Source organism: Gambusia affinis, linkage group LG14 (assembly GCF_019740435.1).
Source record: "Gambusia affinis linkage group LG14, SWU_Gaff_1.0, whole genome shotgun sequence".
NCBI classification, from domain to species: domain Eukaryota; kingdom Metazoa; phylum Chordata; class Actinopteri; order Cyprinodontiformes; family Poeciliidae; genus Gambusia; species Gambusia affinis.
In genome coordinates, this window is record NC_057881.1 from 1,497,227 (window position 1) to 1,778,724 (window position 281,498).

The 281,498-nt window shown below is 39.9% G+C and overlaps 23 protein-coding genes and 2 long non-coding RNA genes across 34 annotated transcripts in view; 18 read left to right on the forward strand and 7 right to left on the reverse strand.

Annotated features, from left to right (window-relative positions):
- The first annotated feature begins 15,214 nt into the window (after nt 1–15,214).
- On the forward strand, nt 15,215–20,302 carry si:dkeyp-92c9.2 (uncharacterized protein LOC571482 homolog). The gene is made up of 2 exons (XM_044138823.1): nt 15,215–15,680; nt 16,494–20,302. The coding sequence occupies exon 2, from the start codon at nt 16,582–16,584 to the stop codon at nt 17,551–17,553; it is 972 nt and encodes a 323-aa protein (XP_043994758.1). The 5' UTR covers nt 15,215–15,680; nt 16,494–16,581; the 3' UTR covers nt 17,554–20,302.
- A 1,403-nt stretch (nt 20,303–21,705) lies between these two features.
- On the reverse strand, nt 21,706–23,356 carry LOC122843783. Its single transcript, XR_006372773.1, has 2 exons — nt 23,123–23,356; nt 21,706–22,147 (listed from the first exon to the last, which is right to left on the reverse strand). It is a non-coding gene; the product is annotated as an uncharacterized LOC122843783 (long non-coding RNA).
- Nucleotides 23,357–31,926: 8,570 nt separating this feature from the next.
- Nucleotides 31,927–73,703, reverse strand: myo1g (myosin IG). The gene is made up of 23 exons (XM_044138824.1): nt 73,574–73,703; nt 70,277–70,377; nt 66,548–66,756; nt 64,739–64,832; nt 64,469–64,634; nt 63,370–63,423; nt 63,180–63,275; nt 62,737–62,853; nt 60,853–61,059; nt 60,626–60,771; nt 60,426–60,540; nt 59,169–59,339; nt 58,483–58,553; nt 54,916–54,990; nt 54,642–54,774; nt 52,263–52,429; nt 51,570–51,777; nt 51,023–51,246; nt 50,373–50,517; nt 48,165–48,269; nt 47,701–47,814; nt 44,760–44,917; nt 31,927–32,426 (listed from the first exon to the last, which is right to left on the reverse strand). The coding sequence occupies exons 1-23, from the start codon at nt 73,589–73,591 to the stop codon at nt 32,264–32,266; spliced, it is 3,057 nt and encodes a 1,018-aa protein (XP_043994759.1). The 5' UTR covers nt 73,592–73,703; the 3' UTR covers nt 31,927–32,263.
- LOC122843786 lies at nt 68,329–70,444 on the forward strand. Its single transcript, XR_006372774.1, has 2 exons — nt 68,329–70,173; nt 70,242–70,444. It is a non-coding gene; the product is annotated as an uncharacterized LOC122843786 (long non-coding RNA).
- Nucleotides 73,704–73,800: 97 nt separating the features above from the next.
- On the reverse strand, nt 73,801–76,866 carry LOC122843785. Its single transcript, XM_044138825.1, has 2 exons — nt 76,693–76,866; nt 73,801–75,666 (listed from the first exon to the last, which is right to left on the reverse strand). Exon 2 carries the CDS (start codon nt 75,664–75,666, stop codon nt 74,626–74,628), a length of 1,041 nt encoding a protein of 346 aa, XP_043994760.1. The 5' UTR covers nt 76,693–76,866; the 3' UTR covers nt 73,801–74,625.
- An 862-nt stretch (nt 76,867–77,728) lies between these two features.
- LOC122843532 (nucleolar protein dao-5-like) lies at nt 77,729–88,709 on the reverse strand. Its single transcript, XM_044138342.1, has 20 exons — nt 88,457–88,709; nt 87,327–87,443; nt 86,546–86,650; nt 86,362–86,463; nt 86,034–86,234; nt 85,509–85,712; nt 85,334–85,402; nt 84,883–84,993; nt 84,680–84,793; nt 83,000–83,200; nt 82,521–82,634; nt 82,334–82,435; nt 81,614–81,718; nt 81,408–81,530; nt 81,175–81,324; nt 80,706–80,825; nt 80,535–80,636; nt 80,337–80,462; nt 78,525–78,668; nt 77,729–78,443 (listed from the first exon to the last, which is right to left on the reverse strand). Exons 1-20 carry the CDS (start codon nt 88,500–88,502, stop codon nt 78,379–78,381), a joined length of 2,421 nt encoding a protein of 806 aa, XP_043994277.1. The 5' UTR covers nt 88,503–88,709; the 3' UTR covers nt 77,729–78,378.
- A 785-nt stretch (nt 88,710–89,494) lies between these two features.
- On the reverse strand, nt 89,495–100,907 carry LOC122843172 (lysine-specific histone demethylase 1B). Its single transcript, XM_044137745.1, has 22 exons — nt 100,838–100,907; nt 100,010–100,066; nt 99,618–99,760; nt 98,893–99,014; nt 98,730–98,819; nt 97,929–98,040; nt 97,735–97,848; nt 97,616–97,654; nt 96,745–96,937; nt 96,493–96,677; nt 95,756–95,926; nt 95,594–95,668; nt 94,552–94,686; nt 94,295–94,466; nt 93,861–93,988; nt 93,648–93,779; nt 92,667–92,741; nt 92,471–92,587; nt 92,005–92,130; nt 91,475–91,597; nt 90,734–90,886; nt 89,495–90,229 (listed from the first exon to the last, which is right to left on the reverse strand). Exons 2-22 carry the CDS (start codon nt 100,023–100,025, stop codon nt 90,146–90,148), a joined length of 2,505 nt encoding a protein of 834 aa, XP_043993680.1. The 5' UTR covers nt 100,026–100,066; nt 100,838–100,907; the 3' UTR covers nt 89,495–90,145.
- Nucleotides 100,371–112,282, forward strand: LOC122843171 (cilia- and flagella-associated protein 69-like). Its single transcript, XM_044137744.1, has 22 exons — nt 100,371–100,968; nt 101,383–101,442; nt 101,513–101,578; nt 101,683–101,792; nt 101,860–101,936; nt 103,435–103,533; nt 103,816–103,968; nt 104,764–104,941; nt 105,159–105,282; nt 105,356–105,404; nt 105,501–105,610; nt 105,830–106,046; nt 106,671–106,796; nt 106,869–106,984; nt 107,719–107,837; nt 108,540–108,814; nt 108,901–109,038; nt 109,609–109,685; nt 110,307–110,504; nt 111,138–111,224; nt 111,306–111,383; nt 112,052–112,282. The coding sequence occupies exons 1-22, from the start codon at nt 100,879–100,881 to the stop codon at nt 112,139–112,141; spliced, it is 2,637 nt and encodes an 878-aa protein (XP_043993679.1). The 5' UTR covers nt 100,371–100,878; the 3' UTR covers nt 112,142–112,282.
- A 3,886-nt stretch (nt 112,283–116,168) lies between these two features.
- Nucleotides 116,169–129,835, forward strand: LOC122843173 (Na(+)/H(+) exchanger beta-like). Its single transcript, XM_044137746.1, has 12 exons — nt 116,169–116,785; nt 120,600–121,060; nt 122,812–123,062; nt 123,224–123,441; nt 123,991–124,199; nt 124,447–124,536; nt 124,612–124,682; nt 125,610–125,777; nt 126,565–126,682; nt 126,763–126,861; nt 127,073–127,145; nt 128,181–129,835. Exons 1-12 carry the CDS (start codon nt 116,506–116,508, stop codon nt 128,357–128,359), a joined length of 2,217 nt encoding a protein of 738 aa, XP_043993681.1. The 5' UTR covers nt 116,169–116,505; the 3' UTR covers nt 128,360–129,835.
- An 834-nt stretch (nt 129,836–130,669) lies between these two features.
- On the forward strand, nt 130,670–131,795 carry LOC122843382 (fatty acid-binding protein 10-A, liver basic-like). Its single transcript, XM_044138065.1, has 4 exons — nt 130,670–130,829; nt 130,889–131,061; nt 131,566–131,655; nt 131,745–131,795. The coding sequence occupies exons 1-4, from the start codon at nt 130,763–130,765 to the stop codon at nt 131,793–131,795; spliced, it is 381 nt and encodes a 126-aa protein (XP_043994000.1). The 5' UTR covers nt 130,670–130,762.
- Nucleotides 131,796–132,877: 1,082 nt separating this feature from the next.
- Nucleotides 132,878–139,179, forward strand: LOC122843163 (serine/arginine-rich splicing factor 10-like). Of its 2 annotated transcripts, XM_044137729.1 has the most exons (6): nt 132,878–133,062; nt 135,600–135,704; nt 136,522–136,625; nt 136,706–136,877; nt 137,552–137,605; nt 138,278–139,179. In XM_044137729.1, the coding sequence occupies exons 1-6, from the start codon at nt 133,010–133,012 to the stop codon at nt 138,489–138,491; spliced, it is 702 nt and encodes a 233-aa protein (XP_043993664.1). In that variant the 5' UTR covers nt 132,878–133,009; the 3' UTR covers nt 138,492–139,179. The 2 variants fall into 2 exon arrangements, with proteins under 2 accessions (XP_043993664.1, XP_043993665.1); XM_044137730.1 differs by lacking the exons at nt 132,878–133,062; nt 135,600–135,704 and adding an exon at nt 135,839–136,102 and having other exon boundaries at nt 136,519–136,625.
- A 3,365-nt stretch (nt 139,180–142,544) lies between these two features.
- On the forward strand, nt 142,545–144,110 carry LOC122843357 (gap junction alpha-9 protein-like). The gene has a single exon (XM_044138036.1). It carries the CDS (start codon nt 142,545–142,547, stop codon nt 144,051–144,053), a length of 1,509 nt encoding a protein of 502 aa, XP_043993971.1. The 3' UTR covers nt 144,054–144,110.
- Nucleotides 144,111–145,792: 1,682 nt separating this feature from the next.
- On the reverse strand, nt 145,793–148,973 carry LOC122843765 (c-Myc-binding protein-like). The gene is made up of 5 exons (XM_044138796.1): nt 148,855–148,973; nt 148,535–148,607; nt 148,052–148,100; nt 145,970–146,102; nt 145,793–145,886 (listed from the first exon to the last, which is right to left on the reverse strand). Exons 1-5 carry the CDS (start codon nt 148,867–148,869, stop codon nt 145,824–145,826), a joined length of 333 nt encoding a protein of 110 aa, XP_043994731.1. The 5' UTR covers nt 148,870–148,973; the 3' UTR covers nt 145,793–145,823.
- A 686-nt stretch (nt 148,974–149,659) lies between these two features.
- On the forward strand, nt 149,660–162,318 carry si:ch1073-513e17.1 (sialin). Its single transcript, XM_044138343.1, has 11 exons — nt 149,660–149,824; nt 152,487–152,622; nt 153,590–153,807; nt 154,313–154,546; nt 155,514–155,688; nt 155,765–155,883; nt 157,014–157,175; nt 158,053–158,185; nt 158,259–158,406; nt 159,364–159,454; nt 159,729–162,318. Exons 2-11 carry the CDS (start codon nt 152,547–152,549, stop codon nt 159,891–159,893), a joined length of 1,521 nt encoding a protein of 506 aa, XP_043994278.1. The 5' UTR covers nt 149,660–149,824; nt 152,487–152,546; the 3' UTR covers nt 159,894–162,318.
- A 6,077-nt stretch (nt 162,319–168,395) lies between these two features.
- Nucleotides 168,396–172,205, forward strand: LOC122843137 (elongation factor 1-alpha). Its single transcript, XM_044137674.1, has 8 exons — nt 168,396–168,523; nt 169,285–169,439; nt 170,213–170,392; nt 170,468–170,764; nt 170,849–170,999; nt 171,088–171,344; nt 171,422–171,656; nt 171,754–172,205. The coding sequence occupies exons 2-8, from the start codon at nt 169,296–169,298 to the stop codon at nt 171,873–171,875; spliced, it is 1,386 nt and encodes a 461-aa protein (XP_043993609.1). The 5' UTR covers nt 168,396–168,523; nt 169,285–169,295; the 3' UTR covers nt 171,876–172,205.
- A 149-nt stretch (nt 172,206–172,354) lies between these two features.
- On the forward strand, nt 172,355–184,900 carry LOC122843136 (elongation factor 1-alpha). The gene is made up of 8 exons (XM_044137673.1): nt 172,355–172,455; nt 179,350–179,505; nt 180,533–180,712; nt 181,706–182,002; nt 182,076–182,226; nt 182,497–182,753; nt 183,129–183,363; nt 184,558–184,900. Exons 2-8 carry the CDS (start codon nt 179,362–179,364, stop codon nt 184,680–184,682), a joined length of 1,389 nt encoding a protein of 462 aa, XP_043993608.1. The 5' UTR covers nt 172,355–172,455; nt 179,350–179,361; the 3' UTR covers nt 184,683–184,900.
- Nucleotides 184,901–185,358: 458 nt separating this feature from the next.
- LOC122843138 (cyclic GMP-AMP synthase) lies at nt 185,359–193,320 on the forward strand. Of its 2 annotated transcripts, none has more exons than XM_044137675.1 (9): nt 185,359–185,446; nt 186,477–186,633; nt 186,940–187,172; nt 187,483–187,705; nt 188,336–188,466; nt 188,938–189,082; nt 189,638–189,737; nt 190,912–191,034; nt 191,500–193,320. In XM_044137675.1, exons 2-9 carry the CDS (start codon nt 186,558–186,560, stop codon nt 191,876–191,878), a joined length of 1,410 nt encoding a protein of 469 aa, XP_043993610.1. In that variant the 5' UTR covers nt 185,359–185,446; nt 186,477–186,557; the 3' UTR covers nt 191,879–193,320. The 2 variants fall into 2 exon arrangements, with proteins under 2 accessions (XP_043993610.1, XP_043993611.1); XM_044137676.1 differs by having other exon boundaries at nt 185,372–185,446; nt 186,541–186,633; nt 191,500–193,254.
- Nucleotides 193,321–194,481: 1,161 nt separating this feature from the next.
- On the forward strand, nt 194,482–197,910 carry rpl11 (ribosomal protein L11). Its single transcript, XM_044137677.1, has 5 exons — nt 194,482–194,659; nt 194,742–194,848; nt 195,591–195,722; nt 196,807–196,917; nt 197,811–197,910. Exons 1-5 carry the CDS (start codon nt 194,536–194,538, stop codon nt 197,838–197,840), a joined length of 504 nt encoding a protein of 167 aa, XP_043993612.1. The 5' UTR covers nt 194,482–194,535; the 3' UTR covers nt 197,841–197,910.
- A 1,245-nt stretch (nt 197,911–199,155) lies between these two features.
- klhl43 (kelch-like family member 43) lies at nt 199,156–203,817 on the reverse strand (the record flags this gene model as incomplete). The annotated part of the gene is made up of 5 exons (XM_044139230.1): nt 199,156–200,582; nt 201,201–201,376; nt 201,523–201,822; nt 203,208–203,554; nt 203,643–203,817. Coding segments are annotated over 5 exons (1,797 nt in total), but the record flags the coding sequence as incomplete, so codon positions are not given.
- A 7,228-nt stretch (nt 203,818–211,045) lies between these two features.
- Nucleotides 211,046–222,803, forward strand: eloa (elongin A). The gene is given in 13 exon segments (XM_044137678.1): nt 211,046–211,359; nt 213,575–213,631; nt 213,805–213,917; nt 214,583–214,842; nt 214,845–214,925; nt 216,034–216,350; nt 217,016–217,124; nt 218,525–218,677; nt 218,754–218,851; nt 219,774–219,954; nt 220,036–220,165; nt 220,446–220,588; nt 220,678–222,803. Coding segments are annotated over 13 exon segments (1,938 nt in total). The 5' UTR covers nt 211,046–211,125; the 3' UTR covers nt 220,740–222,803.
- Nucleotides 222,804–223,605: 802 nt separating this feature from the next.
- On the forward strand, nt 223,606–227,364 carry pithd1 (PITH (C-terminal proteasome-interacting domain of thioredoxin-like) domain containing 1). Its single transcript, XM_044137679.1, has 6 exons — nt 223,606–223,943; nt 224,682–224,725; nt 224,958–225,035; nt 225,110–225,214; nt 226,115–226,223; nt 226,803–227,364. Exons 1-6 carry the CDS (start codon nt 223,752–223,754, stop codon nt 226,902–226,904), a joined length of 630 nt encoding a protein of 209 aa, XP_043993614.1. The 5' UTR covers nt 223,606–223,751; the 3' UTR covers nt 226,905–227,364.
- Nucleotides 227,365–228,195: 831 nt separating this feature from the next.
- lypla2 (lysophospholipase 2) lies at nt 228,196–237,665 on the forward strand. 2 transcript variants are annotated; one of them, XM_044137684.1, is made up of 10 exons: nt 228,196–228,299; nt 232,228–232,320; nt 233,359–233,390; nt 233,622–233,687; nt 233,756–233,803; nt 233,969–234,039; nt 234,998–235,071; nt 235,165–235,266; nt 235,359–235,529; nt 236,045–237,665. In XM_044137684.1, exons 2-10 carry the CDS (start codon nt 232,243–232,245, stop codon nt 236,093–236,095), a joined length of 693 nt encoding a protein of 230 aa, XP_043993619.1. In that variant the 5' UTR covers nt 228,196–228,299; nt 232,228–232,242; the 3' UTR covers nt 236,096–237,665. The 2 variants fall into 2 exon arrangements, with proteins under 2 accessions (XP_043993619.1, XP_043993620.1); XM_044137685.1 differs by lacking the exons at nt 228,196–228,299; nt 232,228–232,320 and adding an exon at nt 232,513–232,640.
- A 2,087-nt stretch (nt 237,666–239,752) lies between these two features.
- Nucleotides 239,753–263,978, forward strand: LOC122843142 (non-POU domain-containing octamer-binding protein-like). Of its 4 annotated transcripts, XR_006372673.1 has the most exons (12): nt 239,755–240,869; nt 241,819–242,007; nt 242,091–242,392; nt 242,483–242,578; nt 242,665–242,861; nt 242,998–243,082; nt 243,230–243,341; nt 243,448–243,496; nt 243,674–243,780; nt 262,827–262,875; nt 262,950–263,048; nt 263,447–263,978. XR_006372673.1 is itself a non-coding variant. In XM_044137682.1 (10 exons), the coding sequence occupies exons 1-10, from the start codon at nt 239,922–239,924 to the stop codon at nt 248,157–248,159; spliced, it is 2,196 nt and encodes a 731-aa protein (XP_043993617.1). In that variant the 5' UTR covers nt 239,753–239,921; the 3' UTR covers nt 248,160–255,912. The 4 variants fall into 4 exon arrangements, 3 of the variants coding, with proteins under 3 accessions (XP_043993617.1, XP_043993618.1, XP_043993616.1); XM_044137682.1 differs by lacking the exons at nt 262,827–262,875; nt 262,950–263,048; nt 263,447–263,978 and adding an exon at nt 248,049–255,912 and having other exon boundaries at nt 239,753–240,869; XM_044137683.1 differs by lacking the exons at nt 262,950–263,048; nt 263,447–263,978 and having other exon boundaries at nt 262,827–262,876.
- Nucleotides 263,979–265,054: 1,076 nt separating this feature from the next.
- Nucleotides 265,055–267,817, forward strand: LOC122843144. Its single transcript, XM_044137686.1, has 2 exons — nt 265,055–265,360; nt 266,907–267,817. Exons 1-2 carry the CDS (start codon nt 265,128–265,130, stop codon nt 267,454–267,456), a joined length of 783 nt encoding a protein of 260 aa, XP_043993621.1. The 5' UTR covers nt 265,055–265,127; the 3' UTR covers nt 267,457–267,817.
- Nucleotides 267,818–268,641: 824 nt separating this feature from the next.
- Nucleotides 268,642–281,498, forward strand: part of zmym4.1 (zinc finger MYM-type containing 4, tandem duplicate 1) — a 24,700-nt gene continuing 11,843 nt past the window's right edge. Inside the window, exons 1-11 of one of the 4 annotated variants that reach the window (XM_044137690.1) lie at nt 268,642–268,983; nt 269,526–269,691; nt 269,810–269,904; nt 274,402–275,281; nt 276,748–276,861; nt 277,089–277,165; nt 277,262–277,405; nt 278,579–278,808; nt 279,875–280,064; nt 280,148–280,351; nt 281,085–281,235. In XM_044137690.1, the coding sequence (XP_043993625.1) occupies nt 268,720–268,983; nt 269,526–269,691; nt 269,810–269,904; nt 274,402–275,281; nt 276,748–276,861; nt 277,089–277,165; nt 277,262–277,405; nt 278,579–278,808; nt 279,875–280,064; nt 280,148–280,351; nt 281,085–281,235 (2,515 nt within the window). In that variant the 5' untranslated portion in view covers nt 268,642–268,719. Of the gene's footprint in view, nt 268,984–269,525; nt 269,692–269,809; nt 269,905–271,230; nt 271,519–273,328; nt 273,559–274,401; nt 275,282–276,747; nt 276,862–277,088; nt 277,166–277,261; nt 277,406–278,578; nt 278,809–279,874; nt 280,065–280,147; nt 280,352–281,084; nt 281,236–281,498 lie in introns of those variants that run through there. The other 3 variants (XM_044137691.1, XM_044137692.1, XM_044137694.1) reach the window with 3 other exon arrangements.

Sequence of the window (281,498 nt, forward strand, 5' to 3'; positions counted from 1 at the left end):
ACATGATGAGAACATGATGAAAACATGATGAGAACATGATGAGAACATGATGAGAACATGATGAAAACATGATGAAAACATGATGAGAAAACATGATGAAAACATGATGAGAAAACATGATGAAAAACATGATGAGAACATGATGAAAACATATGATGAAAACATGATGAAACATGATGATGAGAACATGATGAAAACATGATGAGAACATGATGAAAACATGATGAGAACATGATGAGAACATGATGAAAACATGATGAAAACATGATGAAAACATGATGAGAACATGATGAAAACATGATGAAAACATGATGAGAACATGATGAGAACATGATGTAGTTAGTCTGCGAAGGACAAATGAATTTAGATCTTTTATTTCTGTTTAGGTCACGTTAGCAGATAAATGACCTGCAGCTGCAGGCGGCAAACTAAACCATCAGAACTCAGGAGAGCAGCAGAGCGATGCGACAAATGAAGAATAAAAACTCCCACATGCAGCTTTACGCCTGGCGAGCAGCGTGACCTGCAGTGACCTGTTCACAACTTTACTAGCATAAACGTAAAGAGTTGAAGGGGGATAAATTATTCTTACAGCGGATGCTGAGGCAGCGTGATAATCTCTGTACAGGCAGAGGAGAGACTGGAAACACTAACATTAAAATTGAAACTTCTAAACTTTTCTGAGTCTGAAGTCACTGTTTATGGGACTCAAACAAGTTTCCGTCTGCCGCCTTCGCTGCAGCTTCGACTCCCACAACGGGACGGGAACCGAGTGTTTCAGGAGGAAACGACTCGTTAAGCTGATCAGCATCTCTACAAGTCGCTGGGCTTCCTGACTTCCTGGAGAGACGCAGCGAAACAGGAAGCAGCAGCGAAGGCCTTCCTCCCAGGCGAGCCGCCGCTTTCCTTCCCCGTTTCCCCAAAGTGAAAGTTTGTCCGAAGCCGACGGATGAACGCTGAGCCGCTGCAGGAATGTTGTTGTACAACAAACAGGGAGCAGCGATTACAGGCTTTCTCTCTCCGCTGGAGGGAAAATCTCCAGGGAGTTCCTCAGGGTTTTACTGCTCTTTACCTGAATGTTTTCAGCCGAGCATCACAACAAACATTTCCTGGGAGGTCTGAGTCGTTCCAGCACAAAACCTCAAACTTTACTGGAGGAGCAGCAACATGACGGGTTAGAAGAGACGTTTACTGGTGCAGGAGCTCAAAATAAATCGCCTGATGACTTTCATTATCCGTCTTACACAGGTCGATCCAACAGCAGCCATTTTGTTGACATGTATTTACTTTGCATATTTGTCAACAATGTCAACTTATTTTCTTTTTGTTGGTCTGGAATCCATATACAGTTTATGCTGCGCTTGCCTACCAAGATGGCGGCTGAGTGGCGCGGATCGTTTGGACGTCACTTCTATGGAAAGTTAAAAAACAGCTGACATGTTTTACCTTGTGAAGCGTTGCACGGATTCCCACGTTGTGTCAGAGCGCAGAGTGAAAGGGTGCAGGACGATCACCCTGCAGGAAACAGTCAGTGGGGTCAAAGGTCAGAACAGCTGAGAGATTTATTTACCTCATTTTGTTTTGGGTCAAAATAATTATAAGTTTTCTTAAAGGGACGGTCGGGGAGAATGTGATTCAACAAGCTGGTTCTCCACTGGAGGCTCTAAACGCACAAAACTAACTAACACAAAACTGAGTCACACTTTAAAGAAAACTATTAAGGAATTCGTTTTCTAATCAAGCTTTCCCTCAGATTTCCCTTAAATTTTACTACAAAGCAGATTTTGGTTCATCCAAACCTGCAATTATTTACTTTATTAACCTTAGAAAAAGTGACCTGAATCCTGTTATTAATCATGAGAATAAATTAAATCTTTATCAGTTTTCTTCAATCAAGCCCAAGAGAATCAGAGAACTAAAACATACAAAACCATCTTAAAGTTATTGATCTGTTATAATTTATATAAAAATATCTGATTACCTGTTTAATCAAAATACTTCATCCTTTCTTTATTAACTGTTAAACCCCAGACGTCCTTCAGGTTACGTTCTCACTGCAGTTCTTTAGGCTCAGTTCTGATTTTTTGCTGAAATCAGATTTCTTTTCTTGCTGTTTGTTCAGGATTCTTATGAAATGTGAAAGCAGTCAGACGTCTGTGTGAACGTTCCCCACCCAAAGCGACCGCAGACGTTTACGGACGTGATAAAAACCGGATTGGATTTTAGAACCGGGTCGCAAAAAAGTCAAATTTAGGCAAAACAATCAGAAAAACATTAATTGGATTCGGGTTCATTAGCCTCTGATTTGATGGTTTTAGAGTGAAGATGTTTGAGTGCAAATTCAAGCCACACTTTTCAGATTTTTATTTGTAAACAAATCTTTAAAGTTATTCATAATTTTCACAGTTCTGCTAGAATTAATGTGTTTTTCTCACAGTTTATCCCAATGAACCCTGAAAAGGTGACAGGGTGTCGATACTTCAGCAGTGTACTGGTTCTGACCCGGTATGAACAGGTTCTGACCCGGTATGAACAGGTTCTGACCCGGTATGAACCCGGTTCTGACCCGGTATGAACCCGGTTCTGACCCGGTATGAACCCGGTTCTGAACACTTGAAACTCCCTCTGATTAGCAGCGGCCTGCAAACGGACGGCAGGAACATCCAGACCGAGCCAAGCGGGCCGCTCCGCCAGTACTGCCTCGCTGTTTCCCCGTTGCCATGGCAACCAGCGTGGCAGATGGAGCCGCGCGTTGCAGGAAGCGGCGCGAGGACAACAGGATGTGCCCTGGCTCCGTCGCCGGAGTCGAAGAATTCAAGGAAGTTCTTGTGCTTTGTGGAATGGGCTCAGGAATGCGCGGCGCCTGCTGCATGTTTTCTGTTTCTAGCGGACCGAGCCGGACCGCGAGTCAGAACCAACGCGCTTTGAAGGCGACGTTTGGACCTGGAGCTGCATGAAGCCAGTCACTCACCTCCAGATTCTTCTGTGCCGGTCTGGACGGGTCGCCTGGGAAACGAAACCAGATTTCAGAACCAGAAATCTGAAATCAGATTTCAGATTTATTCAAAAGTTACGTTTTAAACTAAATGATGCTTTAAAAAGAACTTCAAAGAATCTTTTCATCATCCAGGCCCAGAAGGCCGGAGGTCCGGTCTCTTGCAGGTCCGGTCTCCTGCAGGCCCGGTCTCCTGGAGGTCCGGTCTCCTGGAGGTCCGGTCTCCTGGAGGTCCGGTCTCCTGGAGGTCCGGTCTCTTGCAGGTCCGGTCTCCTGGAGGTCCGGTCTCCTGCAGGTCCGGTCTCCTGCAGGCCCGGTCTCCTGGAGGTCCGGTCTCCTGGAGGTCCGGTCTCCTGGAGGTCCGGTCTCCTGCAGGCCCGGTCTCCTGCAGGTCCGGTCTCCTGGAGGTCCGGTCTCTGGAGGTCCGGTCTCCTGGAACTTTGACGTCTCTCTACTTCAACACACCTGAGTCACATAATGAGGTCGTTATCAGAACCCGACTGCACTAGGAGGAGATTCTGCTGTTGGATTCGGGTTGTTGGACCAGAGAGACTCTAAGAGCTGCAGGACACCGGACCTCCAGAACCAGTACCGTCCATCCCTGCTATAAAAGGATAAAGACTTTTAGATTTTCTGTTTTTAAAGTTATTCCAGTAGCTCTGATGGTGAGAATGATAAAGACGTGTCGGTTCTGTCGGGTCGGATCGGGTCGTTGATCCTGACAGTAATCTGTCCTTTAACCAGTGAACCTTTAACAAGTCAGAGCCTCTGACCTCTGACCCCTCCCTGCAGCAGCCTGACACGCTGAACACGCGCTGCAGAGTTCTGGACGTTTCTGCTGTGACGAGCCGTGTCCCCGACACGTGGAGAGAACCACAGGTCAGAGGTCAGCAGTACAAACAGGAAGACCCTGCAGCCTGGAGGTCGGAGGCTTCACTGTCAGGCCCATTAGAACCTCAAACACCTGGAGGACGGGCCCAGGCGGGTCGTGGGGCCCAGGCGGACGTCGTTGTGGGGCCCAGGCGGACGTCGTTGTGGGGCCCAGGTGGACGTCGTCCCCCGCCTTTGCTGCGTCTCTTCACAGGAAAACACGCTGTGACACTAATGAGGGAGAAACGGCGGAGCTGATGGAAGCTGCAGGATTGGGGAGCGCCTCTGCAACCTGATGATGGCTCTTCAACACCAGGGTTAACAAGTTTGACCTTCAGCCCCCCAGAAGGTCTGAAGGTCGAAGACGGACACACAAACACACAGGAAACACATGAATGGAGCTGAGTACAGGTGAGTCCAGGTGAGTTTCACTGACGGATCAGGAAACACAAACCTGAATCTGCTGCACGTTTTAAAGTCGTTTTAATTTAACATCCTACTGAGATTAAAAAGGTAAGGAAGCCCATTAGGGCCACTAGACAAAAAAGGAGGAGTTTTTGCCAAAAATACTAAAATCTCAGATTATTCTACAGAGATTTGAGATTAATTTCTTTCAAGGTTTTTTTCTAGAAAAAAACTTTTAAAATTTCCAAAAGTTTGACATTTTTGACTTTTGAAAACTTTCAAAGTTTTTTCTTACAAAATTCTGAGATTAATTTCAGAAATTTTTGTTTTTTGTCTTTTTTTTTAACCAAAAATAATTTTTTCCTATAAAATTTCAGAATTTAATCTCAAAATGTCGGTTTTTTGGCGGATATTTACTTCTTTGTGTTTTTTTCTATCTGCATTGATCCTTAACTCACCGCAGCAAAACGATGATTATCAAATTCTGTGTTTAAATTTAACCTGTTTAAATCTGATTATTTACAGCCTATATTTTAATAAATTAAGATGTTGTAACTGAACTCACTGAATCTACACTTCAGTTTTAGGGCCATTATAGATAGAAAAAAGGAGGAAATGTTTGAAACAAACTCAGAAATTACTAGACAAATCCTACAAATCTTCTAGGAAAAACTTGGAAAGTTTCCATGTTTTGTTCCAGAATATTTCTCAGATAAATATCAGACAGAAATTTACTCTTTTTATCGTCTAGAATGAGCCCAAATATGATTATTAAATTCTGCAAAAAGTGATTAAATTCAAATCAATTCACAGCAAATATTTTTTAAATACATTCAGATATTTTAACTAAACTCAATGAATGTGATTTAACTGAGTTAAAATTATTTAGTATAGCGCCGTTTGTAATTAGCTCTGAGCTAACAGTTTAGCTCTGAGCTAACAGTTTAGCTCTGAGCTAACAGTTTAGCTCTGAGCTAACAGTTTAGCTCTGAGCTAACAGTTTAGCTCTGAGCTAACAGTTTAGCTGAAGGCAGCTGGCTGCACCAGATCAGGTGCATCAAACTCCAGTCTTCAAGGTTTGGTGTCCTGCAGCTTTTAGTTGTGCCTCTGCTGCACCACCTGAATACTTAATTAATAATCAATAATTAGAATAATGAGGTCATTAAGGCTCTGGAGAACTGATCTACACAAGGAGGAGGTGATTAAACCATTTCATTTTAGTGTTTTGTAGCTGTGGCTCATCTAATCTAATCTGGAGTTTAACTAGATGTATTTTTTTAAAGGGAGTCAAATGAAAATGAATTAAATTGACACTTTTCAGTTATTTTTTACATAATATTTTAAAACTTCAGTTATGACTGCTCCAACTTTATGATCCTATACTACATTATGAAGATCTTCCATAAAACATCAAATATATTCAATCTGACGCTGTAATGAAACAAAACACTAACATAAGGAGTAGAAAACATTTGCCTCCTTAGATAATATCAATTTAAAAGAACCTAAATGTTTTTGGAGAAACTGCAAATCAGAGTGAATGACAGGAAGTAAACTATCATGTTCCACTTTCATATTTACTGAACTAAAAGCATTAAAACATGCCACCAATCAGCAGACATGATAATTACCTGAGCTGCCGTGCAGACCGATAAACGTTTGATTTATGATGACAGGAGGAACATTACCTGGTTGATCAGGTGCAACAGGCTGCTGGAAGCCAAGATACTTTCTTTACTCACTGCAGTATTTTATTAAAAACAACAATAAAAGAAAAACTTTTCCTGTTTTTCAGATGTAATGGCCTGATCTTTTGGCTGAATGAAAACAAGTGTTTCTCAATAGAGACCCACCTTTATAAGCATGCTCAGACTAACTGAGGTGCTCAGTAGCTGCGGGGCTGCAGAGTGGGACTGGGTCGACCAGCTGATGCAGCTGCTGCAGCTGCTGCAGCTTTAATGAGCTGGGAAACAGGCTGGATCAAGCCTGAACCGGCAGTCGGTGATTCAGCACCAGACCAAGAGCAGAGAGGTCCAAACAGGCTGCCAGGAACAACACAGCGCCATCCTGAGCCTCTGCCGCCCTCTGCTGGGAGGAAGGCGTACAACAGGCCTGCAGAACGCTTTATGTTCGCTTTGTTATCCTGTTTGTATTTACAATAAAATTTGATCTCTTTTGTAATACTCTGCATTTCACAAACCTTTTTCCCATTTTCTCAGTTTTTACATTATATCAGGTATTTGCATGTTGATTCAAGTGGGATATTAAAATACAACACTTGAGTTTTACCAGCAAAGAAATCAGTTTGTCATGTAATCCAATATATTAAATAAAGCTGGATGATATGACAAGGTTTTTTTCATACTAGATTTTGGTTTTAATCAATTTCTCCTCAATTTCTATAAAAAATAATTACAGAAAATACCTTTAAACAGTGCCTTTATTTGAGTCATCTCTTCTGTGAGTTGTATGAAGGAGCATTTTGGACAAGTTACAAGAACTTTTAATTACGAGAATGCAGTCATCATAACAACAGAATAAAGATGCAATTTTATAACAATATCCTAAATTAAAAGAGGTCATTTTTTCCATAAAAGCTGCATCTGGTCTGGTGTTCTGATTGGCTGTGGTTTCTTCCTGGAGGACATTGGCTGACATGATGCTGCCATCACCTAAACATCTCCTTTCCTTATCACTTTCATAAACATAGAAAGTTCTCCTGATCGTTGACCAGTTGTGTCTCTGCTCTGATTTCTCTCAGCTCCAGTTGGTCCTGGCTGACGGCTGCTGGTACTGAGCCCGGTTCTGGTTCTGCTGTTGGTTTCTTCCTGGTAGTGGGGAGTTCTTCCTCTCCACTGTTACATGCATGCTCTGTATGAGGGATTGCTGTAAAGTCAACGACGTAACACAAGCGATTTGCTGTCGCCCCCTGCTGGTCAGGAGGAGTGAATGCAGTAAGTGATAATTCCATACAATCTGCTGGGTTTTATTTGGTACAAACTTTTTAAACTACTTTATAATCAACTGAACTTAATGTACGAGCATTCGGAGTACAAGGGAATGAACGGAAATTATTTCAAAGTGCATTGAGACGACATTTGTTGTGAATTGCAAATATATAAAAATGAACTTTCAAACTAACAAATGGGCCCCACCAATAAAAATATAAAAACCAAACAAAAACCAATAACCAATACAAGAAAGTTCAAAAGTAGATACCAAAACATTCTAAACCCCAAAAGTAGATACTGGAATGTTAAAAGATTATAATTATAATGTTAATTCACAACAATGTTGTGGTCAAGGCATTTTATGAAAAGTCATTTTCATAAAATCCTTCTCAGCTCATTGACTCAGCAGAGAATCAAACCAAACCAGCAGCAGGAGTTTGGCCTTCAGCAAACAGCGTTAGCATCAGCAGCGTAGCAAAACCCGCAACAGCTCCTACCCTGAGATGTCTTCTGGACCCGCCATTGGAACAGTTGCTTGACTTAACCAACCTTTGATGGGTTGGGGGGATCCGCCAGGCACCTTGTAGGGAATCCTCAGCTTGACGGAAGCGATCCTCAATTTGATTGTTGTACATCTATAATCGATCAACTTCTGGCTCCAGATGCCGTCGATGGTCGGGTCTCTCCTTGTGTGCTGCTCTGTTTACACACAAAAAAAATGGCTTCACCAACGTCATCAATGAAAAGAGACAAACAACTTAGAATAAATTATAAAAACATATGCTTAAAAAAACAACAACAAAAAAACAAGTACATCAAGACAAAAAAAGACGAAAAAAATAACTTACCGAATTCAAACATGGCGCTCCGGCCGACTTGCCTTCACTGCGGCCTGTTCAGGTCAAGTACAAGGCACGAAACGAGGCCTCGATGAACAATGACACGATTTCGATCGGAGCCACAAACGTCTCCGTCATTAGGCCGGGCGTCCCCTCGGATTCCGCGTCTTGGGAGATCAGAAAATATAATTTTTAAAGGTCCAGGTCCCAAAGTTGATGAATATCAGTCCGCTAGTATCAAATCTCCGTGCGGGCAAAACCTAGCCGCATCTTAAAAAAAAAAAAAAAAAACGCTCACGTGAAAGCTGCGTCATATTTCTGTCCAGCATGGCGCATGCGCCTCAATCTCATTAATAACAAAAATGGCGCCAATCGCCACTGTTGCCAGATTGAATATTTTCCGGTCCAAACACGATAAAACTAAACCGTAAAACCCGCCCGACTGCAAAGAAACAGTCCGGATCTAAACCTTCAATAAAACTCATGTTAATAGCACTATATGTTTTATTCTTTATCTATACCTGATATATTTTTAAAATAATTTAAAGAAACAGCAAAATTTTATATTCTTTAGATAATGTAAGACTTCAAAAAACTTTTTTTAAATATTTTTTTCTAAGAACAATTTCTTAGATAATTATTATTCAGTTTTAAAAGTTTAGAGAAACACTAAAATAAATTTATATATATACGTATATATGTATATTTAAAATTGTACAATAAAATTTTGTAAATATACATGTTTCTTTATGTTTGATTAATTTATGCAAATGTAAGTCAACAGATCTTAATTAAATCTTCAGCTTGGATTTAATTTAATTTAAATGTAATCATGAGCTTCTTGTCATTTTGATGTTTCTGAACTAAATAACTTTTATTTACTGGTCAGAATCCGTCGCTGTGGAAATCATTACCACCTTCAACTGTGACCTCTGCAGAAACAGAGTGAAACCACCAGTCAGATCCACTTTTCTAGTTTCAACCATAACTTTGATCTTTTAAGTCCCTTTCTTAACTATGAAACATTTACTTAAAGAAAGTTGTAAAATTGCAAAATAAAAACTGAATTTTCTGCCACTTTTCAATTTTCTCTAATGTGTTTCAAAGAAGAAAAACTTAAAATAGCAGTAAAGCTGAACTGATAATGTGGTTACAAAAAATAATCAATATTTATACTAGGTTTTAAAAATTAAATGTTTGCATAAATTATAAATAGAGCAAACAAAAAATAAGTAACAAATAATACATTAATCTTAAAGATAAAATAATATAGATAGATGTAAAAACCAAGTAAAACCAAGTAAAAGAGAATACACTGTACAAAAGTATTCACAAATAAAGCTGTTATTACAACTTCAACGTTTTTAAAGTATTATTAAAACAAGAAAAAATAGAAATACAAAAAAACAAACTTATGATTAATCACAGTTTTCAAAAACTTCTTAATTTAATCATATGTATAATTTAATACCTTTTATTTAATTGACACATCTGTTTATCTGTTTGGATGTTTCTGTTTGGAGCACATAATCAAAAAGCCTCGGAAGTATTAATTTCTCCTTTAATTATGAACATTTCTGTCTTCACATGGTTGAACTTAGCAGCAGAACTGACGCAGGAATTTCTCCTGTAATACCTGGACGTGTCCAGCAGAGGGCAGTATCCCCTCATTCCTGCTTTATACTATAGGAGAAATACAGAGTCTCCTGTAGTCAGACTGTGATCCAGATAATATTATATATATTAGTCAAAACAAAATTAGGAGAAAGTTTAGATTTTTCTGCATGTTAAATAACCGGAGGATCCAGACAGCTGTGAACCTCAGAGTAATCCCTGTGTGGCCTTCTCCCCTCTGTGAGGTCTGCAGGTCTCTGGGAGGGATTACCGCGTGGCGTGTCAGAGCGACAGATGTGTCATCAGGTGAGCCGGTCCGGTCCAGCAGCAAACGCAGCCCAGATAATGGACCCTCGCCGACCGTCTGCGTCCTCGTTCTGCAGCCCCGCTCCTCTTCCACCCTCCAGCAGACTAAAAACACAAAGCACAGCAGCAGACTGGGCCCGTCATGATGACACGTTTTGTTGGACTCTAAATTGTCCCAGAAATTACTGCGAGATAATATTGTTGTTTTAAAACCATTTTCAGGTGATACAGTATAATGGTGATGGAATAATAAGAGAAGAATACATTCTTAAAGAACAATAAGCTTTGAATTCTAATGAATATTTAACGCTGGAACATTTTAAATATCCAAAATAAATAAAACAACCAATAAAATAAATTATGAAGTTTCTGTAAACAAAGTTATCCTTCAAAGCAGCAGAATGAAGACTATAAAGAGAAAAACAATATGGAATTATTATATTTATAAAATGTATTATATTTATCATCCAATCAACTGATTTGTTGCAGTAAACACAATTTTTATGTGAAACACACAATAAAGATGGTTAAACCTTCAGGGTCTGAGGGAAAGTTGCTGCTATGAAATCAGGAGATGACAGACTTTTCCCTGTCATGGTTTCACTGTAAACGTCAACGTTGCTGCATCCCAGCAACAAAGTCCTGGTTTAAAATGCAACCTGGTGTCTCTCTGGACTCTATTTCTACAAACAAGTTCTCTTTTTGCTCCAAAAACCTAAAATGTGGATGTTTAGCTAATGAACTCATGAACTTAATGTTTTCATAGTGACTCCATCCTGTACAGTCAAGATCCTCACCAACGCTCATCTGGTTGGATAAAATATTTATTGTTGGATTACACAACGCGTTATTCCCAGCAGAGTAAGTAATGATTTTATAAAGCAGTTATTAAATGAAACAGCTGGTTCTAATATGGCTCTTTCCCCAGGGTGTGTCTCTGTCACAGGGTGGTACAACGTTCAAACCAAAAGTAAGACTTAAATTCTGTCAGTTGCACAAAAATAGATAAAATTTTCATTTTTAAATAAATACCCTGCAATGATTTTTAATCATCTAAAGCTTCAGATTTACATGATTCCTGTTCTGTTGGTGAAAACATGCAAAAATGAAGACAACCTTAAATTGAAGCCATAACAGCAAGTTACAGAAAGACAGGAACCTGGAGAACATCTTAGCAACAATTCAAAATGCTTCACATAATGAAAACATAAAAAGCTCACTGCTGCGGCATTAGAAAGGAAAGTGATGAAAAATTGGACTTAAGGCCACAATTAATTATCTAATTGTTATTAATCAAAGGAAGATGTAACGAGGTAACTCTAGAGGAACTTTAGAGGAACTCCGTGTTTCTGCAGTTTTGATGGATTTCTATCATCTTGGTGCAACGATAGTCCTTTAACTCTGGAAATGTTCCTCAGGTGATAGCGGACTGACTTTGTAACTGTCTTTATGTGGCTCTGCATGTTAAAACCCGGGTTTCGGACCTGATTGCTAGTTCCTACCTGTAATAACTGAAGCTTTGTGCTGACTCCAAAGATAACCTGCTTTGTTTCTGTTTAGCTAATCAGAAACCTGCACATGTTGATTCAACTGACAAAGGTGTGATGGCTGTCCGCCATCTTTGTTTATCCACTTTGTTGGTGTCCAAACAAACTGGAGCGGGGCTGACCAGAACCAGGAGGGTTGGACCAGAACCAGGAGGGTCGGACCAGAACAGCTTTGACTTATGAAGTGCAGATTTTAAGGAAGGAATGCTGCAGAAGAGACAGAAAATCATTTTAAGTTTCACTTCGGTGCTGATCAGTTAGAAGGAAAAGATCAAGCTGAGCCTCATTGATCAAAAACAAGTCAAGTTTTATTGATCATTTTTGGACAATGATGGGAAAATCACAGCTAAATCACAAAAGTAGGTCAGACAAAATGAAAACATCCCGAGTCTGACCCAGAGAGAAATGAGTAAACAAGTTGTTTGTTTTTTTAAATCTCCCTCTGATGTTCTGCTGAAGGGAAACGTTTCAGGATAACAAATGAGATCCATCCACCTTTAATCTCTGGATTTAGAAAGTGAAACGTTATAACCGGGATTAAGACGACGCCACAGGTCGGTGCTTGTGTTTTAGAGTGATGCTGAGCATGTGTGTGTGTGTGTGTGTGTGTGTGTGTGTGTAGGGGATGATAGTGGGTCAGCGGTGGTCAACAACAGCTCTTTTCATAGCTGTCAGCGTATCCGGGTCAGCTGTGCAGGAGATTCTCAAAGTCCTGCAGCTGTTGGAGAAAATGAGGACGGAGGCACTTGTGTGTGTGTGTGTGTGTGTGTGTGCGCGTTCTGATAATCATGGTGTCACGGGAACATTGATTTGTTCAGTCACCGCATGGGGACTGAAAGAGCCGGGGCCCATAAAGAAATCTAGCTTCCAATGACAGCACACTGTAAATTGTTTAAAAGGTTCTGGTGACGTTTCAGGCATTAGGTCCTATCACAAGTTTTCTGTCAATTTGTGTTACTGTTTGTGTACTGATAGCGCCCCCTATCACTTCTGATTGGTATTCCACCTAACACCACTTCCATAACATGGTTGGGTACAACTTCTCCACTTCTCCAAAGAGGGGGATGTTGATAGGAACAGAAAAAGTTTAGTGTTAAAAAATAAAAAGGTAAAATCCCTCCATCAAAAGACAAAACAGACACACAGGACAAACAACCAAGCACACACATACACACACACACACACACACACATCATCTGCTCCTATATTTGTATTATTAGCACTTTATTCTGGTAATATTTTGACTTTATTCTCATATTACTATGACTTTTATATTATGAGTTTATTCTGGTGCTATTATAATGTTTTCTCATATCTTTATGATTTTTCCCTAGTAATATTAGAGTATATATTTTATGTTTTGCTTGTATTATTTCAAATATTTATTATGGTAATATTTGTGACTTACTCTCAGTATTCTGACTTTATTCTTGTAATAAAATGTAACTTGAATTGTGTCTGACCCTGGTCAGGATGCGTTGCTGACCATCCTGTTGTGCTGTCTTGTTGTGCTGCAGTGTGTCTGAAACCCATCAGTAGTTTTCTGCTCTGTAATCCAGTTAACTACTAACCTGTGGCCCTGCTCCAGCAGGCTGACGCCTCACATCTTTAAATGGAAACCTTGTACTCTAATTATAACGGTGTTCTCTATTTCTGGACTGAAGAGAAGTGGAAAAAGAATAAAGTTCATCCGAGGAGCAGATTAGGGATTAGAGGCCAAGTTGGACCAGGATTGGCAACCGACAGGGATTTCCCTACAGCATGGCAGAATTATCCTCCGTTCATGTAAACGTTTTGTTTATAGTCGTCTAAAAATAATCAATAATTTTGAATTTAACTGAATTTTCACATTATTTTCCGCCTGCTGCTGGTTCTGAACTGTTCTCTTATCTCCTCAGCAGATCGTGGCTCCCGGGAGCTTCCCATTTCCGGATGTTTCTTCTCTCTGGGAATTTCTGGAAGGAAGTTTATCTTCTGAAACATTTGAGAAACTTCCTGATGCGAAAACATCTGAGGCTTTCAGCATCAAAACTTTTCTTTTTTTCTGCTCACCTGAGGCTGACTTTGACTAGACCACCGCAGCTCTTTGTTTGTGTCGTAGATCTGCTGCTGTGCACAGAATGATCCTAAACCATGATTCCTCCACCACCGTGTTCCACACTGTGCTGCTGTGCTTTATGGTCAAACGTCTCATCTGACCAAAAACATCCCAGAAGTATCTTTTTTTTTAATCATTACTGGGTTTATTAAATTGTTTAATTTATTTTCAAATTTTATTTTGATTTTTCATATATTAAATGATTTTGGGAATAATCTCCATGAATTTATTTAATGCTTTAATATTTTATTTTATTCAGTTTGTTCATTTTAGATTTATCATTTTACTTTATTTCTGAATTGTCTTTTATTTAAATTTTTCAAATTTTTATTTTTTAAAATTATATTGGCTATAATCTATTTTTTCAATATTTATTTTACAAAATTTTTAAATTATTAAATTTTTTACATTTATATATATATTTTAACTAAATTATCATGGAAATAATTGTTAATAACTTTTTAAACATTTATTTTTATCCAGTATCTTTGAATTTTTATTGTATATTCTGTAATTTTCATTTATAAATTATTATTTTTAAATCTTTTAAATTATCTTGTGATTAACGTCCGATGGTTTGGAGATGACCTTTGACCCTGTTGCCTGGCAGCAGCAGCAGCGTCTCGGAGGCCGTCAGTGAACTACCAGCTCTGCTGCTTTTCTACAGAAATTTCTTCACTGAACATAAACTGGAAGTCCTGAAGACAATAATGAGCATCGGTTTGATGAGAAACCGATCAGTTGATTGATAAATATGTTGTATTGATAAATTTATCCTCTGATCCCCGACAGGCGGGCGGCTGCGTGACCCACAACTCGGACGGACTTGGTTGCATAACTGAGCTGACCTGAGAGCAGGTGAGGGAGGATTAGACCAGCTGACCTGCAGGAAACCTCGTCACAATTTAATCAGACTTTCATCCGTCTGCTTCGTGTTTTACACTTCAGACACATTTAGATTATTAGTCAGATAAAAACTCTGTCGGCACTTTCTGAGGTCATTTATCTAATATTAGACATTGTACACAGAAAAAAGAACACATTTCAACCAAAAAGAGACATTTTATAGACAAAACAGGAAAATTTCTAATTTTGAAAATTTGCAAGAAAAAACTTACATTTTTTTGAATAATGGCAAAAATTTTCTAGAAAAAAACTTGTAAATTTCTCCAAATCCTCTCCAATTCTCCACTAGAGTTGCTGAGTTTTCTACCGAGCTGAGAAATAATTATTCAGTTTGATAAAAATTAATTTCTAATAATTTGAACAAAAACCCCCCACAAAACTATTTGTGGGGTATTTAAATGTTAAATTAAAAATAATTAAATATTACATTTTATATATGTTTGGAACTTTTTTTATAATATATTTAAAAAGTACTACATATTTTTTTGCATTAACAAAAATGCATATTTGAATTTTTTTTCTCCACTTTCCCTCAAACTTTACATGCTGAAACAACCTCGCGATGTGTTTATTTTATTATCTTATTCCCTATTCCAATATTGTGTGTGTGTGTGTGTGTGTGTGTGTGTGCGTGTGTGTGTGTGTGTGTGTGTGTTGAAGCTCGTCCTGCTGAAGGAGGCGGGGGAGGGTGACCCGCCCCCCGCTCTGCGCGCTCAGACTTCGGACTGAAGCGGCTCTCAGCTCCGCTCATTCAGCCTCTGGAGCTCCTGCAGAGCGGATCGCTGCTGCTGCTGCTGGACAGAGCCGGACCGGAACCGGAGGGAGTTCTTGGGGGACTTTTCTGTGGCTCACAGAGAAGATGGAATGCTTTGAAAGGACTCGGTGAAAGTTTGCAGTTCGGTTTGTGATCATGCACCCGAGCCGGCTGCAGCTGCAAGCCGCTGCCGGCCGCCTGTGAAGGGCGGCGGGGGATGACAGCAGCGCCGCAGCCGCTGAACAGTCTCAGCGCAAAAGCCGCACCTTTCCAGTGATTGCGCACACTGTGCGCCACCCTGTCATCGCCTGCAGAGCGCAATCAATTTCTCTCTATTGCAGCTCCGTGGACTGCGGCAGGAACTGGACCGGAACCTTCAACCTCCACAGACACAGGTGAGCTGAGAGTTTCTGTTTCTCTGGACCAAACAGAGAAGAGCCGGACCTCAGTCAGAGAAGAATCTGTGCAGATTGAAGGTGTTTTCCCACATGACTGTCCGGTAGACTCGGTTAGATTTGGGAACAAAACCGCAACATTTGTTCCACTTTGTGTCAAACGAACCAAACCCTTTGCGCAACCTGTTCCCCTCCTGGCCTCTGGGGGCGCTGTACGAAGAACCACTGGAGGAAACGACACAAAAACTTCCAAAGGAGACACTGAGTGCAACTTGCAACCCTGCTTCACCAAATAGAAACCAAATTGGAGGCGTCAGGTTTTAGCGGTTGGAGGATTTCAACGAGACATTTCTCCAGCTAGCGCTAGGCTAGCACGTTTGATTTGGTTGTAATTACACAGAATTACAAACTTTTACAGAATTTTGTTCAGTTTTCTTCCATTAAATCCAGTTTTCCAACACCTTCAGGTTGGAGTTTACACTTAATTTGTGTTTTCTTGATGCTTTGATAATGGCTGTATTCCCACCAGCCCTGTTCAATTCTCTTTAATCCAACTCCAGTCCATTTGCCTAGAAAGTCCAGTCCGTTTCGGAGGAGTGAATCCGAAATCGAACCAAAACATAAAGAATTCTGCACCACCTACTAACCTCGGTCTGAATGCAGTTTAGGAACAATTGTTGCAGTTTTCCCAAATCAAACTGAGTCTAAGGAACTATTCAGTGTGAAAACATCCTAAACCAGAATAAAAAACAGATTCTGCTCAGACAAAATCATTAGATTTGATTGTGGTTTCTTCTTCTCTGCCTCCATCAGCTCTCGTCTTCTTCTCTTTGTGATGTCCATTGGACTCTGAGAGACAAACTGCAGTTAGGTGGTCCAACCTGTGGCGCTCCGACCCACCATGGGCACCGTGCTGTCTTTGTCGCCGGGCGCTCGCAAACCTGGTTACTATGACAACCACGCAGGCTCGCTCAGCCACTACCCGAGCCTCAGCAGCCGCTCCCTGAACAGCCAGAAGGAGCGCAGCCTAAGGAGAGGCCAGTCCATCTTCCTGCCGGCGCTGACCTGGAAGCGGCTGGTGGCCTCCACCAAGAAGAAGGGGAACCCGAAGAAGGGGCCCGGGGCCGCCGGGGTCCTGGCCGAGCCCCTGAACAACAACAACATCTACCAGCGGGATCAGGTGCTGCACCTGAACCGGGAGAACGTGAAGAAGTCCCTGTCCTGCGCCAACCTCTCCAGCTACGAGGGACCGGCCGGACTGGGTCTGGGCTACGGACTGGGCCTGGGCCAGGGCCACGGATACGGCTACGGAAAGCCGCAGCAGCTGTCCTCGGTGAAGAAGGTCCCCCACGGGGCGTCCTCCCCAAAGCGCGTCATCGTCCAGGCGTCCACCAGCGAGCTGCTGCGCTGTCTGGGGGAGTTTCTGTGCTGCCGCTGCTACCGGCTGAAGCACCTGTCCCCTGCCGACCCGGTGCTGTGGCTGCGCGCCGTCGACCGCTCGCTGCTGCTGCAGGGCTGGCAAGACCAGGCCTTCGTCACGCCCGCCAACGTGGTGTTCGTCTACATGCTGTGCCGGGACGTGGTGGACGGCGACCTGGTGGCGTCGGAGCACGAGCTGCAGGCCATCCTGCTCACCTGCCTCTACCTGTCCTACTCCTACATGGGCAACGAGATCTCGTACCCGCTCAAGCCCTTCCTGGTGGAGGCGGGGAAGGAGGCCTTCTGGGACCGCTGCCTCGCCATCATCGACGCCACCAGCTCCAAGATGCTGCGCATCAACGCCGACCCACACTTTTTCACGCAGATCTTCGCTGAACTGAAGAGCGAAGGCGGCTGCGGGCCTCAGGATTACAGCCGGGTTCTGGACCGGTGAGAGGAGGCTTCATCTAAAACGCTTCATCCTCCAACGTCCCGGCTGCTTCGCCACGCGGAACTATTGTGCAAAATTCTAATTTTCCACATCTTGGACATTTGGGTCTCAAATGCATCTAAAAACAGAAAACAACAAGTTACAGTTCTGTGGTGTCTGGAAAACGAGCCGTTTCAAAAACCTCCAGAATGTAAAGTCACAAATCAACAGGCGCCGCCCTGTTACCTAGCAACCCCTGTGGAATTCCCCGTTACCTAGCAACCCAGGCTGAGCTCCGGTGCATTTGGTCTGATGATTTACCGCTTTATGGGCTGTACAATGGCTGCTGGAAAAGATAAATGTTTCTTTCTTGACTTACACTGCAAAAACACAAAATCTTACCAGGTGATTTTGGTCCAGTTTCACAAATGCCGCTTGAAATAAGAAAAAACTAACTTACAAGTAACTTTTAAGCAATAATTTAAGAAAAAAGTACTAGTTCCACTGAAAAAATGTTTTCAATTATCTGCCAGTGAATTAGAACTTTCATCACTATCAAGGAATTATTGACTTAAAACAATTCTGTATCTTCTTTGAAAGTTAGTTTTGTCTTACTTCAAGCATACTAACATATTTACACTAGAAACTAGAGAATAAATACTTGGTAAAATTTTGTGTTTTTGCAGTGTACCATACAGAAGCCACTTGCTGCATTCTTGTTGTACAGGAGGCTCCACTTCTGCTTTTCAAAGATGTAGGATTGCATCTGCACATCTGTTTGTGCGGCTTCAACGGGTTGATTTAGAGAAAAGGTTCTGGTTTGGGAAAAGTGACGGGCGGGAGCAGCTGGAGGTTCTGCGGTGGGCGGAGTCAGAGCGGCGCTGCGATCCGTGTCGGCATTGTTGGAGTGGAAGGCAGCCAGGCTCATCAGCTGTTTACTCCACACACAAACACACACACCGAGTCATGGTAATAAGATTACCAGATTACTGCAGCCCCTCCCAGCATCCATGTGGAGCCTCAGCGGGTAATCTGGACCCCACCGAACCGAGCCGAGCCGGTTGCATGTCGTTCTGATCCAGAGGTGCTGAAAGCTTCCACAGAACATCCTTGCAGGGATGACAGATGAGCTCGGTTCTGGTTTGAGCTCGGCCCATTTTCCCGTCGCTCTCCTGACCTTTCAGAGGAAAATCAGCAGATTTCTGTTTCATCCTTCGTTTGACTCCCGTCTGCTGGGAAACCAACCTGGTTCTGTTCGGTTAGAGCTGGAAAACATGCAGCATTTGGGTTTTCTTTGGTGCTGGACAGTTTTGTTTCATCCTGTAAGTAAAAACTATAAACAAGAGTGAAAACTGAACACGAAGCTCGTAAATCTGGATTTTTACGTCAGAACCTTCCTGTTTGGCTTCATTCTGTCGGGAAAATTAGATTTTCTAACGTAGACGTAACAATGAAGCCATTATTCTGGTCCAGCTGTTCCTCCATGTTCTGCTGCAGGCTGTCCAATTAAATTCAAAATCAAGTGAATAAGTGATTAAAAACATGGCACACCTCTTCCCCCAACCACTTCCTGTCGCCGTCTTCTTTGTGCTTTGGGTGAAAAATTGTTTCCATTGCAGTTTGCAAAAAAAAAAAAAAAAAACGATTTTGATAAGACCAAAATGAAATGCCTCATCCTGGTGGCAAAACGTCTTAATCAAAAAAAACATTTTTTTTTTAAACTGTCTTGTTTCCATTAAGCAAATTTATGTTCAATTATCAAACTGTGTAATTATAAAACGCAGCTACAGAGACAATGAAATCCAACCACTCTGCTGTAATCCCGTCATAATCCCACCGTCAATCTGACGAGGAAAATCAGGAAGTGAAACAGTTTGATTGTTTGGTTCTAAACTGGTTGTTTATGCTGCTAACTGGGACCTGAACTGGCTCCCAGTCTGGGGAGTCGTTTCCACTGCGGCCATTTTCTGCTCTGGGTTGTTTTTTCCCTTCATCTCCGGCTTTGACAAGGAGACCAGTGTCTTGTCTCCACACACACACACACACACACACACGCTGGGTTGTTATTTGATTATGTTGGACACTCTGCACCCGGCAGCCATTGTCAGGACGAGGAGGAAGAGCGGCCCGTCTCTCCTCCTCTTCCCCACAGCCAGCTCAGGTGTGGCGCTGTGGTTCTGGACCCTCTCATGTCAGCTGGAGCGCTAATTCCCCCTCATCCAATCAAAACTCTCTAATCTGGACCACAAACAGAGGCACAACGGCCACCGCCGCTCTGGTGATTGGATCCTCATGTTTCCAGGTTAAACTTGACATTTTGACCAGGAGGAGCATCTCAGCACCCGGACCGGACCGGACCGGACCGGAGTCGGACCGGAGTCGGACCGGAGCCGGACCGGACCGGAGTCGGACCGGAGCCGGACCGGAGTCACCCTCCGGTTTGGAAACAACAGAGACAATGTGAAATGAATCAGCTTTCCTGATGGGAATCAACAAGTTCTGGACTCTGAGATCATCAAACTGCAAAAACACACATTACCACGTATCTTCATCTAGTTTCTACTGCAAATATCTTAGTACTCTCGACAAAAGACAAAACTAACTTACAAGTAAATGTTCTACAACCATGTATTAGAAAAGAAAAGAGGAGTTAACATCCACCAAAATCTCAAAAGATTTATAGAAAAAACAGAAAATGCTCACAGTTTGAAAAGTCATAAATTTGATAAATTCTATTAATCTACATATTTTTAAGAAAAAAACCTGGAAAGATTTTGAGCTTGAAAATTAAAATTTTTTCAACCTTTTGAAACTCCAAAATGTAGAATTTTTTAACTTTTCAACTTCAGAAAGTTTTCACATTTTTTTCAAAAAATTTTTTGAGTTTCGAAACTCAGAAATTTTCACAATATTTTTGTGAAATCTAAATTAAATTTTTTTTTAGCAAATTCTAGACTTTTCAACCTCAGAAACTTTTTTCTTTTTCTTAGGAAATTTCTGAGATAAATCTAAAAATTTCTGAGTTAATTAGCAGAAACCTGATCCTCATTTTTTTATTTGCTCGTTTTTGTATCTATAATGGCCCTAAGAGGCCACCGTACAAATTATTCCCCTTATAAAAACACATTTTTCCTGTTTTAAATGAAAAACTGTCAGTGGAACTGGTACTATTTCTCAATCATTATTGAATTATGACTTTAAATATGCTCCTATTTTTGCTGAAATTGTACCTGTAGGTTAGTTTTGTCTCACTTCCAGTCTAATACGATACTTGAACTTGAAACTAGACAGGACTCGGTGGTTAGATTTAGTGTTTTTGCAGTGTTTGGTGATAATAATTCCTGCTAACGTCTCCACAGCTCTGTGAGTTGTGTTATTGCTGCTCCTGTAGATCAGTGTGAAGTTTTAACGGCACACCTTTTAGTGACGGTGTGAATATGAAGAGCAGAGGCGTTGGGACGGATAAGAATAAAGCGACAGTGTTTCTGTGATAAAGTGCATGACTGCTGGCTAGTTTAGAGCTTTTTTACTTTCTGCTTTTTGCTGAATTGTTTTATGTTTTTTAAATGTGACGTTTTATTTCTACATGAAGAAAAACAGATCATATTTCCAGACCTTTTCTTGCCTTTAATACAACGGCCTGTTAGTCATTGTAGACAGAAAAAAGGGAAGACAAAATTTCTGTCAAAACCTCAGAAATTGAGATTAATCTTTTCATTTTTCTTTTCCCCAAAAATTTGAGAAGTTTGAGAAGTTGAAAATTTGTCTTTTGGAAATGTTCTTTACATTTTAGGAATTTGCTGGGATCAATCTCAAAATGTCCAAATTTTACATTTAAACTGAAAATTCTTATTTTCTAGAAGATTTCTGAGACTAATCTCAGAATTTCACGTTTTTCTAACAAATATTCAAATTCAGAAATGTCCTTGTTTCTGGACAATTTCTGAGTCTTTAACTAGCAAACTCAGAAATTTCCAGGTTTTTTTGTAGAAATATTTGAGTTTTTGGGCATACATGTATATATTTTTTATCTATGACCCTAATACGTCGTTGTACTTTAAAGAGACGTTGGTCCTTCACAAACTAATTAAAAACCAATTGGTTGCATAATTTTTACATTCTAGATCATTAATTTTAGTTGTAATTTGCAGGATAATGTCCCATTAAAGGTGAAAAAAGGTTTGAGCTGCTTTATTTGCCTTTTAACAGCTGCAAAAAAAACATCATGCTGAAGATGTTAAAATCCCAAACTATGTGACTGCTGAGTGGAAAAAAAACTGTCATTCTTGTTTTATAGGAATATTTGAGACACAAGAATCTCGTTTACTTGAGTTTGGCTTGTGAATTCCTCTCAGCTCAGTTTCTCGTGTCTCTTTGCCAAATTGGAGGTTCGTCCTCCCGCGTAGCTGCAGGAATCTCTCCTCCTCAGAGAGACGAAGGCCATCAGTAGCGTCTCTCATCAAAGCGCAGCTGCCGATGACACAAAGCGTGGCGTTGTGCGGCAGCGACGGTCGCGGCGTGGCTCCATCTCTGATGCAACAGCTCCGTGACAAGACCTGCTCTGTGCAGGGCGGCTGATGGAGGAGCGTCCAGCCTCCGCCTGGAGCCAGGTGTGTCTCTGTGAAAGTGAAAATACTGCTGATGGGGAAAACTTGAAGAAAACTGTTTCATTTTTTCATGTTTTTGTTTCTTTTGTTCATGACATTGTTGTTTACTATGTTGGTTATTTAATAAAGTGTTGAGCTGAAATGTAAAAGCAGTCGTTTGTCTTTCCTGCTCACCTCCTTCAAGATTTCTGGAGTATAAGTTGGGTATAAATATCAGGAAAGCATCAGATAGTCACTCTCTGCTTAAAATGCTGCATGAAAGTATTTACATCCTTTGCACTTTTTCATATTTCATCATGTAAAGCATCACACTGCGATAGTGTGTGATGGTCTGTGATGCATGTGATGGACCAGTAAAAAAGAGGAATATAATTTATGGTTATCAACTGTCTTTTATAGACAGAAATCTGAACAGTGCAGTATCCAGTTCCCATGGAAATGAATCAGTTCTTTTTAACCTGGCTGAACTAGTTCTTGCTTAGGATGAACTGAACCAGAACTGAGGCCATTTGTACAATTACCCAGTAAAAACGTTACAGCTATAACTTGGCTTATTTAACCTGTTATAAGAGGGGAAAATGGAGTTCATTTAATTCATTCTTTTATAAATGTCACAGTTTCAAGTAAATATTTAATTTGGAGATAAATATTTAGCTTCAATCTTAATATTTAGGTCGCTAACTAAATATTTATCTTTAATTTTAATATTTTGCTAACTAATTAGACATTTAGTTTGAGACTGTAACATCTATTTATATATAAATACTAACCATTCATAGCATCGCCGATGCTAACATTAGACGATGCTAGCTGGCTGCGCTAACAAACGGTGGCAAACAGCCGACAAGAAACGGAAATTGAAGCCTTGTGATATTTAAGTGTATCGCTAATATTGGCTAAATTTCTTTTTGAGAGGGTGAGGAACAGAATTTAATTACAGAGGCAGATTGCTACGTTAGCTCGCTAACTTTGCTAACAGCACTTACCTTAGTGACACAGAAGGATGACGTAGCCACCGCCATCTCTGAAAGCAAAGTCTACACGTCTCTGCTGACATATAATCACTGGTCACTTTCTTGTAAACAGTTCACTGGACTGTTTTCTGTCCTGACTCATGAGACTGAGACAAGGTTGAGGAAATCCGGTGGAGTCGGTAGAGCGTTTCCATTACAAATGTGCACAAAACTTTTCCAATATTCCGCTAATGTCAAAAAAACATTTTGCAGTTGCATTGCTTCCATTAAATAACAAACACAATTAAAATTAAAGCTGCAAGCAGCCTCGTGCGGCCCTCGCAGCAAGCGCCGCTCCGGCTCACTGGCCACCGCGGAGTTCCAGCCGCCGCGGAAGCTCTCGCACCGTTTCCATAGCCGGCGCCCGCTCGCTGCAGCGGGAGCCGTCGCGAACCTTCCCCGCCCGATCGCCCGCCAGACGACACACGTGAAAAAAAAGGTCAAAAAAGGTCACTTCCTGTTGGAAGTGGGTAGGGCTAATGATCAAATCATTCTATCCAGGTGGTGCAGCAGCGGCACATCTAAAAGTTGCAGGACAGCGGCCCTTGAGGACTGGAGTTTGACACCCCTGCTGTAAGAAGATGGTTGGATAAATAATTTTAATATAAAATAATATGATTTCTTCAATAGCTTCCAAATCGTGTGGCCCATTAACTCAAAACCCCTTTTATTTAACTAATTTTATATTTAAAAAATATACATTATATAAGAAAAATGTTCATAAAATGTATAACCTCACATGATCATCACATTTGTTAGCTGTAATGTTCAATTACATAAAATTGGAGGACAGAATCTATTTCATCACATGTTCACTTCTTACCTGAAATATGTTAAATACAACAAATATTTACTTAATATTAGCTACCAATGACTATACAGATGACACACAGCTCTACATTATGATGTCACCAGGTGACTCAGAACCCATCCAAACACTGAACAGATGCTTAGAACAGATAATGTGCCAAACTTTCTCCAGCTGAACAGAAACAAAACTGAAGTTATTATCTTTGGACCTAAAGAGGAACAATCTGGAGTCAGTGCAAAGCTTCAGTTATTACAACTAAAATCAGCAATCAGGCCCGAATTCTGGGAGTAGTGATGGACACTGACCTGAACCTTCATAGCCACATAAAGACAGTCACAAAGATGGCCTACTATAACCTGAAGAACATTTCCAGGATTAAAGGACTAATGTCTCAGCCAGATCTAGAGAAACTCATCCATGCGTTTATCTTCAGCCACATTGATTATTACAACTGCGTCTTCACAGGTCTGTCCAACCAATCAAACAGCTGCAGCTGATCCATAATGCTGCTGCTCGTGTTCTCACTAAAACCAGGAAGATAGAGCACATAACACCAGTTTTTAAGTCCCTCCATTGGCTCCTGGTAGCTCAAAGAATAGACTTTGCTTGTCTATTGTTGCTAGTTTATAAATCACTGAATGGTTTAGCACCACAATACATTAAAGATTTGCTGCTGTTGTATCAACCTTCCAGAACTCTCAGGTTCTGGTTCTGGTCTGCTCTGCATCCCCAGAACCAGAACCAAATGAGGAGAAGCAGCATTTAGCATCTATGCACCACAAATCTGGAAAAAACTTCCAGAAAATTGTAAAAGAGTTGAAACACTGACTTCCTTTAAATCTATATTAAAAACCCACTTGTTTAGAGTTTTATTTGAAATGTAATCAATTGCAAATTTATTGAGGGAACCTGACTTGGTCTGTTTTGATTGTTGATTCTATGTTGCATTGTGTTTTTGTCTTTGATTTGGTGTAAAGCACGTTGAAATGCCTTGCTGCTGAAATGTGCTATACAAATAAAGTTTGATTTTTTTAAAATTTGATTTAAAGTGTGACCTATATAGTTTAGTGGGGGTTCTTCCTTTAATGAGGAAAAACATAAACAGATCTCAAAGCAAAGATTAAATACCCTGAAAGCCCACATAAATTTTGAAGAGCCGTGGGATTAAAATTAAAATTAAATTAAAAATAAAATGTTTAAAAAGATTGACTGGCTATGTTGTTTTTCACATCTCCCTCATATTGTATGATATTTCAATTAGATATCCACAGAAACTATAGCAAAATCTTTTTAAACACTGTTTTTGTAACATGCTATAATTTATCTATAATTATAGAGACGACAACCAAGTGAATTTAGACACTCACCAGAATGCACACCTCTGCAGCAAACTCGTAGATAACTTGGACAGGACTTCTCACCACAAGACACTTGTCTCCTTTTCATCAGGTCCGATAGCTTAGCTCCACTAGCTTTTCATTATGTCCCATAGCTTAGCTCCGGTAGCTTGACTGGAGCTGGAGGTCCGATTGCTTAGCTCCATCAGCTTTTCGTTAGGTCCGATAGCTTAGTTCCGGTAGCTTGACTGTCAACCGTCATATTTAACAAATAACGCCGTAGTTTAATAATCATTCTGCAGCATTTTGGCGAGCAAGACGTAACCCAGAGCATCAGGTTTAGGATTTTCCAAATAAAAACAGCAGCATACAGAACCGGACTGCCAGAACCGGACACAGTAAAAAGCTCCGCTGGGATGCAAACCGCTCTTAGAAGTACCGGAGGTTCAAACTCTACCGAGCCACCAAATAAAAAAGAAGCGAACTGAGAAATAAGATTTAAGCTTTGGTATGCGCTACGTACAAGATGTTTTGACAGAGAGCTTTTTTTTTTCTCCACAATTTTGTTAATTATAAAGATGATTCAAAAATAAAAATATCAGAAATTCTTCTTTTCTTTTTTTACTTCAGGGAAAATTAATAAGCAGCCGTACAGCTGCAGGCGCTGCTCTCTCCGTTAAATCATGCATGCTTCTGTGCACTTCGATAGCTTAGCTGCGTTAGCTTGACTGTCAACCGTCATATTCAGTTCTCTAGTGCTAATAAGTGATATAAACGCAAATATAGGACATGGAAATGTATACTTACATAATAAAAACGCACATGCGACGGGATTAAGGAAGGATTGTTCGTTAATGTTATCCGTGGAGGCTATTTTTATCCCAACGAGCTAGCAGAAGTATCGAAAACAACGTAACTGTGGAACTACAAAATACACAGATGCATCTTGGGAGTTGTAGTGGCAAACATGTATACATAGTCATGTATGGAGTAATAGTGGCCCCACTGGCGAATATGGCCATTACAGAACTCTTTTCTAATACTGAGGAATTGTCCCGAGTCATGTGTGGAGTAACAGTGACACCAAGAGGCCTTAAAGGGAATTACAAAAAAAGTTTTTAAACATTGAACTTAAATCCAAAATAACAGAAAATCCGTTGAATTTAGAATATGGATCCAAGAGACTTTTTTGTTCGTCCTCAAAAGATACACATATGTACTAAGTTTGGTAATTCTAGGTTAAAGCATGGCTTGGGGCTGATCATTTAAAATTTTCTAGCCAGCGCCATAAATGCATTAGGCCACGCCCACCAAATTTTATTATGGATTTCTTTCAGGAGGTGGATAAGGATCCATTCTAGTGAGTTTGGAACAGCTTTGCGCAATACTGTGGAATTCAGAGCCAAACGAATGACAGCGGCGTTAGAGGTCACTTCGGCACGCCGCCACGCCCACATGCTCCATCAAAGCCGGTCGGGGCTGGAATCCAAAATACACCAGCATGTCTTCTGTTTCTGGAAAAACTTTCAAGTTGATTAGGTCAAAGGTGTAAGATAGCGACCGTTCCCAGTAAAACATGACACTTCCTGTTCTCAGGGGGCGTGGCCTGAGTGATGTCATCATTTGACCCCAGGGTCTTTTAGGTCAACCCATGATGATCAATCACTGAAAGTTTGGTTCCTCTGAGAGTTTTACTGTAGGAGTTATAAGAGTTTTATGTTTCATGGCGAATAGTCAAAGTTTGACACATAGCCACGCCCACATACTTTGAAGTACGACAATTCCTTTGATAACTTTTCACCTTTGATGCCTCAAGTGTGTGCTGAGCGATTTTGAAGTCTGTATCTGAAAAACTGTAGGAGGAGTTCGATCAAATACGAAGGCTGTAAACATCAAAAATGGGGTCAATTTTGGAACTTCATTCCAAAATGGCCGACTTCCTGTTGGGTTGAGACCATGGCTCCAAGAGACTTTTTTGTACATCAGGACAATATACAGATGTGTAAGAAGTTTCGTAATTCTAGGTTAAAGCATGGCTTGGTGCTGGTCATTTAAAATTTTCTAGGGGGCGCCATAGAGAAATTAAGCCACGCCCACCAAATTTTATTATGGATTCCTGTCGGGGGGTGGATAAAGATCCATCCTAGTGAGTTTGGAGAAGTTTGGCCCAAAACTGTGGAATTCAGAGCCAAACGTATGACAGCGGCGTTAGAGGTCACTTCGCCACGCCGCCACGCCCACCTGCTCCATCGAAGCCGGTCGGGGCTGGAATCTTCAATACAGCCACATGTTTTCTGTCTGTTAACACAGTTTCATGTTGATTAGGTCAAAGGTGTAAGATGGCGACCGCTCACAGTAAAACATGACACTTCCTGTTCTCAGGGGGCGTGGCCTTAGTGATGTCATCATTTGACCACATGGTCTTTTAGGTCAACCCATGATACTCAATCACTGAAAGTTTGGTTCCTCTGAGAGTTTTAGTGTAGGAGTTATAACTGTTTTGAATTTCGTGGCGAGTAGGTGAACTTTGACCCCTCCTAACCCCCCTTCAGCATACTCAAAAACTCACCGTTTTGATAACTTTTAATCGGCCATGCCTTCTGATCAGACTCACCAAGTTTGAAGCCAATCAATCAAAATCCCTAGGAGGAGTTCGATCAAATACGAAGGGTGTAAACGGCAAAAATCGGGTCAAAATGTGACCTTCGATCCAAAATGGCCGACTTCCTGTGATACTTGCACTATGACTATATTGTAAATTCTGAGCGTCTTGGTGAGCTGTACAACTGTACCAAATTTCAAGTCTCTACGACAAAGTAAGTGAATAGAAAAGGGTCTTTTGAAAATTTCAAGGTGGCGCTGTTGAGCCATTTTTTTTGCGATTTTTGCAACGACCTTAAAATACGAAATTTTTAAATAGGCTTTACGCGTCCGCCAAGTTTGGTGAGTTTTTGAATATGATAAAGCCCCCAAAAAGGCCTCCAAAGAGGGTGGAAGAAAAAGAATAATAAACAATACAGATACAATAGGCCTTCGCAGCGCTTTGCTGCTCGGGCCTAATAAAATCACACACGAATAAATTTGTTAACGCCAAAAATCATTAAAAAATATACAGCAACATCCTCCAACTACTTCCTGTAGTTTTCTTCTTCGTGGTTTGTCCAAGCGGCAACAGCTGGTTGTTTATTATGTTACTCCTGATGCAATAAAAAAGTGTTTCCTTTGCAGTTTTGCCAAATAAACTCACCCTAGCGACAAAACGTTATAAACAGTACAGGCGTGTTTCCTTTAAATGAATGTATTTTCAAAATGTCAAATTGCTCAATGATGGTTTATGGAAACACAACTGGAGATGTCTCAACTACAAAGCTTATCATATATCTGTACTGCATGATTCTGAAACCCAGAAGTCCAGATTTATTCTCCTGGTATTTGTCTCGTTTTCCAGGTTCTGTTTATTTTCCAGATTAAAGATGTCTCATTCCTGATGACCCCTGGGCGTTTCCATGCAGCCGGTCCAACATGGCAGCTTTGGTTTTCCTGATTAATAAGCATTCCTGCTGCTGGAGCGAGTCAGAGGAAAAAGCAATCTCTCCCTCATGTTACTGTAATCTCCAGCATGTGACCTCCCCTCAGCCTGATGACGGAAGGATGCTGGAAACCTGCAGGTCTCACCAAACCTGCCCTGTTCTGTGTTGAGAGGATTTAGGGAGGAAAAAAACCACAAGAGCCTGGGAAACATTACATTCCCGGGTAAATCCTCTCCAACTCGTTACCAAATCCTCGCTGCAGGGCGGCTAATCTCTAAAATGAGACAAACCAGGTGCCAGTTTTTGTGTAATGGAATTGCTCAGAACATTAAGTGATTGCATCAACAATCTCCAGTCCTGATAAATTAGATTAAACTCGGAGGAATCCTGATGGTGCAGAAGTAAAGTTGAGCATCAGGGGCCATTGTAGACAGAAAAAAGGAGCAAATTTCCACCAAAGATTTCTGAAATTTTTAGATTAATCTAAAACTTCCTAGAAAATACAAGGACATTTCTGAATTTTGCAGGATAAAAATGAAGTCCTGAGATTAATCTGAGGAATTAATTCATTCCTTAGATGTAATTAAGAAATTAAATCTATCTTTTTCTGAGTTTAAAAAGATAAACATTTTCTAGAAAATAAATTGACGTTAACTTCAAAATTTCTAAAACCATGTTGGAAATTTCAGAGTTAAAAAAAGTTGGAAAATTTGCTAGAAAAATACTCAGAAATGTTTAGATTAATCTCAGAAAATTTCCATAAAACAGTTTGGAAATTTCGATTTCAAAAGTCAACATTTTTTTTTATTTGGGATTTTTCAAAAGTCTTCTCAAACTCCAAAATTTCTTTTTTTTTTTCTGAAAATCTTCAGGGAAAGTTTTGACATTTTAAATTCAGGAATTTTGGAAAATTTTTATCTAGTAAATTTCTGATATTAATCTAGAATATTTTCTATTTTTAAACTTAGAAATGCCCTTGTTTTTTTCTAGAAAAATTCTGAAATTTTTAGATGGAAATGGACTCTTTTTCCACCTAAATGGTCCCAACAAGCAGGAAACTTCCCCCAGTCCTGTGATGAAACTACAGAAAGTTGATCAGTGAACTGCTGCAGAGCTGATTCTGAATGCAGGCGGGAAGACGGATGCGAAGAGGAGAAAAGGATAAAAATAACCGTTTTGAATAAGATTATGCTTTTGTTAAAATATCTCCCTTTGATCCGATAAATGCAATAATTAAAACGTCTCAGATGGAGAAGCTGCTCTCACACTTCATGACTGATAAATCAGAGCTTCACGGCTCCGATTAAAGGATTAGAGTGAAATAAAAGCAACATATAGGCTGTAATCTGCGCTGCGACATGACGGAAACAAAGCCAGTGATTCATCTGACTGGAGGGCTGGAAACTGGGAGAGCAGCAGATTAACACGGGCCTCGGTTCGGTTCGGTTCGGTTCGTTCGAAGGTTCTGCAGTATTGTAATCAGATCCCCGGTTTTATTTGGACCCGCCGTTGGAATCAGGTGAATAAAAAACTGTAACAATGCAATAAAATCCGTGAAGCGCTTCTGCTCAGGTGCAGCGTTTCAACCCAAAACAGATTGTAGATTACAGAGTATTTAAATCCCGGCTCCTCGGAATAAACTCTTAACTTTGGGGAGACCGAGAAGACAAACAGGAAGAGTCCGATAAGATCGCGGTGGCCGTCAACACGCCACAGAAATGGAAACGTTTAATTTTATTGATAGATCTGAGATCGCTTTTTCTGACTTGTTAGTTAGAAACAGTCTAGCTAACAAGTTGAGGGTAGATGGTTGCCATGGAGATGAGGTGACCACCAGGATCCCACTGTTTTCTGCAGTTCTCTAACAGAAACCAGAAACGAGTCTTTAAAACCAACCATCTCTAAAACATTCTTACCTTCTCATATTTTCTCCTCTCTGACTGTTTTCATTACTAACATGCACAAAACTTTGTCAATATTCCGCTAATGTCGAGGAAAAAACACAATTTCGCGACTCCAACGTTTCCATTAACTAAGAAATGCAAATAAAATCAGAGTTTAATCAGCCTTTTCACATGTGAAGTAATTAAAAACATCATCCAATTACTTCCTAGTGTCTTCTTCTTCGTGGTTCACGGTAGTGGCAACTTCCAGTTGTCGATCACGTGACTGGTATGATCCGGAAAAACTATTTCATTTAGTTTGTGAAATAAACCATTTTCGATGCGACCCAAAAATCACCTCATATTGTTTGTTTTGTTGAAATTGTCGTGTTTTTTTATGTTAATTTATTTTCAAAATGTCAAAGTGCAATTTTAAAGTCAATATTAGTTCACTCTGCCAAGCTGTAACATTTGCAGTAGCTAAATCTGTGGGCCTGTCAGGTTCTGGTAAACTGGTTCTATGAGCTCAGTGAACTAAAATCACAGGTGGAGTTCCTCAGGGAACCACCAACGGTCCACTTTTATTTACTAACTATTGCTACATTCAAACAACAGGTTTTTCAGATTCTTTGTTTGTTTGTTTTTTGTGGTCATCCATACAACTAATTAAATTGAACTGAAATCAGACTTAATTCTGGCTTCTTCTGCTGCTGAATTATGACTGAATTTTATCCAGCACGTCTCACGTCCGTTTATCACGTTGGATAAAATTTGACATGATCGTTCAGACTGCAGACACTTTGAAAACTATCAGATACAATTTATATCCTGATACAAAAGTGACTCAGGCTGGAGTGTTGGGAGGGAAAACAGGGAGGATTTAGGCCTTTAAGGCTGCTGTGAAAACATCGGGTCGCATTTGATGACATACAACAACGTGACATCTTTATTTATGCAGTAGACCCCCGCCTAGGATATTTTTTTCCAAATTAGTCACAGACAGTTTATTTCTGAGAGATGTATTTGTTTTTGTGTTGAACTTCCTGCTGTGTGAATGCTGCTCAGCGGATAAATGAATCTCTCCTGACTAGAAAAGGAGCCGAAGCACACGCTGCATTCGGATGCACTGAGTTACGTTTGCAAACGGTTTCATCTCCTGAACATTCTGGGATAATCACCTCAGCAGGTCGTCTAAAGCTGGTTTGGCTTCTAATGAGTCGGTAAATTCAGTTTATTAAGGGGAGTGTTTCTCCAGCAGGGGCTCAAACGTCTCAAACAAAACAAGAGCAAATTAAACAGAATGAAGGAAATAAACATCCAGTTTCCTGTGCAGAGCATCAGAAATCAGGTAGAGCTTGAATAATTTATTGTCCATGGTTGTGTTTCAGGTCAAACACACCTGGATGCATGGATTTTATTACAATTCTTGATTACATGATAAAAAATTCTATAAAAAAGCAGAAAAGTCTCAGTTTTGGGGCAGACTTGAGTCCTTTGTAGGTTTCCACCCTGAAACAAACCGGGTTTTAAAAAGTCCCGGTTTGGATCTCATCTCATTTCTCAGGAACCAGGAGGATGAAACCGTCTTTGCTCTTCTTGAAGTCCGCCACGTTCTGACCCGGTTTGGTTTCCACCGTCACCTTCTTGGGTTTCCCTCTCATGTGCAGCTGCAGCGCCGAGCGGCAGACCTTCACAGGAAACAGAGATTTTCTGATGCTGGGAGAAAAAAAACACAAAAATCTGTCTGTTAATGCAGATTCACATCTAGAGTCACTTAAAACACAAAACACTGATTGATGAAAAACTCTGTGGGACAGAAAACGGCTTCAGTACGACGGCGTGTTAGATGACTGCTTTCCTCATAAACTCTTTATGAATTCATGATATTCTCTCATGAGATTGTTGGTGACGATCCAAACTTCAGACTCCAAAGATTCAATTTCTCCCACTAAACATCACAGATTTAATCTCTGAAATTCTTCCACGATCTGATTGAAACGTTATTTTCTTGTCATTTTCTGAGCTGCTGCTATTCGTGGCCACCTGAGTGTTTCTGAGAAAGTAACTGATCCGCTGCTGGTTTGGGTTTTCAAGCCAACTTGGCAAACATGGCAGCAGGCGGCTGATGAGTCAAATCAAAGTGTTTTTCGTCTCCCTCTCCCCCGGACGGACCGATCGGACCCGACTCCTCTCTGGAAGTTGGAATTAAAGTCCAACATTTGGAAGATGAATTAGATTTCTGCAGATTACATAATTATAGATGTTATGCAACGGGTTTGGCATCCAGCTTCACCAGGTAAGTGCGTCACAGGAAAACATGTGAGAGGATTCTGGCTTCATTTCATCCATTACTGCCTGCACAGGCTGGGAGTTTACTCAGAAATAGCTTCAGCTGCAATAAACACTTCAGTAGTTGGTGTCAGGTAATATCTGTCTGAAGAAATCCTCATTTTTTGTGAACTTTCTTCTGAGAAATGTCATTTTAAAAGGTGCTGAATTCATAGTTTCTATTTAAATTAATTAGAAACAGAATAATTCCAAGTCCTTAATCTTATTTGTCCAATAAGACACGACTTTAAGATTCCATAAGTACTGTAAGTAAGCCCATTGTTGCCCCAACAATCCCCAATCAGGTTCAGCTTCATTCCTAAGGCTGTTCTCCCTCCTGGTAGTCACATAAACTCACTTTGACTAGGAAAACAATTCAACATTTTGTACATTTCGAACTGCTGTGGTTTTCTTTCTCTGTTCCCCTCCTGGCCTGTGGGGGCGCTGCACCAAGAGCTACTGAAGGAAACCACACAAAAACCTCTGAAGACACTGAGAGCAACTTCCTTCTTCACCAAATGGAAACAAGATGGAGGCGTCAAGATTTTAGCAGAGGATTGGATGATTTCTCTTTAGTCTTTGGCTGAAGACCAGGAGCCATTTCTGATGCTAACACTAGGCTAGCACGTTAACTTTGGTTTTATTTGCCCAGAATGCCCTGCGCTGTAGTCCACTTCCTGCTTTTGAAGTGGTCTCTGGTCTGCTTGGCGTTCACATTCAAACTGAACCAGAGTTCACTTCAACCAAACCCAGACCGAGGTTTGGATCAGAATTGGCTTTTTTGGTCCGTTCCATCGTCAGCGTTGTCTGAAGATTGGTTTCTACAACATAGATCAGGGCACAAACGGCTGCCTTGCTTTGAACGCCACTCAGAATCTGGCTGTGCTGGTTGCTGAGAGACCAAAACAAAAAGTTCGTCAGGCAAATGCAACCCATATCCGACAGCATTCTCTGCGGCCCAATTTCTATCTTAACAGAAAAAACGTCCATCTGTGCCTCTTCCACATGTGGAATTAAATTGTATCCAATTGTTTTCTGAACGTTCCGACGTTTTACGTCGATGTGAGAAATGCGTCAGAATTTTGCGGCAGAAGAAGCCAGACAGTAAATCTAAACAGTGGCTGATAATGACAATAACGAAGTGATGAAAGCAGTCTGAGTCAGTGAACGCATCACATCCCAACCCCACCACTCCTGGTCCGACTCCACAGCCAAACAGAACCGGGTCAGAAGCTGCTGTTAGCTTTCTGTTTACAGCTTCCTTTGTCTGCTGACCATCTGGTGACCGTGCTGTCTCTCTCTGCAACGTTAAAACCCATCCAGAGACGGCAGTGGTCCTCTCTACTGCTGCAGACACAGCTCTGCCAGATGGCATCTACGGTCTTCTGCAGTCGCTTTGGGGTCTAAAAGTCTGATTGTGTTCACACTGAATTAGTAGCATGAACTACCAAGCAAAAAATAAAAGTGGGAGCTGATCATCAGAACCTGCTGTGTGAATAAAGTCACCAAATAAAAGAGAGCTGTATGAGGTTCTTTGAGGAACACCACATCTGGTCTTACTTTGCTCAGACACACCGACTGTTCACTGTTCTGAACCAATCGACCACAGAACCATCTGCCAAAAAACGCATGAATAACCACATTTTTCACAGAAAAATCCACAAATAAATGGGTATCCACTGCAACGTTCAGTAATCAGTCTATAGACATAATGGAGTTCTCAGCAAGATTAATTCATTTAAATGTCTTCCAGATATGGTGCAGATGCTGTACTATTGTCAGAGGTTTTGTACTTGCATGGATCTTCAAAGGAAGAGAGTGTAAAGTGGTTTTAATCCAGTTTGAAGTGGTTCTTAGACACGCAGAAGCTTTCAGTCATACATGAATACACACAAAAGCAGCTCACAGCGACTGTTTCTCTGCATCAACACATTGCAGAATCTCAGGAGAGTCTTCAGTCTCCCACAATGGATAAACATCATGCAAACCTTAAAGGAACAGCAGAGAAAATCAGATCTAACCGTCCTGAGAAGCAGAAACCAAACGTTTCCTGTGTTTCATCATAATTATGCCGTCACATGTTGGAGAGCAGCACTGCAGATGAGAGACAACGCTTGTCATATTTACCAGGACAAGAGACAGATTGTTGGCAAATATGAGTTTTATTCAACTTCTGAGTTTAGAGGAATAGCAGACACAGTTGATGACGGCAGTTCAAACCCTCAGCCTGAAACTTTTAATTGAAATTCAGATGATCCAATTAGTGCTTCCTGATTGGTGAACTATTGAAGAGCGCATTAGAAGCTTGAAGTGGCTGATTTTATGTTTGCAGATCATCGTCTGCCTGAATAAAGGAAGGCAGTCGCTGCAGATGGAGAATTTTAAAGTTTATTTTAAGTGACAGAAACAAAGTCAAGTTATTTCCTGGTTGGTCTTTTGGGTCGTTTCCTCCATCGTTCCTTCTGAAGTTCAGTCAGGATGGACAGAGAGCGTCCAGGCTTACAGGTTGTACTGAGATCCAGACTTTGACTAGACCATTCTAACCATTGGTGTAGCTCCAATCTAAACCATAACCATCTCATTTATTGGTTCTCATTTACCAACTCATGGTAAACTATAACCAATCCATAACCAATCTGTTTGATTCACCATCCCATCAATAAAAGGTTTAGTTGAGACCAAAGCACCAAATAAAGACTTTTATTGATTAGATAAAAAAGAGAAAAACAATAAATCATCAATGGAAATGATTGAGCTCGTTTTATCATGTGATTATTGATTTATTGTGACAGACCTATGAATTATCTATAGATATTGATCTATAGAAATAAATCAATATCTATCACAATAGATATTAGTGATTTATTGTCCAGGCTCAGGTCAAAGCCTGGTACTGATTAGGAGACATTTCATTTACTGAACCAGATTTTATTGAGGGGTATCGTAATCAAGCTCCCCTAGTTGAACATGTTTGTGTTTCCAGAGTTCCCAGTAAAAGTTGACGACTCCTGACTTCGAAGCAGGTTGGGTTATCAGGTTTATTTTTCGTCACTTTTCATGTTCAAACGGTTGCGTCTGTCTTCTTCTCTGATTTCAGACGGTGAGTGTTCCTGTGAGAGCAGCGGGAGTCGATGCTTCGACACGGCCGCCGCTCTGACAACCAGATCACTGGAGCAGGCGAAGCTGCAGACAGAACTGGGGCAAAGCAGCAACTCTGGAGGAATCACATAAAGAATCTGACGAGGGAGGTTGGGGATGTTCTGGCACACCGAACAGACGTGCTGTTGTACTCAGGCCAGAGCAAATGTCTGCAAAATATTCAGTTTTAAAATTCGGCAACATAAATCATGAACAATAAATTTGTGAAACATCCAGAAGAAAGAATAAATTCTGTAGCCCTTTGCTTTCAGACAGTGGCGACTGCGCCAAACTTTTATCGTCACTCAGAAAGAAAGCACAAAGATACATAAGCTATGTGTAAATGTTAGCAGAGCTAGCTCGCTAGCGTTAGCAATTTGCTTCTCTACCAAAGTTTTTTTTATGCAGCCCTCACACAGATTTAGCTAAAACTAGTCACACATGTGGATAGACTGTATGTTTCAAGTGATAGTTTCAGTTTCCTGTCAGCTATTTGCCACTTTTAGCCTGAGCACCAAGCTAACGTCACCTAATATTAGCATCACGCGCTGGAATTGGTCTCGTCTCGGTCACTGATGGCTCAGAATTAAATTTCAAGCCCTTAGCTGTGGAAACATTATTAAACTGCCAGAATAATACATGCTAAATGTTAGCAAAGCTAGCTAACCAACATTAGCAAATTGTCTCATTAACAAAATTCTTTAACTTGCTCTCACACAAACAGATTCAGTCGATATTAGCAATAAATATTAAGATGCCCGTGTAGAGTACACACTGTTTTAGGGAAGTATTCTCTGTTTCTTGTCAGCTGTTTGCCACCGTTAGCTAGTGCACCAAGCTAATGTTACCCAATATTCGCATCAATCGCTGGAATTGGTCTCGACCTTAAAGGTTTTGGTCTCATCTTGGTTTCAACACTCTCTGGTCTTAATCTTGGCTTGTAATACATTCAGAAGCAGCAGAAAGGGACTCAGATCAGATTTCTTTTAATGCGACCCATATTGACTGTTCCTCTGCAGTCTGAACGGCCCAATCCCAATCTTTTCACCACCAGGAAATAAAATCAGATGGTGCCACTTCCAAATGTGGAGCTAAATTGTATCTGATTGTTTTTTGACATTTTTGTTGTTAATGTGAAACTTGTGTCATAAATCTGAAGAAGCCAAATATGGTAAATCTGGATGTAAACAATAGCTTAAATTATAGGTTTGTCTGTGTCAGTGAACGCATCACATCCCAGTCCTGTTGGTTCCAACTCCATCGACACTGGCAGCCATTATCATTTCCACCAACGTTCTTCTGTTTCTCCAGTTTTCGGGCCAGCAGTCGGTCCTCCTGACCAACAAACCTCCTCTGGAGAAAAGAAATGAGAGCAAGCTGCTCTGCAGTTTGTGTGTCTCGTTGATTCTGGATGTTTGTTGATGAGTTTTGATGGAAAGCAGAAGATTTCTGCAGCCTGCAGTCGTTCTGCTGATCCAACCTGACCAGCGGGTTGCAGCTTTTTATTTAACCATCAGGTCACTTAGAGAAAAAAGTCAGCAGCCTTTAGGTCTCACATACTCTTCAGCGGAGAGTCCACCAAACCCAAAATACAGTTATGAAAAGTAAGTACACACCGTTAGAGTTCCAGAGGTTTTCTGTCAGGATGTCGCTGATCTGGTGTTAAAGTTTGAATCGAACCTCTAGTGTCCAAAAAACTGAAAATTTAGACAAAGATGAAGCCAAAGCGACAATGGATGATGTTAAGAAAAGTAAGTACACCCTCTTTGGTTCCAAGGCTTAACATAAAAAAACTGACCAGATGTTTAGAAGCTCCTAAATGATTTAATTTAAACAAAGATAACAGCAACCACAGCACTTCAATCACATTTCAACCTGAACTTTGACTAGACCAAAGTATCTTTGATTTTAGTTCATGTTCAGCCGTTCTTCTGTAGATCTGCAGAATGGAAGATCTAAACGATGGAAAGAAGTCCATCATTCTTCTTCCTGACGAATGATGGACTTCCAGTAGTTCGGAGACGACCTGACGACCTGCTCACTGATCGGCAGCCATTTTTCTCCAGGTCTGCTTAACAAACATCAACAGAAAGCTTTGGGAGAGTTTAGGTTCCCAGAGATCAGATTAAACTCTGTCCAGATCCGCCTGCCTGTAGCATCGGATCAGCTAACGCTGCGTTCAGGTGCAGCTGGGAAACTAGGATGTCTAACTATCAAAACAGCTCCATAATCATTTAAACAAGTTTTATTTAAAAATATTGACTCAGTTTTATTAAAAAAAGAACATTGACGGTTATATTTTATAACTTGTCTTTAATTCACTGAAAATAATCCAACCAAACCTCAGGATAGTTTTATAATTTCTACTTTCTTTAACATGCACTTTACTAAAACACTTTCCTTATGAGGAGCTAATAAATAGTTCACTGAGATCTTGTTACTTCAACTCTAAGCACTTTATAAGTCCTTAATAAATGTTTATTATGCCTTAAACTTAAGCTTTTATTTCTAAAAAATAAAACCTGGGACAGGTTTATTTGTTTATTTTTTGCTAAAATATGTCGACTGAAACATATTTTCTCTCCAGCGTTTTACTCTGACCCGTTTTCCACCTGCATCCTAATCAGCGCCACGTCTGGCTTCCTGGACACCGTCTCCAGGGCAACAGCTGCATCCTGGGCCACGCGGTGGCGGGCGGCATCGACCACGCGGCGTCCAGACGCTCGGGCAGCGGACCGCCCCGCCGGTCCTCCCTCGCCACCATCAGGAGCCGCCTCATCGGCCCCAGCAGGCGCCACTTCCTGTCTCACTTCGGTGAAACGTTCTGAGAAAAATGACTCAACGACGGCCAGAGAACTTCAGACCGCCGACGGTTTCCAACGCAGCCTGAGTCGCAGCGCGGACGGCTCCCTGGGCTCCGATTCATCCAACCACAGACTGATTTTAACCTCTGAATATTACAAACAATTAACTTTGTACACCTAAACGCTCCGTTTGAGTTACTGACATCACGACTTCATGTTCAGTGCCACCGCAGCCTCTTACAGTAATTACTTTTCAAGTATTTGTTTAAAGCAGGACAAAGAGGCTGCAGGTTCCCACAGTGGGAACAACGGGAACAACGTGATTCACAGCAAGTAATAAACAGCCTGTAGCCAGTCAGTAATATGAGCTCAAACTGAGAGAAAACTGATATCATGAAACAGACATTTGGTCACAAGTGACGCTGAATTATTCACCAAAATGCAGCAGGAAGTCGGTCAGTCGGCAGAGAAGCAGGAAGTCACAGATTAACGGGAAAACCACGACTTTCCATGGAAAACCTCCAAAACAAAGACGAAGCTTTTCCCTTTGTTCATAAATCAACATAAATCTGTACATATCACTGATACTGGCAGTTATGCTAATGTGCTACACGACATTAATAATGTAACATTTTCAAGTTTTCCAATACAAGATTTTACGGCGCAACTAACGATTAATTTAATAATCAATTATTCTGACAATTAAGGGGTTAATTACCCTACAGATTAATCAATAGATTTGGCACATTCTACAGAATTTCCACTTAACAACCAAAGCCTTTTTACAAATACATTAAAATATGCCAATAAATTATGAATCCATAATTAAATAAAATAACCATTTTATTGCATAAAATGCAGTAACAGTTTTCCTCTAGAGACTTGGAACTGTGAGTTTGAGGAGTTTTGGTAAAACATAAACACTGAAAGGTTTTTTTTATCTTAAATAAAACATCTATATACATTTTGCAGAGTTTTGGCTTAATTACAGCTCTGAATGTTGTTTTCCAGCAAAATGCAAAAACATTATCCAGTCTAACAAAAGGAAGAAGATGGGTCAAATATTCAACTTTGATTCCCAAAATCAGACGAGGAAGTAGCTGCAAATACTTTTGTATCGTAATCCACCTGGACTGTGATCAAACATTTGAATAATCATGCCAACTGATAACAGATGGGGTCGTATTTCACATGAACTCCATGCATCAACCTGAGTTTGATCATAATGACAGAAACTAGACCCTGAACTCTGATGTGAAATAAAAATCCGGAGCAACCTGGGCGACGGCGGACCGAGGAGGAAAGACCGACAGCGAGACGAAAACATCCAGGACAGACGCCGAGGGACAGAAGCAGCTATTTCAGGACCAGGACGACGCTTTGCATGACCTAAAAATTAATTTAGAAATAAGAGGAGCCGATTTTCCCACAGCTTTTTCTGTCCGTCAAACTGTGAAGATCAAACCTCAGAGTCACCAAGTTCTCCACTTCAGTGTTCCTCTCTTCTGCTTTGGGGTTAATCAAATCACGCTTCCTGCTGCTCCGGGAAGGGAGGGCTGACCCAGAAGGCTGCTATTAATGCAGCGCAGAACCAGGTCTCTCCATATTTATAAATTAAACTGCTGATGTCGAGGCGCAGAAACCGCCGGAGAGGAAGTGAAGAGAAGGAGAAAATTTATGCTGCTGCTCATAAGTTACGTCTCTTTCTGGTGTTTTAAAACCCAACAGCCGCTTTCTGGAAAACCAGAACCAAAAGATTTTCTTCAAAATCAATCTGAAGGGTCTAGGTCAGTGTTTCCCAGTTCCAGTCCTCAGACCCCCTGCCTGCATGTTTTAGATGTTTCCCTTCTGCCACACCTGGACTGAATCTTTGGGTGATTAACAGGCTCCTGCAGGATTTGGTGGCTGCAGAAGATGTCATGCAATCATTTGAATCAGCTGTGCTGGTATAGAGGCACATCTAAAACATGCACAGCAGGGGGGCCTGAGGACTGGAATTGGGAACCACTGACCTAGAGGAGTTCCTCAGGGCTCTGTTCTAGACGGGAGAACAAATAAAGATTTGTTTTGAAGACATTCATGCATTCATCTCCCTGCTGGGGAGCAAAAAACTTATTGGCACCAAAGTTTGTGAATTTTAATGTCTGTCTATCAAATAAACCTAATAAGTTAAAAAACAACAAACATGTTTTTTGATAAACAGTTTTTCATTCGTATCAAAATTGGTGTATTTCTCAAAACTGCAATGGAAACATTTATTTTGAATCAGTCCAGTTGTGATCCACGGCTCCCAGTAGGCGGGGCTTGTTGCTCCAACGCCTGAATAAGATGCTGACGTGTCGCCTGATTGGCTGATAAACGAGCTAGCGCTAGCGCCATCAATGACCTGCTGTGATTTTTTATTTAGTTTCTTGTGAAATTGTGTTTTCTCAACATCAGTGACGTTTTGTGCTCAGTTGTAGCGAAAACGCAGCTAATGTTGGATTTTGATTGATTAGCAATTAGCTTGTGATCGACTGTGCTTCTCTGGAAATGAGAAGGGATTCAGTGCTGTCAATCATCCTACGTGTGGCGCTGCTCATCCCCGTCTTCCAACCTGCTTTTTTTCTGCTATGCTGCAGCTAGCATAGCCTGTCATGAATGCTAAGCCAGCTGGCAAAGCCCCTGACAACAGCAGATGAATGGTTTTCCTGCCATTAGCATATTTAGCAGCGAGTACCTGAGGATGTCTGACAGCACTAAGCCCCGCCTCCTGGCTCTGATTGGTTGTTTTTGGTGCATTTCTTCAGACGGCAGTCTGTCTTTTTTCTCATAAGGTGAAGGATTCAGTTGTAACGAATATGTTATATTTTATAAAAGTTACAAACTGCAGCTTTCAAACCAGCATACGTTATTTAAAAAATATCCCAAACATAAAATAATCACTAAAACAACATAGAAAAGAAATAAACTAATAGATGATGCTTGCTGTGCAGCCGTAGGAGCTAAAAATGTGAATATTAATTTAATGGAGTGGCTTCATTAACCGAGTTCCCACACTGGCCGCTGAATAAAGAAAGCTGCTCAGCCTTTGAGGGCCGAGCCGATCAAACCCTAAATCCTGCTTCCAGCAGACCCGCCAGCTGTCCCAGCAGATGGTCCCCCCCCACGGAAAACACACAACACCCCCGGCATACCGACGGACAGCCAGACACACGGACCGCTCCGATTCAGGAGCCGGACCGGAACGAGGAAGACGAGGAAGACAACAAACCCACTGGCATCCAATCAGACAGCAGCAGCTTTGAAGTTTCACCTCTGGAGCCAACGCTGACCCAGTTCTGCAGAACCGAGCCTGAACGGCTCCGTGAAGCGAGTCGGCCTCACAGAATCAGCCGCAGCTTGGAGCCGTGGCCGTCTGAGATCAGTCGAGGACTGATCAGCCGGCGACGCAAACGGACTTCAGCAACACAGAAACAGGAAATATTACGTTAAAACTAGAGGAGAAACTCCACTAACATGTTTAATCAAGTTAAATTCTCAGCCCCAGTAAAAAGTCATTTACTGTTTTGTACTTTTACAATAAGAAGATTAAACGGGTTTAATATCCAGTACAGAAGGAAAAACTTTGTAAATGTTATTTTTGTACACAGCAGAGTTCCTCTGACCGCTGAGCTCCAATCTGAAGTGACGCAGTCTGAGGCAGAGTCTGATTTCCTGACAGAAGGAAACGCAGCGGAGGTTTTCTGAGCTACATCATCATCCTCCGCCTTCATCCTCTCCCACAAGCTTTTAACTCAGCATCCCCTCCGGCTTCAACTCCGTCCCATGAGTCTCCCACAGAGGTCACGACCCCTGCACTCACCGCAGATGGTGGCACAATGACGAGCTGCAACGACTCCCTGAAGGTCGACTCCCCTCTGAGACGCCCGCTGCAGCTGCCGCCGGTCCTCACAGCCCCCGAACCCCACAAATAAAACGAAAAACACTCAAAAGCCAAATGGAGTCTCGACTCGGCTACGTTGACTCAGGAAAGAGGGAACGCAATCAGGGACTTAAGATGATGCACTGAAGTGAGTCATCTGACCGAGCAGCCTTCGCCTGCAGCCACAGCGACATTTAAAGGTGAATTATGATGCAAAATGTGAATTTTGCATAAATGTGGGTCCATTTGGGTCTCACCTGCTTCTAAAAATAATCCAAAGGTTAAAAAAATAAAAACACCCAGCAACCTTTTGGCAATAAATTAATGTTTTGAAAACGAGCCATTATAAAACCTCAGCTGTTAAGTCACACTGTAGCGTTACCTAGCAACCCAAGCGGAACTCTGCCCGTTACCTAGCAACCCAAGCGGAACTCTGCCCGTTACCTAGCAACCCAAGAAGAACTCTACCCGTTACCTAGCAACCCAAGTGGAACTCTACCCGTTACCTAGCAACCCAAGCGGAACTCTACCCGTTACCTAGCAACCCAAGCGGAACTCTACCCGTTACCTAGCAACTCAATAGGAGCTCCATTTTGTTTGGTCAGCTGGTTTTACTGCTGTACAATGGCTGCTGGAAAAGGTGTTTTGTTGTTGACTTATCGTTCAGAAACTTGTTGGTTGTGAATGAGGCTCTACTAATGCTTTTCAAAGATGTATGGTTGTATAATTGTGCATCTGTTTGCAGCCATTTTTATGTGCGAGTGTAAATGCTGAGTTGTGGGCGTCACCTAAAGTGACAGAGACCCTAAAACGGCTCACTCTGAATTCACCAAACTAAAATCTTATCTAAGAATGATTTTTTGCAAAAAATTTAATGAATAGGTTTGTGTCACTCATAGATCTATCCTAACCTGTTTAAGGAAGCATTATAGGTCACCTCTGTGGTAAAAGGCATTTGGAACGTCCTGCTGCGCAGAAGCATTGAATCACTTCTGAGGATTCAAAATGAAAATTCCCACCTAACATGTTGTTCTGTCTCCTCGGTGCGTCACTTGCAGGACTTGGAGGATTAATGCTGCAGGGGGGCTGCAGGCTGGACGGCGCCTCAGCAGGCAACACTTACGACAACATGGCGAATCAGTCTGCACGGCGTGAAAACCCACGGCGTGCAGGTCCAGCGGAGACGAGTGACTCGGATTTATGACGAATGTGTTAAATGTCAGAGGAGCTGAGTTGTTACTCTGCTGTTATTCTGAGCAGGACTCACACACGGAGGTGATAAATAGCATTTATGTAATGCTGTTGTGTTACAGATTTGTTTCTGTTCACTGTGCTCATTTTCCAGTATCTGATTCACAAAGAAAAAAGCAACAATTATATAATGGTGCAAATTCACCATGAAGTGCAGCAGGTTCTGGTCGTGTCCAGATAGCTAAACTGTTTAGTTCCCTAATTATACATATTAGTTCTGCTAGCACTAATGTGCTAATCATAAATATTAATTCCACCAACACTGAAGCGTTGGTCCTAAACATCGGCTTTGCTAAGGCTAAAGGTTTATGTCAACATTCTGCTTAAAGCAAGCTAATGCTAAAGCGCTACATCAACGCGGTTTTTAATGGAAGTTTGTGACAAAAGCGCTGTGCATATGTATGCAACGAAAAGCATCTTTCTGCAATATTTCCGTCTCCGACAGACAAAACTCCCCACCTACAGAGAGCATCAGATGGTTTTGGGGAAGTTGAGGTCAAAGTTACAGGAAGCTAAAGACCATTTTTTTTGCATTATGGTATTTTTTTCGCTCTCACAAATAAAAACAGTAGCGAGACGCATTTTCAGGCTAAGCTAGTGAGTAAAGAGTCAGCAGGTACTGACCGCATGAAGTGATCCACCAGCGTGCCGACCAGTTCTCCCACCCGGTCCTGGTTGGGGCAAAGCTCGCCTTGCTGCAGACACAGCAGGACGTCGTCCTGGGAGGACGTGTGCAGCGCCACCATCTGGTCAGCCCCGCTGGTCACGCTCAGTCCTGTAAACTGTGAGAAACAAAACAAACATTTGACTGATGGCTGGCAGCAGGTTCATAAAAACTGTGAAAAATGTGAAATTTTCAAAGTCCTAAAAAAAACAAAAACCCAAAACTTAATCATGAATCACAGCAAACATGTTTTTTCTTAACAGACACAAAAAACAGCTTTTTGTCTGCAGTTTTCCACAATCCCACGGCCGTAGTTCTGGAAGAATCGGTCAAAAACAGTAACAGTGATGTTAACTCCCTCCTGCAGGGGGCAGTATTTATTCCTTCTACTCTGTTGCTTCAATTCAAGTTATAGTCTGTGATAAATATTTACCGTTAAATTGGTAAAGTGAGAATATTGCAAACTTCATTGAAAATATTTCTTAAGTACAAACGATCACAAAATCCTGGAGGAACTGAATAATAACTGACATACAGCGCCCTCTACAGGCATCCTGGTGAACTACCAGTTCTATTTAGATGTACTTCAAGTTTATCTGAGTGTCCATTAAACTTTACTGACTTTTTAGAGGCCAGTTTCTCTCAGCCACTATCTAATTTAGAAAAAACAAGAGAACTTATCCTTAAACTGAGAAATGTGATTGTCACAAAAAAATCTGCAGGTTTACAGTTAGAGCAATAATTACAGATTTAAACCAGCTGGATAAAGAAAATTTAATATGGTTTTGCTCAACTGCATCTGAAAAACAAATGTTATGACATTAAAGGTTGGATTATTTAACTCTATCACTGCCAGCATTGTGGAGGAGGTCCAACACGCGGCCCCCGAACCGTTTCAAGGCGAAGTGGGACCAGATTCGGCCGGCGGCTCAGGTGTGGCGGTGCAGTAAGGGAGAAACTGTGACCCAGTTAGAGAAACGCACAGATTTACAGAAGGAAGAGAGAAAGTGGGAGCGCTGTTAGAGAACGAGACAGAGTGGATTATAATCCTCTTACAGATCACTCAGGTTAATCCAGACAGGACAACAATGAGCTGGATGTCCCCGAGACGTCAAGGCCGACCCGTTCCCTCAGCGCTTATTCAGCGCTTTCCAACCCATTTCCTCTCCAATCTGAAGCTCAGCCTTTAAATCTCAGACAGTAAATCTCACATTTCAGGTCTCAATTCTCCCCAAACATTTTATAGTAGTGATTCTAATATAATCACTGTTAGACAGACAGGTCAGAAAATATCAGCAACATCTCATGAAAGTCCTCATCCGTTGGGGTTTTTATTCTGTTGAGTTTTAATGGCGGCCATCTTTAAAGCACTTTATGACCTGATCACCAGCAGAGTGAGAACACCGGTAAAAACAGGAGCTTTATCATCCAGGTGAGTTAACGCAGCGTCTTTAAATCCAGACGTTAAAGAAGCAACTGGTGCTACATGGGAAGGGTCAAAGGTCATCTGAACCCAGAGTCGATTTCGCTCCACTTTTGTTTCTGCTGCTCAGCCTGAGCAAAGCGCCGGCCGCGATCTTCAGCCGCATAATGAGGGTTTTTCACCCTGCGGCTCAAACAGCTGTGTTGACTCATTATGCAGGCGCTAGGTGTTAGCGCTAGGTGTTAGCCCGCGGTGGAGTTAGCATTAGCTGTGATGCAGAACCGTCATGATCACAGGAGCAGAAAGAAAACCTTCAGATTTAAGATTAAACTACAAATATTCCCTCAGTTTTATGATATTAAAGTTAAACCAAACTTACAGCTTGTGTTCAATACCAGAGATTAAATTTAATTTATTATTATTACCGTATTATTATTATTATTATTATTATTAACAAAAATGTGGAGAACAAACCAAAAATGGTCTTTGATGTCAGAATGTTTATTGCTTTTGATGGCTGTTTGATGTTACTTTAACTCTGCTGTCAAATAAATTGTTCTGGTTTCTTTATTATTTTGTAAAAGTGTAAAAAGGGAAGCAGAGACGTTCAAAGGAGTTTATATTTGATCTTATCCAAATAAACAAACTAAAACTAAACTAAATGTCTGTGTGGGACGCAGGAACATCCTAAACAAAACAGTAATGAGTCAGTTTACTTCTGTGTAATTGAATATAAAAGGCAAATATAAAACAGAGGTTAACATGTTAGAAACCAAAATAAAATCTAATTTAAAGCTCAGATGAAATAAATGGACCTTTCCTTCCAGAACCGGACGACCTGAGAGACCTCTGGTCCAGTTTCTTACATCAGCCCACAAACTGAACCAGTTAATGGAAACTTTACACTCTGAGCCACATCAGGTCCAAAAGAACCACTCAGAAACTCTCCATAACCAGCTGATCAGATTAATAATCAGATTAATAATGAGGTTGTTACTGGGCTGATTTATCGGCTCCAGAGGTGTTGCAGGTGATTTGGTTGCACAGGAAACGGAGTCTGACCCACATCGGTTCGGTCCGGATCTGGGTCTGCAGCTGCGGCCCACAGAGGGTTTTATTTTTGGCCTCTGGATGTAAAAACGATTGAAGATTGAAGCGGAGCTGGACAGCAGCGGGAAGGAAAATGGATCACAAAGTAGCATGAAGAGTTTTCACGCCCCTTAAAGTTTCCCTTCTGCCAACAACTTGATGCAGCTCAGAAATGATCACGATTCAGTTCAACACATTTAATTTAGGGCTTTGATTTCCAGTATGAATATTTTTGCGAGGCGCTGCAGCAGATTTTTAATGAGATTTAATGATTAAAAACAAAAACACAGAGAGTAACGACGCCTTCATCCCTGGAGATGAATCACTGGTGAGTGACTTTATCCACAGGAGAGCCTGCTAACGCGGCGCGGTTTACTGAGCTCACTCACCGAGTCCAGAGGAAACCTTTTCAGAACCTTGTACTGCTTCTTCGGCTCCAATTTGTAGACGAACTTGTCCGTGACGAGCAGCGCTCGGTCTGTGCTTTTGTTGAATCTGTTCATCTGCAGAGAACAGAAGGAACATTTCTGAGCTCCTCATGCAGCTCGCTGGCGTTTAAAAATCTAAATCAATGAGCTGCAAAAATATAACATTTAACAAGAATTTAAGTTTCTGGTGCAAACACCAAGAAACGAGACTAAAATATTGAGTTTAATGTTCTAATTTAATGCTAATCGCTAAAACAAAGATGAAACCCCACTGAAGCTTCAAATCCAGTTTTACTGCATCAACATTTTCATTTTTAGCATATCTTCACGTTTTGACCTTTAATTTAGCAGTTAGTGCTAAAGGAGAACATCTCACAGATTTGTGGAAACGGCGATGAAACCTTTGACCCCAACGGGAGCCGTACCTTCCTGCAGAAAGCAGAGAAGACGACCTGGCCGTAGCCGTCCTTGTTCTTCAGCTCTTTGGAGACTCTGATGAAGGCAGCGCTGGTGTGAGGACAGTCCCGCACCTGCAGTGACCAAACGGCTGCATTAGCATGTCGGCTGCAGCAGCTGCAGCTGCAGCAGCTGCAGCACCGTCAGGTCTGACCTTTCCCAGACCCTGAAGCCTTTTATGGCATTAATACCAGGAGCAGCAGATCAAAGCTGGGCGCCGGTGTCACGAGACCAGAGAGGAGCCGACGAAACGTCAGATTTTATTTCAGAGTTAGAGGATCTCGGGCTGTTTTGTATTTTAAGGTGCATGAATGGTCAGAAGTCCAGATTGAGACAGAAAAGGGAGAAAAGGTGATGATTCAGTTTAGTTCAGGTCATTTTCTCAGAACCTAAAGGAAATGGGTTGTTCTGCATTTTATTAGTTTAATCTTAATTTAATCTCATAATTGTTGAGCTTTAAAAATAAACAATGCAAAAACTAAAGACAGCCAGTTGGACAGATGGAAATCATAACCTAACTGTCCAAACTTTATTTACCTTTTTCTGATCCACGTTTATCCAAAAGGTCAGAAAACTTCAGTAGATTCTGTAAAATGAAACCGATTCGTTCTGGATGCACCTTTACTGTATTTTATTTATCTGGTAACGCTGAACCAGTACAGAACAATCAACAAACAGCTTCACTGGTTTGGTCAAACATGTAAAAAATCCTTTCATTTGTTCAGTCGGTGGGATTAGATTAGAGGTATCTTCTTTCAAATGGTTCAGAAAGTCATTAGGACTTTTAAATACAATGTAAAATAATAAATACAGTATAGAAATAGACTGAACAGATCTGTCGATATGGATCAGGATCATTGATCTGGACGTGTTTTGGGATTTTGGAACCGATACAGATATTAATATCGAATCACTGCGTTTTTATTTCGTTAGTAGTAATTAACTAGAAACACCTTAATGACTTTCACATTTTAAAGATTGCAATTCCCAGTAAACCCAGTTCTCGGTTTATCGGCGCCGATTCTCTTAATTTTAGGAGATTATGTGAAGCCGATTTTATCCACCGGTTTTATCTTCCTCACCAAAAGTCTAAAAATCTCTTCTGCTCTGCAGTGAGAGGTGGGACCGGCCCACTGATACCAACTCAGAAACGTTCTTGATTTTTTTAACAACGCTTTAGACAAAAAAAATAAATAAATTGATATTGGCTAAAGACGGAATCGTCGGGTCCGGCTGGTTAAAGGTCAGCCAGAAACAGCAGGACCGCAGTTAGCTTCTCTGAGTTCCTGGTCGGTGATAAATCAGCTGCTCTGATGTTTTGTTTTCATCCCTCTGAAAACGTTCGCCTTCAGACGCGTTCAGGTCGTGATTCGGGATCAGAGTGGGTCACTGGGGAACGGCTGCGTCACATGAAGCCCCCAGGCGGCCGGCGAGTCACGGGCCGGCCGCCTGGGGGACGAGCGGAGCGGCTCAGGCCTCGGTCACGCTGCAGCGGCCTGCGGGCGAATCCACAGCCACCAACAAACCTCAGATCAGCAGCTAACTGGGAACCAGCGGGACTCATCAGAGGGAGCCGGGCCGGCCCGAGGCGCGTCACCTGAGCCGCATACATCCAGAACAACAGAGAGTTTTCTGTGATCCGTTACACTGCTGGTCATTCAGGGCTTGTTTACCGAGACCAGGGGAAGTTCAGCCTGCAGCAGGAAACAAACTCAGCGGATTTTCCCTGTTTTTACTCTGAAAATGTTTTTACTCTGAAAATGTTTTTACTCTGAAAATGTTTTTACTCTGAAAATGTTTCAGGTCAAACCCACATGGAGCAAAGTGATGCGGAGCAACACTTTAAAAATGTGCTTTTAATCCATTAATATGCTTAATATGCTGATTTTTCCTAATTTAATTAGTCAATCTGTTTTTCATTGTATTTTATATTTTATCTTTTTTAATTTGTGCCTGTGTGTTTAAATATAACTGGTTGAAACCATCTCAAGTCGCTTGTGCGTCAGATTTACGGTCGTACCAGAAACACAACTCAAAGGTTCCAGGACGGGACTTTACTGTGCAAAAAACAAAACATGCAATAAATTGGAATAAAATTTTAACACCATAAAATGAATTAATCAACCAAAGTTATCAGGTTAAAGTCCAGAGTTTTAAGTTAAATAAAACGTTCTCACGCTCGACAGGTAGTCTCTCTCCCAGGCCCGGCCGACGCCCCAGTCCTTCCTCTCCCCGCTCAGAGACGTCAGCGCCGCCACTTTGGCTCGAACCTCCAACATGTCGGACGGAGGAATGTTCTTCACGATCTGCCGCGCCCACCACCTGGAAACAACAACCAAACACAACTCTGAAACTCGCCAGCTGGATTTTTAGCTCGTTAACTAAATCATTTTTCTTTTTAAATTGTCTTGAAAACTAAATATCTACCTTCAAGCAGAAATATGTGGCTTGCTAAGTAAATTATTGATTTGAAGCTAAATATTTAGTTAGCCAACTAAATATTTAGCTTCAAATATTCCAAACATGTTGCTTGATGACTATCTTTGAGATAAATATTTAGCTGAAGTAAATATTCAATCTGAAGCTAAACATTTATCGTGGTAAATAAATATTTAGCTTCAAGCTAAATATCTGGTTGCTAACTAGATATTTGTCTTGAAGATAAGTATGTTTCTTTCTGGGTACATTTTTAGTTTGAAGCTGAACATTTAGCATGTTGGGTTCCTGATGTTCTTCTGCAGCGCAGACTCTCATAAATTCACCAGCTGTGGATTTAAATAAATGTGGTTCAGCTGCCTTTGTCCGGTTTGCAGCCGTCGTCTCTCACCTGCGATGCAGCATGGTGGTGATGCTGTGAAACTGGGCCAGAGCTGCAGGCGGCGCCGGCCACTCCACGCTCTTCCCGTAGTCCGGCATCGTCCGCACGCTCACGAACCGGCGCTCCACCTCCCAGAAGTGGGCCTTGACCTTGTAGCGCTTGTAGCATCCCATGATGGTGTAGATGGCGCGCATCCGCCTGCAGCGCAGGCGAGCGAGAGCGCCTCGCCAAACCTGATGGGCGAGGGAATGAAAGAATTCACCCATGGAAACGTTTTCCTTCCTTTGGATCCAGACTGATGAAAGTAGGTCAGGGAGGAGACTGGGAGCCTGGTAACATAACTGATCTGGATCTCATTAATTTTCACAATTATTGTTGCAAGAAATTAGGATTCAAAGTGTCAGAAGCACCTATTCATGAGACAGACTGATGGGAAACGCCTGTAATTGGAGTAAATTATCTCTGAATGGGTTAATTAGGCTGTCAGATCAGAACATGCTCATCAGAAACAGGGAAGGTTTCAGCAGCAATGTGAAGCGTCAGGAAGATGAAGGACCTTCTGCAGGAAGAGCACCAGGATGGGGACCAGCGTGTTTCTCTCCTGCTCCAGGGTGAAGAGCGTCCGCGGCGTCCGAACAAACAGCTTCGTCTGGCCGTACGCCACGTCGCCCTGGAAACCGTGCTGCGTGATGATGGCCTCCACCGCCTCCCGGTCCGTGGCCATCAGGTGGTTCGGCCAGGTGTACTCGCACGTCATCTTATACCTGAACATTAGCAAATCTCATCATTAGTACAATATCTGCTTTTATGAGCCAAAACACAGAGGAACTCGTTATTTTGGGTAAAATTGGATCAAATTGTTCTGTGAACTGAACTGATTTCCACTTTATTTAAAAAACAATTAAAGAATCAGTTCATGAAACATCAGATCTGCAAACATTTTGAAGAATAAACGTCTGTCGTGTGTTTTGCCATCCAAGTGAAAAATTAGTTTTAATTACTTCTTGGATTTTCTATAACTGTGTTCTAGTTTCCTCTTTTGCACTTATATATATTTATTTATCCAGCTCTACTTGTGAGGAACATAAAGAAACATTTAAATTTTTGCAGAGTCTGACAGAACTGCAAATTAAAAATATATTTAAAAAGAAAAAGTGTTGCTACCATCTAGTGTCTGAGGTCATCCAGACCGCGACCCCTCTGTTAAAACCTGACGGTCTGATCTCACGCAGCGCTGCGGCCGCCTTACCGCTGCAGGAAGCGAGGGTACTGCTGCCTGTAGGCGAAGCCGGCCCGGCGGACCATCACGTTCTCCAGCAGACCCAGGTACGCCACCTGGTGCTGGCAGCGCGCGTCGTCGAACAGCACCGGAGACTTCATCTCGTTGGGTTTTATGCATCGCACGTAGTACGGCTCCTTAGAAAGAAAACACAAACTGTTAATGACGCCTCACCTGACTCTACAGGTCACCTTTTTTTTTTTTTTTCCCCCCACTAGGGGGTCCTTTTTGTGGCTCTAGTGTCCCTTTTTTCATAGTAGGCTGACAGGAGAGGGGGGAAGGAGAGGGGGAGAAGACATGCAGCAAATGTCGTCGGGTCCGGGAATCGAACCCGCGACGGCCGAGTCGAGGACTGAAGGCCTCCAAACGTGGGGCGCGCTAACCTCTACGCCACCAGAGCACGCCCCAATACAGGTCACCTTTGATGCTTCCCTGAACAGGTTAGGACGGGTCTACGACGGCCTATCCAAAACATGTTCATTACTTTTGTGCACAAAATCATTCCTAGATAATCAGATCTGCTCAGTTCTGCCTCCGTCACTTTAAATCCAAACAAGCTGCAGCAATAATACAAATGTACATCCTTGAAAAGCAGAAGTGGAGCCTTCTACACAACCAGCAAGAATTCAGCCAGCGGTTTCTGGATGGAAAGTCAACAACAAAACTCCAGCAGCCATTGTACAGCACATACAGCGGAGAAACCACCTGACCAAAAGCACTGGAGTTCCACGGGGGTTGCTAGGTAACGGGTGGAACTCCACGGGGGTTGCTAGGTAACGGGTGGAACTCCACGGGGGTTGCTAGGTAACGGGTGGAACTCCACGGGGGTTGCTAGGTAACGGGTGGAACTCCACGGGGGTTGCTAGGTAACGGGTGGAGCTCCACGGGGGTTGCTAGGTAACGGGTGGAGCTCCACGGGGGTTGCTAGGTAACGGGTGGAACTCCACGGGGGTTGCTAGGTAACGGGTGGAACTCCACGGGGGTTGCTAGGTAACGGGTGGAGCTCCACGGGGGTTGCTAGGTAACGGAGCAGTGCTAAGTAATGTGACTCAACATTCCAGGTTTTTTTTCCAGCTAACAAAAAAACATTAATTTTTACCTAAAAACAGGGGGAGTTTTTTAAGCGCTTGTGCTGAGGACGCGACGTCACGCTGCAACTTGTCGACTATTGTTCCCTTTCTGAATAAAATCACTTAATCAGGCCTTTTCTAACATTCCATACTACAAATTAAGTAATAAAAGTAAAAATATAATTTGTGCTGACATCGTATCTGGTCAATACGACTCATTTTTATTCTTCAGGATTTGATTCAGAGTTTCTTTCATAATGACAGTTATGGAGGACATTTGTATTTTGTTTTAACCTTACTCTCAGACATATATTTCCTGTTGTAATTATTGTTACCTTGCTTTGTTTTATTGAATTGTGCAGCACTTTTGTGAATGTGAAACATGTTTTTATGTTTATACGCGGACGGAGCTCCAACCATCATCCAGTGCTGCCCGATCCGTTCACCTGTCAGAGACTCCAGCTGGACTTTCTCTGCTGTTGCCCATAAATAAACTGAAAACGCACCGAGGCTCAGGCTGAGTGCACTGACCTGCATCAGATGCTGCAGCTGAGCCTCGTCTCACATGCAGCCTAATTAGCAGAGCATCAAACTGAACAACACTCACAAGACGGAAATAAAAATATCAAGGAAACGATACGAGAGGAAACGTCTAGAGCAACGCGTCCTCCCAACCTGACCTGGATGAAAAATAAAGGTGGAGTTTCCTTTATTCTCCACCTCAGAAACATGGAGGCAGATGCTGCAGATGCTGCAGCAGCCCGACAGCAGCGCGGCCCAGAATAACAGCAGGAAGTGTCAGACTTCAGGCCGTCAGACGGGTTCAGCCAGGAGAGGCGAGCGCCCCGCTCTGTGCAACACGCTTCTCCCTCCCCTCAGCCAGGAGAAAACAAGTCAGAAAAAGGTTCCTGTCAAACAGCAGGAGGAGTTTTAACGTCTGGCTGCTGCAGATCTATGTTCAGGGAATGTTAAACACATTGTCAGCACCGGTTTTTGAAAAAATATGACTGAATTAGCAAAGCAAACATCCAGAGTTCAAAATTTCTAAAATATATATTTCTGTACGACAGAGAATCAGAGCCAGGCAAAAAACTAAGAAAAGAAAAAGATTTTCTATTATAAGAATAAAGTCATAATACAACAAGAAAAAAGTTGTAAGAGAATAAAGTTGTAATAATAATATGAGAAAGTCATAATAAAAGAAACGGCCTGACCCAAATATTCCGTCTTTACAGGAAGTTTTATTCTTTCTGCGCCGCCGTCGCTCTCTGGGTCTCACCTTGCAGGCCAGCTTATCAACCAAAGCCACGATGGAGTTTTTGAAAAGCGTCGCAGCGGTCAAAGGTCGCTTGGTGACCTCTGTGATGCTCAGCTGACCATCTGGCCACATTTCCTTCAGGACCGGATTCGAACTGTTAGAGAGAGAAAAAAGTGAATCCAACAAAAACTGAGACTCGTTTCTTCAGCGACCCAGAAACTGGACTGGCCAGAGCAGCTTTTGATTTTATTTTTTGAAAATGGTGTTTTTGTCACCCTGACTCCTTTTGATGTACCTGTTGTACATGAGACGCTTGAAATCTTGGAAAAGGAGGTCCTTGTTTTTGTCCAGAAAACCCTCAACAGAATATCTGCAACACAGAAAGAAAGAAATGAGACAGAAAAACTGTAACAAGTTCAGGAGAATCAGAATTCAATCTGCTGCCACAGAAAAAAGATCAGAAAAATCATCAATAACCAACAAAATACAGGAAGATCTTCCACTGAACCTTCATCAGGCCTCAACCAGGAAAACAGAAAAATGTTCAGTGTTTCCACTGATTTAATTTATTTATAGAAAAGACGAGTTTCCCTGTAAATGTAGTTAGAGAGTTGAAAGGTCAAAGTAAAGTTATCTGCAGGGAAACAGAAGAAAAGTTCAGCAGGTTGAATAAACTGGAAACATGAGCCAGTTTTTATTTCACTCTTATTTTAAAATAAAATCTTTTTTATTTTAAAATAAAGTCTCTTTTATTTTAAAATAAAATCTTTTTTATTTTAAACCGGGTCAAAAGGACGGGTGGCTGGAAGGACAGGAATGAAGGGATGAACAAACAGACGTCTGATCTGCATCCAGAACAAACATGGAGAAGCAGCATTCATCTTCCAGCAACACACATTTGGAAGAAACTTCCAGAAAACTGCAAAACAGCCGAAACACTGAGTTCCTTTCAATGAACAATACAATCTGACTCTAAACCACGATAAACGGAAAATTGACCAACATATTTTGAAAGATGAAATGTTTGTCACTGGTTTCATAACTGTGTTGTTCTGTTTTCATGATAGAAAGCATTTTGAAATGCCTTCTGCTGAAATGTGCCTTACAAATAAACTTAACTGCTTTGTTTGTCTTATATCTTCCATCTGTATTTTAATTAGGCAAAAAAAACCTAAACAAAATAAACAAAATCTTTGTAATTAATCAATCAAAATGAACACGCTAAAGTCCCAGCTCCAGAATAAAGTCGACTAATAACTGAAGATGTATCCATACATCTAGAACTATAATACTGTTTATATATCTATATAGATACATCTATATAGATATATCTATATCCTCTAAAAAGCTCAGGTCGCGTGTCGTCTGCACGATCTCTGCAGAAGTTTCCTTTTTGCTCAGGAACAAAAAAGACAGAACAACAACAACAACAGGGAGGGAACAAACAGGATGACGCAGAGGATGGAGGCGAAGGCTGCAGAGAGGTTAGGTGTGTTATCTCTGCATATGCTGGGGAGAAAGGAAGAGGAGGAGAGCCAGGTGAGGGGCGCAGAAACAGAGGAAGAGCAGGAGAGTAAAGTAGGTCAAAGCTTTTGATGGTGGCGTTTGCTGACAGAGGAGGGGAGGGGCAGCGGGTGGCGAGGACGCGGGTATATTTAGCCGCATCGAGGATCGACTGGGACGCGATGGGATGAGACAGGGAGCGATGCCGAAAGGTGACAGCTCAGCTGGAGAGGACGCGACGCGGCCCAGCGACGGGCTGAGGCCGGCTGACGGCGAGGCGTGGAGCCACGGAGCCACAGAGCCATCTGTCATCACGACGTCACGCCCTCATGCGCACCATTGAGGCCACGTTGATACGGAGGAGCCGTCATAACGCCGCTGGCTGTCATGACGGCTCCGTAATAACGCAGTAGTCAGTTAGCATAACTACGGTAATGCTTGACGTCAGCGCTTTAGCGTTTTCGCCCAGTTTGAAAATGCTTAGCACACTTAACTTTCTCCATTTTCATTTTTTGGGGTAACTTCAACCGTGTTGACTTTGACATGGTTGAAGTTAGCGCTTTAGCTAAATACCATGTATTAGCTTTTTAAAGTTAGCAAAACTAATGTTTGAGATTGAGTGTCTCTGTCAACTTTGAAAATGTTTACTGTACTTTGTTTCCTCTAAATTAAATTTCCAGATTCGTTCTAAACTAAAATTTATTTGATTGTTTTGAAAACTAATTTCCTGAAACCATTTGGACCTGGATCCCGTTCAGACAACAACACGCTGTCCCTCTGTCTATCGCCACACATTTTGTGGCACATTTAGCATTTAATTAAATTCAGAATTGCATTTCCTGGGTCTGCAGTCAAAAGGGTGAGGCTACTTATTGCTCTGATGCTAAAAATAATTGAAAGTCGCAATTTATGTTTCTAAGAAGAACAAAAATTGTTAGTTAAATATAATCTACCCTACAGAGCAGGTTGCTGCGCTGCTTTTAAACACCATAATCTAAGGCTGGACATGTTAAACTGTCAGGTTCTGCAGAAACGATGCAGCCAAAGCTGAAAAACAGCAAATGAAGAAAAAAATAAGCTTCAGACTTTGGAACATTTTTATCGATGAATCATAAAATAAATTTTAATAAATATCTGGGATGTTCAGTTCAGCCTTTTGTAATAATTTAGTTTTATCTTATTTAGCTACTTTTACGTTTTCAGATCAGCAGATGATCGGCGTCTTGTGGTAAACATGAACAAAGCAGCATCTGTTTCTGGGACTTATTTGGATTTCCCAGATTTAAAGAACCCCCCCCAGACTGCGAGCGGTGATTACTGCTGCTGCCTCTCAGACTAAACTGTCTTATCAGCCCCATCCCTCCTCTTCCTCCTCCTCTTCCTCGTGCTCCCTTGACATATTAATGTCCTTCCCCTTGCTCGATTTAGGGCAGTACACGTGAGCTCTTCAGAAAGCAAAGCCATGCAGGGTGACTGCAGGCCAGGAGGAAGAGGAGCAGCGATGAAGAACAAGCAGTTTCAAACCCTGAATCATAAAATATATACAAGCAACTTTCATATCCAGTCTGTAAACATAATTCGCTCCTGTGGAGTTTCTAAACTCCGACTACAAAGAGAACGCAGCTTATTGTTCAGACATTAGCAGAAGGTTACATGTTAGTGATTAATTTAACATTTTCAATTAGAGCAGCTGACACATCGATTAAATATTGTGTTTAGACATTCCCAACACCTCACAGTATTTCACTTTAAATTAGGGCAACAAAACATCAGGAAAATATTCAGCTGACTTGATGAAAGTTGTTGCAACATTGTTGCTCATAAATCTGAGCGATAAATCACATTAATCCATTTTTTTATTGAATTTTTGGAAAAATCTGGATGTTTTTTCACCAAAGGCTTCCGCACTTCAGAGTGACATCAGAGCGACATCAGAGCGCTCAGGGCGGCCATCTTGTTTTATTTATTTGGACTCTGAATTCGGGACAAAGTACCAGGGTCGGGCTAAGTTTTACATTTTAATTATGGGAATAAAGTTCTAATATTAGGAGAATAAAGTTGTAATTTTACGAGAACTCCAACACAAAAAAACTGGATAACGCCGCAGTTCCAGTGAAATGTGACTTAGTGGGAGGTTTTTGAAACGGCTCATTTTCCAGACACCAAACGTCATGAACCTATTGCCCACAAATGTTCTTTCAGCGCCTGGATTCTCTGTAGAAACAGTCGAGACCCAAATGGAAGAATAAAACTTGGAAAATGTGAGTTTTGCGTAGTATGTCCCCTGTAATGGGACTCGGTGTTCGGCCCCCTGAAGCCCGTCCTGTTTTCATCTGGAGTGGCGATGCGAGCGACTCACGTGACGTCTCCAGCGTAGTGGCGGATGCGGAAATGTTTCTTGAAGTCCATGGTTTTATCTGTGGGGCTGAGCTGGAAATCAAAAGAAGAAAACAGGAGAAGGTAAAATTTAATTCCTGTTTCACTTCATCCTGATTCATGGAGACATTTCCACATCCCAGACAGTTTCACTTGTTTCCATGCTCTCATAGGGAGAATATGAGAAAGGCGCTACCGCCCTCTGCTGGCTGAACCCTCAACTGCAACTCATCTGTTTTCATCTATTCCAAATTAACCAGCATTATAATACAGCTGTCACTTAATAACTCTAATTTAAGCAGTCTGCCATGAATGCTGTGTTTTATTTACCACATATTAAGAACTAAATATATTTATTACACAATTAAAGTCATAAAATTTGCTTTAGTCCTTTCATTATGCCTCACATTTCAGCTGATAATGTGCACCATTTAAATATAAGGTAGCATCTTAGCTAATCCGCTTTAGCAGCAGGATTGTTCCTCAGAGTTCCTGTCAGTCAGAGGACGTTTCTACATCACTTCCTGTTGACTCAAGCTGATAAGGTCACATCTGTTTCCTTCAAACAGTGTTTTGTTTTTTTCAAACGTCCAGAATGTCTTTAAAAACTCTGACTTGAACTGTGACGGTTTTCTGGCCGTGAGGCAGCTGAGCAGGAAACAGCCCCACCTTGCGGGACGTGTAGTGAGGATGCTGAACCAGCTTGGTGTCCATGCTGTCCAGGCAGACCGTGTCCGTCACTTTTCCCACGGTGAGACAAGCTTCGTCCAGGATGGACAGGATCCCTTTGTGCTGCTGCTCCACCAGGTCGACGATGATCTGGTTGTTGAAGTAATCGATCTGGAAATGGAATAAAAACAAAGACGGAGGATTAGTGTGAGTTGCTGTGAACATGTTTTATTCATCTGCAGTTTGATTCTCGTTTCTGATGTTAAAATCAACAAAAAACTGACAGGCAACTTTAACGAGCTGAGAGGCGATTTCAGAAAACATTAATTCATGTTCTCATTCATTAATTCATGTTCTCATTCATTAACTCATGTTCTCATTCATTAACTCATGTTCTCATTCATTAATTCATGTTCTCATTCATTAATTCATGTTCTCATTCATTAACTCATGTTCTCATTCATTAATTCATTCTCAGTTTAATGAGATTTCTGTCTCATTAAAACTTAAATCTTCTTTTTTAAATAAAAAAGGTTGAAACAGTAAAACAGAAAAATCTGCTGGGATTTTTTTATGTTTAGAAGAAACGATGACTCTGCGAGTTTCTTTATGGCTTTTCAATCTGAAGCTTTAAGTTTCATTAAAACCAGGAACTTTCTTTCTTTATTAACATGTTTTGTTTCATGTTTTAAATTCTCTAACTATAATGAGATTTTCACCTGCATTAAAACTCTTCTGTAATTGTTGAGCAAGAAAACATGAAAAATAAAAATAACAGGTTTTACAATTTTATCATTATTATTTTGAATAATTAACATTCTGTGGCCATTTTTAAGCCCAAACTGCAAAAAGTTTTGGACACGCCTGAGGTTTCCAGTAAAACAGGAACAAACAGATATTTTGTCTTTGCACTGCAAAACCATAAAAGTATTTTTATCTACTTTTTCATTCAAATATTGTGTTATACTTGAAAAAAAAAAAACTAACCAAGAAGAAACTTTTCTGCTAGATAAAAGCATTCAGTACAAGTCAGTAATTTGTTGATATTGATAAAGAAATACTAGTAGCATTGGTAAATTATCTTATTTATTATGAGATATTTTCAGTGGAACTAGCTGTTTTTCATCAATATTAAGAAATTATTTACTTAAATCAAGTTTCTAAATGTGGTTGAAAAGCTACCTGTCAGTCGGTGTGTGTGTTTTATGACGTTAAAGCCTCGATGTGTGTGTGTGTGTGTGTGTGTGTTTTCCTCACATGCTGCCAGGTGATTCCTTCTCTCTGGTATTCCTCCTGTTCCTGCTGGAGGATGAGCTCGATGAAAAGCTGCTGCAGCTTCTCGTTGCAGTAGTTGATGCAGAACTGCTCGAAGCTGGTCAAACAACACAGGAACTACAGCGTAAGAAAACACGAAACGAACCGTTTCTGAGTTTTAAAAAACCACCACGGACACAAACCTGTTGTTGTCAAAGATCTCAAAGCCGTAGATGTCCAGCACACCGATCACTGTGTTTTTCCCATGAAGCACTGGGTTGTAGTTTTTCACCTCGATGATGCTGTTGATGCGGCTCACGATCCAGCCGAAAAGCCTTTCGTAAAGCGCCTGAAGAATCAAAATGAAGTCGATCTCAATGTTATCACCTGCAGCATTTCTTCCTCTCCTTTCCTATGGTGTCAGCTTCACCTTGGCGAAAGCGTCCCGGCCAAAACAAGCGTCCTTCTCCGTGTGACCTTTCTCGATGACCTCGCCGCCGCCGGTTGCCACGGTTCGGAAAAGCAGGCCCTTGGCAACGGAGTCGGGATCTGTGGCGGTCAGCTCTGAGATGTGGTTCACCGTATCCTGACCCAGGATCTGAACGCTTTCGCCTTCGCTCCCAAACTCCACGTTACCCTGAAAACAGGAACGGAAACAGGAACATTATGATTCTGGAGAAAAATACAGGAAGCAACAGGAAAATACAGAAACAAGTGTGTAAAAAGATTAAACTGAACCCAGGAACCACAATTTATACTCTTTTGTTTACTAAAATTCAACAGCCCACATGTTGGCAACCACCAGAGGACGACAGAGAACCCAAACATTATACTCAAGTAAGAGTAGAAATATTTCAATATATCAAGTAAAAATAAAAAGTAGCCATCCAATAAATTACAAAAGTAAGACTAATAAAGTATTTGGTAAAAAAAAATTTTTTTAAAAAGTCTACCTGGGTAATTTGATCAGTAACCGAGTATCTGATCAAATTATCAATCATTTAATATTTAAAAATTACATGATTAGATCAATCAAAATATAAAGTTAAGTGAAGAAATTTAATGTTTTAGGGACGAAAATGACAAAAATTCATATAAGTAACAGAAAATAACAAAATCAGGCAAAAGAAACATTTTCCAAATCAGTTTTTTTTTTCCAATATAAGAAAAGTATAAAATTTTAACAAAAACTGCAGGGATGTCTGTCTGGTGAACTTTGGGTTAAAACATCTTTGTTTTTCATTTAGTGGGTAGAGAATACAGAATTCTTACTAAAGTAAAACGTATTAAAAATACTCCTAAAAGTACGTTTTTCAAATAAGTTACTCAAGTAAATGTAACTAGTTACTACAACAAATATCTAAAACCCACAAATACTTCAGACTCCCTCTAAAAACACTCGGTTCAAACGCTCAACATGGTTGATTAGCGCAGTAGCACTCGGATGTGCTAACAGGTTTTTACTAACTATGCTAACGTTTAGCACACTTAGCTTCCACTAAATTCATCTTTCCGGATAAATTCCAACGCGCTTATTAACTTGCCTGGTTTGTAAACGTTCAGTTGAATGAAGTTGGACATCTTTGTTAAAGTTTTGCTTTTCTACTGTTAATTCTTCCAGTAGTTACTTTCTTCTTCTGCTGTTCTTTTTTTAATTTTCTTTTTAGCGGTTGGCAAGAAACTTAAGGTGTGCATTACCGCCACCTGCTGGTAACGAGTGTGGTCGTGACTGTACTGTCTCGAACTACTACTACTACTACTACTACTACTACTACTACTACTACTACTACTAATAATAATAATAATAATAATAATAATAATAATAATAATAATAATAATAATAATAATAATAATAATAATAATAATAATAATAATAATAATAATAAACTATATGTAATCAAATTCTACCAAACAATTTTGTAGTTAAAATTCACGCTCTTATTTTGAAGCAGTTCTATTTCCTCTAGTTTCTCCACCCATGCTGTGTGGCAGCAAACAATGTTTATTCTGTATCAATAACAGATACTGATTTTAAACTGTTTGCTTTCTGACCAGAGTTCTACTGTGGTTAATTAGTTTAAATTAGCAACAGAGTTAGCAAAACTCAATAATTATAAAACTGAAACGATGAGTGAAAGGTCTGTGCCAAAGAATCACTTCCTGAACTGTTCAATAACCATTTCAATCCTGTAAAATAACATTTACCATCTCTGTTTCTGTGATTTTCATTTCTTAAATAGAAAAAAACAATATTACCCAATAAATTAAACAAAAAGCACAATAAAAAAAAAAACACTTTTGTATTTTCACAAACCAAAAGTAAAATGGCAGCGAGGATCTGGTAGATGGAAGTAATCTCTTCTTTAGAGAAGCCGATCACTGCCAAGGCGCTCATCACCGCTTTGTGGCTCGTGCGATCGTTGTTGGACGTCTGTAACAGAAAACAAAGGTCAAAGGTCAAAAAGGTCCCTGAGATGATCTTTGAGGGGTGTTTAGTAAATTAACAGCAATAATTTGAGTTATATAGCCTCATAAGAGAAAAACTAGGGTTCATTTTTTATAGTAATTAATAAATGCCAGTGTCAAACTAAATATTTAGTTAGCAAGCAAACTATTCAGCGCTAACTAACTAGCAAAACCCAGCTAGGTCAGAGCTAAATATTTAGCTTAAAGCTAGATATTTAGCTTGCTGTTACGTTTCCACTGTGTAATTTTACAAACGGCGTCCCATAGTTTCCTGTCATCAGATGAACTCACAGCAGTTGCAGCGCCCTCTCTGGTGTAGGTGTAAAGTGCAGCGTCATTCTCCAGGTGAAGCGACTCCAGGGTTTCCTCGCAGCCTCCGCGCAGCAGCTGCAGAAACACAGATTCATTTTTCTGCTGTGATCCAAAACGTTGCAGGAAAAAATCTCAGTTCAGTCAGAGGAATTTAAATCACAACGTTTACCTGGTAGAAAGAGTGGAAGTTCCTCTCCCCCTCCTGCTGCTGCACCACCCTGGACTGGAAACAGGAAAACAAAGATGGCCGCCATTCAGTTTTTCCAGTTTACCAGCACAAACGGCAGAAAAAGCCTCATGATGCTGCCACCACCATGCTGGTTAACTGCAATGAAACCAGCTAGTAACTAAAAAGTGAAGTTTAACCAAATATTAGGAGTGTTTTGAACTTTCATGTAAGCCTTAAATACAACATACATATTTTATATTATATATTAAGATATATAATAACAATATATTTATGGTTCAGGAAACTCATCATGACTCTCATGTATAGGTTTTGCTTTTAAAAATCATAATTTCTGCATGTTTATTACATCATAGAAGAAGACTTTTATATTTTTCATATTTTATTAAAGTAACAAAAATTATTTAAAGACAATAAATATTAGAGTCAATTGCATCTTTAAGCAAAGAAGGAAAGACTCCAAACAGTCGAAGCAGCTTTCTGAAAAGTAAATAACTAATTTTAAAGTTTACAAAATCAAAATTGTTTCCTGAAAAATAAAATCTAAGTTCTGATTTTCAGGACTGACTGTAAATTATGTAGCAGGAAATAATTCCCTGCTGATCCCTGAAGCTGAACCTCCTGGTTCTGGTGAGATGACAGCTTTTATTTCTGCTTCCTCGCCATCAAACAGCAACATTCGCAGCTGCTCTCAGCCAGAAGGTTTCCTGTCCTTCAGCTGCAGCAGCTTCTGTTTTTACCGTCATTAATTAACACCCAGCATCAGCCTGAATACGACACTCACACCTTTATTAACGGCTGTTCCCGTTAATAAACATCATCACTTCTTCAAAACTACACAAGTACAGATAAAACATTAGAATATCATGAACAAGGTGGAGAAAACGTACTGGAACGACTCAATCATTTTGGCAAAATTATGCACCTTTATCCAATAAATGGTAATAATGTTGTTTTGAGACTATTTTCAAGTAATATAACAGTAATTACACAAGAACAGATTCTCCAAAATCAATAAACTTTAAATTCTAACAGTTTCCCCCTGGAGCTGGAAGAGATTTTAAGTTTCCAACCTAACTACCTTCTCCAGCAGGTAGTTGTTGATGTGTCCTCCGGTCGGGTCGCCGTTGAAGTTAAAGTTGATGTCCATGTACTTCCCGAAGCGGCTGGAGTTGTCGTTGCGGTTCGTCTTGGCGTTCCCGAAGGCCTCCAGAACGCAGTTGGACTTCAGCAGAACGTTCTTCACGCTGAGCCGCCACAGAGCAGGAGGCATTCAGGAAAATCAGAAATTCAGCCTTAAGTGATGAAAATAACAGGTGATAAATGCTGCAGGTTTCGTTGTCAGGCTGACCTCTCGACCTCTGCCCTCTGGCCGGGGTTTGTGATGGCTGCGATGTACTGCATGATGTATTTACTGGCTTCTGTTTTTCCTGCACCGCTCTCACCTAAAACACATCGTTCACAGCCACTCTGTGACTCAAGGAGCAGAAATCTGAATTTCCTTTAATAAAATAAAAACAGCTTCAGAAAACTTCAGTTATTTAACAGCACAATAAAACTTTGGTCATTTAGTCTGTCACAAGAGAAAAATGGGGTAATCTTTTTAAATGTGTATGTTCACTAAGGTTTACAGTTATAAATTAGATAAATAGTTTTTAACAAGTTATTTAGTTGTCTAGAAAGGTAATTATTAAATCTCAAACTAAGTATTTAGTTCGCTCTCTAAATATTTGGTTTGAAACAGCAGCATGTACAAATGAATGAAAATATGACTGAAAAATGAACCATCATGTTTTTCTTACAAGTTGTTCCCTTCAGTTTTTCATAAAAACACTTGAAAATCATCTAATTCCTTGATGATCTCTAATATTATTGTCCACGTGTGAAAATGAAGTTTCATTTCACTGCAGAAAATACATCAAACTCTGCACTGACGTGTTAGAAAGGAGACCTTTATTATACCTCTGTGTTTCTCAGCTAAATATTTATAGACATTTTAAAACTGACAGCGGATGTGTTTTAAAAACAGAAATCAGTCGTCAACCTGCAGAAACCTGCATGATTCAGTTCCTTGAGTCCACTACTCCGTCACGTTTAAAATGAATTACAGCAAGAAGGGAAGGATGCAGGTCAGTTATGAATTATGATGATAATACTCAGTGTTTACAAACACAGTGAAGCCTGAAACGATGAAGCACCTGGTGTAACATGTCGGCATGGGGGCCCAGAGCCCCAGAAAAGCTTTTACCGGCCCTGTTTAATTTAATTCACCATAAATTACATTTTTATTAATAGTCTTCTAATTATTGTTACTAAGGATCGCAGCTTTAATGTTGGTGAAATCACTCAGAAAATATATTTACTGTCAATAAAAGCTCAGAGAAATAAAATCTATTTTATGCAAACTCTCATTTAACTTAAATCAGGGGATCTCAAAATGTGGTTCGGGGGCCATTTGTGGCCCGTGGAATAATTAGATGTAAAATCAAAATGAGGCAGATGGATTTGGTGCAGATCAAACTTTCCATACATTTTGAGATGAGATTTTCCCAGAAGGAAAATGTTCATTAAAACACAGAGAATATTTTCTTTACTAGCCACATTTTTTACTTTTATTTTAATATCATGTTGAATATGGTTGCAAACATCCAGCAACTTTTAACTCAACAGACTTGGACACCCAGTCATTGAACTAAAGATGGAAAGGATTTTAAGAGAAATGCCTCATTTTTTTGTTGCTGAGCCTGAAACCAGAAACCTGACCTCCTTCCTCCTATTAAAGAACCTACAATAAATTGTTCTTTTCTACTTTGATCTATGAAAATAATCAGTTTTTAAATGGAAAAATGTGGCCTCTAATTGTTTTCAAATTGGTGATTTCAACCCACATATATATATATGTGATATATGTGGGTTTTATACATATATATGGTAAAAAGAAATTCAATTTTGAAACGTTAACTTTGCCTTAATCTTTTACTGATTACCTTAGATTAGATCATTTTTAGGTGAAATTAAAGTTAAAATAAATAAACACCATAAAAAGCTAAGATAAATTCCCAGCTCTAGTTTTCTATATCAAAATGTTAAACTATGACATTAATTGATTTTTTTCGGGTTTGGAAACGTTGAGGTTTGTGCAGCCGGTTTGCAGGAATACCTGAGATGACGATGCAGGTGTCTTTGGCCCGCCTCTTCATGGCCTTGTAAGCGGCGTCGGACACGGCGTACAGGTGCGGCGGGTTTTCGTACAGCTCCCGGCCGCGGTACGCGTCGATGGCGTCTTTGCCGTAGATTTCCATCTCTCTGTAGGGGTTGACGGACACGACCACTTCCCCGATGTAGGTGTAGATCCGGCCCTTCTCGAACCTGAGCCGCCGCAGACCAAAACAGGGTTACTGTCTCTTTAACCGGCGGCAGAACACCCAGCTGATTACGTCATGGCTTCGGAACCTCCTGATAGGCTAACGGGCAAACAACTAGGGCTGATGATTGAGATAATCATCAGAGTTGGGTAGTAAATAGTTACATTTAGTTGAGTAACTTTTTCGAAGCAGTTTACTTTTAGGAGTATTTTTACTACGCTGTACATTTTACTTTTACTTCAGTAATTTTATTATGAAGTATCTTTACTCTTACCTGAGTAAAAATTTGATTGACAGCACTAAGCCCCGCCTCCTGGCTCTGGTTGGTTGTGACTTGGGGAAGGCTGATTCCCTGGTTTTTTCCAGGGTTATTTGTCTGATAAACTTTCACAACATGCTGACAGTTTCAACAAATATGTAAAAAAATATATTGTTTTTATAAAGGTTACACACTGCAGCTTTAATAAATAAATGTATGACTAATTATTGTGCAAATTAAGAAACACAAATAATTTTTGGTCATTTTAACCAAAAATCAAGAATGGTTTGGTCTGATTTAACTTCAGACAGTCAGAAAAAACATGTTAATCTGTAATCCTCTCCTCCTTCTAACCAAACATTCATTTTCTCCATGACTTCGGTCCCACCGCCCACCAGGACCAGTTCAGACAACATCACACACCTTGATGTCATGCAAAGATGACAGGAAGTGACACAAGTATTTGTACACCAGTGACAGGAAATGAAAGCCGCAGTGTGGAATGAGTCACAGTTCGCTGTGGGTTTGTTGAGCTGAGAGGAACAAACTACGAACAAATTACTTAATGACACAACATCTGACTTCTCTGCTGCTCTGCTAACTCTGCAGGCTGTAGTGATGAATCTCTGATTTTTAACGCTTCCAGAACATTGTTCAAGTGAACTGATGACGAAAATAGATCATCGTGTTTTCATGCCGAGATATAAAGTTTAAACAAAGAAGTGATGAGTGTTTTGACAAACCAAACTGTGATATTTTAGGGTTATCTGTTATGCTGCGATGTTTTTAAATAAACATAATAACAGTTTTTGGTTTTCTTATTAAACACTTGCTTTAAATTGCCTCTAATATATTTTTGCTGATATATTTTTAAGTTGAAAAATTATTTTTTTAAACAGATTTTCCACAAATTGCCCAAGATTCCCAACAGATTTAGGGGTGAACTTTGACTAGGCCGTTCTAACACACAATTAAAGTAGGTAACAGTAATCTGATGAGCTATGAAGGTAATTCACTGCAAAAACACCAAATCTCACCAAGTGTTTATGTCTATTTTCTAATATCTTGTTACACTTGAAATAAAATAAAGCTAACCTAGAAGGAACTTTTCAGCAGGATAAAAATAATTTATTTTAGACAATAATTCCTTAATGTTGATGAAGAATTAGAATTATTCTCCATTGGCAGATTATTTTGCAGAATAGAAGGTGAAATAATCTGCCAATGGAGCAAATACATTTTATAAATATTAAGAAATTATTTACTTAAAAATAAGATCCTAAATGTTGCTGAAAAACGACATGTAAGTTAGTTTAGTCTTATTTTGAATATAAAAATATTTGGTAAGATTTTGAGTTTTTGCAGTGTTGGTTGAACTTTATTTAGGGGAATAAGAGAAAAGGATAATGAAAAATAATGATTTTAATTTGCAAAACACGCTGAAAACTATGTTTTAAAACTATGTGTTATTATTCTTTTACTTGGAAAATAAACACAAATTTATGTCGGTCTGTCTTATAAATGACCAACAGGACAGTAAATAACATGTAAGGGGTGGAGATAACAGGGCAAAGTGACGGTACAAAGTGTTAAATAACAGCCGTAAAGCTAGATTTGAATTAAACATCAAACTTCACAGATCAACAAACAGGGAATAACCCAGAGGAAGGAAGAACGCCCGGAGGACCGACCAAAGCAGAAATGAGAACCAAAATCATTCTGAAAATGAAAGAAATCTGGAAAAATATAATGACAAAAGAACCAAAATCCCCCAAATTCAAACACAAAGTAAAACTGGAAGTCAGGAAAACGAAGTGAGGAGAGGAAAAGACATCATGAACAGAAAACACTGGAAAATCCTGGTTGGATTTCCCAGTTTGTTCATTTTGCTGCTCATCCTGACCAGAACTACCCAACAGAACCCGGCAGAACCCGGCAGAATGGGTACTGCTGAGTTAAAGGAAGGATTCCAGTAGCGGTCAGTCTTGCAGCGGTTCTAAAGAAGCATCTGACTGAAGACAGTTGCTGTATAAAAGTCAAATGACCATCAGGTCATGCTAGCAGCTCAGCATGAGGGCAGCGGAGACGAAGTCCAGCAGCAACATGTCCTGGATGTCGACAGCAGCTGTTAGCTAGCTCTGCTAATCCACATTGTTTGCCTTTTGCTATTGCCACACTTCTGTAAATCCATCTGGCTGTTTGGTTAAAAAGTCAGGCAGAGATGTTAGAGTAGAGGATAAGATCCTGCAGTTCCTTTGGCTGATGTAATGCAGGTAAAACTGTCTGGGTGAATTTTTGAAGTTCATCCATTTTGAAGTTCATTCCAGATTTCCTGTTTCCTGTTGTGACTGATGGAAGAGAAGCTCTCAACTTCCTGTCTGCATCCACTGAGCCTCATTTTCAACTCCTCAAAGTCGTAGTTCAGCCGCTATTCGAGTTTTTGAGATGCTAATCAGCAATATCTTGTTGCCATGGTTACGCATCACAGCAACTGGTTGAAAATAGGAGCAAAAATCCATCAAGCCAAAGAGTTTAACCAAAAAACATGATGGATAAAAATCTGCTGCCTCCATGAGTGGCACTATTCCCACAGAGGGGTGCCCACTCTGAGGCCCGGGGGCCATTTGTGGCCCTCTCACAGATTTTGTGCGGCCTCTTTGACCTACAAGCATCCCTGGTTGATGCTTTTTCACATTTTAGCGCAAATCATTTTACAGATAAATAACATCTTCTTCATTTGGTCTAGAATATCTGCTTTACATTATTATTTAGAATGTAGGTATAACTGGATGTTATTAATTAGGAAAAATCTGAATTAAAACAAAATAAGTGAACATTTTCATCAAAATCTAATTTCATAGCGTGTTCAATGCTATGAACATTTGGTTATAGCTATCCTTTGGTTACCTGGAAACCAAATGACAGTTCAAAACAAAACATTCAAACAGTGAGGCTGCATGCCTGCAGTTCAAAAACAGCAGAAAATGAGATTTTAACCCGATAAAAAACACAAAGGCCAGACAGAATATCGGGGCTAAAAATATCCATTCAGAGGCTTCAGCTGAGAGATGAAGATTAACAAACGGAGCGGGAAACAAGAAGCAGACGTCACTCAAACTCTGAGAAAACCCAGAAATGACTCTCAGGCATCCAGCTGTGTCGGTATGACCAGCAGGTTTGACCATTTCAACCAATTTACCTTAAAAATAGAAAATGGATTTTAATTTCAGAGCCAGGCGTCACCTTTGACATCTGACGTCCTCACCTCAGCTTCAGGTTCTCCATGAACTGCTCCATCGTCACCTCATCCAGCAGCACGAAGTCCGACTTCCCAAACTCCAGCCCCTCCAGCTCCGCCATCCCCGCCTGAGCTCCTCAAACACACCAGAACAAACAAACACACACAGAGAGGGGAGACTCAGGGAGAGGCCAAGACAGCGGCTTCCAGGAAGCAGAAAGAGAAGTGAGTTTCCCTTCTGGGTCCCGGTAGAGCATGTGGCTGTAGGCGTGGCGCCAGACTTTCTCAACGCTGCGCGGCTGCGGCCTGCAGGCTGAAACACGTCACTCTGTCAGGCAGCAGCGCAGCGAGAGCTGCAGTCTGTCTATAAACGGCCTCAACTTCTGCATCCTCCTCCGGCTCGCTTCCTGCCAAACCTTCTCTCAAACATCCACAAACTCAAACCGACTAGTTTCATCCAGAGAAACCAGAGGTTACACCCAGCGAACACTACTTACATTTACCTTCTCAACAAATGTACTTTGAGGAGTATTTTTACTTTTTATCATAAAGTATCTCTACTCTTACTTGTGTAAAATTTCTGAATTTTCTACCCACTGACTGGAAACCAAACATGTTTTAACCAAAAATTCACCAAACACAGACACACACCTGCAGCTTTTGTCAAAGTTTTATATGGAAGGAAATCGATTTGGAAACATTTTAATGTTTTTCTTGTTACTTATATGAATAATTATCATTTTCATCCATTAAATATGAACATTTCCTCTTAGCTTTTACTGTGAGATTTTTATTTTGATCAGCTACTGTCCACTTTTTATCAAATATTGTTTTATTCTTAGAGAGTTTTCTTGAAAGGCTACTTTTTACTTTTGAGTATAAATATGTTGAATTTTTGCTCCAGAAGTGTTGAGTCAGAGCAGAACCGAGCTGGGCGGGTTCTGATGCCACAGATAGGGTTTCTAGTGACCAGAAAGGAAACGTTAATTTAGGCGGGTTCATCCTTTACAAGAACTGGCGGGTCAGAGTTCGAGTCAAACCACGACAAATTCAGACCCGTCAGCATTTATTCTCACATTAAACCATTAGAAACGTTTCTGTTTTAACTCAATACCAAAGTTATTATAAAATAATAAAATAAAATACAGTATATTTTGGACTATAAGTCGCTACTTACGCTTGTAGCCCGGTGCGGCTTTTCTGTGGATTTTCTTCAGCCACCAGGGGGAGCTCTTTAGCAGGAAGTGAATCATTGGAAGTCAAAATTGGAATTCAAAGAAGAAAGTGCTCATTTTTATTTAGAACAAGCACAATGCTAGCAGCAGGCACGACGGAGAAATTTCTTCAAACTCCCATGATGCAGCTTTTAAGTTGAGGGTTATCGATCCGGCAGAACAGGAGGGAAATAGAGCCGCTGCACTAAACTTGGCGTGGTTCGGCGTTGCAGACGGAGGACTGAGACTTAATAAATCTACGAGATTTATTAGATGCTGCCCTCTGCTGGGAAAACCGAGAGGCGGAGATACCAGCGGCTTACAGCCCGGTGCGGCTTATATATGTACGTTTCCAGTTGTTTTTTTTTTTTTTTCTAAAAAATTGTAGGTGCGGCTTGTAGTGTGGTGCGCTCTATAGTCCGGAAAATACGGTAAGTGAACTTTTCCATCACTTTCTACAAATTTTAAGCATTTGTTTGAATCATCTTTAATTTGTATGACTTGACTCAGTCAGCTTCTTTTCTTTGTTTAGATAGATTTTTTTCCCCAAACTTAAATTTATAAAAAATATTTATTTATTTGGGTCAGTCAGATTTAATAATTAATTAATACTTTTCAACAAAAAGTTAGGATGAATATCAGAAGTATTAATAATATAATTATATAAAACTTTGAACACGGCATGTCCTGCATGTGTGGGGTCTGCAGAGCTTGTAGCTGCCTTTTCATTCTGACCCTGATGGTTTCTGTTTGAAACCAACATGATTTACAAACAAATCATGTTGGTGAAAATGTGGATGTTGATTTTCTAAAGTTGATTTTATTGGAAAAAAAAAAAACTTAAAAAAATAAAACAAGATTTTTAGTTTCAGTTTTTCTCTGCTCCTTAACCTCCAGTTATTTGGCAACGGAGGAAACCTGATAAACATCGAGAGACTCAGAGGGATGAAGTTCATCCCTTCATAGAAGAACTGATTATGAGTCTGAGCTCCAGTCTCTGCAGGTCCAACGTGTCTCTGCAGTTCGTTCTCATCTCTTCAGGCCCAGACAGGAGCGACGCTGCGAGTGACTCAGATCTGGATTGAGCTTTTAAGGAGGATAACTTCAGATTAAACCGGATTCAGGCAAAAAAACTGACAGTTTAACTTCACATGATTCTGGGAGGAGAATATTTATCTACTGGGAATGCATCGCTGAGCCTCAACTAAAATATGTCAGAAACAACTTTAAAAGGAGGAAAGTTAGACTGCAGCGCCCTCTGGAGGACACAAGAGGACATGCAGGTTGAAATATTTACAAACGGCAGTCTTTTTTTCAATTAAGAAATTTTTTACCAAAAATAACCTGTGACTGAAAACTAAGCACTGAAATCTTCACTTTGCTCAGATTTGTTTTATTATTATTTTTTATAAATAATCATTTTTAGTGATATTAAACCAAGTTTTGATGTGGATAAAAGACTAGAGCACATAAATGTATAAATTTTCCCAAATATTCGGTTATGTGTGGATTAAAGAAGAAGGCACAGCTAACAGCTGAATGTCTCTCCTTAACGACGGAAAAGTCAATAAACTGTTCATACGCTTCAAATATCCAATTTATGTTCACCTAAAACTCAAAATTGGGCTGGACCCGGTCAGAACTGGGTCGTTCAGGATGCTGTGAAAAAGTTGGATATCGTAAAATAAAACTTGGGTCGGATCCGTTCGCCGTGTGAACGCAGTCAGGAAACAGATGGAGGTAAACTTACAAACAGATTTCAAAATAAAAAAAAATGGAAAAGCCTAAAAGAAACCAAGGAATGAAGAAATATGGAAAGACAATAGTGACAATAACTGTATATGGCAAGACCTTAATGACAATAATAAGCAACCCAGAAATGACCCTTGAATTGTTGCAAATACAGTAAAAATGTAATAAAACGAATATAAAAAGATGAAAACGTTTCTTCTGCGTGATGCAGGTTGAACTTTTGGCTCCGATTAGTCAGACTTGCTGTGAATCAGATGAACTGGAGCGGTTCGGTTTGTCTGACTTCTGAACCGCCCTGAGTTCTGCTGACCCAGACGAACCGAACCGGAACGGTTCTGACGGATTGAAGGACACCTACCGTCTCCGCAGCGTCCATCTCGTTCCCGGTGATTCGCGGCGCTCCTCGGGAACCAGACGGGGCTTTCAGTGAAACGGCGGCCGTTGTGTAACCTCAGCTGCCTTTCAGATCCTCCATTCAAACTTCCTCTGGGTCGCTTCCTCTTCCCGCTTCCCCCGCCTGGCGCTCCGTCCGCGTCACCGAGTCACACTCAGGTGTTGCAGCAACATTAAGGACGTCAGAGGCAATCAGAGGAAATCTGTTTTATTAAACATCCAAACATTCACAGCGACTCCTTCCCTTCAGTGTTTTACAGTTTCAGTGTTTTAAACCATTTTAGTGCAAATATTCTGTTACAAAACAACAGAAAGGGTGAAGATCTTCAAACTTTGTACGAATAAATTCCTTCATTTCGTTAAAACTCTCCTTTATGTTGGATTTGTGCTTTTGATTCAAAATAGATTCAAGAAATTCCAAATGAATTTTAGAAAAATCATTTAAGGCTGAAAAGATTAAACGATTAATCGATTAATTGTGATTAATCATGATTAATTGTAATTAATCAAATATTGAAATTATGGTAAACTAATTTAGCAACTGATTAATCGTTAACTGGAGTTAAAAAAAAGGCCATTTGCTGAAACAACAACAGTCAGAGCAGAAATGAAGCCAAACTGAACAAAAAATTGATATAAATTTTGCATGTAAGATGAAAAACCTTCTTTCACTCAGAACTCAAGTATTTTAGCTTCACCTGGTTCTGAAAAAAGAATATTTTTTTTTTATATTAGCACCTTTTAATGAATTTCTTAAGTTTCATAAAAGGGATAAAAAGTTTGTGCATTTTGTTTATCCGATTAATCATCAGAATATTCGATTACTAAAATAATTGTTAGTTGCAGCCTTAAAATTATTTTAAAAATGGATCAAACTTTGATTCCTGCAGTTTAATCTCAGCTACATTCATTTCATATCTCATTGCAAAAGGTTCCAGGATATTTAAGCTCATAATTTATCCTGAAATGGGAATTGGGATTATTTCAGTGCAAGGCTGATTCAGGTATTTGTAGAAATTATTTGTCCTTCTTTTTCTTTTGCTTAAACAAATTTCTTACAGCTTTTCCAAAAGACTGAATGATGCTGCGTCTGTTTGGGCCTTCTGCAGTCTGAACCTGATTGTCTTTTCTTCTGAGTTTTTCTTCTTCATGTTTTGCTCGGGACTCTGAGAGGCTTCGTCCTCTTGGCGCTTCCTGTCCGCCGCCCCTCCATGAGGAAAACTCTCCGCCAGCCGCTGGGCTTCTCGGACTCCTGGTTGGCACCGATCTGCTCCTCTCTCTCCTGATCCGATTGGCCGGCCGTCCTCTGGCTCCTGATTGGTCGACTGGGCCCCCCTGAAGGCTCTGCTTCAGGTCGTAGCTCTCTTTGGACGGGCCGACCAGGTGGAGTCGGTCGTTCTTCTCAAACACCAAAACTGAATTCAAGAATTTGTTGTTTTCTGGGATTCTGCCGAGAAGGCGTTTTCCTTCGGCGCTGAGGTCCGACAGAAGGACTTCCTGGGTCCGGAGGGTTCTGCGCAGGCCGTCCAGGAAGAGCTGCAGGTCTGCGGACACCGACCCGGAGTCTGGACCCTGCAGGGTGATGATGGTGCTTTCCTCCTCTGCCTTCACGTCATGTCGGACGTCTTGCCGGGTCAGGAGGTCGTCCAGCTGCTGTTTCCTGAACCGCTTGGCGTACATGTAGACATCAGAGTCGATCACGATCACCTCGCCTGGAGTCCGATAACCCGGCGCCTGGTGCTTTGGACCGGAGGAGGTTCTGGGGCCCAGAGAGGCCGAACGTCTCCGTATGGACCCTGGATCTGCGTTCTTCCTGCTGTGCTTTGAAATCGCTCCGGAGGAAGCGGGCGGCAGGTCCGAGGCGGAGCGCGGCGTCGCCTCCATCAGCCGCTCCAAATGGGCCTTCACTGTTTCGAGGTCATGAAACCAACCCGCTACCCGGACCCGACCTCGGTCCAGAACCGTCACCTTAAAGCCGTGGGACTGGAGGAGCTGCCGGACCTCCTGCTCATCCTGGAACCGGTCGATGAGAACCGTGGCCTCGACCCGGAAATCCATCTACAGAAACAAACACAACAGAAATCAATTATAGTTTAGAAATCAATTATCCTGACGATTGATTGATTATTCAGTAGATTAATTGGTTGTGCCATTGATTATTCTGCTGATTAATTTATTATTTTAATGATTAATTGATTGTTCTAATGATAAAACTATTATGCTATTGAGTATCCTGATGACTGATTATTCTATTGATTATTGGTGATTTTGTAATGACTGACTATCCTGATGCTTAATTATGCTGATTATTCCGATGATTCATTGATTATTCTATTGATTATTCAGAAAATTAATTGATCATTCTTTTGGTTATCCACCCCATAAATACATGTGGCCCTGGGCTACTGCCCCATAAGACCATCTAAAGTTTAACTGGGAAAATAAACTCAGTGTTTCCCTCCCAGCTGTAATCCTAGAGATAAGAAACAAACTTTGATCCTGCTTCGTCACCCAAGATCAAAATCTATAGATTAATGGCGGCGATCAGATAAATCTGATCACTTTTCAGTAAATCTACTGATAAAAACTGCAGGGAAAACAGTCGGATCAAGATGTGCTTTGGGAATTTTGTCCCACCTCGAACCCCGTATTAATTTAATTTAACACACACCTGAACAAACTGAGGCGATCACGTGACCGCGGAAGCAGAGAGAATAATCTGCTTTTCACTCTCAGCTTCTGTTTTTGACTTTTCTCATACTTTATCTCAACATGTTTTGTTTCCTTCAGTTTGAACGAGTCAACGAAAGTGAAACTACCTGTCAGCTGTGTGTGTGTGTGTGTGTGTGTGTGTGTATTTGGTTCTTTCTGGACCAAAACTCAGAAACCGACCAGGAAGAACCTTAAATATAGGAATTAAAAATGTTATGCATATCTACAGGCACAATAAAAACATACAAATATTTCCCACAGACGTGACAAACAGACCGAAATATTATTTATTCCTGTGTAATTCAGTCTGACGGCTAGCAGCTTTAGCATTTAGACTGAGAGCTAAAAACATCCGGAGAAGCTGAAACTTACTGTAAATTTTACTTCTCTTTACTTCATTGCTCCACTGCTGGACGACTGGACAATTGGACGAAACCGAAACTGCTGACGTCATATCCGAACAAGACCAGTTCGACCACAAATCCAAAACCAGCAGCCTGGAATGCGGACGTGGTTTCACAGACCTCACTTCTCAAATCCACGAAGAAAACATGGAGAAAATAAACTAAATCCTACAATAAACTTAATTATTTCAGATCCATATATGTCTTTAAAGTTTAGACTTAATACTTAAAAATAATAAAATGTATTCATTTGTCTTAAAAATATGTATTTTATGGATTAAAGATGCCCTGCGACAGACTGGCGACCTGTCCAGGGTGACCCCGCCTCTCGCCCGGGACGCGGCTGGAGAGGAACCAGCAACCCTCCCGACCCCATTAGGGAAGAAGGGTGCAAGAAAATGGATGGATGGATGGATGGATTAAAGAGACGAAAATCGCTCGTAAATTCCAAGCTGCGCCGCTAGGGGTCACTACATCCCACATTATTACTTTTAACTGCTGGATCTGGACACTGACCCCCCAAGACAAATATTTAAACATATTTAAAAGCCGATTTCACTCAAATATTTATTTGACTTCATATTTATGTTCATAATTGTTTAATTCTTGCTCTTTTTTAAATTTTTGCTCTCTGAAAAGTAATTTTAGAGAATTTTTGATCCCTTATTGATGTTTAAAAAGCTAATAGTTTAACGAGAACTCATTTTTGTAAAATATTTTCATTTTCTATGCAAACCAGTAAATTCAGTATTTTTTCTTCATCCAGAATTATTATACCAGTGATCAGTGTAAACGTCTGGCAGCAGCGGAATATCAAATATTTGACTTTAAAAGCACAAATAGCAAATTCAAGTCAACATTAAGATACATAATTATATTATGCAAACAATCAGTGTGTCTTGTTTTTATTCAGAAAGGCTATCATAACACTGCAGTAGCATTTACCTCTAAAAATCACTCTAAACTTTTTTTAATTCTTGAAATTGAAAATGAATAAAGACTCATTTTCAAATAATGTAGCAAATTTTAATATTAACATACATAAAACCTGCACATTTGAACATCAAGGAACACACCACTAGGTATATTTTAAACATGAAACATTTTTCTTAAACGGGACAAATATTATAGCATACTGCAGATCATCATGAAAAAAAAAAGAAAATCAAAGTTAGAATTTCCAACACCATCATTTCTCCTCCAAAAAAGAGAGAAAACCCTTTTTTAAATCCATTTATATTCAAAACATCACATAATTCAGTAACTCATTCTGCCAAAGTTCTTTTAAAGTATAAAAAATGTTTTGGAAATCCGATTTCTTTCCCTAAACTTGAAATACTTTGGGAAACTTTTTTATAGGAGGTGGTTAAATAATTTTATTATGACACTAAACGAGGGATTTCACCTAATTTCCTACTGATATAAAAAGAAAATGCTAAAACTAGGTGTGTGCACCTGCATGCAGAGTGGACGACGACTCACAACACGGTTAAAAACATTTCTAAAAACCAGAAGAAGAACTTCAGGCAAACAGCCACAAATAAGGAAAAAAAAACATTTCAGGAACCTGGAAAAGTTGGTCCCAAACCTAAACAACGTGAAACAAAATGTATAAAATCCTACAGATGAATTCAGGACTAACTAGTTTTGTCTCTTATTCCTCCTCAGAGGATTTTTCTGGGTTTTCTGCTGTCGATTTTTCTTCAGTCTTTTCTTCTTCTGTGGAGAAAAACCAAACCAAAGCGTTAGCGCCCTCGTTAGCTCGCTGCAGGTTTAATGGCGGCCGGCGTGAAGACTCACCTGTTGTGGGTTTTGTGGCGGCTGCAGCGGACTCTTTGTCTTCAGCGTCGCACCTTTTCAGAGCCACTTTCACCTTTCTGGTGACGTCTGCGTGTTTGGCTGTTTGGATGGCAGCCTCCTCGTCTGAAATGCTGCTCGGTACGTCTGAAACAAAAACACCATGATGACCAGGAAGGAACAAACTCCACTTCTGTGAGCTATAAGCAGTTTTTCTTTACACACATTGGAGTACCACAGGGCCGGGCCTAAAACTTTACCTGAAACACCTGAGCTATTTCTGTAGCTGTGTGGGCTTCCAACCCTGCTACGTTCTCCTGCTACTCTCCTCTCTGCATTATTTGCTGTTATTTCAGCTTCTAGCTTTATTCTCTGTTGTTCCTCTATAGAAAGTACGCCTGGTTCCTTCTTTCCCTCAGCTGGTGGGCGCTGCTGATCTGGAGCCGTTGGAGGATTCCTCTCCAGTTGTTCCTCTCCACTGTCACCGCGTGCTTTCTCAGAATGATGGAAAGCATTGGAGTCACGATTCAGTTCAATCTGCTGCTTTCTAACTGACCTAAACAGTTTGATCACATAGTGTGCAGATAAATTGTTTCTTCATGTTTTCTGGAAACAGGAAAAATTTCAGTGACAAATAAAATATTTGTACAAAATGTTGTGTGTGCAAAACATTTGGATAAATAATGTGTTGGTCCTTCGCCTCGTTAATTATTCTTATTGGTCTTTGTTGAAGTTTGATTAGTGACTGTTGTGTTTTGTAATTAATTTCCCAAATTTCTCTGGAGTCACTTAAATAAGGTCAAACTAAAGAACAGGGCAGGATGTTGGGCTGGTTCTGTGTGAACAGGAAGGTGTTTGGTACTGAAACTACTGACCCACTTCATGAACTGAAATAATAAAACCCGACTCATCATGTCCACTTCCTTCATTCTTATTTAAAGAAAAAAGGCCAATATAACGTTCAGATAAAAATAATAATGGTAATGTGATTTCTAAGAATGATTTTTAAATAAAGTTCAGGTTAAAACTAGTTTTTACCTGAACTTCTGCCTTGATAATAAACTGGTTTTAGGTTCATTAATCCTGTGACTTTAGTAAAATGTTCTTCAGATGAAATGCATGGTTTTCAGTAGATTTTATTTTAATTTCCACAGTGGGACTGAGTGACTCCACAGCTGTTTGTGTCTCATTAATGTTATCAGATGTTATCAGGTTTGATGTCATCTGATTCTGTTTCAAACTGAGTTTATTCACCTCTGGAAAAGATTTAAAGTTTCTCTGATTTTACGTTTTATAAGTTAATGTTTGAGTAAAATGAACATTGTTTATTCTATGAATTACTGACAACACATCTCTTAATTTTGTCTGTGAATGTCTGTAAATAAGCAGTTAGATTTAGAAAACAGAATAATGAATATCTCCTCTGGGGGCTCAGCAGCCCCAGAGGTCAGATCCTAGAATCGCCCCTGCTGAGATTTATTTCAGGTTTCCAGGGAACCTGGTGACTGAAGCTGGATGTTTTCAGCCTTTTCTGACACATTTTGTTTGAAAATCTGGGATCATTTCCAGCGTTAGTAGAATAAAAGCTGCAACATCCCAGAAATCAACCAGACAACAGATCATCACCAGAAAAATGTTGCTTCAGTCCAACGTTTGTTCTTTTATCCAGAAACAAATAACAATATTTTGTGAATCTAATAATTTGCTGAATCTGCAGAAATCAAGACAACCAGAGAAATTTAGATCTGCTGTTTACTAAATCATTTGAAAGTGATTTCCAAATTTCCACTTTCATCCCAGTGAAACTGTTTTTACCTTTCCACGTTTTCTGCTTCTGATTCCTCCGTTTCCAGGTCGAACCTTTTGTTCTGCTCTTTGTTCTGCGATTGGAGCGATTCGCCGCGGCGGCGTCATCTGAGCTGTCGTCATCATCCCAGTTTCCTGCCAGGGAAAAGCAGCAAACGTTAAAACGAGTGATTGGCAGCGGTGAGCCTGTATCTGCTGCTGCAGAACCTGAGGATTTCTTCGGCGGTCTTCCTCGCAGCCTCTTGCTCTTCGTGGATTTCCGACCCGGTTTCCGCCAGGTAGAGCCGTCGCCGTCGGACGACGAAGCGTCTGAAAAACAAACCGGCAGGTTAGCGGCCGAGCTGATCGCAGGGGGAATCGAACCGGCAACCGGATCACCTTTCACGGATTTTCGTTTTGAAGCCGCGGCTCTCCCCGATGAATCGTTTGACGTCGTCTTCGTCACAAGCAGCTGCTCGTCATCAGAGCTGTGCTCACTGGACGTCTCAGCGTAGTTTACTGAAAAACAAGTTACAGTGAAACCAATTTATTAGTTTAAATTAAGAGAGGAGCATTTTTAAAGAGGAAGAGTTGAGATTTGAAACTGACAATAAAAATCTGAAACTAAAAATAAATTAAAGTTTCGAAAATAATAAAAAGATTAAAAATTAAAACAAAAACAGGAAAAGAGATTTGAGACTAAAAACGATGTCAAAGTAAAAATAGATTTCAAACAGAATAAAAAACTGAAACAATAAAGATCTGAAACTGAAAAAGAAAAACTTTTAAAACTGAGAAAAGATCTGAAGCTGAATTTGACAGTTTGAATGAGGAAGAGAAGATTTTGGGAAGGCCGGTTTGGGCTCACCGCTCTTCCTGGAGGCGTTCCTCTTGGATTTCACAACCGGAGAGGATTTAGAGAACAGCTGGACGGGTTTCCTCTTCCTCTTCGCAGGAAGTTTCTGAACAACTTTGGTTAACGGCTCGTCGTCTGAGCTTTCCTCCGGCTCTGACGGCGCTGCGGCGGGAAAGAAAACGTTTTGTTTCACCGCTTTATTCATCAGGAGGAGAAAACAACCAGAAAGGTAGAAAAAATCCCACCTTTCTTCTTCCTGCCCGCTGGTTGCTTCTTCCTGCCTGGAGTTTTCTTCTTGGCTGACCTGCCTGGAGGTTTGGAGGTTTTCACCTGATGATCGTAGTCAGAGTCACCAGCTGCGTTTGAATCTGAGGAAACAAAAGAGATAAATATTCACAGCGGCCTCAGGGAGCCGAGCTGCAGAGACACGAGGATGTGACAAAAAAATCACCAGAGTTTCTGTCCTCTGACTCCTCGGATCTGGGAGGAGAAGATTCCTTTCTGACTCTCGCTGCTGCTTTCTTCTTCTTGGTCAGCGGCTCGTCGTCGGAGGCGTCTGGAGGATTCAGAGGAAAATCAGAAATAAACAAAAACTGATTCTATGCTGTCAAAATAAAACTACAAAAATGAAACAAATTAAAACTAAAAAAAGATTTGAAACAAAAAAAATTAAACTGAAGAAATGACTTAAAACAAAACAAAAGATTTGGAACAGAAATAAAGTAAAAAAAAAAATTTTAACTGGATTTTTAAAAAATGGAATGAAAACTGGACAGAAAGATTTGAACATTTAAGATTTTAGGGTGATAAGAAAAATTGACAAAAAAACATCTGGAACTGAAAAAGATTCAACTAAAAAAAAAGATTTAATACAAAAAAAAAATTTTGACAGAAAGAAAGACTCCAAAGAGAAATCCCACTGAATGCTGATCTGGTCTAGTCAAAGTCCAGCCCAGTGGTGTACTGAAATGCTGCATAAAAACCGTTGTGGTGTGAAAATGTGTGTAAATATATAGAAACTTTTCACAAAGTACAGAAATATCTAATATGCAGAAACATAATAAATAAATTCAGGAAATCGTTTTGTTGTGTTTCATAATGTAACAGCAAAGAATGACATCAATCAGATGTAATTTATTCTAATTAGGAAGTAATAAGGAAGTAACTCCACCTTTCTTCTTCCTGCCTGCTGGCTTCTTCTTGGCTGATCTGCCTGGAGGTTTGGAGGTTTTCAGCCGGGGATCGTAGTCAGAGTCACCAGCTGCGTTTGAATCTGAGGAAACCAAAGACAGATAAATATTCACAGCGGCCTCAGAGAGCCGAGCTGCAGAAACACGAGGACGTGTGACAAAAATCACCAGAGTTTCTGTCCTCTGACTCGTCGGATCTGGGAGGAGAAGATTCCTTTCTGACTCTCGCTGCTGCTTTCTTCTTCTTGGTCAGCGGCTCGTCGTCGGAGGACGAGGAGGCGTCTGGAGGATCCAGAGGAAAATCAGAAATAAACACAAACTGTCAAAATAAAACAAAAAAAATTAAGCTGGAAAAAATACTTAACTGAAGAAAAAGGACTTAAAACAAAAACATATATAAAATGGAAAATAATGAAGCTGAAAAAAAATAAGAAAAGTTTTTGAACTGAAAAAAAACAAAACAACATAAAACTATAAAAGGACTTAAAACTGAAAATGAAACCTGAAAAATTTAATTAAAACTAAAAACAAGATTTAAAACAAACAAGAAAATGATTTGAAAGACGAGAACCTGGAGAAAAGCCTAGCTGCTGATCTGGTCTAGTCAAAGTCCAGGAGGGCAAAGTAGAAGAAGAAAGAAATCCCACCTTTCTTCTTCCTGCCTGCTGGTTTCTTCTTCGCTGATCTGGCTGAAGGTTTGGAGGTTTTCACCAGCGGCTCGTTATCGGAGTCGTCAGCTGACTTCCTGTCCTCTGAGGCGTCAGATTTGGGAGGAGAATCCTTGTTGTCTTTTGCTGCTGGTTTCTTCTTCTCTTGTAGCGACTCGTCATCCGAGGAATCATCTGAAGCTACAGACAGAAATGATTTGAAGATAGAAAACTCAGCACTAAACACAAACAGAACCTATAATGTCTTCGTAGAAGAAAGGTGAAGCTAAAATGTTAAAGTTTTATGACAAAAACTAAAAGTACAGAGTCAAATTAAAGGACCTTTCAATGATTAAAAAGAATTATCTGCACACATTAGCACACTGTTAATTGCACTGTTCTTGTGTGAGGTATTCTCAGTGATAACAGTAAAGATGTCATAGCCTAAAGTCAAGGTTTTAACATGGAGATAGTCATGAAATTTCTGATTAGATATTTTATGTATATTTACTTTATTTCTAAGTTATGTCTTTGAATGTACATTAATATGAATGCAACATTTAATAACATTGTTTTGTTTTATTGATAATTTAACAATAAAAATTCAGTTTAAAGCAGGGGTGTTAAACTCCAGTCCTCAAGGTTCGCTGTCCTGCAGCTTCTAGATGTGCCTCTGCTGCACCGCCTGATTAGAATAATTAGGTCACTAAGGCTCTGGAGAACTGATCTACACAAGGAGGAGGTCATTAAGCCATTTCATTCCAGTGTTTTGTACCTGTGGCACATCTAAAAAGTGCAGGACAGCGGCCCTCGAGGGCTGCAGTTGTATTGAATGGATGTGTAATACCTAATTAGACCACAGGGTGGCAGTGCTTCTCGACAGACGGTTGGTTGGGAAACATGAAGAAGCAAACAAGATGGAAACAGTCCGTCATATTTTTCTTTGATTAAAGGTTGATAACGTTCGTCAAGCCTCAAGCATATATGATTTCCATGAAGATTTAGTCACACAAAATTTATTACAGCACTAACTAGTTCTATGTAAACGACGTTTTGAGAGTTAAATAACTGTAGTAACATGTTAGCTTTTCGGCGCAGGGATGCTAGTTTTTCCGCTAGCTTAGCAGCTAATCTCTAGTCTGGTGTATTTTGGGTTACTTAATACACCAAGGTTAATAGAGTCAGATTTATTGTAGATAGTTCTGCAGGTTTAGGTTTAAACGTTTCAGACTGTGTTTTAAAACTGCCCTAGTGTATTGTAGCGGAGGAAAAATTACAAAGCCTGAAATGTGTGATATGTTAGCTCCGCTAAATGGAAGATTTTCATAGAGAAATGCATTCAGTGAGCAAAAATACCTTACATGCATTGAAAGTTCTACATTTTATGCAAATAATATACTTTGTTTATGAAAGCTACTACTTTTGTATTCAAATATGTTTAAAATAAAAACATGAAATAAAAAAGCTGAATATGTTGTATGTATTGAGTGTAAGAAAATAACTGAACCAAAGAACATGCATCAATATACTTTTTATGAATATGAATAAAAAGTAAATAAATAAAACAAAATTAAATGTAAAAATAAACTAATAAAAGGGGATTACACTGCAGAAAATTGTCCCAGACAGCTGCCAACATGGGAAGCAGAAGCAAAAGAAGAAGATAGAAAGTATTCCCACCTTTCTTCTTCCTCCCCGCTGGTTTCTTCTTTCTGCCTGGAGTTTTCTTCTTCTTTGCTGCTCTGGGTGAAGGTTTAGATGTTTTCACCTGAGGCTCATAGTCAGAGTCATCATCTGTGTTTGAAGAAACAAAAGACAGATAAATATTCACAGCACCCTCAGGGAGCCGAGCTGCAGAAACACGAGGACGTGTGAAAAATCACCAGAGTTTCTGTCCTCTGACTCCTCGGATCTGGGAGGAGAAGATTCCTTTTTGTCTTTCGCTGCTGCTTTCTTCTTCTTGGTTAGCGGCTCGTCGTCGGAGTTGTCTGATGCTACGAGAAACGATTCAAACAGAACGTAGCTAAAGCACGGTGGTGGAGGAATGATGGCTTGCCACAACACCTGAGCAGCTTACAGTCACAATGCATTATTTTTAGTTGACAGATATTTTTGATGATTTCCTCTTGTTTTTTTGTCTTAAAGTGTTTAATAAAAATGTTTTTCTCCAGAAAGTCGCTCTGCAGTTTGCAGCAGTAGCTTCCTGCCTTTTAGCAAACATGGCGGATATCCTCTGCTTCTTGCAAAATGAGTCAGAAAATAACCATTTATTTTTCTAATTTGTTCTAGTGAATCACATTTCAAAAGCAACATCTAATTTATCAGTTTTCCCACCTTTCTTCTTCCTGCCTGCTGGTTTTCTCTTCTCTTTCAGAGACTCGTCGTCCGAGGAGTCATCTGAAGCTAAAGTCAGAAAAATGAGTGAGGTTAGGAGGTGGAGGTATGATGCTTTGGGATTTTTCAGCTTATAAGAACATGACAGTGAAACAATCTAAAAAAGTTTTCCCACCTTTCTTCTTCCTGCCTGCTGGTTTCTTCTTCGCTGATCTGGCTGAAGGTTTGGAGGTTTTCACCAGCGGTTCGTTATCGGAGTCGTCAGCTGACTTCCTGTCCTCTGAGGCGTCAGATTTGGGAGGAGGAGAATCCTTGTTGTCTTTTGCTGATGGTTTCTTCTTCTCTTGTAGCGACTCGTCATCCGAGGAATCATCTGAAGCTACAGACAGAAACATTAGCTCTAAAGAACTCATCCATGAAGCACGGTGGTGGAGGAATGATCATGTGGACTTTTTAGCTGACAAAATCTGAAATTAAGAAACAAGGACAAAGAGTAATCACAGCTTTCTACTTTTGTTTTCTTCAGAAATGAAGAAAACAAAAGTGACAAAGAAACAAAAAGAAGAAAGTGAAGAAAAGGAAAGAAAAAAGTAAATTGAAGAAGAAAGTGAAAAAAATATTAGCAACAAAGACAAAAGCAAAAAAGATGAAAGTGAAGAAGAAAGTAAAGAGGGCGAAGTCGAAGAAGAAGAAATCCCACCTTTCTTCTTCCTGCCTGCTGGTTTCTTCTTCGCTGATCTGGCTGAAGGTTTGGAGGTTTTCACCAGCGGCTCGTTATCGGAGTCGTCAGCTGACTTCCTGTCCTCTGAGGCGTCAGATTTGGGAGGAGAATCCTTGTTGTCTTTTGCTGATGGTTTCTTCTTCTCTTGTAGCGACTCGTCATCCGAGGAATCATCTGAAGCTACAGACAGAAACATTAGCTCTAAAGAACTCATCCATGAGGCACGGTGGTGGAGGAATGATCATGTGGACGTTTTTATCAAGACAACAATCCGAAACAAAGCAGCGCCGACAGAAAGTGATCCCACCATTCTTCTTCCTGCTGACTGGTTGCTTCTTCGCTGCTCTGGCTGAAGGTTTGGATGTTTTCCCTTGAGGCTCGTTATCGGATTCGTCAGCTGCGTTGGAATCTGAGGAGAAAAAAAGTAAAATAAATATTCACACCGGCCTCCGGGAGCCGAGCTGCAGAAACGGGATGTGAGGCGAAGCTACCGGAGTTCCTGTCCTCTGAGGCGTCAGATTTGGCAGGAGAAGTTTCCTTTTTCTCCTTCGCTGCTGGTTTTTTTGGCGGCTGATCGTCTGATGAATTATCTGAAGCTGGAAAATAATCCAACGTTAAAAAAATCCAAACTGAAACCTGTTGTCGTTAAAGCAGGGGTGTCCAAACTCTTTATCACACGGCCAAAATCAAAAATATAGGTATAAAAAAATATAAAGATATGGAAAGGTTCAGGAGTAATTCACAGCCTAAAAGATAATAAGAATGGAAAAATTTAAATAAAATCAAGCAATTAAAACTGTTTAATTTTGTTGTTTTTTGCAGAAAACTAATGTAATTGATAGTAGAAAACTTAAAAGACATTTCATCTAGTTTTCAAACACTTTTGGACTTTATTGAACAAATTTATTTTGTTGTAAGAAAAGGATTTGAGTCACTTCCTTTCAAAATGCTGAAAGTTTAATAAATTATGTACAGCAATTTTTCCGTGAAAGTTTCTACACATTTGCTGTTCTACTGATTATAAAAAACTGTTAATAAAAAGACAAACACTTTATGTTGTGCTTAAAACTTCCTAATGTGAGAAATTATGTTGGTAATAATTTTACCCTGATTAAAAATAAGCAGTGTGAGTCTGAACCTGGGCAGGTCAAAGTTGTATCATTCTTTAATTGCATTTGGGGGACCCAAAAAAATCCCTCCAACGGCCACAGACGGCCCCCGGGCCACACTTTGGACACCCCTGCCTTAACTAACGCGTTCTGTCGGCGTCACCTCCGCTCTTCTTTGAGTTGGCGTTGTCACATGACTTCTTGTCGTCGTTCTGCGGCCTCATGAGGAGCTTCGACAGCGGGACGAACTCCTCTTCATCAGAGCTGGAGCTTTCCTTCCCTGATTGGTTAATCAGGAACATTACTGTTAATTTACATTGCAATTATTAAATTAAAAACATAGTATTCAAATGTAGATTGTAATAAGTAAGAGTATCATCAAATTAGTTGTTTTTTCAATGGTTTGTTTTAAAATGATGCATAGAAACAGATGCATTTTATAATTTATTAAGACCCATTTGTTGCCAGGCTTGTCGCATTAATCAATAAATCAGTTTGCTTTAATAAAGTCCATATTGATCTTAATTAACCCTGTAATTATAATAAATATTTCTGGGTGTTGACTTGTCCCAGAAGTTATCGCAATCAGCGATAATATTGTTGTACCTTATTGGCATAACAATAACCACAATTATTACAGTTATAAAAGTTATGAAATGTAGACAGTGGAACTGCTTCAATAGTTGTATTGTGACTTTATAACAATTCACGGTGTCCCTTATTTTTAAAAATCGTAAGGTCAGGCTTTTTAAAAATCAGTGATCGGCCTGAAAATGCAATCAGTGCAACCTTAATTAAGACTTGATTATATAATTTGGCAATAATTTACTGATCCATCCCAGTTAATCATGTGGGCTCGTTTCTAGTCTACAGTTGGAAAAACAAAGAGTTTAACCAGGTCAAAAGTCAGAAATAGAGACTCTAAGTCACAATGACCCTCAGCATTACTGGGCCAAGTCCTCTGCAAGAGAATAAAAGCTGTTAGAAATATAAATGTGTACTGGGTTTGGATTGCGGGAAATTTTGCATTACATTTCCATAAAACAGCCCATTATTATTTTCAAATGCACGTCTGCAGAGTGTTTCAGCTCCAGTGTTGCTGAGATTTTACCAAAACAGCACATCAGTTCTTGGGAGGACGAATGGATGAATCTCATGAATCCATGAGAAACCAAGGAATTCACTCGACCTGAAAATTATTTTCTGCCCATCCGCAACCGCTTTGTGGTGAGAGCAGCTAAGCGGAGTGATTTCCTCCCAGTTTGTGGTGTAGTAATGAGTAGAAGCGGCTACCTGCAGATCGGTGGGCCACCATGCTGCTAGCCGTGCTGCAGTCCATCCTCACGGTCTCTCACTTCATCACGGCGGGTTTTACTGCTTTTATCAAACCCCACCGCTCCCTGCGGTGCTCCACCAAACAGCACGCACGGCTACGAGCTCATGAAACCCCGAGCAAAAGGTTAAAACCCGCCAGTTCCCGCACTAAATACTACGTTAATCACTGCTTTGTTTTCTTCCGGTTAGCTCCAACAGAAAAGGCGGGCGGCGGGTGTTGATGACGCGTCACTCGGACTATCGTCGTCGCTTAGCAACAAAATCGAAGTTAAAACTGGGAAATTCAACTCAATTTAAAAAATACTTTAACCTTAAATGGAAATTTAATGTTTCAATTCATATTTCCAAAATTTCTTCAAAGAGTTGCTGTAGATGCTAATGGCTGGGACTAGGAAGGATCTCCTGTAGCAGTCAGTACATCACCACCGCTAAAGAAGCCTCTGACTGGATGCTTGTATCACAGTCTAATAACAAAGATGCTCCAGGTAGTCTGTAATATTGTTTGTACCATAATCTTCAGAGGTTCCACAGCAGATCTCAGAACACAACGAGATTATAAAGATGCACAATAAGGCATCTTTATGGTCAAAAATACATATTACAGTATTTAGCAATATTTGAAACATTAGAATAATTAAAATGTTTTTAAAAACATATTTTGACTCTATATTAAACTCTTGTTTTCAAATTAGCAGCATCAATAAAACATTCAGAATATATCTATAGTCACACTAATAGTTTTTCAGTATTTCAAGTGTTTTTAAATTTAATTTGGTTAAGAGGTTGTTTCCTGAAATGCCTGATGTTGCTAATGAGCATCATACTGAAATGTGCACTGTTTCAATGTTCAAATGTGCAATCTTTAATTACTATCAGAACCCAATTTCATAGCAAAACCCTTTTTTTGTATTGATTAAGATTTTAAAATCAGTGACTCAAGTATGTTTCCATTTGATAACTGAAAGGAGGATATAAATGTTACAGCAGGACTAGATCTGATCTTTGTGGCAGTTTGTAGCTCGGTTTATTACACAAACAAGACAAACAGGACATGAAGTCACACGAATCCTCGTTAGTCACAGTTAATCGAGAGAAAGTGAGGAACTTCTCCAAATCTCAGGATCGTCACTTTTCAGGAAGGATTTCCATCGTTTTTATGCCCACATATCAAAAACCGTCCGATGTTTTAGGGTCAGCACTTCCTGATAAGATCCCTGAGAAAGAAACAGAAGAGTCTCTTGTATTCTGAATGCTGAGGTCCACTTGGTAAGAAACTTACTGTTTTAAATCAAAAGTGCTGCAGAAGAATCACTCAGACTAAATCAACAACTCATCATAAAACATCGACCAGAAAAACTACAGATCATAAATCTCTACAAGTGGAAAACTTTGAATAATGTGTTCAGTGATGAAGGGTCGCCTGAGAGTTCATCCACATCTCAGTATCATTGTTCATCGTGTTTCTGATGAATCTACACAGAGCTGCAGTTTGCATCAAATGACATAAATAAACAGCCTTTCGCTGGTGGAAATGAGCTGCAGATCCGGACCGGAACCGGAACCGGAGCCAGCGGCAGAGACGGCCGTCACAGTGAGTACGGGGTTTGAGTTGGTGCTGGTGCTTCAGAGAGCGGCGTGGCGGTCCGGTCACACGGCGGCCATCTTGCTGGCCTCTCTGACGCCGCTGAGGTAGGCTCCGGTCACCGTCTGAGGGAAGTGTCGGTTTGTGGCCTGAGGAGAAGAAGAAATGGAGCTAACAGGTTTTAACTTTTAAAATGTTACATTCCTGAACTTCTGGGATTAAAACTAATCTTTAAATGTTCCTTTCCTATAACAATTATGCAGGCTGTCTTTGGATTGTAGCTTCTTCGGTGACTCTAATATAAAGATGCATGATTGGGCATCATTTTGATCAAAAACACCTTTTAAGTTTAAGCAACAACTGGGCGAAGGGGCGACGCATGATGTAACGGTAAACTAATTTCAGGCTGGAAGCTGCTGAGATTGTGCAGCAATGGGATTAAATGTATTTAGGATTGAAAAGTTTGTTTCATTCCATAAGTGCCTGGTGTTGCTAATTAGCAACAGAAGAATTTAGGTTTGTTACTGCATTTAAATCTGAGCTTCACATCATTTATGCATAAAAATGATGAAAATTAATTAATAAACAATAATAAATAATGGATGAAGTTCTGCTTGCGAGAATAAAAAACATTTCGAGGGAAGCAGCTTTACCTCGCCTGCAAAGAAAACTTTTCCCTGCACGTCTTCTGCCAGGATGTCGTAGGCCTCTCCGCTGCCCCCTGTCTTCACAAAGCTGTATGACATCTGGGACCACACATCTTTGCTCCAACGCGTCACAAAATAATTCAGAGGATCCGGAACTTCCTGTCAAAAAATGGTGACAAGTGACATCCAGGTGCTGTAAAGCAGAAAACCTGAGAGCAAGATTATTCCCAAGACAAAAACAAATAAAACAGGAATCAAAAAATGCAAAGATTAACATAAAAATGACTGGAAAGAAGAAATTCAGCCCAAGGTCAGAGGTCAGAATATGAAACCCAGAGAAATGACCAGAACCCCAGAGATCCATCTCAAACTCTACAGGCCTCAGTTAGGAGGCTACAGGTCAAAGGTCGTGACCCTGATCCAGCATGGCTGTTTGAAAGGATTGGATCAGAAAACCTCTTCTCTCTAGAAACAAGATGGCCGCCAAACTGAACTTAGCAGAGCTGAACCTGGATGAAGGACAGGAATACAGAGAAAACGTCCTCTGGACCAGCTGTGAAGCACGGTGGTGGGGGGATGGTGATCTGGGATTATTCTGGCTCCTCTGTAGAACAAATTATTCCAGAGACATCTGGCTTGGTGCAAACTGGGTCATCACAGGACAACAACCCCAAACAACGCAACTAATCTGTTGTGATGGTCTAGTCAAAGTCCAAACCTCCTGCTGTGCTTGTTGAAGGTCGATACCTGCTCTGTGAAAAGTTCTCGCAGGACCTTCAGGCATTCGTCGACCACCTCTGAGTCCTCCAGGTCCCTGACAGCAGAAACGGCGTCGCCAGACATGATGGACATCAGCACAGCCTGTTTCCCCTGGTTGTCACCAAAAACAGTTAACAGATTAAATAACTGCCGAGTCTCAATCTCTCATATTCTCACTGTAGCTCAGGAAATGTTGAGCTACCACAAGAAAACAAACATATTTCTGAGGCTTAACTTCTAAATTCAAATGAACTACGTTTTTGTTTTCCTTCAGTCTTAATGTTTTGTAATTCCTGCCACTAGGGGGCAGTATTTTGCGTTGCTGGTCGTGGTCGTTTCTTTTTCATTGATATTAAACGGAAACCGTCTGTGATTGACTTCAAGTCGTGAACACAACTGTTTGCAGCAGGTTCATAATTGTTTTTAGTTTTTTATTCTAGTGTAGTTTAATTTCGTTGTGACTTTTTGTTTGTAAGTCGAATCAGTCAAGTCGTCCAATAAGTGAGTAAAGTGCCAACCTGTGGATCGAGGTCGTAGAAGACACTGAACATGCCTCTCTTCTCTGGACACGGCGGGATGTGACCAAAATAATCCGCTCCTTGGATCTTTGAGTCCCAGAACCGGTTTGGAAACTGAAGAGCAATCTGCAGGATAATTTACTGAGATTAGAAACCGTAAAACCTGCCAGATGTTTGGCCTCAAACTCAGTGGTCACAAGTAAAAGCTCAACACGAAGACGGACAGTTCAGAGAAATTAAATGTTCAGGTTTCCTACAACTGTAGGTCCAGATAAACTTTTAAGAACATTCAGAAAAAACATTTTTAGGGTTGTAAAGTCGACTTTAATCAACAAATTAAATCACCATTTAAAAACAGGTTTTTATATTTCCGCAGGTTGTTTTTATTTAAAGCATTAGACCAATAAGAGTAGAAACAGAAGAAATCAGCTGCACGTCTCCGGACAGAAATCTTTCCACTGATCACCTTTTCTATGATTCCCGCTCCCAGACTGTGGATCGCCTTCAGCTTCCGTTCAGGAAGTGGCGGGTTGAAGCGGATGGCGTTCTTCTGAAGCAGAGTCAGCGGGACCGTAACGAGGACCTGGAGGACGACAGTCCACATTAAAACACACCTGACGTGTTGCCATGGAGACGATCCGGTGTCACAGCAGGTGTGCTACCTTCTGGGCCGTCCACTGGGACCCGTTAGAGGAGGTCACTTTGACAGCGTCAGCTGAGTAGTCGATGGCCTGGACCTGGAAAAACAACAAGACTTCAGCATTAAGGCGAAGAGGAAAAACTTGGATCTTTAATCATTTCAACACTAAAAGAGCAGCAGGTTTCTGCAACTGTGTGTGAAAACAAGAATAGAAATTCAGGTCAGACGTTTCAGTTTTTCCCGTCAGTCACTGGAATTTCAGGATGCGTTTTTCAAAATGGCTGCCCCTTTTCAGCCTTTTAATCCAACTATTAAAATAAAAATGTTCCGTATTTTCATGACTTTATGAATTTTATGTCACATCATATGCTTTAGACTTTGGTCATTTTATTCATACAACTTAAAATAATAATTTGTTGCTAGCGAGTCTCACATCAGCCGTCAAGTGGAAGGAGATGAGGACGTGGAGGGTTAGCGTTAGCGTTAGCTTCAACTAATTTTTCATTTGCTTAGCAGCTTAGCGTTATTGTCTGCTCATATTTTTTATGTGGATAGCAGTAGTTTCCAATACTACTTTTATATGTTTAGCATTAGTTTCCATTAGCTATTTTATTTGCTTAGCAGCCTAGCATTAGCTTCTGCTAATTCCTTTCTGTTTAGCTTTAACTTCTGTAATTTTTTAAGTGTTTAGCAGTTTAGTGTTAGGTTCTATTCATTATGCTTAGCAGATTAGCTTCTGCTAATTTTTTATGTGTTTGTGTTTAGCAGTTTAGCATTAGCTTCAGCTAGTTTTTACTGTGTTTAGTGGCTTAGCATTAACAACTGCTAATTTTTTGTTTAGTGGTTTAGTATTAGCTACTGCTATTTCTTCATCTTTCACCAAGTTTTTAAATACTTAGTTTAGTGCTAGTTTTTGCTAATTTGTTAACCTGTTAAGCAGTTTACCGTTAGTAGAGCTAAGATTCTTGTTTAGTGAGTTAGTGGTTAGTGCTTCGAGACGTACCGGACAGTTGGTGCGGATGTCGAGGCCTTCAGCCAGTTTGTGGAGTAAAACTGAGTAACCCTTCGTTAGTAGAGTGTGATCTCCTGAGAACTGGGCGAAAAACTCATTGTGGTCCCAGAATCGGGCCGATACCTACAAAGAAACAAGAAGAAGACACTAGAAATGTCCCAATAATATCCTTTCGTTTGCTTGTCAGACGGCACAGAAACTCACCTGGTCTAACGTGCTTCCACAGGCGAACTCCAGGTTGCTGAGATGAAACTGAAGAACTTTCTCCTCCAAATCACTGAACTGCATCCCAGACTCCTGCAGGAAGTTCTTCTTTATCTCCTGAACCTTTTCTGTGGAGACGATAAAGCAATCAGATACTTGCCTTCTCCTCTGAACTATGTCCTAGATATTAACAACGAAACCTGCGCCACAAAGATAAATCTGGAAAAATAAAGATTCAAAGACAAAACATCTGAAGAATCAGAATTATGACGCATGTCTCACATAAATGATGTAAAAAATGCAACAGGACCGTTCAGACAGCGGATACGATTTGGTTTCAGACATGGAATTGGAAAAGATCAGATATATTTGGATGAAAAAGTCCGATTTTGGTCGTTGTGTGGATGTAACCACTGATGAGAAGTGCACAGCACCTCCTAGTGGTGCGTCCTGGCTCTGCGACTTGTCATTCCTCCAGTCTGAAACCACGTCCAGGATGGCGTTGAAGTGGAAGTCCATGCGCTTGTCGATGGCCGGGTCGGTGGCTCGCCCGCCCTCCTGGAAGAGGTCGCAGCGCTCGCCCAGCTTGTGCATCCTGATGCCCATCTGCAGCAGAGAGTCGTCATCATCAGCGCCCCCCGGAGGCGGCAGCGGCTACAGCAGCTGCATGTGCCGGCGGTTTGAGCAGAACCTGTTCACACATCAGAGCGATGGGGTTGTTCACGCAGCCGTTGACGATCTGAGCGCCGCGGCCGACGGTGACGCCCAGAGAGCCGTCGTCCCAAACCCGACCGCCGATTCTGTCCCGGGCCTCGAGCAGAACCACCTGGATACCGGAACATTCAGGAAGTTATCGATTCATCTATCAATTACCTTATATATAACTGATCATTCAGGGGAAACAACAGGGCTGGATGATGCGGCTGGAAAACTTATGACGATATAAACATTTCATATCAGTTGATATCTATAACTTTTTTTTTGTTTAATGTATTTGATTTGTTTTATGTGTAAATCTGACATGCAGCCAAACTGCCGGCATGACCTTTCCTGTTTCATCCAGTTTGACCTTTCCTGTTTCATCCAGTTTGACCTTTCCTGTTTCATCCAGTTTTCTCTACAGGCAGTTATGAGGAACTGTGGGAAAACTTGAAACTGCTGCTGCACCAGTTACTCAACTGGTTGTTGCTAGGCAACCGAAGTTGGGGTGGGGGGAACTTGTTACTGCTTGTAACAACATTCTAGTGGAATGAATGTGAATTCACAATCTAGTGAATGTTTGATCATTTGTAGCAAAGGATTCATCCACACTAAAAAGATCCTTCTAACCTTTTCCAGCAGAAAAAGCTGGAAAAGTTTTCTGCTGGACTGAACATCCAGACAGTTCAAAGCTGATCTGATGATTATATTTTTGTTTAACCGACTACTTGTTCTATAGCAAGAAGATTAATGGAAAGTTAATTTCTTCAGCAGAATTTGAACAGGATGAAACTACAACTATGCCACCAGAGTTTTGGTTAATGCTTATTTACAAAGCTTTTTAATTAATTCTATGTTAAATACAAAATGATTATACTTTTTGGACAGAATGTGTTCCTCTTTCAGCAAAATACTTTTTTTGAGTCTATAGTCCAGTTAATGAGAATTATTTAGATTAATCACATTAATGGTTTCAGTCTAGAGCACAGCGCTGGGATCGGACAGAGAAACTTCAGAGGTTTCCGGATCTCTACCTGTGTGCCAAAGTTCTGCAGCTGCCGGGCCGCAGCCAGTCCTGCGGCGCCGGCGCCGATGACGATCACCTTCTTCTGCGAGGAGAAAACGCATCGTGAGCCCAGATGGATTTAACAGCAGGAAGACGCAGAGATTCAGCAGGAAGAAGCAGAGATCCTCACAGAGCGGTATCGTTCAGGCAGCAGGGGCTGATTCACGGCCAGAACGCCGGTGTTGATCAGGCCCTTCCTGGTCATGAAGTGGAGAACCCGGTCCAGCTCCTGAACGCAGCACACGCGCACCAAACCACGAACGATGATGTGCTGAGCACACTTCTCAGCCGTTAGCACCTCCTTCAGAAAACCAGGCAGAAATACATTTGATCATTTCCTGCTTCTAATTCTGATTTTTAATAATGAAGGCTGGAGAACGACGGATAAAAATGATTTTGAAGGTAAACAGAGTTTAGTTTTTCTGGAAGGAGAACATGTGATCATACTGTGAGCTTTCCAGGCACAGAGTGACATTTTATAACACAATCAAGTAACTATGTTACCTTCTGATGTCATAAAAATGCTCCATATATCAAATATGACTTTAACAGAATTTTAATTAACCCTTTAGCAACATTTTTACCAGCGTTGCTCTGAGAAGTAGCTCAGCTCAGCAGCTGCAAATTGGCTAGTCTGAAGGAGCTGAGTGGGGGAGGAGCTGCGCCATGAAGGCGGGGCTAGGTCCACCCAGGCGTTTTGCACAGCTGAATGGTTGCCATGGAGATTAAAGGATTTCTCAAACATGGATAAAAGAATCAAAGCAACGCTGCAGGAATGTTTTTGATGAGGGAATAACATGAAAATATGATGGAAAGATCAAAAAGTTGATTTTATGTGACAGCCTCACTCTGCCGCCTGGTGCTCACCTTGCAGTTCTTGTGCCAGGAGGCCAGGATGAGGTTCCTCAGGGCCAGGTACATGGTGGGATCCCGGGAAAACTCTGGAAACTCGTAGAGCTCGTCCAGCTCCATCATGTCGGGCCGCACACACAGAGCCTTGCCGCACTCGTTGGGCTGGTAGAAGGGCTGGAAGTACGGACAGAGGCCTGGAACTGACGGAGAGGAGAGGTGATGATGCTTCAATCCGATCCAGAACGTCGGCCCATCTCCTGAACTTACTCTGCGGCTGCACGGCTCTGCACGGCTCCGCCCGCAGCTCGGCCGCAGAGACGTTGCAGGGAGAGCCGGACGGACTCATCCCCACGCAGTCGGGATAATACGCCGAGAGGAACGCGCCGGCCGGACTTTCCTTTAGCAGCGGAGGCAGAATCAGCATGGAGTGCCACCAGCTCTCGCTCACCTCTGCAACCCTCTGGAGACAAAAACCAGCCGGATCCCTCAAAATGGACAAAAAGCCCTGAAATAAACTCATCATAAAACCCAAATACAAACTTCACTTCAAGTATATTTATTCACTGGGGCAAAAACACCATATTCAGTCCATACCTAAACCAGAAGTGCTCCAGTTTTTACACCCGCAACAATTCTTTAAAATGAGAAACTTTTAAGTGCTTTAGCTTTTTGTTTTTTAACAAAGGGCCACCAGAGGGCGCTACGGGGCCTCAGATACATTCAAGTTAATAAATAAAAATAAAATCATATTTTTTTCAATTTTTTTTTGTCCTGATTTTTAATCATTATTATAAAATATGTTAATTTAATGCATTGAAATGTTATGAGGCAGAATTTATGCTAAACAAATGAAATAATTATTGGATACTGAATAAAAGTGAAGAAAAAAACCTTCTCAAAGTTGATGTTTCTTTACATATTAACTGAAACTTATTTGACTGGAAAATAAACCATCGCAGCTATTTATTCATATTTTAACAATTTGTGGGTTTAATCAGTAGATCGTGGAACAACCGGCCCTTTAAGAACATTCAAGCATTCCCACTTTTGGCTCCACCCATTTTGTGTCAGGGAGCGGTGCTTTGTTAGCTACACATTAACGATTTTATTTTGATTTTAAAACATTTCTGCATCTTACCAAGTCCTCTGGTTGGGAACACTGGTCAGGTCCTTCAATCTGTGAACGGAAACAATGTTTCCATGGTGACCAAACCGAGAAAACCGGGGTGGACTCTGATTTTTGCGGCTCCTCGTTACCTTGACGTTGTTGACCTTCATCCCGCAGCGGTATGCTGCTGCCAGGGAGGCGATGAGCTGGATCTCCTTGGTCAGCTGACGCCACTTCCTGCAGTCCGGTTTGGTGCACTGAACCTGAAGGGAACGCATCAACGTTACTGATGAGAAAGGAAAAAAAAACCCCGTTGTGAAGGAGGAAACGTTCGGCTGCTCACCCAGAACGGCAGCTGCTGGTCGGCCATGAAGGCCTTAAGGCTCGGCTCGCTTTTCCCGTTACTCGTCCAGACCTTCCTCCAGGAAGCAAACGTCTCGTAGCCGTCCTTGTGACTGCACAGAAACACTTATACCACGGTTGTCCAGACTGTGGCTCTGGGCCATTTGTGGCCCTTGAAATGTTTTGTTTGGCCCCTCGCCAGAAGTCAATAATGGGAAAAATTTGTTGGCAACAATTTTTGTCAAAATTTAAATTCCAAAACAGAAATTTAAATTTTTTAAATGTTTTGGATGTTTAATGACACATTGCAAAAACACACATTTTTACCAAGTATTTGTAGTTTTTTGTGCAAATATCTTAGTACACTTGAAATAAGTGTAGTACAAAACCATTTTCCTGCTTTAAAATGACTGACGTAACACAAGTTCCTATATTTTGCTGAAATGTTCTTGTAAGCTAGTTTAGTGTCTTTTCAACTGGACCAAGATATCTGAACTAGAAACTACAACATACTTGATAAGATTTGGTGTTTTTGCAGTTTACACAGATTTCATGAAAACAGAATAACATTAAAAAAAAAACATTTGTACAGGTAAAACTAAAAAATTAAAAAATATTGCAAAAAAAATTAATTTAAAAAATGTAACTAAATTTTGCATGTTTAATGTAATGACTTCTGTAGCCCACCAGTAATTTAAATTTACTAGTTTTGGCTTCTAGGGCAGAAGCTTGGACACCCCTGATTTGTCCTGAATTTGCTGCATCATCATATCCTTCCAGTGAGGGCTGCAGGTAGTTTTACCTTCTATAGTAGTGATCAAAGCACTCGTTGCAAAAATGTTCACCACATGACAGGTGGTACCAGCGAGAAGTGTATCCATTTTTTGCACACCTAAAAGCAAAGAAAAGGCTCTGTCAGTTACAATCCGAGTGATTGACCTCTCACCTTATTTCAGCTCCACTACCTGTCTGATGCACTCGCAAAACAAACTGGGTAGATGGCCGAGCATCCCGCCTTCTCACACTTCCTGTACTTCTTCTCAGCCTGCTCATCTTCCTCCTCTGTTTCCGTAGCTTTCCTTTTACTCTGGCATCCAGAGGAGAGAATAAAAGATCAGTGAATGTAAATGGCATTTAAAGCTGCAGTATGTCATCTTTACAAAATATATTTTTGTGTTAAACCTGTCACCATGGTGTGACAGTGTAATATCAATCATCTCCTCCACCTCCTTCCTGAGCTGCTATTGGCATTTGAAGAAATGCCCCAGCCAAGAGGAGGAGGGTCTCAGCGCTGTCAATCAACCCCGTACACTAGATGCTAACAGATAAACAGAAAAAAGCTGTTTATCGGCCGTCATGGGTAGAAATGCTAACTAGCTTTAGCATTCACATCCAGCTTTGTTGAGAGGAGAAGCTGCATCATAGCAGAGAGGCTTGAATGGATGCATGGACTACTTTTGTTTTTCTTTTTAATAAATGGGCCTAACTTGAGGTTTTGTCAGCTGTGGTTGAAGTAAATTGGTAAATTTTGAAAAATATTTAAGAACGTTTAACATATGTCATTATGAAAACAAATATATATTTTTAAAATAAGGAATAAGAACAAACGTAGTTTTCGATATGAAATGGAAGTTTAGCATCGAAGCAGATATGTTTACGGCATTAACACAGCCCTCCTGCTGCAGCTCACCTGTCCAGGTGGAGGGTTGTTGCTGCGCTTCACCCGGGTCGTGCTCTGCCTCCCGGAGGAGCGCGGGGTCTGTCCGTCCCCCGGGGACTCACCGGAGCTCCGTTTCCTGGCTCGGCGAGCACCGGAGCCGTTCCCGGAGTAATCTGCAGACAACAACATTAAAATGTGTTGGAGAGGAACAATGGAGCAGAGCAGAAAACAGGCCTTTACTGCGACCGAATAGCGTGTTTTAATTACAGATGCGGTTATAAATAGCTTAAAATAGATTACAAGCTGATTGGGGTCATTAACAGCGAGCAGGCGCTGAGATTTGGACATTTTAAGCTCTTTAAATGAACCGAACAGCAGCTTTTCACTTTAGCATGTTAGCAGTTAGCAGCTGTAACACCAACCTGCGTCCGACAGCATGGCGTCCCGCTGAACTCCTGTTAAATCGGGGTTCAACCTGCCTGTTTGTTTATAAAGAGGTTCAATAAATAAGTTAAATTATCTTTTATTGTTGTGCAGAAAGAAAAGCGCAGCTGACATCAGAAAACAGCTTCCTGTTTAGCCCAGGAAATGGGCGGTTTGGTTCGGCTTGGTTTTGGTGCTACGTCTAAAGTACCTCGTAAATCACATTATAAATTTGAAAACAACGGAAAGCCAAACCGATTACCTGTACAGTCCATTCACAATTTATTTCTAGAATATTTTCAATTATTATAATATTCAAAATATTTGTATATAAGAAATTAAGATTCTGTAGGCTTATGTAAAATTAAATTAATGCGATATCAAACTTTAGATCAGGGAACAATGACTTATTAGAACAATTTCTTAGATTCCGAAGCTTTACAGAATACCAATATCCAGATAGCGGATGAAATTCTGGCTCTCCAGTTTTGATTTTGTCTTTGTTATGTTTTATTTTGATGATTTTACCGGAGTTTAATCCAATAATTTCGACCTTTTATGCTAAATTGAACGCACCATCCCTCATACGGCTTTCCGTCGCTTTTTAACAAAGTAACCATAGCAACCAACACTGTGCATTGCCTACTTCGCGGACCATGATTAGGACCGAAATGTTTTTACTATTTTTACCGAATATTTACTGTCAGAAATAACCAAATGTTACGATAAGGTTTGGTTTCAGTTAGAAAAATAGTTTCCTAACCGCCATACACGGCGTTTTAAAGGTGAACGAAAAGAGTTTTTCAGCAAAGTTTCAGTTAACCGACTGTTTTGTAGCAATAAGCGGTAGCTCCTCCTCTGTCCCGGGATGGATCTGGGACAAACTGTGAGCCGGGAGAATATGGAAATTCCCGGAATAAATCTGAGTGCATCATTGAAGGTTAAAAACGTCCAGGAGGTAAAGTATCTTCATTTTGTATTGTCACAAAGAAAGACTCGTATCATGGTATGCAGTTTAAAAAAAAACACCAAAACAAAACAAAAAACAACTGTATGGAAGATAAATAATATCTAAAACCAAGAAGAAATCATTTTAAAATAATTGACTATAAAGACCATAGTAGTAATTGTGGTGTTTGAGAACACATTTATAAAATGTAAAATGTGAACATTTTCCAATTGTTTTAATGTGAAATCAATGAGTATTTTGATGATGACATCTATTAATTGTTTATAACAAGAAAATAAAGCTTACCCTCCAAAAAGGTTGATTATTATTATTTAGTATTGTTTGAATCAACCATGTAATTCCTATTAGTCAGCACACTTTGGTAGTTTTCAGATCAAATTTTCCCTACTGATTTTTCTACAGGCCCCTCCTAAAAGTCTGGACCTCATAAAGGTTCTTTATCTTCTTCGGGATCCTCTGACGGTCAGTAAAATGTCACTTTTCTTTCAGGTAAGTTGCGTTTCTGCATCTAATCATCTGTTTTGTCCTGCAGACGAACCTGACGGGGAGGCACCTGTTTGTCCTGAGGAAGCTCCTGAAGAGGAACAAGTCCGGCTTCGTATCCTCCTTCCTGGATTATCATGCTTTTCTCTTGTGTCGTGATGGAAAGTTAACATTTTATTTTTCTTTCCTGCACGTTAAATCTTCTTAAAGTATGTTCAGCATTTAAGGGAGCTTGCAGATATAGCCCAGATAATTGACATCTGTGCTGAGAAAGTGATTGAGCGTCCCAAATATGCACCATTTCTGTGCGAAATTCTTGAAATCAGCAGGTAGGAAACTGAGAAATGTGAATTTTTATCAGTTTCTGCTTCAGCAACGTCTCTGTTTTCTGCTCAGATTTCCCTTCCTGAAGGAGAGAACATCTGATGACCTGATCTACGCTGAGGACGCCATAAACTTCCTCTCCTGCTTGGGTACGTAGGTCACTGTTTCAACAGATTTATACATTTACCTGGTTTTTAACTCGTTTCCTAGTTATGTGAGAAATAAACCGGCCACTTCTCCACATTTGAAATAAATCAAAAAGCTATAAAAGAGCATTAATGCTGTAGATCCACGTCACTACGTATTACTGGGATCAAATATACTGGAGGTAGGAATTTTTTAGTTTTACTAATTCAAATGTTGAAGTTCTGACTCTGAGTCTCTGGAGGGAGCTAAAGATTAGGGTGATGGTGAGGAGGCTTTCCGGCCAGAAAGAGTTGGAGCTCAAATGATCAAAATACCAGCAGAAAAATAAAAAATAAAACCAAAATTACTAAAAAATTAAATTTAAATAAAAAAATGGATTCAAATATAATTTATTTATTAATAAATAAAAAAATATTTTATTTCTAAATAAATAAATGTATTAATTAAAGTAATCAGAGAATAAAATAAATGGAATAAAAATTAAAAGATTAAAAATAATTTGTCAAGTGTCACGCCCCCCCATAGGCAATGACAAAAATGGGAGACAGACGAGCGGATCCAAATAAACAATTTATTTGTTTCCAAAAAAAGTATGTGCTTAGAGGACTGTTCAGCCAGTCCGAGAGAAGTGTGGAGCAGTGCTGCCTGTTCCGGTCAGGTCCGGTCAGGTCCGGTCAGGTCCGGTCAGGTCCGGTCAGGTCCGGTCAGGTCCGGTCAGGTCCGGTCAGGTCCGGTCAGGTCCGGAGGCCAACCAACCAGCGCAGGTGACTGACTAGATGCCAGTATTTATTAGCCACCAGGTGCGTTCAATCAACAGTCCATCCACCTGCTTCCTGAAAGAACAAAAAACAAATAGTGGACTAGACTAGAGACCCCTACTGGATAGGAGGGGACTGTCACACAAGTTTGATTAAAAAAATAAAAATGTTATTAGAAAAGGCTACAAATAAATTAAAACTAAACATGAAAAATGCAAGTTTTTATATTATGGATTGACACAAAACAAATAGATAAAGTGAAAAAACTCAAAATATTATCAAGTGTTTTTGGTGTAGTAGAGCAAATACTTTAGTATTCTTAAAATATGACAAAACTAACCTACAAGTAATTATTTAGCAATATATGTGAGCATATTTTAAGTAAATAACTTGTTAATACTTATAAAAACATAACTTCCAGTTCTACTGGCAGATTATTTAACTGAAAACAAGATATTTTTCTTGTTTTCAGTGAAGTGTTTCATTTTACTTTTTTGTCAGAAGTAAAATAATCTGCCAATGAAATTAGAACTTTTCCACCAATATGAAGAGATTATTGACTAAAATAAGCTCATATATGTTGCTAAAAAGTTACATATAAGTCAGTTTTGTCTTATTTTGAGTGTAATAAGAGATTTGCTCTAAAACACTTGATCAGCTGTTGAGTTTTTGCCGTGTCAGCGTCTCTCTGGTCGGTGCCATGATGAGGAGGAGCAGCAGCGTCTCATCCGTCTGTCTGCAGGTCGTCTGATGAAGATCCCGAATCCTGACATTCAGGAGCGCGTCGTGGAAATGGTCCAGTCGTTTTTCAGCTCTGAGGCGTCCAAGAATCAGCCTGAAGGTAAATCCAACGTCCTGATGCAGCAGGAAGGAGCTTCACGCCCCAGATTAACCTGAAGGCTCTGATAGTTTAATCTGAGGTGCACAGATTAATTTTGACTTTGGGTTGTTTTTACATTTTACTCTAAACATTTTCCACCAGCTGGTGTCAAGCATTTCTCAGGCAGCATTTCTCTCCAGAACAACAATCATTTCAATAATCGATTAATCCTGATTATTCTGATTAATTGTCTCAGCCCTAATGTTTACCATTTTCCCTGCGTTGTCCTGTTGTTCTGCTCAGACAACCAGATCATCTCTCCAGCCTACCGGCTGCACCTGGTGGAGCGCAGCGACCTTCCCAAGTTGCTGGTTGAGTCCGTTGCCTCGCTGCAGCACCAGCCGTTCATCAAGCTGCAGCTGCTGGAAACCCTGCAGCTCCTCTGCAGCTCCTCCGGTGACGAACACTGCGCTCTGCATGCAGGGCGGAAGAAACAGACGCAAATCTCTCTGCATCCAATCCGCTGAGAAACGAGTTTTAGTTCAGAAACCAACGTTTTCATTCAAACGGTTTATGATTCAGTTTGACTCACAGTCACCATGAAAAATCCTTCTGGACGATAAATTGTCCCAGAAGTTATTGCGATAAACGATAACATTGTTTTAGAGTAGTATAATGGCAATATCATAATAATGCAAGAACTCAATCTGAAAGATCAATAAACTTTAAATTCTAATGAACATTTAACACGGAAACTGGAAGACTTTAAAAAAAACAAATAAATAAACAAAACAACAGAAACAACAAATAAAATGAATAATAAAGTCTCTGTAAACAAAAATGTCCTTCAAAATAGTTGAGACCAAAACGCCACACTGGAGACTTTATGCAAATTATTGAGCTTGTTTAACTTTATCATGCAATCAACTGATATATTGATTATTACAATATATCAATAATCTAAGAGTGTAAATATATGTAAACTATTCTGTAAGGTTCAATACTGGATCAAATTTCTTCAGTTTATATTTAAACAAAAATATGTTTGTGCATAAAATTCTGATATTTAAATTAGCCTGGATTTTTGTTAAATAAAAAAATATATCAACAATTTATTCAAAATATATTACAAACAAATGAATCTGACTAAATTTGTTCTTAGAGCATTTTGAATCGATTCAGGACTATAACCTGTGATTCTCCATGGGAAAGATGTCCGACTCTTCATCAGTTTTTCTGACCGTTTTGCAGACCTGAACTGCAGGTCGATGCTGGACGCAGGAGCAGCGCGGACCGTGTGTCTGCACATGAACGGAGCCGACACGCCGGACCAGTTCCTGTCCTGCTCCTCCGAGATCCTCTGGATCCTGCTGGAGAGCAGCGGCCGGGACGACACCGTGGAGCAGCTCTGCAGCCTCGACTGCGTGGTGTAGGCGTCGCATGCTCTCACACTGTGAAACAGCGTCTCTACGGCGGGCCACTTTAGCATTAAATCACACTACAGCACACTTACATGAAGTTGTCCCATATTTTGTCAAAATCTACAAGTCAGAACATGAAAGCAGAAATTCTGAATTTCCATTCCAGATTAACTGATTTTATGTTAAAATGGCCTGCCGTAGCGTGTCTTGGTCCATGCGTTCCAGGTCTCTGAAGGAAGCGTTTTCATCCGTCCTGGCGCTCACATCCCAGGGCTTTGACCTCCAGCTCAGGAACCAGCTGCTGGTGTTCACGACTCTCATCGCAGAAAATCCAAACTGTCCGCTCATCGTGAGTACGACCGATTTAAATAAATCACTTCTGTAGACCTGCGTCCTGCTGTAAACCTCTTTCTGATCTGCAGGAGAGCTTATTTGCCAAACAGCTGCTGGGCTACATCACACTTCCAGAACGTGAGACACTTTCTCCTCACTGGCTGCAGTTAGTTTTGTCTTACAAAGTCATTAAATGTGATTTTTGAGAAGAATAAAATGTGTTTTTGTTTCAAGTGGTGACCACTTCAGCGCAGAAACTCACCCACAGCAAAGAAGACCTGAAGATGAAGAAGCTGCTGCTGAATCTGCTGATTTTGTTGTCCAGAAACGTTGCTGCTGTGCACGTCAGTCACACTACGGCAGGCTGTTTTAGCATAAAATCAGCTTCACTGCATTCAGGATAGTCAGAATGTAATCGAGTCTAGGCAAAACTAATATTTAGATATTTGGAACGTTTTTACAGATGGTCAGAGGAAATAGATTTTATGTTAAAATGGCTTTCCATACTGCCTCTAACATGTTGATTCTGGGAAATTGAGTCTGAATTTTCTGTTTTCCATCAGCTTTTCAGAGAGGAGCTGGTCATGGTGAGCCTGCTGCGGTTGGCAAATCCACCTGAGAAGCAGCCGGCTTCGCCTCAGAGCGCCATCCTCAGCCAGCAGGAGGAACTGCAGCTGCAGGCTCTGGAGACGCTGGCCACCATCGTGCCGGTCATGCTGCAAGACTACATGAGCTGCCAGGGGAACACGCAACTGCTGCTGCTGCTGGAATGGTGCTGCGGTACGCAGCGCGTTACGTTACGCAGGAGCCCAGGGCCTTGATTCTTATGAATACTCACCTGTTTGAAAATTCTGATGCTTTAGTACCTGTTTTTGGAAACATGGAGCCAAAGGACACATGAAACCTTCTGTCATCAGTTTATACCCAGTTCTGTTTATTAACACTGCAAAAACACAAAATGCCATCTTCTTTTATCTCCTTCTTAGTGCACTTGAAATAAAACAAAACTAACTAACTTTTCAGCAAGAAAAATGAGCTTTTTAAAGTTAATCATTACTAATGATGAAAACGTACTTGGTCCATTGATAGTGTTATATTTCATTTATAACATGAAAAATGTTTTGGAACTAGAACTTTTTATCAATATTAAGGAATACTTAAGATAAGCTCCACATTTTGCTGAAAAGCTTTTAAGTTATTTTTGTCTTATTTCAAATGTGCTAAGATGTTTGCACTAGAAACTAAACAAAAACACTTGGTAACATTTTGTATTTTTGCATTAGCAAAATATTTTTTCAGTTTTTTGGGCACTAAAAGTGTTCCGTATAAATTTGGCCCTGGAAATGGAAGCAGATCATTTTCACCGTCAGATTGAATGTTTTTTTGTTCTGCTCTTGGTTTCAGATGCCAGAGACAGGCGGAAGCTGCAGATGCAGCGCTGCATCAGAGTCCTGCGCGCCGTCACGTCTCTGGGGGAGCAGGCCGTCAACCAGGACCTGAGCGACCAGGGAGCCATCCACCAGCTTCTGGGTAACGCCCGCTTCAACCGCAGCAAAATGGCCGCCGTGAACGGCTAGAGCAGTGACATGTGTCTCCTTCCAGAGATTATAATCCAGCTGGCAGCCGATTGTGACGAGGGCGATGCGGTAACCATAGAGATGATGTCGAACATCCAGCTGATCCTGTCAGCGCTGTGTGAGACCGACCTGCACAGAAAGGCAAACAGTTCTTCCTTCTAAAGATTTCACTCATAACGCAAATACAAAGAAAACATGAAGAAAAGCTAACATACATGCTACACTAAACATAAACAACTGAAGGAAAGAAAAGGAAATTAAAGATGGGAATTTAATCTAAAAATAAAGATAAACAGATGCTCATTACAAGGTGTGAAGGTTTAAAACCCTTTACTTTGGTGCCTTAATGTTCTACCTAATACTGCTTTTTTTTAATTATTTTATCTGTTTTTAAAATGTTTTACTTCAGTTTTTTATCTTCTTGTCCAGCATTTTGCCTAAAAGAGCTTCATAAATAAAGTTATTACTAATTAAGTTGTGGCATAAACCTATGGAATGACCTAAGGAAGGAAATTAAAGCCAGTAGATAATATTTATTTAAAAGAAACTTAAAGTCCAACATACATAAAAAATAAGCAGTTGAATTATAAACATTTCAATGTAAAGTCCAATTTTCCGCACGATGCATATCTAATTTTAAGAGGGAATATTTCGTTTGAACAACTGAACAAAAACAATGAAAGGAAATGAAAAGTAAAATCTGTTGTAAAAATAAAATTAGAAAAAAAAATCAGAGAAAATAGCAACGCCATAAATGTAGGTCCAACTGTTGCACATCGCAATTTACTGTCAAAACGAGCAGCTGCCTGGTGATTTGAGCTCATACAGTAGAGAGAGTTTAATTTGTTTAAAGTGGAAGTTTTGTTGTCTTCCAGGAGCTGTTTGGGTCCGAGGGAGTGGAGATGGTCGTACGTTTCCTGAAGAACGGTTCGAAGGACTTCTACAGCGGTTTGGGTCACAACAAGCTGCTGATCTCCACCATCGACTGCGTGTGGTCAGTCCAACAGAACCACGTCACTACAGGACTACAGTTCTGGAGGCTGACATCCACCCACAGCATCCACCCACAGCATCCACCCACAGCATCCACCCACAGCATCCACCCACAGTGGGCATGAAGGGGTTAACTAAGCCCATTTTCCCAAGAAAAAAATGGGCTTTATTAAATTTAAAAATAAGGAAATTCTTCTGTCTATTTAAAAAATAAATTACTTTTTTAAATAAACTGAAGAATTTCCTTATTTTTACATAGGTGAAAAGCAGACATTCGGCTGCAGAGGGTTTTGGAGGATTTTCTCCAAGTAAGATGAGAAAATGTTTTATTACGAGTGAAATAATCTGCAAGAGGAACCAGAGGAACTAGAACTTCTTCATCAATAAAAAGTTTTGAACATTTTTGTCAATATTCAGGAATTGTTGACTAGAACAATCTCTTACATCTTGCTCAAAATTTCTGTTAGTTAGTTTTATCTTATTTCAAATATATTAAGATATTTGCGATAGAATCTGGACCTAAAACACAAAGCATGATACTGCCACCACCAGGTTTGTTATGGAATTGGGTTGATTAAATTCAACGTTCTTGTTCTGAAAACCAACTGAATGTGTTTAGATGTGTTGCTGCCTGTGAAAAGCTCCTTCTGGACCCAGTTGTCAGAAAAGCTGAGCCGGGTGAACCGAGTTTCCGTCCCTGCAGGTCCTGCATCATCGGCTGCAGCCTCACAGAAGACCAGTTTCTGGGGATGGACGGCGTCGGCCTGCTGCTGGATTTGCTCCGCTCCAGCCCCAGGTGTGTGCACAGCATCATCCTCTCCATCCTGCTGGACCTGTGCAACAACCCAAACACCCGGCCGCTGGTCCTGGGCTGGAGGGACGCCGACGGCCACACGGCCCCCGGAGTCCTGCTGCAGCTCTGGAGGGAGGAAGAGGAGGAGCTGGGCGTCCTGCGGGACGAAAACGGAGGAATTATTGGTCAGACTGAAACTAATCCATCTGGGAGAACCGGATTCATCTCAAAGGTTATCTGTCAGGTTGGATGTTTTGTTTTTGCCCTAAAGATCCGGAGAAGCCACTTCTGACCCGCTTCCAGGACGAGAGCAGCAGCCTGTCGTTTTCGGCCAACTCGCCGTCCGCAGCCGTGCTGGAGACGATGGAGAACCTGCGAGGGAAGATTTACCTGCTGCTGTCCAACCTGGGTGAGAGAGAAACACTAAGGTCACTCTGTGGAAGCTGACATGTTCTAAACACAAAGGAGTCTTTATAAACGTTCATGTTGACACATTCAGTAAATAATGACACTGTTAATGCAAAGTTCCACAAAAATTAAAACTTCAACTTTTAGTGCAACTTTGCATTCAAAGTGTCATTATTTACCAAATGACCCTTCATGATAAACATAAAGACTCCTTTAAGTTTATGAGTTATGTCAGCCTTGTGTACAACCCTTCAGACAAACTGTTACCCAACTGAATTCTGGGAAAAATTCAACTTGATGTTTAGTAAAAATTCATCCCTCTGTCCAGAAAAAAAATCTGTCTTCAGCAACAAAATCAACAAGAAGCAGTGAATTTTCTTCATTTTCCCTCAAAATCTACTGCAAGAAACTGTTTTCTGATGATTTTTGTGTGAAGAAGCAGATATTTAATGTTAGTTTTTAGTTTTTAAAATGCAGAACAATTAGATTTTCTACAAGGAGCTTTAATTTTTTTGTTCTTACTTTTTGTTAATATGTGTATTAGTGTTTGGGCTCCATGTTTGGGTTCCAGGTTTCCAGGATTTTCCTGGTCTGTCGGTGGGAGATCATGTGACTCTGGGCATCGTCAAGAGATACCTGGACTTCAAGGTGACAACAGTTTTCAAATGAAAGGGTTTCACACTGAAACAACGCTCAATTTTACCAAGTATTTGGTTCTACTTTCCACTGCAGATATTTTACTACACTTGAAATAACACAAAACTGACCTACAAGTAACTTTTCAGCAAATGTCGGAGCTTATTTTGAGTAAAATAAATCCTTAAAATGGATAAAAATTGGCAGATTACTTCACAAGATATTTTTCCCTTTTTATAAGTGAATAATCGGCCAGTTTATGTCTACATAAAACATTTTCTTTTTTACTTTAAACAAGCTTGTATTTCTTGCTGAAAAGTTATTTGTAAGTTACTTTATTTTTATTTCAGGTGTGTATATGTTTGGACTTGAAACGAGACAAAAATATTTGGTAAGATTTTGTGTTTTTGCAGAGTAACCAGTCTGAAACAGAATCAAACTTAAACAAATCATCTTTGAGCTCTTTTAGCCCTAAACTCACGTATGGATGAATTTACAGAAAATGTCACAAATAAAACATTTTTCTGCTTAAAGCTATGACTCATGAAACTGTTTCTGTGAAACCAGGAAAATGTTCAGAGCGTCTCCAGTCGAATCGTTTCCTCGGTGAGGAAGTTTTGAGTTTCTCTGCAGGTCTGCGAGGTTTGGAACGAGATCAAGAACGAACTGAGTCTGGACGGCGTGAAGCCGATCACCTCGGACGAAAATGCGCTGTGCTCCATTTCTAAGACGTTGACGGAAACGGTGCAGAGCGTGATGGAGGAGCAGAGCCGCGTCCTGGAGGAGCAGAAGCAGCAGGAGATCCAGGAGGAAATCCGCATCTACGCAGAGGTGCTGAAGAAACTCTTCAACACGCTGCATAACACAAAACAATACAGAAATAGATAAACAATATTTAGATTCCTGTCAAAGCAAGAAAGTTCAGCTCATTAAATCTTCACTTTGTTATAAAGCCGCATCAAAATGGAGGCAGCTGAAGTTTCCACGGTTCTCTAAAACTTAGACAGGATTTTCAGCTGAGGCTGTCGGCAAACTCACAAAAGGAAACAATCAAAAATATTTATATTTGGCAAAAGATTTCTGTAATATTTTTGAATAAAGAGTTACAAACTGTTTTAACTCTTCACAACAATTATCCACACCTGAATCCTTCCAGCTGAGCTACAACAGTTTTTACCATCATTCTTTTGTTTTTTAATGACGTCTGTCACAGTTTAACTTTTGAACTGCACCTTTAAGGGAGTTTATTATTGGTTTACTGCATAGCCAGTGCTGCTCTGAGCTCCATTAAGTCATTAAAGTTTAACGTGTGCAAAGTGAGAAATATTTCATTAGTTGGAAGAAAGTCATCAGTTATAATGTGGAAAGCTCTTCTGGAGCGTGCAGAGAGGTTTATGGGAATATCAGAGCTCTTTCTTTATTTCCATGAACTCAGATGAGTTGTTTTTTTTATTATTATTTCAGATGAAAACCCACCGGACACAGCAGGAACTCGCAAAGAAATGCTGGGACAACTACGTCGCCAGAACTTCAAATTACAACATCCTGAAGGTTTTTTCCAATTAAGAGCTGAATTTACTGTCAGGCTCAACGATAGTTAACCGTTTCCTTCGTCTCGTGGTTTCACTGCAGGAGGAAAAAGCTCAGAGGAAAAAACACCTGAAATCCAAACCGAAGCCTAAAGAAGCTGTTGATGATCGACGTCCGAAGGTCTCACACCAACACTCTGTTATCCTCTGGTTTCTGTCAAACTGAACACTCAACAAGATGGCGTCAAACAAACCTAAACTCCCTGACCGAATGAACGTGCTTTCCTGGAACTTTCCTTGAACCTTCTGGCTGTTTTCCTGGAAAGGTTTTGCAGAGTTCTGGGAAAGTTCCAGGTAAGTTTTTCAGTCTAGGAAAGTTGCTGGAATTTCAAGGAAGGCAACTTTTACAGTTTGGAGATGATGTTGGTAAGTTTCAAGAAAGCAGAATGTCATAAGTCGCCTCTGAATACAAACAGGTTCCCCAAAACTCCCCAATATTACAAGTGACTCATCTCCAGTAAGTTCCTGAAGTAGGACCACAAAGTTCTATAAAGGTTCTTGTGATGTCACTGGAAAGTATCGGAGTATTCCTGGAATGCTGCAGAAAGTAACCTCTTAGTCTGACGGTAACTGTAGAGCCATGCTAAGATGGGATCGCCATGGAAACGATAAGATTTGTGCGTAAACTGATGAACATTTCATAACGTCACAGTTTTGAAACACGATGTCTGTCGGATCAAAAGGACATTTCTGCAGAATCTAATGACCTTTTATTGGGTCACTTTTACATGTGGATCTGTGTGTTTGAGGTCTGATTTCTTATCACCTGCAGTTCTGCTTCTGTTTCAGCATTTCGTCACCCACATCCTGGCAGTGAAGACCACCGACGAGCCGGGTCCTGCAGGGGTCGACGTGTCGCTCTCCAGAACCGTAATCTGAGCCAAACGGACCGAAGAAGAACCCAGAAGTGACGGCACCAAGACTCCTGGATCTCCAGCAGCTCTAAATGCTCCTCCAGTTCTCAGAGGACCAAAACCAAGAGAACAACATTTTCTGCAATAAACCGCTTCTGTAAGACAATACAGACGTGATGTCACTCAGTCTGCACAGTCACTTCCTTATAGTCAGGCTGAACACATGGAGGCTTCACCAAGATTCTTCTGTGATAAACTCGAGTTTGCAAGGCTAATTCATGTTAACGAAGGTTGAATCAATCTTTTCTTTCAATGATGTCTGTCTGGAGGTTTGCAAAAAACATTTAGAATCAGATCAGGTGGAGGCTGAAGTGCATGAAAATCCATCTGGGTGACATTTTACAATTAATTAAATCAATTAATGAAGAATTTGAATTGTGCATTTAAACAACTGATTTAAAAACCTTTTTGTGAACATTATCTAACTGCAGTAGTCCTGATCTTGTGAGGAACTGGAGCTCTTTTTGTTTGATTTCTGGTGCTTTTATATTTGCATGTATTTAATATTTTCTGCTTTGTGAATCCAGTGCAGAAATCTGCAGCAAACGGAGCAAACTGCTGAGTGAATTCACTCCCAGAGTTTCTGTGATTGTTGAGGACGTTGTGCTGATTCCTGAAGGTTTAGTCCAACTCTATCCATCTTCTTATTGGTCAGCTCTGCACAGCATGAGTGGCAGCTGCAGGAAAAGACTCAACCAAGTGTGTTTTTAGCTTGTTCTGACATTTATTTAGCCCTTAATAATAATGTTTTTTACATTAAAGTCTTGTCTTTAGATCCGTTGTCAACAATAACCTACAGTAAGACCTGTGTTATACATTTTTAACATCTTTATGAAATGAAAGCAGAATAATTCAAAACAAAAATAAAATCTGAACTTGTCCAGTTTCTTTTTAAAGTAAAGCTTAAAGAAGTTTTTTGCCCTAAATTGGGAGACTTTTCCAGTGTTTCATGCTCAGTGTTTTCAGGTTACATAAGTCTCTGCAGTGCATTAACACAAATGTTCCTTCAAGCGTGCAGCAAGCTGCACAGAGCCACTTTTCTCTCGCTGCTCCCATCATTACTGTCTGGACGGCCGATTCATCCGTGACAGACGGAGCGTTTTACGAAGCTTCAGACAAAAGATCCGGGACATGCAGGAGCCTCGTCAGCTCAGCCGGCCGTGAAGCGGATCGCTGCTGCTGCTTCTGGACCTCCAACTTACTCCTGAAAACTGTGAGAAACGTTTTGTTTTTCCTAAAGAAGGACTGACTGCTGATGCTGTAGACTGACTTTAGAGCAAACTGTGGGACAAACAGCGACTATAAACATGTTTTTAGATCCTTGACATGGTTTTGATCAGGCCTGTCATGATAAATTCTTCTGGAAGATAAATTATCCCACAAGTTATTTCCGATAAATGATAATATTTCTGATTTGATACCATTTTCCTGTAATGCAACAGCAGAATAATGCAGTACCACCTTCTCAAAGTTCAACAAACTGTAAGTTGTAATGAACATTTAATAGTGAAACTGGAAAACATTTAAAATGAATAATTTAATAAAACAACAAATAAAATGAGTTATGAAGTCTATAAACAAAACTGTCCTTAAAAAGGTTCAGTTGAGACTAAAACAGCAGACAGAAGATTTATCACCAGTTATTGGTAGAAAAATGAAAAAGACAAACAGAAATTATTGATGTTTTAATTTATCATGGAATCTATTGATTTATTGTGACGGGAATATTTATGATGCTGATTATTATTGTTAATAATAATAAATGTTTCCTTTGTCCAAGAAAGGGATTGTCCATGTGATTTAGTTTATTCTAATATTTATTAGACTATTAACATAATGTTTGTTTTGTCCATTAAATATTGAAGGATTGAAGCAAAATCACAAGAATTCATTGAATAATGTTTATTTTTATGGTTTTAAGGTACAGAGGAATATTAGAAATCATCCAAAACCAAAATCTGGTGCTGAGTTTGAATCCAAACGTCCTTCAGAATCAAAGATTTCACCTGATTTTTCCTGATGGAAACCTTCAAGTTGCAGTGAACCTGGTTGACGCTCAGTTCTCGTTTCTTAATCTCATCAGCGTCTCCAGCGGCAGGAGTGATGTTCCGATTGGGAAGGCTGACTCCAGGATACTTCCGACTCCTCCAGGTGAGAGTTCGGTAGAGACGAGGCGATTTAAGCATTACAGCACTGTTTCTGTAAATAGTTTCAGGGCTGTCAAACTCCAGTCCTCCAGTTACTGTCCTGCAGTTTTTACATGAGCCTCTGCTGCCACACCTGAATAGAATAATCAGGTCATTGAGGCTCTGGAGAACTGATCTACACAAGGAGGAGGTAATTAAGTATTTTGTACCTGTGGCACATCTAAAAACTGCAGGGCAGCGACTGGAGGCCTGGAGTTTGAGATCCTGGTCTAAAGACTTTAATTCACAGCCAAAAACTCAAGAAATCAACTGAACAACAAACCTACCAACCATCAGCCAAACGACCGAGCGTCCTGCTCAAACCAAACCAGTTCTAACCAGCTGACCTCTTAACCAACCCTATCAACCAACTAATAACCAATCAACCAACTTAATTAACCAAATTCTGACCATAAACCTGACTACTGCACCAACTAACAACAATCAACTCAAGTTTTCCCCAAGCAATCAACCCTCTAACCAACAATCAACATAAAAACTAGTTATGTGGACAAACATCACTGGGCGTTCTGGATAATAGTGGAAATGTGACGCACATTTACTGGTAGCGTTCAGTGAAAGCAGAACTGAATCTGCTGATGTGAGACCGGAACCAGTCCGCTGAGTCCTGAAGGAATGAATCTTTAATGGACACGTTGGACCGAAGATGACTGGATGGAAAGTGTGTGCATTAATATTTCATATAGAGCTGTGGGGCTCATTTCAGGTCGGCTGGGTGATAAATCTGATAAAAACACAAACGCTTGTTTCTGTTCATGTTGAGTTCTGGTGTGAAAACATTCAGAAATTAGCATTTATTCTTCGCTGTGATGAAAACAACCAATGGAAAATATTTTCCTCCTGCCTGTCCGTCTCTGCTGCAGAGGCAGATGTCCGGCGAGGTTCGGGTCCAACCGTACAGCAGCATCATGGAGCCTGTCGCCATGACGATGGCCACCCTGGGGATGGGAGTGTCTCTGTACAGCGCCAGGCAGATGGCGGCGAGTCGTGAGAAACGTCACTGAGGAGCTCTTTGGAAATGTGACTGAATGTTTTGGGATGTCGGAGACGGTTTGTGTTTGACTCTGAGGACCTTCAGGTGTTTGGAAAAGGAGAATTAAAGTTTTGTCTGCAGGTGAGATAAGCGATGAATTGAAGACGCGATCAGGGGTTTTCCTTTAATGCAGTATTAATTTCACTAGAAAATTAGAAGATTTTACATAAAGTAATTGTTATTTTTGTAGTTCAACAAAAGGATTAATTGATTTATATTTATCACAAATGTTTGTCACTATTTTTTCCTCTTTAGTCATTTGTTGTATCATGGCAAAAACGCTGCAGAAATAACTTTATGCACAATGTCATCTCACTTTCTCAGCTTCACCTGACACCTTTATATATCTATATTAAATAGATTCCTGTACTGTTTGTCTTGTCTTTCATTTTTAATATAATTGCTCCAGAATCAGCAACTTTTACCTCCCAAAGAGCATTTTTATCCTCAGTTCTTCTTAAAAAAAAATTATGAAGAACCCCTAAAATAACTAGAATCAGGTCTATTTATATATTTTTAGAATAAAGTCATTTTTTGACTTCATGCTAATGTAGAATAGAGGTCTACAATGTAATGACAAAAAATAGTCAGAAAAACATTTCCTTGCTTTTATCTATTTTTCTTAATTCTTCTCTGGGGTTTTTTTCTTCAGATTTTTAAATTTTAGTTTTGAATATTTTTTCATCAGATTTTAACCTTTTTCTCTCAAAACGTTTTATTAATCAGGAGAACCCTCATGGAAATAAAAAATCTCATATTCTGGCTTCATTAATTGAGAGACATGAGTCCTCCTCTCCAGCAGGTGTCGCTTCAGCTCCGTGTTGCAGACAGAAGAGTAGCAGGCTGACGTTTCTTTGGGGAAACAGCGCCCCCGTGCTGTCAGACTGCATATGTGCGACGTGAGCGCGTGACCGCGGCGCGTGCCTGATGATGAGCAGCTGACCTTTTTCCTGCCGTCGCCTCCCTGTCCTCTTTCCTCTGCAGGTGTGCGCAGTTTTAACATGACCGCAGAGTTTCTGCGCAACATCTGCGACTCCACGTGTCGCGCGCCTCCATCCAGCCGCTGATCGGAACCGGATCCATCCGAACATGGCCGTGGTCGGTCCAGGATCCGTTTCGCTTCGGTTCGGCTCGGTCCTCCTGATTCTCCTGATCCTCAGCGGCTCTTCCTGGACCAGAGATATCTTCACAGGGCGCAACGACACCAGGCCAGAACCGAACCGGGAGCATCACGACCAGGACCAGGATCATGGAACCAACGCCACGAAACACAAGAAGGCTTTCCCCGTCCTCGAGTCGAACTACGATTATGTCCGGATGCCGTTTGAGATTTCCCTGTGGATCCTGCTGGCGCTGCTCATGAAGCTGGGTGAGTCACGGAAACATTCAGTTAAAACAAAGTTCACTTAATCAGGAAGAAACTTCTGTCTGCACTGCTAAAATAGATAGAGGTCAAAGGTTATTTCTTTAAACAAGGCAATCCAAAGTGCTTTGCAACATAAAACACCGCACAGTGAAACCAGCAGCAACCGTTACATTTTATCAAACATGTTGGAAAATATTTCTGTTAATCAAAATCCGGTGAGTTCTTATCCTTGATCTGAAGGAACTCAGCGTTTCCGTAGTTTTTCTGTTTTCTGGAAGTTTGTTCCAGATTTGTGGTGCATAGAAGCTGAATGCTGCTTCTCCATGTTTGGTTCTGGTTTTGGGGATGCAGAACCAGAACCTGAGGACCAGAGAGGCCGAGCTCAACAAAGTGAGGTGCTGCAGGTTTGGAGGGTCCTGGTTTTCAAGAAAGTGTTATATTGTCTGTTATTATCTCATAAATTATTATTTGTGAAACGGCGATCCCATGTAGATCTGTAATAATCTGACTGTAATTACTTGATGGAAAGTGGCAGTTCCAGTTTAATTACAGGTTTCCCCAAAGCCAGAAGCTGCCAGGAATCTTCTGTAAAGTAAACCAGAACATTGTAGTGAAGCACGGTGTTGGTGGTGTGATGGTCTGGGCTCCTCCATACCTGGTCGACTTGTAATAAGGTCACGTTTGGTTAATAGTGACTGTCATCAGGCTTTTCCACTCAGAGTCAGATTAGTTTATATAGTGAATAAAACCAGCCAGTCGATTACTAAAATAACCTTCAGTTAGACAGTGAAAGGAAAATGTTGACTCCGTCAAGCCGAAGGGCAATAAACAACAACGAGAATGAAGTTGGTTATTAACAATATTTATTGTGTCGTAATTTATTGTTTCCCATTAACTTTATCCATTCGTTGTCAATCTGATAATGTTCAAACTGAATTTAAGCACCACTTCAGGCAGACAAACCCACATAAACCACTACAATCCTCACTGCAAACTGTAGATGCACTCGACTCACTGCAACATGATCACATGCAATCCAAACTCAAGATCACACCAAACAGGATCCGGTCTCATATTTAAGATTAACAGCGACATCGAATATAAATATTCAGGAAGTGACCCAAAGACAAACGGAGGACAAAACAAACAAAATGATTGGACGGTCGTCAGCCTGACCTCACAAACACTGAGAGGAGACAAACAATCTGAGCTGGGCGGACTAACAAAAAGAAAATCAAACTCTAAAAGGAGAGCAGGAAGCAGTGATTAAAAACCACCACCTTCCAGCTTCCTCTTTATGGAGGCTCAGGCTGTGGAGGGAGTGACACCTGGTGGTCAAAAAGGTAATGCATCTTTTTATTAAAGGGGCAGTGTTAAGAGTTACCGAGGCATACCGAGCATAATTTAGTAGCTACTACCTTCAGGTGTTATAAAAATATCTAATATGACTTAAAAGAATTTTAACTTTGTAATTTAACATTTTGGAATTGGGCTTCTGTCTCTTTAAGACACTCCTGCTCTTTCTGTAACTCCGCCTTCAGGAAGTCGTCCCAACATGGCTCCTCTATTAACCCTTTAGCAGCGTTTTTACCAGCGTTCACTGAGCAGCAGCTCCACCAGCTGTTTGCTAATTACTGCTGGCTAGTCTGAAGGAGCTGAGTGGAGGGGAGCTGCGTCTCGAAGGCGGGGCTAGGTCCACCCAGGCAAAGAAAATACAACAGTTTTAAATAAACTAGTGTTTCTGTAGGTTGTGTGTACAATATAAGCAGTTGCCATTATCTTTTAAAATATTTGTCTGCTAAAAGTTACTGATGTTTTATTAAATATAAACCCAACTCTGCTAGCACTGTTACTGGTGTACATCTCTAAAATATTTAAGAGATAAACAAAGTTCAGCCTGGTGGCCCGCCAGGCTTATAATACCTTGTTAGGGAACACTGGTAAAAATCTGGTTTTCTATATTCCTGTTTTGCTTCTTCGATGTGAAATCGAAATGATTTCAGTTCAGATGTGTAGATGAATTAAATGGAGGGATTATCCCAAACCTGGCAACCCAAAGTATTCATTCACTTCCTCTTTTTCAGGGGTGTCCAGACTTTTTGCCCTGGTGGCCAAAACGGGTAAATTTAAACTGCTGGTGGGCCACAAAGTCATTAAATAAGAAATGTAAAAATGAGTTTGTGATTTTTTAATATATATATATATATTTACATAGTTCTCTTTTTTAGTTTTACATGCTCAACAATTGTCCTTTTTTTACTAAATCTTTATACACTGCAAAACACAAACTTTTACCAAGAATTTTAGTAGTTTCTAGTTCAAATATCTCAGTACAGTCGAAGTAAGACAAAACTAACTTACAATTTTCAGTATCTTGTTTAAATATTGATAAAAAAGTACTAGATTATTCCAATTATAAATTGAATTGTTTTAAATAAAATAAACTGCCTCGTTTCAAGTGTACTAAGATATTTGCACTAAAAATTATAAATACTTGTAAAATACTCATAAAATAAGATTTTGTGTTTTTACAGTGTGTCATTAAGCATCAAAAACATTTTCCAAATTTTCTGCTTTGGAATTTAAATTTGTTGGCCAAATTTTTACAATTCTTGATTTTTGGTCAGGGACCACACAAAATCATGCCAGGGGCCACAAATGGCCCCCAGGCCACACGTTGGACACCCCTGATCTATTTAGTGCTCTGCAGTTCTGGGTTGAAGTGAGCAGAAGTTGAAATGAATTTGTTCCTTAGATCAGGTGGAGATGCAGGGAGGCCGAGTCTCCTACTGAGCATGCTCAGTAGGAGACCTGGTTTATCTGTCGGTGCAGCCGTTGGCTCTGTGGGTCGGACCCGCTTCCTGTCCTGAGGCGCGGCGCGATAACAACCATCCTCCAGAGTGAGGAGGAGGAGTGACGCTACACTGACCTGAGTCACATGACTGCAGAGTCGAGGCGTCCTGCAGCTGCATTTCTGATTCTGCATGACGACAAAGTAAAACCTGCAGATGGTTTTACACTTTCAGCTGAGAAGGTCAATCTGAAGTCTGTGACTGACTTTGTTTATTTACAAGCAGTTAGTGGAAAAGTATTTTAATTCGGGCTATGAGCGTAAAAACGAGGATTTAAATCACATTACTAGGAGTTTTATTTCTAAAAAATGAAAACTATGCAGCATGTTTTTAATCTTTATGTTGAAAAATTCAATTGTGTGATTATTTTTACAAGACATGCTGAGGTTCATATAAGATAAATGTAAAATATTAAGTGTGATGATTCAGGAAACATTTTATTTGCCCTTTTAAATTAGACTGGAATAATAACTACGGTTCCATTTAATGTTTTTACAATTTTTGATTTTGATCAAAATCCCAGAATTAAAAATGTTTTACGAAACTGAAGGAAATGATTAGCAAATCTGCATTTATAATAATAACTACCGAATTTTTAAAATATAATTGTTTATAAGTGTGATTGTGTGTATGTTGTCAACATTGTGTTGTGCTACTTTAAATGATTATTGCTTCAGTTTTTACTGGTTGTAAGAGGTTTAAAAGTCCATCCAGCTCTGTGACGCTGTCCCTATCAAACTTAAATTAACTGAATTAAATGCACTCAATGTTTTTCAGTGTCTAAGTGACACAAATTAATAAAAAATAGAAATTGTAGACGATAAAAAGAGTTTTAAAAAATAACATTATAAGTATTTGTTAACTGTTGAAAGTTTTCTTCTTCAGCTTGTGGAGATCATAAAGCATCGCCTTCTAGAGTAAAAAGTTTCTTCATTAACTGAATCCAATTTTTGTTCTCCCAAAAGGTTTCCACATCATTCCCAGAGTTTCCCACATCGTTCCGGAGAGCTGCCTGCTGATCTTCGTCGGTCTGCTCGTTGGCGGCGTCATCAAAGCGATCCACGAGAAGGCGCCGGTCATGGACACCAAGCTCTTCTTCCTCTACCTGCTGCCGCCCATCATCCTCGACGCCGGCTACTTCCTGCCCATCCGGGCCTTCACCGAGAACATGGGCACCATCCTGGTCTTCGCGGTGGTGGGGACGCTGTGGAACGCCTTCTTCGTCGGCGGGATGATGTTCGCCGTGTGCCAGATTGAGGCCGCCGCAGCCGCCCATGTTAGCCTGCTGTCCTGCCTGCTGTTCGGATCCATCATCTCGGCCGTGGACCCGGTGGCGGTTCTGGCCGTGTTCGAGGAAATCCACATCAACGAGCTGCTGCACATCCTGGTGTTTGGAGAGTCGCTGCTTAACGATGCGGTGACAGTGGTAAGATGGACACCTCACAACTGTCTCAATCAATCAATCAATCAATCAATCAATCAATCAATCAATCAATCAATCAAACTTTATTTGTATAGCACATTTCAGCAGCAAGGCATTTCAAAGAGCTTTACATTAAATCAAACACAAAAATACAATGCAACATAGAATCAACAATAAAAACAACATCAAGTCAGATTCCGTCAATAAATTTGTAATTGATTACGTTTCAAATAAAACTCTAAACAAGTGGGTTTTTAGTTGAGATTTAAAGGAAGTCAGTGTTTCAGCTGTTTTACAGTTTTCTGGAAGTTTGTTCCAGATTTGTGGTGCATAGATGCTAAATGCTGCTTCTCCTCGTTTGGTTCTGGGGATGCAGAGCAGAACCAGAACCAGAACCTGAGAGTTCTGGAATGTTGATACAACAGCAGCAGATTTTTAATGTATTGTGGTGCTAAACCATTCAGTGGTTTATAAACTAACAACAGTATTTTAAAGTCTATTCTTTGAGCTACAGGGAGCCAGTGGAGGGACTTTAAAACTGGTGTTATGTGCTCTATCTTCCTGGTTTTAGTTAGAACACGAGCAGCAGCAGCATTCTGGATCAGCTGCAGCTGTTTGATTGATTTGTTGGACAGGCCTGTGAAGACGCCATTACAATAATCAATACGACTGAAGATAAACGCCTGGATGAGTTTCTCTAGATCTGGCTGAGAAATAAAAAAAAATCAGTTTGACATTGACATGTGAAAAGCTCAGACCTTTCTGCTTGACTCAGCATTAAATATTGAGTTAATTTATTTTTAAATTAACTGATTAATAAAATGCTTTATAGAGTCTGAAAGTAACTAGAGTAAACTACATTTACTTAAACATACTCATAAACAAAGGTTTTATTTTCCATGAATAAAACATTTTTTATATTTTTGGCACCGTTTTGGTGAAATTATGGCTCAGAGTCTGTCCAACAAATCAATCAAACAGCTGCAGCTGATCCAGAATGCTGCTGCTCGTGTTCTAACTAAAACCAGGAAGTTAGAGCACATAACACCAGTTTTAAAGTCTCTCCACTGGCTCCCTGTAGCTCAAAGAATAGACTTTAAAATCCTGTTGTTAGTTTATAAACCACTGAATGGTTTAGCACCACAATACATTAAAGATCTGCTGCTGTTGTATCAACCTTCCAGAACCTCTCAGGTTCTGGTTCTGGTTCTGCTCTCCATCTCCAGAACCAGAACCAAACGAGGAGAAGCAGCTTTCAGCATCTATGCACCAAAAATCTGGAACAAACTTCCAGAAAACTGTAAAACAGCTGAAACACTGACTTCCTTTAAATCTCAACTAAAAACCCACTTGGTTAGAGTTTTATTTGAAACGTAATCAATTACAAATTTATTGATGGAATCTGACTTGATGTTGTGTTTTTATTGTTGATTCTATGTTGCATTGTATTTTTGTGTTTGATTTGATGTGAAGCACTTTGAAATGCCTTGCTGCTGAAATGTGATATACAAATAAAGTTTGATTTGATTTGATTTTGATTTTAGTGTGTTGTTCTTTCAGTAAAATTGTCTTTTTGTAAGTTTGTATTCTCCAGTTAACGATTAATCGATGACTAAATTAGTTGATGATTATTTCTACAATTGATTAATCACGATTAATCGTTTCACCTCTAATTTTCTGATTTTCAGATGTATTATTTTTAGCTTTGAACAGATTTTGATGCAGTATCTACCATGCGATGTTTCTGCCCACAGGTTTTGTATCACCTGTTTGAGGAGTTTTCCCACGCAGAAACTGTTACCGTTGGCGACGCCTTCCTCGGCGTGGTCTCTTTCTTCGTGGTTTCGCTCGGCGGCATCCTGGCAGGTGTCATCTACGGCGTCCTGGGTGCCTTCACGTCACGCTTCACCTCGCACTCCCGCGTCATCGAGCCGCTGTTCGTCTTCCTCTACAGCTACATGGCCTACCTCTCCGCAGAGGTCTTTCATCTGTCCGGGATCATGTCGTAAGATTTTAGGGAGATCTTCTGTCTCGTCCAGGTTCAGTTGTTGTTTCTGGCGGCTCGGTGTCAGATACCGCAGCAGAGGTCCAGTGGTCAGGCTGCAGCATTCTTTCATGTCGGTGTTTAACTTTTGAGAACTTCATCACCTCCTTTCTCTCAAACAGTTTGATTGCCTGTGGCGTCGTCATGCGGCCGTATGTGGAGGCCAACATCTCCCACAAGTCCTACACCACCATCAAATACTTCCTGAAGATGTGGAGCAGCGTGAGCGAGACGCTAATCTTCATCTTCCTCGGGGTTTCCACAGTGGAAGGCCCTCACAACTGGAACTGGATCTTTGTGATCTTCACCCTCGTCTTCTGCCTCCTTTCCAGAGTGTTGGGTCTGTTTGAACAGTGATCCAATGAGGGCTGAAACAATTAATCAGTTTAATTGTGATTAATCGATTGTTGAAATAATGACATGACGTTACGGTCTAGACTTTTTCAACTTGTTTAAAGGTTTGGTAGTCTAAAGACATTGATAAAAGTCATAAAACTCTCATTATTCTGGGCTTTAGCAGGTAGAAATCATTCTGGTGTCGTCTGATTGAATGGGCTGAAACGATTAATCAATTTAATCGTGATTAATCGATTGTTGAAATAATGATTAATTCAATATATTTAAGCTAGCTAAATAAGCTACTTAGCTAGTTAGGTTTAGCTAAGTTATATTGACTAAGTTTAGCTAATAGCTGTCTGGTTTTAGATATTTTCTACACATGAATAACAATGTTACTAACCAGTCAAGTTATATGGTTATTCTGAAGATATAAAATAAAATAAAATTATCTACTATTCCACATTTTTTTGACTTAATATTTTTTCTGGGTTTTTTTCTCCGTTCTTTTCTGTAAAAACTGATTTTCTGTCTGGCTTTCTGTGTATTTCAGGAGTCATTGGCCTCACCTTCATTATAAATAAATTTCGTATTGTGAAGCTGACCAAAAAGGACCAGTTCATCGTGGCCTACGGTGGCCTGCGAGGTGCAATCGCCTTCTCTCTGGGATACCTTATACATGAGGATGGGGACAACAAAAACACCAGGGGCATGTTCCTCACCGCCATCATCACAGTCATCTTCTTCACCGTCTTTGTGCAGGTGTTATTATTTAATTGTTTATTGGCTCTAATGGCCTTTATTTGATAGTTAATTCACAGGAAAGTGGGTAATGAGAAAAGCGGCAAAGGTCGCCAGGCCGGGAATCGAACCTGCGACAGCCACGTCCAGGTTGTTATACTTGTACTTAACCCCGGCGCCGCCACAGCACATCCCAAATGTTTTTACTTTTAAGATGATCAGAGCAACTTGTCTGTAAATTGAAACTGGTGCTGGTTCCTGTCCTCAGGGGATGACCATCCGGCCTCTGGTGGAGCTGCTGGCAGTGAAGAAGAAGAAGGAGAGCAAACCGTCAATAAACGAGGAGATTCACACTCAGGTGGGACGTCCAGCCGTTGATACGAACCAAATCAACGTGGAAACAACTGGATTTTAATAATAATCTTGTCAATAGTTCCTGGACCACCTGCTTACAGGAATCGAAGACATCTGTGGACATTATGGACATCACCACTGGAAGGACAAGTAGGACACTCCAAACTTTTATCCTGTGTCCTGTGTTGATGTTTGATGAACAAATAAGGTATTAAAATTAAGATTTAACAAGATTCCTGAGAACTGAAAACCAAAATCAGCTGCTTAGCCTGCCGACATTATGGCAGCATCATGCTGTGGGACCGGAAAGCTCTCAAAATCCTTGATAATCACAGAGAAAAACTTGTTAAAGACCTGAACATGCAGCCACAGGTTTAGATCAAAGCAGATTTATAGTATATATATATATATATATATATATATATATATGTGTATATATATATATATATATATATATATATATATATATATATATATATATATATATATATATATATATATATATATGTGTATATATATATATATATATATATATATATATATATATATATATGATTGTCTGTTTAATGCACTCCATTAATGTTGCTGCAATAAAAATGCCTGCCACACTTTTCAACTTTTTATAAAATCTGAATTTCATTCCATTTTATAAATATGCAGCAGTTTGTCACCAAAAATCCTCCAAAAAACTGAAGTTTATGGTTGGAACATGAACAAATGACGATAACTTCAATTAAAATCCTTTCAGCTCTGAATATTCCAGAAAAGCATTAAGATTTTGTTTCCTTCTTCCCTGTTGGATTCATTACCGGATACATTTTGATGTCTGTATGTTTGAATATGGAAACGTTAGATTTCTGATTTCTGCAGCCGGTTTTACTTTGAGGTTTTTGTGAGGAAGAGAAATGCAGGAAGTGGTTTGTTGGTTTGTTTCTGCAGAAAAAGGCGACACTTTTATCCAAGTTAAAAGCAACGTTTCCTGAATCACTTTAAATCAAAGTGAGCAGTTTATAAACACCAACTGTAAAACTGAATTTATAGTTTCAGGTTCAGGAAAGTTTTATTTTTCTGTTTCAGGCTGAATCGCTTCAATAAGACGTACGTGAAGAAGTGGCTGATCGCAGGCGATCGCTCCAGCGAGCCGCAGCTCATCTCCTTCTACAACAAAATGGAGATGAAGCAGGCCATGATGCTGGTGGAGAGCGGGAGCGCCGCCAAGCTGCCCTCCGTCATGGCCGCCGCCCAGTCAGTCTCTCTCTTTAGATTCATTTTATCTGGTCAATTATTGTTTCTTTTTTTTATGCCTTCCTGTTTAATTCCAGTTACACCAGTTTAATATGCAGAGCTGTAGAAAGTGTTTAGTCAGCAATCCCTCAGACTGGACAAGCATGAGGCGACAGTGGAAAGGAAAAACTCCATTTTAACTTCAATTTGAGTGAGCAGCTGGGGTTAGAGAAGAACCAGACACAGAAAAAACACAGAATCAGGACCAGGAGTACTTTCTATTGTACAGGAAAAAGTTCCAAAAACTGTGGATGAGGAGTACCTTCTGTGTCAAAGAGTCCCAAAATATAGAAGAGTTCTGGTTCAGAAGCACTTTGTGTTAAAGGGAAAGTCCAAAAAAACAAACTATGGGTCCAGGTGTACCTTCTATGTTAAATAAGTTAAGAGTTAAAAAGTTAAAATCGGCCAGAACCTCAGGGTGGGGAGTACCTTCTATGTTAAAAAATACAAAAAACACAGAAGTTCTGATCCGGATTACTGTCTGTTAAAATCCAAAAATGTAGAAGCTCTGGTTCAGAAGTACTTTCTATGTTAAAGGAAAAGTCAAAAAAATAAAAAACTTTTAGAAGGAGAACTTTCTATGTTGGTTACTTTCATATTTACAGTCTGAGCTTTTATCTTTTCTACTTGTATAAATATTAATTTTACATCGGTGTGATTAATTTGCTCCTTTCACGAGAGAAGAAAGTATTTCTAATTTTATTTTTGATTTTTTTAATTTTAGCTTTTATTTCCTCTTTTCTTAAAGAAACATGGAGCAGCAGAGAGAACCGACACCAGAGCGAATGATCCCCAAGATCTCAAAGACCCGCGAAGCCGAGATCCGCCGGATCCTTCGGGCCAACCTGCAGAACACGCGGCAGAGGGTGAGGAAGAGCGATGACGATGAAGACTCTCACTTCCTGTTGCAACAGGAAGTCAGCTTTTTCTCCCCTCTCTCCTTCAGCTGCGCTCCTACAGCAGACACGACCTCTTCATGGACCCGTTTGAGGACAACCTGAGCGAGGTCCGCTTCCGGCGGCAGCGGGTCGAGATGGAGCGGCGGGTGAGTTCCGGTTCCAGTTCTGAATCCGAATTGGACCATCAGAACCGAACCAGTCCATCAGAACCGCCCGTAACTAAACTACTTTTAATTAAAATTATTTTTATTTTGTTGTGTTTTTGGATTGTACAGCACCTTGTATCAACTGTGGTTGTTTTAAAGTGCTTTATAAATAAAGCTGGTATGGTATGGTAACGTTTTCTGTCCCCTGCAGATGAGCCACTACCTCACCGTTCCGGCGAAGCGACAGGAAACGCCGTCGGTCCGGAAGGTTTGGTTCGAACCAGGTGGGTTTCCATGGAAACGGGACTCCTTCAATGAGAAACATTCAAACTTTTAATGGTTTTTTAATTGACATTTTGTAACCGCCACAAGGAAAAGAGACGTTAAAGTTAAAAATAGAGATGGGCGATATATTGGTACGAACATCGATATTGATCCGATAAATAAACCTGGACCGATATTAACGAACAATATTTATTTTTTATCTTGTTTCCCTCTGTTTCTACTCATTTTTTTGTCATAGGTCTAGAAACGATAGTAAAATATTTAAAATATTGGTAAATATCGGTAATCTGCCCAGATTTTCATATCAGTTCATCATCATGTGAAAAGCTTTAATTAAAAACTTAATCATCTACGTTTGTTTACAAATATAATTTTGCAAGGAGGAATTAGAATTTTTTTTTTTACAAAACAAATAAAAATGTTTTCTGCTTATTGTTATTTTGCTACATTTGTTTTGCCTCTTTTCAGTAAAACGTTTTTCCCTCCTCATAACTTTCCCGTCTCCGACTTTGTGAACCAGAATTTTCCAACAATCTTTCCTAATTTCTGCAGCATCATCACTCAGGTTCATGTTCTCTAAGAAACTAAATAGTTAAACTTTCAACACTAATTATTCAACTAACAGAGGCGTTGTTGCAAAGTTTGTCCACCAGAGAGCGCTCTGGATCAGGTTTTAAAATACTTTTTTAATTAACAAATGAGTTTGTTTATGAGAAACTGCCTGTTTAAAATATTTCATCATTTAAACATGAACTGCGGTTCTGATCCAATAAATTATCACAACCAGAAACTCAATTTGAATTTCATATAAAATATTTTCTGAAATTACTGCAGATTTCTCTGCAGATCAAATTTATTTTCTTATTTTGTTATAATTCTTATTTTATTTTTGTGTGATTTAAATATTTTAATACAAATTGCTGGGATACGATGCACCTTTCAGGCCTTCATTAATGTTTTTTATGCATATTTTTATGAAAATAAATGACATTGAAGGATCTGTTGCTTTCTTTGTTTTAATTTTTTTATTTAAGAGCACAAAGTCTACACCTACGATGAGAACGAGAGCCCCAGGCCGTCCGACAGCGCCGCCCTGCTGGACGAGTCGAATCGGAGCGCAGACGGCCAATCAGAGAGGCAGAAACCGACCCGCTGCCTGAGCGATCCTGGTCCCAATGAGGATGAGGAAGGAAGCAGCTTCCGCTCGTCATGATGAAGGTTTCCTCTCTGGACTGATTGTTTTTGATGGGTGACATGAGGTGACGCATTTCAGTGTTTTCAGCACCAAACGGACTCTTCAGGGTATTATGAAGCACAAAGGAAAGATTATCAATGAAGCAAGTTGATCGATCAGTTTTACAGCTGAATGAGTCATCAGTCAGTTAGTTTTAAAAAGACAATTAATAAAAGAGCAAAAAGGAAACACCTGGAGGGAAAATGGAAAGAAAGAAGGGAGGGATGGATGAAGCCATCTTGGACGAATTTACTGCATATAATCCATAAATATCCAGCCTAAGAAGAAATCCCTGAGCTGGATGCAGTTTGGTCATCAGAGATGAAGCATCTAGAATGACCACAGGGGGGCGCTTCAATCACTCCAGATCATACAGCCCGTTTAGGACTGACTCTAAACTCCAACCGACTGTCGGATGCTTTGGTGACTTCAGGTTCTGTTTGTAAAGTTACACTGTCAGTTGTTTGGATTATTTAGCCTGTCATGAAAAAAACGGGGATATATTTTTTAAATTTTCACCAAGTTATTCATTTATAAATTTCAACGTTTAGCGAGCTAATTAGTAAGGGTTAGTTAGTAAATATTTAATTAGGAGCTAAATATTTAACTCCAAGCTGATAGTCTGGCTCCCAACTAAATATCTAAGTTGCTAACTTGTTTGAATCTATTATTTGTAAATGAATGAATGACATGGTGAAAATAAGTCTTTGAAAAATGAACCCCCATTTTTTTCTGATATGGTTAAATAACTCAGAATATTGCTGTTAATTTTTGACAGAGCAGTTTTTCAAACTGCACTGCAGACGTCACGACCTGACGGTGAGATTACATCACTTCCGCCCCCTAGTGGCTGGATGTGGACCAAACTGCTTCCTGCTCCTCCTGGGTAGCAAACTGTTTATTTCACTGTAAATCAGTTGCATTTCAAAGCTTGAACTATGTGTATCTGTCTATCTTTTCTGCTGATTTTGTGCATAAAATCAGCATAAATTAAGTTGACCACATCACCGCAGACACCAAAGGCTGCTGTGCCGATTCTTTAGTGATCATGTTCGACTAATTATGTGTTTTACAGCAAGCTTGTGCCTTATTCAGTTGCATTTTATTTATCTTAATATCCTGGGATAAACTGAACAAAAACTTCAACATATTTTTCCATGTAATTAAAAGCTAAATATTGTAAAGGTGACCAAACGTCTGAACGACCTTTAATCACCTCCTGACTCATCGTGTTGCCTCAGGGACTCAAACGTAGCTTGTCGGATCCCGGCTGCTGAAGGAAAACTCCGGTTTGGAGTTTCAAACAGGATGTGATGTTTCATCAACTTCCTCTTAACTGAGCTTTAAAGCGTTTAATGTCTGCCTGCATTTCCTGAGTGTTTCAAGCTTTTATATTTTGTGTTGCAGACATTTGTCACATGAAGAAAAACTCTAATAAAATAAGTTTACTGTTGATTTGTCTCAGTTTGTTGTTTATGGTGTTGAAGTTTAGAAAGGAATTAAAAACCCATCCATTTATTCCAGGAACTTTATTACCAAGTGAAACACATATGGATATTTAAAACTTTGTTTTTGTTAATTATTATGATTTTTCACTTGCAGATGATTCAAACATGACATTGAAAATTAGAATATTACACCAGACCAATAAAAAAAGCATTTTGATACGGAATTGTAGCCTAGTATGTTTAATACTTGCTTAAAGGTTAATTTTCAAGAAAATTATGCACCAAACTGTTAGGTTTTACTTCATCATGTATTCTTATGTAATAGTTTATTTACTTACATCATTTTTCTAATATTCCATCATTACATTTTATCCCCTCCTGCCTTTTCCTTTGTCCATTAATTTACAGATTTATTCTTATTAAATCACATAAGGTTTAAATTAATTTTTGAAAAATAGAAAATACAGAAGAGGGAAAAAATAATTTTCAAAAATGTGATATCAAATTAAAACTTATTGAATGCAGAATATTAAAAAATAAAAAGGAATCAAATAGAAAGGGAAATAAAATGGAAAATTAAACAATATTGTTAATAAATTAATACTGTTGAAAATAAGTTAGGAAAGTTCTATTTTGAATTATTTTGATGTGATATTTGGTGCAGTAATTACTGCAATAAACCATTTATTTATTTCAATTTTTGCCAATTTTGGCAGGATTGGTCCTCCATAGAGGAGAAGATACAAACTCAAATGTTGGTGTGGAAAATGTTGGTAAAAAGTGCAATAATGACGCATGTTGCACTGCTGGAAAGCTCTGTTCTCAAAGGAAACACCACTGACACACAGCAGGGAGCCAAAGGTCCCCAACCTGGCAACCTGCTGTTGATGTTACTTTGACTATAACCTCTGAACGCACAACGCAACCAGCAGACATGGACTTCAATGGCACCTGGAAGGTTTATTCTGAGGAAAACCTGGAAGAATTCCTCAAGGTCATTGGTAAGATGATGATTAAAATGCACTTTTTATCCCCACATGTCCTTAAACACAACTTTCAGGGGCGCCAGAGATGGTGGTGAAGATGCGTAAAGATGTGAAACCAGTGCTGGTGATCGAGCAGAACGGCAAAGACTTTACCTGCACCATGAAGACTCCGTTCTCCAGCCGCGTCACCCGCTTCACCATCGGGAAGGAGTCGGAAATCTGCACCCTGGACGGCAGGAAGGTCAAGGTGAGCCAAACCTCCACCTGCACGGAAAAAAACAGGGGAAAAAGAAAGAGAAGAGTCTAAAAGTCAAACATTTACAAGAAAAAAAACTCAAAATATTTTAGGTTAATCTCAGATTTTGTAGAAGAAACAAGAAGATTTCTGAGCTTGAAAAGTGGAAAAATTGCGAGAAGAAAAAGTCAAACACTTTTAGATTAATCTAAAATGAATCCCCACGCTTCTGGATAAAGCATAGGGATTTCAAAAATATTCAAATTTTTAAACTTTATAATTTCTAAAAGCCCAAAAATGTTTAAGTGTTCTTACAAATTTTCTTCTTTTTCCATCAGAAATTTCAAGTTTTTCCCGTAGAAAAATTCAGAATTGTTTTCTAGTGGAAATTTATTCTTTTTTTGTTTGTTCTACAGTTTCCCTGATACGCTGTTGTATATGTCAGATCTTATTGAAATGTACTTGCAGAAAGCTTTAGGTTCTGTTTATTTATGCCTTATTCCCGTTCCGACCCAGTGCACCGTCAGGGAAGAAGATGGGAAGCTGATCTGTGAGACGTCAAAGTTCACATCTGTCCGGGAAATCCAAGGGGACGAAATGATCGATGTGAGGAGCCAACATGAAAATCAGAGTTTTATTGTTCTTACTTATATAAAGTTATGTTTTTTTCTTCTTCTGTTTCCTTTTTTCTCCAGACGACTACCGCTGGATCAGTAACTTTCATCAGCAAAAGCAAACGAGTCTGATCAGCACATAAACAACCTGATCAATGTCATTTAAAGCCATGAGTCTTTATTTTGATCAGGAATCTTGCAAAATAAAAGATATAAAAAGATGTGTTCTGTGCAGTTTACTAAATTCTACATTCGTTATCTTTGAGTAATAAATGCTCCAGCAGGTGACTCGGGGAACATTCATTAACAAACCATTCATTTTGCAATGAATGGATAATTTATGTCATACCTTATACCTTATATACCTCATACCTCTCACCTTAACTGTGTTTAATTATTGCTTCTTCCAGTCAAGGGAAGAAACAATGTCGCCCCCTGCTGGTCAGGTGGAGTGAAAGCTGCAAGTCAACTACTTCAAAATGAAACAAACAAAGCTTAGCCTGGTGGAGGACAAGTAAACCCTGGTGGTGCGCCAGGCCAATAAAACACTGGGCAAACTGACTTCTGCTGTAGTTCTAGTCGGTCTCTGGGCTGCTCTTGGTCCGATCCCTCAGGAGCCTTTTCCCCAGCAGACCGACCGAACCGGAGACATGAAGCCTCCGACGGCTCCTAGGATTTCTGGGACACTCAAACCCCTCCACCACAATGGCGGCAGCCCACGGAGGGGAAGAACCAGAAACTGTTTAGATGATCTGGAGAGCCATTACTGGTCTGGTAATTAGACCAGTAATGGTGTAACACCAGAACGTGATCTAACACTCTCTGGCGTTAGTGTGGCTCCAGTTAATACTGTCCTGAGGGTATTAATTATTTAATACCCTCAGCCAAAACCTGAGGGTTTTAACTGATGTAAAATGTCTGCCTTCAATCAGCCTGGTTCTGTTGGTTTCTTCCTGTTCCTTTCCTTACAGACGGAGATTTTAATCTGAATTATTAAGTTTTATGATCTTTGAGGTCCTTAAGTAAAAGGCTGGCAGTTATCGTTATATTACGGAATATTTACGGGAAAATACTAATACGGGAAAGAGGGATAACGGGAGACCAGGTTGTTTCAAGCCATTTGCAGGATCAGTTCTTAATAACAAAGGGCCAATTTGGAGTTATATCATCAAACACCGATGGGGGCGCTGTGGAAATTCTGGTTGTGTGGTAGAAGAAGAAGTAAACGGCGCTCTATAACTGCGCAGTCTCTCTACTGGTAGTTTTTCCGTTCGGTTGGTTTTGGTTAGGATAATATTTGGGTCTTTTTTCTTCTGCTGATTGTGTTTCTGTGTATTTCTGGATACATGAGGCCACCGAACACGTCTCTGTTTGTCCGGAACATCTCTGATGAGTCCAGGTGAGTTTTCAGGAGCTGATTCAAGTCCGGGCTAGCGGCAGTTAGCTGCACGTTAGCTTAGCAGCTAAAGATAGCCGCGTGCTCATGGACTAAAATTAAACTAGAGCGGACGTGCCTACAAAACAACTTTGTTTTCAGACTTTACGTGCTGTTAGATTGTAACTTACTGTTTTTAAAATCACCCCTATGATGTTTTAACTAGTTTTAATTTGGAGTGTAGCTAACAAGCTAACATGGGCTGATGAACAATGGTCTGTGAATGTTTCTGAACTTAGAATCTGTTTTAACTGTATTTAAACGACTCATTAAAACTAGCAGCACTTTGGGTCAGAACCAGAGGGGAGTGCAGTACCGAAATATTATACTTAACTGAGGGTAATACTACTTAAAGATATATATGTATTTTTCTTTTTTTTTACTGAAGTGAAAGTAAAAAAGTCGCCATTCAAGAAATGACTTTAAGTGGTCGTCAAACGGTGTTTGGTAAAAACTGATCATAAAACCTGAATTAATATTTTAAAATAATGTCACCATGCAAACAATTATACATTTATGTGCAAATGATTTCATTTCAAATAATTACAAATTAACACATTTTAAGCAGAAAAGGCACTTTTTTCAATGCTTTATTTATATAAAACTTATACATTATTTACTGTAGCAGTAGTCTTATATGTTTTAATAAGGTAACATTGTCAGTGATAATGTATTGTATTATCTAAACCTCCAACAGTTTAAGCCGATAGTAAATAGAAACTAGAGGTCCCACTTTAACCTACTTTAACATTTCTGGTTTAATTATTATTCTATATTAAGTGGACACTATAATTATAATATTCCAGTCAAAAGTATGATGTATAAAACTACTTCTAAAAGTGTTGATTTTTTTTTTCAAATGTAACTGGTTACAACCCACCTCTGGTTTAAACTAGTAAATTAAACATTATTACTGAAATTGGGATTTTTTAATTCTGTGATGAACGTCAATATTTTTCTTACCTGGATTTTGAGATTAAACCCACTAAAACTGTATAGACTATAGTTTAGTGTTGCAGCTGGTGGCAGATTTTGTGTATATATTTGTGTACTATATTCTTTAAAAAAAATTATATGTGGCAATTACCTTTGAAATGTTTTTGTAAGAAAAATATTAGTACTATAATTAAAGCTATATGTTGATTAGCAGTAGTTACTTATGAATAATTAGATTTAAAATGAAAATTAAATGTTGTGTAACCTGGTTTACTCAGAATTCAACTTGGAATGTTTTTATTTTCTAATTTTGCCTGAGGAATGTCTGGTTTCACTGACCTGATGTGGTTTTGGTGAACCGGGTTTGGGTTGGATTTGCAAGGAGCCTTCAGGTCTGAAATGAACACCAGGGGGAGCTAGTGATGGCATCTGGAGTAGGTAGAGTTATCAGTCTGACCATGAACTAATAGTAATAATAAAGTTTTATATTCTTTTAGTAAGAGGTGTAATAATACCAAAGCGTCGTAAGATGAAGGATTCATAATATTTTATTGTTTTGTAACTATATTCAGTCCCTCCAGTTTTTCATGATTCCAGTTATAAAAACACAAAATCAAAAGATCCTTGCATTTTGTTTTCACGCTGAAGCGTAATAGTCAGTTTATTTTATTAATGCAAAATTTCTACATAAATGATCAAAAACACATTAGGTTGCAGTGATTCTAACTAATAATTTCCATTTGCATGATTTATTGTTTTCTACAAAATACTGGATGGTAAAAGTTTCCAGTTTGGTGTTTTGGTCTCAAGAAACCTTTTTCTGAAGCATAGTTTTGTTTACATAAACTTCATAATTCATTTTATTTGTTGTTTTATTTATTTGTTCATATCCTGTGTTAAATGTTCATAAGAAGATAAAGTTTATTGATCTTTGAAAAAGTCAACTTTTAATATCATTATCGTTTCATTAAATGGTCTAAAAAACTCTGATCATTTATCACATTAATTTCTGTGACGGTTTTATCATCCAGCAGAATTTGTTGTGAGATGCGTAAAAAAAAACCGCTGTTCTTAGAAAACATAATTTGTTTCTTTGGGACGAATTAACAATCATATAAAGTGTGATTTGTGTCAGAAAAAGCTCTTAATCATATTTTCAAACTTATTGATATGCTTTTATTGATTAAACAGTGGAGTAAACTACTAAAAATCCCAACAATTCGGGCGGCTTTAGGGGTTTTTAACATCATTAGTTGGAGTTTATTGTGCGAAGTGATGGTGTTTCATTCCAGGTGAGTCGGCTCCTTGCAAAGCTGATCACCTCCATCCAAACCAAAGTCTGACCTTAAACAGCAGAGTGTTTTTCTGATTGAATTTAAATGTTGAAATGTTTGTTTTGACTTGTTTTAGATGCTTCCTAACAGTTAATTTGCAGAGAAGTGAATGTGTTAACCTGCAGCTGTGATGTCCAGGTAGTTTAGCGCTGAAGTCAGCAGCTGCTCTGTAGATGATGCTGCAGCAGAATGAGCCATCAGCTGAGTCACGCTTGTATTTGCGGTGTTCAGGCCTGAGGATTTGCGGCGTGAGTTTGGCCGCTATGGGCCGATAGTAGATGTCTACATCCCACTTGACTTCTATACACGACAGCCAAGAGGATTTGCATACATTCAATATCCTTTCCCAACGCTAACCGCTCACTTCTCTCTGCACAGAAACATCTGCTCTCTGGAGTTTTTCTGATTTTATTTCTGCTAAATATTCTGACTGAATATCTAACATTGATATTTTTCTGTTATTGCTTCAGAAAATGTAAAAGCATCCGGTTGTGGAAGCAGCCACAGAGTTACAAAGACCCGTGTAGAGTAGCTGTAAAGACACAGAGCCCAGAGGGAGGGAAAAGGTTGAACAGAAAGTAAAGCATGAAGAGGAAAAGGGAACCAAGACAAAGCTTGGAAATGTCGGGAAAAGAAAAGAGGTTTAAGAGGAAAGAGCAAGCAGGAAATCCAAGTCTCTCTGGGAGTCGGTTAAAGAGTGTAAAGATCAAGATCAAAGTCAAGCATGGCCAAAGGTAACAAGTCCGAATTATTTTGTATCCTCCCAAAAAAACAACAACAAACAAAACAAAACAAAAAAACCAAATCAGTAAATCTGACACCAAAATTCATGCTTTTTAATTTTGGTCAAAACAATCTGCTGATAATGTTTTATTTTTTATATTTATTGTCTTGATCCTGAAACGCTTGCTTCATCTTTTATCTCTAAAAAAAAAGAAAAAAAAAGAAAACCCAACCAATCAAGTGTTTGTTTTCTCACTTTGCCTCTTCCTTTTATCTGTGTCATCGTTTTTGACCTGGTCAGTTAAAGTTCATGTTCTGTGCTGCCTTCATATCCTGACTCTAACGTTCCCAAACCAACCAGCAGATCTGGAAATGTTCCCGTTTGTTTTTCAATTCAAAACGACAAACTGAAACCTTAACTGCTCAGCATATTTGAGGATGTGAGAGACGCTGAAGACGCTCTGCACAGCCTGGACAGGAAGTGGGTCTGCGGCCGCCAGATCGAGATCCAGTTCGCCCAGGGAGACCGCAAGAGTGAGAGTCCGCCTTTCCTTTCTGTCCCTCTTTTAGGAAACCGGATTTTAGTTTTTATGCTTCCTGGTTTTCCTCTCCAGCTCCCAACCAGATGAAGTCGAAGGAGCGGCGTTCCCCGGGCCGATCTTCTCGCTACGACGACTACGAACGGGACGGCTGGCGCAGGAGATCCCGCAGCCGCAGCTACGAAAGATACCGATCCCGCAGCCCGTCGTACGACCGGCGCCGGCGGCGCTCTGAGAGTCCCAGAGAGTGAGTTGAGTTTGAACAGATTCAGCACAGCAATGAAGCCAAACCTGCAGATCATCATTTCAGATCATCTGGACATAAAGAACCAGGAATCTGTAAGAACATAAACTTGTGACTTTGAATAAAGTCATAAATATTTTGGTCATTAACAGATAAAAATCACTTTGGTAAAGTTTAATCTGATCCAGTAGGGCTGAAACGATTGTGATTAATCAATTACTCCAAATTTTGTTATAAATTCATTAACTGGAGTTTTTACACACTCAAAAAAGTCTGTTTGTTGGAAGAACAAAATATTCAGCGCAGAAATGAAGTAAACACTGTAAAAAATCTAAAACATTTTGAATTTATGATAAAAAATAAATTGGTTATAAATCTGCCAGAACAGTTCTGTAAAAAAAAAAAAATCCTATTAAGTACATTTAACTACCTAATTATTAATCATTTAATCAATAAATAATCCCCTTTCAGATCTACATTTTACTGATGTTAGAAGAGTTTTTTTATCTTCAGATGAATCCTCAGCCTCAAATGATCAAAATAAACAATTAAAAGGCGTCATATTCCATTGTTGTTTTATAAAACTCAATATCTCCACTTAAATTGTCTTTTGCCTCTTTTGGGGAAGAATTCCTGAATGTTCTGGGGTAAAAGAGTGACATTGTTTTATTTTTAAGATCTCGTGGTCGGATGTACGGAAGAGGAAGAAGCAGAAGCCGCGAAGACGACAGGTGAGTTTTAAGAGTCGGTTTTATGGAACCGTTACAGAACCGTCATGTAGATGGAAACAACTTGAGATTAATATTCATTTCTCTTAGAAAAACCATCAGAATTTGAGTTTCAAAAGTCACAAATTTTTGAATTTTGAAAGTCAAAATAATTCTTTTTTGCCATTGTTAGATGTTTAAAAAGTAATAGATTTCCACTAAAAATTCAGATATTGAGATTATCTCAGAACGTCTCTGAGCTCAAAAAATCAAACATCTGACAGAAAAGTTTCTGTGAAATTTTCCAGATTTTCTTTTTTTTTTTTAGATTAATCTCAGAAATTTTTTACTTTAGAAACAAAAATGTTAATTTTTAAAAAATTTTTAAAAAATGTTTGAGATTAACTTTCTTTCTAGCAGGTTCTTGACTTTTTAAGTTCAGAAACTATTTTGGAAATAAGTTTCAAAAGTCAGAGATCTTCCACTTTTTTTCTTCTTTTTACAAATTTGGCTTTTCAGGCTCAGAATTGTTCATGTTTCTGAAAATTTGAGAAAAATTTGAAAATGTTTCAGATTTTTTGGGTGGATCAAATAAACCACATCTACAGTAATAAACCATGGTATGTTTTTCACCATTATTAGATTTGTATCTGTAGTGATTGGTTTGGACCGGCTGGTTGGTCTCTGTGCCTGCAGGTACCGACAGCGGCCTCGTAAGGAGTCCAGGCGGAGGTCCCGCTCCCGCTCCGCGTCTCCGCGGGAGGCCATGAACCCGGCAGCCGCCTCCCACTACACAGAGGAACCGGCGCCGCCGCCGCGCCACGCCCCGTCCCACTCCAAGTCCCGCTCCATGTCCCGCTCCCGTTCCCGATCCCGATCCTGGGCCGGCCGGAAGTCCGGCGGCCGCTGACGGGCCGATCTCCTCTCATATGAATGTGATGCCGTTTGTAGGAAGCTCCCTGTTTTTCCAGGCCTGCGCGCCGCTGATCTGTTTGGTTTTATAAAAATATTTCTGTCTTTGTTTTTCTCCCAGTTGGAATATAAAACACTGGTTGTGTGTTTTGCGGTAAACCTGCCGCGGTTCAAATGTTTCCTCTCGGTTTCTGATTTTTCTTTGCTAAACTAAAACATTCAGTATTTGCTGCTAAAACCCAGCAGGTGTTTTAATCCTGTTCGCCATGCAGCTCATCGCAGCTAATGCAACCGATGTTTTCATGCATTTAAACTGATCACGACTCTCGGTGATCAGAGTTTAAAAGTGAGAAACGACGACGTAGCAGAGCCATCGCGGGAAGGAAACAAAAAAAGTAAATTTACAATAAAATTTGTCAGATTTGATTTTAAAGAACAGTTTTTTGCTCTTTTTGTTGAAAATTTACTTTTGATTTTTTTCATTGTTAATTTCCGAAGGCCCTACTACGCTGTCAAAGTGTTAAGCTTTTTCATTTTTATGGTGTTTTCTTCTAGTTTCTGTTCTGAGAGGAGCGCTGGTTCCTCGTTTACTCCAGTGTCCCTGCATGTCTTTTCTCCCCGTCTGCTGTCTTTATTAGGAAGAAACTTTTATTTTCAGTAATAAATCGACAACATTCAATACCAGAGCTCCTGTGTTTGGCTTCAGTTTGTGAACTCCTCCCCTCGGAGGACTCGGATCCGCCCAGAGAACCGGCTGTTGGTGTCGGATCTGCCTGGAAACGGGATCAAAATAATCGATTTCCTGTTAATGGAACAGCAGCCGGAGGAAGAATGAAATTAAAAACACAGCAGAGTGGCGGCCATGTGTCAAATCGAACGGGTCTCATTGATCCGCTGCTAGAAAGTGAACTCGCAGGTACTTCGTCACTTCCTGTTGCCGGGGCGGGAACCAATGAAATCCTGACATTTCTTTATGTCCCGCCTCCAGCTGGACAGGTGAGACTGAAGCAGAAACTAATCAGAAAAGGAGAGATTATACCAATTAAAAATGTCTTAATAGAGAAATAATTCGGCAAAACAATCACGATGATTGTCGAAATGACCGGACAAAGAAAACCGTTGCTTAAGAATCAATTTGATAATAGCTACAAAGGCCACGCTAAGAAAATAAAAAAAATTAAATCATTTTCGTTCAACGATAAAAGTCATATTAAGGCAAAGTATTAACACGAGAACATTGTCATAATATTACTATTCTTCTCGTATTTTTGTTTTATTCTTGTGATATTACTACTTTCTCGTAATTGTTGACCAAGATTTTCTTGCAAATCCAATTTTTAATCCAAATTGGATTTTTCTTGTGAAATAAAAGTTAAATAAAAATTTTATATATTTTTTATTTGTAGGGCCCCAATAGTTCGTCGTATATAGCTAAAAAACAAAACAAAAACAAATTTAAGACAATTTATTATCGTGAAAAAGTTAATATAAAGTTGAGTGGAAGAAAAAAGTGTGGTAGGGAAAAGTTGGCAGGAAGTTTCAGAGCTTCTTTCTGCTTTTATTTCCTAGCAGGACTTGGTACCGACTCACACCACTTACGGTACCAGAACCGGGTCCAATAACTTTGGCTTTCCTGGGTTTGACTGGGCAACAATTTAAAATATACTTTTTAAAATGAGATTTTAATCTGTGGGACACAAAACGTATTTAAAGTGTGAGCCAAAATCAGAAGAAACAACTCTAGATATTTATAATCTGTTGCTGCATCATGGCTAGATGGGTTTGTTTTTGTTTTTTGGGGTGTTATATTATAATCCTGCAGGTCGGAGGTTCTGTCAGGTCCTGGTTTTCCACCTCAGACGAATTAACCCGGTTGAGGGTCTTTTGGGTTCAGCCAGCAGCGGGCTGCATACTGTCACCTCTGGTGACCGGCAGGCGGTCGGTTGATGCAGCTGCGAGGGAAATGGCAACAGAACCGGGCCGCGGTATCGATCGTTTGGGTCCTGAACAACCAGAGCCGGCAGGGATCGATCCGTTTTAGTCCGGTTCTGAACCAGCTCGCCGACCCATGCTTCTCTGCACACATCAGCAGCGGGATTATTATTTTTCATATCGAGGATGAGAGGTGAGTTTCAGTTAAGAGTTTATACTTTTTTAAATATTTGCAGATTTAGCATTAAAGTTGGCTGGAAACTTTTAAAATATAGAGACGCTTTTCCATCTGCTTTTATATTAAACTATTTACATCACTCTGTAGACAGGTTCTTATTAGATCTTCGTATTTTTCTGACGTGATATTTTACATTTGGTTAAAACTTTAATGTTTTTGTCACAATACTAATAAAATCAGAGCAACGCCACAGCATTGATTGGTGACAGCAATCAGTTTCAATTATCGTTCTATCAATGCGTTGCTCATGAATGCATTCACATTATTAACTTCATAAGTTGTTTTAATATTTTTTAAGGTTATACTGTAATGTGAGATCATTTTTAAATATCCCCTCTGTCCTGGGAACATACTGCGATTTTACAGGATTTCTTATTATTAATGTTACTTTTTAGAAGGAATATTCTGTGAAGTTATCAGTAATTTCTCCACATGTAGTCAAACACTATCGTATCGAAAAGACCTTTTGGAAAACGGAAGTACATTCTCCAACTGGTGGAAGCGAACGGCTCTGGGTGGCATTTGGAAAGTTACAAAGCCCAAAATAAACTGCAATAATTTCTACTATTTAGTTTGTCATAAGAAATAAAATACCTAAATATTTTCACAATGTTGTTTATTCATTAATAAATCTCAATTTCAAGCTAAATGTCTAATTATCATGCAAAACATGTAACTCTTAACTGAGTATTAGCTCTGACTTAGATGTATAGCTAATATGCAAATTCACTTGCAGATAACCGAAAGTGGACTACCAAAATAAAAGGTGGGTCTGGCATTGCTAATTTCAAACCCATCATTGTTGTTTACTACAGCTTTTATTTTGATAGTCATCTACCAGTTATTAGTAAGTGAATTTAAATATTAGCTCAATATTTAGCTATGAGCCAATGTTTGAGAAGCCCTTTGCTACTTGAAACGTGTAGCATAGAGCTAACTGTTTAGCACATTAATTAGTTTGAATTTAGTTTGCTTATGAAATATTTAGAATCTGTGAGATTCATAAATGAATTTATAACAGGGTGAGTGTGAAACATGAACCCCCATTTTTTCTATTTTGACCTTCTAAACAACTCAAATTATTGCTGGTATCAATATAATGCATTATAAATGTCACTCCACACAGCAATGGTTTCGACTAACTGTAGCCATGTAAAATGACAAAATGTTCATATCAGTAAATATAATGCTGTTAGTTGGCAGTAATTATCCACAATTTCACAAGAGAGCAATGTCACATTTGTTGCCGTGTTATCCAACCAAACGTCCATTTTCCTATGATGGTTGAGCATGTTGGCTGCATCCATTAGTTACGACCCATCAATCCTCTCTTGGTCCACCAATAGAAAACTAATCTTTGAGTATTTGTTGAGCTGCCACCAATGAGCTCACAGTGATGCTACATCTTTCGACTACAGGTAAAGAAACCGACTGATAGCTTCACAGAGCCTTACTTCCAGCTGTACTTCACTCCACAGAGGTCCATGCGTAGTTGAGGCAGACATCCACCATGTCTGTTACTTGAAACTGTCCAAGTGGAATGTGGGAAATGAAGTTGTGTCATAAGAAATGTGGCTAATCGGTATGTTAGGCTATGAATTCCCAACTGTACGCGGACAGTGCCAGCAGAGTCCGCACGACTCACAGAGTACACACAGAAACTGACCAATGTACAACTGTTCATCTCTGAGAGTCCATTAAAGGCATCAATCAGTTTTTGCCCCTTAGTGGAGTTCCTATTGACCTGTCGACATTGTGATATTTTAAACTTGTCCATAGGAGCAACTGATGTACGCTCACAGTGTGTACCTTTTCGAGTCTTGTGTTAACAATTCTAAATGTGTGCTTCCCTACCAACTCCAGCCCTGCTAATGTAAAAAAATGGGAGACTGGAACTTCCTTGGTGGGATCTTGGAGGAGGTCCATATTCACTCCACCATGGTAGGCAAGATCTGGCTTACTATCCTATTCATCTTCCGGATGCTGGTGCTGGGCGTGGCTGCTGAGGATGTGTGGAACGACGAACAGTCCGACTTCATCTGCAACACGGAGCAGCCTGGCTGCCGTAACGTCTGCTACGACCAGGCCTTCCCCATCTCCCTGATCCGGTACTGGGTGCTCCAGGTGATCTTTGTGTCCTCGCCCTCTCTGGTGTACATGGGCCATGCCATTTACCAGCTGCGCGCTCTGGAAAAGGAGCGACACTGCAAGAAGGTGGCGCTGCGCCGGGAGCTGGAGGCTGTGGATGCAGAAATGGTGGAGGTGAAGAGGAGGATTGAGAAGGAGATGAGACAGCTGGAGCAGGGGAAGCTGAACAAAGCCCCCCTGAGGGGTTCGCTACTGTGCACCTATGTAGCTCACATTGTCACTCGCTCAGTGGTGGAGGTCAGCTTCATGACAGGACAGTACATCCTCTACGGACACCGCCTGAACACACTGTATAAGTGTGAGAGGGAGCCGTGCCCCAATGTGGTGGACTGCTTCGTCTCCAGACCCACAGAGAAAACCGTCTTCATGATGTTCATGCAAGTCATTGCCTGCATCTCCCTGTTTCTCAGCCTACTGGAGATCATGCATCTGGGCTTCAAGAAAATCAAGAAGGGCATCTTGAACTACTATCCTCACCTCAAGGACGACCTGGACGACTACTACGGTAGCAAGTCCAAAAAGAACTCTGTTGTACATCAGGTGTGCATTGGAACTTCAGTGGGTCGCAAGAGTACGATTCCCACTGCTCCCAGTGGATACACGTTACTGCTGGAGAAGCAGGGCAATGGACCCAACTACCCCCTCCTCAGTGCTTCCTCTGCCTTCGTCCCAATTCAAGGGGATCCCGGTGCAAAGCCGGAGGGCCACAAGAACGTCAAGGAGGGAGTGCCAAGCCCCACGGAGCAAAACAGCAACTCCAACAATACCAGCAGTGAGACACGCTCGCCTCCTATGGACAAACATGACGAACCGGAGGATCTCTCCTCACCCCACCAAGATGACCTGGAGTGTGGGAGCTCAGAGTACCCCACTCTGCCCGTGGCAGACACCTCCTCCTCCACCACGTTGTCGGGCATTGCAAGGAAGACACGGCGGCTCAGTCCACCGTGGAACTGCTCGACGGTGGTTGAGGGGAACTGTTCAGACAGTGGAGACTCCTACCATGGAAACAGCAGCATGAAGCTACGCAGCAGCTGCGCCGGCCCCAGAGCAAGGATCGTCTCTAAGTCGGACTCAAAGAGGCCGAGCAGGTCCCAGAGCCCAGACTCTGTAGGGGAACTGAGCTCAGTGTCTCGACACAGCCGGGAGAGTAACAGTCCTGTCACTTCTTCACCGAACCGAAGAGTGTCAGCGGCGAGCAGCGGGAGCAGCAGACGAGCCCCGACTGACTTACAAATTTAAATCAGACTTAATTTAAATGTGCTAAAAGTCCTGATCCAGTCCTTTATTTATATTTTTCTTCCAGCCAGAAGTCTCTAAAATCTTTAAAGTGGTCTTAATTGTTCGCCAGGATTGTGCTTGGACTTTGTCTGCTTGTTCTGTCAGTTTCAGAGGAATGTCTTTTTGTTTGTTGAGGTTACTTCTCTCTGAATTATTCAACCCATCAACTGGGATTTGGAGTTACCTAGATTTCTAAATGCAACAGCAGTCAACAGTTCTTCAGGGTTTCTGAAGGTCTTCTAGAGTTTTCTGTGGAGGTTGGTTTGATTTCTGACTACCATCAGAGGAATATTTTTAAAGCCTGCAATTCTGACCTATAAATAAGACTTAAACAGTCTTATTTTGGGCTCAGACGTGTTCTTTGGGCATGTTGCTCCAATTTGTCACCTTAATCTGAATAAATCACTCGAATATCAGGGTTTAAAGACAGAAGACAAGATTTTAGTCCCAACTAGGTAATTCCTATCTGCTCTTGATGAAAGCATGGGCATACTGTCAATGATCAACTGAAGGATGATGCATTCCTCAGTCAGGTCTTTACTTGGGGTGTTTACCTGAGGTGTTTAGTCCTCTTGTTTGTTTCCTATCTTGGTTTGGTTCTGTTCATATGTGTCGATGTGAACACAGAAATCAAGACTTTAAGTTAAACTCAACTGATTTAGACCAACGTAAAGAAACTACATGTATGAAAACACTAAATCTAAAAATGCCTGGGTACCAGAACGGGATTGAAACTAAGGGATCGAAAACCCAAAGGAGATCCCTGGAAGACCTTCAGAAAGCCACAGTGGATGATAAACTAAGAAGCTTTTCAAGATTAAAGGAAAGTCTTCACTAAAGGCCGCACCAAACAGAACTAGTCCTCAACCACTTTAAAATCAATCGCTGCACATCGCTAAGAGATTACCGTCTTGATGGCAGAGAAAAGTTCAGACCACAACCACAGAACTTTCTTTTGTGTACCGTTTCTAAGTCAGTTTCAGGCCAACAGATCGACTTGTAATGATTCAGCTGAACACAGGCTGACGCGCCGCAGGGGAATGGAAAACCAACGCATTGATCTGTAATGTTTCAGGCACCATCGCACAGTCATTCAAACAGACACTTTCAGTTCAGAGGTCTGATCTGATTTTATCCAAACTCGGTACGAACACTCAGAAATAAAAAACAAAAAAGATGTCTGCTTTGCTTTGGACAAGTTTTCTGTTGATTTTTATAGTCAATGTGAAGCGAAACCACTGTAACAACAGTTTGACGTGTTACAGGGTCTTAGCGCCGTCAATCACCCTCTGTGTGGTGTTGCTCATACCTCTCTCCTTCTCCCCCTTTGCTGTCTGTTAGACTGCAGTTAGCAAAAGCATGCTGTGAATGCTAAAGCCAGTTAGCATAGCCACTGATGACATGGGATAAACGGTTTTCCTGTAACACTAAGTTTCCCAGGGTGTCATTTATTTTAGGACCGCCTCTGGTTCCAACACTAAAATCTTGTCTGATTTTTTTTTTGTATAAATATTATTTTTCTATTTAATGCTCAGAGAAACAGCTGCTATCTAAAAGAATTGAGTTTTATGTAAAAAGTTGAGACGATGCAAACATGGCAGAAAATAGTTTTAATCGGGAGCAGCAGATGGTTCTTATTTAACAAAAATCAACAGTCTGTCTTCACCTCACTGTAATAATGAATAAACAAATACATTCTATACAAAGGAAACAACAACTTTAATGTTCTTTTTATACCACGCCTTCCGGCTGCTGTGGAGCTCCCTCTTCAGGCGACGGCTCATACTGCAGCAACTGCAAGACGAGGAGAAACGGGAGGTTATGACGTTTTCAACTCTGAACACACAAACAGAAACATCGACAGCCGAGCGTCTCGCCTTGTTCCTCAGCTCTTTGTTCTCCTCCATCAGCAGATTTAACTTCTGCTGTAGATCGGCCAGCTCTGTCTGCAGGACCTCAGTGTCCGTCGGCTCTGCACACACCACCCCCCCCAGGTGGACCTTTATGTAGCTGAGAACCTGGTTAAGGTCCAGTTATGATTCACAGCAGGCTGAGAAGGTTTAGGAGATTACAACGACTCTAAAAAAAAACATCTGAACTGATTTCAAACTACAGAATAGATCAGAAATGCCTTTTATTGTCCTTGTAGTGCAAATAGTTGGAACAGTTCTGCATAAATAAGGTATTATATGCAGTGCAGTGTAGTGGTATTGAAAATATAGTTTTATTATTTGTGAGCTGCAGTGTAAATGTAAAACAAACCTGAACAAACAGACATTTGAGCTCATAAAGTTTGCAGCTTTCTGACCTGAGAGTGTAAAAGATTCAATTTGCCTGAACTTGTCTGACATTAGTTAAATTCTCTAGAAATAAAACTAAGAGTTCAAGAGTCACAAGAAGATTTTGTGGATTTTGTTTTTCCCATTATCATGTTGCAATAAGCAATAAATCTTAAACCCATCGCAGGATAATGAGCTCAATCATTTTCATTTGCATGATTTATTGTTTTTCTCTTTCTACCAAAAACTGGATGACAAAAGTCTTCAGTCTGGTCATTTGGTCTCAATTAGCCATTTTTTAAACTTCTTAATCCTTTTTTATTTGTTGATTCTGTTGTTTTGTTTGTTTATTTTGGATATTTAAAATGCTTTGAAGTTCCAGTGTTAAATGTTCATTTAAAGTTTATTGATCTTTGAGAATTATGCCATTACCATTATATTACTTGAAAATGGTCTCAAAACAACAATATTTTTGTTTATTGCAATAATTTCTGGCACAAAACATTATTATTGTCCAGCAAAATTTCTTTCTGTGACAGGTTTAGTTGTTCACAGTATCAATGAAATGCAACTGGAATCAGACGAGGCTCGGCGATATTCCTTGAAAATAAAATCCAATTTCCAATTTTAATCAGTTTACTTTTCCCAGAATTAAATTACAACTGAAAGAATATATATTCAAAAACTTTATTTCAATTCTCCCACTCTGGGAGCTGACCTGAAATACAACCTGCAAAACAAGATGGCCGCCCAGGACAAGAACTACATAAGCCCAAGGAGCGTATGATTTTCCAGGAATTAAAATCAATCAGTAAAATTGATTTACAGTCCAGCCATAAATCAGATTTTTTTTGTGAATGGTCAGCTGTGATTCAATGTAAAATAACTTGGATATTTTTTATGTATTTGGCTGAAATTAATTCCAGATATTTTCAGACATTTGTCTTTTAATGCAAACTGACTTTGATTAAACTTCTGTCTATTGCAGCCAAGCTACTGAATAAGCACTTCACAGAACACTTTGGTTTAACTTTTAGGTTTTTAAGTAGGTTTATTTTTTTTATTTTAAAAGCAGAATATTATTTCAGTCTTTTGCTCTTCACTGTATGCTGTAATAATAAACGCTCTCAAAGAGATGTTAGCAGAATAATCCAGTTAAACTTGATATACAAGAAACACAGTGACTCTCCTGTTTCACAGCTCTGCTAAATTTGTTTAGATAAATTACTTTTCAACAGGCAAAGAAGAGGACAGACTTTTAAATACTATTTTAAATCAACAACATGAAATTAAGCTAAAATTTACAGTAAAGTTAAAAACCTGAACATCAGAGTGACAGCGCCCCCTATTGGGTCATAGAGAGATTAGAATTAGTGGGTAGATGTCTGGCACATTGTGTCCCAAATGAAACACAATTTGTGTTAGAACAGAAAAAATGTCTATAAATAATAGAATTTAAGATCCAATCAAACAAATCTGTTATTAAATACAGTGAAAATGTGAACAGTGAACATAAAGACAACAAGTCCAAACTTTCTGGGCAGGAAATCATATTTTTCTTAAAGTTTGACTAGAAATAACCGTCATGATTCAGGCAGGAGCAAGACCAAGTCTCATTTTAGATATTAGAATATAAATGCAGCATTTAAACAATATGTCATTTAAGTTAAAAAAGGATACTCAAGTGCATTGTCTGGTTTTTCTGGTTCTTCATAAAGAGCCACAAGCACTGTAAGATAGAAACTGATAAATAAACACAGTACTGAAACCTACATGTAATAACATTTAAATAAACCTGAAACTTTGTGCAATTACACAAATGTGGTGTTTAATAAACTGTGAAACTTTGTTTTATCTTTTTGTTGAAGGGTCACATTATATTTTGGCAACTGTGTAAATAAATTCATAGCACAGATTTTCTTTAAATATTGAATTTAGAACAAAGATTTATTTGTAATAATTTCTCCCCAAACAGAGAGACTAAATTCATGTCGGTATATTAATTCATATCAACACAGGTAAGGCTGTGAAAGAAAAATGTTAAACAGAATGATATTATTTTTAAGGTTACAAATCACAACATCTGTGTTCTTGCAGCAACTTTCGCGTAAGACTGAAGCAGTTAAAGTAACTAACAGGTGACTGAACTTCCTGTTCACTCACCGCTGGTTAAAGAGTCCAGAACTCCTGATTTCTCCAGGTATCTTCTAAACTGTTCCCGCTTCGTTTCTGTGGCCTAAAACAAAGAATCAAAAAGCTGTTGTAACCCCGATTACAGTAGCTCCGGAGGCTTTAAGTTGGCATAAAAGCTGAATATAAAGCAGGCAGGTCTCGTGGTGCGTTCACGGCCAAGCTACACACGATGCTAACCAGTTAGCTAATGCTACATTAGCATAAAAATGAAAACATAAACAAAACGTAACAATGTAAAAAAACATATACATATACGTATTAGCGATAAAACAAAGCAAGGATTTACTCACCCTGGAGCTAGCCATAAGTGCTGCTAAAACTGTTTTGTTTAAGGTAGCAAATATGAGACAGTTCCAAATTGAGCCTCAACCGTTAGCCTGTGGTGCTTACCCTTCCGCCTACCAACAAGTGGTCTGTTGCCATAGCAACACCAGAAAACAAAAACATTTTTCAAAAATAAATAAATATAAAATTAAAACTGGAAGAGAAAATTGGCTAAAAGCTTTCAGAGTTACTGAATTTACGGAAGTATTTATAAGAAATGTATTTATGAGAGACATTAAAATGGAATTATATTTATAATGTAACGTTTTTAAGTCTAACTAGAGAACACGACATACTATTAAAAACAGAATCAAAATTATATGAAATATATTTATAATAATTGTGTTTTAAATAACTGTATTTAAGAAAACAATAATATTTGAATATTTTCAGAAATATTGGGGCATTAAAAAAATCAAGCAGTCGAATATTTTCTTGTTATATTTCACTTGCTATATGCTTTCAAGTATTGAAATATACTCTAAAAAGTCAACTAAATCAGCAAAAATTTAAATTCTGACGATTGTAAAGAGTTCACGAATCATTTGAAGACGTTTTTTCTTCTAATTTTTTTATATTTTCAAAATATGTGACAAAATACCACATTATTAAAAATACGAAAACACCGTTTTAATAATTTAATTTATTTAAAGCGTTTATTCACATCTGTAGCGCCTCCACTACTTGTTAAACAGATGAGCACAAGGAGCCAATCACAAGCGTCAACGTCATAATCCTTGCACAGATTGATAAATCATTCTTACCGCACTCACGTCCGGGTCTCAAACAAGGCGTAGCGCTTCTGCATGGTTTGTTGATCTGTGTTCCTCGAATCGTTGTTCCTCATGTGACTCTGTTGAAAAACAAGCTGCTTTGTTCAGTTTTTGCCTTGCCGGGAGAAGCTTTATGTTTGTTTGCTTGATTAGAATTAAGAAGGTAAGATTTAATTTTAGAAGTACAGTTTCAGGTTTTTACTTACCTGCTACTTCTCAGTTACAGTGAAGTTGTAAACCTGATCTATTTTCAGATCAGGTTTCGGTTTTTAGTGTCTCTGACAGCGATGAAAACTGACGCCCTTCAAGTTTAATTTTTACTTTTCTGTCAATGGATTACATATTAAAGTTGTTTATTTTAAGCCAAAATTTCCCAGTATTTTCTAATTTTTTGATTTAAGGAACAGAAGCTTAAAGTTAACGTGTTAACTTTAGTTTTATATTTCACTAACCACGCATACGGATAAAACTCACAGTGGGTGATACAGTATAGTTAAAACGCAGTAAAAACTGACAATTTAATGTTGTTTTTTTAGGTGACCTGAAGTGAATTGGTTGATTTTTACAGACAAGTCTGAAGTGAATTTTTAATCCTGTGGTATATTTGAAAACATCACGTCTGGTTTCTAAAATACAGAACAGATAACCAAATGTTTCCATGTAAGAGCTTTGTTTTGCTACGTCCTCCATGTTTCCTCTTTTTGCTGCTAATTTGTCCTTTTCGCTTGAAGTTCATCTGCGATTCAATAACGCATTGATTGTTCTTGACAGGAATCCTGATGAATCATTGCTCTCATACTTGCTGGGACTTGCTTTAGTCTCGTGACAAATTATAAATGTATGTTTTATCTCCACTTACATCTGATATTGAATTAAGTAAACTACACAAACAGTTTCTTTAGATAAGTTTATTAAAATATGCAGTTTAATGACTCTGATTCCAAGAATATGGACTTTTTCTAAGGTCCAACTTCTTGGAAACCTTGAAAAAAAAAAGGTTTTTGGATATATTTTTTCAAATTTCTGCTTATTTTTTCCCTAGTAAGTGTGTCAATGTTTTTTCAGTAAATTATGAGTTTTGCCAGTAGCTCCTCCTGAAGAACTTTTTATGTTCTTCCACAATTTTATTGTTTGTCCAAATGTTTTCCAGCAAACCAACATTCCTTTTCTTCATCAGTGGAGACTTGCACAGTGAGCATTTGTAGAGTCCATAGCAGTTGAGTTCAGCACATGTTACTTGTCATGAATAAAACTTCTTGCAGGTAATTCTGTGGGGTTTTTTTTTAAGCTCTCTGGGAGGATTTCTTAACTTCTCTGCTTCTTTTGTAAATCCTTCCTGCTTCTTATATCCTGTTGTGCTTTTTACATTTGAGGTTTAATTTGAATCATTTTACAAACTCATAAACACCTGATCACTTTCCCCTGATGTGTAAAAAATACAAGAAAAGAGGATGTGCTTTCTTTCTTTACCATCACTTTATCTACTTCCTGTTTCGCTCCACGACATTTCAATAGTTCGTAATTAAAGCAAAGTTTAATTAGGAACTTCCTCAACGCTTTGTTTCCTCAACATTTAGTTTCGCTTTACTGTTGTAAAGCGAAACTAAATGTCAGGCTGCTGTCAAGGTGGTTCTGTCCCAGACTATTTGTTTAATTTCCAGTAGGTTTTCACAAATGCTGAAAAATGTGCAGAAAGCAGATAGTTTTTGTTGATGTTGCAGTTGCACATAATGAGACTTTAGAAGTGAAACAGGCCCACAGCATTACCCAACCTCCACTGTGCTTATCATTGACTCACCTGGAGTTTTTGTTGTTGGAAAGTTTAGTCTGAATCAGGTAAAATCCCCGAAGAGTTGAGCAAACTTCACATGTTTGTGTCAGAAGAGTACCAGTAGTAAGTATCGTAGATGACAACTGATGGTTGATATGGAGACTCGGTGGCTAAGACTCTCACAATAAGTAATTAATTGTATGATAAATCAAGATCAGCTGATTATTCATATTTTTTCAAAGGGCAGTTTTGTTTACAGAGTTTTCATAATCCATTTTATTTCTGTTTTTAGTTGTATGTCTTTTTTATTTTTGTTTTATTTACTGTTTTTTGTTGTTTTATTTTATTAAAAATATCTTCCTGTTCCAGTGTAAAGTGCTCCTTATAATATGGAAGTTTATTAGCCTTTGAAAGGGCAAATTATGATGCTGTTGTCAGCATATTACTTAAAATGGTCTCAAAATAACTATTTTTTGGACAGTTTGTTATTGTCAGGCCTGTTGGTGACTCTAGGACTTCATATTTTAATGCAGTGATGTTTGGAGACGTTTTTTGTGTGGTGGAAGATACATTTTGCTCCTCGTTTTCCTTCATTTCTCTCAGTTTAGACCAGTAGCTATTATTTCTGAATTTTTTTCCCCCACTGGATAAAATTAAAAGTTGAATTTCTCTGCATTTTTCAGTGATAATGTGCTCCCGGATTAAAATTAGGATTGTCTTAAAAGCTTCTTACATATCAAGGGTTAATGCATCCGTCTTCATGATTGAGAAAATGTCTGCAGATCTTTATATGTTCTGATCAAAATGGAAGTTTTGAAAGCAGTCTGCTGTTAAACTGTGAGCTGAGTTTCACTGGATGCCACTTGTTGTCTATCAGAACTGCTCCGCTGAAGAACGAGTTCAGATTACTGAAACAGGAAGTGGTTCCGTGAATCATCAAACTGCCTGAACATTTCTGCAGAATTTCAACAATAATCCCGATCAGCTGAAACTCCGTCACGCGTTCATCTCGCTTCCTCTCTGCTTTGTTGATGTTTTAATGACTTGTTTCCAGCTCAACATGGCTCAGTGACAGCGACCCACCGACCCATCCAGTCCGGCTCAGACGCCTGCCATGCCGCTGCCCAATGGCTGCTCCATCAACACCGATGAGAGCGGAGACACCGAGGTTCTCCTGGGGAAGGAGGCCGGTGAGTTTGGTTGGTTTGTTTAAATGTTAAAGCAAACAGCAGCTTTTTTCTCCAAAAGAGAAGCTGAAGATGGAGCAAGTTATTAGTATTATAATATGTTTCTTACTGGAAATTTGCTCAGATAAAACAACAATAATCAAATAAAATTTTATTTGTATAGCACATTTCAGCAGCAAGGCATTTCAAAGTGCTTTACATCAAATCAAACACAGAAACACAATAGAATCAACAATAAAAACAACATCAAGTCAGATTCCGTCAATAAATTTGTAATTGATTACGTTTCAAATTCAACTCTAAACAAGTGGGTTTTTAGTCGAGATTTAAAGGAAGTCAGTGTTTCAGCTGTTTTACAGTTTTCTGGAAGTTTGTTCCAGATTTGTGGTGCATAGATGCTAAATGTTGCTTCTCCTCATTTGGTTCTGGTTCTGGGGATGCAGAGCAGAACCAGAACCAGAACCTGAGAGTTCTGGAAGGTTGATACAACAACAGCAGATCTTTAATGAACACAATAATAGAACACAAATAAATGACTGAATAATAAAAAAATACAAGAAATGTATAAATAGTAAAAACATTATTAGTATTATTTAATTACTTATATTTTATTATTTTATAATTACTATTTTTTAATATTTATTCATTCAAACAAATGAATGTTTTCGAAGCCATTACTTCGAAAACAACAACAACAACAACAACAACAAAAATCAGTTTTAGTTTTCAGTTTTAGGGACAAAGAGCTTAATTTTCGGAGGGGTTCGCTAGAAGCAACGTCTCAAGGCATCAATGTCCCTGAAGACTCCACTAGCTTAGAGCTGCTAGGTCCAAACATCACAGCAGGAACAATTCAGAAAGACATTTTCACAGATTCTGCAACAGAGAGTCCAATTTTACCAAAGTAGAATTTCAAAACAAAGCAAACGGGAGTCATTTGACCTTTTGTATAATCCATTCCCGTCAACAGTTCCCCCTCGGTGCTGCTCGGCCCGTCTCAGCCTCGCCGTCCTCATGTTCCTGGGGATCTCCGTGGTCTACGGTCTCCGTGTCAACCTCAGCGTCGCCATGGTCGCCATGGTGAACGTCACCGACCCGGACGGAACCACGAACACCACGGCGGACCCGGCGTGTCCGCTGCCGGCGGGACCAGAAAACAGCAGCAGAGCCCTGCAGCAGCCGGAAGGGGTGAGCTCTACTGTTCCTCAAACTGTGGCTCCCGCGGGCGCCCCCTAGTGGTCCGCAAGGTATTACATGTACACGTCACTTTATTTGCCTTGACGGGAGCTCAAACTGCGACGGTTGCAGTTAGCTTACCAGACGATTGTGCTTAAAAATAACAATGAATAAATGGCTTAAAGCTTACGTGTGTAACTTTTATATAATATATTTATTTACATATTTGTTTGGTATGTGACAGATAAACTGTGAAAAAAGTTGAGTTCTTCTGCCTTCTCCCAGTGCTAACTAGAAACAACCAATCAGAGCCAGGAGGCGGGACTTAGCGCTGTCAGTCACAATCTCATATGGAGCTGCTACCTTTTCCTCAGACTCTCAGTTAGTGAGAACTGCTCATTTTTATGACTTGGCTTGTTTATAATGCTCTGCTCACACGTCAGCACGGCTCTAGAGAGACATTTGAACAGACGCTGGTGTTTCTGTCCCCCGTTGACGGCTGATTGTGTCCCCACAGACCCCCCAGTTTCCCTGGGACTCAGAGACTCAGGGCTGGCTGCTGGGTGCCTTCTTCTTCGGGTACCTGTGCACTCAGATCCCGGGCGGCTACCTGGCCGGTCACTACGGCGGGAAGATCTTCCTGGGTATGGGTGTGTTTGGCACAGCTGTCCTCACCCTCCTCACGCCGCTGGCTGCTGGGTGGGGGTCGCGCTGGCTGTTTGCTCTGCGGGCCCTGGAGGGTTTCGGAGAGGTAGGTCACCTGGTTCTGTGTTGGATTCTTAAAGGGACGGTGGTACATAGGGCCATTTTATAGCACAAGTAGCTTGGGTACCTTCAGTTGCTATATGCTAAATAATGTATATCAAATATGAGTAACATTTTTACATCATAATTTAACACCTTGAAAATGTTTCATTATTATTTTTTTAATTCCTGCTGTTCCTGAAACTCTGCTTCCAGGAAGTTATCACAACATGGCTCCTCTGTTAACCCTTTAAACAACCTTTTTACCAGCATCACAGAGAAGTAGCTCCTTTAATGAGCTCAGCAGATGTTTGCTAATTGCTACTGGCTAGTCTGAAGGAGCTGCTTTGTGAGGCGGAAGCTCGTTAGCTCGTAAACTGCAAAAGAGGGGCAACTGTGTTCTCAAAGGCAGGGCTAAATCCTCTACGTGTTTTGCACATCTGAATGGTTGCCATGGAGATTAAAGAACTTCTCAAACATGCATGAAAGAATCAAGACAAAACATCTGGTTTGTTACCTCATTATAACATGACATAAAGCTGAAAAAGTGATTTTCCAAAATACTGGCTCTTTAACAATAATTTAAAGGGGACATATTATGCACTTTGTACTTCCATTCATGTTTCTACTGCTTCTAAAAACAAACCAACACTTTAAAAAAGACACCCAGGTCTCTATTGGCAATGAGTTAAAGTTTTTTGACATGTGGAAAATAAACTGTTTCCAAAAACCTTCAAAGTGTAACGTTATAAATCAGAAGGCACTGATTGCTAGGTTTCCTAGCAACCCCAGCAAAACCCAGCCCGTTACCTAGCAACACAAGCAGAACTCAAGCACGTTTGGTCAGCTGGTTTTACCGCTGAATGCGCTGTACAATGGCTGTTGGAAAAGAGAAGTGTTTTGTTGTTGTTTTAAATTTAAAAACTTATATTACCACTGCTACACATATTTGTAATTCATAATTTTGTATTCAGGGCGTGACGTTCCCAGCCATGATGGCGATGTGGACCCGGTGGGCTCCGCCCCTCGAGCGCTCCTTCCTGATCTCCCTGTCGGGTGCTGGGGGAAGCTTCGGCGCCTGCCTGGCGCTGCCGCTCACCAGTTACATCTGTGAACAACTGGGCTGGCCCGCTGTGTTCTACCTCTGCGGTCCGTGGAACAAACACACAGAAATCGCCTCCATTCAGCTCCTTTTTTATTAACGCTTCACGTCCTCGTCCCTCAGGATGCGCCGGGTGCCTCTGGTTTGTTTTCTGGTGCATTCTCGTGTCCGACGACCCTCGAACTCACCGTCGGATCAGTGAACAGGAGAGAGATTACATCATAAACTCTATTGGAGCTCAGGTGAGCTTCAACATCCTGGTTGTTTTGGTTCAGCTTTTTGTGTTTTAAACAGTTAATCATGATTAATTAGTTGTTCAAGTAATTTAGTAATCAATTAATCGTTAACTGGAGTATGCCGACCCAAAAGAAGGCCATGTGCTAAAAGAAAATCGTACTCAACTCGTTAAGCCAGAACTGTACAAAAAATACACATTTTGCCCTTAATTTGAAAAAAACGAATTTATCCGTAAAGATGTTTCCTTTGCTACAAATGATCAAGTGTTCAGCAAAGAAATTCTGTTATTGCATTTTACGCAATGAATGAAATGTTTATTTTTTATTTTTTTTTTTAATGAATTTGATTATTTGTTTACTGGTATATTTTTTTTTTTTACAGATTTTTAATATGTTATTAGGTTTGCAACTAACCTTTACAGTAATCAATTATTCTATCTATTATTCTGACGACTAATCAAATACTTTGATGATTAATCGAATAAAATTTCCCATTCTGGAGATTTTTCATCCAACTACTGAAGCCTTTTTATACATTATTAGGAATACATGAAGAGATGCAGACAAACAAATAATTCTGTTCTTTTTAAATAAAAAACATTTTACTGTCTAAAATGCAACAACAAAACATTTTAAATGCAAAATATATACATATAATCTGTAACAGTTTTGGCCTAATTACTGCTGTGAGTGTTTTGTTCTTTCAGAAAATAACTTTTTTTGAGTCTGCATAGCAGTTATTAATTAATCGATTACTAAATTCATGATTGTTTGAGTGATTGATTAATCACAATTAATGAGATTAATTGTTTCAGCTTTAAATTTTAAAATATAAGCTTAAGAGGTTCAATAAAAGGTCTGCAGAATGTGCCATTGTTTAATCTGATTAATCGTCAGACTGACAGATTACTAATCTGCTTTTCAAACTAAATGTTGGAGAAATTTCTGGCCTGTATTTTCTTCACTTCTCCTTCAGAGTTCCTGTTTCTGCTTTTTGCTTCTCAGATCTTATTGTTTACACGTAAAACTCATTTTTTTTAATCAGTACTAAACACTTCTGCTTGTTCATCTGTGTGTTGTTTTTCTCACAGTTTCCCAGATGCGAGTTAAATTTGTCTGCTATCATTTCCCTTCAGGGCGAAGGTCACGGCTGGTCGCTGCCTCTTGTGTCCATGGGGCTTTCCGTCCCGCTGTGGACCATCATCGTCACCCAGATGTGCTCCAACTGGTCCTTCTACACGCTGCTCACCTCCCTGCCCACCTACATGAACGACATCCTGCACTTTGACCTGCAGTCGGTGAGTTTCTGCTGCTCCGTCTGAAACTTACCTGTTCAACCAGGTTTCTATTGAGAGAACAGCAGAAACTCAAAAAATGTGAAAATGTGTTTTTTTTGTTCCTCATTTCAGAACAAGGAAATGTTTATTTCTTTTAATTTTGGTAATTCTGGCACACAAAGAATGAAAACCCAGATTTCCCCAGCAGTGGGGCTAACTGCAGCTTTGGCTTGAACTATTTCTGTAAATATTTCACTCTGTTTGTGATTAATCTATATAATATTTGAGTTTCCCTTTCTGAAATGAGGGACAGAAATACAGATTCTTTGTTTTAAACGTTTGACATTCATGCTGGATCTGCCATGGTTTAGTGTTTTCTATTTTTTGTTCTAGAAAATGTTTTTAGTTTAAACTCAGAAACAAAAATTGAGAACTTTGTTCTAAAATCCTTGCTGTCTTCAGCCAAGTTTAAAGGCTCGGGAGCCCAAATCTGTTGAGTAAAAGGTTTTTGAATGTTTGCGGCACAACCTGAGAGATATTAAAATAAAAGTAATAAAAGAGAAATATTTGGAGTTTATTAGAATCAAACATTTTCCATTTCAGAAAATATTAAGCGTTTATGCTCCATTTTCTACTTTTTCTGGTAGCAGGATCAATGAAAAATTCAGATATTAAAATAAATTAGCTTTAAAATCTAATTAGCTGTTTCTGTTTGGTTTTGTTCTGCATGTTGCTGTGGTTTACAGATTGAATTTACTGTGTTGTAGCATTTAATATTAACCTAATACAGTTAGATTTTTATTTAAAACGTTCATTTTATAATGAGTTGTAAAGATTTCATTCTGTTTGCTGGGTTTTATGTTAATAAATGAGTAACTTGCGTCTCTGTGGGCGTCAGAACGGCTTCCTGTCGGCGCTGCCGTACCTCTGCAGCGTTCCGGTCTCTCTGCTGTCCGGCGTGGCTGCTGATTGGCTCATCATGAGGCAGGTGTTCAGCATCACCAACGTGCGCAAGATCTTCACCTTTACAGGTCAGTGAGGTTACTTTTTCAGCCTAAACAGACTAGCTGCTGGGTTGCCATGGAGATACTCGTCTCGCTGCAGGCCTGCTGCTGCCGGCGCTCTTCCTCATCGCCGTCTGCTACGCCGGATGCAGCCACATCCTCACCGTCACCTTCTTCACGCTCTCCACCAGTTTAGGAGGGACCAGCTCCGCCGGAGTCTACGTCAACCAGATCGACATCGCTCCCCGGTGGGTGCCCGCTGCCATGGCAACCTTCTCTGCTCAAACATGGAGTCATGAGCTAACAGATTAGCATCTGAGCTGGAGGTGTTGCTTTCCACCTCCATTTCAAGAGATATAAATATTCAAAAACAAACAAACAAAAATTATTTTATTACAATAAATTTAAAAAATGCAGTTATGCATAAAATACATGAATAATGTCACGCTTAGCTAGAGCTTAGCTAGCTAGAGCTTAGCTAGCTAGAGCTTAGCTAGCAGAGCTTAGCTAGCTAGAGCTTAGCTAGCTAGAGCTTAGCTACCAGAGCTTAGCTACCAGAGCTTAGCTAGCGTTGACAGCAGAGGGCAGAGACAGACTGGCGCCAAGGTGTTTACTGACGATTAATTGTGATTAATCAATTATTAAAATGATCGTCAACTACTTTAGGAATTGATTCATCGTTAACTGGAGTGTACAGAAAGAACAACACAGTCAGATCAGAAACTAAACCAAAAATGTACAAATATATTAATATTTTGTATTTAAGATTTAAAAAAAGCAAACATTTTTGTAAATATGTTCAACCCAAAACTCCTTAGTAGACAGTTTTAGTCTGGTCCTTTGAATGTATTTCCTGATTTGGTATAAAAACATCTTAAGTGGTAGGAATAATCTGTGGAATAATTACCAGAATAATTAGGAGGCTAATCAATTAATCATCAGAATATGTAGTAGAATAACTGGTAAGTCATCAGAACAGTTGATAGACAAATCGTTTAATTGTCTGAATAGGATAATAGATAGTCAAAATAATCGATAAAATACTAAATTAGTAAATCAATTGTTGGTTGGAGCCTTAATTCTCCACACAACAATTGATTGTCGAAAAGTGGGTTATATGACGGCAGCAGAAAGCGTCACAGCCAACATAGGAGGAAAACTTTATATTTTTATCTAGATGTTTATTGTGTTTCTCTTCCTGGCAGGTACGCCGGATTCCTCCTGGGAATCACCAACACCTTCGGGACGATCCCGGGTGTTGTGGCGCCCATCGTGACGGGATACTTTACAGAAGATGTGAGTCTCCAAGAAATCTTGATGCTGAAATACTTCCAGCTTTTCTTTCCCGTCTGGTTTGGTTTCTGTTTGTTCTGCTCTAAACTGTTTTATTCCTAAAGTTTTCTTTTCCTCTGTTGGGTTTATTGCATAAAAATAAGACTTGTTTCTTGGAAGTTCAGCGTCATGAAAACAAGAAAAATAATTGTATAAACTAATTTTTTAATCATATTTTAACTCCAGTGAGGTATCTGCAGTGGTACACTGGGTAGATTGACCTCTGACCTCTCTGCAGCACACCATGGCAGGCTGGAGGAAGGTGTTCTGGGTCGCTGCTGGGATCAACATCGGCGGCGCCGTCATCTACACGATATTTGGCACCGGGAAGATCCAGGCGTGGGCCGTCGAGGAGGAAGAGAAGGAAGAAGAGGAAGAAGAGAGGGCAGTAGGTCCAAGTTGAGGAAAAACCAAAGAGAAGCAGCGAAGCTAAACGTGGCGAACGATTTCGGGGAATTAATCCACAGACTGACCCCAACGTTCAGTTTTCACGTCTTTGGCAACATTTTCTTCGTAATGTTTACATCACTTTAAAACTCTGTAATTCGCCTCTGATTTCTTACTTTCTTGCCTTCTAATGGTTCTGATTTCCTCGTCATCATTGAAGGTGGTCTTGCTCAGTGTTTGGGTTTATTTTTGGACTTTGGCTGATTTTTCACTCCGTATCAGTCGAGTTCCCAACCGTTTTCAGAGGAATGCTGTTAGTTTGATCGCTAAGCCTGTTAGCTCCGACATGTGAATCGTTCAGGAGCAAAGATGGATGAATCAGCACAACGATGACACACAGCAGACCAGTTCACAAGTTAAACCGTGTTGCTGTGCTCAGAGTGGAAATCAGAACCTTTAACAAAAACACCTCGTCCTTCAGTTAACCCAGAAAAATTCCAGAAATTCAACAGACAAGATGATTTCAAACTACAGCTACAATATCAGGAAAAATGTTGAATAATTTGGTCCTAAATAACACTATTAATTCTAATAAATCAGAGTTAATCCAGTTTATTCTATAAACTTAAGACTTAATATTTCAGCTGATATGATTCATGGCTTTAGTCCCAGTATTTTCTGGGTTTTTCTTCCGGTTTCTTAAAGACCAAAGTTGGAGTGACATTTCTTTTGTCTCCTCCAGTTTATTGAAAATCTGGGATGATGTCTGATATTAATGTTGCTCCTTTGCTGTTCTGCATCAGAGTCAGTTGCTGTTTTTGCACAAAACTTTGTCTATATTCTGCTAATGTTGAAAAAACAAAATTTTGTAATTCTGGTGTTTTGATTCTATAAGAAACACACTTAAAATCACAGGTGGATAACTTTATTCACGTGACAAGTCATTAAAAATAATATTAAACGGTTACATGAGATGTATTAATATTTCAGCGCTCGTCATCTCTCAGCCGTCAGAGAAACGTCGGCGTCTTGTTGAGGCGTTGGAGAGAGAAACCTCTGATATTTGGGAACAGAGACGTTTATCTGCAGCATTTTGGTAAAACTAAAAAAAAACTTTGGATTTAACTATTAAAAATTTTGCTGGACGATAAATTGTTGCAGAAGTTATTGTGATATTGTTTTAAGACCATTTTAAAGTAATATAATGGTAATAATGCAATTGAGTCTGAAGGCTATTAATAGAAATCTAAAATTCAGAACATAAAATCATGAATCCTGAATTTTACTTGTTTTGAGGGTTTTTATTTTTTTGAAGAAGTTTCTCTTCAGATCTGATTGGTTAAAAAAGTGAGGAAAACAATTGCATTAAATTTATTATTATCTTATTTAGTTTCTCCTGGTTTCCAGAGGAAAATATCTCCTTCATCCCAGTTAAATTATTTTAAATTACTATTAAAATTAGAGGTAGTGTCCAACAGCGCCTCCTAGAGGTTTACAATACAATAACAGACACAACAGCAACGATTCTATTTAAACATGTTGCCAAATAAAAATGCAGTAGCACTTACAAGATTATTTTAAACATATGAAAAGAATGAAACATTTTAATGTGAGGACATCTGAGCCTGCAGATGCTGAGTGAAGTGGTGAAATCAGGCAGTAACCGGATCATCTGAACTGTCAGTAAAATGGCTGCTGAATCTTTTCTGTCTGTTTGTTTTGCAGACAGACTGAAGCTGCAAAGATCCTTCACTGTCTGCAGATTCAAAGTTTAATTAATCTCAGGATAAAAGTGGTTCAGGCTTGAGTTTGTTTATTTAGATCCTGTTTGATTATTATTAAGAGTTAGTGATGATTCTTTTTTAAAAAGATTAAGTCTTAATTTCATGTTGTTGTTTTTTTTACAATTTATTCCACAATCGGTTTGTTACATTGCTTTGGTCTTGGCACTTTTTATTTGGTGTTTTATTTTTGAAATCAATGTTTTTGTTTACTTATTTAACCCCAAACTGCACATAAGCTGCTCAGAAACGTTTCAGTGTTACTGAGAACAAGACGAAGTTTTCTGTCTTCAGTTTGACCAAATGTGTGAAGGAAAAACTGGAATTTAAAGTGTCGTTCATTTAAATGAAACTCTTCAGGCGGGACCAGATGAAGCACTTTCACCAGCATCACTTAGACTGGAAGCACTTTTCACTTCAACATTTTAATAAATGTGAGGTTTTGTTATTTTACAAATTCAATTGTTTTGTTTTTATAAAATATAAAAATATCACAATCTCTGCAAATGTTTGCAGAGAAATAATTTCCATGTTGATGTTTATAAATGGGTGTCAAATGTTCTTCTGTGATCTGAAAAAGATGTAAAATATATTTGGGTTTTTTTAAAAGATGGGATTAAAAAGATCAAATTGCTGAAGATCAGCAGAAATTCTCTAAAATGTGTCTGGACTTTTCTTCAGAAATCTTTTATGTACATATTTAAAGATGTCATCTTTATACTTTAAGTTTCAGGTTTTTTACTTTTTTTAATAATTCGTGCAGTTTGAAGGTAAATGTTGATATTAACCTGTTTCTATATTTAAATGTGCAGTTTGTATCTGTCTTTGCTCCTGAGGCTTCAGGGAAGCAATTACTGTTAACCACTAGGTGGCGCAATACAGTAAACATCAGTTTCTGTCACATCACAATATTACTATTATTTGTGCAAATTGATAGCAATAATTTTTATTTGAAGTTTCTGAAACTATCAGATCTTGTATTTCTGTTTTACTTTTGATTATTTGGCAGGAAATAAATTTCTTGATGACATATTTTACTATTTAAGGCAGCTTCCATCATATAAATAGTATTTTGATAGTTTTCTAGGAAGATTTGGGCAAACAATGCTAAAAGCTGCTCAAAAGATCTTCAATATTTTAAATGTATTACTGATTAAATAGTTCACTGTTATTTTTCGAGTATTAAAAAAGGTGCAATAACAAAATGAAGCCCAAATGATCTACTACTACATAAATAATCTAAATATAAATTTGATTTTAATCTAAATTTTTACCTTGAAAACTTTGCATCAGAATAAAATAAAACACATGGACTTTTCAGATTCTTCTTCTTACTGTTTATTCATAAATAATAAACAGAATCCTGGATAAACAGGATGTTTTGTTTCTTAATGAAAGAACTTTGTCTCAGCATGAAGATTATTTTATTATACATGAATGTATGAGTTAAAGGTGTAACAATAAAGCTTAAAATAAAATAGAGGAGTTATCTCATCTCATCACTCATCTCTTCAAATTGAATCATCTGAACCTTGTGAGGTTTCATCTTTAAAGCAACATGTCCTTTTCTTGTTTGAGTGCCTCCAGAAAACACAAAATACCTTTAAACTCTTCAGCTTCAACAGACGACATTTATAAAAGATTATTTAAAACCTAAGGTAAAAAAAATTAAGTTTGCAAAATGTATCTAGATTCATTTCTTTATTACCACTTACATTTCCTTTTAAGTACACCCAATTTTAAAGCCATTTACGTACATTTGTATCATTTTATTGTTAAATGAATATAACTTGTTCCTAGACCGATGCCGGACTCGCAATGGGGTCAATAAAAGCCCTTTGACCTGCGGGTCACCGCCAGGTGTTCGGCGGTTTCAGTTCACCGCTAGAACTTGCATCAGTCGCCTCACGGAGTCACCCGGATGTTGATGACGTCAGCCGTTTGACGCGAACACAGCGGTGCAACATAAAATGCCGTCCTACCGACAAAGCGGTATCTAGCGTGCTTTAAGGAGGATTTTTAACGAAAATATTTACATTTTGGCTCCTAAATTTGCATTAAAAATTTAATATTTATTAACAGACGCTTTTACTGAACTTTATCCGTGCTTATTTCGTTAAAATAAAGAATCAATGTAGCATGCTGCTACATTCACACAAATGTTGTGATAATTATCACCAGGTTTGGAGATTAATCTTCACGTTTTATAATGTTCTCGTGTGATTTTCTTCAGGTGTTTTTATCCTCGCTCTTCTTCTGTAGTAACTGGAGCAAAGTAATAATAATTTACTTCAAAATCTGACCTATATTCAACTCCAGCAATTTCAATATTTAAGTTTTGTGTTGTCACTGGGGATATTTTTGCTTCATACTTCTATCCCCTTTCAATATAAAGTTTTTAAAATAATCCATAAATTTAACTTAAAAAACATCACAGATAAACTAAAAGGCTTGACTTTAAAAAAAAAAAAGTCTTCAAAATCTCTTAAAAACTACAAATAAAAATACATTTCCCTATCAAATATTTTAAAAAATTAAATTTACATAATGTAACATGCGGAATCATGATATGAATCAGGGAATATCAATTCTTCTCCGCACTTTATTTTATTGTTCTAAGCCTGTAAACATTTCCAAAGCTTTTCAGACTGACTGAGAACTCTTCGTTGAGATAAATAAACTTCTGGACAAGAAGTTAGTCAAGAAAACAAACTGTCCTTTAAATTGTTTTTTCATTCCTACGTCTGTCAAATTGTTTTGTGAATGTCTGTTTTGTGTTTATTTTACTTTTACTCATTGTTCGCCTTCTGGGATCTGATAATGAAGAACTGCTGGAATTCAGTGAAAATCTAAATGGTTGTTTCAGCATCATGGACCATGGATTATTGACTAGAGATGATCTTGTGAATCTAATTTAACCACTTTTTCTTTCTGAAGTTTCATACAATGAAATATGACTAAATAGTAAAAATAAGAATTAGGCTCTAAAAGGAAAGTAGAGAAAAAAGAAACACCATAATCATCTTTTGGTGTAATTTTTCAAGTAAAATTAGGAAATGTTTGGAGGTTAGGAATCTTGTGTTTTATTTGATGAAACATTTCAACACATTTTCATTCACAGCTGAAGAGAAACATTGAACCAGAGTTCAGTCCAAGTGATTCCGACCAGAACCGGGTTTAACCCTCAGAACAGTTGAGCTCTACAGCTGCACTCCTCTTCTTTACAGGACGATGCAGATCATGGCTTTGACATGTAAAAGGTTAGAGGTGAAGAGGAGAAGTGGCTCCTGCAGTGTGTTGCTAATGTGCATTATTTGCATCGACTGCCCCCCTGCAGCTCTGCACATGTCACCATGCAGGCTGCTGACGCTGCAGCTCTCTGCACAGGAATGATGCTGGCCTTTCTGAACGCTGGCAGAAACCAGAACCAGAACCAGAACCAGAACCAGAACCAGAACCAGTCTCCACTCAGGTAAGCATCTACTACTGTTTACAAGAACATCCTAACTGGTTTTGTTTGATGCTGCAAAACTTTGCTTTGTATTTTCTTGCAGTTATCTAAATTAAAAATTCAATTCAAAATACCTTACTGATCCCAAAGGGGAATTAAAGGTTGTTGTAGCTCATAGTAAGATATTAATGATTAAGTTCAAGTTCAAATGAAACACTTTCTGTTCAAAACAATCTTTATTATAGGGTTTATTGATTCACTGTGTGTTGAAATTGTTCAGCAAATATTGAAGGTGGCATCCAGTAGAGCTGCAGTTTGTGCATTTGTTTTACCACCGTAAAATAAAACCAACTGCAAAACCACAAAATTTGACAAAACATTTTGGTCTGGCTTCCAATCCAAAGGTCTTAGGAGTTGAAAAAAGACAAAAAAGATGTAGCAGCTTATTTTAATTAATTAATATTGATGAAAAAGTTCTTATTCCACTGGCAGATTATTTCACTTATAGTGTGAGAAAAATAACCTCTTATAAGTGAAATAATCTGAAAGTGGTACTGTATTTTTCATCAACATTAAGGATTTATTGTCTTAAAATAAGCTGCTATACTTGCTGAAAAGTTACTTTTAATTTAGTTTCATCTTATTTCAAGTGCACTGAGATATTTGCATTGGACACCAGACCACTTAGAGAGATTTTGTGTCTTTGCTGGGCAGCCTGAAATGAAAATGGATGAGTTTGATTATTCAGCTCCCTGTTACCATGGCGACCGTCCAACATGACTCATCCCCGATGTGCCGCTGCGTCTTTTCACACCGTAACGCCTCCGTGTCTCTGATTCAATCGCTCGGCGTCCTCCTCCTTCGCAGCAGCAGCAGAGTTTTCGCCGCTGCAGGGGCATGATGGGAAGCCGCCATCACACCGGGGTCACGCCTCGCCTGGAGAGAAACAACAGGCAGGCAGGAATCAGGAAATACTCAACATCCATCCATTTATTCTCTAGAGATGGTTTTGAGCTGTGGGGGGAAGAAAAGTTCCCAGAGAGAACAATTTATCACCAATTATTGACAGAAAATAATTAGATTTGGTTTCATTTCTTATGTTCTTGATAAAACAGGTGAGTTTATAATGTCTTAAAATGAGACTAAATCTACATTTACAGGTTGCTTAAAGCTCAAAAGACAGTCAAATTCACCTAAATGTCAGTTGTCAGTGATAACTATGTTTTTAGAATTTGATCATCATAATCTTGATTTATAATTCTGATTTTTGGATAGAGAATGCTGCTCACACCTGTTCAGGTCTGATCAGTGACTCAATGTGAATCATGTGTATCCTGGGAGCAAAGGTCAGGATATCTTTGATTGGTAGTTGATAAAACGTTCCTCCGTTCTGCTGGGAAACTGGGTCAAGTGCTGCTGTGTTTCCACCCTGAACCTCCAGGATTCCTGCTCCACCCTGCTGGGCCTCAACAGGCTTTTTTTTTATTTTACTCAGGTTAATGTTAAAACATGTTTGAATGTCTGAAACATTTCCTGATTCTAATTTTTAGATGAATTTCAAGTATTCACATTTCACTAATGGTAGAAAAACAACATTTCAATCTGAAAACCTGGTAGAGTTGGAACAAAGATTGCTCTGAAAGACTGTTGGATGCTCCTGCTACTGCCTGGAACTCCTTCCTGACACTCTGGGTGCTGGACTGTTTTGCTGAGGAGGTTTTTTTAGTTTGCTGGGAGAACCTGTTGGCTGCATTTAGAATCAGGCCAGGCTGCATTTTTACACCCATATTTTAAAAGAACGTTTTGTTCTCATGATTGATTTTGTCGCTCCTTATGTTTCCCTTCACCCGTCCAACCTGATGGGTTTGGTTCTGCATGTCGGGACTTGAGCTTCAATGGACTGAAACCAGCAGCAGCAGAGTTAAACTGGTCTGCATGCTGACCAGTTCAGTCCAGGTTTCAGCCCAGCTTCCCTCCTATAGAATCACTTTTAATCACTTCAATCAGACCTTGAATATGCGTCTGCCGGCTCTTACAAAGAGTCTGAAGAACAGTAAAACGTTTTACACTCTGCTCCCTCTCGGACTGTTTAAATGCAAATCTCTGTCGTCTGAATTAATCTGATGATTCAATCATTCCTCCCGGTGATACCAGTGGGGGCTGTGTGGTGGAAACCAGATTGAAAGCTGGTAAATATTAAATGTTGCACTTAAAGCATGTCAGCTTTTATACCTGATTCATGATGATAATTATTCCCAATAGTTCTGCATCCCTGCAGAACAAAAACCCCAACAAATAAATTTATTTAAAAAATATACTTTCTGTACTTAATTCATAAAATATCTTCCCATTAGTTAAAACACAAATCAATACTTTTATGCTTTTTGAAAATAAAAACATTTTTTTCCTCTTTGTGTAACTTTACATAAACTTTATATAAAACATGTTCTATTTTCAAGCAAAATGGACATATCAGTATTAGACATAGTTATATGGATTGTTTTTACAGTCATTTTTAAAAACTGATTACAGTTTTTGGAACCGTTTGGGCAACAAAATATCTTCCTGGTTCTACTACCAATCACAATTAAGTATTTTAATTGTTATTTTGATCTTTTGTTTCTGTAATGTTGGTACTTTTGTTGTATTTTGAGCTGGAGGAAAACTTCAAGTCACATATTTCTATATTTTAATAGTTTAAAAGCTGAAAACTGTAATAAGTTTGTGTTGTATAGTCGTCAACATTTCACTCAAATGTAAATTACTTTAGCCTTTATAACTGAGCATTACAAATCTCTCTGTTAACATGAATTTAAACTCTTGTAATTTTATATAAAAATATTCTCAGTTGTGTAACTTTGCACAGATGTGAAATAATTATTTTATTAAACAGACTGGGAGTATTTTTTATTTCACATTTAATTATACAGCTGATTTTCAGGGTTTTGCATTTAATTTAAGTGAATTTAATTTATTAGTGATAGACCAAAAACACCCAGTTTTTAGGAATGTTACTGTTCAATGCAAGTATTTTAAAATATTTTTGAGTAGAGTAGATATTTAAAAATATATAGATAAAATGCTGGGTTACTTATTCTGTTTATAATGAAAATGTGGAGATATTTTAACTGCATACTTTCATGTTTAAGTAAAGTGGATGTGTAGTTTTGTGTGTAAACTCCAATGCCAGCTGAGGAAACGCCACCATGCGTGGTTTAGTCTCCATCCGTCCGACGTGGTGACGTTTTTTACAGGAATGCGCGTGATTTGCGGAGTTTTGCGCGGAGGGAGGATGACGGAACCTCCAGGCCGCCGCCCATGCAGTATAAAACCTCCCAGTCCGACTCAACGCTTCCTCTTTCTGTTACCTGGCTAAGGGGCAGCAGCTTTGGCCGTGAAAACCCAGAAACACCGGTGAGTTCAGCTCTGATTCATTCATTTACCAGAAATCACGACGTCGGCCTCGAAGCGTGTTTTACCCGCTAATGAGAAAACGTCCTCGGTTTATTCCTAACCTAAGCATATCGGAACTTTACCTTTACTGTTATGTAACCTGTGCAGTTTTTAACTTGGAATTGTATGTTAAACGTATGGAAAATGTTGTTTAACTGGGTTAAATATGATAAGAAGATTTTTGTTTTCGTGGGGTTTAATAGTTTAGGATTAGAAAATGCGCTAAAAAGGGAGGGTATGTAGAGAAAATGAACAAAGGAGGCAGTGAAAACCCCGCATCCGAGGATGCTTCGTTGGCATCTGGTCCCTCTCCTCCTGGGAACAACTGGACGGGTTTCCCAGTAACAGGTGTGGGTGTCTGGACCAGGATGGACTCTGGATATTTGGAGGTCTTTGTAACTTTATCCGACGTGGCCCAGGCAGTAACACGTGTCTCAGGCTGGCTTGGGGCCCGCTGCGGCCTAGCAGCCTCCGCCTTTTAGCAAAGCAATCGGCTAAAGAAAAGTATCAACGTAATGTAGAAATGCGGTTTTGGAACGCGAAATTTCTCATGTTGACCCGATTTAAAGACTAATAACTGTACATACTCTTGAGTAATGACCGATTAAAACCGGCTTAAGCCTGTTTTGCCTCGACCGACGCCTGCTCATTTATCTGTTAGCTTCCCTATTAAACGCCTTAAGCTAAAATGGCTAATGTGGTTTTTGCTTATTTTTAAACAGAAACTAAAACAATGGGAAAGGAAAAGACCCACATCAACATCGTGGTCATTGGCCATGTCGACTCCGGCAAGTCCACATCCACCGGCCACCTGATCTACAAATGCGGAGGAATCGACAAGAGAACCATCGAGAAGTTCGAGAAGGAAGCCGCTGAGGTGAGAGAAACTTTTATTTTCCTTAAATCCAACTTTTAAGGACGTTTTAGACACGTCCAAGATGGCGGCGTCGGCATGTCCAACTGCCCGGCACGAGGGGTGTAGCTGTAGCTGTGTGCGCGCACGCGGGGTGGGGCCTGCCAGCAGCAACGGCTAGTGGTGACTGTGCATTTTATCTAGAGTAGGCCGCACACCATTTAACGGAAACTGGAGATTATTAATTTGAAACTCAAAATTTATAAATATAAAATTGCTCCAGTTTACATTTTTAAAAAAGTAAATTTTTTTTGTAGAAGTTCAGAACCCTACTTTAAAAACCTACATGCATAAATACTGACAAAGTTTCAGTTAGATGAACTGAATGACCTTTAAATTACCAATTTGCAAGAAAGTGTTTAAAAATACGTTTTGTTTAAATAGTTCAGAATCAACTAATACTGTATCAATAGAGCTTAAAAATAATGAAGCTAAAGTAATGTAAATAAGTACTCTTGTATAAATATTTACAAGATGTCAACTGTATACCTAATGAACAATTATCTGGAGATGAATTTAGAAAAGTTGCCTATTGCCATTTAGCTCAAGTATATATTTTTAATGTTTAAACAAGGCAAAAAGAACACTTCCCATAAGTTATTGACAATATAATGGGTCTAGTAATTTACCTGTAATTACAAGGATTAAGTTTTCTTAAAACCTTTAAATGCATTTTAATTTCCCTGACAAATATTTACTCTAAAATTGAAGTTAAACCAACTTTTCTTTTTTGTAAGATGGGAAAAGGCTCCTTCAAGTACGCCTGGGTGTTGGACAAACTGAAGGCCGAGCGTGAGCGTGGTATCACCATCGACATCGCTCTGTGGAAGTTTGAGACCGGCAAATACTACGTGACCATCATTGATGCTCCTGGACACAGGGACTTCATCAAGAACATGATCACTGGTACCTCCCAGGTAAAAACCCTCAATATTAGATTGACTAGTTTAATTTTGGAATGTTTGGATCTAAAGTGACTCTTAAATTTCCAGGCTGACTGCGCCGTCCTGATCGTTGCTGCTGGTGTTGGTGAGTTTGAGGCTGGTATCTCCAAGAACGGGCAGACCCGTGAGCACGCCCTGCTGGCCTTCACCCTGGGCGTGAAGCAGCTCATCGTTGGTGTCAACAAGATGGACTCCACTGAGCCCCCTTACAGCCAGGCCCGTTTTGAGGAAATCCAAAAGGAAGTGAGCACCTACATCAAGAAGATCGGCTACAACCCTGCCGCTGTTGCCTTCGTCCCCATCTCTGGATGGCACGGAGACAACATGCTGGAGGCCAGTACCAAGGTAAGACCTCGAAACCAAATGGGAATCTGTTTTTCTGTGGGGGTTACTGAGGCAGAAAATTAACTCTTGTGTCTGTGATTGCAGATGAGCTGGTTCAAAGGATGGAAGGTTGAGCGCAAAGATGGCAATGCCAACGGAACCACTCTTCTGGATGCCTTGGATGCCATCCTGCCACCTTCCCGTCCCACAGACAAGCCCCTTCGTCTGCCCCTGCAGGACGTCTACAAGATTGGCGGTAAGAAACCCTAAACAAAGAGTGTTATGTATAATTTGAACTTACTGCAGTGTATTTGATGGTTTAAATGTTTTTCTTCTTCTTCCAGGCATTGGAACTGTCCCAGTCGGTCGTGTTGAGACCGGTGTCCTGAAGCCCGGCATGGTTGTCACCTTTGCTCCCCCTAACCTGACCACTGAAGTGAAATCTGTGGAGATGCACCACGAGTCTCTAACTGAAGCCGTGCCCGGTGACAATGTTGGCTTCAACGTCAAGAACGTCTCCGTCAAGGAGATCCGTCGTGGATACGTCGCTGGAGACAGCAAGAACGACCCACCCAAGGCTGCTGACAGCTTCAATGCTCAGGTTGGTGCAGCTCACCTGATGGATAAACAAGACTCTGTTTTGGCGTTGTAGGTTTCTAACTCTGGACTCGTCCACAGGTCATCATCCTGAACCACCCAGGTCAGATCAACGAGGGTTATGCCCCCGTTCTGGACTGCCACACCGCTCACATTGCCTGCAAGTTCAAGGAGCTGATTGAGAAGATCGACCGTCGTTCTGGCAAGAAACTTGAGGACAACCCCAAGTTCGTCAAGTCTGGTGACGCCGCCATCGTCAAGCTGATCCCCCAGAAGCCCATGGTGGTGGAGCCCTTCTCCAACTACCCTCCCCTTGGTAGGAACCTGCCTCTGTCTCATTTAATCGAGTTCTACAGCTAATGTAGTATCGGTATATTGCAGTATTGTCTAACATCACCTAACCTGCATTCCAGGTCGTTTTGCTGTGCGTGACATGAGGCAGACAGTGGCTGTCGGAGTCATCAAGGCCGTCGACACCAAGGAAGTTTCCGGAAAGACGACCAAGGCTGCAGAGAAGGCCCAGAAGAAGAAATGAATGGTCGTGCAGGACATCCAACATCAAGATGTGTGCCGGCAGCTGCGGGCCATCCCCTCCCCTGTCTCCTCGTACCACCCTGGGTCATCTTCTCCGAGGCACAGCTCTCTACTCAAGGACTGGCTTATGCTGATTAAAACCCATCGCAAAAGTTTCCGCAGGAAAAAGAAACTCTGGCATTGTCACCCAAGTCAAAGGACAGTGCCTCTTCTCAGTTCAGTTTGAGTTGGAAATGGTTTAGAACTGTATCTCAATGTTTAAAAAAAAATGCCACAAATAATTGGAAAGAAAGCTGCTGGTAACTAATAAATGTTTCTGAAAAAATTGCAATTGGCGTGTCTGGCGTCCTTTAGCTGAGGGTGGATGGTTAAGTCTGAAGTGGGGTGCAGCTGTTCCTGACCAGCCGTCCACTGAAACGCGTCATCTGTCCAACCAATGGCACCTCTTGGTTTGAGTGAAAGAACCAACCAAGCAGCAGTGCAGCCCTCCCTCCATGTCCAGTATAAAAACTCAACTCTGGTCGAGTTCGGTCCTTTTTTTGTCTCTTCTTTAACTGGGACCTTTTGGCTGCTGGACTAAGGTTGGTGAAACTGTTTTTAACTGCATGCTGGAGTGAAAATGAGGTGGAAAGTTCAGCAGGACTTTAAATCTCAACTTTTGTAGTATGGTTTAGGAGTTGTTCTGTTTTGGAGGAAATCTTGATTCATTCTAGAAACTAAAAGCTCTTCTGTCAGCATAGAAGAGCCTCTGAATCACTTTTTACTGAAAACTGAAGGGGAGGAAAATGTCTTTACCTTCATGAACGCGCCTAATGGCGCGCGTTCACATTACACAACATGGCGGCGGGCTGTGCGCAACATGGAGGCTGGAGACCGGCGTTAACAGCACGTGGTGCGTCACTCCGGTGTCGGGAACGAGCACGTTCCCCACTAGAATGGCTGGCTATGGCAGGCCGTTTTAACATAAAATTGGTTCCAACTGGGTAAATGTAAATGCTCTTCAGATAACTTGACTTGGTTTGACAATCCTGAACAATAAAGTTCTCTTCATTCTGACTAAAAGTTATTCAATTCTCAGTGGCTGTCAAGCACAGAGCAAATCAAAGTAAAAAATGGAGCCTTATAAAAAAAAAATCCCTTAAAATTTCAAAATGCTACACAAATCTTTTTTTCTAGTCAGAATACTTTCAGTAATATCATTCTGACCAGTCAGAATGTTCAAGATATCTGAAATAAAGCTTAAAATGGTTTTCAAATTTAGTTACATTTAAATTTTGACAAATATCAACAGTGTAACTTGCAAGAGTTTAATCTATGCATCTAAAATGTCTTGAATTATGTTGAGATATCTTTTAAAAAATAAAATGAGATTTGAAGCTCACTGTAGACATTTACCTGACATGTTTCAGATAACTGGATATCTTGGATTGAAGCGTCAATACAGCTTGATTGTAAATCAATTTCAAACAGGTATTTTGTCCAATCAAAATGAGAAAAAGTCTAATCATAGACCAATTTCAGTTAAGTGTGGTAAGGCCGGCTTTATGTAAAACGGCCTGCTTTAGTTGTGTCTTAAAGTCATATAAAGCTAATATTTATTACAGAAAAGTCCTCTATGATGTAATACATGTTGCTCAGCTGTAAAAGTTTGTAAAATTCTGAAAAATGCGTGACTGATCATTGAATAAGATTGATTCTAAAGGAATTATGGAATGGCCGCAGGATATTTTAGAGCAGCACTTATTACATACAAAATATATGAGAAAAAGAAAACAATATCCCTCACCCTAACCACCCTGAGAAGAAACAACAAATACAACAATAACGGTTTCTCTATTTTCCAGGAGTTAGCCCATATTATTTTAGTATTGTACATGGTTCAGAGAATACAAGCTCAAATGTACAATTCAAAGTAAAGTAGTCAATTATACAAATAAAGAAGATTATTTTAGGACACTGCAGAAGACCAACCGCTACTATAACTCACCCGCCACCCTCATATCTATGTTTTCTATATATTCCATAAAAGGACCCCAAATATTTTGAAATAGCGATAGTTTCCCTTTTATAATGAAAGTGATCTTTTCCATTGGTAAGGTTGTGGATATTTCAGTAATCCATTTAATGAATTGTGGTTTACTGGTACTCTTCCATGAGAGCGCTATGACCCTTTTTGCAAGTAGTAAACATAAATCCATGGCAGTAATAATTTTTCTGGACATATGATGTTTGTCAGGATATAAACCTAGGATGAACAATTTGGGGTCAAGAACTAGCTTTATACCTAGTATCGTCTCTAGAGCTTGTTTTACCTCCCTCCAGAATTGTATAACTTTCTTGCATTTCCAGATGCAATGGAAGAATGTTCCCTTCTCTTCTCCACATCTAATACACAAGTCTGGGATGGCACCATTGTATTTATTAAGCTTTTCTGGCGTCACATAAGTTCTCATTAGCCAATGATATTGCAGTACTTTGAGGCGTGTATTGATAGTTTGTGTTTGTGCTTCAGCACACGCCTTCTCCCAGTCTTCCAAAAGCAAGTTCTCCTGTAGATCCTCCCTCCAGGCATTGAGCTTCCATAGAGATGACTCAGAGGATCCCTCCACTAACATGCTATATAGTTTAGAAATAATTCCTTTTCTAAAGCAATCAGTCTTCATTTCAATTTCCAAGGTGGACATCAGAGGGATGGACTCACATTGATTTTGAGATGATCTAATAAAATTTCTCACTTGCAGATATTTAAAATAATGTTTGCTTGGGATATCATACCTGGCCTTTAACTCTTCAAATGACATCAAAACCCCGTCCTCCGATTCCACCAGATCTCCTATTGTCTTTAAACCTTTTTCAGCCCATTTCCTAAAGCCAGGATCTGCCCTACCTGGAGGGAAGGATTGGTTACCCCATATTGGACTGAAGCGTGATAGAGAGGAGGAATCACCTAAATACTTCTTGACCTGATACCAAACCATGATCATATTTCTGACTATAGGGTTTTTTGTCTTTTTTTTCAGCATTTTGACGTTTGCTGAGAAAATGTACTGGGGTAGTGGGAGAGGAACAGAACAATTTTCAATAGTCACCCATGGCAAGAGACATTTATCTGTAAAATAATACATCATAGTCCTCAATTGAGCTGCCCAGTAGTACCAAAGTGGATTGGGGCACCTGAGGCCTCCTCTATCATACGGTAGATACAAAAGTGTTAAACGAAGCCTTGGTCGTCTGTTATTCCACAGAAAGCGTATGAAAATGTTTTTTAGGGCCGAAAATAGATTGGCAGGAGGTGGCAATGGAATGTTCTGAAACAAATACAGAAGTTTGGGCATTATGTTGGATTTAAGGACATTGATTCGTGCTATAAGTGACAAAGGTAGGTGATTCCATCTATCCACAGAGGCAGCAATTGAGTCTATCATTGGGTTATAGTTAACTGCAACAATGTCATTTATATGTGGTACTATCCTAATCCCCAAATATGTAAAACAGTCTACCTTTTTGAATTGGAAAGGATTCCCAACACTGTTTCTTTCTTCTGAATTAAGTAACATTAATGAAGACTTATCTTTATTTACTTTATATCCTGATATTTTTCCAAATGTATTTATTAGATCTAACAAGGCTAGAATAGAGTCTTTCAGTTTTTCTAAAAAAAGGATGACGTCATCAGCAAATAAAGCAATTCTATGTTCCTGTTGGCCTATTGTCAAACCGGTTATGTTTTTATGGGACCGCACCGCAATGGCAAACGGTTCTATTGCTAGAATAAATAATAAAGGGGACAAGGGGCACCCTTGCCGACAACCCCTTTTAATTTTAAATGATTTAGATATAACTCCATTTGTTACTATTTCAGCATAAGGCTCATTGTATAAAAGTTTAACCCATCGACAGAAGTTGTCCCCGCAGCCAAATCTTTTCAGTATCTCGAATAAATAGGGCCATTCGACTCTATCAAAGGCCTTTTCGCATCCAATGATAGCAAAGCAGTGTCTGTTTTTCTTCCATATTATAAATGATATCCAACACTCGTCTCACATTGTGAAATCCCTGTCTTCCTACAATAAACCCATTTTGGTCACAACTAATTATTTCGGGCAATATTCTCTCCAGTCTTCGAGCCAGGACTTTACAAAGAATCTTTAAATCGACATTAAGAAGACTTATTGGTCTTAGATTTTCACATTTGTTGCAAGGTTTGCCAGGTTTAGGTAATAAAGTAATCAGGGCTCCTCTTAGTGAGGCAGGAAGAATTCCCTTTTCAAATGAGTCTAAATACATGTCAAAAAGGGGGGCTAGCAGTTTAGCTTTGAATTTCTTATAAAATTCTGTTGGCAGCCCATCTGGGCCCGGGGCTTTACCTGTTCTCAAGTGATCTATTGCTATAGATATTTCCTCTTTAGTTATAGCTGCACTGAGATCTGTACTCATTAATTCTGAAATATTGGTCATTTGGAGAGATCCTAAGAAAACATTTTGCTCTTGTTCCTTATGCGTCATGTCTGAGCTGTATAGTTTTTCAAAAAAGACCTTAAAAACTTCATTGATTTCTAACGGATCGGTAATAATCTCTCCCTGATTATTTTCAACTGAGGTAATATTTTTCTCATTTTGTAATTGTCGGAGTCGCCAGGCTAATAATTTTCCAGGTTTTTCCCTTGATCATAGAGAACGACTGCTTAAGACGCAAAGTTGTGAGGCGGCTTTTGAGGCAGAAAGTTCGTTATACTGTGTTCTTAATATCAGAAGTTTTTATGGGTGTTTGGACATAGTGTTTGATAATAATCTCTCTCAAGCCGCTCAATCTCTGCTGCCAACTCTTTTGTTTTTTGATAAGTTTGTTTTGCCTTATGACTCGTAAAGCTAATTATTTGACCCCTTATATAGGCCTTGAAGGCTTCCCACCTTGAAGAGGGTGGTGTTTCATCTCTATTGATTTCAAAATAGATGCTAATTTGATTATCTACAAAAAATATGAATTCTGGGTCCAAGAGCCATTTTTGTTTAAATCTCCACCTAGGAGGGTCTCTCCTTAGTCTTAAATCCTCATAGAGAAGATGATTTGGTGCATGGTCAGAAATTAGGATGCTATCGTATTGACAGTCTCTTATTTTATGTCTCAAAGAGGCAGAAATTAAAAAGTAATCGATACGTGAATATGACTTATGTGTATTTGAATAACATGAGAATTTTAAACTCTTTGGATTCATGTCTCTCCAAATATCCATCAAATTAAGTTCCTTCATAAAGTGTTGAATTGTTTGTCTACTTTTAGAGTGAGAGTTGTCAGTACCTGAACTTCTGTCCAGTTCTGGGTTCATTGTGCAGTTAAAATCTCCTGCTATAATATAGCTGCCAGACAAAGATGAAATTGTAAGAAAAAGATTTTGAAAAAACTTTGGGTCGTCAACATTTGGGGCATAAATATTTATCAGATTTATTTTTTCTGAGATAAGTGTGCCCTGCAGAATAATGTACCTCCCAGCCTTGTCTCTAATAACCCTTGTCACACGGAATGGTATGGATTTATGAATCAGAATCATAACCCCTCTTGCTTGGGAAGTAAAAGGTGCTGAATATATGCTGCCCTGCCACCTCCTGCCAATCCTTGCCTCCTGTCCAGACAGCAGGTGAGTTTCCTGAAATAACACAATATCAGAGTGCATAGATTTCACCCTAGTCATTATCTGCTTAACTTTTTTTAGTTTCTGTAATCCTCTGCAGTTCCAAGAAGACACTTTAATTCTTAATCCACCAGACATACTGTATAACACTCAATGGGCTTCCTATTATTTTCAAATTGTTTAAAAACATAGAAACCGAGAACATTTGAATGTTAAAAGCTATACCCAGGGTAATGATGAACACTGAACAGTAAACCCCTTTCGAACTCTGTTGCCCACCCTCCTCCCCCCCTTTTAGTACTCTGGTACCCATCTAACAGCTGAAGGCTGGTCCACACGAAAGTGAGGATCAGCCGACTGTGCCTGAATATTTCCCTCTTACCCCACCCCACTACAATATGAAACTCGTTACTATTGCCTATTGCCAATGAGCCTCTGGGATAGCAAACAGGGAATATAATAAACAAATTTTTAATTCTGACTTATTTTACTTAACTTTAGGTATTGTAATTGTCCATCCCTTTTACTACTTTGCGATGTATTGATGTCATTGTCTCACCCAGGTCCACTTTCTGTTTTCAGAGTCCTTACAAAGTTCTCTGCTTCAGCTGGTTGGTTAAAGATCCGAGACTGACCGTTGTGTGTCACCAGCAGTCGAGCGGGAGGAATCATGCCGTATCGTATCCCCATGGCACGGAGTTGTTGTCTCACACCGTCAAATTCTTTCTGTTTTTTATGCACACCAGCTGCGAGGTCCTCATAAAATCTCACCGGATGGTTCTTGAATAGGATCTGTCCCTTCGTCCTGGCAGCTCTTATCACAGTTGCTTTATCCCTGTAGTTTAAGAACTTCATAATAAGAGTCCTTGGTGCAGCGGTGTTAGATGTGCTTTTCTGGCCAAGCCGGTGCGCTCTTTCCAGTGTCAGAGTGGTGCGTAGCGGTGCCAGGTTCAGAGCCTCCGGTAGCCAGTTTTCCAGAAAGGCGCAGGCGTCCTCTCCCTCCGCGCCCTCAGGAAGGTTAACCAGTCTCAGGTTAGATCGTCGCGATCTGGTCTCCAAGTCCAACACTTTTCCTTCGAGTTCTTTATTTTTATTTTCGAGGACCTGGACCTTAGCTTGTAGACTGGTGACGTTGTCCTCTGCCGCAGATATCCGCACTTCCGCCTCACCAACCCGCTCGGCGCATTCATTAACATATTTTTTAACATTCTCTATTGCTGATAAAATACCATCCAGTTTGGAGGAGAAATCTGATTTCAAGTTTGCAATTGCAGCCAGTATTGCCTCTGAACCAGTCTCAACCGTCTTATTTCCCTCATTCAACTCGCAATTTTCCTCCTCCATTGACTCGCACGTGGTGGTGTTAGCCTCGCTATTTTCACAGCTAGCTTCAGAGCTCACCTTAGAAGTGAAGTTAGATAACTTCGATTGAGTCGGTTTGCTGGAGTTTTTACTAGGCTTCCTTTGTGAGAGAGGCATCACAGCTGTTCCAAACGTCGTTCAGTTTCACTTGTAACGAGTATTTTCCAGGATTTTACATATAGGTAGTGGAGCCGAAGCGAACACGTCCTCTCAGCAAGCCGCCATTACCGGAACCAAAAACGGCCTGCTTTAGTTGTGTCTTAAAGTCATATAAAGCTAATATTTATTACAGAAAAGTCCTCTATGATGTAATGCATGTTGCTCAGCTGTAAAAGTTTGTAAAATTCTGAAAAATGCGTGACTGATCATTGAATAAGATTGATTCTAAAGGAATTATGGAATGGCCGCAGCTTTTAGGGAAAACGTGAACTTAAAAGCCTGAAAAATCGTTAAAGCTGCTCCCTGCTCCTCGTTTATTTGCAGCCGGTGAGTAAAATGGGAAAGGAAAAGACCCACATCAACATCGTGGTCATCGGCCACGTCGACTCCGGCAAGTCCACCACCACCGGCCACCTGATCTACAAATGCGGCGGGATCGACAAGAGAACCATCGAGAAGTTCGAGAAGGAGGCGGCCGAGGTCGGTTCCAGCAGCACTCGGTTCTGTTCGGATTCTAATCCCTGTTGAGCAGCACCGTTATGTGGTGGAGGCTGCCATCTAGTGTTTGAAATGTGTACTGCCACTAAGATGGGCTAAAAATAAAAACATAAATTCTCATAAATAAAAACGTTTAATATGAGGAAAATGCATTTTTGTTCACTTGCAAATAAAATATGTGATTGGGTATTAGGGCCATTGTGGCTAAGAAAAGAAAAAGGAGCTGTAAATTTCCACTAAAAACAATTTTTTTTTTTTTTACAGAAATTTAGATTTTTATCTCTGATTGTTTTTATTTAAAAAAATATGGAGGTTTGTGAGCTCCAAAAGTCAGAAATGTGCTAGAATAAACACAATGAATGTTTTTAGACTTTTAAAACTGAAATTTCCAATTTTTCTGAGATTAAAAGAAATATCAAACTTTTTCTAGCAAATTTTCAACTTTTCACACTTTTAAGTTTCAGTTTTTCAGAGAAATTTTCTGAGATTAATCTAAAAACTTTTCAGTAAATGTTTGACTTTTCAGGCTGATAAAAGTTCATATTTTTCTTGAAGATTTTTGAGGGTTTTTTGACAAGTACTCATTGTTTTCTTTATCTACAATGACCCGTCATGAAAATACACCCAAGATTTAATGCATTAAACTTCAAAATGAGACTTAAAGTTTTTAGAGGTGGGTACTGATCTTTTACTTACAGTAGGTTTTGGAAAAATAATTACTTTTTGGAGTATTTTTACAAGTAATTTTTACTTTAGTAATATGAAGTGATATATACTAAGTGTTCTAAGTTATCAAGAGCCCAAACATGTTAAATCTACACAGCACTTGTAGTAAATAACTGCTTAGTTTTTTGATTTCCAGTTGTTTGATCTCATTGTAAAGCTAAGAATCCAAACTTTCAGAATCTGTAAATAACTCAAAACATGTGATTTACAAACCAACATCACTTATCATCTAAATGGGTTAAAGTTTGAGAAACGCTGCATTAAAGTGATGTCCTGTTCTCAGATGGGAAAAGGCTCCTTCAAGTACGCCTGGGTGTTGGACAAACTGAAGGCCGAGCGTGAGCGTGGTATCACCATCGACATCGCTCTGTGGAAGTTTGAGACCGGCAAATACTACGTGACCATCATTGATGCTCCTGGACACAGGGACTTCATCAAGAACATGATCACTGGTACCTCCCAGGTAAAAACCACCGTGTTAGCTTCATGCTGAGACATTCTGAAGAGAAGACCCCGCACTGGCAGCCCAGGCGCAGGAAGTACGGTACGGCCGCCATCTTGGTCAGGCCGTCCTGCTGGTTTGGCTAAACCAAAACAGCAGAGGAAGCTGCAGCACTGCTGGACATTTCAGTTTAAATCAATGGACTATTGGCGCCAGGGCCTGGGCAATAACGTTTCACAAATAAAACAAACATATTGTTTATATTTTGTGAATATTACTGTATTGTATTTATGCCCACCAGCTAAATGCTAACTAATATTAGCTATAATATTTGGTGTAAGACCGGGGTTCAGCCCCAGCTTTGATGGGATTTTGTAAATCTTAAAAAGTTATTTTAGTTACCGTATAACTTTGTTTTAGATCATCTCACAAAAAAATCTCCTGGAGAAATAAACAAATATTACGATCATAACATTCACCAGCAATTTTACACAGGAGGAAAAACTTATGATTTCATCCATCTATTTTCTGGTCACCCTTGTCCCTAATGGGGTCAGGAGGGTTGCTGGTTCCTCTCCAGCTACGTTCCGGGTGAGAGGCGGGTCACCCTGGACAGGTCGCCAGTCTGTCGCAGGGCAACACAGAGACACATAAGACACACAACCATTCACACACACACTCACACCTAGGGAGAATTTAGAGACACCAATTAACCTGACAGTCATGTTTTTGGACTGTGGGAGGAAGCCGGAGAACCCGGAGAGAACCCACCATGCACAGGGAGAACATGCAAACTCCATGCAGAAATACCCCGGGAATCAAACCCAGGACCTTCTTGCTGCAAGGCAGCAGCTCTACCAACTGCACCACTGTGCAGCCCCTTATGATTTCACTTCCACCCTATTGAACGTCAGCGTCAGCTGGAAAAGCCGTCCATGCAGAGTCTTTTCTTCATTATGTCTGTGGCTTCAGGTGTTTGGAATATTGAAACCTGAAGTGACTGTAAATTTCCAGGCTGACTGCGCCGTCCTGATCGTTGCTGCTGGTGTTGGTGAGTTTGAGGCGGGTATCTCCAAGAACGGGCAGACCCGTGAGCACGCCCTGCTGGCCTACACTCTGGGCGTGAAGCAGCTCATCGTCGGCGTCAACAAGATGGACTCCACTGAGCCCCCTTACAGCCAGAAGAGATTCGAGGAGATCACCAAGGAAGTGAGCACCTACATCAAGAAGATCGGCTACAACCCGGCCACCGTCGCCTTCGTCCCCATCTCTGGTTGGCATGGAGACAACATGCTGGAGGCCAGCGACAAGGTGAGACGCACGGTCAAAATCAAACTAATTCTCATCGCGATCATGTGAACTAAATCCTGTTTTCTACTTGAAGATGAGCTGGTTCAAAGGTTGGAAGATCGAGCGTAAAGAGGGCGGAGCTACAGGTGTGACCCTGCTGGAGGCCCTGGACTCCATCATGCCACCGTCCCGTCCCACCGACAAGCCGCTCCGTCTGCCGCTGCAGGACGTCTACAAGATCGGCGGTGAGTGGAAGTGGTACAGAGAACGCGCTATGATTAACACAACTAACGTTTTAGTTAGTATATCCACCACTGTATATATGTGTGTATATATGCATGTCAGAAAGTATTCACACCCTAGTCCACATTTATTCTAAGCCGAGTTTAGAGTAAAATAGACATAAAAAGCAGCCATAATGTCAAGATCAAATAATATTTCAGCCATTTTTGTAGATTTTTGAGGGTTTTCTAACCTGAAGCTCACAGCCAGTGACTCTTCTCTCTGTCTCTCAGGTATCGGAACCGTCCCCGTGGGTCGTGTTGAGACCGGCATCCTGAAGCCCGGCATGGTCGTCACCTTCGCCCCCCCCAACCTGACCACTGAGGTGAAGTCTGTGGAGATGCACCACGAGTCTCTGCCCGAAGCTCTGCCCGGCGACAACGTCGGCTTCAACGTGAAGAACATCTCCGTCAAGGAGATCCGCCGCGGCAACGTGGCTGGAGACAGCAAGAACGACCCGCCTCTGGCTGCGGACAACTTCACCGCTCAGGTGAGCCGCAGAACCCGTTTACTGACACAAAGCAGAACCAGAACTTTTTATCTGGATCAGATGCAGCCAATCTGCTAAGTTGTTCACTATTACTTGCACTGAACCAATAGTAAAAAAATATTTGGTAAAAAGTCGACTGAAGTGCTGAGTTACTGATCAAATTATCAATCATTTAATATTTAGAAACCAAAATGAAAATAAATCATGTAAATAACATAATTACAAAATACCAACAGTAATATAAAACTGCAGGTGAATATTTGGCTCACAGTGGATAAAAACTGTTACTTCAGTGAACGTTACTCTGACCCTGAGTGGTTCCCTCATTTAGGAGGCGGGGCTTGTTTCTGTATTGATGAGTCGCTCCTCTTGCAGGTGATCATCCTGAACCACCCGGGCCAGATCGCCCAGGGTTACGCCCCGGTTCTGGACTGCCACACCGCTCACATCGCCTGCAAGTTCAGCGAGCTGAAGGAGAAGATCGACCGCCGCTCCGGCAAGAAGCTGGAGGACAACCCCAAGGCCCTGAAGTCCGGCGACGCCGCCATCATCACCATGGTGCCTGGGAAACCCATGTGTGTGGAGAGCTTCTCCCAGTACCCCCCACTGGGTGAGTCAGCCCCTCCACTGGGGGTTTCTGGACACAAACTGGTGAAGTAACTTTACTGATGTTAAAAATATTCAGGCGGAATCGGCGACACTGATCCGATGTCGGTAAATCTAAAAACAAATGGTGTAGTTAAAGTTTCGGCTTCATAAAGAATCCAAGATGTCACTCCAATGTAGGGATGCACTGATATGAACATCTGGGCCAATATTGACATGCGATGTTAATATTTCTGTTACACAGCCAATATTTACCAATATTATATAAATATCAGCAGCGTTTCAACGTGTTTGCAGTAAAAAAGACCAGAAACAGCCAAAGACAAGAAAAAATAAATGTCAGTGTTTCAGTTCGGCCCAGTTTTATTTATTGGTCCGATACCGATATGATAAAAAAATCACAAATATTGGCCGATACTACTAAGTACCAGTTCCACTGGCAGATAATTTTACTCATAACAAGTAAATAATCTGCCAGTTTATCTAACACTTTTTCATCAATGTTAAATATTTCCATCCATTTTCTAACACCTCGTCCCTCGTCGGGTCGGGAGGAGCTGCCGCCTCGCCAGCTGACGTTCTGGACGAGAGGCGGGGTCACCTGGACGGGTCACTTGAACGGGTCACCTGGACGGGTCACCTGGACGGGTCACCTGGACGGGTCACTTGAACGGGTCACCTTGACGGGTCACCTGGACGAGTCACTTGGACGGGTCTCCTGGACGGGTCACCTGGACGAGTCACCTGGACGGGTCACCTGGACGGGTCACCTGGACGGGTCACCAGTCTGCCGCAGGGCAGCACAGAGACACACAACCATGTTAAATAATTATTTAGTTGAAAAAAGTTCCTATATCTTTAGCTATTGCTCAAAAGTTATTGGTTAGTTAGTTTTGTGTTCTAGATATTTACACCCAGACCAACAGCAGTTGGTTGGTTGGATTTAGTGTTTTTACAGTGTAGAGTGTTAGCAGCAGCACGCCTTGCTTCCTACACACTCACCGCCAGGCGGAAGAAAAACTAGTTCCCTTCTACCGGTCTCATTTAGTAAAGATCTAAATAATTTTGTTACTTTCTAACCTGCTTTTGTTAAATTATCTCCGATGACCAGATATTGAAAGTATTGATCCCTGGACTTGAGAATCGATAGTTCGGTATCAATCCACACATCAGTGGTGACGTTTTCTTTCGCTCTCAGGTCGCTTCGCCGTCCGCGACATGAGGCAGACGGTGGCCGTGGGCGTCATCAAGACGGTGGAGAAGAAGGCTCCGTCCGGCGGAAAGGTCACCAAGTCTGCACAGAAGGCCGACAAGAAGAAATGAATCTTCATGCAGGACGTCCAGCAGAAAGCCGCGGCTCCTCCTCATCCTCACCAGCCGTCTTCTTCTCTGAGGCACAGATCTCTACTCAAGGACTGGATTATGCTGATTAAAGCCCATCGCAAGAGTTTCCGCAGGAAAGGAGGCTCCTCCACCTTCAACTGGAAGCTCTGGTGTTAACTAAGATGAAGCCAAAACAATAAAAATATCACAGAATCAAACACTTCTCCTGTTTTTATGGGCCTTTTCTCTTAAATCTGTTTACAGACTAAATATTTAGCTAGCAAACCTAACTTTGGTTTAAAACTAAATACTTAGTACACAAACTAAAATATAGTTTGCAAGACAACTATTTCATTTGGAGTTAAATATTTATTTTTAAGCTAAATACTTAGCTTTCTAACTAGCTTTAGTTCAGAATTAAATATTTAGTTTATAAACTAAATATTTACTTTGCTAATTAAATATTTACTGTACCATTTGGAATATATTTAAATATATGATTTATATTTAAACATAAAACTAAATGTTTAAATATTTAGTTTAAAACAAAATATTTAAATATGAAGTTTTAACTAACTATTTTGTATCTAATTACACACTACTGTCACAGTTTGTGGTTTCATTTATTACGTTTCCTGGTAGTCGAAAGTGAAACCTAATCAGCGCTTCCGACCAATCACAGCAGAGCTCCGGTTCTGCTGGGGCCGGTTCGGTTCCAGGTCCGGTTCAGGGAATCAACATTTTCACAGCAGGACCCGGTCCAGGTGAGTGATGTTGCCCTAATCTTTTTGGGTTTTATAATGGTTTTAATGGTTTTTAACGAAATCAGCCGATGGTTCGACTGGTTTTACTGGTTAATAACGTTCAGCTGGATGTTCTGAAGTTTAGCTGTTTAGTTAATCAACTAGAAATAATTTTCGTGTTGAGATTAACTTTATTTAAAAAGCAAATAATTTAAACAACATGCTTTACAAGCAAAGTAATGAAACATCCCAGCATGTGATCCGGAACAACAAAACACAATCCGTTTTGTTCATCTCCAACATGTTGGTTTTCTTTCACAGTTTTTCATACATTTATACAGCCAAGCCTGAAAGTAAATAACTTAATAAAGTATTTCAGGAAAACTTTTTTCACTCCCTTCTCCCACCTCAGGGAATGTTTGAATTTAGGGAATGTTCCGGGATTGAAGAGCTGAACGTCTCATTTTGTCCCATCCTTCCTGCAAACGCATTTTACTGCCGGGGTTTATTTATAGTTACATTAAAAACAACATTAAGCATTAAGTAACTGCGTTTTGTCATCCAGTAGTTGCTGAATAAAGTAAAATATTTGATTCACAGCTCAAAACGTTATTATTATTATTATTATTATTATTATTATTATTATTATTATTATTATTATTATTATTATTATTATTATTATTATTATTATTGGCTGCACAGTGGCGGAGTTGGTAGAGCTGTTGCCTTGCAGCAAGTTTGCATGGTGGGTTCTCTCCGGGTTCTCTGGTTCCTCCCACAGTCCAAAAACATGACTGTCAGGTTAATTGGTCTCTCTAAATTCTCCCTAGGTGTGTGTGCATGTTTGTTTGTCTTGTGTGTCTTTGTGTTGCCCTGCGACAGACTGGCGACCTGTCCAGGGTGAACCCTGCCTCTCGCCCGGGACGCAGCTGGAGAGGAACCAGCAACCCTCCTGACCCCATTAGGGAAGAAGGGGGTTCAGATAATGGATGGATGGATTATTATTATTATTATTATTATTATTATTATTATTATTTTTTTTACTATTCAGGCAGGCTTTTTATGACGGACTGCTGATTTGAGGTCTTTCATTCTGGTTTCCATGGTAACCGCAGTCTGAGACGACTGCAGGATGGACACAGAGGACAATCAGCCCGAGGTCGTCTCTCCTGTGAGGAGAAGGTCAAGAGTTCAGCAGCAAGACTCAGGTGAAGCCGATGACCAGTCCAGGTTTGAGGAATCTAGAACTGGACCGTCGTAGACAGAAACCAAAGAAAGGAGGAGTAAACTTCAGCCAAAAAACTAGAACATTTTGAGATTTATCTCAGAAATTTTCTGAATTTCAAGTGTCAAAATTTTTCTAGAAAAAAACTTTGACTTTTCAAACCCAGAAATGTTTTTTTTAAATTTATTTATTTTTATAATATTCGGAGAGTTTTGGCAGTGATTTACTCCTTTTTTTCTTCCTGCTATGTCCCTAATTTGGCGTCGTGCTCATCACCGTCGCCCTGCAGTGGAAAGCTCCGTGTCGGTGGAGGAACCGGTTCCCATTCCTCCGGATCTGGCCCACCGGATCAAGCTGCGGGCCAAGGAGCTGAAGATCCGGCAGAAGGACCGCTCCTGGGCCGCCGAGCTGGTCAACGACTTCAGGGAGAACCTGCTGAGGTTCCTGAAGAACAGCAGCGACCAGCCGCTGTTCCAGTCGGCCGACTTCCTCACCACAGGAAGCTACTTCGAGAAGGTCAAGGTGAGGTCAGGGGGAAACGGACCAGAACCTGCAGCAACGTCTGCAGCAGTTTGACTGGTGAAAGTTCTCCGGTTCCACTGACTGGAACTTATTGTTATGAGTGAAATAATCTGCCAATGAACTAACAATTTTCCAACAACATTAAGGAATTATTGACTTAAAACAAACTCCTACATCTTGCTGAAGAGTTATTTGTAAATTAGTTTTATTTTATGTACTAAGATATTTGCACTAAATTACTTGGTATCGTCTGAATGTTGTCTGGTTTGGAAAGTAAATCCGGTCAGAGTTGGACTCTTTTCTCCTTCAGATCGACGTCCCTGATGAGTTCGACATGATGCTGAAGCTTCCGGTTCCCTCTCGCTTCAGCACCACCAAGCTGGACGCCGGCCTGTTCTACCGCATCGACCTGACCCGAACCACGCGCAGCCCCATCAAGGACTTCCTGCTGGACGACAGACTCACCCTGTCGTCCAGTAAAATTCTGACGGAGATGTTCCGGCTCGTCCGCAAGTTCCTGAAGACCTACAGAGGTCTGTGGTTCTCCCCTACTCTACCGCTCTGATGCTGAAGTCTGAGCATCTGGGTCCACCTGGGTCAGATGTTTGTTTCTGTTTGGGGGTTTCATGTTCTCCTGGTTATGTTCTCCAAACTGACTGTAGGTGCTGGTAGATGTGTTTCTATTAACCATAAAATTGTGCAAATTGAAATTATGAAGATAAATTTGCTTAATGGAAACAACTATTTTGAAAAAAAATCTCTTTTTCCTATAAAAGGTTTTTGGCATGTGGTGTTTTTTCAGCCGTATTAATGAAACAGACACAATTTCAAGGCTTTAAATTACAAAATAAAATTTCTTTGAAGTTATATTTGATATTTTTAGCATTTTTATGAGGACTGAATATGACATATTCACATAGTTACTTGATTAAGTGGCTGGAAAACATAATAATTGTGTTTTTTTGATATTAGCAGAATAAAGACAGATATTTGTGCGCATTAGCTCGTGTGTGTACGGTTGTGTGTCCAGAGCGCGCCGCCTCTCGCCTCCTGGTCGGTTCCAGGCTCTGCAGGGATTCCCAGGTCTAGACAAAAGGACGGATGTTTGAGCGTTTCAGAACCGGAAAGGTTCTGATTCTGGTTTGTGTTTCTCTCCTGTTCAGTTCTGGATCATCGCTGCCGGTGGGAGTTGAACAGGAAGAAGCCCAGCTCTCCCGCCGTCACGCTGTCTCTGTGCCGGAGAGACAGCGGCGGGGAGGAGCTGATTTCTGTGGACGTCGTTCCAGCTCTGGAGGTAATCAATAATCAATAAATCTGCTCCTTCAAAACATTTCACAACAGAAAGTTTATTTTAATTTATCACTTCTCAACTTGAGAAACTACTAGTAAAAATTTTCCAAAGTGTGCATGATTATCTCTTCACTCCAGATTTTTCTATTTTAACAAACAAAATCCTAATAAGAGACAATTTGACTTAAAACATTCAAAGAACAAGAATAGTTTTTAAATTGACTGAATGACCGTCTATATTTAGTTGCCTGGTAACTTATTCAATTTAGCTGTTCAGCAGGACAATCAGAGATATTATGGGATGGTTTAGATCGAAGCAGATTTGTGGGTCAGAATGGCCTAGTCAAAGTCCAGACCTGGATTTAACTGCAATTGTGTTTCAAAACAAGATTCAAACTGTTCAGTCTGGAGTAGTGTTAATGACACTTGAGTTTCTCTGATGAGTTTGAAATGTTGCTGCTGTTTCTGCGTGGAGGTCCAGATCTGGCCCCCTGCGGTGCGAAACGGCCCAGATGTGGACAGATGGCTGGGAACGAAGCTTCGGCAGGAAATCAGGAGCTTACCTTGTTACTTTGTTCCAAAGAGACAGAAAGGACGGAAACTGAGCGAAGACGCCAAAGGTGAGAAGAAGAAGAGATTTTATGTCATTACAAATCCAGATGTTTGTCTTTAGCTCCATCTGGTGGTTTCAACTGGAAACACATTTTATTCACCCGACCTTCTTATGTGTCTGGCCTCATGTTTAATATTTTAACCTTACTAAAAGAATAATTTAATTAACTTGGGTCAAAGGGTTCCCAAAGTGTGGCGCCGGGCCATTTATGGCACTTAACACAGTTTCTTTGTGGCCCCCAGCTGCAGCTCAAAAACGGTACAAATGTGTCCCTCTGGAGGGAACTTTGTCATTTTTCAGCATGAGAATTTCAATTATTTAATTATTCTTTAGTGCGTAATAAAAAGTCTTTCTCTTTTTCATATTAGTTTCATAGTAAGTAGATCCATAAATTATTTTTTATTCAAAAAAGAAAGAATACAGCACATTAATTCTTCTATTAAACTTTGTTAAATACAGTATTGGACTCAATATTTGGATTCAGTGAAATAGTTAGAGGTTAAATGTGTAAAGTGACATTAATCTGCTTCCTGATCCTGTTTTTATTTCGGCTGTTTTTCAGAAAGCTGGAGGATTTCTTTCTCTCACATTGAGAAGAAAATCATCACGTCTCACGGCAACAAGAAGACCTGCTGTGAGAGCAGAGGCACCAAATGCTGCCGGTGAGTTCATCCTCTAATTCAGCCCCACAACCTTCTGGAAAATTATTTTTATACAAACCTCTGAACATTTAAAGGTTCCAGACAAAAAGCATTAAAATACATTACCATTTTTGGCACATTTCTGCTTATGCAGCGCTGTCACAGAGCCGTGCCGTCCACCAACCATCATTTAAACTTTAAACTGCTCACAGAAAGCTGGACTTTATCGCAGTGAATTTACATGTGAATCTTGTTTATAGTTTTTAAATAATCACAGTTTATGTGTATAAAGCAGCACAGATGATGTTACTGGGAAATATTTAGATTTTTTAGGATTCAACCTACTGTTAAGGTTTCAGTTTAATCTTCACTTATGTGTCTAAATGTAGGTATTTCTGTCCAGTCGGACCAGAGTGCAGACACACACACACACACACACACACACACACACACACCACACACACACACACACACAAACACACACACAAAAACACACACACACACCACACACACACACACACACACACACACACACACACACACACACACACACACACACACACAAAAACACACACACACACCACACACACACACACACACACAAACACACACACAAAAACACACACACACACCACACACACACACACACACACACACACACACACACACACACACACACACACACACACACACACACACACACACACACACACACACACAAACACACACACCACACACACACACACACACACACACACACACACACACACACACACACACACAAACACACACACACACACGCACACACACCACACACACACACACACACACGCGACAGAAAGCTTTCACTCAGTGACTGATTGATTAAAATTAAAACAGTTCTTGTTTCTGTTTCTGTTTGATTTCTCCCGCCCTGCGTCACCATGACAACCGATGATTCAGCATTCTCTGGGTCTCTGTGCTCGTCATGTTAACGTGTGAAAACTGTCTCCAGCTCATTAAGAACAATCATTTTTGTTCTTATTAAGAACAAAAATGATTGTTCTTATTAAGAACAATCATTTTTGTTCTTAATAAGAACAAAAATGAAATTTTCTCTTTGCTGATTTATTGATCGATTGATCGCTGCTCTTCAGAGATGTTCTGTTTCATCCTGTTTAACCTACATGGATTAATCTGCCTCATTATTTTCCAGCAAACAGTGCCTCATGCTGTTGAAGTCTCTGATTGAGGGTCTGAAACGGCGCTATCCCAAAGAGCTGAAGGACCTGTGCTCGTACCACGGCAAGACGGCCTTCCTGCACACGCTGTCCACCCGGTGCGGTCCAGACGCTTTGAAACCACACACTGTGGCTCCATAAAACATTCCTTCTCATTGATTATTACACTTTTTGGAGGTTATAACACCAAATGTATATGAAACAATCTGAAAAGTGTGGTGTGCATCTATTTCCAAGCTCTCCCAATATAATAACCTTTGTTTTGTATTTACTGATTGTATTAGTAAAGTCATTTAAATTTTTTTTTAACTAGACAAATGACTCATTGTCCAAGAACAGATGAAAAGTAGCCCCTTGGATAATTATGGAGTATTTACAGAAATGAATGCGTATTGCCCCCAACAAACAAAATACATTTAAATTTACAAGAATGGTGAAAGATTTTTATGAAAGGCTGGAGAAATAGGAATTTACAGGAAACAAGCTGTTTGGAGGGAAGTCTGAAGAAACGTTTATGCAGTTCTTGGTTTATCAGTAATTTATTTATGAATATTTCCTGTCAGGTATGATGATTCCTCCTGGGCTCCTCAGCAGCTTCCCACCTGCTTCCTGCAGCTGGTGGCTGCGCTACAGGACCACGCCCGCACAGGCTCGCTCCCTCACTTCTTCGTTCATGAGAGCAACCTCTTTGCGACGTCCATGTTTCCTCGCAGAGCTCAGGAGTTCCTAGTCAAAGTCCTGGAGGAACAGATGAAGGAAGGTCTGCCGCTGCTGAGGCCTCCGCCTCTTCTTCCTTCTCTGAAAATCGTCACTATCGGATCCGAAATGAACCCAGAAGAACTTCCTGAAAAATCCCACCCTCTGATTTCTTCTGATTGGCTGAAGCTCATCCTGGTGTTTGTTGTAGCGGTGGCCTTTGGCTTTAAGTTCCTCTGTTTTTAACTAGGCCACTGTTGTCCAAAGTCAGTCATCAAGGGTCGCCATGCTGGTTCAACACACCTGAATCTAACGACGGTTCATCAGCTGAACTTTGTGATGCTCTCATTTCAATCAGCTGTGTTGAAGCACAAAAAACAGAAAATTAGCTGCATCTCCATTAATCATAAAATTGAGCAAATTAGAATTACAAAAATGAATTTTTTTAATGGCAACATGTTAATTTTGAAAAACCTGAAATGGGTTTTTGGTTGATTCCTCACCTCAACTAAGTATTTAAATTTTTATATTTCACAACACTGTAGTTGAAATGTTTTGATCACACGAGTCACATGATCAACAACAGGATGTTACTACTGGCGGAAACAACAAAGAAGATAACAGGAAGTAGTGGGAGGATGACCTTGTAATACATTCTTTTGTGAATACAATTCTTCACGTGATTTTAAAGGTGTTTCTTATTTAGTGGAAACACCGCAATTGAGAAATATCAAAAAGGTTTTAATCACATTTTTAATGGAAATGCAGCTAGTGGCAGCGGCCCTTGAGGACTGGAGCTGGACACCCAAAACATGAACTAGGCCAAAACATGGGTGAAATAATAGAAATCAAGCAGAAATACAGAAAAATAATTTTTTCAAAATGTTAGTTTCAGTTTCTTAAATTTCTGTGTATTTTAGTAATTTATTGGATATAATATTATGACTATTGACAGGACAGATGAAAAGGTTTTCCTCAAAGTTGATGTTACAGGACAAACAGGGAAGCTTGAGGATTTGAATGAGTTACTGATTAGTTGGGTTGCCATTTTTGGTCATAATGTTATGCCTGATTCTTGTATCCATTGCAACATTTCAGATCTCAGCAGATCTTAATGTGTGTTTTTCATTTTTTTAAAGGAAGCAGGAAGAAGAAGTGGCTTAGCTTCTTCTTCGTAGCCCCAAGTTTACATACAATTTCTTAACCAAAATGGTAATCCTGTATATGCATAAACATGCACATATTCATGTGTTCATAGACACTAATTAATGAATGAATCCACTATCAGTTAGTAAGTTATTCTATTTTTATTTTAAAACTTCCAAGCAACGTAAATTTGCTTTTGGATAATTTCATTGCTTAAGTTGATACATTTATTTCTGACAACCTCCTAAAGCTGCTTTAAATCCTGATCAGAACAAAGAGCAGTTGGATCATCTGCAAAAATAAAAATCAAAAGGTTTTTTTGGGACTGATATGCGTAATAAAGTTTGTATCAGAAAATATTTTAATAATATGTTCATATTTAATTCAGAGCAGCATGTTATTAAATAAAGCTTCTTTGGGAAACAAACATATGTATCCTTTTCTAAAAATGAAATCTTAAATATTTCTCAGGTTGTAGCAAAATTCTTGCTGCCTTGCTGCTGAAATGTGCTATACAAATAAAATTTGATTGATTGAATATATTTAGCCTAAGAAATAATTGTCATCTTTGTATTTTAGTGCTTTGTGACCTTCTGTAAGGATAAAATAACAGTAATATAATTATCATCATTCATTCATTAATCCTCATTTGCCACAACAGTTTTTCTTTTTCAAAGTATACATAATATTTATTGCATTTATGCTCCTATTAATAGATCAATGTTTTAATGGATTTCCTTTACCTTCAGCTATAAATGCAATATTGATATCTGGTAATTATTTTCACACTGTACTTCAATAATAATAATAATAATAATAATAATAATAATAATAATAATAATAATAATAAATATTTCTTAGTATTCTAACAATAGTTCGCATTACTATTAAATATTTCACTATATTTAATAATAAAATATTATGTTAAAGCTAATTAAGCTATTATTACGCATTGTAGTACTCTCAAATAAATATAAGAAGAATATAAGTATAATTTTAAAATAAAATTTAGACGAAAAGAGACTAGTGTGGATTTAAAAGCTACTCTTTAAGCGGAACCCTCTCGTTGCTCTCTTTTATTTCCGGGGGATCAATTCAATGCACACACTTGGCTATAAAGCTGTTCCGCCGGAAATGTGTCGTCCTTTTCTAACCGATCCAATATGGCGGTGAGTGTAATGTCGCATTGAACTCACACGAAGTTACGGTTTTAATCTACAATCATCGGAGTGTTAAAACTGATTTATTGGCTATTCGCTGTTCAGACACACGGACCCAAAGATTAACTTTGTATCTGTCGCTGTATTTGTTAGATAAGCACCACAAATGTAGGTTAAATTACCTAAGGCAACCGATGCTAACAAGATAGCCTCTCAAAATAGTTTATTTCACTGACGGTACTTCGGGTAAACATTCTGCTGAGGGTGTTGAAATGTGTCGCGTAGTTTCTCGACGGGATTCCGTTAATATTTGAGCTGTGAGTTCATTAAATTTCGGACAGATATGAAATCTGTTTTGATGCTAATGCTACCGGGGAGATGTTCAGACATGTTCTCCAGCCGGCGTGTGTTTCTGACAGTCAGTTCCACAGAGCTGTCTAGGTGTTAAAATGGGTTTCGTTAGCAGGTTAACTGCGGCCTGGGTTAGTTAGGTGCTTTACCTAGATATGACAGCAGCTGTCAGGTGAGTTTTGCTGATAAATAATCCTCTGTGTGTGTTTTTCCCTGCAGGACCAGGGTGAGAAGAAGGAGAACCCCATGAGAGAGCTGCGCATCAGGAAGCTCTGCCTGAACATCTGCGTGGGCGAAAGCGGAGACAGACTGACCAGAGCCGCTAAGGTGCTGGAGCAGCTGACCGGACAGACTCCCGTCTTCTCTAAGGGTCAGTGTTTGGGTCTGGACGGCCCGGTGGGACTGAATATCTGAGGCGTGTTCTGATCCTGGGCCCGTTTTTCTCTCTGCAGCCCGCTATACTGTGAGATCCTTCGGCATTCGCAGGAATGAAAAGATTGCTGTCCACTGCACCGTCCGTGGGGCCAAAGCAGAGGAGATCCTGGAGAAAGGGCTGAAGGTGAGGCTCTGTTTGGTGCTGTGGGGTCCAAACTCCTAAATTAAAAAGAACAGGGCTTTAATTCTGATTAAAAAGGCTGTATTTTCTATTGTTAAACAAATTTTAACAATAGAAAATTGATTTGTCTTTCAACTATGGGGGAAAATAGTTTGTTCTTTTCAGCCAGCTGATGGTGAGCACCAACATGTTGGGGAGAATCTGGTTGGTTTTAACTGCTGTACTGGTTCTATCTTGGTAGATCTTTAACACCAGACCAGGTCTAGTTTAAATAGTTCTATGTAAGACTGAAGTTTGTCCACTTTTAATCTATTAAATTACATTTGAGCCTTTTTGGGAACGAAGGACCAGCAGTTTATTGTAACTATGTCTGAATGTGTAAGTTGAGTGTAAATGTTGTGGAAACAGTTTTAAACGGCCAGTTTGTTTAAATCTCTCCTGATCTGAAGGTTTTTTAAGACTTTGAATCTTTGTTTTTGTCTGATTCAGATCCTGATCATCAGCTGTGGAACATTGTTTTTTAGATGCTATAATTTCTCTATCATCTAGTCTTGTTACATTTTACATAGATTGGCCCATATGGCTTAAAAATAAAATCAGATTTATTCATTCAGTCATACCAGATCTGATTTCTGATTGTAGTTATTGTTTTGTATTCTTGTAATAATGACAACATGAATCTGCAGAGAAAAAAACTGACTGCTTGCCGTATGTTGACGTTCCGCTGCTCCTCTGCTGCCTTCAGGTGCGTGAGTACGAGTTGAGGAAGAACAACTTCTCGGACACCGGGAACTTCGGCTTCGGCATCCAGGAGCACATCGACCTGGGCATCAAGTACGACCCCAGCATCGGCATCTACGGACTCGACTTCTACGTGGTGAGACTCGAACGTCCTGGTCACAGAGGAGCTGCTGCAAGAGAAAATGTTACAGGATTTATCGTTTCTATGGAAACAATCCAACCTATCCGATCCACCGATTCACTTTCTTCAGTTCCCTTATCTGATTCCACACAGAAAACATCGCAGAATTAATTTAAAAGATTCTTTTTTAAAACACAAATCTACTGAATTACAAATTTATTACTTAAATTAAACAGCAACGGCTTCACAAGTTTGATCAAACATGTAAAAACAACTTTAATTTGTTCAGTCAGTGCAGTTAGAAGTGCAGCAGTCAATGTAAAATAACTAATAAGAAAACTAACAAAAGGGTGATTATTATTTATTTCACACTGTTTGAAATAACAGTGTTGTTTTAAACAGTATTTCTGTCCAGTTTCTAATGGAAATGTTTTGTTATACTGAAATAAAACAAAACTAACTTACAAATAACGTCAGCAAGGAATAAGAGCTTGTTTTAAATTGATAAACGGTTCTGGTTCCTCTGCTGATTATTTCACTAATAAAACATGGAAAAATGTTTTATTACTGAAATAATCTGCAGAGGAACCAGAACGTTTTGTCAACATGAAGGAATATTGATTAAAACCTTTTTCCACTAGAAACTTGACCAAAACTACTTGATAACATTTTGTTTTTGCAGTGCATAAAGTGATAATAGGAAATTTAAATATAATGTAGAATAAATGAGAAAACACAAAGCATAGAGTTATAGTGAATAGATCTGGAACATTGTCACCGATATCTGATCTAGAATTATGTTTATCAGAACTGATGCAGATATAAAATCTCTAAAAACAAAGATTATAGAAAACAAAGTTAAAATGACTTTATTACGCACAATTTGTCAGTAAAAACAAAACAAACACAGGAATTATAAAAAATATGAGAATTAAAATTTAATGTTATATTTTGACACATTAAGACAAACTTTTCTTTTTTTGGAGTTTATGTGGTGAACCGTTTTCACTGATGGCTGATTTATAATCAATTATCAGGACCGATGCAGATATTGATATGGATCAGTGCAGCTCTAATTCACCTCTCTCTCCTCCTCCAGGTTCTGGGCAGACCCGGCTTCAGCATCGCAGACAAGAAGAGGAAAACGGGTCGCATCGGCGCCAAGCACCGCATCCGCAAAGAGGAGGCCATGCGCTGGTTCCAGCAGAAGGTGAGTTCAGAGGTCAACAGGAAGTGGTTTCATCCTCCTGACCCCCTGTGGAGAAACATGGAAGTTATCACCACATCAGCAGGCTCAAAAATAAAATATGGGGGATTAAATATAGTTATCTTAATCCTAGACTTTGACTAGACCACTGACCGTTGTAACCCAGTCAAAAATAACTTTAGACTCTCAAATGTCATGAATCATTTTTTTAAAAAGACATAAATTTAGTTAAATGTTTATTTCAGGAAACATTAAAGAAATACAACACAATTTTATCTTTAAAATAAAGATAAACGATATATTTTGCTAAAAGGAGATGGATTTTTTTTTTCTGTTGTTACATGAAATGATATAAAATAATAAAAAAAGCAGATATAATCCAACTCAGTGTCACAAAATCGGCCCCAATAGCAGATTTCTGCTTCATTTTAGTTTCTGTGGAAATTCAATGCAAATATTGCAGAAAAAAAACTTCATTTTTTGTTACATTTATATTTTGAACATGATCTGGTTCTTTATACTTTCAGCCAAAGTTTTTAGGAACCGTTAGTCGCCCAAACTAAGTGGCTTTGATGTATAAATTGAATTGATTTATTTAATCTTCACTGCTGTGTTTTTGTTTTTAGCTCAAAGCTGAAGTTCACTAAATTTAATGTTTAAACTCAGAAATCATGAGACCAAAAATATTCCCTGAAGTTTCAATTCGGTCTTAAAAAAATAAAAATCTCCAAATGGAAATATCCAATATGGCCGCCAACAAACTGTTCCTCATGGTTCCCATGGTGAATGTTTTTAATTTTGGAAATGTTTGAATGTTTAATGTAATAAATGACCAGATGTTTTTATCATCAGTTTTTCTCTTTTGACTTGAATGTTTTGTTTTTTGTTTTTTCCAGTATGATGGCATCATTCTCCCCGGCAAGTAAAGGAGCTCCTCTCTGTCTTGTTTGTAACTAAATAATAAAATGGTAAAAAAACAAAAACACAAGGTCTATTGTGGGATTATTTTTATTATTATTATTAATTTTTAATCAGGAAGTGATGGAATCCCATAAAGCTATGAGAGCAACACAGAAACTGAACTAGAAGCATTTTTCATGCATCGTGGTCACTACAGTGGACAGCTGAATAAAAGCCATTTTGTTGTGGATTTTTATGTTATAAAATCCCACAGACCACTGAAGTGGACACTAATGCATCATAAAATACACCATCAACTACTGGCCATCAGCTGCAAAAGCAAGAAATTATTTTGATAAATCCAATATGGCCGACAGACCCGATCCCTCTTACCGACTAGAAGGTAAAAAAATATTGACATCAGAAAACCCCTCAAGAACAATACTACTGTTCAAATCAGTATTTTTAAAACAACTTTGTATTTGGAGAAAATTACAATTGATCACCTAAAAAAGATAACATTTCTTTTATGGCTTAATAAAGAAAATTTTTTAAAAACTGGAGAAAGAATCCTGACATAAAGGATCATAATTCATGCATGAAAAGGGCAATAAAACAAATTTTGCTTATTTCAGTGAAGTTTCATAGTTGCAAAAATGCTTTTTTTCTTTTTTTTAAGATGATTGGCAGATATGTGCAGATAGCTTTATGTGCAGATTGGCAGATAGTTTTCTTTTTTAGTAATTTTGTATGCGAAGACACAAAACAAAAAAGAAAAGTTCGATCTATAAAAGCTGCAACCGAGATTTCAGCTTGTTTTTAACTGATGCATAAAGTCTTAAAATATCTTAACGCTTCACTTCTGAAGCAAATGAATATAATTTGAACACATTGAGCCTCATTGAAACAACAAAATCACTTTTATAATTTAAATTTCAATTGAATTTCTGCTTATGAACTGTTTCAAAGCACAAAAGTCATTATGTATTACACATTAGTTTCAGTATATTGTACTTATTATAGTAACTATATGGCACCGAAAAACAATTTAGGTGCTTTGAAAACTAATTTTTAAATAACTTATTTCTATTTTAGGTCTTAAAATAGAAAACGCATAAAACCTTTACATAAAATTTTACATACACATGGTCTTCTGTGGGATGTTATTGGGCTGTAAAGGTCAAGGGTCAAAAAAAGTGCATGTAGCATCTCTGCAGACCCCACACATCCTGGACACAAACTGTTTAGTTTTACCTTGATGTCGGTACAAATTGAGCAGCTGACAGGCGGAGTAGGTTCTCCAAACGGCTGTTTAATACAGAAAACAGAAGAAGCAAAATGTCTGGACCAGATTGTCTTTATTCAGTGAAACTCCACCAAAACAATCCAGAGATTTGATCAAATAAGTTACATCAGCATTTTGTTTTAGCAGTAGTTTACTCCACAGGCTGAAGGACTGGAGTCTCACTGGTTCAGTCATAGTTGCAGTAAAAATTTTAACTTTTATTCAGTTATTTTTCATAAGCCCTTTAAGAGCGTGTTTTACATTTCTCTCATTAAGACGATCTGATTTATCACTTTTATGTTTGATACTCCACATTACATCACATTAAGTAAATTACCTGGTTCACTCCTTCATTCTCAGTGATCTGCTCCATCGTTCCTGCTCATCCACCTGCTCCACTCCTCTTTTCCCTTCCAGCTTTCTCTCTAAACTAAACTCCACCTGCAGCTTCCTCTTGTTTTCTGCTAATCAGCACAGATAAATTAGCTCAACTTTAATCATAGGAAAAGGAGCAACTCTTCTGGTTTTCTTTGCTCCCCATATTGATACATATAGAATATTTTTTGTGCTTCAAGTTTAGAACTTCCTTCCTTTTGCAGGTTTTAGAAAAGCTATTATTCAGGTGTGAAATGACTGCAGAGAGAAAAGTCCTCGGACATGATCATGGTTTGCCTCCGGGTCGCGCTACGCCTTGGTGTTCTGTGCAGGGGCCATGCTACTCTCCCTGCTCCGGTTCTTGGCAGCCTGCTGCGGGTCTTCGTGGCCCGGCGTATTGCGGTGTTGCTGCCGGCGCGTCGCATTGCGGGGTGGCAGGGTCAGGCTGCAGCAGGACACTCCCACGGTGGGCTCCGGGAGGTCTTCGGCTTTGGACCAGCTGTCGGTAGCCGGATCGTACTTCTGCACAGCCGCCTTGTAGCGTTTCTCCGCCTCGTTCCAGCCGCCCAGCAGGTACAGCTTGTCTCCTAGTGGGGAGAGGCCGGCGGTGCTCACGCCCAGTGGGAGAGAGGCGACCCGACCCCACGCCCCGCTCTCTGGGGAGAACACCTCCACTGACAGGACATCCACCCGCTCTCCTCCGGGCCCCAGCTGGCTTCCACCCACGACATAGACCCTCCCTTCAAGGGTGGCAGAGCAGTGCCAGCCACGGGGCATCTCCATGGGAGCCTGCTCCGTCCAGGTGTCGCTCTCCATGCTGTAGCGGGCAACTGACCGGGAGTAGGCGCAGCTGATGTAGCCGCCAGTCACCAGGATGTCTCCGGAGGGCAGAGTGGCACTGGAGTGGCAACAGCGGGGCACCTCCATGGGGGCTTTCATCTGCCAGGTGTTGGAGGCCGGCAGGTAGCTCTCAGTGGTGGCCAGAAGACCCTCAACGTTGCGACCGCCAATGGCGAACAGGCGGCCGCCGCTGGCAGACAGGGAGAAGTGGGTGCGGCGCTGACGCATGCTGGCCAGGTGCAGCCAGGTGTTGAAGCGAGGGTCGTACCTGATGGGTTGGAAGAGAGACGGTGACCTTTATCTGATTCACAAAACAAGTAGAGAAAGAAACTGTGGCTCTCAAAGTGTTGGTTAAAGTGCAGGATTCCATTTCTTGGCCTGATTAATGGTTCTTAAGGCTTTCTGAAGGTTGTTCTTCGAGAGCTTTTCTCTAGATCAGTTGTCTGAAAGGCAGTCCTCAAAGGTCATTGTCCTGCAGCGTTTAGATGTGTCCCTTGCCCTCCACATTTGAATTAACCGACAAACTGCCTCAGTAGCATGTAGTCAAGCTCTACAGACCTCTGCCAATTGACTCATATTAAAGCAAGGCGTGCTGAAGCAGAGCGATATCAGGAATACCAAAGTAACTGGATTGGGATTCCTTTGTTGGAGTCAGCTTTTGGAATTTCTTTAACAATTGTCTTCTAAAATATCAATTAGTTCTGCAGGCACATGTGGATCAGAGGTCAGAATAAAGTAAAGACTAAACAGGAAAATGGAGCAGAGTCTTGGACTGTTGATCAAGCTCATGTAAAGGATTACAGCAACGTCTGAATGCTTGGAAGGAAAATGCTACGAGCTGAGGATTGGATCAGGGTTGTATTCTTGTTAAGAACTGCCAGTTTACCTGCTGAGTGTGCTGACGGCATGTTTGGCCTGATTGCGAGCGTCGTTCTGGTCCTCTCCTCCGGCCACGTACAGGAAGCCATCCATGACGGCCACGCACTGGTTAAAGCTCTTAGCTGGTAGCTGGGTCAGGTGGCGCCAGGTGGCTCCTCCTTCACGAGGGTCTCTCCACAACACCTGAATGGGAAGGTCAAAGGTCAACAATAACTTGGCTCATAACCTGCATTTTAGGAAGAAATCAAGCCTTAAAGGTTGTTACTAAAAAAGGCAGTTTCAATTTTTATGTCAGTAATTAGTGTTACTGTTGCCATGTCGACACTGACCTCGCGGCTAAGAGCCCTCTCAGTGAGTGACGGACGTCCTCCGATGGTGAGCAGAGTCTGCTGGGCCCCTCGGACCTGAGTGCGCCGGGACTGCAGGGTGTTCTGCTGGTGAGGCAGCAGATGGTAGTTCATGGCGTCAACCAGCAGGCGGTGACACTGGGGGTCCAGCATCATTCGGGGGACGGGCTGGATCTGGCTCACCAGCTCGCTGGCTGGAATTGTCTCAAAACGGACTTGGGACAGAAGCTCAGCAGCGTGAGACTGACGGGAAGCGTCGAAGTCCAGCCACTTATTGGCGAACTGCAGGAATCAGTGAAGAGTTTCAGTGTGCTGTAAAAGGACGTCATGAAGTCACTAATTCCTCATTTCCACTTAGTGGTACATCATGGGTTTGTGCTTTTAGGTACACTATAGCCTCTTCTTCATTGGCTTTACTTTAGCTGGTTCTTCCCCTGCCAGCATCGGACCTAGTTGGGTTTTGTGTTCAAGTGATTTGACTGACAGCAGACTGCATTCATTGATTGACTGTAGTAGTTGGGAGGTGATCTGCGATTTGACAATGCCATAGTTAAACTTGAAGTACGAGCTTTTTATCAATTGTGGCAGAAGAAGGCAGACAATGGAGGAGGAGCTTATTTTATGGTTTGGTGTATTTAGGGGAACGTTTCCACCACCAGTTGGACTGGGCAGGTGGGGTTCTAGTGACATTCTAGTGTGTCATGTTTGTGCAACGACAAACTTGATGCACTAGAATGTCTCGTGCTTGTCAGAAGCTGTGATGGTTTTCTGTGTGACGGCAGTAGCTGCACCCTAACAGTACTGAACCATTGTCCTGTGTACCTGCAGTAGAATGGTGCCGTACGCATTAGTTGTACAGTTGTATTTTACATTGGAAACAGACAAGATTCACCAAACTGCAGCAACTGATGCTGCACTGCACCGTGGAAGTGAGGCATAATGAGTTCAGATGGTGGGCCTGTGTGTTCACATCTATCCTGTTAGATCTTAGTGCTGCAGGTTTTATAGTTGATCACAGTATTCTTTCACCCAGACTTGAATGGATCATGGGTCGAGACTTGACAGGTAAAAACATTTAAATCTTCTTTGTCCACCACAATTTCTGGTGGTGTACCACAGGGTTCAGTGTTTGGGGCATTTCTCTTTTGTAGGTATTCACTTCAACTCTGTAAAATTATTTATTATGTGTTATGCTGATGATACTCAGCTAAACATAATTAATCCATTCAGAGGATCAGAACCCATGAATATAATAATCATCCATCAGCAAAGTTAATAACATAATTAAACTGAGTTTTTGATATTCATGAAGGTGTTCCTCTACAGAACGGAGCAGCTGTTACTGACAGACTAATGATCTGCTCAGATTATAAATACTAAAGTCTCAGCTGCTCGTCTATTTCCGTTGTGAACATGTATATTAATAAAAAGCATACAGTGTAAGTTATGTTTAGAGATTTCAGGTCACAGTGGACATGTGGGTGTCTGGTTTGGAAATGTGGTTCTGTGCTGGCTGTTGAGCAGCTGGTCTGGGGTCGCTTTTGGACCCTGCTGTAAATAGAAGGAATGAGCCGAGACGGGTAAATACTGGGAGTTACCTTCTTTGAAAAGATTTGAGAAGATGATATAAGTTATTCTGGGGGAGCACCGAAAGTTTGACCCCTGACCTGGAAAGCCGTGACCTCTGATGGCAGGACCAGGGAGTCGTCCTGCAGGAAGGCGGAGATCTGCTCCAGGGTCAGCTGCGTGAACAATGGCGTTTCGGCGAATTGCACAAAGTTTTCCAGGATGAAGCGGCGGGCGGCGGCGCAGACGGGCAGCAGTCCGTAGGCTGCGGCGATGTTCCAGATGTAGACGCAGGTTTGGACGTTGAGCTCAGCCAGCAGGAAGTCCATGCACATCTTCAGGAGCTGCGGGATCTGCAGGGTGGCGGCAGCAGAGACGGTGCATCCGATGGTGTAGAGGGACATGTGGACACGACCCATGTAGGCAAAGGTGATGACGTTGGCGAGACCTGGAGACAGACACATGAAAACCTTCATGAATAACTTTTAAAATTCCCTATGAAGGTTACAAACTTGATGTGGTATGAATGAACGGACCCAGAGGTGACAGGGAGGGGAGCTCCAGGCGCTTCATTCCAGGGTCTTTGGCCAGAATCTCCCTGAAGTACTGGCTGACCGAGGAGATGACCAGCTTATGGACGTCGAAGGCTTTAGTCTTACAGGCCAACTCCAGATCGGTCAGAAACCTGAGCAGGGAGGGAGGAGGAGCCAATCAGCAGCCAGCCTGGAGACTACAATGTCATCCAACCATCCATCCATCCATCCATCCATCCATCCATCCATACATACATCCATACATCCAACCAACAATCCAACCATCCATACATCCATCCATCCATCCATCCATCCAACCGTCCATCAAACCGTCCATCCAACCAACCATCCATCCATCCAACCATCCATCCATCCATCCATCCATACATTCATACATCCAACCAACAATCCATCCATCCATCCATCCATCCATACATCCATCCATCCATCCATCCATCCATCCAACCAACCAACCAACCATCCATCCATCCATCCATCCATCCATTTTTAGTTTAACTCTATATATATGTAACATTTGATGGTTTATATCTGAGCAGCGGCCGTTACTGAACCATCCATCCAACCATCCATACATCCATCCATCCATCCATCCATCCATCCATCCATCCATCCATCCATCTTAGCTGAGCTCGTCCAGCAACGTTGATGGAGAGGCCTGAGCAGCTGCCTGCCCAGGCGAGCCCATCTGGTTTGATGGCGGTGCAGCGGCAGGTTGAGGCTGTTGAGCTGAGCGATGTCCAGCGCCGCGATCTGCTCGATCTTCTTCATTTCAGATTCAGAACTGATCAAGCTGTCAGGATTGTTCCTGGTTTCCTTGGTGGTTTCACTACAACACAACACACAGCACCTGAAGAGGGAATGATGGGACACGGAGAGAAAAACTCAGTTAAACTGTGTGGAATACAGAAGAGCAGCGTTCACATGATGAATTCATTTATTCAGGGGGAAAACTGTATATTTCCATCAAAGACTCAGAAAATTTCTTATTATCATAAAAACTATGCAAGATCCTCAAAATTCCTCATTTTAATTTTAATTTTGTATAAAATTGCTACAAAATTATTCTAGAATGTTATTAACTTATTCTTGCATTATTATTACTTTATTCTTGAAATATGACTTCATTCCCTCATACTTTATTCTGGTATTATTACAACTGTATTCCCACATTATCAGAATGTTATCAACATATTGTTATGACTTTATTCTCATATTATTGCAACTTTATCCCCATATTAACATGAATTCATTGTGCTAATGCGATGACTTTATTCCTGCATAGTTTTGTCTTTATTTTTGCATTATTACATCTTAGCCTGGTGCTAATACTCTGTCCTTTGGTTTGGCTCGTAAAAGCAAACTAAAACATAAGTGACTAATCATAATTTGCTCATGACTGAACATGTTGTGTTGGTCTAATATGAACATGTATCCAGTAACATCTGCAAACGCTGCTGGAAACCAGTTAACAGTTCCTTTGCTGGATCCAACCAGCCCGTTGCTGCCGGACAGACTTTGTCTCCATTAGGAGGTGAAAGTGACTGACAGCTGCAGGTGTGCAGGACCAGCCAGGAAGGAAGAACTGAGCTCCAGTTTGTGTTTTACAGCCACAGAGCAACTGGGAAAGATCTGCAAGTAAAACCAGATCCTGTTGTTCATGGAGGCCGGGGAATTACCGCAGAATAATGAAATTACCTTAACTCCAACTTGTTTTATGTAAATTTTCTGTCCAGGATATGAACTGAAGGCTCTAAAGCAGGGGTCTCAAACTCCAGGCCTTGAGGGCCGCAGTCCTGCAGTTTTTAGATGAGCCACAGGTACAAAACACTGGAATGAAATGGTTTAATTACCTCCACCTGTAGATCAGTTCTCCAGAGCCTTAATTATTCTATTCAGGCGCAGCAGAGGCTCATCTAAAAGTTGCAGGACTGCGGCCCTCGAGGACTGGAGTTTGAGACCCCCGAGCTAAAGTCTAATTTGTTCTCAGTTCCTCTCAAAGAATACAAATCATATGAACAGCAGAAATGCTGGATGTTCTTTAAAGTGAAAAAGCTGCAGATGCTCAGAACTCCCAGATGATTCACCATCTGCCTCAGCATCACCGTTATCTTCTTCATCTGCTCTGTTTTTGTAGATTGCATCGTTTTATTTTAATTTAGTTTTCAGTTTCTCTTAAAGTTTTATTTTAATTTCATCTGTGATGTCCAACCAAACCACAAACAAATCATGATGGAACAGATTTTACTCAAAAACAAACTCAACCAACTGAAAGAATAATAATAATAATAATAATAATAATAATAATAATAATAATAATAATAATAATAATAATAATAATAATAATAAAGCTTCATTTAACAGTCAATCTTTGTAGCTTGGCACGTTTCAACAACAAGGCGGTTAAATCATCTCAAACGCGTCACACTGTCATTAAACCTGGACAGCAAACTGTCCCTAAAGTTATTTTCAACCATTTTCAAGTAATATAAACCTTATACTCAAAGATCAATAAACTTTAAATTCTAATAAAATTTAACAGCAGAAAACATTTTAGACATTCATGACAATTCAACAAAACAACAGAAACAAGAAATAAAATGACATAAAAAGGTTTAGTTGAATCTAAAGCATCAGACTGAAGACTTTTATCAGCGAGTTTCTGGTAGAAAAAGAGAAAAAAACATCAATTGTTTTATTGTTCAATTGATTGATTGATTGATTGATTGATTGATTGGTGTGGCAGAGCTACCAGTGAGATAATTGTGAATCCAAATCAGACCAAATTTCAGCCGTATGAGGAAATATAATCTGATCTCTGAGTGTATCAGTTTCAGTTTTGTAGATCTTTATTTGACTAGTGTTCGTTTTTAGGCTCTGAAGTCTAAAATGAAATAAGATCAGTGTGTTTAAGCCACGGTTTAAAGCGAATCTTTCTGTTTTAATGTCTCTTTCAGGATTTCTGTTGGCAGTAACGAGATCCTCTGCCTCCGCAACCTGAAACTGTCAAACACTGAAACTGAAACACGTAAACGGTGTCAGCCTCAGCTGAAAACCTCTGAAACTGAACGACAGCGACCGCCCTCGACCAAAGATGTAAACATGATTCACGCCTCTATCCCGTCCTCCATAAATAGCACATTCCGGCCTGCCGGGCCCGATATGGACGGAGCCGTGTGGGACTCGGGCCGGCCGGGCCGGACCTGCAGCTGTTGTTGGTGTCCCATGAAGGGGAGAGAGCTTCACTGCTACAAAAACTAAAGACACCCTGCCTGAAACAGAACAGCAACAATCCAGCAGCAGAAACTCTGGAGAACTTCTTTACAAAACTTAAAAACACAAATATTGAGTTTCAAAGAATGAACATTAAGTAATTACACACATTTATGCTGCAAGGGAGTGTGAGAATAAAGTTTAAGTCCAAATCAAATAAAATTTTAAAATTATAACAGCAAAGGAACAAAAAAACGGTTCAGTTTGGATGAATGTTCTCCAGTACGCTGATGACTGTCTTATTTTCAACAAATGTCAGAGGGTAAGGCATTTGTTGTTAATCCTCCCCAAAAAAGAAAGAAATTTGGTCATGTCCATGCTAATGCTAAAGCTAACACAAAAGGTAATGCTAATGCTAAAGTTTAAGTTCAATTAGCTGGTTTAGTTTTAATTGTAACCTGGAATATTACATTATTTTTTGGGTATACTTTGCAATATTTTTGTTCTAGTTAAAAGATTAAAATAAATAGTAAAATTAAGTTTAGCATAATAAAATTTTTCAGAAGATATTATCAAGATGTAATATTTGTATATCAAAGGAATTAAAAATCCGATTCAGTGATGCTACATTCAGCAAAAGTTGGGATTAACCAGAATAATTTATCCTTTTTTTTTTTCCCCACCAGGAGCCCACAAATTTACATTTATGGGCTCTAGTGACCCTTTTTTCATAGTAGGCTGACAGGAGAGGGGGGAAGGCATGTGGCAAATGTCGTCGGGTCCGGGAATCGAACCCGCGACGGCCGCGTCGAGGACTGGGGGCCTCCAGGCGTGGGGCGCGCTAACCTCTACGCCACTGGAGCACGCCCCTAATTTATCCTTTTTGAACCACAAATGCATCAGCCATGTTTTACATAAGTTCAAGTTGTTGACATTTTTCTACTTAAAATGATTAACAGGATTTTCAGGTTTATTTTTATTGAATCCTGCAGGCTGATATCAGATGTCAGATTTAGTAACAGATTCAGACGCATGAAAATAACAACCAGCTGTCAGAAACATGTGGCACCAAGGTCAGACTGGAACCAGTACTGGGAGGTCTTCATCATCATCATCATCATCATCATCATCATCATCATCATCATCATCATCATCATCATCATCATCATCATCATCATCATCATCATCATCATCATCATCATCATCATCAGAGATTACCTTTATTTTTACTCCTAAACTAACCAGGTAGCTTACATCTGTACATTATACGTTATATATACCGTAGAAACTAAAGTGAATCATAATTAACTGGATATTATTCCTCAAAAATCATGTTGTTTTTTTTAGCAATAACAAAAATCTTACAACTTAAAGAAAAAAGGGGTGGGAGAATGTTGAAGAGTTGAGATTTGAAAAACTTTTTATAAATTTTCTAAAACAATTTATTTTAAAAAGATACAGAGCACAAAAAATACAAATAGCAACACAAATATTAATAACTGCAAAAATATGAAATACCTTCTATATGAAATATATTTGTAGAGATCATTGGATTAAAACGTAAAGAAAGAAACACTGTGGAGGGAAAATATGTAGAAGTTTTATAATTAAGCTTCCATAAACTAATATGTCCCAATTCTGCATCTGAATTAAGTTATTGAATCTGAAATCAATCAATTATTTCTCTCATGTTGCTGACAAACACTGAAAATTTTTTTTGACAGAAGTCCAGAAAAACAAACCAGAGTTTATGTAAGCTGTTTTCCTGATGAGAAATGAAGAGATAGATTCACAGAAAATGATTTACAACCAAAGATCCTCCTTGAGTTTCACACAGAAACAGAAACAGAAACAGAAATGAAATACATTAAAAAAGCAAGTTATTACAGAGTAAAGATGCTTCTTTCAGCAGAGTTTCTGATTATTCTGCAAAGTTTTCATTAAGTTCATCAGAGAGACAAACTGTAGGCTCAAAGTCTAAACTGTTTGTGTCCAGCATGTGTGGGGTCTGCAGAGATACTAGCTGTCATTTTTCTGACCCTAAACCTGGAAGGAGGGAAGATCAGCCCTGACAGTTAATCTGAAAACCAGTTAGTCAGACTGGATATGCTGGGTTCACTGGAAAACAGAGAACGGAGCCTCAACTTAAAAAAGTTAATTTGTTACATGTAATTAAATTAAGTTTGTGAGACTTACTGAATTTACATTTGTTTAACATGACAAGTTTATAAACTTAACATATTTATTTGGATAAACTGAAAATGATTCCTGTAACAAATTAACTCAGTTTGTTTAAGTTGGATCACCTGTTTTCTTTTTTCAGTGTATCTGTGTCGAACTTTTACACTTTTAATTGTTTAAAGAGGGAAATAATAACAATGACAATAATACTACTACTACTACTACTACTACTACTACTACTACTAATAATAATAATAATAATAATAATAATAATAATAATAATAATAATAATCATATAACAAGCAGTGGATAGAATACCGTACAGAGTTTCTCTCCATGCAGTTGGTTCGTTGTGATTCAGTTCTAGTTCTTCTGGTGTGTTTCAGTCTTTTTATGACAGCAGGTCACATATGAGCAGCAAACAGAGTATTTCACTGAAAACGGGTTAAAAAGCAGCTGAACTCTAAAAACCCTTAAATATCCTCATCAGTACAACATTAACTGGGTGGTACTGAAAATCTGAGAAATGGATTAAATTCAAAGTTTTACCTTTTCCTCCTTTCTCTCTCTTGTTCCTTTCTTTTCTCTTGTGTTTCCTTCCTTTATGTTTAGTTCCTCAGTTGTTTTCCGTTTTGTCTCGTCCTTTAGTCCGTCTGCAGGAGTGCTGTGTGTGTGTGTGTGTGTGTGTGTGTATGGTTCAGGCTCCCACCAACAATGTGACGTCGGGTTCGTCAGAACCTCCTTCACATTTTCCACCTCCATCTCCAAATAGAGACTCTCTCCTTCAGCCTCCCGCCCGAAAATAGATCTGAGTTTCCCAGCTGTCCCATCGCCCAGAACCTCCGGCTGGGTCTCAGGTTCTGGTTCTGGATCCGGTTCTCTCCTGAACATCAGCCAGATTTCTCATTACAAAATGAAAACAAGGTCAATTTTTCTTCTCCAGACGTTACAAACAACCAAGAGAAATTATTAGAGATTTTTGAGGAATTCAGTCGATTTTTGTTGCTGTTATGTTTTCTCTAAAAATGAACTTGAATAAATAAATTTCTAAAGTTGAGCCGTTATGACCTCTCCTCATGAATATCTGAACATCTCCTCAATTTTTAAATGTCACTATAAATGAGTTCCAACTTAACCTTATGAGTAAAAATCAAGTCACTTTTTTAAAACAAATGTTGATTTTGTTATATAAATGAAAAAACACATTATTAAAAAATTCTGGAATAATTAAAACACAGCACATTTAATAAACAAAAAACATGAATGAATAAATAATGGATAAATAAGTAATGGATAAAATAATAATAAAATAAAATAATAGAAATCTGACTAGAAAAGGGATTTAAAAAAAAAAATCCGAAATAGCTTTCAGAGAAGTCACAGCAAATTTAATAAGTGAATAAATAAATAGATAAATTTGTCTTTCTGAAACAAACTTTACTGTTCATAAAAGTATCGCACATTATTTTAAAAAATCTATAAATGTTCGTGTCCATTCACAAAGGGTTCAAATATTTTTTATAAATAAAAAAATTAAAACCTATTCAATAAACAAAAAATAAATAAATGATGAATAAAATAATAAAAATTAAATTAATGAACCAAAAAGTCAGAAAAATCTAGTATATATTTTAAAAAGAGGCCAATCAAGGCCAGTTTTATGGATAAATCATTAAATAAGTCAATAAATTAATAAATTTTCTGCATCAAATTTAACTTTTTTTGCTAGATAGAGAATAGAAAAAAGTTATAGATTATTAGAAAAAAATCTATAAATGTTCATGTCCAATAAAAAAATGGTTCAAATATTCAATAAATTAAAAAACAAGCACAGTTGAAGCACGTGTAATAAATGAATGAGTGAATGTATAAATGAATTGATGAATAAATATGTGAGCTCGCGGCATTCTTAATAATTAAATATCTGCAGTTATTTTTGAAGCTGTTTTTTGTTTTGTTTTAGTTTTTTGTATTAACAGGTCTCTTTTATACTATCTGTTCTACGGAGTTAACGATCCTCCATCTTCACCCTCTACAGTTTTCTGTTTTATTACAGAAAAGCTGCGTTTACTTCATGTTTGTTGGTGTTTTTTCTTTCTATTGGATGTTTTGCGGCAGCGTGTTGAAGCAGCGGAACTCCTCCCCGGCTGTGTCGCTCTGCTCAGCCCGGATCCTGAAACAGTTTCCGGGGGACAGGGTACCAGCAGCAACAGCAGCAAAACCACCAGCAGCAGCCATGGCGGATCAGCTGCTGGAAACAGTGGAGCGACTTCAGTCCCGGATACAAGACAACCCGGAGCCCCGAAAGGTAAACCAGTCACCCAGTCCGAGACAACCGGGCGCCATGATTTTGAACCACCGAGTCCCGAGAACCGTCTTAAGCCGAGAAACGTCACAGACGTTCGGACACGGCAGCTTAGCGAGAGTCGTAACCGTTTTCTTAAATGATGCGTTCAGGGACTGCCGTCTGGCTCCGGCTTTAGGATTCCTTTAAATGAAATTTGACAGTTGTGGTTTACAGTTGTGTTTATAGTTGTTAAAAGTATCACAAAGGTATATATATATAGAATTGTTTTTATTACATGTTCTAATCATAAATGGCTCCTTTTTTGTGCGACATGACAGAATATTTTAGATCATTTATGATAAAACTCACGGCTACTACTGTGAAACGTTTAATTGCACCGGAATATTAGGAATATTTTAAAGATTACTCAGATTTTTCATGAACGGTAAATTCCAGACAAGTTGACAATAGAACAGGACAGATTTAAACAATTTATTTCTCTCAGCAAATACTTGTTTCTATAGATAGATGTATGGTAATGGCAGTGTTCTGGTTTCACAGGGGTTTTAATTGAAGGGTTGGGGTTTTAACAGATGAATAATGTGACCAAAACAGGTATGTAAGCAACTCCTGAGTGACAACACCCAAAGAAATCCTGCAGTTTACGTGAGAGGGTCATGGTTTGTCCGAATGAGGCAGGAAATGTCCACCAATCAGTCAGAACTGATGTTTTTCCACATGAAACCTGAAGCATCTTTAAGGATTAATGATGGTTTCAGTTTCCTCTTTTACTTTAGAATTTAAAACAATTTTAATCAAATCCAGGTGCAGACAGATTAGATTCCAAAACAGTCAAACTACAATAAAATCCACCACATTTAGTATTCTTTGATTAATAAGTTAATTAAATGTCTTATTTTTCTTATTGAGTGCTATATAAAAACAAATCTTTATAAAATTTATTTTATTCATATTATTTAAACTTAGCAAAACAATTTTTTTCTGTTTAGTCTTTTATTTTTTTTAAACTTAAACCATCTGAAGTCGGTGTGTATATCTTGATTTTATTTGCATTAAATATTGTTTTAATTTTTATATTAACATTTGATTTTTATTGTTCAAATACCCAAATAGTTGTTAAAACTTAAATTAAATAAATTAAAAAAACATTAATATTAGAATTTAGCGAGCTTATTGTGTATTTGTTACATGGTAATAGGAAATCTACCGTAATAGCGTCAAGATTTCCGACATTTTGTGAATGCATCGCAGAGACGTCACTATATTTACTGAGCTTCAACTTGTTCATACTGGCCCATTTAACTGAAGTTTTCACCCACACGGAGCCATGTTAGCCTGGTTCGGTGGCTGGTCGCTTCACTGCGAGACACTGATGAAAAACTAACTGATCAAAATCAAACGGAACCGGTCCAATACCGGAACGCTCCAGTTAGAGCAGATGTTAGCCGCTAAGCTAGCCGCCGTCAGTCCGGTCAGAGGAGTCCGATCTCCAGCTGAAGGCCTGAATGTTTCCCCCTGCCCTGGTTCCCTGGAGCCGGGCCACAGCTGCGGGTTAAACACCGCATTCTGTGGGAGGAAGACCGAGAAGCGCAGAGCTAAGCTGAAGCTGACTGAGCTCCTCTTTGTTTTAACAAAGAGATGCGTTCGGGGACCAGAAGAGGCGTTTAAGGACCTGAATAACCAGTAAACCCAGATAATTTCACCCAGTTTAACTGATTTTATCCACACGTCTTTATTTACACTGATTAAGAGCATCCAGAGAGGACCTGAGGGTGCACTTACTTTAAAAAACACAATAATTATATATAACAAATTTTTTTCCCATTCATACAACACAAACCAAATATATTTGAGTTTTTGGTGTCATCGCCTTTATCCCATGACTTAATTCCCTTACATTCCTAAATTTTTAGCTCAAATATGTTCCAGAAAAAGTTTTCTTAGTCACAACACTTAAAGTTGCTCTGGGATTGAAGACACAGAGCTTTGGCAAGGTTCTGCCGTCATTTTGTTCCGCACATCTTAAGGTGTCCAGCATTATGGAGACATTGTTGTTGACCATTTCTCGGGTTTCTATGGTTTTTAATAAAAAGTTAACAAATTAAATGTTTCTTTGAGGAAGTAAATTCAAAGCAAGCATGAATAGGAGTCGGTTTACTTATCTGCTCCTCTTGATTAGATCAGATCTTTAAACTTTAAACTGTTTGTTTTCCAGTTACTGAAGGCTCTCAAGAGACTGGGAGAAGTGCAGATGACTGTGGACATACTGGTGGTAAGTTCTGCTCTCTTTAGAGTTTTATTCAGGGAAAACATGTTCACCTTCAGGCTGGAATGGGTTTCCAGTCTATTAAAACCCAGTTTGACTCCCAGCTGCTAACAGTAACACGTAGCGCCAACGTAGCGCCGTGTTTTCCTGCTAATCTCCATATTTCTGTCATCCCACAGAGAACTGGAGTGGGCAAAACTGTGAACTCCTTCAGGAAACATGACTATGCAGGAGAGCTGGCGAAAAGCCTGGTAGCCAAGTGGAAGAAACTGGTTCCTCAGACTACAGACAGGTAGCACCTAAACACACAAACAGCATCAAATCATTAGTTGTCAGGTCTCCTGGTTTCTGTGTTTGGTTAAAGAAAAAGTTGATCCAGGGACTGATTGAGGTTATTATCATGTGTAAAATCTACGATGCACGTCTTTATTTACACTGATTAAGAGCATCCAGAGAGGACCTGAGGGTGCACTTACTTTCTCATGTCAGGTTAATATGAACCACTGGAGCCAATGGTGATGCGTTCAAGGTTCATTTCCTCTGTTTCTCTACAGCTATGGAAAACTGAAAATAATTAATTTATTACGTAACTTATCTTTTTATATAATTTATTTATTATACATCACAGTACAAAATTCATAGCGGCAGTACATTCGTAAAAAAGAAAAACATATATATAATACATTTTATTTTTAACTGATAATAAATAGAATATGTATTTTTTGTTATTATTTTATATGTATATAACAATTTTTGTTTTTTGATAAATTAAAAAATATCTATATAGAGATAATTTTCAAAATATATAATTTTATTATTTTATTTTTAATAATCAGATGGCACAAAAATACATAAATTATTCAATAAAAATATTGAGAAATTATTTAGATGTTTATTAAATAATAATAATAATGATGATGTGTTTTAGGTTAATTTTTTTCTGTGGTTTCTCCTCAGACCCAACAGTCACCAGAAACCAGCTCCCCAGTCCCACCACAGGTCCTACAGAGAGCCGTCCCCTGAGGAACAGCGCTCCTACGTGGAGGAAGAGGAGGAGGAGGAGGAGGAGATGGTGTACCACTTAAACTACTCCCTCTCTCCTCCTCAGCAGCAGCAGTTCAGCCCCCCGCAGCGAGGCGGCTACGAGTCAGAGGAATACGAGCCGGAGCCGAGCCCTCCTCCTCTTCCTCCTGCTCCTCTTCCTCCTCCCCGTAAGGAGATCCACCAATGAAGAAGCACAGCAGGAAGTCGACGGCGCACGACACCAAGAAGGAAGAGAAGAAGAAAGGAGGAGAGGACGGTGAGTCTGGGCCGGTTCTGACCCGACACATTTAACCTGAGAGAGATGATTACCCAGGCAAACACTTTGAGTTAGAGAACTTCCTGTTCCAGAGGATCATCAGGTTTGCTGACAGGAAGTCCCAAACAGTTTCCTCAGAACTGCTGACTCATCGGTTCTGTGAGCCGTCGCCGCGGTGACGGATAAACCAGCAACGTTTATCTGACAGTGTGATTAATAACACCGCACTGTGGAAAACTATTTATTCATTCATTTATCGATTTAGTTTTAATCATTTGGTACCAAAATACAAAAATTATTAGACATAATTAACAATTAACATTTGAGTTAATTAGTTTTATTAAATAACAATACTAATAATTCATATTATTATTATCATTATGTTCTTGTAATAATGAACTATCTAGATTATTATTGATAGTAACTATATTTAGTGCCAAAGCTGCTTAAAACAAAATGGCAATAGGACTAAATATATGTATATATTTTGAATTTGAATATTTAAATTATTACTTTTATTACTTTATTATTATAAATAGTCTTTATTTATCGATTTAGTTTTAATCATTTGGTACCAAAATACAAAAATTATTAGACATAATTAACAATTAACATTTGAGTTCATTAGTTTTATTAAATAACAATACTAATAATTCATATTATTATTATCATTATGTTCTTGTAATAATGAACTATCTAGATTATTATTGATAGTAACTATATTTAGTGACAAAGGTACAAAATAAAACATAATTTGGACAATTTATATGTATATATTTTGAATTTGAATATTTAAATTATTACTTTTATTACTTTATTATTATAAATAGTCTTTAATTTACCTGAGCCAGACGATTCTCTCTGTTCTAGTAAATAATGATGGAAAGCAGATGAAACCAGGTGCAGTTTCTGCTCTGAACCACTAGATGTCGCTAAGCGGCTTCAGAGTTCCCTGCAGCTGCTACGTCCCGCCACCTCGGCTCCGTTTATTCATGTGATTTTTGACTTAAAATGAAAACTTAAACTGCGTTGCTTCCATTTTGTCTCGTTATTTTTCTGAAACTGTTGCTTGTTGTTGACGTTTTTCTCCTGACCATTCCGTCACCAGGTCGACCCCGACCACCGAAGGACCCCCCCTCCAAGGAAGACGACGATGACTTCGAGGCGCACACCATGTCCTTCGAGTCGTTCCTCACGTACGACGCGCCGACTCCTGTCAAGAAGAAGAAGAAGCAGCAGCCGTCGTCCTCTTCTCACAGCAGACCGTCTCAGTCCTCCTCCGGTTCGTCGTCACGTCAGAACAGAACGACGGCCTCCTCTTCCTCCTCTTCCTCTAAATCTAATAAAGCCAACGGATCTCAGAGCTCCAAACGGAGTCACTCCGACTCCAGGTCTTCAGAAGCCAAACCAGAGAAACGCAAACGGGTGAGAAATCTTCAGATCAAATCATATGTGAAAGCTTCTTCTTCTGTTTAATATATATATATATATATATTTTAATTCATAATATTATGATAATAAAGTTATAATATTACAAAAACATTGTCTTAAGTCAGAAGAAGTGAAATAATACAAGAAAAAAGTCATAATGTTTCCAATTTAAAGTTGTAATAAGACCAGAATGCATGTTAATATCAGGAGAAAAAACACTCAACACGGAAAATAATACAAAAATTCAGTGAGAAATGTTGAGCATCCTGTGAAGTTCTCCTTTGGACTTAATACTTAATAAAAATACTTTTGATATATCAGCATCAAATTATTATCAGTAACAGGACTTTGAAATGATCAGGAACGTTTCTGGAGACAAAACCAGTTGACCTGAGCTGGACGTGTCAGATCCTGATAAAAATGTTTCCCTATTAAAAATGATTTTATCACTGTGTTTTCATAATTAAACAAAACTCATAGAAGCCCAGTTTGTACAATACTCCATCATACAGATCAAAGAAGAGATCATTTAAATAAAAGCCACTTTTTGAAAATATTTTCTGTAATTTCTTTTTTAAAAAGGAAAGAGAGCAAAAAAGAACAGAAACCAAATGAAAGAATCCTAGATTGTATTTTTAAGTTCTCTTTTTTCCGTGCAGGTTGTGGAGGCTCTTCCAACGCTCCCAGACATCCCGCTCCCAGCGATCCAGCCCAACTACAGACCTCTGCCCTCCATCGACACGCCGCTGTCCCCTCAGCGGCGCAAAGGTGACAGCTGGTACCTTACTGTGAAAAAAGGGCAAAGAAATACAATTTTAAACAGCAAAAATGGAAATATTCCTGGAAAACTATTCCAGAAATATAAAAAAATGACATTTTAAATAGAAGAAACTTCAATTAGAAGAATAGTTATTCAGTAAAATCCAACATTTGCTTAGAATAATAACAAAAATATATGTAGAAGTATCTGAATCAATACAAAAACTTAATAAATCTTACTAAAACTAAAAATGAATCAGCCAGAATTAAGCATATTTTCACTCTAAAACACATTTGTTTGTCATTTTGATGTGCTTGCTTTATAAACTTTGATTTTCATGCAGTTGTTAGATGTAATAATGTTATAATTCCAGTTTGATGGATATGGAGCAACATTCCTGCAGAAACAAAATGTTTTCATAACTTGCTCAGAGGTTGTGTGGGTTCTTGAAATCCTTGAAAATGTTTCAATTTCAGGTCAGTGTTTTCAAGGTTTGGAAAGTGCTTGATTTCTGCCTAAAGTCCTTGAAAGTGTTTGATATTCAAACTGCACAGTTTTGTAATAAGTGCAACATAACACTTGATTCAAAGCTGAAATTTGTTATTGATATTTGAAATCAAATATTTTTAGAAAAGACAGAAATATTTTTTTCTCACTTGCTGAAATTAAATCAAGATAAACTTGTTTTAGTTCAGTTAGAAGTATTTCAATTATCTCTATTTACTAGAGATAAATTGGAAACTTTCTAATTTTATTATTTTTATATTGCTTTGACCTTTTTTGTGTATTTTGTGTTTAAACATTTCATTTGAGCAGGAAGCTCATTTAATTTAACATGATTCATTTGGGTTAGTTCAGTGTAATGGATATATTTCCAATGGATCAGTGACTCATTGATCTGTGTGTTTGAAGTAAAGCTTGATGTTTATCTTAAATGCTAAACAGTGTTATTGAAAGTGGAGGATTTCTTTTGTAAAAGTTTCGTTTTGTTCGTGGACCCGTCAGGAATATAGGCTGTATGAGAGAAACTTTAAAAAATAATTATATTTTAGTTTATTTACTGCTGTAGAATGTAAAACACTATAAATACTAATAATAGTAATACATTTTGTCATTCAATAGTGAATTGAAACTACTTTTCTTAGTTTATGTCTACTGTTTTTATCTAGAAAGCATTGTGCTGGTAAAGTTTGAAAAGTTACCTTGAAAGGTTTGAATTTTGCTGGGGTGTGTTTGAACGCTGCTTTTTTCTGCATTCAGCCTCTTTCTGTTCTGGTTCCATCAGTTTGGATGTTTGTAATGGTTTAATGTTGCAGACGAACCTCCTGAAGGTTTCCTCAGGTTGAAACTCCTGCAGTAGTTTCGGGTTTCTCTGGCTCAGGTCCAGTTTCGCTGTTTTCACTTCCAGTTCCCGTGTGCAACGACGAGGAGGACGCAGGCTTCACCGGGAAGCGCTTCAACTCCAAGATGGTGGTCTACTCGGGGTCGAAGTCGTCCTACCTGCCCAGGATGATGACCCTGTATGAGCAGTGCATCCGGGTTCTGCAGAACAACATCGACTGTGAGTTCTGCTCCAGCCGTTCTGAACCAGAGGCTGCTGCAGGTTTTTATTTAGTGTTTCTTTGTTCTCCTCCCAGCCATCGCCGAAGTGGGCGGAGTCCCCTTCGAGATCCTGGAGCCGGTTCTGGAGCGATGCACTCCTGAGCAGCTGTACCGGATCGAGCAGAGCAACCAGGTTAGTCCGAACCTCTGAGGTGAAATATGATGCTTCCTTGAACAGCTTGAAGTTTGCTTTGTAAATATTGATATTCTAGTTTCTACTATATATTTACTCATAATAACTAATATTTTCTTAGTGTCAAGTCTCATATATTACTGAGATAATTAAGTACAAAAACATTTAAAATTAGAACAATATTCTAACATAAAAACATCTTGTCAGAAAGAAAACAAGCATAAATCTCCTTAATTTAAGATATTTAATCTTACTTAGATTTCAGTTTTTGCAGTGTAGGACAGATCTCTGGGTGATCAAATATTTTGTTTGCACAAAATAAGATTTTAGTTTAGTGAGTTCTGCGTATTTTGAGTTGTTTTAGGGCCTCTGTCACTTTAAATCCTAACAAGCTGCTGCTGGCCACGCCCCCCAACTCAACATTTACACTCACGTGAAAATGGCTGCAATTACACAACCGTACATGTTTGAAAAGCGTTAGTAGAGTCTCCTGCACAACCAGCCAAAATACAGCAAGTGCTTTCTGGATGGTAAGTCAACAACAAAACACCTGGTTTTCCCATCAGCCGTTGTGCAGTGAATACATCACTAAAACCAGCTGACCACAAGTGCTGGGGCTCAGTTTGGTTGCTAGGTAATGGGAGAGAACTCTACTGGGGTTGCTAGGTAACTGTCAGTGCCTGCTCGTTTGCGACGTTACATTCTGGAGGTTTTTGAAACGACTCATTCTCCAGACACCAAAAAACTTTGACTTATTACCAAAAGAGGCTGGGCGTTGATTAGGTTGTTTTTAGAAGCAGTGGAAAAGAAAATGGAAATGTAAGAATGTGCAAAGTGTGAATTTTGCGTAACAGGTCCCCTTTAAAGTTTAAAGTTTCAGGGTTGTTGTGAGGCTGAGAGTTTCTGCTCTCTCCTCCCTCAGTGCTTCACTGAGGACTCAGACGAGCTCTGGAAGCGTCACTGCCGGCGGGACTTCAAGCGCGAGTCTCCCCAGGAGTTCGAGTCGTGGAGGGAGATGTACCTGCGGCTGCATGACGAGCGCGAGGAGCGGCTCAGGTTGCTCACCCACAACATCAGCTCTGCCCACGCCAACAAACCCAAAGGTAGGCGGGGCTTCACCCGAGTCGCGCTGTGATGTCTGATCTCCCGATGGGAACTGAGATCCCGAGCGCTGTGTCCCGCAGGACGGCAGGTTAAGTTGGCGTTCGTGAACTCAGTGGCCAAGCCGCCTCGGGACGTCCGCCGCCGCCAGGAGAAGTTTGGAACCTCCAGCAGTTCGTCATCGGCCTCCACGGCAGCTGCTTCCCCCATCAAGTGAGTTTCTCATGACCAGATGTCAGATTTATCACTTTACATTGATAGCTGACAGATTTTCTGATAGATTTGAGCATTTTCCTCTCATCAAGATGTTGATCGGTTTGTCAGAGGAGGTTCTTATTTGAATGGCCACCAGGGGGAGCTTTTACTCCGAGGTCCTGATTAGATCTGTCACTGTAATAAATACTGTAGATGATAAATTGTCCCACATTGGGAGCAAACAACAGTTTTGTTTCAACTGCATCTCAGTTAAGTCTCTTTTCTTTGTCTCTTTCAGAATAAAACCAGCATCCTCTGACTTTGCTGGTGACTCCAGCCACTCCTCTTCACATTTCAGCTCTCCAGCCGGTTCGTCTCGCTCTTCAGCGCCACCTGGAGGAGGAACTGTTCATCCCAGCCGGGAAAAGCCACAAGTCAAAAGTGAGTTTGTTCTGATTTTAATCGGGTGTGTTGAAGTTTATGTGTAGTTCTGTTTGTGTTTAACTCTCCTGAACTTGTTGCTGTTGCAGAAATCGCCCCCATGATGGCCAAAACCATCAAAGCGTTCAAGAACCGATTCTCCCGCCGGTAGTCTGCCAGAATCCGAAGGAAGGTTTTAATTTAATTTTTAGCTGCTTTTTTCCTCCAGATACACACGGCATGAACTTCACGGTACTGCTGAGAACACGGCTTCGTTTCTGCAGCTTTTTCAGTATTTCCCTCCGGCGCCGACGGCACACAGACACAGGTGGACATCTTTAGCCGCTGGAACGTTTCACCGTTTGGGAACTGTAGATGTTAGATGGTTCTGCTTTTCTGAGCTGAGCACAAAAACTAGAAACAAACGTGGAATCAGAGAAGCGTCGGTTTGTAGATGTGAACAGAATCGGCACCGGCTGGAACCAGCTCTTTGGGTTCGATCTGGGTGACTTTCAGAAAATCATGTTTTACTGCAGAAAAATCATGATTTATAGAGATTAATACTGAGAAATATGATTTCATTTATTTTATCCCAACTCCCTATTTGCATTATTGTGGTTCTGATCTCTGTCTGGACCAGCTGGCCCGCCTGGTAGAAGCAAATGAACGTCCTGTTGGTAGACGGTATTTATTGGATGAGGTTGTGGAGAACAGGAGTCCAGTTGTCTCTGTGGAACCAAACGTCCTGCGGCGGTCCACTCCGACTCATATCTGGAATCATCTTTTTTAAAAAGGACAAACTGGAACGATATGAGAGGCTTAAAGAGCAAAATGACCCGTTTTAAGGGTTTTTTAATCTTAAACTTCAGTGTCAACCTATTTTAAAAATCTTATTTAAAATTATAATTTGAAGACAGATGATCTGCTGAAGAGCTCTGTTACCAGCAGCCTGTCAAGATTTATCTCATATTTTATTAATTAGTAAAAATGCTTTAGGAAAACTGTCTGGTTCCCAGAGAGCTGTTTGCTGAAAGAGTTTTTTTTATCTGCTGCTTGGCCCAACTCTTCTTCTTTGGTTTCCTCTTACCATCAGAGGAATTTAACCACTTTTTATAATATTCCCAGAGACGAAGAACAAGAACTGGATCATAAAGGGTCTTAGAAGAACTTATGTCTAAAGGTGTAGAAGAAAGTCTGGTTTCCTTGGAGGACTGGCTCATTAAAGAAAACCAGTTTCCTGTTTGGAAGCAGCTAAACTTTCCAGCACAGATTGCACAAAACTTTGATTTAAAAATCAGCCTTATGAAGGTTGCAGCTGTCTGACTCATCTGGACAACCGTATGTTAGGAAAACGCACCTGCAAACAGGAAATCCTACAGGTTTTTTATTTTCCTGGCTCTCTGCTGCTCACTCACTCATCAGTGGAATTTTTTATGTTTTGAAGTATTTTAAAAAACAGGAGAGAAACATTGAGCATCTTGAGATGAGCCCGACTTTTCTCTGGTTCAAGATCATCAATCTACCAAAATAATACTGTGAATTCAAACATTATTATAAATATATGGGTAACAGTCCACCTCTGGCCACACAGAGACACATCTGTCATGTTGCGTACAGAAGAGAAAGATGAATTTTAAAAGTGTCAGGCTAGCAGTTTCCATCTGTTTCCAGTCTTTGTGCTAAGCCAACAAATGGCAAGTGGATCAGACACCTGCTTAGTCTCTTCAAAGAAAACAAGTTGAACTTTTTCTTTTTAAGGTACTTTTGATTGAATGAGCTCTCGTTGCTTTTCCTTTCTGACCAAATGACACTAAACCTTCCCGCTGGTCGCTTCATGGCCGCTGGAGGAGCTGTTGTTAGGAAACCGAGCCGTTCAGATGTGATCCTGTGATTCCTGGTGATGTTTCAGTGTGTGTCTAGGGAGGAGGGCTGAACTGTAAGCAGAAACACACACCCTGCTGTCTTATTTTTACCTCTGCTGTGGCTTCAGGTCCTGTTCTCCTCCTGCTGGAAGTCTGTTTCTGTTTGCTTCACTGTGACAAACTGTTTCTAATGAGGGAAGTTCATAGGACGTCTGCGGCTTCAGCCCTCCATCACCATGAGATGTATTTATTTTCAGAAATGGGACCTGGTACCTTCCCTGCAACACGGGCTCCAGTAGATGGAAAACTGTAATTTTATTAGATTTTAATAAATGTTATGTGGTCATTTTTATTAAAATTTACTTTTGCCCTGACGAACTCTCTGTGTGGAACTTGTTTTGAATGAAAATGTCTGATTTTATGTAGAAATATATGGGATATGGATATTAATAAGGAAACCTTTCGGAAATCTGTTCTGTCAGCTTTAATGAAGAATGAGAAGAAGGCTCCTCGGAGATTCTGCCAATCAGTCCTAATAAAGTGCGTTTTCCATTTTTATGGTCTGATTAGGGCTTCATGTAGTTCACTCCATCACTGGACTTCAGCAGGAAGAATTTAATTTCTCTGAAAGTGTTGGGTTTGGTTTTATGAAATTAAAGTAAGCAATTTTATGGATCTCACGGATATGGAGAGGAAAAATGTAGAAATTTGTTTTAACTGGATAATGGCTTCCGAGATATATTTCATGCTCTACCTTTTATATCCGGATGTTTATCTTATCCTTTCCGCTATATAAGCCTATTTTCTTAGTTTTAACCTAATTATTTTTGCAACACCCTAGTAAACATTTTACGTCAGTCGCAGCGTTTGATGGTTACCGATGGGAGCCAATCAGCTCAGTTTTCTCTCCTCCTAAAAAGCTTCCGACAGTATACCGGTTGACATTTCCCTGTGACCCTGTTATTTTCAAAATAAAATGTTGACGGCTTTACAAATTAAGATAAAAAGCCGAGTTAATCTTTGAATAAAGTTATAGAAACATAAGAGCATTAACTCCGATTAACATTATGTTAATAGTTTTTCGAAAATATTATTTATTCCGTTTCATGACTGCAAAGGGAAAGCTGCTGCTTTTATTTCGAAGAGCTCATATCTGAACTGTCGGGTTAACCTCGCCTCGCTTTAAGCTAAACTTAGTTCGCTTCACGCTGCAAAACGAAACTTGCTGACCGATTCCACGTTTATAAAACAGTCCGTTTTACTCGGAAAGCTTCATTATTTTGTTTGCAGTTTATCACTGAGTTCGACCGTTTGAGTCCACTATGTCCGGTCACGGTCACGGACACAGCCACAGCTGCGGGTCGGAGGGGCAGCATGAGCCCGCAGAGAGAGGCGTAGAGTTCGGGTTGTATCAACGCATCGACCTGGAGAGGCTCCAGTGTCTGAACGAGAGCAGGGACGGAGACGGACGGCTGGTGTTCAAGCCGTGGGACCAGCGGAAACTGCGAGACAAGGTACGGGGCAGAGTATTTTCCTCCAGCGGCAGTCAGGCTGTGAGCCCGCGATAAAATATTTGACTAGTAGCACCTTTTACAGAATAAACTACGCATAACTAAGACCTGACATAAGCGTTTAGTAGAAATAAAATAATGTATTAATTTCTGGACAGGCGTGAATAGTTTTTGTTCTGGCCATTGCCTTCCTGCTCTATTCCGCTCATTTAAAATTTCAATCCCCCACAAAAAGAAAAAAAAAATCAACTGTGCACACACATCGTTCAACCAGACATAAACCTAAACACATATTTTGTTTTCAAACTCCACTGAAGTTTATTACACATTTCAGGTTGCAACCAAACACACTATAAACCATTTTTACAGTGAAACACTTTTGTGTAACCGTTTTTTATTTTGTTTTTTGTTTTTTATTCAGCCACCCTCCCCCTTCATGGGGCGCGCCCCACACTTTGGGAACCACTGGTTTAATGCATCAAAATGAAGAGCTCTCAGGATTGTTTGTAAAATTTGCTCTGATTTCTAATTCAGAGAGTCGGAGGTCTGATTGAATCTGGTTAAGGTGCCTCCATTGCGCCTCCTTTTGGCGCAATGGAGGCGCAATGGGTCTTTCCATCCTTTTCTGGAAAGACCCAGAAAAGGATGGAAGCTTGATGATTTGAAAATGGGACTGTAAAAATCTTCACTGTGCAGATCCCAAACAAAGAAGCTTCTGACCATGTTTTTGTTTTCCTTTAGTATGTGGAGAGTGATGTGGATGAAGAGCTGCTGTTCAACATCCCGTAAGTCCCGCAATCACAATCATCATCATTCTGCTTTCTGTGTGCAATTTATCCGTTTAGCTTTTTTTCTGTATTTAGTTATAAATATTGTTCCTCAGCAAACTTGAATAGGTTAAAGTTCTCGGTATTAGCCCTTAGCGTCACCCGGAAGTCCCGCTGGATGTAATTTCATTCGGTGCTTCTCTTCTCGTCTGTCCGCGTCCTCAGACTGACGCCATCTCGTCTGTTTCAGTTTCACCGGCAGCGTGAAGCTGAAAGGGATTATCATCTCTGGAGAAAACGACGACTCCCATCCAGCAGAGATACGACTGTGAGTCTGCTGCGTCCCTCCCCCTCTAGGTGGCAGCATTGTGATTCTGCGTCTGAACTGTCTGTTGTCTGCAGATACAAAAACATCCCTCAGATGTCGTTTGATGACACCGGCAGGGAACCGGACCAAGCCTTCAGACTCAACAGAGACCCGCTAGCAGAGCTGGAGTATCCCACAAAGTGAGGAGTCACACTTCAGTTTTCAGTCACTTTGAGCAGAAACATTAGAAATCAGAGGAGCTGCAGCCTTAAATTAAACTATTTTAGCTAAATGTAAGTTTCTTATTATCAGTTATATCCATGTTGCCTTTAAAAAATGGAATCTATTCATTTAGCATTTTCCAACTCTGAATGAATAAGAAAAGATGCTTCCAGACTTTTTAAAGAAATTCCTCGGTAAGCAAAGTAATTTCCAGGTTACCTACGGTGATTTTGAGATAATAAATCAGTTTGAACTTAATCAAGTTCATGAATTCTATATTTTGAGTTTGTATTAAACTGCTAGCTCAGCTGTTATTGAAATAAAATGAATTCAAGATCCAAAATTCTCAAGATAATAAAACAAAAACAATCAGGGTCTTAAAATTTGGATTTAACAAGATGATGAAACTATTATCCCATCAAATCAAGTTGGAAGCCTTTTTTTATTTTATTACTTAGAGAAGAGAAAAAACAAACCCAGTCTCAAATTTGTTATCTCCTTATCTCCTTAGACAATTAATAAGATTTTAGTATATTTATATAACAAGATATTCTGAGATAACACAATTATAATGAAACTATTTTGTCAAAATGAATCTTAAGATTTATGTATTTTTCTAATATGAGAAAATGAAGCTTCCAACAAAATAAACCTTGATATCTCCAGCTAATGAAAGATTTTTTTTTATCTTTATTTCTTTTGAGAAATGAATATACTGCACTGTTAGATGATGAAAATTTTCACCCTCCTCCGAGGTTTTAAAGATGTTTGTCTTCGTTTTGGATGAACGTTTCTCTGCTAAATGTTCACACAGGAGTTGTTTTTCCTTTGTGGAAGCCGTCGTTTTGACTTTTCCTTCTTTCGCTTGTCGTTTGCAGGATTGCTCGTTTCTCCAGCGTCCATCACCTCTCCATCCACATCTCCAAAAACTTTGGGGACGAGAACACCCGGGTGTACTACATCGGCCTGAGAGGGGAATATTCAGAGGTTTGTCTGGCATAAATCTGTCTGTTCTCGTCTTCTGATCGGAGGAAGTTTAGATCTTTTTGCTGAATCTGCAGATTTAACGTATGGTGCCCAAAAATGTCGAGCTTTAAGTATTCTGGGGGCCAGAGAATTCTTTGTATTTTTCTTCTTTAATGTAATTGGAAAACCTAAACTCAACATTTTAATTAAAAAAGCGGATGTTGTTTTTTTTGTCTTTTCACCATCAAAAATAGGATGTGGCTCACATATATTTTATTTTGCCATGCCCGAGTCCAAAATTTAGTAATACTTGCTGAATGTTTGTTGTTCCTTTTTACTATTAAAATAAATGAAATTCCAAACAAAAACCTTACATTTTCCGTGGTAAGATTTTAAATTGTCTGAATCTTCTTAGAAAGGTCTGGCATCAGTTTTGTGAAATTTGCTCCCTAACATTGTTTTTAAATGTGTATCGGCGTCCACTGCCTTCTTGAATTCTGATCAAGGACCGCCAGAAATCATTCCGAGTACTGCAAACGGCCCCTGGGCCGCAGTTTGGACACCGCTGGTTTACCGTCTTTCTGCTCTGTTCCCTCTAAGGCTCACAGACATGAAGTGACTATCTGTAACTACGAGGCGGCAGCAAACCCAGCGGATCACAAAGTAGAGAGCATCATCCCACAGACCAACTTCATCTCCTGAGAACTGGAGGAGAAGAGGAAGAAGTTTAACGCCGTTTGCTGAAGGTCTAAATGTCAAAGAGGAAGTCCAGCGCTGCATTTGGGCAGCGAGGAGGGGTTCAAGTGGGAGCGAGCGCTGTAATCTTGAAAACTGGCGTGCTTCTATTGTTTCCATGGCAACATGCTCAACAGCGTTGGCAAAGATGCATGAAATTTCTTTTTTTTTATATCTTCTGGGATGAATTGTGCTGTTAAATAAAGCGAGGAAAGAAGGAGGACAGGGTTAGTTATTTGTTAGGTGAACATCTTGGTTGCCATGACGACGGCCTGGCTTCATCATTTGCTGCAACAGGGAACGTTTTCAGGTTTAAATCATGAACAGCTTTGCTTGATTCAGTGTTTCTGTACATGAAAGGCGATGAAGATCTGAAGCCTTTCTACATCTTTTCTGATGCTTGAAAAATAAATAAGATGCTACAAAACGTTGACCTTTCTGTTCATTTTTTTAACGCACCCAGAAGTGGCTGCTGCCCCCTGCTGGACGTTTATGTCTTCTGTAAATGAGTCAGGTCGGTGTTACTGGCAAAAATCCTTCAGCAGATTAAGTTTATCCACAAAGATCCACAATGTGAAGCTCTGATAGATCTAGAAGCACTAGATCTACTGCAAAAAACAGCGGACGAAAATAAAATAATCCTGTTATATTTCAGTCCAAGAAATGTTTCATTTTGAGACCACAAAAATGAAATACAGACAAAAATTTTCCTTTTTATAGACCAAAACAAGTAAACTAAAAATTTAGATTTTTTTCTCTGACATCTCTTAACTTCGATCCGTGACTTCACTGTTGAAAATTGGTCGTATTGAGAGCTTTCTAAAAAAATACCCATAAAAATATATCACAAATACAGTTTGCTAGATTTGTATTTTTTTTTTATGTTTTTGCTCATTTATGCCTATGTTGTGAAAAGAAAAAATATTTTTTTATTATGCAACAAGAATTTTTTTTTAATTTGTTTCAAATAAAAACACAAATTATCAACATGTACACCGAGCCAGACCGTTTATTCTGGGTTATTTATTTATTTGATCGGTTTTGTGGTTAAAAAAATGAATTAAGACAAAAATATATATATGTTGTTAATTTTTCTTTATTGTTTTTTTCAGAAAGACAAATGACCAAAATATACACTGAACCGGACCGTTTCTTCTGGGTTGTTTCTATTTATTTAGTTAATGTTTCTTAATCGATATTTAGTTGTTGTTTTTTTGTTTTGTTTTTTTAATAAAGCATTAAAACCCTAAAACGTAAAGGTGGGCTGTGTGTTGTGTGTGACGTCACTTCCAGGCCCCGCCTCCTCTTACAGTGCGCAGAGTTCCGGAAGTTCCGCCCCGTCGTGAACTGGGACAGCAAGCGGTGAGTGTGTGAATCTGAGCGGGCTAATGGGCCGCGGATGTGTTTTTAAACGCTTTATTCTGGTTCGAAACGAATCTTATGATATATTTTATTGTTTAAGGGGTTTTCTGTGCTGCTGGTCAAAAAAGAGGTCAAAAATTAAATATGGTTCCGGTCCTGGGGACGGAGGGGGGGGTGGGAGAAGGCACCGGCAGAGGACAATACACTCGATATTGTGTGTGTATGTGTGTAGCGGATCTTCCTCTGGCTAACCCGGTTTAGCAATGTGTGTGTGCGGCAGATAAAGCGGGATTAAAGCCCGCAGTGGGGCTGGGTGGATTTTTGGGGCAGTTGGGGCTTTGTGTTCCACCTCCAACGAGAATTTAAGCCGAACTGCGGCCATTCATTTTTCCTGCGCCCCATCGACAGCCGTTTCCTCCTTCGATGCTAACTTATTCAAATCAGATTAAAATCACCTTTAACTCGCTTATGGTGAGGCCAGGGGCCCCAGGAGCTGCTGGAAGAGTCGCAGGGGCCCCCCGGACCCTAGATGGGGGAAACCTGCCTCTATGTGCCGCATATCGATGATCCTCCTGCTGATCTGGGATCAGTGTTTGACTGCAGCACCTCTGCTGTGTTTTTCTGTTCAGTGTAATTGAAGTCACGCAGGAAGGAGAGACCTCGTGGTTTTCTGATCTCTGCTGCGTTCATTGGATTAAATCACATCAGTGAGAATAATTAATATATTTAGAGATAAAGTAAAACCAATAATGATCATCTTCTGCATAATTCTACATCATTTCCTGTTGATGTGTTTTAGATTCAGTCTTCAGACTCGTTTTCTTCTTAATTTGGCTAATTTATCCTCCATTTAGATGAATATTTTTCATATTTTGCACTTTTACTTAAATAACCTACTACTTCACTCCTATCTTTAGTGTGACTCTCTTGCTCTTCCTCGCTCAGAGTTGCACAGATTTCCTGTTGGAAATGGTCTCTGGTCGATAAGTGGCTGACTGAAGGCTTCTTTCTCTCTTGTTAACCCAGAAATAAACACAACAGTCTGTTTTTATCTGGTTGTTCTGCATGATGCTATAGTTTCACTCAGTGTTACTGTTCAGTCTGGAAAACTGAATTTTTTATATTAACTATTTTTATTTGATAACAGAAAATAAGAGAATGAAATTATTTGGGTTTTCAAGCTTTAATACTGTTCCATTACCTAAATATTATGAATACCTTTTTTCTTCCATTAATTATTTTTCTTTCTTTCATCCTTTCTTTTGCTCTTTCACTTTCTTCCTGTCTTTTTTCTCACTCTCTCTTCCTCTTGTTCTTTCTTTCACTCTTTCCATCTGTCTTTTGCTCTTTTCTTTTTTTGCTTTTTCCTTCTTTCTCTTTAGTTCTTTCTTTCTGCTCTCTCGTCTGATTTGTTTTTCCGTCTCCTTTCCTTACTTTGTTTTTTGCATTCTTTGCTTATTTCCTTCCTCCTTTCCAGTTTTTGCTTTTTGCCAAATACTTAATTATTATTTAAAACTTGGTTCTTGTAGAAATGTCTACAGTAAATTTATACTGAAGTTACTAATTTATATTTTAAAATGATGAATATGAAAGACTGAATAATATGAGTCTGGAAAAACCTGGAATTTTGGAGGGAGAAATTGCGTAGAAACGCCGTTGACACTCAGATGAAAACATGAAAAACATCTGTCTAGTTTATGAATCGATCCACGTATTATTTGTAATTATCTCTGGGATTCTGATGAAATATAACTAATATTCAAAAATTGATCCTCCTTCCAGCGAGAGGGTGATAAAAACATGTCAGCTGAAACATGAAGCACTTTGTGGAGCAAACAGAAAGTCCATCAGATCCGGTCGGTTTGAGAGTCTGAATCCCAGCAGATGCTGAAGCTATTTTTACCCAGCATCCTCCTCCAGAAGCTCAGAGCGATCCGATGTTTCTTAGAGAAATCCCACACAGCGCCGACAGACGCCATGAATCTGCTGACCAGCGCGGCTCACGCTAACAACCTCAGACTTTCACAGCCCTTTCATTCTTCCTGTGTCACTCAGTTCTATTTGTTTTTATTCAGTCTGAGTCTCGGACCAGAACTCTGCCTCTTTAGGAGCCGAGCCAAACGTTCTGCTGTTTAAATCGGACTGGATTTGTTCACCAAAGCTTAAATGTGATGCCTTTTTAACTGTTCAAATATAAAGAACAGGTTGATTTAATATTATGTAGGCGTAGTTTAAGTCAGGTGAGATTAAAATGAAATATTTTATCAAGTTTTGTCACACTTTTTAATTAAATTCAGCTTAAAATATTTAAACTTTAATTTTGAAAGGTTTATTTTCTCACAATGGGGAAATTTAGATCTAACACTAGCATAAAGTATGTAGGTCTGCACAAAAGTTAAAACATATATTGAAAACTGAATTTACATTAATATACTGTAATAATTAGGCCTGTCGAAATAACAGTTTTTAATAAATTGTCCCAGAAGTTATTGCGATAAATGATGATGTTGTTTTGAGAAATATGGAAATGACATAGAAATGCAAGAACTTATTCTCAAAGATCAATAAACATTAAACAAAAACTAACAAACTAGAACTGGAAGACATTTTAAATATCCAAAATAAATAAAAAACAAATAAAATAAATTATGAAGTCTCTGTAAACAAAGTTGTCCTTAAAAAGATTAGTTGAGACCAAAACACCAGATCAAGACTTTATCATCCAATTTTTTTAAAAGAGAAAAATTATTTTAACCGATTAATTGCTTATTGCGACAGACCTGTTGAATAGTTCTTTTAGGGCGCTGATGTAGTAAAGAAAAAATTGCTTTTGTTTGACAGAAAGTAACCAGACGGGTGATTAAAGGATTATATGTGTAGCATTTTCTTTGTGTTTAGTATTTTTGCTGCGGCTGAAAAGATTTAAATAAATGGATGTTGTTCTTGTCAACTAAAGTTGCTGGAAGCGTTCTCTCTATTCACCATGAATTAAATATTAGGAATTAAAAACATTTTATCTCCAGATCAAGTGATTTGAAACTAATTGAGAATTTAAGCCATTTGATTTTCATCTCCCAACACTTCCTCTTTCTTTCTTCTTTCATTGCTCACCTATTACTCATTTATCCAGTCACATGTTTCCAGTTCTGCTTCAGAGCAGCCATGGAATTTAACCAGCGAAAGGTTGAACATTAAGCTTGGCGTTTGGGACATTCCTTCGTCTCCTCGTCGTCTGTTTACTGATGAGGCAGCACGCCATCCACCTTGCTGTTTTCCTTCCTTCCTGTCCTCACATCGTCCTAGAGCTTTTACCATAAAACATCCTGATCTCTCAGTACTTCCAAGCACTTCCTAACTGCTGAAACCTTCTTGTTTTGTCACGTTTCAAATGCAAAATTAAACATAAATAAAATTATAATGTATTATGTAAAACATTTTTTATATTCAGCCCCTTTTACATTAATCCTCCTAAATAAAAATTCAATCTAAATAAGATATGCAGTCCTGTAATTTGAACTTTTGTATTAATAAAACTCTTCTTTGAAGATCTGAGAGGTTAGTTGTTTCCCCACCTGATACATGGTGGTGGTATCATCATGCTGTGGAGACAGATTGGAGCCTATGATGGGGTGCAAATTTATTGCCAGTTGGCTGGACGAAGTTCGTACATTTCTGTCATGATGCAAGCCTTAAATTACATGTATAACAGTCTTTAAAAGTCTTATGACCAATCCCCTCAAGAAACACGAAGGGCAACAAGATGGAAATAAACATTGATTATTAATATTGGCCCAGTTTCACTTATTAGAAAACGTCAAATAGAGATCGATGCTAATGCCGATATATATCATGACGATTCCTGATGTTTCACGTATCTCCAGTGTTTGACCAGCAGGCGGCTGATCTTTATGTCGTCTCCTGATTACAGCACCCCCTACAGTGTATGTGTGGCAACAACATGTCTGTGCCGCTGCTCGCCGAGGCTGTGACGGTGTCCGGGACACAGAAGGAGACTGCGGCGGTGAGTCGACCCTAATGATCCTGAACTCTGCTTGGCTCAGCATTTTTTCTGCTGGACTGGCAAGTACAGATACCAAGGAGCAGCTGGAAACTCAGATAAATCAAATATTGACATACTTTTTCCGTTGTTATTACTGAATTGGACATCACGTGACTGTCGTTCGCCACGCATGCGCCTCGCTATGCTATAAATCGAGACTCCTGCGGCGAGAATATGATATAATCACGCAAATAATATGAAAAAGAAATCCCATGTTTTACTATTAATTGTCCACACTACAACAGTTGGATAGCAAGAGCCAAGACTGTCGCATTTCACTGGTCAGTAAAAAGTTTTAATTAAAAATGTGGAGAAAGTGGAAAGTAGGTCAGTCATGCTAGCTTAACTTTGACAACCGTAACATACACATGCTCTACGGAATTCGGTGTGTTTCGGTTAGGCGACCCACACATCTACTCTCTTCTGACAGATAAAAAGTAGATCAGGTGTTTAAACTAGCTAATTAACCACCGCTCATGTTCATTCAAACACTTATCAATAATCGCAACATAAACACCGAACTTGAAAACATAACAGTGTAACGGACTGGATGTTCAGTTTTGGGGGTTTTATGTCCATTTTTTGTGTGGGGGAAATATTTGTGTGTTTTTAGGCGTTCCTGTTTGAACGTTACCTGTGCTCGGTTGGCTGGCGGTGCCGTTGTCATTCAGTTGCCAGGGCAACGGCTCTGGGTGTAGCGTAAAGCCGTCGCAGAGAGCGACAGAAAAGGAATGATTCTGAATTGTTTTGACCTATTTTTTGATGTCATTTTCCCTTTGCTTTGGCATAAATTCTATAGGTTTAATAAGCGACAAAAACTAGACTACCCGTGATTCATGATTGTTATAAATATGGCGATATTGATGAACATGATTCAATGCATAGTAATGGCACCTGCAGCTAGTCGGCGAGGTCCAATCCAGTGTTGGTGGTTTTATCTGCTAGAAAGCTTAAAAGGTTACAGTTTGAGATTCAGGATGTTTTTTGTCTGTGCTGCAGGTGATCTTCCTTCATGGATTAGGTGACACAGGGTGAGCACTTCACATGTTTTTATTCTCTAATAATTTCCTTTGGTACTTTGAGAATTATTTTCATCTCCTGACTGTGGCTTTGAGTCAATTTGTCTAAAATGTATTCAGTGTTTTCCTCAGTTAGACCTCTGTACAAATTTAAAAAACTGTAAAAATCCTTTTTCTTTTTTTTATGAGCCTGGTTTGTTTGTTGTTGGATTTATTTTTTATCTGCTTCCTGTTGTCCATCAGGCACGGCTGGGCCGACTCTCTGACAGGGATCCGGCTGCCTCATGTCAAGTTTATCTGCCCTCATGCGTAAGTCTGCTGCTGTTTATCTCACCTGAGCTGCTGTTCTGCCCCCCTAACGCCTTTTTCCCCCGCAGGCCTAAAATCCCCGTCACTCTCAACATGAGGTCCCTGATGCCCGCGTGGTGAGTAGCTCTGATGAATGCCATCGCCTCTCAGCTCAAAACTGGCTGCTTTTGTTTCCCTGGAAACCACAATAGGCTCCCATGTTGCCCTTGACAATAGTGCGATTGTGAGTATTGATCTGTTGTTGTGTTTTTCTTTTCTTGACTCTGGTTCTGTGTGCGCAGGTTCGACCTCATGGGCCTGAGCCCCGACGCTCCAGAGGACGAGGCCGGAATCAAAAAGGCTGCAGAAAACAGTGAGTTTGAATGCAGCATGCCGTTTGAAACAAAACAGCCACATTCACCCCTGAAGCCAGCCTGAAATAGCTCACAAAGTGGCGCTTTCTGCCACGCATCTGATTGGTCGACTGCAGCAGTTTAATCAGGGGAACTGTCAGCAGTGGAAAGAAGATTACCTCACCACAACACTGCAGCAATCATAATAATAATAATAATAATGAAGTGATGGGCTGAATTATCACAGAGTCCAGGCTGGTGTTGATGGATACAGTTTGTTGTGCAGAACTTGTTGAAATGAGCAGTTTTCCTTATGGCAGTAAATGACAGATGGTGTTTTAGAAATGGGTCAGAAACCTTGTTTACTGATTTAAAGATTGAGTATTGTGTGTTTCCCAGGCACATAGTGCCTTTTCATATCACAATTAAGAAACTTTGTTACCTTCAGTTTTTATATATGTACAGTATATGTCAAATATGACATAATATAAATGTAACTTTCTGATTTAATTTCTTGAAACTTGGTCCTTTGTCTCTCTAAAAGCTCTGCCTCAGGAAGTCATACCAACATGGCTTCTCTGATTTCTCACTGAGCAGCAGCTCCTATCATGAGATCAGCAGTTCCCCCAGGTGTTTGCTAATTGCTCCTGGCTAGTCTGAAGGAGCTCAGTGGGGAAGTGGTGGCGGAGGGCTGCTCTGCTCTGAAATCATTAGCTTGGAAGCTTTATGACTATTATTGTATCTTTATGCTAGTATGTCTTTTTGTCTTGTAATATTACGACTTTATTTTTATGTTATTATTATTTTATTCTTGTACAACATATATTATTGCAACTTTCTTCAGGTAATGTTATGACTTTATTCTTGTACAGTTTTATTCTCATATGATGTTTCTCTTAATTCTGGTGTTATTTTGACAAGTTTAAATTTGACTCCTTCCTTTCTGCCTTCACTGAATGGTTTCGTTTCTGTCTCCAGTTAAGGCCATAATCGAACACGAGGCCAGAAACGGGATTCCTCCTCACCGTATAATCATCGGTGGATTCTCTCAGGTCAGATAGCGGCTCACGTTGATTCTGTGTTTGTTCTTAAACCAGACCTGCTCGTAGTAAACGTTTTGCTGTCGTTCCTCCTCCCCACCTCAGGGTGGCGCTTTGTCCTTATACACCGCTCTGACCTGCCAGCACCAGCTGGCCGGTGTGGTGGCCCTCAGCTGCTGGCTCCCTCTTCACAAGAGTTTCCCTTCGGTACGTCGTGGCTCCGGCTGGAGCCGCCCCGTCACGTTCTACGCTGGTTCTGTTGCTCAGGTAGAACCACTGTGGGTCTTCTGTTCCTGCAGGCGTCGAGCGGCAACAAGAACATCCCAATCCTGCAGTGCCATGGAGAGATGGACATGATGGTGCCCGCGCAGTTTGGCGCCATGACGGCAGAGAAGCTCAAATACATAGTTAACCCTCAGATGGTCACCTTTAAAACCTACCCAGGCGTTCAGCACTCCTCCTGTCCTGAGGTACGTCTGCATCTCATTGCAGTCTGAGGACGCACCCATTTACTTCTTTCACCTCCGATACCAATATCTAAGATTTAATATCAGCTGATCCGATACAGAAGAACACCCGTCTGTGTTTATTTTGAACACAAATGTACTGAATTACAAATTAATTTGATAACTCTGCAGTAGTACAGCACATTGAAATACACCAACGGCTTCACAAGCTTGGTCAAACATGGAAAACAACTTTAATTTGTTCAGTCAGTTAAATTAGGAGAAAACAGTTAATGTAAAATAAATAATGAGTTGACAGAAACAATAGATTGACTAGCTTAGTCAAACATGTGAAAATAAACAATAAACCTTTTCTCAAATGATTCAGAAAGTTAATCCAGAAATTCTAAATATAATGTGAAATAATACTTGGCTCAGGGCAGAAAGCATAGAAATAGAATGAATATACATTAGAAGCTTTTACTTCTCTGAGATTATTATTTATTAATTGATTATTAATCTGTTCTGATCTCTTTCAGGAAATGTTGGCTGTAAGGGAATTTATTGAGAAGTATTTGCCCCGGATTTGACCTCACCTCATTCCAACTGTGACGCCCTCCGAGACACTGACCTCTGACCCCTGATCTGCTCTCCTGCAGGAAACAGCCATGCGAACCCTCACACACACACACACACATACACACACACACACACACACACACATTTAAAAGGTAATTTAATCCGCAGAGCTGAACAGTTCTCTTCATACAGTTCAACTTGTCGAGTCTCGGCGTTCGGAGGGAGAAACTCTCACTGCACATTCCCCCTTTTTTTAATTTAAATCCTCCATCTGTTGCCTCTCTTCTTTTCCTTTTTCTTTTTTACCTCATCTTGTTTTCTTTTATCAGCTTGTATCAATCATCGCCTCACTGCCACACTTCCTTTTGAGTTACTGGAAAACCAGCGATGAGTCTGAGTCACATCATCCGACCTGTGGGGGGCGCTGTCAGACTTTACAAACAGCTATTGCTTCTACCCCTTTAGGGCTTTAGCTGCAGGTCTTATAGGAGGTGAAAGGACGTAGAATCTGTTCTAATGTTGGTCACATTACCCCATCAAATCTGCAGTATTCATTCGTAGCTCCTAAATTTGTCCAATTTGAATACCTGCAACGTTGTAGCATAGCAACAGTAAGCAGCGTACTTATGACCCTGACTGTCTCTCCTTTGAGTTTGAGCAGAAACAGCAGCTTGGAAAGAAAAACTTAAACTCCCTGTTAATCTATTTTGATTTTAACAGTAAGAAACGCTGCATGTTTCCTTAAAGGATTCTTAGTGGGATCCCTCTGGGGATCACAAATCAGTAAATGTGAGATCTTGGCTTACTGTACTTTTGAGAAATAGCAAAAAAATAGTAATGAAGAAAAGAAAGAAATAAAAAATACCAGAAAATAATAGATAAAACAAGATATTAATTCTTGTTTTTGGCACCAAACAGAACTGTCTGTTTGACCCGCCCAACAGATTATTTTAATTTTTTTTTCATTCTGCTCATGAATAACTGCAGAAAAATGTGATTAACTGACTAATAAAGACCATAAACCAGAGGTTTGATCAGTGGTCACTATCTGACCTGAGTAATAACAACCAGCTGACCCAAATGGGCGTTACGATCAAAACAAAACCAGATTTGAGCGATCTTCTGACCTTTAATATCTGTCATTTTTGAAAATACTTCTCTACAAAACAAAAGCATAAGACATAGTTTAAATAGATTATTTGGAAGTGGTTTGTTCACAGGTTTGAAAGGATCAAAATGTTAACGTTTTGGTGTGGATTAATCTGTTTGCGTATCATTTGACCTCTGACCTGTTTGCTTAGCGGCTAGCCAGGCGTGAATATCCTCGTCCTGCGTTGTTCCCGTTAATGATGTCTGAAAAGGCCTTTTATAACGCAGCTCCTCTGTGTCCGACTCGGTTACTGGGAGAGCTGGTTTTCCACCATTGCATCCATTCCACATTCTGCAGCCTGTCCGGGTCTTTTTATGGAAACGCGCACACAGAGTCCCAGGAACTGATGCTTTTCCTATTTTAAATGTGAGAACATGAAGTGACTTGTGTAAAACGTAATCCAAGTGAAATAAAGCTAATGAATGACTGTTCCTGCCAGCCTGTTTCTTTCAGAGCTGTAAAACCTTTGTGTTGATTCTGTCAGACTTTGATTTTTCTGAAAATTACAGGAAAACGGGAACATGAGACCCGCACAGACTGCACATCACCAGTCGTGAGCCTCCCATCATTCCCAGTTATATTGGAGCAGATTTTATCCTCCCTCTTCATCCATGATGTCAAGGAGTTCCAGAGTCCCAGACCGTTTAATCTCAGAGAAAATCCAGAAATTCTAATTTTTCCTCCTGCTAACAGAGCGATAGATTAAAGATCTCAAGTTAAACTCCAGTTAAGGTTTTTAGAATTGGCGTAAAGCGAATTAATTTTTTTGAAGCGGAACAGTTTAGGTTTTGGCTTTTTCTGTTTGGGTGACGTCTTCTGATCTCAAAGACGTCAGTTTTGATTGTTCTCAAGTCAGTGAATGTTTCTCGTGTCCTTTAGTGTTTCCATATTTCCGTCTCAGTCTTTGATCCCGCCCGTTTTTTTGGACTTCCTTTTTTGAAATCCGTTCCTGTTTTTTTGTCTTTTCTTTTTCACCCTTTGATTGTTTTGTTAATGTTGTGGATCTTTTTCATCGTCATCTCATCCTCCTTTTGTCTGATGATGATGATGAGCATTAAGAAGACATGTTGAGGTGAGACTGATGGTCTCTCCGCTCATTTTGTTCCATAAACAGCTTTCTGCGGAATAAACGATCCAAAAAAATTTAAATAACAGAAAATGTCTGAGTTTTTGTCTGATTTAAAAGAGTTTATTCAACAACAACAAAAAACAGAAGAAAAGTAAATAATAAAAACTTTTCCACTCTTCCTCGAACAGTCTGGCTTTAATTGAGCTGATAGTTCCAGGTTGTATTTTGGCCCATTTTTCAGCAAATACATCCAAATGGGTCATTTTTATCTATATTGGAGAAAATCTTTGAATCTGCTGGATGTGGAGCTGGAAGCTAGGAAGGACAACCAGAATAAGGCTTTATTTAGATTTATCGGTTATCAATATCTGCCCATTATTTTCATATCGGCGCATCCCTAATGAAAATGGTTTGCCAATGCAGTTCTACAGCGCCTCCAACAGGTGGCGTCTTTTGGTCTACTTGACCTGGAGTTATAGTGTGTGGTCTAACAGACTGCGTCATTTATCATATCCAGATACATTTAACACTTTTGTATATTACAGACACTCAACGTCTAAGACAAATGGTAACAAAATATATATTTTCAAAATGATACCTTTCAGGTCTTTTGTGTTTTCTGTAGATGCTTTAACAGAAAAACAATGTAAATGTACTGTTGTAAAACTCAGCCATTTTAAGATAAAATTGTTGCACATGGAGAAAATTTATGCTTTACAGTCACATTAACACAAGTAAATTAAAAATGAAGTTATCAAAAAGCATAGACAAATATCACTACACATTTACCAATACTCAATCAGTTCTGTCAGACAGGCCAAAATGGTGAAGCAATTTTATTTTGTTTTCTATCCATTCAACAGTGTACTCAGTTGGAGCTGTGGTGTTTGTTGAGCCAGTTTTTACATAAAGTGATTTTAAAACATGTTAAGGCTTCAAACTGAAATGAAAATGACAATAGTGCCCCAACAACTCAAAAGACATAGTGTAATACAAATAATCTATAGCATTGATATTTACTTCTGTAAAATATATTTTCCAGCAAAAATTATAAAAGGTACAATTTTCTCTGGAATGGGAAATAAACAAAATCTGCAATGTTACTTACATATGAATGTAAACAAAAGCAAATATTTTGTTTTAATAAATTTCTACAAGAAGTGTTGTGATTTACATTTCATATGTTTAAAAAGACTGAATTTCCAAAATGTTAGAAAAATAATTGAATAAATGCACGAAAAAGTTTTTTCTCCTTTTATTATCAAAAGAAAACACTATCTGCACCAGTATCTGCAACGTAGCAACTGAAGGCTGATATTTGACACTGTTTTTGAGATAAATAATTTAATTCAACCGGAACAAATGTGAAGTAGACCCTTGAAAATCTGGGGATTCATTTCTGTGCTGCTCGAGCTACATCAATAACATAGCGACGGACCAATCAGAGGCGCTGGCTGAACATGGGCGGAGTCATTATTTTCTTCTGAGAAAGAAAGACTCATTTCTGCTCGACCGTTGGTCGCCATTTTGAGGACCTTTAAGGAGCTGTTAAAGTTGTAACTACGCAGTTAATTTTTTGAGTTTTTTTTAAATAGTACTTTCGCTCACTAAAGGATAAATGTCTCGATTCAACAATAACCGTGGTGGGTACGGGATGAATCAATTTCAGCCACGCCGAGGCGGAGGTCCCGGTGGCCCTATGCGTGGCGGCCTAATGGGAAACCCGCATTACCGAAACCACCCTTTCCAAAACTCCAACCAGAACCGGAGGGGAGGCAACAACCACTTCGGTGGATCGAATAGCCAGAATTCCCAACAGAAGTCTGCGCAAAACCAGTCGAAGCCAATTATTCCTCCACCGAGCCCCGGACCGGCCCTCACCATGAAAGGCCCGATGGAGCAACAGAAACCACCGGCCCAGCAGGAGCAGCAGAAACAGAACCCTCCTGCGGACCAGTCGAAGACCCAGACTTCAACTCCAAAACCTGAAACGACCCCCGCTCAGGCCAACCAGAACCAGCAGATCAAGACTCCGGCTGGGAATGCCAACGCACCGCCGCCGCCGCCACAGCAGCAGACTCCACAGCAAAACCCGAAACCGAGTCCACAACAAGGCCAGAAACCCGCACCGCAACAGAGCCCCAAGACGGTTCCGCAGCAGAGCCCGAAACCCGGTCCCCAACAGAATCAGAAACCCGGCCCACAGCAGAACCAGAGACCCGGTCCACAGCAGAACCAGAGACCCGGTCCACAGCAGAACCAGCGGCCTGGACCCCAACAGAACCAGCGGCCTGGACCCCAACAGAACCAGCGGCCTGGACCCCAACAGAACCAGCGGCCTGGACCCCCACAGAACCAGCGACTTGGTCCCCAACAGAACCAACGGCCCGGTCCCCAACAGGCCTCTAGACCAGGCCAACAACAGGGCCAAAGGACTGGTCCCCAACAAGGCAACAAGAGCGGCCCAGGCCAGGGTTCGGGCCCTAAGCCGCCCCAGAGGGTGGAACCAATGGCCGAACAGAAGCCGAAAGAGGAGCCCAACAAGAGCGTACCAGATGAAGCAGGGGTGAGTCAAAAACCGGTCAGATTAACAAGATTTAGCAGCAGCTAATGGCGTCAGACACGGTGAAGAAAAGCTAGCTGACGTTAGCTCGCAGCCATCTTGTCTAACAGTGATTCACTTTATTGCGAAAGGTTATTTTTATTTCATAAAACGAAAATCAAGGCGCTGAAAATTTGTTTTCATATTTTTTCGTTTAAAATGGGTTTCTCGAGAAGTACTAATTTGTTTCAGTTTACAATAATTACTAGACTTAAACCAATATTAGAACTAAGAGAAAATAAAGCAACGATGAAATGCTGCTTTATCTGGGCTAGATAGGCTCAACGTTAATAGAGGATAAAGAACCTTCCTCAGTTGAAAAAATCAGGTTATCAGAAGCAAGGTGTCAGAAAAGAAAGCCAAATCGTGTCAATTAATACAAAATTTTAAATGTAAAAAATAAAATACAAGCACTGTACAGTAGGGCAGACTTTAGAACATAATAAAATACTGTGTTATTAAGAAATAACATAACCCAATTCTAAGAAAAATACAAAAAACAAATGACAAAAGTCTTCATTTTGATGCTTTGGTCTCCATTAGCTTTATTTTAAGAATATTTTTGTTTACAGAAACTTCCTAATTCATTTTATTTGTTGTTGATTGTACTTATTTTGGGTGTTTAAAATGTCTTCCAGTTCCAGTGTTAAATGTTCACTAGAATTTAAAGTTTATTGATCTTTGAGAATGTGATTTTGCTTTATTATGCCATTGCCATCATATTACCTTTAAATGGTTTCAAAACAATATTAATGTTTATCACAATAACTTCAGGGACAATTTATTGTCCAAAAAAATGTATTGTGTCAAGCCTGGGCATGAAAAAGCTGAATATAAGTTGAATGGTAGTCCTGTTGAGTTTGTCCCTGAATTAATTGACTTGATTTACTGTGAAGTGTTTTATCGTTGACAGACATTCAAGGCAGCCTTGTCCATGTTGTTGAAGCCTGGAGAAAAGTCCTATACACAGAGATGCCGTCTGTTTGTTGGTAACCTGCCAAATGACATCACAGATGATGATTTCAGAAAACTTTTTGTGAAGTATGGAGAACCTTCGGAAGTCTTTGTCAACAAAGGAAAAGGCTTCGGCTTCATCAGACTGGTAGGAGGCGATGCTCTGAACTGTGACACTAGCTGAGCACGGGAAACTTCTCCAACTGAATCCATTTCCTGTTTGTGTCGTAGGAGTCTCGGGCCCTGGCAGAAATCGCTAAAGCTGAGATGGATGACTATCCGATGAAGGGCAGACCGCTTCGTGTTCGTTTTGCTACACACTCTGCTGCGCTGTCTGTGAAGAATCTTTCTCAGTTTGTTTCCAACGAGCTCCTGGACGAAGCCTTCTCTCAGTTTGGCCTGGTCGAGAGGGCTGTTGTTGTCGTTGATGATCGTGGACGCTCTGCAGGGCGCGGCATTGTGGAGTTTGCTTCCAGAGCTGCTGCTAAAAAGGCTCTGGACCGATGCAACGAGGGCGTTTTCCTTCTCACAGCGTAAGCTTGTTTTTTAGTTATGCACACAAAACTGAGACCTGACAGTAAAAGTTTGTGAATGATTTCACTGATTTATTCATCTCTCTCCAGGTCGCCCCGTCCTGTAGTTGTTGAGCCTCTGGAGCAGTTTGATTGTGATGATGGGCTTCCTGAGAAATTCGTCCAGAAAAACCCAAAATTTCAAGTGTAAGTTTGCTAATTCAGTTGCTGGTGTTATGCTAACCTGCCTCCATGATCAGTCTGGTCTAACATGCTGGATGTTTGTGTTTCAGAGCGCGTGAGCATCCTCCACGCTTTCCCCGCCCCGGCTCTTTTGAATTTGAATATTCAAAACGTTGGAAGTCTCTGGATGAGATGGAGAAGCAGCAAAGGGAGCAGGTGGAGAAGAACATGCGTGAAGCTCGCGAGAAACTGGAGAGCGAGATGGAAGACGCTTACCATGAGCATCAGGCCAACATGCTGCGGCAGGGTGAGTCCCAAAGCTGCTAAAGCAAAAACAAAAGGCTCCAGCTTTGTTGTGTATAGAAAATGAAACAATGTCAGCCACTATACTGTTCTCTGCTTATGTAATCATCACAATAATTATTGTTTTTGTTGTTCTGCAGAACTGCTGAGGCGGCAGGAAGAGCTGCGGCGCATGGAGGAACTGCACAACCAAGAAATGCAAAAGAGAAAGGAAATGCAGCTCAGGTATGAGAATGATCAGTTTAGTTTTTTTTAATAATAATTTTGTAACCATATGGAAATATAGTGTGCCTTTAGGGTAATACTGAATTAAAACAAACATCACTTGAGGAACTTATGATGACTTTTATTTATGTTTTATTAAATAAACAGACAGGAAGAAGAACGGCGCCGACGGGAAGAAGAGCTTCTCAGAAAGAGGGAAATGGAGGAACAGATACGGCGTCAGCGTGAAGAAAACTACCGAATGGGAAACTTCATGGATGTAAAAGCAATTTTATGTTCAATTGAACAACATATGATTTGTTTTTTTTGAAAAAAACAAAACCAAAACCCATTTAACCTGTTTGATAACTATTTCTGTTTCACAGAGAGACGTTGACATACGGATGCACACCGGTGGCTCCCTGGGCATGGGAGGTAAGTTCCACTGCATTGATAGATGGAGTTTAGCCATGGACAAAAAGCTCAGTTTGATGTGTAATTCAGTTTTAAAGTCACAGTTTGAGACATTTTCAGGTTGTTTCAATCAAGCGAAACACAAAGACAATGAGTTGTTTTAACTCTGAGGTGTTTAACGTGTTGTTTTCTCATCAGACATGGCCTTCAGCGGATCCAACCAGAACTTTCCGATGAGTGGCCTCGGCTTTGAGGGTCAGTCTGGACTGGGATCGTCTCCAGGAGGCATGATGACCAGTGAAATGGTAATGTATCCCACTTTGGGAATATTGTTCACATGTGGCTGTTTATTTTTTCTTTTTGTGTTAAATATTTGATGATGATTGTAGACATGGAGGCCAGCTGGGCCATCAGCAGCGTAGAACACAAGTAGCTTCCTCTCTTTTTAAGACTTTGTGGTTGGTGAATAGTTGGAATATGAAAATGTATAAACATTGTTCTCCATGGCAGCTTTGTCCCCTGATTAACCCTGGATTAATCACATTTAGTTACAAAACCCTCATCCTGCACTAAATCACCAGATAAATCTGTCCAATGTTCCTTCTGCTCACTCCTAGTGTATCATCTGTGTTCATAGAGGATCTTTGCAAGTCCTGTCTCTTGTGAGCGTGACAGGCACTTTTTGTGGACAGCAGAAAATCTTTTTTTTCTGTAACTATCAGCAGCGCTCCAGTTGAAACTTTTGCTCCATTTTTACTGTAGGCATAACTTTGATGAACCACAGAAATGGGAACTTGTGTTTTTGGGTGGATGTGTGGAATCTATATCTCTACCTTTGTTGTTTGAGCAACTTTGAGACCTTTAGTAGTGCTGTACTCGGTCTGCTCCGCTGCCTTCACTTTCTAGTCATTTTGTTTTTGTAACTACAAATTTAGAATGCTTTTAGTGCAGGATGATGGTATAAAACATAAAGGACTTCATCAGAGGGGTCAGGCAAAAATGGAGACCATTTGTGGTGTAAACATGTTGGAGGTGTGTGTTGGAATGAAATATATTTTTAATATCTTTTCTCTGGATTGAAGAGTTTTTCGGCTGACAGCTACATGCTGCAGAACTTACCATATTCATAGTTTGTCTGATTTGAGTAGAGATGTCCCAGTCAAAACCTAATCTGATTCTGACTCTCCATCAGCGTCCCATGCAGGCGATCTGGGGCTTGAAGTGACTTTTACCGGTTTATTTTGGCAGCAACAATCTTGCAAAGTTTTCTTGACCAGGTCAAGAAAGCTTTTATAATGCTCTGTGTAGGGCTGGGAATTTGTCATTATTTATGACCATAAAAAATGTTTCTGATCAGAATAATTCCGATTTATCGTGATGATTTATTGATGTTTGAATACCCCCTCCATTTGCTCCATATGAGCAAAAATAAAGGCCAGAATGTGATGAAATGTAGTTGCTTTGGGCAGATTGGTGACAGTAATCACACTTCATGTAAGTGGTGTCCTCCAGAAGTCTGATTAAAAATGGCTCTGTCTTTGACAGCTGTGTTTGTAGCTCTGTCTGCCAAAAACTTTATATATAAAAATAAAATCCTCCAAGTCGCCCTGACTGAGCATCTGGACTGTTTATAGAGAGTCTGACTGAACATGTCCAGCTACAGGCTTTGTTACATTGGTGTCTTTATCCTGGTAATGGTGTTTGAAATGCTGGGCTAATGCTAGCATGTGTGGTTATATCTGAGCTCTCTAGAATTAGTTGAAGCAGCAAATATTCTCCTTTTTCTGTGATCTTCAGGTTAAGTAAAAAACTGTGATTGTTGGGTTAAACCCAGACTCATAAGCTCATAAAGCACAGAATCTCAGATGATCATAAGCTCGGATCATTTCCCGATCCGATACTCTGGATCAAATCGGGACATTCTGTGACTATCATCCATCTACAGAACTGTTTCTCTGAACTTTGAACCGCTGTTAGGTTCTGTTATTCTTGTGATTAATGAAAAACTGTTTCCTCTTTGTGTTAACTGAATTAATGTTTTGTTTTTGACGGTTTTTTTATTAATGTACATTAAGGTAAGTTGGAGACGCACTGCTGCAGTGCCTGTTAAAGTTTTAGCTCCTTAGAGACGATCAGTGGCTAAATGATCAACACCGAACTGTTACAGTAGAAAAGGCGATGATCCATCAAAGCTTCTCATTCTGTTTATGAGAGAGTAACAGTTTAAAGACTTCAGATCTCTTAAGATTTAATACTCTCCTAAGCTTGATTAAAAATGTGGCATTTATTTTATTACACTGTTGTTGCTTTAAGTAAATGTTCAGTGATTAGAATAGATTAGTTCTTACCATGAATTCACTATGAAAATCAGCTGGTTACTCTCTAAAGTCGAGTTATCCTTAGTTTAGATCTTTTGAGATCAGATTGTCACTCATGATATACTGCAGTATTTATTTATAACTTTAGGTGTTATTTTAGTGTCATTGCAAATCGCACCAGTTCATCCCTCGTTTTCTAGTTATGACACTTTTTCTGACTTTTGTCTGGTTCTGAGAACCTCAGGCTACGTTCACACAGCAGGTCTTGATGCTCAGTTACAATTAGCAGTCGTAGAAACTATGCAATTAGTTTCTATGATTCAACATAATTTCTTTTGCATGGTCGTTTCAACTACTACTTAAATGCGACTGCAATGAGACTTCTGTGTGAATGGTTTATGATCCTAAATCGACCCGCATGTACAGGAGAACGTAGACGTCACACAACAGCACTCTGCTTACAGTGGTAGTAATGGACGCTGCTGTGTATGGATCAGCTTGTTGAGTTGTTGAGCAGTGAGAGCCAACAGTGTCATCATCAACTCACAAGACCAAGGAAGCTAAAGGTTAGGCAGTGAAAATTAGAATATGTCCCATTTGCCGGCTGTGTGAACGTAGCCCAAGTTGACCTTTAAATAATTTAGTATGTGAAAATTTTTAGTCTTTATTTTTGCAAGAACTAATTAATATTCTTACCTAATATCTATGCAACAATTCGTCAGTTTCCAAGTCTATTGCTGTCATCCCTTATGAAGCTCTTGATTTATGGTTTTAAACTGAGGGAGGATAATTTCATACTGATTGAAATAATGGTTGAAACATTATATCAGTTATCTTTCATTTTATATATTCATTCATATAATATTTCTGTGGAACCCATGAAGGTTTAATCATTTGTCTACAATATTTTAGTTGGACGTCAACAAACTTCCTGTCGGCCATGTTGGAGGACACCCAATAGCTTAAAGGGGCAGTACTGTGTAAAACTGACTTTTAGATTTTTGTCATGATGTAATGATATTACCTCATTAAGACATATCTGGAGTGTTCCCTTGATTTGTTCATGCATGTTTAATCTCCATGGCAACCATTCAGCTGTGCAAAACTCCTGGGTGTATCTAGCTCCGCCTTCAAGGCACAACTCCTCCCCTTACTCAACTCCTTCAGACTAGCCAGTAGCAATTAGCAAACACCTGGTGGAACTGCTGAGATTATAACAGGAGCTACTAATCAGAGCAACGATGGTAAAAATGTTAAGCCATATTTGATATATACAGATTCAAGGAAAGCGCATTATTTAAACTGGCTGCTCACAGGCGGATCTGTTTAGGTCTTTATTTTTATTTGGTAAGTTTCTAGATTTTAAATGGTCAGCAACACACTTTCTCAAGTTCAGAAATTCTAAAAATGTTATTTACAGCTGATGAAAGTTTAAAGAAAATATAAATTTTTATTCTATTCTTTTGTACCCAACACATTAAACTTTAAAACCGAGGTTGATACTTTCATTAGAGACCGATCTTATCTACCACCACAAAGGTCTGAAAACCAGCCGCTGTTCCTGCTGTCCCCAGTTTTGTTTGACTGACAGACGCGCCACCAGGTCACGTCTGCACAGTGCAGCAAGCAAACGTCAAGCCACTGTTTCCAACTGTTTCCCTTTTTCTCACCGTAAACATTTGCGACATTGAAGCCCAAACTGGAAATGTTCGGTAAACTTAGTTGTCCTTTTTGTTAATAGTCCTATGATTGAGATTGTTTTTTGTCTGTTAAAGAGAAAAATCTCTTCGTCCTGAATGTTATTTTGATGATCGCTTTCTTCAGTTTTTAAGCTAATTGTTTGTCCTCCAACATGGTGCTGTTTCTCAGTGGCGTCTATAGAAACTGTGTTGCGATACAACTGATTAGCAGCTGGTGAATATGGTCTGTATTGGACCTTATGAGCATTATGTGCTGTAGGCTAGCATGCACTGGAGAGCAGAAGACAACAGGAAGGCCCAGACTAATGAAAACGTTACCCTCTCTTCCTTCTCTGTATGTAACCTGTGGCACCTGTGGACCTTCTATTGGAACGAACGTTTCTCCGGATGCGTCTCCTGCTGATTGTTTGATAAATCTTCACACAATACACACAACCCACCTGTTTTCCACACATTTTTTCACGTCTCCACATGGACATGAACTGTGTGCCGCTTTCGCACCGACTCCTTCCCTTACATTAATCCTCATCTCCCTGCAAATTCCTACAAAAGCAGCGCAGCGAGCGCTACGCCCAGGGCGGCGCTAGAGGAATGGGCGCTGGTGCCGCAGCGTACGGCCGCGTCCGTGAGGAGTTTGATGGCCCCATTAAGAAACCCCGTTTTTAAACGCTGCGTTTTGTTCCAGCAGCACCATTTGTAAAGCTACTCCAAGACGAACATGTTGAGTCACAATTATTGTATTTAAGTTGAATCTGTTGCATCATTTTATCCATTTAATTGATTAGTTTTATAATTAAGTCAAACCTTTTTTTTTCTTTTTTTACTTTGTATTGCCATTAGTGTAGAAAGGTCACCCCGGTGTGATCCAGTTGTTCTTTCAGACCATGTATCCTTTTCATTTCTAGATGTGTTATTCTGTGAATCGTCGTGAAGTGATAACTGTAACTTTTCTGAATCTCCTATGGCTTTGTTTGTGCCACAAAATACTATTTGGAGTTGAAACGTGACTATAATAAAGACAAACTGGTTCCATCAGGACAAACCTTTAACATTTATTCCTAAACCTCAATTCTGATTCCACCATTTTCCTACAGCAAGGTGACAACAGAAGAAATACTGCAGTAAACCAATCACGTTGGGTCTGTGAGGGTTTCATGACCACATACACATGCAGTTCAGTATTCAGTGAAGTTTCTCAGTCGGTCCGGCTGTTTGGTCACACTCACTTCTCTTTAGTTTGCTGATTGGTGTACAGCAGATCACTCCATTGAACTCTGGTATCTCTGCTTTCAGAATCCCTCATTCCCAGCAGGTCTGTGATTTGGTGATGGATTGACTGTAACGCTTCGTTTCATTGTGTCAGTGTTTGCTGGAAGAGCTCAATGCCTCTAATGTGCTCATGACCTTTTCCACATATTTCTGAAAGGTCTTATGATCTATGAGTCAGAGCAGTTTCAACCAGTTTAGTTTTGCCTGAATGTTAAGAGTTTATTCTCCTCAGGAGGCTGTGGTTACTGTCAAAATGGGATATTCCCAAAAAATATTATTTTTGTTCTTTGAATTTAGTCACACAAATTACAGCTCAACTATGACTTTACTAAATTACTGCCATCTTAAGGGCAACAAGTCCCACCAGCTGCCTTTGGGTGGCGGCAGACGCGTCAAACTGTGGCGCCTTGTGACTATTTTTGAATCTGTTTTATTCAGAAACGTCACAATTATTCAGAAAACCGTGCAAATATGAACTCTAGCAACCGGTTCTGTGTTAAGATACTCCAGCACGGTTTGTGTGTTAAATCCCCCAGATGTGACCCTCTGCTGCGGTTTTCATCTTTATTCTACCTCTTATTTCTCTGACACTCAGTTTTAAATGCACAGGAGTGAATTCATACATTTTCTTTTTGAAGACAACTTGTTTGTTCTTTTAATATACATTTTTATTGCTTAAAATAGAGTACAATTCAAAATTACTTTCTTTGTATGAAAACTTTAAGTTCGAAAGCGGATCAGAAATAAAACATTTCACATTAACTTTTAAAAATTGAATGGTAAACCCCTTCCTTCTACGTTGCACTTCATTTTCAGTCTCAAGTTTGAAGTATGAAAAGAATTTTCATAAAATGGATATTTCTTTGTTTTTTTTTCTCCCCTCCAGGGGGTCTTTTGTGGGCTCTAGTGTCCTTTATTCGAAAGTAGGCTGACAGGAAAGGGAGAAGCAGAGGGGGGAAGACATGCCGCAAATGTTGGGCGGGTCCGGGAATTGAACCCGTGACCGCTGCGTCGAGGACTGAAGGCCTCCAAATGTGGGTCGTGCTGTCCTCTACGCCACCACAGCACGCCATTAAAATGGATATTTCTAATCTAAAATCGTGTATCATATGCCAGATTCTGTACTAAAAATCAAATGTTTGTCTTTTGCGAAGAAGGGGAGAATTTTCCCCGTTAGCAGCTGAGTGAGCTCACTGCATGTAGCACTGGGCATTCGTCAACAGCTCATTTATTGCCTTAGTTTATTGATTATCTGGATCCCAACAACAGACTTGATGACACTTTCTGTGTCTGGACTTGCATTCTTTGTCCTTCTGTGCTGCGTCCAACTTTTCTTTCTCTTACTGTGAGAATCGCTTTAGTTTTGATGTCCTCCAGTTTACATGAACCTGATTTGATATTTTTCTTTTTACCAAGTTGCCATGTTGTGACCTGTTGTACACGCATTCTTGGCACTCAGGTTTCATACGGTTCTGCATGTAAATGTCGTTATTAGTCAATTTTGAGTTTGGATCGATACAATAAGAGTCATTTATGAAGATAAAGTTTCTTCACTTTAGCAAATTTGCCTGAAAATGTAAAACAGTTTGTTTCAAAGGCAAAACAACTTGATCCCAGTCTGCATCCTTTAATGAGCAGCACTGATCTTCTGTCTGGATAGATGGTAGAACCCATTATACAGCAGAATAGTTTAGTTTTTTTCCGTTAAAAATGATCTTTCATTCATTGTTTGAGTGGTCGTACCGTGAACATAAAAACAAAACCATAAACAGAAAACTCGGTATGAATGTTTTAGTTACTGAGTATCCTGGTGTCAGTATTTAATGAGGAAGTTTCTTTTTGCACTGCCAGACTTTGCCTAAATAACAATGTCGGATTCCTCGGTTGTTTGTGTGACACCATTTTGAATATCTGCTGGGCAACAATGCTAACTGCTGGGGTGATAATGTGCTTCTTGTAATGGTCTACTGTGACGAGGAGAAAAGGACGCACAAATATCAATTTCTCAGCAGAAATATTGGCATTTATTTTAGACTTTGTTCCTGAGGGATCAATTATTCTCTCTGGTTAAAACAGCAGATGTCTTCTCATTTAAGAACAAGTGTTGTTCTTCTGCTCGTGATCTGACACCTTGTATGTGTTTAGCGCCGCCTTTTGAGTGGGAGGAGTATTGCCCTTGCTGCTTGGTACTGTTATAAAACTCTGGACTGTAGTCGGGTCTTCACCGGGTCCTTACTGGCCGTCATGTCCAGAAAACAATCTTTATTTCACTCAGCTTTCAGAGTGGAGAACACTAGAAGCTGGCGTCTTAACTGCAGTTTCCTGTTCATAGTTTAACATCCTAAATAGTTATGTGGTCAGAATATAAACTGAATAAATCCAGACTGAATTTCTAAACATTGAAAAGCAGGTTGGATTTCAACTTTCCACCCTGTGATAAAATAATTTTACTGCCAGCTTTGGCCTCTAAGCACAATTATGAATTAAGGTCCTTCAAAAAAAGGGTTGTTAATTTTTAAAGAACCTGAATCACATCTTTTACTTTGGACTTAAATTCATACATTTGTCAGTTTGGACAGTTGACCACTGCTGAAGAGTTTTTATTTTTATTTTTTTGTGAAAACCCAAACTTGGTAGGTTTTCTATTTTTTGGCATGAGGATCACCTGTGATGGGATCCTGGCTTGAAAACCCAGAAGTTGGAGAGGACATGTAACCAACCTGTAAACATCCCGTTTTTTAAAAAGGTAATGTATCTTTAAGCTTTAATATCTATGGAAATAATAAAATCCCATAACAAATGTCTGCTGCCTTTTGGTATTTATCAACTATTATTGGAGATCTATGGCGACTAAACTTGAGATTTTTTAGCCTTTTAATAGATTGTGAATAAAAACATGGTGCCATTTTAAAAAATTAAAATAAATGTTTCACAAATCGTCTTGTCCATATTTAAAAAGTGTTCTAGATAATCTTTGACACTTTCATAACTACTGACAACTTTTGTCAGAGCCTGAATAACAGAAAAGTAAATTTACAGCTAATCCAAAAGCTGTTCAAACCCCTGGCAGTTTTAATGTTGACAGAAGTCTGCTTCTGTTGGTAAATCACTCAAAATTGTCTGATTGGGTCACAAAGAAAACCCCAAATGCATGTTCCTGTTATTTCATGATGAACAATTGATAATACAGCAGTTAAATGCTTTCTGTAATTGTCAATCAGTTGTTTACATTGTTTACTCTGAGCAAATGTTATTACTACCAGTTGGTACAATGAAGATTAACCCTAAATCTTAATCTGGCTGGGGTATGAATAATTATGGACCTGCATGCCTTATGGTAAGCTTTTTTCCATATTGATTCCCATTTTGTTCTGAACTCCAAAGGGAACTTTTAAACGATTCAGATGTCAGTTTTTAGACCTTTTTATTTTGTCGTTTTTATCTGATAAACTTTTTTTCAGCTTTTTAAATTTATTTGATTTAATTGAAGCTAGAAGATGAGAAACACCAGTTCACAACACGTCGACTCAATGCACTTCACCAAAAAATGTACTTTCAATTCAGTCATACACTTTCCACGTTAATTAAATCCAATCTAGTTGAACCCAGTTATCAAACAATCCACCAAGTTTAGATTATTGGTTTTCTATCTAAGGAAATTCAACAGATTGCATCAGATTGACTTCCACCATTCACTCCTCCTGGATGAGGATGTAGCAACAGTGAAGAGGGAAAAACTCCCCAATAACAGGAAGAAACTTCCAGCAGAACCAGATCCAGACTCACTCTGAAAGTCCGTCTGCTACGACCGATTGGTGGTTTGGGAAGACAGAACACACACAAACCCACATGAGCACTGATTCAGGAGAACTTTCTTCATCCGTCCGTTATTTTACATAATCTTCCCAGTCTGGGTTGCGAGAGGTGCTGGTGTTTATCTCCAGTGGTCAATGGGCGAGAGGCGGGGTCACCCTGGACACGTCGCCAGTCCAACACAGAGACAGACAGGACAAACAACCAGGCACACACACAACCACACCTACAGAGAGTTTACAGACCAATTAACCTGACAGTCGTGTTTTTGGACTGTGGGAGGAAGCCGGAGAACCGCAGAGAACCCACCATGTACAGGGAGAACATGCAGAAACACCCCGGGCCGGGGAACCCGGGACCTTTTGCTGTAAGGCAACAGTGCTGCCAACTGCACCACTGTGCAGCGGAGGGCTTTCTGTTGGAGAAAAGTAAGACATTAATGTCAGCAGTAGCTCATTTAGAGGCTTCATCTGGGAGAGAAAAAGCCAAAGAGAATCTCTGAGCCTCTTTTACAGGCTAGAGGAGAACGTTTAGAGCTCAACTGAACACAAGACCAGGTGTAGATTATTTGAAGAAAAAAAAAGAATGCAAAGTTTAAAGCTGACATGACAGCAAATAATGTAAATAGGAGAGTAGTAGGAGAGTGAGGTCATTTTGAGCGCCAGCAGCCTCAGTCTGCAGCAGCTTAGCTACAGAGAAAACCCAGGATAATCTGAATCCGGCCATCAGCTTTACTGAGCAGGACAGTTTTAAGCCCCCACTTCAAAGTAGGAATTGTGATATTTAAACATAAGAATGTTTAAATGCTGCATCCCAAAGATTAAATCAACCTTGGAGTTTATAACGGGTAAGAGATTAGACATTTTTTCAGACTTAATGAAGGCCTTATTTTCAACCTAACTCAAATCATATGTGATTTTTAACATTGGATAAATGTGGCTTGTTCTGCTTGGATGTTACATGTTTGTGTTGTATGAATGTTTTCTTTAACAGGTCTGACCAGCTGTACAGGTTTTGAACTGTAAGACATTGTAACATGGATTTAATTCATAGATCCAAGCAGCAGAGGTGCTTTATTTTGTAGTATTTCTGCTTATTTCAACAAGGACGAATAGCTTTATGGTAAGATGATTTTACAAGATCAACAGATTGCTGGGATTTTTCTCCTGATCTTTCCTCTGTGAAATGATTTCCTCTATTTCTTTCATTTTCTTTTTTTTATAGTATCACAAATATTTAGTGGTTTATAATTAAACATATATCCAAAGTTCGAAGAATATGCTACTTGTTTTTAATGCAATTTTGAACACAAGTCCATTTGTTTTGTCCAATGTACTTAAATCTTATTGGCTGAAAAAGCTGAAGTTTGAGTTTCTGGATGAAGTTGTGGTGCTAATTTTCACTTCCTTCTGTTTGAGTAGAAATCCTCATTTTCCCCCACAGCGTTAATTATTGTTTGCAAAATGAGTTATGTAAATATTTATGATTTAATCTGGTTCATTATTTAAATTCAGCATCACCAGATTAATACTTAAGATGACTTGCAAAATAAAGGTTATTCCTACCTTGGAATACCTTTTTCACATCCTTCCATATAATTTTCTAATGATAGAATAGGCATTGATGCAGTAATTGAAGGATGTTCGGACATCTTGGAGTGTTAACTTTTAAAAGGCGTCTTGAATCACAAACTGAAAAGCCAAATAAAACTGCATATATCCATGTTTAGCTTTTCTTTTTACAACAAAACAGAAAGCTATCATGCATAGCAAGACGTCAGTCATAGTACTGATTTAGCTAAGTTGTGTTTTTGTATTGCTGTCTCTTTGTTGGTGTTGTATACAATTTGTTCTTCTTTAACAGGTTTGATCATCTTTAAGATGTTGGACTGTGGAAAGGAACCAAGAAAGTCTGTAGCTTCTGCTGGACCGTATTAGTTTAGTCTGTATAGTGAAGAAAATAGGACCAGGCACTGAACCCTGTGGTACTCCATAAGTAATCCTGATGTGTGAAGATTTTTCAACATGAACAAACCGTAATCCGTCATGTAAATAAGATCTAAACCAGATTGGTGCTGTTCCCTGGATCTCTGCGGCATGTTGGAGTCACACAATGGATATTGTGATCTAACAGAACCAGAACCTGGATCCATTATCTGAGGCCATGAAAATATCAGTAATTTTAAATGGTATCTGAGGAGCTTCTGGTATGAACATCATAAATGAAAGCCAGGCTCTCCAACATGGTCATGTGTTGAGTTCAGCCTGTCTGGTTTCCCCAGGAGGAGCAGAGTTCAGCAGGAAACGTTGCTCACATGTAGCTGAGCTTTTAAACCACAAACAACAAAAGTAGACATGAAAATTGTTGTTTTTTGGCGGTAAGAGCTGAGCTCCAAAAAGCACTAGGGAAGTTAATAAAAAAAGTTTGAACTTTTTTGTTCTCCATAGCTTTTTCTGTCTCCAGATAAGTTGTTTTATCTGCTTACTGCCAAATTACACCAGTGTGAAAGGTGTTTAATATTAATTCAATATTGATTTTAAGAAGTACGCAAGATTCATTAAGTGAATGCAGGGATTACTATTAATGTTTTATCAGTTTATGTAGTTTATATGTTTTCATTCTGCCACAATCGGCCCTTTGAGGACATTTGTGATCTTGATGTGGCCCAAAATTAAAGACTTTGACCCCACTGATCTATAGACCTCAGTGGATTTTAGTAAGTAGCCAAAATTCAAGCATAAAATGACTTTAATCACCTGTGTGGAAAAATGCATTAAGTGATTTTTATCAACAGTGTAAGAAACTGGACTTATTTTACATCGGGTTTGAATTGGGCTTAAAACCCTGTAGTTGATTTTTACTAAGAATTTTCTGCAGTTTTGCCTTTTGATTATTATGAACAAATAATTTTGCTGAAGTTTTTTTTTTTTCACATTTCATCTTGTAAATCTGATTTAGCGCTGACATTCTCATAGTTTTACTGTAGCTCTAACCTGGAGGTTACCTTTAGTCTGAGATGATATAATTTCTGATTTCTTACTGAAAAGTTTTGCACAATTTGTGCATTCTGCTTTCCAAAAGGAAAAATGTCAGCATCGTCTCCCGTCAGTTTATCATTAACTCCTGTTTACCTCCTTTGCAGATGCCCTTTCGTTGCTCATGTGTTGCTCTGGTAAAAAATAAACTTGCAGAGTATGCACTTCCCTCGTTGATCAAATGACATTAAGCACTTCCGTAGTTTGGATTCCTTTGACTGTTGAAAACCAACGTTTCCTTTTAACCCTAAATGCTTCATCAGCCATGGCTGGGTTAGAAATGAGCTTTGTTGAGGTTTCTCACCACACAGAAAAACAAAGGGTTGGATTTATAGAATTTATACTATTGTTGACGATGTCTAATGTCATGACTACGGTTCATGGAAGCTGTTTTAATGCAATTTTAAGTGTACATTTACATTTTAATTTCATGTCCATTAAATTCAGTTTATACCAATTCTCAAGTCAAGGCACTTTGCAAGACAACAGCTTTAGTTCAGATCAAGAAATACATATTCATCTCACTGCAATCAAACGAACTGATTCAAATTCATTAACAAAAACTCCCATTTCCCAACAGCAAAAGGTTATTTTATCCAGCACACCCAGCCAGTTGGATCAAGGAGCAAACCTTCCTTCCAACTAATTGATTCGAGTCGATAACGTTTCAGCAGTCGCCTATCATGAAGACGATGGTAGTTAGAAAAAGTGGCCTATGTATTTTCCAGCAGTCCATGCCTAAAGCAGCATAACTAGAGATATTCAAGATGGGTACAACTAGCTTATATTCTGAACTTTATTAAAAAGATCAGGTTTTAAAAGTGTGTTGGAAAAAAAGTTGGGTGATAAAAGATCTGTCTTCACTGCTGCACTTTGAAGTGCTCTGTTGGGAACATATGGACCAATCAGATCTCATATTTATGATGAGTCTTCTGGATTTTATGGATCTGCTTCAGTTTTTTTTAACTTTGTGGTAGTAAAGAATTACTATAGTTCAGGCTTAGGGTAACAAACACATGGACTAATTTTCCTATGTCACTGTGGTATGAGATGTTTTTCATTTTGTAAAAATGTGCAGGTGAAAGAAGGAACCTGTCCTGGTCAAAGGTGTTGCGAAGTCTTTGTACAATATTACTGGACATTCAAGTTAAGTACGGAGTTTGTTTTTCAGATCATTTGCTCCAAAGAGCTTCCACATTCTGAATTTAACAGCTGAAAACTGAGTCATTCAAGTTTGTATGTCTTTAAGAAGTGTGTGTAGTCTGCCTAATTTATTGGCTTCATCAGGCTTTGAGTATATCATCTGCATAATTGTGGAAATATACCCCATCCTGTCTGATAACAGAAGCACATATACAGCGAAAAAAGGGATCCAAGCACACAACCCTGTGGTACTCCATAATGAACGTGAACAAATTATCTGTAAGATAAATATCTAAATCAGCCCGATGCTGTCTATTTATCGCTGTTTTTGTAAGAAAAAATTTGTGATCAACTGGATCAAAAGCTATCTGATCACTAGCTGCGTTTTCATTAACTATAAAATTGTGTAAATTGGAATTACAAAAATAAATTTGCTTAGTGGAAATGCCAATTTTGAAAAAAACGCAGAGTTTTTGTGCTAAGTTAACATGGTAGTTATTCTCCTGCATCAAAATTTGTGTAAAACAGCAGTGAAAACTATTTATTTTTTGCATCTCATGAAGTATGTGATCAACAACAGGATGTTGCTGCTGACAGAAATGACAAAGATGGCAGGAAGTGATGGGAGGAAAATGGCACGACATGTTTTTTTAATGATTTGCGTGACCAAACTTAATCACGTCTGATTTTTATTTCATTTCCTATTTAATGGAAACACTGCAGTTGTAAAATTGTTTTGCTTTTTTCTCTAACATTGGCAGAATATACCAATGTTGACAAATTTTTGTGCACGTTTATAATGGAAACGCAGCTATATGTTGCATGTTTGGCAGTAGGCGTGTCAATCACCTGTAGCTGAGCTTTGAAAATCAGAAACAGACATGAAAATGTTTCTTGGGATAGAAATCTTACCCAGAATTCCTCTCTTCAACTGTGCTGGTAGAGAAAGTTTGAACCTTTTCTCCTCATGGTTTAAGTAAATAAAAAGTTTTAGATTCGGGACAAAAGTTTTCAAAATGCAATTAAAGTTTGGGTTTTTTTTTCTGTGAAGATGTGTGTATCACCTGGATGTGGACGTCTGATCCACTGCCTGAATGTTTTCAAGTTGCTTTATTAAAGCTGTTAAATGTAACGAAGCACAAATCCTATTTAGTTATTATGAAATGTTGCGTTAGCACTGTGGGCTAGGAGACTTACCGATGCAGAACCTGCAGAAATGAAAATGTTTCCCCCTGTTAGTCTGGAAACCCATCATAGAAGAGATATTAAACCATTACTGAATGTTTTAATGACTCTAGTAGGAAGGCTGTTTACCTGGGAATCTTTTGTAGCTTACCTACCAGGAATCTGTGCTGATCAGTATGAAATATTAATGCTAATGTTTCAATTCACATCGCTACTTTAGGTTGGGATTTTTATGAATATGGTTTTAGATTCAGTTGCAGACTAAAGAAAAACATTCAGTTATTTTTCAGCTGAAGCCCTTCCTGCCTCAACACCCACTGCAGGTTAGATATAAATAGGCCCTTGGAAATCAATTTATTGTTAATTGGTTCTGAAAAGAAGATTCAGTGCCGTATTTAAGCCAAAACTGCTGAAAATGTATATTTAGGATAAAAACACATAGTTTTAGCTTCACCTGGTCCAAATTCACTGTTATTACGTTTTAGTCAATATATTTATCATCCCTTCATTTGCGTTAATTTTTCTCTAATATTGTGTGAAAAAAGGCTTAAGTTGTTAAATAAATGAAAAATCTGCACTATGTGCCAATTTCTTCTCTTATCCGAGTGATTAAAGATCAAAATAACTGAAACAATTGTTGGTTGCAGCTGTAGGCACCGATGATTAGGGTCATGGTGCATAGTGCAGCATTCAGAGTTCTCAGTATAATTGGGTTTCTAACTGAATATTTGAGACCAGAACTGGCAGCACGCAGCCTTACCTGCTGCTCTGCATTAACAGCTAGCATCACATTCATGTTAATTACTGCTGTTAGCATCTCAGTCCACATTTCCAGTAGAAGAACTGGACTGACCCAGAGAGGCGTAATCTGACCTCTGACCTCCGTTGCATCCCAACATGAAGTGCCTCCAGTGGCAGCTTAACGTTTGCAGGTGGACGCTGTGTGTGTGTGTGGTTGTGTGTGTGTGAGACGTTGGCTACCTGAGGTGCGTTAGCTGCTGTCAGAGGCAGGCCGCCCGCTTCTCCATACACACATCTCCTCTGCAGTTGGGTTACTATGACGATGAGTAGTTCTGCAGAGGTCAGTGGACAGTAGAGCCTGGACTTGTTTACACTGCAGCCAGAGGTATGCTTACACAGATGATCTGAACAGTAAGGTAAGTGTCCCCTCCCCTCCATGTTTCTGATTGCAGCTGTGCTTCACTCAGGAGCGCTGAGGGCTTCTGGCATCACACTGACAGGTTGGTGTCGCAGTGCAGAGATGGGCCTGGAGCGGGGTGTGTGGGTGGGAATGCAGCACCATGTTGACCTCTGCTGTATGTGTGTGTGGGCAGTACTTTTCTCTGTATGTTTGCAACAACACACTCGTGTGTGGGTCAGAACCGGAATCAGAATGTGTGGAGCAACACGTCTCCAGGCAGAACCAGAAACAAGGATTTTAGCTTCAGTTGAACTTCTTTCAACAAACATTTTATCTTTTAATGTAAATGATAAAATTGGGTGGTGGGAAATATTTTTTTCTTTTATAAATGTAAAGATGGGTTGAATTCATGCAAATATTCGTGGTGCTGATCTCGGTGCTGCCCCATTTTAAAGGGGCAGCATTATGTAAAATTGACTTTTTTAGATTTCCGTCATAATGCTACTTCATCAAAAACATACCTGAAGTGTTGCCTGGATTTTTTTCCATACATGTTTGAGAAATCCTTTAATCTCCATGGCAACCATTCAGCTGTGCAAAACGCCTGGATGGACTTAGCCCCGCCTTCAAGGCTCAGCTCCTTCAGGCTCGCCAGCAGCAATTAGAAAGCACTGCTGAGCTCATTATAGGAGCTGCATCTCAGAGCAACGCTGGTAAAAACATTACAGGGTTGATAGAGGAGCCATGACGACCTGAAGTCATCAGGAGGAGCAGGAGTTTTTAAAACCACAGGCCCAATTTAAACACGTTAAATTCAAAAGAAGCAAAGTTTCTTTTGACATATTTTTGTAATAACTGAAGATATATTATAGTTACTTGAATATATGCTTTGCTATAAAATGGCGCTATGTGCCTGGAAAATTCATAATACTATCCTGTTGAGGTTTTTATTTACTTAAATTCTAACAATAATTTGAAACAGATTCAGATTTCACTCTTGTTCATGTGCTGCTGATTGTCTTTTTTTCCAACCTGTGAGGAAATGTTTTAGTAGAGCTCATCTTGGAGTATTTACTGTCCCTTATGGATGGAAAAATATTCAAATCATCTTTGAAACTGTTGAACTTTGATCTAATTGGCTCCAATAAATGATAGAGGTCATGAAAATCAGTTGGTTTCTGTTTATTCTCTTAAGTTCATCTTAAACCATGAACTGACTGGTAGAAAAACAGCTTAATGCTTGTTTGTCGCTGCTGTAGCTCCTTTATTTACATTTTTACTTCCCATTCCACATGAACATCACTTCCTGTCTGGAACTACGGAAACCTAAATGTTGGCAAAGCAACTCGAAATCAAATTCTGACTAAAATTAAATGGAAATATAAATGTCTCAAAGTTAGAATATTAGATTTAATCTATATTTTATCATAAATGAAGCATAGTTTCATTTTTAGGACAAATGTCTGAAATTTAACCCCACTCTTGTTACTGTTTTATATTTGATTCACAGCGAATCAGTGAAACATGGAAATGATTCCAGAAACATGTTCAGTGTTCCTTAAAGGGGACCTGCTGTACAAAATTCACACTTTGCATGTTTTTCTACTTGCCTTTGGGTCTCTACTGCTTTTAAAACCGTCCCAGGCGCTTGAATAATCCATCCTGCTGGTTTTTGGCAGCAAGTTAATGTTTTTTAGTGTATAGTATAGGAGCAGTTTCAAAACCTTCAGATTAAGTCACCATCCATGGCACGGCGCCGGTACCCAGCAACCCAAACTGAGCTCCAACACATTTGGTCAGCTGGTTTTACCGCTGTATGCTCTGTACAGTGGCTGCTGGAAAAGACATGTTTTGTTGTTGGCTTACTATGCATAAACCACTTGCTGCATTCTTGTCGGTTGTACAGAAGGCTCCACTTCTGCTTTTCAAAGATGTATGGTTGGATGATTGTGCGTCTCTTTGAAGCCTTTCTGTTGCATTTAGTTTCTGTTGGGTTGTATTTAATGAGCTTTTTATTGTAGGAGTTAACCTAAGTGTAAATGTGAAATAATTATATTTAAATAAGATTAATGTGAAACGTTCAGAACTCTTTTTTTTTTTTTTGCTGTTTGGACCCAGAACCTCTGGGTGGAACTGAAATCAACAGATGAGATGAAGGAGGGTCTGCTGTGAACTCCTCACCTTCAGCAGGTGGTAGTTTTTATTTATACAAGTTTTTTGTAAATGCACATTTTTATGATCAATAATTACATTTGAATTACAAAAGCTGGTTTTAATGAGTCAATGATAAATTTTTGTTCTTTTGGAGATTTGAGTCAAATTTTAAATCAGATTCTACAAAATCCAGCAATTCAAAATGTTTGGAAAATAATTTTCTTTTTGTTTTAAAAAATATCAGTGCAAAGTCAAACTGGCATTTAGTGGATTAAAATCTTGGTATCCGATCAACATTTAGTTTTTTCATTAATGGAATATAAATGTGAATAGAAAGATATTAAGAGCAGCTTTTTGAAGTGGACATTTTTGTCTTTCATGACACAAAGACGGACGGTTTTTAATCTGTTAGAGAAAATAATCCAGTCAATATTTTCTCTGTTTACAGATCAATCTCATGTAACCAAACCAGCTCTAAAGGTTTGCTGAATGTCTCATAGTTTTGAGCACAACTGAAGTTTCATCAGTTTATGCAGGAAAATAATTTTTTTAATCTTTTTTCCATATGTGGGCAATTTTTTTCCTTCTCAGTTTTATAATACTTAAGATTTCCAATTTTCTGAAGTTGAAAATTGGGCCATGTGCTCTAATTGAGGAAAATGGCGGCTTGATGAAAAGGAAAATTTTGTCCAAACGGACAGAAATAAAATCAACCTTAAATTGAGAGTTATTGATCTGGGCTGAGAAGTGTTGCATGTTGTAGCCTCACTTTGCTGCAGTAAAGGCATAAACTGTTCAGAAACAACAAATCCATGAATTTGAAAAAGTTTTTTTCTTCTTCTGTTGTTTGGAGACTCAGTTATATTTTCTTAATGACTCACTTCCTGTTTGTGCTGTAAAACCTTTTTCTGCTGAACCACCTGATTAGTCATTTGGTCTCTTATTGCAGAATAACTGAGGATTATTTTATGTTTTACTTTCTGTTGCTCCTGAACTGGAGGCGTACCTCTTCATGTTGGTACCGGGAGCGCTGTGGTTCGGACCGGGTCGGGCTTTTTTTAAAAATTTCCTCTGCAGTTTTTCTGTGTCTGACTTTAAACTTTGGGTCAGTTGATGGTCGTCTTGGTTCTGTTCAGCTGATTGATTGTAGTCGTGTTAGCTGGGAAATATTTCAGCCAACAGAACCAGTAGATTTGGATCAGAACCGGCCTGTGGTTGGTGTTCAGTGTGGAAACTCTTCTTCTCTGTAGCTCATGGAGGTTCTGGTTCTCCCAGATCCTCAGAGGAAGTTTTATCCGTCTGCACTGTGACCCATTTCTCCAAACAGAACCTTTTTATTCAATCGGCCTAAACCGTCCTCCCTCCCATCTCAGTGTGATGCCAGAATGTCCCTGTTGACCTTAGACGACCCTTTGTGTCTAAAAGGGCGCCGGGTCTAAAAGTTTTGGTGCCGGGTCGGTACCAGCTGTGGTACCAGGACCGCCTTTATGCCTGCTGACTCAAACAGCAGCTCATTCTAACACCACCGTCCCGACACACACAGCTGCTGACCAATCATAGCCAGGCTCTTACTGTGTGTTCTTCTCACCTCAGGAGCCTCGACCAATCAGAGGAGGCTGACGGCTCCACCTGAGCAGCCACGGTAAGGTCGTTGTTTGCGTGACCTCTGGACTCTGGATGCTTTCCCAGCTGACTTCCTGTTTTCTGTTGTGGCAGGTAAAAATCACAGAGCCACTGAGAACAGGAAGCCACGGAGGCCGGAGTCTGAACTCCATCAGGAAGATTTAAAATGGTTCACAACACATTTACAGGAAGGTAAATATGAAAGGTTTCCACTTTTATTAAACATTGTCTCTCCCTTTCCTTTGAACATAGATCTTTTGTTTCATTTAGTATCAGATACGTTGTCACACCAGGCCACTAGATGGGTAAACTGGGCCTTAGCTAAATGACATTATGTGTTTGTTTGACCTTCTTTTTGAAAATTAGGTCAAAATATGAAAACTATTAGATATTTCACCAATATGAAAGCCATTAAGTTTTCTCTCTAATTTATGTATTGAATATGCTATTGTAAAGTATTGTCTCAGTATTTATAAAGGTGTATTTGTTTGTCTGTCATTGCACTGTTCTGTATTCTATTTCTTAAAGATTTTTAAACAATATGAAGAACAGTTAAAGGAAAACATTTCGTGATGTTTGTTTTCTTTCAGGTGAAGCTGCAGTACCAGGATGCGACCAGCAGGGGGCGGACATCCAGCTGACAGATTCTGTTTTTCTGTTGGAAAATAAATGTTTTTGTTCATGCCTGAGTTTATTGAGCTGTACAGCCTGAAAGTATCAGAAGTTCAGGTAATATAAGCCCAGAGTTGGGCTGTATTGAGTTACATTTACTGGAGTAATTTGGGGCAGGGAGAATTGTACTTTTAGGAGTATTTTTACTACATGGTACTTTTTACTTTTACTTGAAGCATTAAGTAAAATTTATGAATATTGTACTGCTGTGAGTAACGTCACTGAATGAAGAACAAACTCATAACTAAAAATTCACCAGACATACCTGTAGTGTTTGTTTTAGTTTCAGAAGCTTAATACTGAAAGAAATGTATTTGGAAAAATGTTTCTCTTGCTGGATTTGTAATTATTTAATTTCGGTCTTTAAAATGGAAACATTTCCACAGAAATTTCTATTTTGGTCCATCTGATGATGCACTTCTTAAATATTAAATTGTTTTGATCAGTCACCCAGTACTCATGTAATCTTTTTACCATTTTGTTTATTTTTACTGTAGTGAAAATGTTGAAGTAGTGCTGCTCTTGAGCTCAGTCCCTCTGTTGGTTCCTGTTGGGGGGGTGAACGTATCGCCTGGATTTGGCGGGATCAGGACAATCTGTGCAGCTCCGCCTCGCTGCCTCCAGCTCAGATATAACTAAGGCTAAAGGTGCAAAGTTTCCGCCGCTGCATCACGCTCCCATGCCCAGTGTTGGCTGTCAACCCTGGAGGAAGTCCAACCCAGACGCAGCAAGACGATCCGGACTCCATCTGGGTCAGGTTCACGTCTCACCTGAGCTGCTGGCGGGACGACGGTCCTGGAAGTTCGGAAGCATCATTACACCTGGGTTCTGTTGGTCAAATAGATGTTTAGAAAATGGTTTTCATCTGTTTATGTAACGATGCAGCATCAGACAAATCAAATGGGAAATTAATTATTTTACTTCTGAGTTTGATTTTACATCTTTTGCTTGCAAAAACCTGCAAAACTGGAAGTTTATGTAGGGAACAGCGAGGTCTCATCTCACACTGAAAGGGTTACATTTAGAAAAAGTTAAAAACCTGCAGAAGAAAACAATCTGAATGGAACTGGTTATTCTTAAATCAGCAAAACTAAAAGATTATGAATCATAAAGCAGTACAGAAGAGGATTAGGGCCATTTGGAAAAAAAATTCATCCTTGTTTTTCTCAGAAGTTTGACTTTGATCTCAAAATGCTGACTGTTTTTTTTCTTATTCTAACTTTTATCTCTTGAGAAAGAAGTTGTTTTTTTAGTGGTCCTAGTCGTCTTCCGTACGATGGAGTTCATTCAAGTTAAAATAATTTAGAATCAAGTTCTTTGTTTTTACTCAGATTCTAGGCAGAATACATTGGATTATTATATATTTTTTAATCCTGCAGGTTTCAGCGCTTTTCCCGTTTTGCCTCAGCAGCTGTTCGGTTGTAAATCGAGCCGGAGGAAGGAACAGTTCACCTAACGCCCAGCTGGGCAGCTCCAGCTCTGCATCATTAATGCTCATGTATCATTCATGCTGTAAAACGCACACCTGTAACGGTACATCCACCATCCGCTCCCTGCAGCGTGGCAGCGGCCTGGCAGGTTCACCTCGCTCCCATCCTCATGACAGACCCAGCCGAGAAGTTTCCTGCAGGAGAAGCGTCCCAGATGAGAGGACCCGGTGCCGCTGCTCCCCCCACGGCGCTCAGCGGGCTGTGGCACTGCGGGTCCGTCCGGAGGAACAGCCGCCTGCTGCCCGGCTCTGTGCCGCCTGGACTCCGGAGCAGAGTCCCGCTCAGGCTGCCGTCTCTGACGGCCAAAGCACCCCGCAGGCGGAGCAGCATGGCCCGCCTCAGGTAAAATCACCCGACCGATCAAACTCTGAGCTAAACCTCACCTTGAATTAAATTAATATTTACTGCTAAATGCATAACAGAGATGACATTATGTAATGTTGAAATACAGCATTAAGTACTGCTATAAATTAATCTAAAATGTAATAAAGAAATAAGCAAATTGTAAGAAATTCTTTGATTTTTAAAGTTTGCAGAAAGTAATTATCAGAGTTGGGAAGTAACTAGTTACATTTACTCAGTTACATTTATTTGAATAAGTAAATTTAAATACAATTAAATCAAGTACACTTTACTCATCTATATCTAATAAATTACACTAATCACATAGTTAAAGATTTTTGAGTAAATTAGGTAAACCTTACTTAGTTCATCTACACCATGTTATATTAATCAGAGTGTGTGTGTGTGTGTGTGTGTGTGTGTGTGTGTGTGTGTGTGTGTGTGTGTGTGTGTGTGTGTGTTGTAGTCTGAAAAACATTGACGATCTCTTCTTTAAATTATGTGTACAACATCTAAATGTTAGTCAACTGAGTTTTTATATTTCAGACACTAAATTTGAACAAATCACAGAAATTAAATGGCATTTCCATCACAAAATTGATGCAACATTTAATTAGTTTAGTGAATTATTTTTGCTCCTAAGTTTATTGTAGAGTCTTTAATTAGCTAAAAACGGTTCCGAAATGCAGATCAGGGTCTAAGGTGATCTGTTATGACATGATGAATCGCCTCCACCCTCCTGCTTGCATCACTTTTAATTTCTAGTAAAAGCACCTGTCAGATCCCAGGCTGGCTGAAATTACACTCCGATAATTTCCTCCCGGCCGTGTCCCAGTTTGGCGGCTTTATGTGAACCGGTCCCGCCTCCGCCGGACGGGTCAGGTACCGGTGACCCGTAATTCTAAGTGGGGGAAAACTGATCCGCACCTTTAATTGAGAGAAACCCGAGTGACACCACATGGGGGTCAAGTACTGCGGTTAAGCTAGCCGATGTTAGCTCCGCGCATACATGGTGCATTACGGTAGTAGAGCAGTATTTGGCCTTTCAGGCGAAAATGATAAATGTATGAAAGAAAAATGAGACATAATTGTCATATGGGTGTATTTATTACATATCTATTACTTTCACATATTTATACTATAGCCAGAATAAATATTTTATCATTTTACTATACAGTTTTGGAGAAAGACCATGCTAAAGTACTGAATATTAGCAAATCTGGATACATTTGTCTCATTTCCAGCAATAAAAAATAGGAATTCAAGAAGAGTAAAATGGTATTGGTAATACTTCTTAATAATCAGATGTTCCAAAATATAAAATATGTGCAACTCTTGGTACATTGAAGAAAAAGAAAACCTTTTATATTAAGTTCTTTGTAAATTTTAATCAATTTTACTTAAGTACATGTCCTATGGCCCATAGGGGCTTCCGTAGTCCATAGCTGCATGGTGTTCAGGTTCCATTCATCAAAATATGTTTAGACCCTTCAGGTTATCAATCTTTATTAAACTCAGAGTGGATTCCATGTTTCTGTGTCTCCAGCCTGAGCGAACCGTCCCTCCTCTCCCCGGGTCAGGACCTCCAGGTGGACGGATGTTCTGGGTCTCGTCTCTCCAGCTGTTTACAGATGCGGCCTCCACCTCCTCCATCCTTCAGCAAACCCCCCACCCTGCTGCCCTGTAGGAACTGCGACCAGCAGCACAACCAGCAGCTCCAGAGCTGCGGCCGACCGGCCTACATCCACTTCTCCCGGGCCATCCGGCCCGCTGCCCGGCCCGCTCCGGTGAGGCGGCACTCACACAACCCGGATGTGAGCGCAGAGGTGCTGCAGGGTAACTTCCGGCGCCGCAACTCCACTTCCTGCCAGGGAGAGACTCTGTTTGTGGTGGGGAAGCCGTGTTTCCTGGGCTGCGGCCCGCGGCCCCCTGCGGCTGCCGGGCCTGCGGGTCGAGCTCAGCTCCACGTCTTTCTGCCCAGCGAGGCCAAACCGGAGGAGGCGGACAGGGAATCCGTGGATGAAGGTTTCATGGATGAGCTGGACTGCAGGATTACAGCTCTGAAGCTGCAGAACGCCCTCACCAACAACTCCTAGAAAAAATTTATTTCTACCTTGATCTGATTAGATCAAGGTAGAAATTCAACCATTTTGTGGACTTTGACCTCTGACCCTACCAGGAGTCTGACCAGAAGAGTTTCATCATCAGACGTCAGAGATTAAATGGAGGGATTATTTTATTTTTTATGGTGTAAAAACCATTGGATGAATATTTCTAACTGTTAGTGGCGCAAAAAGTGGATATTAGCTCGATATGCTACGTGGGTGCTCCACTAGAGGGGGCGCCAAACAACTGCGTAAAAAATATTTCTAGTCTGCATTTTCTGCATTTGACTGCTGTTTATAGTGCGTTATACAAAAGTCACGCTGCAGCACACACCAGAAAGTACAAAGTTGCACCACTGGATGTTAGTCTTACTGTATATTGTTATTATCATTAGTATTAGTGTTAATCTTGTTTTTTTATATATTATTTTTAACATTTTAAGAACTTTTTTTGTGTGAACTTTCATATCCATTTTTCTGTTGCACTTTAATTTCCCTTTTGCTTAACAATAAAGGCTGTTTCTATTCTTCTATTTTAAACGTCTTAAACATCAGAGAAGTAACAATAATATACGATTTTTGAACTAGATACTCAACTAATAATTAATATCAGTTTATAATTTACTCTTGTGGTCACATATTTAAATTAACCTTTAAAGTTGTGTGGAGAAAGAAAAGCTGAAATAAAAAAACATCCAAGTTTATACAGTCATACTTTCAGAAAATAACAAAAACACAGGAATCAGTTGCTTTCTTTAATGTGGGGTGATTTTATTATTGACATAAAACAATATTAAACAATTATTACTGACCGTAATAATACTAATTTTATACTAACACTAATATTTATAATCAGTGTTAGAAGAACACTAATTATACCAACAATATTTTAAAATATGTAACTTCGTTTTTTACTTAAATATATATTTTTTTCATTTAACCAAGTAAAACCCCATGGAGATCCATATAAGCATCATTGGTTACAAAACTTTATATAATCTTTTTTTTTTTTTTTAGTAGCATTTAATAAATATCCAGCCTTTGCACCAACCGACCTGTTAATTCAGAAAACCCTGTTTCTAACTGTGCCACTCACAATATGGCGGACAGATACGTTCCCCTACTGAGCTCCGTCTTCCGGGTCGAACGGAACGCAGCATAACGCTTCCTGCCGCTACCAGAAGTATCGTTGATACGGGGTCAGGTTCTGGGTTCAACTGGGTCCAGACTGGGACCAGTTCGTCTCCACCGAATATGGTTTGCTCCTGTGTTTTTCCGGGCTGCGCTAACAGAGCCAATTCCTGGTCGCCGTACAGGTTCCACCGCATTCCGCTGGCGGACCTCCACCTCCGGACGTTGTGGCTGTCGGTGCTGGGGATGGACGTCAACACGCCGCCAGCCGCGCTAAAGCATCTCCGCGTCTGCAGCGCTCACTTCACGGATGATGATTACATCGGGAAGAGGGAGAATAATAAAGGACAGCTGCACCTGAAGGACCACGCTGTCCCATCCGCCCAGGTAAGACTCCACCTTTTTACTGGTCAATTTAACTTTTTTCACTTATTTTTTTATTAGAAAAGTCATGTATAATGTACAAAACAAGTCAGGGAAGTAAATCTGACAAAACTGTTTTATGAACAGAGTTTATTTTGTTGAAAAGAACATAAAAACAAACAAAAACAATGTAGCATAAATAATAAAGCATGATGTCGCTCAGAGAACAAAGCACAGAAATAGAGTAAATAGATCTGCCCTGATGGATCAGACACAGTCACAATACTAGATCTTTATATTTTTTTCCCAATATCGGGACAGATAGAGAAATGGGATCGGTGCAACTCTGGAATCAGTTAATGCTGGGTTGCAGGTGACGTATTACTGACGTCACGCAGTGCAGACGGGGGTCATCTGCGTTGGCCTCCTAAGCTTTTTCCTCACTTTCCTACTTGTTTTAAAGTAGCTTTCATTTATGAGGGCAGAAAACTGAACCAAACTACTGAATTGACATTCACTAGCAGCTGTAAATGTGAGCGAAGCTCAACAAACACTCCTGCGTTCAGGCTCTACTGCTCTCCCAGCTTCCTGCAGAGTCCCTGGCAGCCGATACTGACCCAGAGGTGAAAGGTCAAAGCGTCGACAACCCGCCTGCGTTCGTTCATAAGCAAACCGTTACTCTGAAAACACCGAGGACGTCGAAGCCTCCAAAACCACAAGTCAAGAATAAAGGTAAATAATTAGAACAGTCATTTTAATTCAGTTTATTCCGATGGGAAGGCGGATGACCAGATGTTTTTTAATAAATTGTTTTTTCATATTAACTTTTATTTTGTTGGTACGTTTCCAGGAGCCCAGAATGTCCTGTTGATTCCTCGGGATCCCCACCGTGACGTCATGAGTCGCTGGCAGCTTTCGGTTCGAGCTCGGCCGTCGTCAGATCTGGTTCGTTTGGTTTGCTTACAGATTTTTAATTTTGCCAAACTGTTGCACATTTTGTCAGGTTACATCCTCCAACTTTAAATGGAAACTATTATGCAAAATGAACGTTTTGAGTTTCTTCTGCTTCTAGAAAGAGTCCAAACGGCCAAAAAAACACCCCAAAACATCCTGCCATTTTCTGGAAACAATTTACTGCATTTTGGTGTCTGGAACTCAAGCCCCTTCAGAAACATCCCGATACGGCTATTACAGTCGGCGCGCACTAACCTTCACCTAGCAACTGTGGTGCCTACAGGTGCGAATGTGGAGCAAACACATGAACAACACAAACTACAAAACACACCAACAGAAAAAAGCAAATCCTAAAAACAAAAAAAAATTGCTGCAATCACAGCATATAGAAATAGAAACTAAAAGGAAAATATCACCAATAGCAAAAACAATAGTAAATATGAAATGCCACAAATAGAAAGTCCTCTTTGAACTGTGTTTTGCTGTTTTGCGATGCGGACAAACGTCAAAACTAGCTGCAAACACAAAAAAACTGTAAAACACACAAATGGACACAAATAATAAATAAATGCAGCAGAAGAACGCTAAAAGCACTTAGACTGGAGGATATTTTAGATACACAAAATAAAATATGACAACAAATAACAAAAAAAAAAATGCAACCAAAATCAGAAATAAAATGGGTTATGATGTTGATAATAATGCATGGTTTTTCCTTCTAAAAGACCAATACACTTTAAACTTCTAAAAGAACACCAACACTAAAACGGACAGATATTGTGAATGTTCAGAATAATACAAAACAAAACCGATGAACAGAAGTAAAAACCACACACAACCAAAACCATAAAAATGGATTATGAAATTTCCATAAACATAGTTGCTCTTCAAAAATAATCACCAGAAAGGAAATTCTGGAGTTCATTTTAATTTATTATGCAATTAATTGCTTAATTCCTTATTGGAACAGTGTTATGTGGCAGTAATCAGGCCTGTGTGTGGCTAGAGATGGTGAACTCAGGTGTGACAAACCACTTACGTTTCAACAGAGTGGAGCCCATCACTTTTTCACACAGGGCCATGTTTGGATTTTTACCCCTTAGTAATAAACACCTTCATCTAAAATCAGCATTTTGTGTTTAATTGTGTCCTCTTTGACTGAATTTTAAATCAGAAAGGGACAAACCTTTTCACACCGCTGTGGTTCAGACTGACTACAGGCCACGAGGTGGCGGTAATTCTCGTTTAAGTTGTTTTCCAACCTTTACAGTAAAAGATAAAGAAGAAGAAGTGTTCAGCTGTTTTTACCGCTGTACAATGCCTGGTGGAAAAGACAGGTGTTTTGTTGTTGACTGCTTGGACCAACATGTCTCCATGCACGTCCTCCCGGCCGAGGCGAACAGAACTAAGTGGCTCCGCTTCATCTTTGACGGAAAAGTCCCGTCCCCAGGCACACTGCCGAAGAAGATTGTAGTTTGCGCGAATCACTTCACCACAGACTGTTTTGAAAACTACCGACAGTACACGGCAGGATTTGCATTAAGACTAAGACTGAAGAAAGGTTCCGTTCCCACGATTCGCTTCAAATTCGAAGATGAGGAAGATGTAAGTACAGCATAGCGCGTTCGGAGTGAACATTTAGCATAAGCTAACGCTAACAGTAAGCTGATGTGTCTCACAAATAAGGTTTTACTTTATGAGCGTCAATTACCATTCAGAAACAGCGTCTGCTTGCCTGTTGGTAGTGAACGAGGCTCCATTTCTGCTTCTGGGTTAAAAATGTTTCGTCTTCTTGCGCATCTCTTTGCAGTCATTTGCACGAGTAGGAAGGGTGAGTTGAAAACATTGTGTTGGAGGTTGGGGGGCGTGGCCAGCAACAGCTTCTTTGCATAAAAGTGACAGAACGTTAAAACAGCTCATTCTGATTGGAGTTAAAAAAAAGAGAGACAGAATTCAGGAGGTGAGATCTATCAGAGGGTAAAAATCTAATGAGCATGTTTTAATGTTTTATGTAGCTCATAGTAGGGTGTGCAACGCGTTAAAATGGCGAGAAGCACTGCAAACTACAAAACAAAAAATTAATAAATAAGGACAAAAGAAAAACGCTTATATCAGAAAATGAAAGCAACAAATGAAATGCTGCAAAAACAAGCTTAAACATCAAGAATAATTCCTTCCTTCCTGTCTGTCTGTCTTTCGTCCGTCCGTCCGTCCTTCTTCCTTTCTTTCTTGGCATCACATCTTTACCGAGAGTCTGGCTGCATACGATTTGGACTCCCCCTAGTGGTTTGGAGAACTTCCATTTTGTGGAGAAAGTTTGCAGTGTTTTAGACTTGCTGTGGGTTAGGGTTAGGGGTTTTGCTATTTGCAGCATTTTTTATGGAGTTTTTGTTTGCATTGGTTTACTGTTTGTAGATTTTGGCTACTATTTTCTGTGAATGGAGCATATTTTGTTTGCTGTGCATTTGTACCTGTCAGCCATGGTATCATAGACCTCCTTTAGTGTATTTTCTGCAGTAGACCAACACAGAGTAGTGCTTTATGTTTATTCCAGACCAGGGGAATCCAGCACCATTTTCAGAACGTCAACAGCCTTCATTTTTGCTTTACCTGTTTCTGAACCTCCATAAACTGCAGCCAGTTAGTGTGTGTTTTAAACCCAGTGTGAAACCAGAGGTTTGTTAGAGAAGATTAGAGATCCACAGGTGGATTTTATCAATCCTGTGCTCCACAAATCTGCCTGCAGTTTATTTAAAACGCAGTGCGCAGCGTCTCCCTGAACACAGCAACATGGTGGCAGCATCATGCTGTGGGACAGGGAATCCTATCAAAGTTGATGGGAAGAGTGACGGAGCTAAGTCCAGGATAATCCCGGAAGAAAATTTTCAGAAGGCTGGAGGAAGCTCAGCTTTCAACAGGACAACCAGATATATTATAGAGTATACTTTTAGAGAGTAAAAGTAAATTATGAGTTAAAAAGAAAGTTTAAAAATTCCAAATTTTTGTTAGTATGTAATATTAGTAGCAGGAAAGGTTTGGCTCAAAGTCAAGTGGATATGTCAACTAAAAAATTTACATGAAGTTGTTTCTAAGGTTTTATTTTGTGTATTTTTAAGTGCGGGAGTCACTATAAGTTTATCTTTAATACAGCTCCCTGGATGTATTTTATGCAAAATGTTGCTTTGTTAGTTTGTCTTCAATTTAAACTCTTCAATAAAATTTATTTCTAAGTACAACACTGTGTTTTATATAAGATCGCGGGCATGTGTTTACAATTTTTTTAAATTATCTGTTACTTTAATGTGAACGTGGGTAAAACTTTTGTGAATTCACCTTCAGAAGTCAAGTGATAAGATTTTATAACCTGCTGTGACGTCACGAACATGCTGATTTTATTTGCTACCGCTTGGGGGCGGTAATGTGTAATTCCACAGCGTTACCAACCGACAATAAACGCCAAGAAGAATCCAAAAAGGGATTCTGCAAAAAGCCGTGTAGTTGGAATAAATGTGAAGCAGTTTTCCAGATTTACAACCGACCGGAGGAGAAAACGCTCCATCTCAGACAGTTTCTGGTGCAAACATGGCGGAAGCTGGAGACGGAGCCGAGCAGCAAGCCAGCTATCAGGTCCAGGTCAGCGGCGCGGTAAGCTACGGTCTGCACGCTGCGCTAGGCTGGAACAAGCTCAATCACAGCGGGCCCAGATACGCCCAGCAGGGGAAGGAGTGAGTCTGAGAGGGCAGAAACGGTTTACTGAGACCGAAGAGCCGAGATACTGGTAGCTAACCGGACAACAGGGATAAACAGGATGGCTAGCGGTTAGCCACAGGTTCTGCTTTCTATTGAACGGTTTAGATGGTTAGCAATCATGGATGAAACAAAATAATGTGCATTTCAGAGAGTGAAAAACAAAGCAATCATGCTCAAACTGACCCTGCAGCCGCTGCAGCAAGACGCTAACAAATATCGCGAGATTGCAAAAATAAAAATAAAAACTGAGACAAATCAACACGATATAAGTTATGCTTTTGTTTATTTCATCTGCTACGTAGCCTCTAATGTTTTGTTCATCCACGTTACCTTTAGCTCATTGATACTAGCTACATGGTACAGTTGTGTTGTAATCAAAGAGGGAGACATCGCGAGAGTTGCCTGGCCATTGGGGATTTTTGATTCATGAATGTGTTTAGTTGTTTTATGTCCACAAGTTTAAAGAAAACCACCTATAAAACATTTTATATGTAAAGATGATGTACATTAATATTTTTTATTACTGAAGTGTGGATAGACGAGTGACATCATCAGATAATATTTACTCTTAAATAGACATTTGAGGCATCAAAAATGTTGAGTAGAAATGGTTGATTATTTTGTAAAAATAAGATTCAGCAACACTGAGATACTGTATAATAGATTGTCAGAGTTTCATAAACTTTAGTAAGAATAATTGTCATGTTGTTATTGTTAACTAACTGTTTCTCTTTTCAGGCAACACAGGAAACAGACAGCGACTCCACGGACGCCGTATCAGAACCGGGAACGTCAAAGGACGCCGGAGATCAGAAGTCCGTTGGCGAAGCGTCGCCCTTTGTGTCCGAGCACGAAGAGGATGGCAGCGGTGGTGAGAATGAGACAGCAAGTCAGGAAGCCAAAAACAACGAACTTAAAAACGACGAATCTTCTTCAGACGCCGCTTCTCCTCGTGATATGCTGAAAATGGTTTACGTTGACGAATCAGAGGAAAGCAAAGAAAAACCGGAGGAGGAAGAGGAGGAGATGACGGAGGGAGCAGACATCAGCGAGATGGACGTTACGGCTCATCTGAAAGAGAACGAAAAACAGACAAACTATGAAATAGAAGAGGAACAGGGGAACATGAAGGATGAAGAGGAGAACATAAAGGAAGAAGAGGAGAACATGAAGGAGGAAGAGAAGAACAGGGAGGAGGAAGAGAAGAACAGGGAGGAGGAAGAGGAGAACAGGGAGGAGGAAGAGGAGAACATGAAGGAGGAAGAGGAGAACAGGGAGGAGGAAGAGGAGAACAGGGAGGAGGAAGAGGAGAACAGGGAGGAGGAAGAGGAGAACAGGGAGGAGGAAGAGGAGAACAGGAAGGAGGAACAGGAGAACAGGAAGGAGGAAGAGGAGGAACGGGAGAACAGGGAGGAGGAAGAGAGCAGGATGGAGGTGGAGGAAGAGGACAGCTGGACATCAGGAGAGAAATCGTCGTTTGCTGCTCAGCTGAGTGCGTCTGCAGCCAACGACCTTGACGAGATGATGGACATCGGGACGGTGGACCAGATGGAGCAGGAAGCTCTGATGAAGGAGGAGGATGAGGAGCAGAACCGCTCGCCTACAAACACAAACACAGGTACACAGCGTAGTGTTTCCCTTCAATTTTGATACTGCCAAAAAAAAACCTTGTCCATGCATCAAAAAATGGAAACTTTTTAGAAATTGCTGTTTCCATTAAGAAAACATATTTTTGAAATGTCAAATTGTGCAATTATGTGGTGAATGGAAAAGCAATCAATAACATTAAACATCGTAATCGACATGTTATCAATATCAGTTGAAAATGCATCTAATAAAATGTTTAACAATTTCACCGAACTCCGACCCAGAACCACACGGCATTCTGGGAGATGTAGGCAGAGGAAATAACCGCTCAACATCTGGTGCAGCTGGCTAAGCTAGGATGGTGGCATCAACCAACTCTCTCTCTCTTTGGTTACTTAGCAACAACCTGCTGAGCAACAAGCAGTTTCAAGTTCCCCCAACTTCGGTTACCTAGCAACAACCTGCTGAGCTACTTGCGCAGCAGCAGTTTCAGATTTTACCGCGGTGTGTCTTAACTGCTTAGAAATAAAAGACAGCACAGTGAAAGGAGAAAATGAGACAAACGTCTCAAGAGGAAATTGAGGGTAAAACAGAAAAGGCTGCATCTCGATTTGGCAGTAAATTAGATATTTAAAACAAAAACTAGTCCATAATTATTGATATCGACTGATATGAAACGTTTATACGGTGAGATGTTTGTCAGCTGTATCGTCCGAAACACGTCCGGAGAAAACAGCCTGGATGTAAATGGTCGACATGCTGAGCAACAAGGATGTGACTGAATGAGCAGCATGACGGCGGAAAAGCGTCGGCGCCTTAATCCGTTTTCCTAAATGATCCGGTCCAGTTCGGTCCAGTTCGGTCCGGTTCGGTCCAGTCCAGTCCGGTCTGGTCCGGTCCGGTGGGGAGGCAGGAATGTGTAATCAACCAAAAAAGTGAACTCCGCTCCGCCTACAAACCTCTGTCTCGGTTCGGTTTGAATGCATATGTGAACGCCAAGTGGACCGCAGACCCCTCCAAAAACAAGAAGTGGACTACAGCGCAGGGCATTCTGGGTAAATAGAACCAAAACAAATGTTCTAGCAGGAGAGACGGCTCGTGGTTTTTATCCTCCAACTGCTAAAATCTGACGTCTTCATTTTTGTTTCCGTTTGGTGTGGAAGGAGGTTGTGCTCGGTGTCTTCAGAGGTTTTTGTGTTTCCTTCAGTGGGTTTTCGGGCAGCGCCCCCACAGGCCAGGAGGAGAACAGGTTGCTCTAATGGGTTGGTTGGTTTGACACAAAATGGAACAAATGTTGCAGCTTTGGTCCCAAACCAAACCTACTGGACGACCTGGCTTTTCTTTAGAAAATCTGAAAAGTGTGGCCTTACATTGATTTTTTTCAGACCTGATGGTTTGATAGACCCGGTTTGATTTGGGACCAAAACTGCAACATTTGTTACAGTTTCCAGGTTTGCAGCGGTGGATTAACGTCTGTGTTTTTATTTCCCCTCGTAGTTTCCACCCTGGAAGACGGAAACTCCGCTGAGGAAGAGGAGGAGGGAGCCGACGTGAAACCGTCTGCTTCAGATTTGATGCGGTCGAGCTCGTCTCCGTCAGCAGGAAGCACAGGTAGGCGAACCGACGGCTGCGAGGAATGGATCTGATTTAACAAAAACTAAACGGCTCAGAGTTTGTCATCATGGATCTGGAGCAATAATCCAGCTTTAAAAACAAAAAACCTTTTCCAAAAATTACATTTTCAAGCTCCATTAACGTATTTATGTTATTTTGAGCTCTTACAGTTTTCTGTTTAGCTTTCTTTTGTACTTGAGCCGTTTTTCTCCTCCTGTCTGCAGGCAGAGACAGCTCCTCCCCTGCTGCCGTGGTGAACGGGATGAAAGTGGTGAAGTTGTCCTTTCCCAGATCAGACTCTGTAAGTCGCTCCTCGGTTAAAAATATTTTTGTTCAAAGCCGTCTTTCTTCCTTCTGGTCGTCGTTGAAGTGTTCTGTATTTTTTGACCTGAAGCAGGAGGGGCAGACGGAGACCGAAGACAGGAAGTCGTCTCCTTCGCCGCCTCTGGCCAAAGTGAAGGACGAGCCGGTGGACGAGGAATACGAACAGGCGCTGATTTCCTCCACGTCGACGGCCAGCGTCAAGGACGAACCCGCCAAGGTCAGTTCACACACAGCATGGTGGTTCATCAAAACAAAATAACATTAACTAATTAAACCAGACCACAATCTGACTTCTGTGGAAACGGTTTGCAACCTGCATGGGCAGGAGAATGTAGCCGTCGCCCAGCAGCGCTCTGTCTATGGCCGTAAAGATGGCCGCCGCGATGGATGGATGGAAGTTATCCAGTAACAGCTGAAAGTATCGTCTCCAGATCAGAAGCAGATGAAGGAACCTGAAATAAACTGTGGAGTCGCCAAACTTTACATCAAAGACAAGTTTGTTTTTTAGAATTGGTGTTTCAATTAAAGAAATTTAGTTTAAAAATATCAAGTTGCTCAATTTTATAGTCAACGGAAACACATCTACTTGTAAAACAATCAGATACAGTTTAGTTATATAGGTATAACGGTTCCATCAGGTCCCATCGGGTCGGGTCGGGTTCCATCTTGTCTCATCGGGTTCCATCGGGTCCCATCGGGTCGGGTCCTGTCGGGTCGGGTTCCATCGTGTCTCATTGGGTTCCGTCGGGTTCCGTTGGGTCCCGTCGGGCCCTTTGGTGTCCAACAACGGGCACAAAGTAATGGCTACAAGTCCACTGAACTCATTTTAAAACCAAAATATGAATTCTGTTTCCTGGATCAGAACCAGACAGGATGCAGATATTTCAGAAAATATCTTCGTGTTATTTTCCGCCTTTAATCATGAAAAATTTTCTTTTTTTGACTTTTTGACGTGAGAATATCCAGGTTTTTTCTTTTTCTGATATTTTTGGAGAAAATTTCCTCCTTTGTGGATTTATTATTGCTTTAGCTGCAATGACCTGAATACTCTTTGTTTTTTATTTATGGTGTGATTAAAATACAGATCAAAGATTTAAAAAATAATAATGCAGGAAAAGGAAAAAAAAAAAAGGACTTATGTAATGTTTCTCTCAAATAATCTAGAAAAATAACGAAGTTCATCAGCTAATTTAAGAAGTCAGTCAGAGAAAATAAAACCTTTCATTCTCTGTCGGTTGGATGGTCGGCTGCTGTTCATGCATTTTCTGTTACTTTGATCCAAAACAAATAATTGGTTTGACCTCGCAGCTCAACGCCAAGCTGCTCAGCAGGAAGATGGCGTCTGGTGTTTGTGAGGTTGTCTCCTGATGGGCGGTTCCTCTGTCGACAGGACGACCTGCGGATCGGCTCGGTGTTCTCCGTGTCTCCGTCTGGAGAAACGCTGCCGTGCGTCAACCCGTCCTCCGTCCACATGTCCTGCTCCAACTGCAGGAAGAACCTGCTGAAAGGACAGACGGCGTTCCAGAGGAAGGGATCGCCGGCGCTCTTCTGCTCCACTTCCTGCCTCTCCGCCTCGCTGCCCTCCAAAGGAGCCACCAAGTCCTGCGTCTTCTGCCAAAAGTAACGACACCAACATGAAATCTGATCTTCACTCTTCTACAGAGAAATGACAGAAAATAAAAGTGTTTTTATCTCAACCTGTGGATTATATGACAAAATCTGAGCGTTGCCATAATATTAGCAGATTAAAGAGGCAAGATAGTTGTTTTAATGAAAAAAGCAAAAATCTGTTTTTTGCTCAATTGTTTCAAAGTTCTGCAGCTGATAATAATTTCATGCTAATGTGTTAAAAATGAAGTATTTAAATGAAGTATTATCTGTAAAACTAAAGTATAACTTCAGAACATTTCTGATTTAAATATTTTATTTTCCATGTTGAAGTTTTCCTAAAATGATTCTGGCATTAATTAGTCTGTTGTCAAACAACGTTATTCTGGTGATATTAATATCATCAAATCGTTTCTCGATTCATTTATTGCCATAAATTTCTCATAAGATTTTGATTCACCACTGTCACAATAAATTCCCATTAATAATAAAAACTAAAACTATATTTAGCTGCACTGTTTATTCAATTAAAACCTCTCAATAAATTTGAAAATATGATTAAATGCAGTTTAGTGATAGAAATCACATTTTTATGACTTGTGTCCTAAAGAGCCGTTTTATAAACGGGAATATTTATGTTTATATTTATCAGGTCCGGATCGGGTCTGGACCGGGTCCGGATCGGGTCTGGACCGGGTCTGGACCGGGTCTGGACCGGGTCCGGATCGGGTCCGGATCGGGTCCGGATCGGGTCCGGATCGGGTCCGGACCGGGTCCGGATCGGGTCTGGACCGGGTCTGGACCGGGTCTGGACCGGGTCTGGATCGGGTCCGGATCGGGTCCGGATCGGGTCTGGACCGGGTCCGGACCGGGTCCGGATCGGGTCCGGATCGGGTCCGGATCGGGTCTGGATCGGGTCCGGATCATGTCCGGATCGGGTCCGGATCGGGTCTGGATCGGGTCCGGATCATGTCCGGATCGGGTCTGGATCGGGTCCGGATCATGTCCGGATCGGGTCCGGATCGGGTCCGGATCGGGTCTGGATCGGCTCTGTGACCCGGCTGCTGCTCTCCTGCAGGTTGATCCTCCGGACCCAGGATGCGGTTCTGGCTCCAGACACCAACGGCGCCATGAAGGAGTTCTGCAGCCAGAACTGCGTCTCTTCCTTCAACTACAGGAAACACACGCAGAGCATCCGCGCCGCCGCCGCGCCGTGCAAAGCGCCGCAGACGCAGTCGCTCTGCAGCATGTGCTCCAGATTCAGCACCGTGAGTTCAGCGGACCAGAACCCGGTTCTCCCGGTCCTACGGGCTCGCCGCTGTGAAGCAACGTTTCTCTGCTCTCTCTGCAGAGCAAACACGAGGTGATCCTGCGCGGCACCGTCCACAAGATGTGCAGCGACGCCTGCTTCAACCGCTTCCGCACCGTCAACAACCTGACCATGGCCGGCTGCGCCAGCTGCGGCTCCTTCTGCCAGAGCAAACCCGTCATGCTGAAGCTGGAGGACAGCAGCAAGACGCTGTGCAACATGGACTGCCTGGCCAAATACAAGGAGGTACCTGAACGCCTCGCCGCTGCCGGCAGTTTCACTTCACTGGAAATAAAACATTCACTTGCAGGAAATGGGAAACTGTTCCAGTAAATAATTGATTAAAAAAAAGGTTCTAGTTTCACAGGCAGATTATTTCACTTATAACTTGACAGTTTTCCCACATAAATGAAATAATCTGCCAGGAGAATCAATGTTTTATCAATATTAACAAATTATTGGCCTGAAACTGATTCCTGCACTGCAAAAACACAAAATCTTACCAAGTACATTCTGTCTGGTTTCACTTATTAAACTTGGACAAAACTAAGTTACAAGTAGATTTTCAGAAAGATGAAAGTTTTACATAAATAATTCCATAAATAATAAAAGTTCCTTCTAACATGGGAAAATGTTCTGATGGTGAAATAATCTGCCAGTGAAAGTAGAACTTATAAAAATCAATATTACGGATTTATTTATTGGAAATCAGATCTGATATCTTGCTGAAAAGTTATTTAATATTTATCTATAACCAAAACACTTGATAAGATTTTGTTTTTCTTCCAGACATTTTAGCACTAGAAGTTCTTGCTCTTGACAAATTGATCAACATATTTGATGTGAATTGATTATTTTAACGGTGACACTTCATTTTATTTTTCTGGTTTTATGTTTTCATGATGTGAAGCTCAGAGAACAGCCTTGCTGCTGAAATGTGCGATGCAGATAAACTTGATTGCTTTCCGTTTGTTGCCAGAAAACGAAGGTGATTCTGCCGTGCACCATGTGCCGCGCGCCACACATGCTGCCCCAGATGTTCAGCAACAAGAACAGCGACGAGTCGGTCAACATGTTCTGCAGCAACAGCTGCTTGATGGCGTTTAAGGTCCAGAGCGTCAGCTCTTCAGGTGCGGCTGCACACGTTTCCCTCTGCTGATGAAAACTCTGCAGTTATCTTTGATTCTCTGTGATGTTAAAAAGTCAATAATCTGTGATTCACTGCTGGATTGTAAAAGGATTTTCAGTTTCAGAAACATTATTCCTGTAAATGATGAATGTTTCAGTTTTCTTTCACTCGGTTGTTTCTTTCTGCAGATATTTTATGATCAGTTAAGATTGAAAAGCAGCTAATTTACGTTAACGAGTCAAACGGTTTATTTTATTTTACATA

Coding starts and splice junctions, on each gene's coding strand:
- si:dkeyp-92c9.2 (XM_044138823.1), top strand. CDS start 16,582: ATGGGCACCGTGCTGTCTTTGTCGCCGGGCGCTCGCAAACCTGGTTAC.
- myo1g (XM_044138824.1), bottom strand. Junction 60,541..60,625: donor GAGATCTTTGACAACAACAG/GTTTGTGTCCGT, acceptor TTGTTTGACCAG/CTTCGAGCAGTTCTGCATCA. Junction 44,918..47,700: donor AAAGGTTTCCTCTGGACTCG/GTGAGTGAGCTC, acceptor TGTTTCTCACAG/TTTACAGGACTGAGCGTGAC.
- LOC122843785 (XM_044138825.1), bottom strand. CDS start 75,666: ATGGATTTCCGGGTCGAGGCCACGGTTCTCATCGACCGGTTCCAGGAT.
- LOC122843532 (XM_044138342.1), bottom strand. CDS start 88,502: ATGGACTGCAGCACGGCTAGCAGCATGGTGGCCCACCGATCTGCAG. Junction 82,635..82,999: donor AGCAGGCAGGAAGAAGAAAG/GTGGGATTTCTT, acceptor TGGATCCTCCAG/ACGCCTCCTCGTCCTCCGAC. Junction 81,325..81,407: donor AGCGGGCAGGAAGAAGAAAG/GTGGGATTTTTT, acceptor TTCCCGCCGCAG/CGCCGTCAGAGCCGGAGGAA.
- LOC122843172 (XM_044137745.1), bottom strand. Junction 96,678..96,744: donor CAGAGCCGTGCAGCCGCAGA/GTAAGTTCAGGA, acceptor CCTCTCCGTCAG/TTCCAGGCCTCTGTCCGTAC. Junction 90,887..91,474: donor GAGAACTTTTCACAGAGCAG/GTATCGACCTTC, acceptor ATTTTTTGACAG/GAAGTTCCGGATCCTCTGAA.
- LOC122843171 (XM_044137744.1), top strand. CDS start 100,879: ATGGATCTGGGACAAACTGTGAGCCGGGAGAATATGGAAATTCCCGGA. Junction 105,283..105,355: donor ATCCAAACTGTCCGCTCATC/GTGAGTACGACC, acceptor TCTGATCTGCAG/GAGAGCTTATTTGCCAAACA. Junction 108,815..108,900: donor CGAAAACGGAGGAATTATTG/GTCAGACTGAAA, acceptor TTTGCCCTAAAG/ATCCGGAGAAGCCACTTCTG.
- LOC122843173 (XM_044137746.1), top strand. CDS start 116,506: ATGGCCGTGGTCGGTCCAGGATCCGTTTCGCTTCGGTTCGGCTCGGTC. Junction 123,063..123,223: donor CATCTGTCCGGGATCATGTC/GTAAGATTTTAG, acceptor TCTCTCAAACAG/TTTGATTGCCTGTGGCGTCG. Junction 127,146..128,180: donor GAAGGTTTGGTTCGAACCAG/GTGGGTTTCCAT, acceptor TTTTTATTTAAG/AGCACAAAGTCTACACCTAC.
- LOC122843382 (XM_044138065.1), top strand. CDS start 130,763: ATGGACTTCAATGGCACCTGGAAGGTTTATTCTGAGGAAAACCTGGAA. Junction 130,830..130,888: donor AGAATTCCTCAAGGTCATTG/GTAAGATGATGA, acceptor CACAACTTTCAG/GGGCGCCAGAGATGGTGGTG. Junction 131,062..131,565: donor TGGACGGCAGGAAGGTCAAG/GTGAGCCAAACC, acceptor GTTCCGACCCAG/TGCACCGTCAGGGAAGAAGA.
- LOC122843163 (XM_044137729.1), top strand. CDS start 133,010: ATGAGGCCACCGAACACGTCTCTGTTTGTCCGGAACATCTCTGATGAG. Junction 136,626..136,705: donor CGCCCAGGGAGACCGCAAGA/GTGAGAGTCCGC, acceptor TTTCCTCTCCAG/CTCCCAACCAGATGAAGTCG. Junction 136,878..137,551: donor CGCTCTGAGAGTCCCAGAGA/GTGAGTTGAGTT, acceptor TTTATTTTTAAG/ATCTCGTGGTCGGATGTACG.
- LOC122843357 (XM_044138036.1), top strand. CDS start 142,545: ATGGGAGACTGGAACTTCCTTGGTGGGATCTTGGAGGAGGTCCATATT.
- LOC122843765 (XM_044138796.1), bottom strand. Junction 148,101..148,534: donor TCTGGACTCTTTAACCAGCG/GTGAGTGAACAG, acceptor TCTATCTTACAG/TGCTTGTGGCTCTTTATGAA. Junction 146,103..148,051: donor AAACCAGACAATGCACTTGA/GTATCCTTTTTT, acceptor CCAGGTTCTCAG/CTACATAAAGGTCCACCTGG.
- si:ch1073-513e17.1 (XM_044138343.1), top strand. CDS start 152,547: ATGCCGCTGCCCAATGGCTGCTCCATCAACACCGATGAGAGCGGAGAC. Junction 155,884..157,013: donor TAAACTCTATTGGAGCTCAG/GTGAGCTTCAAC, acceptor ATTTCCCTTCAG/GGCGAAGGTCACGGCTGGTC. Junction 159,455..159,728: donor CGGGATACTTTACAGAAGAT/GTGAGTCTCCAA, acceptor ACCTCTCTGCAG/CACACCATGGCAGGCTGGAG.
- LOC122843137 (XM_044137674.1), top strand. CDS start 169,296: ATGGGAAAGGAAAAGACCCACATCAACATCGTGGTCATTGGCCATGTC. Junction 170,765..170,848: donor TGCTGGAGGCCAGTACCAAG/GTAAGACCTCGA, acceptor CTGTGATTGCAG/ATGAGCTGGTTCAAAGGATG. Junction 171,657..171,753: donor CTCCAACTACCCTCCCCTTG/GTAGGAACCTGC, acceptor CCTGCATTCCAG/GTCGTTTTGCTGTGCGTGAC.
- LOC122843136 (XM_044137673.1), top strand. CDS start 179,362: ATGGGAAAGGAAAAGACCCACATCAACATCGTGGTCATCGGCCACGTC. Junction 179,506..180,532: donor TCGAGAAGGAGGCGGCCGAG/GTCGGTTCCAGC, acceptor TCCTGTTCTCAG/ATGGGAAAAGGCTCCTTCAA. Junction 182,754..183,128: donor CGGACAACTTCACCGCTCAG/GTGAGCCGCAGA, acceptor CTCCTCTTGCAG/GTGATCATCCTGAACCACCC.
- LOC122843138 (XM_044137675.1), top strand. CDS start 186,558: ATGGACACAGAGGACAATCAGCCCGAGGTCGTCTCTCCTGTGAGGAGA. Junction 187,173..187,482: donor GCTACTTCGAGAAGGTCAAG/GTGAGGTCAGGG, acceptor TTTCTCCTTCAG/ATCGACGTCCCTGATGAGTT. Junction 191,035..191,499: donor CTGCACACGCTGTCCACCCG/GTGCGGTCCAGA, acceptor ATTTCCTGTCAG/GTATGATGATTCCTCCTGGG.
- rpl11 (XM_044137677.1), top strand. CDS start 194,536: ATGAGAGAGCTGCGCATCAGGAAGCTCTGCCTGAACATCTGCGTGGGC. Junction 194,849..195,590: donor TCCTGGAGAAAGGGCTGAAG/GTGAGGCTCTGT, acceptor TGCTGCCTTCAG/GTGCGTGAGTACGAGTTGAG. Junction 196,918..197,810: donor TGCGCTGGTTCCAGCAGAAG/GTGAGTTCAGAG, acceptor TGTTTTTTCCAG/TATGATGGCATCATTCTCCC.
- pithd1 (XM_044137679.1), top strand. CDS start 223,752: ATGTCCGGTCACGGTCACGGACACAGCCACAGCTGCGGGTCGGAGGGG. Junction 224,726..224,957: donor GAGCTGCTGTTCAACATCCC/GTAAGTCCCGCA, acceptor CGTCTGTTTCAG/TTTCACCGGCAGCGTGAAGC. Junction 226,224..226,802: donor TGAGAGGGGAATATTCAGAG/GTTTGTCTGGCA, acceptor GTTCCCTCTAAG/GCTCACAGACATGAAGTGAC.
- lypla2 (XM_044137684.1), top strand. CDS start 232,243: ATGTGTGGCAACAACATGTCTGTGCCGCTGCTCGCCGAGGCTGTGACG. Junction 233,391..233,621: donor CATGGATTAGGTGACACAGG/GTGAGCACTTCA, acceptor GTTGTCCATCAG/GCACGGCTGGGCCGACTCTC. Junction 235,072..235,164: donor TCATCGGTGGATTCTCTCAG/GTCAGATAGCGG, acceptor TCCCCACCTCAG/GGTGGCGCTTTGTCCTTATA.
- LOC122843142 (XM_044137681.1), top strand. CDS start 239,922: ATGTCTCGATTCAACAATAACCGTGGTGGGTACGGGATGAATCAATTT. Junction 242,008..242,090: donor GCTTCGGCTTCATCAGACTG/GTAGGAGGCGAT, acceptor TTTGTGTCGTAG/GAGTCTCGGGCCCTGGCAGA. Junction 242,579..242,664: donor AAAAACCCAAAATTTCAAGT/GTAAGTTTGCTA, acceptor TTTGTGTTTCAG/AGCGCGTGAGCATCCTCCAC.
- LOC122843144 (XM_044137686.1), top strand. CDS start 265,128: ATGACAGACCCAGCCGAGAAGTTTCCTGCAGGAGAAGCGTCCCAGATG. Junction 265,361..266,906: donor AGCAGCATGGCCCGCCTCAG/GTAAAATCACCC, acceptor CTGTGTCTCCAG/CCTGAGCGAACCGTCCCTCC.